The sequence below is a fragment of the Rhinolophus hipposideros genome, assembly GCF_964194185.1.
Source record: "Rhinolophus hipposideros genome assembly, chromosome: X".
NCBI classification, from domain to species: Eukaryota; Metazoa; Chordata; class Mammalia; order Chiroptera; family Rhinolophidae; genus Rhinolophus; species Rhinolophus hipposideros.
This window is the reverse complement of record NC_138046.1, coordinates 1,660,852-1,946,039: the sequence shown is the minus strand read 5'-3', so window position 1 is coordinate 1,946,039 and position 285,188 is coordinate 1,660,852. Positions and strand designations below refer to the sequence as shown.

Sequence of the window (285,188 nt, the reverse complement as noted above, 5' to 3'; positions counted from 1 at the left end):
ACAACTTCGCTGTGAATAGTAGTAATCATGGCACTTAGTAAGTCCTCAGTAACAGTGACCAAATTGAATGAATGACTACTGAGGAAAACACTGGTGTTCCTCTACCTGAGAACAGAGGACTGGATTACATGACCTTTGGAGGTCAATTCAGAGTCCTCATCATTTTAATCCTGTGATTACTCCATCTCAGATATTACCAAACTGGGCCTCCTCTTCTGGAGTGTGTGTGTGTGTGTGTGTGTCTGTGTGTGTGTGTGTGTGTGTGTGTGTGTGTACACCTCCAAATTAGGAGGCTCTCTATTTGGGGAGAATTTAGATATTGCCTCTCCTCGAAGAAATCAAGGTGCTATTGCAAAGCCAGCTCCGATCCTAGTTGGGACCCAGCAGTGAGAGATTACAGGTGGTTTTCACAGCCTTGTAAGGTCTGGGTGGAAGAGGTGACCTCCAAGACAGTCAGAACTGGGTCCACGTAGCTTGAGTGTTGTCAGCCCCATTGCTGATGACCAGCCCTGAGCCCAGCTACAAAGCCCAGCTCCTTGTCTGCAGAGGAGCTGAGGATATACTGGGGTTTTATTTCACATTGCAAAAATCATTAGTGTCTAGACTGGGTTCAGCCTGCGTTCCTACACTTATCTGGTTTCTATATTAGTCGTTTGGGGAGCTGGACGCGATGATCTTGGGCTCTGAACTTGTGGTGCGTGTAAAGGGCCAAAGGTTGGTCACTGTGAAAACCTCCACAGGAAGTGAGCATGGTTTACCAGGACTGTAGGCTGGGCCCTGTGCTAATTTATATACTGTGAGGGATAGAAGATACCCGCTTTGGGGTGCATACTATCAGGAAGACAAAAGTGAACTCTGATAAAATGAATGAAATGCATAATCTAGCACATCACTTCAATTGTATGGCCAAGGTGTAAAGGGGCTGGAGAAATTGCAAGAAAAGCTATGAGGGGATTTGGGTGAGTGGCATAGTGGGCATTCCCAATCAGGAAAAAAAGCCTCAGCCAGAGCAGGGAGCTAGGAAAGTCTAAGCATGCCTGAGGAGCAGTGAGGGACTAACTTGACTGAAGTACAGAGTTCAAGTTAAACGGTTGGGCATGAGATTGGAAAGGCAGGTTGTGGAGTTCTTCATAACAGCAGAAGAGTTTGGGTATTATTGGGTGAGTGATAGGACGCTCTGACATCTCCTTTTGCTAATGGTTTTATAAAGAGAAAACAGAACCTCTTCAACTCCTCTTTCGTTCCTTCTCTTCTGCAAGGAGGAGGGTTTCCAGAATAGAAAGGACAGACTGAGCCTCAGAGAGATGCTCCTAAAAGCAGTCTATTCCAAAAGAGCTTTAGCTGCTCGGCGTAATTCCATCTCCCAGTGCAGGGCAGTAACAGCCCAGGGCACGGTGAGCACTTGCAGCTCAAGTTGCAGGACACCTGGAGGTGGCTTTGAAAACCCCACGGAGAGGGACTGGCCTGCACATTGCAGCTCAAAGATGGGCAAACGGGGCTCCACAGTTTTACAAAAGGGAAGAGATGAAATCCAGGAATTATAGATCAATAAATTTAATATTGATTGAGGGCAAGAGTCTAGGACAAATGGTTAAAAGGATGGTTGGTAAGCACTTACAAAAGGAAGTGAAGATGGGTTCAGGAAAAACAAATCATTTCACACTCAGCTGATTTCCTTTGGTGACTGGGTGGGTAGATACAGTGTATCTGGAGTTCAACAAAACATCTTCTCATGATACTTTTGGGACAATATGTAGAAATGCGGGCTGGATAAAGATAAAGGTAGGCAGGTTCTCAGCCGGTTGAATGACTACACACAAAAGGCCTCTGTTTTAATGTCACTAGATCAAATTTGAAAATTATACATAGCTGGGAGAGAAAGCCAAAATGACAGATTTGGAATTCACAGAGATGTCAAGAGGCTGGTGTAATGGACTCAGTATAGCAAAATGAAAGGGACAAATATAAAGTCACTTATTTGGATTTGAAAATGTAATAGTACAAGTGTAGGATGTGAGATATGTGGCTTAGAGGGTTTTAAGAGTAAATGTAAGCTCATCATGAGCCACGAGTCAAAAGAGTGGTTTGGTTGCTACAGAAAATATTGCGACCTTGGGCTATATTAATAAGAGTATAATGTCCAGAATAAAGGAGGTGATCATCTTGTGCTACTCTGCATTGGTCAGACCACACCTGAGGCCGTCTGTTCAGTTGCAGGCATCACGCTTCAAAGGAGATGTCAATAAAAGTATATTCAGAGAAAGAGTGATGAGAATAGTGAAGGGACTGGCAAATCCCAGGAGAAATTTGTCCACTGTCAGCAATTCATTACTGGGCTCATGGGGAAAGAGGAAGCTGTAGATGTCTTCTGTATATATCTCCAAGGGCTCCAAGATCTCATGGGTGGAAGTTATAGAAAAGCAGACTTTGGTTTGACCTAAGGAAAATGCTTTCTTTCTCTCTTTTTTTTTATAATGAAAAAAATGATAATAAACGTTTCAGCTCATGATTCTAGCCTCTTGAAGTCCTTTTAGAATTTATTACCAACAGTTTCAAAAACAGAGAAACAAATTCCTCCTCTCAACATGCCAATGTCCCCATTTTGCTGTGTTTAGGAAGCCCTTTCTAATGATTAGTGTGCTCCCTGAAATTCGAATGGGCTGCCCGGAAAGGTCTCCATCACCACAGGTATTCAAGCAGTGACAACCATCCGTGCAGATGATGCAAAGGCAATGAAAGCATCTAATCAGGAAAATATTTCTGGAGCCTAGGTGCAGGTAGGCTGGAGGAGGAAAGACTGGAAGCAGACGTCTTAACTGGTTAGAGGTACCTACTCTGAGGGCTACAACCTCCAGCGCCCCCTCCATGAATCCCAAAGTTACAGTGTCAAAAGCAACTTTGATGGTGGCCTCATCCCCCTCCCTTGTGATCTGATGCCTGATTTCCCTTTGCAACCTCCTTGCCAAATACTTATCTTGCCTCTGCTTAAATACCTGCAGTAATGGGAAAATCTTGTCCTTTCAAAGCAGACTATTGCATAATATTTGGTCCTCTCAGCCATTATAAAGTTCTTCCCTAGGTTGAGTCAAAATATGTTTTCCACAGCGCCTGCCCTTTGATCTTGATGGTCCCTCTTACGAAGTGAAGCAAGGCGACTCCCTCTTCTGTATCACGAACCTCCCAGCATTTGAAAACTGGATCCCCAACCACCATTATCCCCCGTTGATCTGTTCTCCCAGTTAACCGGCCCCAAGAGTTCATATTCAAGGAGTTTTAAGCCATCTCACACTCCTGGTCTCTCTCTTCTGTCGTGCTCCAGGGTGCTGATATCTCTGTTCATGTGTGATGTTCAAGGCGAAAGACAACCCTCCACTGGGGTCTACTGAGTGGAGAAGAGAGCAGCACCGTCATCTCTCTCTCATTAGCATTTCGAGCAGCTGGCACCAAAAATAACGAGCTTCCAGGCACCCCAAACACCTGAAACCTTTTCACACAGATTGTTAAGTCGTAGCTCTCCTACCTCGCACTTAGGCACTTGGTTTTGACAAACTCAACTATGAAACCTTACATTTCATTTTCCTGGTTCATTATGGCCTCTTGGGATCTTCCCGAAACCAGTTTCACGTCATCTTCAAATTTGATCAGGATGCCGTCAATGTCCTGCTAATTAAATTATTGGAAGGACTGGGGACCTCCCTGCAGGCTGAAAAGATCCATTAGTCACAGGCTGTGAACGCACCTTCCTATCCTGTCTTCACCCCACATTTTCCCTTCTTATCCACAAGGACATCTCACACCGGGACGTCCTTAAACAAAATAAGACTGCATTCTGGAATCCTCTTTGGAAATAACGGGGTGGGCGAGAGAGTAGGGAAGAGAGGAGTTTGACCTTTAGATCTTCTCCTCCCTTTCCCCAGTCCCCACGATAAGTCCCATGGCTTGTTTCCATGAAGGAGTTTCCAGCCAACAGCGCAGGCATAGGAAGTCACAAGAGCTGAATTTAAGGTCAGAAAACCTGCATTCAGACCCATCTCTGCTCTTCCTAGCTGTCTGACCTTGGGCAAGGTGTTTAACTTCTCTGACCCCGGTCCCTGAGCTGTAAACTCTAGATGATAACACCTACCTCACAGGGTTGTTGTGAGGCTTAAATGGGAAAATGGATGTGAACGTGCTTTGTAAACTGTAAGCACCCTAGAAATGTAAGATATTATTTATTGAATGCCCGCTGTGTTCATCAGCATAGAGTATAAAAAGATAAATAAGATATGGTCCTTACCCTCGGGGGTCTCACAGTTTTGTAGGAGAGATATGCTCACAAATGACTGTAATATAAAGCAGAAGAATAGGACAAATGGCACAAGTTGTTACGGTAATTGGGAAGAGTGGGAGGTCCCTTTAAACTGGGAGAAATCAAGTGAGGCTTCCTGGAGTTCTATCTGCGCCTCCACAGGTGGGAGGAATGCGACAGATAGAAATGGCTGAGAGAGCATAGCACTCTGGGTGGAGGAGCCTTCGAACAGGAATTCATGGAGTGCGCTGAGGTGCTAGTGGAAGCAGTCCTATGTGCAGGTAAGAGGCGATGAAGCCAGTAGGCCACATCACAACTTTTATACACATGTTCATCCTCAGCGTGCCATGCTAGGGCATTCAGCCCTTCAGAAGGGAACTTGCATTTGAGCTGAGCTTACTAAGTCTCATGTCCGTTATTTTTCCACTGATCTCCTTGAAGTAAAACAGCTCTTCTGGAGGCTGGTCACCTTTTCCCTTATCTGCAGCTGAGAAGTCAGTCTTCGGGAAGGGCAGAGACTATGGCTGCATTTAAATCCTAGGAATCTTCAGCTGGAAATGGCTCTAGCTTAGGGATTCAAGCGTTTGCATCGAAAGAGGGTTATCCACCATATCTGAAAGGCTTCTTGTTCTTCAGTTCCATGTGAGGAGCGGGGAGGGCGAGGAAAAGAGTTCAAGGGCTCTCAAGGTCCATTTCCTGCCGGTTTCTTTGAGGTTATGGTTGTAATTTGGTGCCACCTGGTGTCAGAGATAGGCTATAACACTGGTGTAGCTGCCTCCTTCTTAAGCTTGGAGCACTGTACCTCCGCACAGCATCTGGGGATGGGCTAGCTTCCTGCCACAGTAGAGCCAGCCCTTCAGAGGCACTCTGGGGTCTGGGTAATGAAAAAGAAGGGGGAGAAAGGAGAAGTGCTGCTCAAGGCCTCATGGCCATCCTTTCCTCGGTCGCCAAAGCTGTTCGAAGAGTACCCTGGGAGTGTGTGTTTTCCCCCAGGTACTACATGATTGGGTTTGCCATGTCCCCTCCCTTCACACCCCTCACCCCCGCAACACTCTCTTACTAAGGCTTGAATATCTGTAGCAAATGATGCAAGATCTCTTTCAGATGTGACCAAGAGAAATTGCTGTGAGCCTCTAGAGTAGCCAAGGGAGTAGCATTAAATGGGTCTGGCTTCCCATGAGCTCAGGTTTAAAGTGATTCCTTCTGGGTGGGCTATACTGTTCTAGAATGAATGAGCCCAAACTCCTCAAGGAACCTGTTCCCTAAGGGTACACTTAGGCTTCCTGTAGCCCTTCTAAAAGATGAGGGGAGGGAGAACCAGGGCCTCACAGAAAAGATGGTGGCCCCTTTCTCTTCAAACCGCATTCCTGAACAGATTCAAAGTGACCAGTAAAACTAAGACTAGAGTGGTCTGATGATGCCTCACAACGAGGTAATGGTGGAGGGTATGTTGAGAGGATGGCTGGAATTGGCATGGCCACTGCTGAGTAAGGACAAGACTGAGCTAGGGAAAAAGTTAATCCCTCTGACACTGCCTCGGTTCTCAGGTCCCCTTGTAGTGCCTCGCCCTCTCAGTTAGAGCTTTTTCAGGCTCTTTGGAGTGCTGGTGAATCCTGGGCCAGCTGTCAGTCTTGAGTACAGAAGGTGGGTGGGAGTGTGAAAATGGCTGTAGGGCAAAAGGAAAGCATCAGCTGGAAGGCTTCCATTCTTGGATCCTGAAGTTCATATGCTCTGGCTCTTCCCAGGGGGTGTGAATGGAGGCCCCCTAAATGGATTGGCCAAGAAGTTAGCATATCCCTTCTTATCCGTAGTTGAGCAATAGCAGGGTTGCACTTTTTTTTTATTAAATTTATTGGGGTGACCACTTTTTAAAAAACTGACATTGGCTAGGAAACTAATGGATAAGAATGAACAAAAGAATATACAAACAAAAGGACTTAACAGGTTAACTCACATTTCTTATACTATCCTGGATGAACTAAAGTCTAACTGTAGGTAAACTTGTCTGGTGCAATGTACAACCAGGGCAACCTTTCAAAACCAGTCAGAGGTTACACCAAGCTGCCTAGACTTTAGCCTGACAACTTGGCAGTCCTGACAGAATCAGCTTACTATGTTCCCTTCTGGCCTGGCACGTGCTGCCCTCTGGTTCTGCAGTCATCCTGGCCCCTGGGCTCCCCCACCCTCTCCTGCTCCCTGGGCCAGAAGAGCCCCAGAGAAACTACTCCTTCACATATTGTTTTGATGATGTTTCTTAGGACAGGTGTTCTGACAAATCCAAGTGTGCTTATGAGTCTAATTGGGGGAAAAAATTGGATTCGAGACTGTTTCTGAAAATCTGGATTCTACAGTGGCCATCTGTATTACTCTCACTAGTATTTCTGTTAGTCCCTGAGAATGGCCACGTGACCTTGATGGCAAACGCCATCTTCCTAAGAAGTCTGCGTTCACTGCCTCAGACTTCTCTGACGCCTGCTCGCGGTTTGCCTTTTCCGATTTCAAAGCCTTTAGACCGCCCACTGAGACCCCTCTTCCGGTCTGCGAGGCCCCGGAGGCTCTCAGGTCATTTGTGGAGCAGATGTGATTGACACAACCTGTGTCTAATGAATGCTTGTCTCCATCCCAGGTCAGATTACTAGTTCCGCTCTTCCCAGCTTCTTTTTGATGACTCACCCCTCAAATTCTTCGCTCAGTCACCTTCCTCATACCCGCCCCTCCCGTCCTTTCTCCCTTGGCTCCTAGTTGTCCCCCACCCTTGGGGGAATGGGTTTCGTGAATCCTGTCGCGTATAGTTTTTACAGTGTACTTTAAACATGCAGAAGCAAAAAACAATTTCCGCACAGGAAAGAGGACGTTCGTTTCCTTATAAGGAGCTTAACCCATCGCTGTTCTTTGAGCTTTCTCTTTCACATGATGGGAGGGGGTGAAGGAGAAACGTCAACAGGGTTTCTGCCTCTGTTTCCAGCTCCACTGCAAATCCCAGGCAGCTCTGAGTTCCTAGCAAAGGTCAAGCCCCTTTCCAACAGCCCGCCTCACCGAGGGCGGAGTCAACGGAGGCGCAATTAGGGCTGAAAGATTCCAAACATTTCTGTGGGTCTCTTGGGCGTCTGCATGAGGTGCAAATGACAATTTTGCTGGGGACTGCAATCCTGAAGAGGCAACAGGCCTTGAGTCATTAATACTGGGGGAGCAAAAACAAGTAGGGAGCTGAGACTGAACTAAGAAGCTGGCAGTGGCCCCAGTCCATTTAAACAGATGAATGAATGGACTTTCACGTGGGTAAGGGTCATAGTCATGCTGTGCTCAGGCACGTCCTCACCGTAGAAGATATATAGTAGGAAGTGGGCAAGTTGGCTAAATTTGTCCCCTTTGGGCGCTGGTAGGCTCCCTTGCTCTTGCATACTCACACAATCAACGCTACTTCTCTGCTATGTCTCTTATGCCACAGCTAAAGCCTGTGATTGAAAGCTTCCAGTTCTGCCTAGGTTTAACACTGCCTTCCTTGTATAGGGCTTGTGCATAGAGGATACAACAGATTCACCGAGCCTGAGTGTCATACCAAAGGCTAGAGACTCAGGAACCACCAGTCTGCGGGTGCTCTCGGACTCAGTCAGGCATGTATTCTGAGGGAGATTTTGCACTTTGGTATTGTGTCTTTGGGAGAAGAGAGTAGTTTGCAGCTTGGGAACAAAGAAGGTGCTGAGCAATGTAGGCACCTTCCTTTGCTATTCCCTCCTAGCCAGCTCCTCTACCTCCCTTTGGAGGCCCCTTGGCCAAGTCCCATCCCCAGCTCATTTGCATTGTCCGGGCTTGCCCCTCTGGCCTCTGAGAGGAATGTAGCCAATGAACAGGAAAGAGGCGGCATGCTTTCTGCCCCTGCTGGGGTGAAGAGTAAGTAAGTGGAGACACAAATCCTCTCCCGTCCCTGCTTTGACTTCCACCTCCTCTCCTTCACCTTCACCACAAAACAATTCGGAAGCATTTCTCTGTCCCAGGCTCTGTCTGTCCTCATTAGTTTACACACAATCCTTGCCCTGACAATCGGAAGCAACAGACTGAGTGAGACCAAAAATGCAGAAAGCCCATACACGTGGGGGTCAGTGGGCTAATGTGTAAAATGTGTAGGCCAGAGATGTTCACATCAGTGACGCATCTGGGGGTCTGCAATTTGGGGTGAAGGGATCAGGAAAAATGCATGTAATTGCTATGAAAAGTGGGGGTGGGCAATTGTGGCAGTTTTAGATCTAGGCCTATTGAGACAAGCAAAGCTATTGGCTCGCAACTGCAAACCATTCCTGAAGGAGGTGGGATTTCAGAAATAGCTGAGTGACAGAACCAAATGGCGGTGAGATATTTGCATCTAAGGTGGGAGTGGAATTAGCAGATGGAGTAGACTTTGATCATGAAAGCTTGAACAAGCAGTGGCTGTTATTCCTTCTCCTCCTCCCCTCTCAAGTACATGTGTTGGGTGACAACTCCGCCCTAGATACTGGCAATGTAAAAATAGTAATAAGAGCAAATAGTTATTGTGTATTTACTATGTGTCAGGTACTATGTTAAGCCCATTATCTTATTTAAATCTCACATTGACCTTATAAATAGGTATCATTATCATACCCATTTTGCAGATGAGCCAAGTCTGGTTCAAAGAGATTAAGTGACTTGCCCTAAGATCACACAACTGGGTATAAGTGGAAGAAGTGAGATTTGAACCTAGTCACTTAGAGTCTAGAGCCCATGAATTTAATCAATGTGCTGTACCTAATCTTCTAGTTGGGCAGTGATAGAAATGGGATGCCTTTGGTGGCAGGGGAAGCTAGAACGGAGAGGGCCAGGGCTTTGAGAGTGGACCAGGGTAAAGCAGGAAATCCCAGAAGCAGCAGCAGAGCCCCCAGCCAGCTATGTAGACAGGCAGGTAGAACAAGCATCTGCTTAACCAGGATGCAGCAGACACTCGGAGGAAGTCCAGACAAGCAGGTGGTTGGCAGCCAGAGTATCTGGCAGCCAGCGACAGAGGCTCTGCCATGGGGCCTGGGCTTCCAGAGCAGAATGCCAAATGTCAAAAGGTCTGGAAGGAGCTAGATGAAGCACTGTTCTTGAGAAGACTGAAGTGCCAGGCAGAGGACCAAGGTAGGGACCGAAGATAGGGGTTTTTATACAATAAACCAGGAAACAGTCCAGCTATTAGAGCTACGAATCCACTCCATTCATTTACCCTCCCATCTATTCTTTCCACAACATTTTTGAGCTCTCACTGTTGCAAGTGCTATGCTAGGCACTGGGGTAAAACGTAGTCTAGCAGGGAGCCAGACCTGTAAAACAGGTAGCTACAATACGGTGTGATTAGTTCAGAGGCACAAACAGACTATGTGTGTGGAGTGGGGAGGAGACTAACTTTTCTTGGGAGAGTTAATAAAGAATATTAACTCTGAGCTGGGTCTTTAAAGAAGAGGAGAAATTTCCCAGGCTTTGAATGGTGCAGAGGATTTCACGCAGAGGGGATAACATGTGCCAAGGCATAAAGTTTCGAAAGAGTAGCCACATTTGAAGAACAATAAGCGATTCCTACTGGACCATGGGGTACATTGTAGGAAGAGGTGGGAACTATGAGTCTGAAGGCCAGATTTCTGAAGGCTTGTGTGGGTGCTGCTACAGACCTTGGACATTCTCCCACAGGGCAAGGAGACAGCTGTTGTCTTTATGTTGGGGAGTGACTGGGTTGCACTGAGGTGTTCTAGAAAGACTACATGGGAAATAGTTCCCAGGTGCTTTGCAGACAGGCAGATTACTCAGGAGGTTATTGCAATTGTGCAGGCAAAAAATGATGGGAACTTGAGCTGAGATAGTGGCAGAGAGGATTACTGCAGGAAAACATTTCTGAGGGGGAGTGGATGAGACTTGGTGATTGATGTGCTGAGTGATGGGGAGAAAGGAGCCATGGAAAACTCCAGAGGTTTCTTTGACAACTGGGTCTATAGTGACATCATTCACATAGACATTGGGAATCTAAGATGAGGAGTGGGTTTTACAGGAGGAGAAAGGGAGTTCACTTTGAGACATTGAGTTGCAGGTGTCCAGTGGTGTGCTGGTAAAGGTGTAACTACCCGCTCTGGGTGGTGGTGGGAGCCTTGATTTACTGATTTCTGTGGTGTAAATACACCCACTGTGGCCATTTTAAAGCTACCAATGTGATGTCAACCCACTCACAAAATTCTTAAAAATTTAACAGTCTCAGAGACACATGGAAAGGACTGTGCCATGTGGTCTGGGGCACAGGCTTCTTCTAATGGTATTGCTCAAATAATTTTGAGAGCACACCACTGGACTGAGTCAGGATTTTCAGAACTCCAGTGGAGAAACTAACGGGTTTATAAAACTGCTAACCTAACATCAAGCAGAGCAAGAATTAACTACATAGGACTGAATGAACACATCAAGGATGATTATGGCTTTTTTTGGAATATGGCTGATGGATTTAAGGAACCCCTTTCTCTTTTCTCTTACATTATCTATACTCATAACAATTAGTAGATTATATTTTTGTAAACAGACATGAAATTCATCTTTACTCCCTAAATGAGCTCTCTGGAATTTGGAAACTTGTTGAGTATTCTGATTTCCATGACAATATAATTATTTGCAAAAGTACGAATCTGTCCTCAGTGTAACAGGACACGGTTGGAATCACTGGTTATGTAACTAAGGTCTTGTCTGGAATGTCATATTTGGGAATGATGCCCATTGAATCCCATATGACCAGACACTTTTAAGGAACTAAGGGTAACTTTATGGAGCCAACGCTTACAAAACCCTCCTGGGAAAACTGGCCTGGCACCTGGCTTACAGGCACCCAGCCTTCCAGGTGAGGAAGGAAGGTCACTTCCTGGCAGGAAGGCTATTTTGGGGCCCTCAAGAAGAGAGGAATTTACCCAAATCTATAAGTATTGCAGTTGAAATCTGGTGGCAAGTTTTGGACTTGGCTTATTAGCCTCCAGAAGGCTTTCAAAAGTCTAATGTGAGATTCATTATGAAAACTTCCAGCAAAGCAAACATTAAAAGTCCTATGTGGCCAATTATCATTCTTTCTGCATTTATGTAAATAATCATGCCAAATCTAATGACACCAGACTTATTTTGTAAACATATATCAAAAAGATGGAGGTGACTGTAGAGAGAAATTTTATATTTCAGTAGAAAACTATAGCACGCCTTTGTGGGTTATTAGATTCTAGTCCTGTTCGTTATCTTCAAGCTGTTTTTCACCTCTTGGTAAACTACATCTTACTTCCTACTTTGCTATCTACCTGTAAATTGGACTGGATTCTGTCATCTTGCACATTTTGTCAGCCCTTACCAGTTTCTAGTTTCCCTCAATATCCAGCTACAACTCTCCAAATTGGCATTTCCAATTTTTCTCCTACCCACCTGACTTGGTGCCACTGAAAACTAAAACCTGATTGCCCAGATCCTGCTTAGGACTCTTGTCTTGTAGCTGACCTTCCACACAAGAGCTAAAGAAGTCTAAGCTAAAACCAGACAACTCGATATAAACTTCAAAGGAGTCATCACCACAGAAGATCACATATGGGCAACCTTTGTGGGCCACTCAGGAAGTTCACTGGAACAGCTACGTCTTCCATGCTCTACTTTAGGAAATAACCATGCAAACTGCAAACCAGGAAATCCATCGGATTGCCACTGCTGTTCTCACTCCACCATCTAAAGATGCTTCAAGCCAAGCATATGGAAACCTTCTTGGCTAGCTGCCCTTGGACTCATAAACTGGTTTATAATCTGCTGCAATCATTAATCTTTGTTTTTCTTTTGTTTTCATAGAAATTCCCCTCAATAAATTCCTCATGGCTCACACCATCCAACAAATATTCTCTACTACCAAGTCTTAACATGTGGTTCAGCTGGTCCTTAATGAACCAAAGGTAATGAACCAAAGGTGAGAAATGGACTGAAATTGTTTAAAGGAAAGAAGAATGTTTCTTCTTTCCTTGAACAAGAGAAGGGACTGGCAAAGATTCTCTCCTTGACCAAACTTTAGTTAGGCTCCAATGAGTCTTCTTTTCAACTAAGGCTCAACCTTGGTCCTTATCCTGTCTTTGGCCTGTCCAGCTTAGCCTGGGCAAAGAATCCTGCTATCATCCTCCCACCCTTGGTATCTGATCACCCAAGTTCTTCATCCACCATCTTTGATGTCTAAGTCCTTGGCCTGCCTTTACCAAGAGTGTTAGGTCAGTTTAGCAAGAATCCTCCATCCTTGACAACCCCTGTCAGTAATTTTACGTCTACTGACCCCCTCACTTTGCTCATTTGCTATAAATCTGTATTTGTCCTTGTTTTATTCAGAAGTGAGCCCAATCTCTCTCCCCTATCTTGAAAAAGACTTTTTTACCATTATATGAGGCAAAATCTGATAAAACTTCAAGAAGGAATAGATCAGGCCAGAACAGCTAAAATATTCAGAGAGATGAAAAACAAGGAATTACAACCAAGTTTACTCTAATGAGCAAGGCTATCATTTAGAATTGAATGATAGATAAAGAGCTTCCCAGACAAGAAAAAACAGAAGGAGTTCATCACAACAAAACCAGCATTATAAGAAACATTAAAGAAACTTCTTTAAGAAGAAGAAATAAAAGTATATAAATAGTAAAATGTCAATAACTATATACCTATCAGTAATTACTTTAAATGTAAGTAGATTACATGCTTTCATCAAAAGACATAGGGTGGTTGAATGGATAATAACGCAAGACCCTAACTTATGCTGCCTACAAGAGACTCATTTCAGATCAAAAGATACACACGGACTTAAAGTAAAGTGATGGAAAAAAGTATTTCATACAATTGTAAATGAAAAAACAAAATCTGGGATAGTAATACTTATACCATACAAAATAGACTTTAAAACAAAGGCTACAACAAGAGACAAAGAAGGAACCAGTAATCCTACTTCTGGGTATTTATTCAAAGAAAATGAAAACACTAATTTATAAAGATATATGCACCCTTATGTTCATTACAACGTTATTTACAATAGCCAAGATATGGAAGCAACCTAGGTGTCAACAGATGAATGGATAAAGAAACTGTGGTATATATATCCAATGGAATATTACTTAGCCATAAATAAGAATGAAATGTTGCCTTTTGCAACAATGTGGATTGACCTACAGTGTATTATGCTAAGTGAAATAAGTCAGACAAAGACAAATACCATATGATTTCACTTATATGTGGAATCTAAAAACCAAAAATGAACAAACAAAGCAGGAGAAACTCATAGATACAGAGAACAAACTATTGGTTGCCATATGGGAGAGATATTGGGGGATATGTTCAAAAGGGGAAGGGATTAAGATGAGCAAATTGCCCATTATAAAAGCAGTCACAGGGATGTAAAGCACAGCATAGGGAATACAGTCAACAATATTGTACAATTATGTATGGTGTCAGGTTGGTACTAGACTTATCAGGGTGATAACTTTGTAAGTTATATAAATGTCAATTACCATGTTGTATAACCTGAAACTAATATAATATTGTATTTAAATTGTAATTGAAAAAATAATTTAAAAAATTAAGAAATAAACGAATCTACTGTTACAGTTGGAGACTTTAACAGCCCTCTATCAGAAACGGACAGATCCAGTAGGCAGAAAATCAGTAAGGACATAGTTGAACTTAATAGCACCATTAATCAGCTGGACAAATTGACATCTACAGACTACAGACTACTTCATCCAAAAGGCAGAATATACATTCTTCTCAAGCTCATATGGAACATTCACATTGACCACATTCTAGGCCCTAAAACACACCTTAACAAATTTAAAATAATAGCTATTATACACTGTCTGCTTTCATGCCACAGTGGAATTAAAATAGAAATCAATAACAGAAAGATAACTAAAAAAATCTCTCAACATTTAAAAATATTTTGAACTAAATGAAAATGAATCCACAATTTATGTAAATGTGTGGGATGAAGGAAAAGCAGTGCTTAGAGGAAATTTTATAGCATTGAATACCTGTATTAGAAAAGAAAAAAGATCGAAAAATCAATAATTTAAGTTTCCACCTTAGAAAACTAGGGGAAAAAAGAGCAAATTAAATCCAAAGTAGGCAGAGGAAAAGAAATAATAAGAATTAGAGCAGAAATCAGTGAAATTGGAAACAGAAAATCAATAAAGAAAATCAATGAAAATAAAGGCAGAGTTTTTGAAAAGATCAATAAAATTGACAAGCCTCTAGATAGCCTAAAAAGAAAGAGAGAGGACACAAATTACTAATATCAGAAATGAAAGAGGGATCATCAATACAGATCCATGAATATTAAAAGGATAATAAAGGAACACCACAAACAACTCTAGGTCCACAAATTTGGTAACCTAGATAAAATGGACCAATTTCTTGAGTGACTCAAGCAGTCAAAACTCACACAATAAGAAACAGACAATCTGAATAGGCCTATATCTACTAATGAAATTGAATCAACAAGCTTCCAAAACAGAAAGCACCAGACCCAGATGTGTTCATTGGTGAATTCTAACAAACATTAAAGAAATAAATTATACCAATTCTCTACAATCCCTTTCAGAAGCTAGAAGCAAAGGCAATACTTCCTAACTCATTCTATGAGGTCAGCATTACTCAAATACCAAAACCAGAAAAGACATTACAAAAAAAGAAAAATGCAGACCAATATGTCTCATGAACATAGATGCAAAAATCTTCAACAAACTATGAGCAATTCACCTCCAACAATGTATAAAAAGAATTTACACCATGCCCACGTGGGGTTTTATCCCAGGTATGCAAGGCTGATACAATATTCGAAAATCAATTGATGTCATCAATCACATCAACAGTCTAAAAGAGAAAAAAAATGACATGATCATATCAATAGGTGCAGAAAAAGCATTTGATAAAATCCTACACCCATTCATGATAAAAACTCTTAGTAAACTGGGAATAGAAGGAAACTTCCTCTACTTGGTAAATAATATCTCCAAAAAACCTACAGTTAACATCACACTTAATGGTGAGAAACTTGAAGCTTTCCCACTAAGATCAGGAACAAGGCAGGGATTGTCCCTTGCCACTCCTTTCCAACGTTGCACTGGAAGTTCTAGCTAATGTGATAAGAAAAGAAAAGAAATCTTTTATAGATTGGGAAGGAAGAAATAAAGCTGTCTTTGTTTGCAAATGACATGATCATCTATGTAGAAAATCCAGAACAATTGATTAAAGGAAAAAAAAAAACCTCTTGGAACTCATAAGCAACTATAGCAAAGTTGCAGGATATAAGGTTAATATACAAGAGTCAATCACTTTCCTAAATACCAGTAATGAACAAGTGGAATCTAAAATAAAATTTAAATTTAAAAAATACCATTTACATTAGCACCCCCCAAAATGAAATACTTAGATGTAAATCTAGCAAGATATGTACAAGATATATATGAAGAAAATGACAAAACTCTGATGAACAAAAGCAAAGAACTAAATAAATGGAGAGATGTACCATGTGCATGGACTTGAAGACTCAATATTGTCAAGATGTCAATTCTTTCCAAATTGATCTATAGATTCAAAGCAACCCCAATCAAAATCTCAGGAAGTTATTTTGTGGATATCGGCAAACTGGTTCTAAACTTTATATGGAGAGGCTCAGAATGACCTACACAATACTAAGAGAGAACAACATTGGAGACTGACATTACCCAACATCAAGACTCTCTATAAAGCTACAGTAATCAAGACAAAGAATAGACAAAGAGATCAATTTGAATAGAATAGAAAGCCCAGCGAGCGTGTGGATCTCTTCCCTTCTGCGGCCATCGCTGAAGCGCCAGCGGCCAAAATGAAGTTCAACCCCTTTGTGACTTCTGACCGGAGCAAGAACCGTAAAAGACATTTCAATGCACCTTCCCACATTCTCAGGAAGATTATGTCTTCTCCTCTTTCCAAAGAGCTGAGACAGAAGTACAATATTCGATCCATGCCCATCTGAAAGGATGATGAAGTTTAGGTTGTCCGAGGACACTACAAAGGGCAGCAAATTGGCAAAGTAGTCCAGGTTTACAGGAAGAAATATGTCATCTACATTGAACGAGTGCAGCGGGAGAAGGCTAATGGCACGACCGTTCATGTGGGCATTCACCCCAGCAAGGTGGTTATCACTAGACTAAAGCCGGACAAAGACCGCAAAAAGATCCTTGAACAGAAAGCCAAATCTCGCCAAGTAGGAAAGGAAAAGGGCAAATATAAGGAAGAAACAATTGAGAAGATGCAGGAATAAAGTAATCTTATATACAGCTTTCATTAAAAACTGTTAAAATGAAAAAAAAAAAAAAAGAATAGAAAGCCCAGAACTAGACCCATATAAATATAGTCAACTGATTTTTGACAAAGAAGCAAAGGTAACACAATGGAGCAAACATAGTATTTTCAACAAATGGTGCTGGAACAACTGGACATCCATATGCAAAAAAAAAAATGAATCTAGAAACAGACCTTACACCCTTCACAAAATATTAACTCAAAACAGATCATAGACCTGCATGTAAAATGCAAAAACTATAAAACTCCTAGGAGATAACATAGGAGAAAACCGAAGTGACCTTGGGTATGACAATTATTTTTGGATACAACACCAAAGGCAAAATCCATGAAAGAAAGAATTGATAAGTTTAAAATTAAAATGAGAAACTTCTGCTCTGTGAAAGACGATGTCAAGAGAATGAGAACACAAGCTACAGAACAGGAGAAAATATTTGCAGAATACAAATCTGATAAAGGACTGTTACCCAAAATATAGAAAGAATTCTTAAATCTAAAAAATAAGGTCATAAAAATGGCGATTGAGGTGAGCCTCTTGAAATCTCCCATGCAATTTACAACAAATTGAACAATTATAACTCCACAAAGAACTTCCTGCGCAGCAGAAAGGCAAGACTAAGAGCACACTACTGAAATAATCTAAAAGTGGACAAATTGCAGGAGCAGCGGAGGAGAGAAGGAAGAAGTGTGGAGATGGAGCCGCAGGGGCGCAGGACACAGACCTAGCTCAGTGCTCCGAGCTCACTGCATCCCGGAACTACCGCAGCTGTGGGAGAGGGAAGAACTCAGACTGCTAGGGCTCCACTTATGGCCCACAGGGCTGAGGGGGCAGCATATAACACGGCTGAACCCAACGCTCACGGCAGCGACCTCGGAGAAAAGACTGAGGGAAGAAGGCTGAAAACGGTGGTTTAAGCCCTCACTGAGAAGCCTTAGGCACTGAGACTAGCCGCCCCCTCCCTACCCTCCCAGAGCTCGCCCCGCCCCCACCTGCTCGGTGCTAGAAGTGGAACAGTAGCAGTGTCAGATCAAAAGGACAGGATATTTGCTGTTCTGAGAACTGTGGTCCGCAGACACGGACGCACAGCCCAACTAGTTCCGGCAAAAGGGAGGGAGCTGTGGAAGTAGGACTGGCTGTGGTGGTCGCTGCCATTGCTCTGGGCCACCTCTCACAACCCACCCCACCTGTGTCCCCACTTATCTGGGTGGATCCCTATAGGAGAAAACAGAGCTGCTGAAACACATGGGCTCTGAATCTGGTGCAGAAAGAGCTTTGGAACTTCAGAAGCTCTCCACATCCCCCCACAGAGGTGGTGCCCTATGACCCAGGTGATCTGTTCACAGAGGAGAAGCCCATCTCCCAGGGCATCCCCCCATTGTGTGAGAAGCCGGAATAATGCAGAGAATATATAACACTGCAGTGTGAGAGAGAATAAAAGGCTGCAGTCAAAGAGGAACTAAAACATTCTACCAACACCTACTGGAAAACAAAAGAAAGACTTCTTTCTATCAACCTGTTGCAGAACCCAGTCCTGTAGATGTCTAGGAAGAGAAATAATAAATCAGTAATTGCCATGAATAACTAAGGTAACAAGACAGCTCAGGAAGCAAATAAAAAGTCTCCAGGAAATGAACTTAAAGACATGGAAATATGTGACTTAAATGACAGAGAATTCAAGATTGCAGTTCTTAAAAAACTCAATGAGATGCAAGGAAACACCAACAGTTTAATGAACTCAGAAACACAATGAAAGAACAAAATGAACATTTTACCAAAGAGATTGAAATTTCAAAAAAGAACTAAATAGAATTTCTGGAGGTTAAGAACTCAATAGAAGAAATTAAGAACGAAATAGCCAGCTTAGGTAGTAGAGTTGACAAGATGGAGAAAAGAATCAGTGACATCGAAGATAGAAATCTGGAAATGACATGGATGGAAGAAGAAAGAGACTTGGGACGTAAAAGAAACGGAAGAACTCTACAAGAACTTTCGGACTCCATCAGAAAGAGCAATATAAGGATAATGGGCATACCAGAAAGAGAAGAAAGAGAGAAGGGAACAGAGAGTATATTCAAACAAATAGTCAAAGAGAACTTCCCAAACTTGTGGAAAGAACTGGATCCTCGAATCCAAGAAGCAAATAGAACATCTAATTACTTCAATCCCAACAGGCCTTCTCCAAGTCACATTGTATTGAAGCTGTCTAAAATTAATGCCAAAGAAAGAATCCTCAAGGCAGCCAGGAAAAAGAAGCTGGTAACCTACAAAGGAAAGTCCATGACATTATCATCAGATTTTTCAGCAGAAACTACAAGCCAGGAGGGAGTAGAATCAAATATTCAAACTATTGAAAGAGAGAAATTATGAGCCAAGAATAATATATCCAGCAAAGATATCCATTAGATATGAAGGAGGAATAAAGACCTTTCCAGACATACAGAAGCTGAGGGAATTTTCTAACATACAACCTGCACTACAAGAAATACTGAAGGAGGCTATTCGACCAGCATAAATAAGGATAATTTGTGACAATCAAAACATAAAAGGGAGGAGAGTAAAGGCCTGAACTGGAATATGGGAATGGAGAAAGTAAGCACGCTGAAGAAAATGGAATGCTCTAAATATGACACTTTCTTTTACATAAACTTAATGGTAACCACTAAAAGAAAAAATCTAGAACTGAAATATATAATGTAATAAAAGAAGAAACAGAGGAAAAAATCATAGACTACCACCATACAGAAATAATAGACAACAACAAAAAGGCAAAGAAACAATGGAGACACAGTGTTACCAGAAAACTAAAGATAGAATGATATGAAATCCTCACATATCAAGAATCACCCTAAATGTAAATGAACTGAACTCACCAATAAAAAGACCCAGAGTAGCACATTGGATCAAAAAAATTAAACCCAACCATATGCTGCCTCCAAGAGATACATCTCAGCTACAAGGACAAACATAGACTCAAAGTGAAAGGGTGGAAATTGACATTCCAAGCAAATGGTATCCAGAGAAAATCAGGTGTAGCCATGCTGATATCAGATGAAACAGACTTCAGGGTGAAAAAGATAACAAGAGACAAAGATGGACATTTCATAATGGTAAAGGGGACTATACAACAAGAAGACATAACAGTCATCAATATTTATGCCCTCAGTCAGGGAGCACCGAAATATACCAAGCAACTACTAACAGAACTAAAGGGAGAAATTGACCAAAACACAATTATACTAGGGGACTTAAATACATCATTGACAGCTATGGATAGATCATCCAAACAGGAAATAAAGAAATAGCAGCCCTAAAGTACATTAGATGAAATGGACATAATTGACATATATAGAGCACTTCATCCTAAAACATCAGACTATACATTCTTTTCTAGTGTACACAGAACATTCTCAAGGATAGACCACATATTGGGACATAAAATCAGCCTCAGCAAATTTAAGAAGATCGAAATCATACCAAGCATATTCTCTGATCACAAGGCTTTGAAATTGGATATCACCAGCAAAAAGAAAGCAGGGAAAACCACAAATACATGGAGATTAAACAACATACTTTTAAAGAACGACTGGATCAAAGAAGAAATTAGAGGAGAGATCAAAAGATACATACATAGAAACAAATGAGAATGAAAATACATCCTACCAAAATTTTAGGGATGCAGCAAAAGCAGTTTTAAGAGGGAAATTTATATCATTACAGGCCTATGTCAAGAAATAAGAAAAATCCCAGATAAATAACCTCATATTACACCTAAAAGGAACTAAAAAAGAATAAATGAAACCAAAGTTCAGCAGATGAAAGCGAATAATAAAAATCAGAGCAGAACTAAATGAAATAGAGAATAAAAACATAACAGAAAAACTTAATGTGACAAAGAGCTGGTTCTTTGAGAAGATTAATAAAATTGACAAACCCTTGGCTAGACTCACTAAGATAAAAAGAGAAAAGGCACTAATAAACAAAAGCAGAAATGAAAGAAGGGAAGTTATCACGGATACCACAGAAACACAAAGGATCATCCAAGGATACTATGAAGGACTATATGCCACCAAATTCAATAACCTAGAAGAAATGGACAAGTTCTTAGAAACATATAGCCTTCCTAGGCTGAATCACAAAGAATTGGAAAATCTGAATAGAATCAGTCATGCGAAACCTTCCCAAAAGCAAAAGTCCGGGAACAGATGGCTTCACTAGTGAATTCTACCAAACCTTCAAAGAGGATCTAATACCAATCCTGCTCAAACTCTTCCAAAAAATTGAAGAAGAGAGAGTACTCCCTAACTCATTTTATGAGGCCAACATTAACCTGATACCAAAACCTGGTAAGGACAACACACAAAAAAGAAAACTACAGACCAATATCTCTGATGAATACTGATGCAAAAATCCTAAACAAAATTCTAGCAAATCGAATACAACAATGCATTAAAAAGATTATTCACCACGACCAAGTGGACTTCATTCCCGGGGTACAAGGATGGTTCAACATCCGCAAATCCATCAATGTGATACATCACATAAACAAAATAAAGGACAAAAATCATATGATTATATCAATTGATTCAGAAAAAGCGTTTGACAAGATACAACATCCATTTATGATTAAGACACTTAATAAAATAGGTATAGAAGGAAAATACCTTAACATAATAAAGGCCATATATGACAAGCCCTCAGCTAATCTCATAATTAATGGTGAAAACTGAAGCCCTTTGCTGTACGTTCAGGAACACGACAGGGCTGTCCCCTATCACCTCTGCTTTTCAACATAGTGTTGGAAGTCCTTGCCAGAGCCATCAGGCAAGAGAAAGAAATAAAAGGCATCCAAATTGGGAATGGAGAATTTAAATTGTCACTCTTTGCAGATGACATGATGCTATATAGAGAAAACCCTAAAGACTCCACCAAAAAGCTATTAGAAACAATCAACGAATACAGTAAAGTTACCGGCTACAAAATCAACATACAAAAGTCCTTTGCATTCCTATATACTAACAATGAAATCTCAGAAAAAGAAATTTAAAAAAAAATTCCTTTTGCAATTGCAACAAAAATAATAAAATACCTAGGAATAAACTTAACCAAGGATGTGAAAGACCTATATGCTGAAAACTTTAAGACATTTTTTTAAGAAATTGAAGAAGACACAAAGAAATGGAAGGACATTCCGTGCTCATGGATTGGAAGAATCAACATAGTTAAAGTGGCCATATTACCCAAAGCAATATACAGATTTAATGCAATCTCCATCAAAATCCCAATGGCATTTTTTAGAGAAACAGAACAAAAAATCATCAGATTTGTATGGAACCACAAAAGATCCCGAATAGCCAAAGCAATCCTAAGAAAAGAGAACAATTCTGGAGGTATCACACTCCCTGACTTTGGCTTGTACTACAGAGCAACAATAATCAAAACAGCATGGTATTGGCAGAAAAACAGACACGCAGACCAATGGAGTAGAATTGAGAACCCAGAAATAAACCCGCATAAATATGGACAGATAATTTTTGACAAAGAAGCAAAAAACATACAGTGGAGAAAAGACAGCCTCTTCAACAAATGGTGCTGGGAGAATTGGAAAGACACGTGCAAAAGATTGAAATTGGACTGCTATCTGTCACCCTGTACCAAAATTAATTCAAAATGGATCAAAGACCTAAGCATAAGACCTGAAAAAATAAACTGCATAGAAGAAAACATAGGTACTAAACTTATGGATCTTGGGTTCAAAGAGCATTTCTTAATTTGACTCCAAAGACAAGGGAAGTAAAAGGTAAAATAAATGAATGGGACTATTTCAAACTTAAAAGCTTCTGCACAGCAAAAGAAGCCATTGACAAAATAAAGAGGCAACCAACTGAATGGGAGAAGATTTTTGCAAACAGCGCCTCCGATGAAGAGCTAATATCAAAAATATACAAGGAACTCATACAACTCAACAACAAAAAAGGAAACAACCCAATTGAAAAATGGGCAGAGGACCTGAAGAGACATTTCTCCAAAGAGGACATACAAATGGCCATTAGACATATGAAAAAATGCTCAACATCACTAATCATCAGAGAAATGCAAATAAAAACCACAATGAGATATCACCTCACCCCAGTCAGAATGGCTATCATCAACAAGACAAATAGTAAAAAGTGTTGGAGAGGCTGTGGAGAATAAGGAACCCTCATACACTGTTGGTGGGAATGCAGACTGGTGCAGCCATTATGGAAGGCAGTGTGGAGGTGCCTCAAAAACTTAAGAATAGAATTACCGTATGACCCAGCAATCCCTCTCCTGGGTATCTACCCAAAAAATCTGAAAACATTTATCCATAAAGACACGTGTGCTCCAATGTTCACTGCAGCTTTGTTTACGGTGGCCAAGACATGAAAACAACCAAAATGTCCTTCGATAGATGAATGGATAAAGAATTTGTGGTATATATACACAATGGAATACTATTTGGCAATAAGAAAAGATGATATAGGAACATTTGTGACAACATGGATGGATCTTGAGATTGTAATGCTAAGCGAAATAAGTCAGACAGAAAAATTTGAGAACCATGTGATTTCACTGATATGTGGTATATAAAACTGAAAACAACAAAAGAACAAGACAAACAAATGAAGGAACAAAAACTCATAGACATAGACAATAGTTTAGGGGTTACCAGACGGTAAGGGGGGAGGGGAGCTCTAGAAGATGGTAAGTGGTGTCTAATATAGGGTGATGGAAAGAGAACTGACTCTGGGTGGTGAACACACAATGGGATTTATAGATGATGTAATACAGAATTGTACAACTGAAATCTATGTAACTTTACTAACAACTGTCACCCCAATAAGCTTAAAAAAACAACAACAACTCAATAATAAGAAAACAACCTGGTTTAAAGATGAGCTAAAGAACTTAACAGACACCTCATGAAAGATCGACAAATGGCAATTAAGCATCTGAAAGGATGCTCCACATCATATGCCATCAGGGAAATGCAAATTAAAACAGCAATGAGTTACCACTGCAAACTTATTAGAATGCCCAATATCCGAACATTGACAACAACAAATGCTAGTGAGGATATGGAGCAACAGGAACTCTCATTCATTGCTGATGGGCATACAAAATTGAAGACACTTTGGAAGACAGTCTGGTTGATTCTTACAAAACTAAACATACTCTTACCATTCGATCCAGAAATGTCACTTCTTGGTATTTACCCAAAGGAGTTGAAAACTTATGTCCACTCAAAAATGTGTACATAAGTATTTATAGCATCTTTATTCATAATTGCCAAAACTTGGAAGCAACCAAGATATCCTTCAGTAGGTGAGTGGATAAAAACAACTGTAGCAAATTCAAACAGCGGAATATTATTCATTGCTAAAAAGAAATGAGCTATTGAACTATAAAAAGACAAGGAGGAACCTTAAATGCATATGACTAAGTGAAAGGAGCCAATCTAAATAGGCTGCATACCGTATGATTCAAACTGTATCACATTCTAGAAAGAGTAAAACTATGTAGACAGTAAAAAGATCAGTGTTTCCAGGGGGTGTGGATTGGGGAAGGGATAAATAGGCAGAGCACAGAATATTTTTAAATTTGAATCAAGGAAATGTTTATTGAAGGATAATACGTAGGTTGTAGAATCACTTGCTTAAATTTTGGTAACTGAGACTTTAAATGAAATATAAAAATCACTAAATATTGTAGACCACCTTGCGGTTAATAAATGCAAATGCCTTCAAGGGCTTCAGTTGCATTTCAAAGGGCAATGTTTCGCTTTTGAAGTCTTCTTACCATTTTTTAGAAATGAATGTATAATTTCTCAGTGGGACTATTTCTTTTAAAAATTTTATTTATTTCATTTTTTAATGAAAAACATTTTCAATGACAGTTGACATACAATATTATATTAGTTTCAGGTGTGCAACGTAGTGATTAGACATTTATATAACTTGTGAAGTGATCACCCCGATAAGTCTAGTGCTCCTAGTACAGAGGATTTTTAGCACAGTATCATACAAAAACTATTTTGTACGATACTCTAATGGTGGACATATGTCATTATACATTTGTCCAAACCCATAGAAGGTACAACATCAAGAGTGAGCCTCATGTAAACCAGGGACTTTGGCTGATAATGACGTGTCAGTGTAGCTTCATTGATTGTAACAAATGTACCCCTCTGTTAGGAGATGGTGATAATGAGGGAAGCTATGCATGTGTGGGGGCAGAGGTATGTGGGAAGAAATCTCCACGGATTTTGCTGTGATCCTAAAGCTGCTCTGAAAAAAAGTATTAAGTCTTTTACAAATATTAACCATCGGCTGCCAGTATGAGCTGACTCCAGCAAACCAACAGAGGTTTCTGAGGGACACCCAGGAGATTCTTAGTAGAAGGCCACTGGAAGCACAGGTCTCAAACTAGCAAATTTGAGCTGCTCTGCTCTTGCCTCAGTCCTTCTCTTGACCCAGCTCTTTCTGCCCTTTCCTAGAGCCCAGCAAGTCAGGATCAAAAACCCACCCTCCACAAACCTGTTGGGTTGTACTTTAATGTTTTCTGTAACTCAGTGCAAGAGTGTCTTGCTATACTCTCCCATGACATAGTTTAGTGCAGTTCTCACATGAGTACTCTGGTAACATTTCCCAAACTTTCATCATTCAAGAATCAGCGTCCCAGTGTTTACAATATCCATGTGACCACCTGTACTATTATTTACTTAACATTTTTCTTTAAATTGCCTTTAAATCAACTCCTCCTCCCTTTTGTACTTTTGCTTCTTCCCAAACAACAAGAGTTAACTTCACCCTAAAAAACAAACAAACAAAAAATATGAGGAAGACTTCGTTCTGGCGACCAACATAAGTTTCTCTCAAGGAATTCAATATAGTCAGCTTGGGACGGGTTGCCATTTCTTGAATTGAGCCCCTGATGAAGTTGTGGACATGCAGTTAGGAGCCCTGTTGTTGAAAAATTCGTAAATTTGAACCTCACTTGGTGTCATGAGATTCCTATCAGGCTGGAGATCAATTAAGAGAAAGCATCGGGGGTGGACAGGTATCTCAGTTGGTTAGAGCATGAGCTCTGGGCAACAGGGTTGCTGGTTCGATTCCCACTTGGGCCAGTGAGCTGCGTCCTCCAGAACTAGATTGAAGACAATGAGCTGCCACTGAGCTCCTGAGCGGCCAAATGGCTCAGTTGGTTAGAGCTTGAGCTCTCAACCACAAGGTTGCTGGTTCGAGAGAAAAAAGAATCTACATTTGCCATGTCACCTCACTAAGGGTACATGTTTATTGCTTGCGAACAGTGGTGTGTGGGGAGGGGGAAGGCAAAATCTGGACTATTTAAATATTTTTCTCTATATATAGGGAAATATAGAGATGAATTCATTACATGTTGAGATGAATTCATTCATTTCAGTTTACTGTGCTTATGATGGACACCACTATATCCACAAATGGTCACTGTCTGATACACTCCTAGGGGTGCCCAGCAACTTTGCCCTTTATTATAGTATATAAATGGATGAAAATATTTTCCCAGATGGGAGGTCAAGACTATTGATATAGTCATCTACTGACCTTGCACAGATTCCAGGAGAGGCGTGGGGCAATCTGCAGATAAATGGATGTTCACACTGGGAATAGCCAGAAGGAGCTGGCAGGGTGGAGGTGGGAAGGAACTATCAAAACCTGAAATAGAACCGTAGGAGTCGTCAACATAGATATGATACTTGAAATCATGAGAGCCAAGTAAATCACTCAACAAGAGTCTTGGAGTTAGAAGACAACTGAGGCTAGAATTCTGGGGAATGTTGTGGAATGAGGAGGAAAATCATGAGCGTGATATCATGGAAACCAAAGGTGGAAAAATTTCTAGAAGTGAGATTTGTTCATGGTATCAAACACTACTGAGAAGTTCTCTCTGGCTTTTCCAATATGGAAGTCACTTATGAACATAATGAAAACATGTTTAGCAGATGGGTGGGGCAGAGGCCAGATTGCAGTGAATTATGATGGGAGATAAGGAAGTGGTGATAGTGACTGAGAACTGTTTTTTTTTCCTGAAAACCAGAATCTGAGCATTTCCTTTAAAAGTAGCAAGACCAGTTACCATATGTTAAATAACAAATGTACAGAAAGTGAGTATTGAAATTTCTTTCAATTCCAGCAAACATTTATTGGGCACCTCGGGTGATAGAAATTATGTCCCCTACTCTGCTCCCAGACCTCTATGTCTGTCTCCTACGACATTGTCAGTATCACAGCTTCTTCTTCATGTCCCTAACACCCAAGGAGCTCAATAAATGTACCTTTATTGACAGAGGAAATGACATTAGAACTGGGATTGGAAAGATGAGTGGAAGTTCTCCCAGTGGAGGGTAGGGAAAGCATTCCAGGTAGAGGAACACATAAGCAAAGGCTTGCAAATTTAAATATCTCTGTCATATTTAGGGATCACTAGTGGTTCCGTGCAGTTGAAGTACAGGGTGAAACTGTGAAGGGGATCTTTTAGCCATGTTAATTAATGTAGGTAATCGGAAGCCTTTGGTGTTTCTGTTTTTCATATTTTGTATTTTTAAATTTATTTATTTATTTTTTTAAGCTACAATGGTTACACATCCAGAATTAGAGGGGCAAGACTGCAAGGCAAGTGGGGAGACCAATTGAGAGACTTCCATCATTGTCCAAGTATGAGGGGATGAGAGCCTGTTCTAAGAGAGAGAGGGGTAAGATGCTGGAAGAGAATGAAACAGAAATAGAGAAGTAAGGCAGTTGAGCTCATTTGGGAAATAAAGATGATGACTTGATTTTAGATTGATTATAGTGAAATTGTTAAGCTCTTGAGCTCTGGAATCAGGAAGAATCCTGGCTGTGCAACCTCCCAGTTGTGGGACCTTAGACACCTTATTTAACAGCTCAGCCTCACCTTCCTCATCAGCAAAATGGGGCTAATAAAATACCTACCCTAGTTAGAGGACAAAACAGAATACGTCCTCAATAAATGTTAGCTATTGTTTTTAATATTATTATTTTTTTTACTGCAAGCTAAATTTCAGTGACTGATGGAAATGTCCAATATGCAGTTGGAAGCATGAATTGAAATGCAAAAGGAAGGTATGAACTAGAGGTTTCCGATTCACCTAGCAGATATCAGTGCATATTGGAGACTGGCTGAACCTCTGCAAAGGGTGGACAATGGAATTTTGCAGAATATTCACACCTACAAGTGATAGGAGAAAGGGTACACAAAATTAGTGGCATGAGAGGAAGGGAGAGGTAGGTCTTTACCTTGGAGAGGATTTTTAAATTGGTAAATGCAGTGGCTTCATCTAAGTCCTCAGTCCCTGACACCTCTGCAGTATTGGATGCAAGTGACCTCATAAAGCCTTCTTTTAGCAATGTTCTTCAGTTTCCATGGCATTCAATTCTCTTCTACCTTCTCTGATTATGCTTAGGGTGTCTCAGCTGAAAGCTTTATAGTTTACTCACTCTAACCCCCTCATTTTACGAATGATGAGACTAAAGAGCCAGAAAGTGGAAGCTTGTTCAAGGTTCACAGTCAGTTGTTCCTTCCTTGTCTTTTTTCCCTCCCTTTCTCGCTTCCCACGGTTCTTTGCTCTTTGCTCTCCTATACACACTTCCTCTTTCTCTAAACGCATCAGTTGCATAGCTTCTGGGCTTGCCTTTAGGTTTTTGATTGCCACGTTGAACTCTCCTACCCATGGCTCTCTGCAGAGCCGCTGTCCCACCCTTCGCACGGTTAGCACTCAGCGTGCGTGAAGCATCGCTCTTCCCCACAAGGCTAGCATCCATCTTTGACTCCACTAGCCTATTAATGGCTCCTCCGTTCTCCTAGTCAGCTCATCCCTTACCAAATCTGGTCGATTCGTCCTCTGTAAATGTCCACATGGTGCAGGAGTTAAGCACACAGCCTCTAGGAACAAGACTGCTGGGGACCAAATCCTGGTTCTGTGATCTTGGGCAAGTGACTTAGTCTGAACCAGGGGCCACTAGAGCTGAAGAGATCTTACAGATACTTATTTCTCCAATTTGACCTTTTTTTAAGAAGAGAAAATTGTCACCTCCTACCTATCTTGCAACCTTTGGTCTCGCTCCTCCCTAGTTCACCCCACCAAGTTAATCTCCCTAAAGCATCATTTCCATTTTGTCATTCTCCTCATTGAAAAGCTTTTAGTGGTTCCTCACTGCCTACTAAATAAAATTCAAATGTCCAAGCTAGGCATTAAAACTCCTCCAAAATCTGGTGGCAGCCCATCTTTCCATGCTTCATTACCCACACTGCCCTTTTATACCCCATGGCCCAGTCATGCCCAATACTCTGCTTTCCTTCAATAGTTCATGCACTTTCATGCCCTGTTGATTTTTTATATATTGTTCTCTCAACTTTGAGAGTCCTTACTTTGGCTTTCCTTCTGTCGGATTCTTACTCATCTGTCAAGGCCCAAGTCATATATATGTCCTAGTGCATGGAGACTTCTCAGATTCCCCTAGTCAGTATTAACCTCTATGATAATATATGCAGCGATAGTTGCTATCATAGATAAGTATTTAATGATGTTCCCACAACTTATTGCTTCTACCTCTGTTTAGCCCTTAATTTCACTGACTTTATGTTAGAGCTGGTTATTTAGGCAACTAGTGAGACTTGTCCTGTTCATCTGCGCATCTTCCATGACCCCTGACAGAGCTTTTGGCGAGCGATAGTACTTACCAAAAATTTATTGAAATGAAATGAAAGCTCTGGAGCCAAGTCTTCAGACATTGCCTTGTTAGTGCTTCAGCAAGACCAAGTCCTGTTGCTGAACATGGAGTAACACATTGAGAGGAGAGAAATCTGGGAAACCTTACTGGCAAATCTTTGGAGCACACTTGGTCATTTTCATCCATGCAATTTGCTTGAGGATGATAAGGTAGGAAAGGCTACACAACTCAGGAACAGTTCTTCTCCACACATTCTGTATAACAAGCTGAAGTCAGTGCAGGCCTGTTGTCCCCAGCTAGTGGGTTGCAAGGAAGCTCTTTGGAGCCATTTGTAAAAGGACGGACCTGTGACCTAGGGATTCTTGGCTGTATCATTTCCCTTGGAAGAGTAGTAACTGTGATGGGTGATGCAGACCAAGGAGGCCAACACGTGTAACACACATTTCTGGTCTCTCAGTAGTAGGGTCTGTTGCAGGCCATTTTGGACAAGCTTTCAGCTAAGGCTGCTCTGCAGATCATTCCAGTCCTGGAAGTGGTGCCTGGGGTGTGGCCAAGTTAAAAGATGACTGCATTCTAATGTTGACAGCTTAAGGAGAGTTTGAAGGGCTCAAGTTCATTTATCTGTTGACCACGTTCATTCATTTATTCAATTGTGATGCATGCAACTTTTTCTCAACAATTACTATGTGCCAGGCACATAGGTGCTCACGTAGAAATGAAGGGGCCCTGCCCTTCAAAAGTATTATTCTAATAGAGGAGCCCCACAAGTAAGCAGATAATATGGTGAGCTATGATGAGTGATGTCACAGACATACACAGTGCAGAAACAAAAGAAGAGAGAAACAGCAAGGACTAAAACCCAAACTCTGAAACTTAGCACAAAGGGTCACTGGCTACCTCTCACCACTCCTTAGCCCTTTAATGTAAAGGATAGACTATCTGATGTGAGTCTCAAAGAATGAAGATGACTTGATAAAGAAATGAGCAAAAGGCGTTATAGGCATATTTAATCCCAAAGGCAGTGAGAAGCCAATGGAAGATTTTAAGCAAGGGAGTGACATGATCAGATATACATTTCATTTTTATTTTCATTTTTTTAATTGTGGAAGGCAAACAGGACTCTATTAGGGAATATCAACATTTAAGGGGCAGAGTGAGAGGAAAGAATGGAGCAGTCAGAGAGATGAAAAATCTGTAGAGAAAAGTGTAACAGAAATTAAATGAGACTAAAAAAATAAAATAAAGGAGACAATGTAGCCATTTAAAACCCTGTTTTAGACAAATATTTAATGACATTTTAAAATGGTCATGATCTGATAGCAAGTGAAAGAGGATATAAAATAAAATGTATTGCAGAGAACAGATTTGTGGTTGCCAGAGATGGTGGGCAAAATGGGTGAAGGGGGTCAAAAGGTACAAACTTCCAGTTATCAAATAAGTCATGAGATGTAATGTACAACATGGTAAGTACTGTACCATGGTAATGATACTGTATTGCATATTTGAATGTTGCTAAGAGAGTAGATGTTAGAAGTTCTCATAGAAAAAAAATTCTGTAACTGTATGGAGACAGGTGTTAACTAGACTTAGTGTGGTGATCATTTCACAATATATACAAATATTGAATCATGTTGTGCAGCTGGAAGTAATATAATGTTCAATAATGTAATAATGTTCATAACGTCATATATGTCAATTGTACCTCAATAAAAATATGTATCATATGATGACAATTTTATTTTAAATGTATATTTACATCTTTTCATTGAAAAACGACTGTAAGTTTTCACACCTGTTAGTAATAATTATCTCTGGGTGGTCGTGTTACAGACTATTTTTATTTTCATCCTTATGATTTTTTTTATATTTTTGCTTTTCCATAAACAATATGCATTACCTGTGTAATCAGCAAGCATAGAAATTAATATTAAAAGGAAAAAATCAAAGGGGAAGAAAATTTCAAGAAGGTAGGAGTGGTCAACTGGATCAAACACTTCAGAGTCAGTAAGACTCATTCTGAGAGGTCCACTGGAATCAGCAATAAAGTGACCTTGGTGAAAATGATTTCAGTGTAGTCGGAAGTAGTGGCAGAAACCAGATTAGAGTGCAACTGAAGAGCGAATGGGAGATGAAAAAATGCAGGCAGCAAGTGTACAAATGTCTTCCAAAACACTTGGTAAGAAGGAAAAGAGGTAGGGCAGAGGCCCAGTGTGAGATATACCATCCATCTTGAGAATCCCGCAGTACTTATGGTGGCTCTGAGCATCCTGATGAGAGGTAGGTTATGAAGGTCTCTGACGTTCAGATTTTCAGTGTAAGGGGTACAGCCTAGGGTGGGATTAGAAGCAGCAGCCAGCTCAGAGAATCAACATCAGAAATTGCTGTTCTCAAATATATGGTGATGAAAGGAGAACTGACTCTGGGTGGTGAACACACAATGGGATTTATAGATGATATAATACAGAATTGTACACCTGAAATCTATGTAAATTTACTAACAATTGTCACCCCAATAAATCTAATTAATTTTTTTAAAAAAAGAAATTGCTGTTCTAGGCTCAGAGACAAACTTATCATCATTAAAACTGAGCAAAGCACTCTAATGCTACATAATACAGAGTGTGGGTTCATCCCCCAAAACTTGTGATGAGGACGAAATAGTTGCAAAAGTTCTTGTGACTCATGTGATAACAACAGTCAGGGTTTCTTATCAAGGTGTGTAGCTCGGTTCCATAGACAATCTTGTTCTCTAGGAATAATGCCAAACCTCAGTGCATTCTCTGGCTTAACCCAACCCCGACTGTGACGTGAAACATCAGCAGCGAGAAAGAGCAGTTCATGTTTATTTTACAGCACGAAGTCAGATTCAGAAATCAATAACTGTTTGACATTCTGAAAAGCGCCCTCATGCTGGCAAATCTTCTGCCACTGAACCCCCATTTCCTAGGAGACAATGAGGTAGCTCCATCTCCTTGTCTTTTATAGGAGGAAAACAACCAAAATGGAGGCCTTTTCAGAGGATCTGAAGCTCTTACTTTATATCTGAAGCAGAGGCCCCATGGATTGCAGAATCCTTATCTTGGATGTGTCTGCTTCTGGGGCGAGCAGATGGAGGAGGCATTTTCGTTTGAGGAGGCCCAGGGCAGCAAAGCCAGACAGGAGAACAGTAATCTTTAAACAAAAGGCAAGGTGAGGATGGAAAGAGACAAAAGGACACAACACGTTTATCTAGGAGGCTTGGCAGCACGATTGTCCAGGTGCAAGGAATACATGAAGGAGAGTAGGTTAGTTAGAATGAAGGCTGCGAAGGATGACGATATATTAGAGCTCCCCTTTTTATATGGTAACAAGAGCCTGTTGCAGGAAGCGATTTGGCAGTTTAAAGAAGGTATACAGGACTAGATCCTATCTTCCCCTACACACACACTGTGGGGACAGAGCCCCAGAAAGCAGTTTCCAGGCTCTCGGCCTCACATGGAAAGGTGCTGGCCAAGGTAGTAAATGGCCATCAACTGTGATTGGATGGCCATCAGCTGTGGCTAGTTGGCCGTCAGCTGTCACCAGTGAGCCACTGGCCACTAATATAACTGCTGTGGCTACGCTAGCAGAAGATGGGGGCTAGCAAGAAGATGATGGCTAAGCTAGCAAGAGCGGATTACAGAGAGGCGGATGCCGCCAGTGAAAATATAATGGTATGATTCCCCTACCTATGTGTCGTGCAGGGTGTCAGGCGGGGTCTCTGGTCCTGCTCCCCACATACGGTGAGGCCAAACAGGAACACCTATGGGGCCATAGATAGGGGAGTCATATCACTATATTCTCACTGGCGGCATCCGCCTCTCTGCAATCCGCTCTTGCTAGCCCTCATTTCTCCTGCTAGCGTAGCCACAGCAGTTATATTAGTGGCCAATGGCTTACGGGTTACAGCTGACGGCCAACTAGCCACAGCTGCTGGCCATCCAATCACAGTTGATGGCCATTTACTTCCTGAGCCAGCACCTTTCTATGTGAGGCCAAGAGCCTGGAAACTGCTTTCTGGGGCTTTGTCCCCACACTGTGGCTCCGTGGGTGTTCCTTTTTGGCCTCACCATGTCCTGCGTTCTTATGTGGGGTGCAGGAGCTGAGACGCCGCAGGCCGCCCCGCACCACACACACACACACACACACACACACACACACACACACACACACACACTGCCGTATTGCCCGGGGCTGGAGCTGAATCGGCTCTGTGGAAGGCACAGGAGTTAGGGTTGCACTCAAGCTCTTATGGGTGCCCCTTTGGCCCATAGTTGTCTCTCTGGACCAGGAGCTGGAGTCTCCATTGGTGTATCTGTCCAGGAATCCACGTAGCACGTACTCTAGCTCCCTGTCTCCGATAGGATGGATAGATGTGTGTGGACAGGGAAGCGGGGGACTTCAGACAGAAGGCAGTGGAGTTGATGATTCCAGGGATCTGAATGGGCCTAGGAGTCTGTCCTCTAATTTGCAGTCAGGTAGCTGGGCAGGTGCAGTGGGAGAAAAACTGCCTGGGTTTCCTACCTGGACAGCCCGCCCTCCGTCCTATGAGCAGTGCTTGTCCGCAGAAGCCTTGGCTTGGCAGCACCCTGGCACTGCCCAAGGTATTGACCTGATGGTGCAAGGTGGTTCCAAGAAGGAGCAGGGGAAGTGCTTCTGATTACTGAGGCACAGGATTCTGCATGAGGCATTCATGGTGTTGTTGCTGGCAAACCTGGCTGACAGAGGGAAGGGAGAGGAGTCCAAAGATGAGACAGAAAGGGTGAGCAGCAAGGCTTCTATTTAGGGCCTGGTTTACATGTTTTATTGGATACTCAGCTTGAGGGGTGGGTGATAGAGCAGTAGATTTCTGTTTGGAGGACCTACAGAAAGATCCTATGAAAAAATTTTCTGCATATACAATATGATTTCAATGATGGGTGTGCATATAAAGAAAGAAAACCGGAAGGAAAGTGCTAAAATATTAGCAGCTTAATGGGTTTGTCAGAAATTCTTCTGTGTCCTTTTCACTTCACCCTTCAGTCTTAACACTTGGCTCCATTTTTCTGGCTGTGACCTGGACTCCTCCGTGATTCCTCACCCCTACCATGCCTCTTCTGGTCTGCTAGGGTAAAAATCCAGGATTGGATTTAACCTGGGAACTCGCTACCTCTGTTCCACTCCTGAGATGCTATAGTGCCCAAGGTGACATTAAAACGGTCGCCCAAATTTCCAATTTCCCTTTTCCTATTTTCCCCTTGGCTACCTGGTGTAGTGAAAGGATGTCGAACTTGCCAGAATCTTTTGCAAGCATACTCTCTACTCTCTGTTGGTGTAGTGATCAGACATCAGTGAAATATAGTACCAGTCCTCAAACCCCAGGAAATCTATAAGCTCCAAGAAACACCACCTTTGGATTTTACTCTTGGTAGGACTACCATCCTGACTATGTGGGGTTGCTTTGGGGATATTTCATACAATTGTGGTTTGGTGGAGAGGGGTACTGAAACAGCTTTGCTTTTGTTCCCCACCCCATACTGTCCTTTCCCTAGCAGCCTTTACTGGGAACAGTTTACACAGCCTGAGCTGGGGTGGGGCCTTTTGAAATATTCTGCGGATTTTCAGGGTTTCCCGTTTCCTTAATCCTAGAGATCCATTTGGGAAGAGTTTTTGCCTGTGTGTCTTAAACAACATTTCTGTTGGAAGCTGTCCCCTTTGATTTCTGAGCCATACAGCAATCCTGTCTCATTGATCAAAGCCATACAAAATGCCACATTTTGTTTGGTAATGAAGCCCAGGGACAGGCTGGATGATGGAGCCCACATGCGACCCAGTGTCGTGAGGTCACGAGCAGAGCTCCCCTAAGCATGCTGATTGATTCTGTTGATGAGGTTCCTGGTGAGCTGCTTCCCACAGCAAGTGTCCTGGTCCTGGCTGGAACAGGAACGGGGGAAGTCCTTGTTGCGGGTGGTGTTTGAGCCATACCAAAGACAGCAGGCTTACGTCTGTGGCCTCTTATCTTGTATGTTTCAAGATCTAATGAAAATCTCCCTAAGTGAATCCAAGGACATAAGCAGGCTGATGTAAAATTTTCAAATATTCACCCAGTACATCTGTTGTAGGAAGAAAGTTTGCTTAGAATTCAAGGCAGAAGCTGATTTTAGAGGCTTACCAAGAGCAAATGGATTTCCAGTCCGAAGTGTAGTGGTTTTCCTTCTCCCCACTCCATTCTCCTCCCGTCTTTCCCCTGCCGTATCCTTCCTTCTCTCTCTTGCCCCTTCCTCTCTCTCTCTCGTGGCAGTACCCCATCCAGAAAATGTGTTCAAGTAGCAGTAAAGTAGTGGACTCTAGCAACTGGTTTTTTTACAGCTACAAACTGCTCACATAAGCTTCCTGTAGCCTAGAACGACAAGCACTCTAAAGAAACCCTGCCAGAACTGCAAGGAACAATGAGTACATACTATACTGACCTGCAGTTTCCCTTCCGAGGAGCTCTGCTATAGGAGCTCTCTCTTCTGGTCAAACAGGTCTGCCCACCATTCCCTAAACACATCTCACAGCTTCCTGTCACTTGGACGGCTTGGCCTTCCATCTCTGCCTGTTCCATTAAACCTACACCCCTCTCCTCCATCTGAATGTTTCCTGGCACCTCATATCTGCAGATGGCATTTAGGATGTACTCCTTGTTGCAGGTACTAAGGCACATGTCTCATTTCTCCCGCTAGCTTAGACCATCTAGAGTCAGAAACAAGTTCTTACTCAGATTCTCAATGGGACCTGTAGAGCTCATCTGCTGTGATGTAGTGAGCCTGGGTTCTTATTAGCTGGCTGACCTCAGTTACGTACCATATCCTCTGTGTGTCTTAATTCCCCTGTAACGTGGGATATTTAAAATGCCTACTGCATAGGGTTACTTTGAGGCTAAAACAAAGTAATACTTGCAGTTACTTTGTATGTTGCCTTTCATGCATTAAGTACTCAAGAAATTCTCCTCCTCTTTAGCCAGTCCAACCTGTACACTCGGCAGGAATCGCCAAATGCCAGGGAATGCCATTCAGCCTTCCCCTATGGTGTCTAGCTCAGGTTTACCTTATACCACATTTACCAGGCACTCACGAAAGGAATTCCTTACCTGACTTTTAATGCCCTTCATACTCTGAGCGTCTTACTGACTGACACTGTCTTCCACACGCACCCAACACAGTCCTGCTTCCTTTCTGTCTCCCACACATGCTCTGCTCACTCCTACCTCTGTGCCTTTGCTCACACTATTCCTCCTCCCTTGGAATGCTGGCCCTACCCTTCCACTTTCCAACCCCTGACATCACTTACTTCTCCATTCAAGCTTCCCTCCTCTAGGAAGCCTTCCCTGATTACTTCAGTTTACTCTCATCTTCCCCTTCTTCAAACTCCCTTCACAGTCAGAGTCATAATGACATAACTAAACATACACTGATATTTTTCATGGTAGCTTCTTGAGTCTTGGTCTTGTCTCCTCAGGAAGTTGATAAATTCTTTAAGAATGGTTGGGATGTTTTCCCCTCTTCTGCCACCTGTCCCCAGCATGTATCCAGCACTGAGTACCCAGCAGGTGTCCAGTAAAGACTTATCAATTGATATATCCATATGGCCGTGTTTGGCCAAGGGAAGCCGAGGCTCTGGTTCTCTGGCAGTGAGCTTGGGCTGGGGTGGAGAGCAGAAGGCAAAGGAGCAGTTTCTGCTGACTTCACTTATTTCTTTGCTGCCAGTCAGGTCACAGAATTAGCAGGGTCTTCAGGTAGGCCTTCCTTCAAACTGGACTGACCTCACGGTTAATGGTTGACATTCTCTGTTTACCTTAATGATTGCCAAGATCTGTTCTTGCACATGATACACTTTGCAGTCCAATGACCTTGGCCCCGAGACTAGAATGCAATTTTTGAAGAGGTTTTAGGGTTCTGGGATGGGATTGGAAATACTTTGGTCCATCTCCAGCCACTCGAGACATGGACAGTAAGCAGAGAGGCAAAGAGCACCCTGGTGTCGCCATGTGGGGGAAGCAGTGTCATCCCTTACTTCAACCTCAAAACACCAGTAAGCACTGCCCATGGCTTTTTCCCTCCCCGGAGTCATATGGTTTTAGAAGCTGGGTGCTCTAAGTGATGGAAGGGAGCACAGGCGCCCACACATTGGCCAGGGGGTAGGGGAAGCCTGAGAGCTGTTGATGAGCCCAGGTCCAGTTCAGTCTCCCAGGTGAGATGGACTAAGCATGGACACATGGGTGACAGTGATGCCCCTCTCCATCTAGAACAGGGCAGTAACTCCAGGCTGTGCGACCTGTCTCTCCAAACCCATTGGGAGCTCAGGGGATCAATCCTCTTTACTAATTGTGTGTGAGAGGAGGTGGGGCTGGTTAATGTTTGTCTGGTTCCTCTTGGGCTGTGGGCCATATCTGGCTCCGGCCCTGGGCTCTTTGTCCCTCCCCTGGGCTGGGCTGACAGTACCTACTGGCATAGTGCAGACATGCTTGCAGACATTCTCCAGGAAAGCACAGCGCCAGTCAGGTGAGGAAGCTGGGGGTTGGGGGAGGTGGACCAGCAGAGTGCTGGTGTGGCACAGGGGGGCAGAAATGGGGGCTGGGGAGAGGCCCAGGTCCTGCTTTCCCTTGGCCTCAGCATTCAGCCACTTAGATTCCTTCTGTGCTTCCCTCTGAGCTGGGGTGAGGCCCATCCTGCCAGGTGCCAGGCTTCCTTAGCCTCTCTTTCTAGCCCCCAACTCTTATCATCTTTCTAGTCTCCAAGTTTCTTCTTCCCTCAGTCATTTTTCCCCAGCCAAGGATTCCCCTTGTCCCCACAGGGCCCGATTCTCAGGAAGACTTGGGGGCCCCCTAGGCACAGGGTGTCCAAGTTTATCCCCTTAGGAAACTTCCTGCCACACAGGGTTAGAGTTCAGTGGGAGTGTGGGGCACCAAAATGGGGGCTGCGGGTGGATGAATACGGTGCCCTGAGTGGGCACGGAGGGCCAGCCAACAGGGCTGAGATTTGGGAGCATGCGTGTTTGTTTTCATGAAGGACCTTGGAGTAAGTGATGATTTGGGGATCTACAGGAGGGTGGACTTCCAGCTGTTTGAAAGTTGTTCCAGCTGTTAGGAATAGCATGGCCAGCGTACATGGACTTACAAAATGACATGAGGGGAGGAGAGGAGAGACAAGAAACAGAGGTTTGAAGAGTATGGATGAGGATGCAGCAGAGCAATGGGGAAGGGACCCAGGCTTTGGTGAGGGCTCCACATGAGCCCCAATCTGAACTCCAGCACTTGCTTACCAGCTGTGTGATGAGTTACTCAGCTTCTTTGAGCCTCTCTTGCTTTATCTGTGAACCAAACACTGTAACCCACAGCTTGAGGGCTGTTGTGAGAATGACAAGTTAATGAACCTAGAGCTGTAGCACACAGGAAACATTCTGTAAGTGGTGGCAACATGAAGTAGCTGATGGAGGAGTAAGAAGGTGTAGGGCGAACAGTAAAGGAACTAACATTAGCGGGAGTTGCAAGGAAAGACCATGGCCAAGCGAGAAAAGGAGAAAATGGGAATGAGCTTCACCAGCCCTGAGTGAAGCCTGGCCACAGAATATATATGGCAGGGTAGAGGGGACAAGTGCGATGACCACGGGAGGGGCTGTGGGGCCACAGGATTGAGGCACGGAAGACAAGCTGGGGAAGAGGAAGAGGACTGGAGGACTTGGGCCTTAGCCATGCCAAACTGATGAAGGCAGCCCAAAGCTCAGAAGGAAATATCAAAGAAAGCCCCTTGTCCTTTCCTGGCCACAGGCTGCTCGTAAGCGGGAGTGTGCAGTCTGAGGCTGAGTGTAACCTCATCCATCCCAGCCAAGCCCCTCATCCCCAAACCAAAAAACAGAAGAATTTCCTGTAGATGGAAGGCAGGACAGTACAGGTGGGGGGGGGGGCGGAAGGAAAGAGATGGATTTGCTGAATATGTATGCATGTGTGTGTGTGAGTGTGTGTGTGTGCGCACGCGTGTATGTGCGCAGGCACCTGCATATGCACACACATGTGGGAAGGAGTGTAAGTTTTGGAGTCCTGGGCCTGGTCTCAGAATGCAAAGTCCTTAAAGGAAGAGAGGCCGCCAAAGGCAGCGCAATGTACAAAAGCTTTGAGGTCAGAGGAAAAGAAGTTTGAAACTTGACTCTGCCATTTATCAGCAGGGCAGCTGCCACTGAGGCAAGTTATTTAACTTCTCTGAGACTCAACTTCCTTGTCTGAAAAATGGGGATAATATTACAGGACAGTTCTAAGGATGAAGGGCCATGTCTTGATTTTGAACTGTGCTTAAGTGTTTGAGCAAATCTGAATCCAAGGACAAGGCCATGGTTAGAGAAATCTTGTCTAATTAAACACGAGGACAAAACATACCTGGAGCCGCACAGAGCATATCAATACCTGGACTTTAATCCAAAGTCACAAAAACGGTTTGGATTTCAAAATCAGGTCACGCCCTGGGATGTTTTTAAAATGAAACCCTTGCCGTATTCATGTTGACATAGGGATCAGCTCTCCTTCCAAACGGGAGAACAAAACTTAGGATCCCAGTGCCCACACAAGGGTCCTTAGGGGCCCCCAAGGGAGCTACTGGCTATGACTCAGAGGGCTACAAGAACCTAGAAACTGAGGGGTGACCAGGCTGTCTGGGGGGCTCCCCTGAGGGGCAGAGAGAAGAGAACAGCTGAAGCTTGCTTGAGTTTGAGGAACCAGTGTAAGAAAGCTAAGGAAGGGAAAACAGAGCCAATCAGGAGGCAGCAGAAAGCCCTAGGAAGAAAGGAGAGGAAAAGAGTTGTCACTTGATAGGAGAGGGGAGAAGGGGCTACAGGAGAATAAAAGCCAGACCAGGTTTGAATTTCCCTATTTCTAAAAACACAGAAAGAGAAATTGTAATTGCAGCCCAGGCAGTAGAGCTTATGGGAAAGAATCTGGGTTGCGGTGTCAACTTGGCCTGGCTCGAATGCCAAGCTCAGTACTAACTGCGTAAACTTTGTAAGCCTTGTGCAAATCCCTTCACCTTCCCTTGCCTTCGTTTCCCAATCTGTGATATGAGGATTAGAAAGAACCCCTACCTCATGAGGTTGTTCGGAGTTTTACGTGACGTAGTGCGTGTACAAGGACCTGGTGTGGAACAGGTGCTCAGTAAATGATTATTCTCAATACTGCTCTGCGAGCACGTGTCTTTGAATCTAACGTCTCACCAGATGAAGCATTTCTTTCCTGCTAAGAGTGGTGTCTCCTGTGGCAGCTCCACCTTCAGGATCCTGGACTTGGGAGAAAGGACATCTGTGTCCCGGTTGAGGCCCACAGCATGAACTCACTAAGGCTTTTTATTTTTTTAAGTTAAACGAAGAAACCTTGTTCAGAGAAGTAAACTATGTCCCATGGACTGTCCCTTCATCCTCTAGTTTCTTTCACCCCATTCCCCAACTTTTCCTGTTGCCAATACGCCAGCCACCTCTTCCCCCGTGCAACAGGGAAGTCCTACCTGTCCAGGACTGTGTGTTCCCCTCACGTCCAGTTCCCTGCTTCTAGCATGATCTGCTTACAACTTCGTGGTAGAAGTGGTAGGTGGTAGGGGGAGGCCTTCTTGCCTGCCTAAGGGATAGAGGGGAATTTCTTCCCTAGAGCACTGGCAAGCTCAGAAACCACGAGGTTACAATGTACACTTGACTTTGGGGGCAGGACAGCAAGGGGACGATCTGTTCTGTCTCAGTGGGACACTATAGGTCAACAAAAGCATTGGGAAATAATGCTAGGGGACGTTGGGTTTGGCAGCCCAGTCAGTCCCCCAAAGCAATATTGTTTTCCTCTTTGCCTCTGATAAGGCTCTTCCCGTGAGTGTCAGCTGTGATGGTGGAGATGGGCTAAGAACTTTTGCATTTGCTTCGTTGAAGCTCACAACCACCCTGGGTCTGCACAGTGGTTGTAGATGAGCAAGCAGGCTCAGAGAAGTGCAATCGTTAGCCCAACAGCGCATTGGCTATAGCTCCGGAATTCAAAGCGAAGCGGTGTCACTCTTACCTATTCCATCTGCTAACTTTCCGTTTCCTTGTTTAACCCTTCCTTTCTCCTTCTGGCTTGTGTTTGCCATGTGCCCACCTGCCCACCCTCTGTACAGGCTCCCTTTCCTGAAGCTCAAGGTCAGGATTTACTCCGTGACACTGGGCTTGCAGCGTAATCTCATGCCAATAGCTTCCATGTTGCTTGCGCTTCCATGGGGAACACAAGCCTTGCCTTTTGTTGGCAGCATCTGCAGAAGCACAAGGAATATACCGTGGAAAGGGCTTTGCCTTCTGCTTCAGATCCTCCTGCGTTTCATCCCACTCCGAGCTGTGTGACCTTGAGTGAGTGAACTTATCTGAGCTGCGGCTTCCTCATCTGCAAAGAGCAGTGTAATAGTCCTTAGAGGCTGGCTAAACGGGTCAAAAGAAAGAATGTCTGAGAAAATGCCTACTGTGGTTCCTGGCTTGATAAATATGAGCTCTCTTTCCTCTCCTCTAGCTCACCCACACCCCGGAGTGGATCTAAGCCTAGGAAAACTTGAGCGGACCATAAGTTTCTAGTAGGGCATGGAGAAGGGCTTCGGCCCAGGCCTTCCTGGTCCCCTCAGGCCCCTTCTTCCATGCACCTGTCTTTGTTCCATTTCCCCCACCCCGCCCGCTGTGGCCATTCTTCTGGTGGGACTGTGGGGCGGGTGCGGCGATGGACCGGGCGGGCACAGAACAGGTGGGTGCAGGCTGGGTGTCCGGCGCTGGGACACAAGTGCTCTGTGTGTAGGGTGGGCGGAAGTCAGGGCGTTTGATCTGAATTCTAAAGGGCGTTGTTCAGAGCCCCACAAAGCTCCCATTGTGCAGACACTGGGTATAAAGCAGCATATGACTCCCCAGCACCGGGCGGCGATGAATTGGGACGCAGGCGCGGACCCAGGGACGACTCCCCCGGCAGACATGAGACCATAGGGGACCTGTCTGGGTGGCCTCAGGGATAGGCGCTCCCCAAGGTAACGGGCTTTGTTGGGTTTGCCCCAGGTCCTGCGTTAAGGAGCTGGGGGATGGGGAGCTGAAGAGGATGGCTGAAGGCAGAACAAGATGGGCCTGGCAAAAAGGGGGTTGGAGAGGAAAGAATGTTGGATGAAAGCAAAGAAGGGAGATGATGGGGCTCCGGGAGGTCAAGTCAAGTGAGGGAGGAGGAAGAGGAGGAGGAGGAGAGGCCGGCAAGGGAGATGGGGTGATGAGGAGAGCCATGAGTGTCCTTCGTCCTTTCTTCTCACTGGCTCTTGGAAGGGCTGATTAGGCCGTCAGCCGGTGTCCCGGGGCCTGGCCTTGTGCCCCAGGTTTGTGGCTCATGTCTTGCAGGTGTGAATGAGGCAGGATGAACTGGACAGGCTTGTACACGTTGCTCAGTGGTGTGAACCGGCATTCTACTGCCATTGGCCGAGTATGGCTGTCGGTCATCTTCATTTTCCGAATCATGGTGCTGGTGGTGGCTGCAGAGAGCGTGTGGGGTGACGAGAAGTCCTCGTTCATCTGCAACACCCTGCAGCCCGGCTGCAACAGCGTGTGCTACGACCACTTTTTCCCCATTTCCCACGTGCGACTGTGGTCTCTGCAGCTCATCTTGGTTTCCACCCCAGCGCTCCTCGTGGCCATGCACGTGGCTCACCAGCAGCACATAGAAAAGAAAATGCTGCGACTTGAGGGCCATGGGGACCCGCTCCACCTGGAGGAGGTGAAGAGGCACAAGGTGCACATCTCAGGGACGCTGTGGTGGACCTACGTCATCAGCGTGGTCTTCCGGCTGCTGTTCGAGGCCGCCTTCATGTACGTCTTTTACCTGCTCTACCCGGGCTATGCCATGGTGCGGCTAGTCAAGTGTGAGGCCTACCCCTGCCCCAACACGGTAGACTGTTTCGTGTCCCGCCCCACCGAGAAAACCGTCTTCACCGTCTTCATGCTGGCCGCCTCGGGTATCTGCATTATCCTCAACGTGGCCGAGGTGGTGTACCTCATCATCCGGGCCTGCGCCCGCCGAGCCCGGCGCCGCTCCAATCCGCCCTCCCGAAAGGGCTCGGGCTTCGGCCACCGCCTCTCGCCTGAGTACAAGCAGAATGAGATCAACAAGCTGCTGAGTGAGCAGGACGGCTCTCTGAAAGACATCCTGCGACGCAGCCCCGGCTCTGGGGCCGGGCTGGCTGAGAAGAGTGACCGCTGCTCGGCCTGCTGATGCCACACACCAGGCCACCTCCCATCCCAGCCCTCACCCACCTGGGCCTGCCAGGGAGTACTCCTGCCAAACCATCCTCCCCTTCCTCCAGGGCCTTCTGTCTGCATGGCTGAGGGAGATGGGAGCTGCCCAAGGTGACTGGGGTGTGGGCAGCTCTTGTTGCCTGTACCCCTTCCTCTTTCCTCTCCCTCTCCCTGGGACCACTGGGAACAAGACATAGGATGCTCTGGCAGCATGTCCAATGATGAAACTAATCTTAACCCTGTGCTGTCAGATCCCCTATTTCTGGAGTCACATCAGTGGGGAGGGATGCGGGCAAGTGGAGTGAAGGGGCGGTGCTGTGGACCTGTGGGTGGGGACGCAGGGGAGCAGGGAAGGAGGTCATGTCTATGGTGGATGAGCTAGGGAGTGACAAAGAAGCAGTGGGGGTTGGTCCGGGCCTCTCTCTGCCTGAAATGTTACACATTAAACAGGATTTTACAGTAAATGAAGAGGTGCCTTGTGTGTTTGTCAAGTTCTTTCTCCTGCAACCTCTGACATCGCCCTGGCTGAGCTGGCCTTGGCTTTTTGCTTATCAAGAAAGGAATGGGTGAAAGCAATAGCCATTGGAGGACCTGAAGCCGCAAATGAGGAACCGCTGCCCTCTGAGCTGTTCTCTCCTGCTTTGCTGTTGTTTTGGGTTTGTCTGGTTGGTTGGTGGTTTTTGAGGGGGGAGGTTTGTTTTTTCATTTTTTAATAACAGCTTTATTGGGATCTAATTCACTTACTCCCTTCCTTTGATTTTATGTATTTTTTAAATCCATTTTAAGTATACAGTGTATTGAGTTTTGGTAATTGTGTGCAGTTTTGTAAACTGGACCACAATAGATTATAAAACATTACCTCCAAAAGTTTCCTTGGGCCCCTTCCTCTTATTTTAAAAAAGATTAAAATGACAACTCCCTCTGGAGAAACAGGAAATGATAGGGAAATTTCTCAAGTCCCAGGGAGTAGCACACATCCCCGCCCTACCTCGGTGACGCCCCTCCCATGCACGGTTCTTCTTCCCTTGAAATCCAGTGTTTGATGCAAACTAATGGTCTACAAGCCACCCATTGGGCTGCACGGTGACTTTCACCCCTTTCCTTCTGGACCTAGCCCTAATTCTCCCTCCTCTCCAGTTTCCTTCCCTCAGGACTCAGTGCTACCCACTCCAGGGATGTATCCACCATGGGACACAAAAAGGTGTATTCCGGTCCTGGTTCTGTCACTTATTAGCAAGGCATTCCCTTCCCCAAGCCTCAGTTTCCTTGTGAGCCACTATCAGGCCTGGCCTCACACATCTCTAAGCTAAGCTTCCTTTACTTTAACACTCTGTGTCTCTGGGATTCTGAAAAGACTTCCCCATCTCAGAGTCACTGCCCTCACCAATGCCTCCCCAGAGTAAAAAGTTTCCCCCACAGCAAATTTCTCTCCTCAGCTTCCCTACCTCCTAAAAAGAAAAAAAAAAAGATTTGCCACTCCCTCTCAGAGTGTGCTGAGTCCATGTGGGAAGTGTATCAGAAAGGAAGATAAAATCAGGCATCATCTTTTCAGAATCGTTCTTCTCTAGAAACAGTCTTTCTCTTCCAGACAGAAGGCATGGAAGGTTCCCTTATTCAGCAGTTGCTGACAGAGAGATTTCCCCTGTCTTAAAAGAGAGACATTCCTTTTTTGCAAGAAATTTCCTTTCTCCTTAGAAACCGACATCATCCCTTCAGAAGAGAGTTCCCCACCCCTCATGGTGGGGGAGATTCCTTTTCTTCTTGAAATCCATCCCCTCCCACCCACAACACAACACACACACAGAGCATCTCCTCTGTTCAAAAGGCCATCAAGAGAAAGATTTTCTTTTGAAAATCCCATCCTGATTCCACAAAGGAACCTCATGCCTGCCCCACACTCAGAAATGCTAAATCCATCATCACCTCAGAAATCTAGTTTCTCTTCAAAAGATTCTACAAATCCCCCTTGGAAGAGGCTCCAACTCCAGATCAAGGCTTTCCTCTCCAGGGGGCAGTGGTGGGACAATAAAGCTACCCGGCTGGGTGTTACAGCCAAAGGGAGGACACTAGCTCATGTGTCCTGAGAACCAGGTGGGAGCAGGCCAAAGGAAGCTGGAGGGGGTGAGGTGGCTGTACGCTGTCACAAGGATGGAGGAGGGTGATTCTGCTCACCCAGGACTGACTTTTTTGTTTGGGGATCTGTCACAAGAGTGTAAGGGAGAAATAGGAGGCAGACGGGGCTTAGTAACTGCCAGCCCGTAGACACTTAGTGTACTAAAGGGATTGGGGTAGTGAGGAGGGCATTGCACTCGGAAGACTGAGGTCTCCATTTGTTAGCTCTGTCCTCTTGGACACATTATACTTACGCTCTCTGAGTGGCAGTTTCCTCCTGTGCATATAGGGTTCATAATGACCTCTCTACCTCTTTCACACAGCTTGTGAGAATCAAACAAGATGTGTGCAAAAGCTGGTTCCAAACTGTAAAGTCAGGTAAGATGGTAGCAGAATCTCTGACACCACAACCTTAAGGCATGCTGGGACCTACAGCAAGCCAGAAAGGACTGAGGCCGCTTGAGCTAGGCTGGAGCCAGTGGGAAGAACTTGGTTCCCCCAGGACAGATGGCAGTGCAAACAACAAAGTCCAAGAGATGTTGCAAACTTCTACGGGTCACTCCTCAAGGGGTCTGATCTGGGGGCAGAAAAGGCCTAATGACAGGAGCTTTTTACATCTGTGTTGCATGGTATTGGTGCTTTCAGGGACGTTTATGGTCGTTCAGCGGCATCTGTCTGCAGAGCTACCAGGAGCTGGGGGCAAAGGGACAGAGTGAACTCCTGCGTGAAGGGACTGGCTAAACTAGGAGAGCAGTCAGGGCCCCAGCTGGTTGAGTTGGGATTTCAAAGCAGGTTGCAGTAGCCATAGAGAATTGGCATGGCAACCACGAACTGAATGAGATGCCCAATCAGATAGGCTTCTGATTCCACAATACTTAGATGCCAGAGTGAAGCTATGGTAGAGAAGGGGCTACAAATACCCACCAAGCTGGGCTCCCTTTGATTCTAGGGCAGGCTGAACCTGTCAGGTGGGGAGGGGGGGAATCATTGTAGTTAAGGAGAGTCACGTAGGCCAAAAACACGCAGCTGCGTGAAAGGGCACATGTTGTCTTCACACTACTATGGAGGATTGAAGGAGGGAAGGTGGGAAACATAAACTAGGACACTTTAGGTTGGGCCTTAGTAGTCACTATCAGGGTAAGAGTGTCCTACAGGTGGTGGCTTTGAGTGGGGGGGACACTTTCACATTTGTGCTTTGGGAGCTGTGTGGACAGTCGATTGGGGCACAATGACCAGTTATGGAGCTGTTCCCATAGCTCTAGTGGGGCCTGTGGGACTAGGACAGTGGCAGAAGGAATAAGAGGAGACAAATGTGAGACACTTTGGATGTAGAGTCTACAGCAGGACTTGATGTCTGAGTGTGGCGACATTTCCTTCCCCTGCCTCGACTTGCAGACACCTAAGCATTCAAGGCTCAGCTCTAAGGTCATTTCCTGTGTGAGGCTTTCAAGTCTCTTCTCGTCGCCACCGCTCTCCCGAATGAGTTCCCCCCTTCTGACTGAATTCCTGCAGTACATGTGGATTACTTCTCCTGTTGGATTCAAGGCAGGAGCGATAGGAGATACGGGCGGCGCTGCAAAGCTGCCACATTTTGGAAGGGTAGAGTGTGATCTGCGTGACTAGAGCAGATGATCCATGGGCTTGGGGGCAGGTTGTAGTAGGAGGTGAGACTGGCAAGGTTTGTTGGGGCCACTTCATGAAGGTGTCGCATCCTGAGCCCAGAAGTTGGTACGGGAGTTCCAACTCTCAGCTCTCACTCGTAGGGACCCTGTAACTTCACAGTCAGGCCCCTACTATACCTGGAGGCAGTTCTGTTCTCATCAGTGCAGCCAGACTGTGGCGGTCTTGAGGAGATTCAGGTCAGGGCAGACCTTTGCACAAACAGATACATTAAGGTTGATGGCGAACTATGGAAGGGAGGAAGGGCAGAGGGACTTGACAGCAGACTTCGGACACAGAGGGCGATGGTGACTGACTGCTCTGCAGACTGAAGCCTCTTTGAAAACTCAGTACAACGTAGTGACTAAGAGCATGCTTTGCTTCCTACCTGTGTGACTAGCCAAGTTACTCGGCCTCTCTGTGCCTCAGTGTCCTCATCTGTCAAAGGGAACGATAGTACCCCTGTCACAGGGCTGTATTGAGGATTCCGTGCATTAATTATATGTAATGCACTGGGAGCAGTTCTATATACTATCTTTGCCATCCTCCAGCTGTCAAATACTCCAGCTCTCAAATACTAAGCTAATCTCTTTGTCGCACCTCCTTAACATGTTCTCCTGACTAATTATCAGTCGCCGTGTGTGCACTTCTGTTTGCACACATATGTCGTCATATACATATGACCACATCTGTGTAGCTATGTCACAGGATGGCTGTGAAGAACGTCTCAATTCTTAATGTAGTTTTGACGGAAAGGATGTGTCTCAAGCATGATATGGTCTGAAACTTTATTAGCAGACTTAGAAATCACTTAGGTGGATGGAAGGAAAGCAGACCGGCTATGGAACATGTGGTATGGACTAGATTTGGTGCTACATTAAGCACTTACATCCATAATCTCAGTAATGGCAAGGTAGTTATTACTGTAGCCATACTTGTAGATGAGGAAATGGAGGCTCAGAGAGGGTAATATGTCCAAAGGTTGCACAGCTTAAAGCTGCAGAGCCAGAATTTAAACATAGACCTACGCTAATCCAAAATCGGTGCTGTCTCCTGTATACCAAAATAAGCAGTGTATGTTGCCTTTGGAAGGGTTTCAAGACATGGGGGTGGTCGGGGAGAGAAGCTCGGTATGACATAATATCCCTAACCACTAACCTGCTGGAAGATGAAGTGTGTGTCCTGAAGGTTAGGAGAGAGAAATGGTGAAAAGATGAGGAAGATGATGTGCTCAGACAGGGAACAGCGGTGCCAGAGATCGCTGCCTGGAGCAAGACCCAGAAATTGTCCGTGCCCACGAAGCTAGGCAATTGGGGAAGCATTGGGAAGATGGGGAAAGACAGTTATTCAGAACCTCTACCCTCCAAACCCCTAAATCACGGTAAGCTTTTGAAATGAGCACTATTTCTCTCCCTTCATCTTAGGGATCTCAAAGGCGTGCTTGCTTTTTCCAGCCATCTCCCCTTGCCTCTTTCCCTTTCTGCTCCACCTTCCCTTCAAGGGACAAAGCCTTTCGTTTCACAATTAGAGATAAAAGTCTTGAAATGCAGATGCCTTGGGGAATTTATGTCTGCCAGGCACAGAACCATTTCTGTATCACTGCCTCCCTGTTCTCCTCCCCCTCCCCACAGACAGGCTAGAATCACCTGAAAACATGAAGCATAGCTTGCCACTTCTTTGTGAAGATCCCTTAATGGCTTCCACTGCTTCAAGGATAAAGCCTGTCTGTTCTGGTTTGCAGGACTGAGGGCTTTCCCAGGACTTTCACTGCTAAAACTGGGAAGGTCCTGGGCAAACCGAGATGGTTGGTTGCCCTAGCAGGGTTTGCTATGGCATTCAATGCCTTTCACAACATGATCCCTATTTTCCCAGCAACACTTCCCAGCTCTGCTCACCCTTTCTCTTCTACCCTCTCCACCTCCTCTGCAGCCTAGACACCATTCCCTGAAGGCACTCCCTTGATTTCCTGGGAAGAAAATCAAGGTCTTGATTTCCTGGGAGAGAATGAGTAACAATTACATCCTGCCCTGGTCATTTTATTGACATGTGAGTGTACCCCCGCCCAGGTCAGGACTAGGGTGAGGCAATCGAGGTACAGTGAGTACCTCCTTGTATCTTGCACCCTAGGTGCCTTCATTGCCCCACCTTAGTCTCAGCCCGCGTTCTCCCTATCAGATTAGGATTTCTCAAGGGCAGACCCCAAGTTCTTACTCATCTTTATATTCCTAATGACTAGCGCAAGGCTGGGCATGGAGTAGCAATCTAGTTGAACAAATATTGTTAGTCCCTTCTCTGTTCCAGCAGGGGAAGGAAAGGAGAGCCAGGTGGCTTTGGGCCCATTGTCGATGGGAGAAGGGGAAGGCAAACTGAATAGACTTCTCTTGGCCTGGGATATGAAGACAGCTTTTCATCAGGGGGTTCTACCTTTGGCATTGGGCTGATTTGGGGCTCCTCCCACTTCTCTGTTCTCCCCCTCTCAGTTCTCCAAGGTACCATTTTTCTGTCCTCTTCTCTTGCCATTCTACTTCCCCGAGTGGTCTTGTCTACTTCCAGAGCTTCAGCTAGGAACTCTTTGCAATGACTTCTAAATCGACACCTCATACATTATTATACATAGTGAAATAAGTCAGACAGAGAAAGACAACTGCTGTGTGATCTCACTTATGTGTGGAATGTAAAGAAACAACTCATAGAAACAGAGTAAAATGGTGGTTGCCAGGAGCTGGAGGTGGTATAGGTTAAATGGGGAGTTATTGGTCAAAGGGTACAAACTTTCAGGTACCGGATGAGTCAGTTCTGAGGACCTAACATACAGTATGGTGACTACAGTTAACAATACTGTATTAAATACTTGAAAATTGCTACAAGAGTAGATCTTAAATGTTCTCACCATACACACAAAGAACATGGTAATTATATGACAGCATGGAGGTGTTAGCTAACATTACGGTGGTGATCATTTTGCAACATGTTTGTATCAAATCATGTTGTACACTTTAAACTTAGGCAATGTTGTATTCCAATTATATCTCAATAAAGCTGGAAAAAAATAAGATTCCCATATTTCCACCTGCCTAGTAGCTATGGTAACATCTAGTGTCAATAGTACTCTTTCATATCCATTTTCTCATCTGACCTTCGCAAAAATTCTGTGAGAAAATCAGGGCAGAATATAAGTGCATTTTTGTAGGTGAGGCTCAGAAAGGTAGGCTTGCCCAAGTTTCAGTGGCAGGGCTATGATTAAAAACTCAAGTTGGAGTGTTCCTTCTGCTATGCCCTGTTGCACAGCTCACCACATGGATGTTTTTCAATGGAGTCTCCAACCAATGTGATCAAAACCTCAACTTGTTGCCAACCTCTTCCTAGCCCCGCCGCTCAACACCCCCCTTTTCCAACTTTGTTAAAGGCATCTCTCCCGATCAACCTGCGATTGATGGATGCTTCATGCCCAATTCTTCCCTCCCCCAGAGCCTGCAGACTTGACCTTCAAAATGTCTGCAACTCATTTGAATCCATTCCCTTTTCCTTCTCTATCCACCCCCATTGAGGCCCACAGACTCTCTTCGCCACCCTCCTTTCACTGATCTCCGGATCTTTAGAGCTGTCCCTGCCCCCTCCTTCATTGTTCTAGGGACCTCCTCCCTAAAGCTACAGATCTGATCCTGTCATTCCCTGGTTGGAAAATCGCAGCCTTTAATTATGCTGATCTCCAACCCCTCCCACTTACTCTGGGAGGCCCAGGTCAAATGCCACCTCCCTCAGAGAACTCGCATATGACCTTCCTGTAAACCTGAAATGAGTCCCTTATTCCTCTGCTCTACATGCTGGGGATATGATCCTGGTCGAATTAATCCTTGTCTTCTCTGAAGTGTCTAATCTAGGTCCTTAAACATAGTAGGTCCTTAAAAAATAGCTATGGAATTAATTTTTTCCTTTAAGTGTTCGGAAACTTGTTTTAAAAAGGACCCTATTCCTAGTGGATTCATTCAGTGAGGTGGCTACAAATGATTCTCAAACTGGGGTGGGACACCTCCCTTCTTCACATCTGTGTCCCTCCCCCCTCCAAACACTGCTCTCCCTCTCCCCCACAGAAGGCAAAAAACAATTTTAACTCTTTATTTGAAACAAACAATTCCAGAGACAGAAGGTTAGTTGTGACAACAGCTTCTCACTACAACACAAGGGCGGGCATGGCTCACTGAAGGGACAGGCCAGGCACCTCAGAACAATATATACAATTTAAACAGTGGCTAAACTGGTGACAGTTATAAAAACACAAAAAGGCTGGGGCACAGCAAAGCCAACAGGGAAAGAACTGGGTACCCCCTTTGCTGGACGCTAATAGTTTTCTGGAACTACAAAGGCAAGATGGGGAAGAGAAAAAATGTAGGCATTAGGGGCAGGACCCATGCCCACGGCTCCTCACCTATCCTGACCACAGAGCCCATCCTGCATGACCCAGAGCCCCCACAGGCTTGGCCTGGCTCTTATGATGAGGGAAGAACAAGAGTGGGGAACCCAGCCCCAACCCAAGTGAGAAGGTAGTTTTTGCCTTGGGAACTGTGTCCATTGAACTAAAGGGAGGCCGTTATAGAAGGGGGCTAAGCATGTTGACACATGGCTCATGCCAAGATGGCAGAGAGAGAGAGACAAACACATAAACCAAGGGGGCAGGACTCTGCTCCCCATACTTCGAGTCATTCTCTGCCTTTGAGGAAATGAAAGCATTTGGAAGCTTTTTAAATTGCAGCACCCAGGGTTGGTGCTTGCAAGGGTAGGAAGGGGGAATGAGGTGGTGAGGGGATTCCAACAACCAGTTATCTTATGGGAGAGGAAGTATGTGTAAGCTCTGTGTTTTAGGTAAATGGTCCCCTCATTACTTTCAGATTCTTTCATACCTTCCATACAAGACCCTTGAGCGTGGTATTGGGAGACAGTAGAGAGGGGAATGGGCACAGGGCAGAGAAGGCAGCTGGGTTCTTCCCTTGGCCAAGCCTAGGAACAAGGGGCTTTGCCTATGTGGGATGGGACCATCAGAGCTAGCAACACTCCACCCAGAGTGCGGCCCCAGGAGAAGGGCTTTACTCTGAAGCACAACAAGAATGGCCTAGATGGTTTCTGCCCATCTCTGGGAGACCAGCCCCCAAGCACAGAGGACTGGGGCCCCATTGTTGTCAAGTGGTATGGAAGTTGATACAAGCCAGGGGTTCCTAGGGAAGGCAGGGAATGGATGAGTAGAAAAGGGCAGCCAGGGCCCTTCAGAAAGAGTAGCATTGGTTCCTGGGCCAGTGACCCTGTGGGGCGTGGCTGCCGGCCACACACTGCTGCGAATGATGGATGCGAAGAGCACACAGGCTCAGTCCAGGTCCTCCTCTCCAGGACGACCCAGCTCCTCATAGATCTCACGTACAGCCAGAATGCGGTTGAGCATACTCTCCAACATGCTCCGGTCCATGGGGATCACAGAGTACCAGAGAGGCGACTCAGCAATGCAAGAGCGCTCGGGTTGCAGGTAGAACACATCGTTGCGAGTCCGGAGGCTTTCGGGACTGCAATGGCAGGGGTGGGACATGTCAGTACTGAGGCAAAGTGGATCCCTTGGGCACCCACGCTAATGCCATTCCTGTCACTTGCCAACTCACCATTTTGACAGATAGAATTCATAGAACTTGACAGGGCAGCGCAGTGGGTTCATGCGGTTCTCACGCTGCTCCAAGATAGGAGCTTCGTCTTCTCTCTTCCGTTTCCCTGGACCCGTGTCTGCAGAGGAGGCAAATGACCCAGACTTGTTAAAGGCATAGTCTCAACGAGCCACCTCCAGGTGCACCATGCAGGGCACAGGGGGGTGGCCTCGGGACACACAGTAGACTCAGATAAAGAAACAAAGGCAGAAGAGTGGCTCAGTGTCCCCCCACAAGCCAACGTCCTGTCAGGGTGTCGCTCTGCAGCCCTCCTGGGTGTACACGGCTAACATCTCACTTTATGATCTCCCCCAGGATGATTTCCTGAAGAGGTGTTCTTAGAAGTTGTATACACAAACTGACAAAAGAGACCCCACTGTGAGCTTGTCCTTGCCTTCTGGGGTAGAGAAACTGTGATGGCCCACCCCCAGGACCCTAGTCCAGGTAGAAGCTCAGGTCCAGAGAACGGACCATGAGGACTGCACTCGGGTGGGTCCGGTTCCTGTTCTGCCCAACAGCAAAGAACCACGGGAAGCCAGTCAATCAGCCTGGCGACTGTCCCCACGGCCGAGACAACCCAGCAGCTTCCCATGTGTCTGCTCTTCCCCAAAGAAAGCAGGCAAGTAAGGAAATTGCCTTGCAATGAGGAAAGGCGGGAGGCCCAGTGACCATACTGGGTACTTGCTTACGCAGCAGCCACTGCCCATCAGGTGCAAGGGCTGGCTGCCTTCACCTTTTGTGCAGCCAGTGGCAAAGGATCGGGCCAAGCTGGCAGTTCAGGGCAGGCAGCGGAGGGGGCAGCGCCGTACCTCGCCCTTTTCTCTGGCGGACCGGGGCATAGTAGCGGATGCTGACCACCTTGGTGGTGCCCCGAGGGGTGGTGCATTTGCGGGACTGCCGCACCACGTTGGTGAAGGAGAGCTGCATGTGCTCCTCGGCCGTCTGCAGCCCAAAAAACTTAGTGTTGAAGAACATGAGGGTGTTGAGAAGGACAAAGGGCGAGTAGACCCCCAGCTGCTTACACTCCCACAGGTGTTCTTCCTCCACTCGGGAGAAGACTGTATCTGCAACGATCAAGGGGAGAGGCCGGTCAGGAGCCAGCACCCACCCAGGCCTGACCACATCTGCTCCCACATGCCCTGCTGACAGGCAGTTCCATTCGGCAAGTGAGCGCTGTCCAGAAAACCCTGGCACCCCGCTACGGGACTCAGGACTGGACGGGGCGCTTGGTGCTTCTCTCACTGGCCTCACATTATCGGCAGGGAGATGTGAACCTCCAGGCCCACAAATTCTTCCTCCTTTGCAATGACGACCGAAACCCAGCCCCCCGTATGTGGTCCCAGATAGTTCTTCCGATCTGAGTCTGGAGCCCTCCTCATGCTCAAGGACACGGGCCCTCAGCCCCGAGCCACCCAGCTCCACGCTCCTGCCGCAGACCCCTCGTGATGAGTGGCAGACCAAAGAGGCTAGGGCTTTTGGGAAGCTGTAGCTGCAGACTGGGAAATGGCACAGGGCTGCTAAGTCCTTGTCCCTTACTGTTGGGGAGGAGTGTGGGCTGCCAGGTACTGAGAGACTTGTTGAGTTCTTGAACGAAAGTCAGGTAGTAAAGGTCCGTGAAAATGTTCACCATTCGGTTATTTTCCAGCAAGTACTGGAGAAAGAAAAAGACACACAGGAAGCTAGACTCGAGTTCCTAGCGGAAAAGACGGTGACGATAAAGGCCCCAGGCATGGCAACTGTGATAATTAGGAAATAGAGGAAAACTGCTGCCTGACTGGGTGACCCAGAGTACTTTTCCCCAGGCATACCTCCAACTGGGGGACCGAGGCCGCACTGGAGGAGGAGTCGGCTTAGAGACATCACAGGTGGTCCTTCATAAGCCCAGACCTCTCCCAGTGGGAACTACACAGTACCCTGGCATCCAAGGGGCCCAGCCCGACCCATCCCCTGAAAGGCACAATGGGGACCCAGGGAGCAATGAAGACTGCAATGCAGCTTAGCTTTAGGAGGGGTATTGATATGTTGTCCTGCTTGGAATAGGACAGAAAGGCTGTCTGCTCAGGGAAGCAGACAGGTGTGGAGAGGGCAGTGGGACCGAATCGTTTCCGGTGGAACGCTGCCTGCCGTGTTGACAGGGACGGCAAGTCAGGCGGTGTGCAAGGGGTACCTGTTGGATGCCGAGACACAGATAGTAGATACTGTCAGGTTCGTATCGTTCACCGTTGGGTCGAGTGATTTCTCTCACAAACTGGGCCAGACCGTAGTTGAGCTCAGCAGCTGAGCAGGCCAGAATATCCTCTTTGATACGCATAGGTTTGGCTGCAGTGATGTGTAGTGGAGGTGGATGGGATTAAGAAAATGTCACATGGAGAATTTCATTTCATCCCACCATTAACCCCTTCATCCCTTAGTCACATCATGCTCCAGAACAGAGCACCAATGAGCACAAAAGCCCTAAGCCTTGAAACGCAGATAGCATCTCCCCATATTCTGTTACTCCTCCCCACCTCACGGGACCCCCGTAAGCACTCACAGCCTTATGACAGCCCTGCCGCTTCTCCCCAAGCCTGTCCCCAGCCCACACTTACGGCCAAAGCGCAGCTCATCACCCTTGCTGGTTTCTCCATTGGCATACTTCGACTGTACCCAGCACTTCCAAGCATTGACACCGTATGAATAGTTCAGCCCAGTACAGCTGGGCTGGCTGCTCATGGAGTCCCGGGAACAGCTCTCTGAAAGCACCAGCCGCTTTTGACCCTACAGGGGAAGAGAGAGGACGGGAGTGGTGGAGGTAAGGCCGAGGGCAGCATGGAAGCTAGTCAGGACAGTGTTTACCGCCAGGGGCCTGGGGGACTGATGGAAGAAGACAGCAAGCTTCCTTAGCACAGAGCCCGAGGACCAGCTCCGATGATCTTGTGAACTGGGGACAGAGCCAAGTTTGGCTGCACCTCAGTACTGCTTGGTGCTGGAGAAAGGAGGTCAGGGAAGGGCAAACTAAAGCCACTGACTTGGCTACAAAAGCACAACCGCCCCCCCCCTCTCTCTCTCTCACACACACACACACACACACACACACACACACACATACACACACACACTCTTCTGTGGATAGAGCAGCCGCAGCCCTCACCTTCCTCATGGTGCGGGGAAGGTCTTGTTCAGTAGACACGTCCTCGGGCCCTACCAGGCCACAATCAAAGAGGAAGTCTACGCTGGGGTTAATGTCCAAAGGATCTGTTGGAGGGGAAAGGAAGGGAATCAATTTGTAACATCTCAGCCGTGTACCTCCCACCCGCTACTTGCCCACCTGAGTGGCGATGAGCCTCCCAGACAGCTCCTACTGCACTCGCAGGAGCCAGCAAAGCTGGGCCAAGAGTGTGCTCAGAGGCACACAGATGCAGACTCATAGGAGGGAGCGCTTGTACCACCACTGACCTGCACACGCCAACGTGCTGAAGATGTAAGTCTCAGCTTATGTGTTTTACCACGATTAACAAAACCAAGACAAGTGGAGAACTGGGCACTTGTCCCAGTATTTCTGCTGTTGCTCCCCGTCGCTGGGTCATGAGCAGCACTGCTAGGGTCATGCTCAGGGTCATAGGGAACCCTCCTTTCCTGACGGCACAAATGCCACTGTACTTAGTGGGCACGCCTCGAAGCCCACTCACTCTTGGGGAAGTCTGCCTCCAAGTCTTGCCCAGGCTCATCCAACACGTTAGCCATCTTGACAGCCATGGCCAGGACATCATCTCGAGCCGGCCCAAACAGGTCACAGTCTTCCAGAAGTCCCTCTGCACTCTGGTTGCTCACAAGATCTGGGAGGCACAGAAGTCGGCTGTCACTGCAACTCCTGCCTAGCGCTCTCACAGGCTTTCGGGGACTCATCTCCACTCTCCCCCCATCCCGCTGGGTACCAAGGTTGCCACTGTCCACCCCCTTAGGCAGACAGACTGGCAGCACCCTGGCTCCCTCATCGCCGCTGTCCCTGGCATACCACAAAGGTCAGATGAGGCCTTGTCTAACTCCTCCGCCTCTGCAATCATTTCTGCCATCGCCAGGATGTCGGCCTCCAAGGGGTTTGAAGGGATCTTCACCTTCAGCTCCTCAATGGTCTCCACGATCTTGTCTGTGCTCTCCAAGGTAGTGGGCAGGAACATGGGCACAGGCACCTGGGGACACGAATCCCAACTGAACGCCAAGGAGCATGCAAGCACGAGAAGGCCAGCTGCTGAGAGAAGGGCTGGCAGCGTGGTCACCATCCTGGAAGGAAGGGATACTCACCGGGATGGGCATGGAGAAAGGCACCGGGACTTTCTGGCAGTACAGATGCATAGGCACTGGTACGAAGATGGGCACCGGGATGGGCAGCACGATCACCTGCGGCTTCCACTCTTCTGTTGCCAGGAAAGGGGTCTTCTCAGAACCCATCAGGTAGGTCACATCCCCCCCAGGGCCTGATCTTGCCTGTCGCCCCAAAAGTGCTAACACTCACTCATCATCGCAAAATGGCCCTTGCCTCAAAGGCTGAGCCGCCACTCTGTGATCCCAGGACGGCCATATCCAGGACACGGGCCCAGGGCTGGAGGCCCAGGACTGCCAAGCACAGCCGGTGGTGTCCAGCTGCCCTGGCTCACCTGTCTGACTCCCTTTGGACTTCATCTCCACCTTGCAGGAGACCCCTCGGTTCTGCATCAGTGGCTTGCACATAGCCGCTTTGTTTTTGCGGGGTGTTGCTGGGGGTGGTGGGGGTGGAGGAGGGGTGCAAGCTGTGGGAGCCGAGCGGGGCTTTGCAGGGATCTGCAGGGAAAAGGGAACGTCGGTGCCACCAACTGCTCGACCCTCCTCTGAGACCATCCTCCCCCCACCCCCGGCTTTTGCACTGACCTTGCCCAGATTCCCAGTTTCCTCTGGGGTCTTCACTGTATTGCTGTTCTCCACTTTGGTTTGCGAGGGTGTCTGGGACTTCGACTCAGAAGCCTGACCTACAGATGAAAAAAAAGGAATGCTCCCTCTGCAGAACTAGCTGTCCGTTTTCCTCGCCCGTTCCCAGCAGCGCTTCGTTAAAGGTACATCAAATGCAAATGGGAAGTCTAGAATTTCTCCTCCCCGTCACTCCAGGTCTAGTCTTCTCTAGGCCCCAGCAACAGTGGCCAAGATTCTTTGCTCCTACCTGGATAGGTACTCATTCCCTAAGAATACATCCTTTCTAGAAAATCAGTGGACTCTAACTCTGGAAACCTTTCAACAAGATGCCCCCTAGTACCTGCACATTCCAGAAGCTACAAGACAGCATGGTACCAGGAGCGCTAACCAGGGCTGACAGGAAAGCAAGAGAGGAAGCAGACAGAGACGGGGCTTGGGTTAGCAGAGTGCGTGCGCCCCCGCCTGACTCACTGTTCAGGAGGCTCTCCGGCCCGCTCTGAGTGTCCAGGTTGGGTTGGTTCTGCTGGCTGTAGAAGCGCAGCAGACACTGTTGATTGCAGAAATGGCGGATCTGCCCACGCCAGTGGATGGTCTCCAGCAGCTTCCCCTGGCGCTTACAAGCATGGCACCGGGCAGCCTGAGGGTGCCGACAGGAAGGTCAGACCTGAGTCCCCAAAGCATGCTGCGCCCCTCGGAGGCCCCGAGATCAGAGATCGGCCCACACCTGGTCACCACACAACAGCCCGTGTTCCGTGCTGCGCTCACTTTCCCCCGTGTGCCCCCTTACCTTGCAGTACCACAGCAGGTACTTGCTTTTACAGTCCTCGCTACAGAAGTCCCAGGTGCTGCCATCCAGTTGCTCGGTGACGCCGCGCTGGCAGGTCTGGGAGCAGTAAGTACAAGTGATACAGCAAAGTCCCAGCTTCTTAGTGAAGTCCTGTTTGTATAGCAGCACGCAGCCTGGAAAGAATGCAGACACACAGAGATGTCCACGCTGTGAGACCTGACCCCGTCAAGGTGCCGCCCCTGCAGCCTCTCCCAAACAGCCTCTCAGGCTGAAGCCCTAGCCCCACTGACTGCCCGCTTCCAAGCCTCCTCCTTTCTGCGCCACTGGCCCGTGCCCCATTCCCTTACCTTCACTGCAGAAGCTCTTCTCCACCCCGCTGAATCGGAGCTTCTCATGCAGGAGTTTCTCCTGCCGGCAATGCTCACACTGGGACACCACGCCCCGAAGTCGCTTGAAGTCCTCACAGCAATCACGGCAGCAGAACTGGAACACCTGGTCCTGGGATGGGGGCACAGGGCAGGGAGAGAGCTGTGCCAGCTGCACCCGGCGAGAGCCAAGCGGAAGGACCCCTTCAGACAGATGTCTGGTCATGTGGCAACATGTGGGCAGGGTGGGGGTCTTACCTGCCAGTCCAAGACCTCAGGCTTGCCACTGAAGAGGCTGTGGCAGTAGTGACAGTTCAGGTGAATGCCCCCCTCAGGGCTTGTGCGCTGGAGGGAAGGAAGACAAGTAAGGGAGGGGCACGGCTGTGTGCTGTTGTGGGGAGAGGAAGTCCGGCTTGTTCCTTGCTCTGCCCAGGCCTCCCGACCCCCTTCTCACACCCTGTTCGGGTGCCACACCCCTGTCCCTGGTCCAGGGCCTGAAGTACCTGGAACTTGGTCCAGCAGCTGAGGCTGCAGAACTGGTAGACTGTACGATCGACCTTGTTGTAGTAACAGGGCTCAGAGAGGCTGCGGCGGCAGAAGCTGCAGGGTCGGGAAGGGCCTGGGGCACAGAAAGAAAGGGGAGAGAGGGAAGGAGGAAGAGCGAGAGAGAGACAGAGCACACAGAGGTGTGAGGCGCTGCAGAGAAGGACAGGAAGTCCGGGAAGATGTGCCTGGCTGGGCAGCAGGGATTACTTCAGAAGAGGGGAGTATGGGGTAGAAGGAAGACCAGCAGGGGTCTCAGAGGAGAGGGCTTGGCACCTACCAGTGAGCCCTGCCTGCTTCACTTTGTAAGAGGTGGTACAGCAGAGGGAACAGAACAAGCTCGTCTTGCCATTACGGTCCACATGTGAGAGCATCTCAAAGTTCTTACACAGGGTCTTGCACCAGACACATGGGTACACACGTGTGTTTTTCTGTGAGGATGGGGAAGGAGAGGCTGAGGCTGGATTTGTCCCTTCACTTTTATTTTTAAAATTTTTAAAACATGAGATATTTCAAGCATACAAAAAAGTATAGATGATGATATAACAAAGACCTGTGTATCCACCAGCCAGCTTCAAAAATAAAACATAACAGATACAATTGAAACCCCCTTTATTTGCTTTATTCCTCCCAGCTCTCGACCTGTCAGGCACCTTTATTTATGGCCCAAGAACCACACCCCCTTCCAAGGCCCTCTAGCACTACTCCCTCGGCCCCACCTTCTTGTACGCCCCCAAGCACGTTGTGTTGCAGAACCGCTTCTGTTGGCCCTCGTGGAAGAGGAGCTCGGGGCCAGGGCTCCCAGTCTTGGTGTAGATGTAAGCGCCACACTGGTCACAGCAGTTGGTTTTCAGTCCCTTGTTGGCCCGGAATTTGGAGAAGCACGAATCGCTGCAGAGCCGGTGTACCACACTGCCGTTGCTGACCTCGTGCAGGACCTGTCACACACACACGCCCTGAGCTGGGGCCTGGCCACCACCACCCACCCACTGCAAGGACAGCCTGCCCCCCTCACCCTAGACCTTCACAGCAGACCGTGCGCCCAGGGACCCCCCAACCTGCACATCAGGCTGCCGATGTGATGCTGAGGTCCCAGGAGGGAAGGAAGTCGAGCTGCACACATCCTGGAGAAGCTCTATCCTTGAATACACTCCCGCCAATGGCTGCCTTTCCTCCCCAACCCCTCCGCCACAGGGCCTGGCCCCTGCAGCCCCAGGATTGCAGGGGCGGGTCAGGGCTGGCCAGGCTCTGTCATCAGCCCCTAGAGCTTCCTCACCTCTCCAGTCTTCTGGCATATGCTGCAGCGAGTGGCATCGGCGGGGTCCCCAGCCTGGGGGATGGGGCGCTGCTGCTGGGCCTCATACAGGGAGAGGCAGACGGACGTGCAGAACTCATGGAAGGAGCCTCCTGAACCTGTCTGTGCCACAACCAAGTCCTTGGTGTTCCAGATCTCCCTGCAGGTGGGGACGGGTGTGAACATTCACTGGGTACCACCACCGCCATCTCATGCCATCAGCTTCCACCCCTGCCTGGGATTCACAGCTAGAGTGTGCTCAGGCCTCCTTCCCAAACTGCCTCCCTCCCAGTCCCACTCTGCTGGTTTCCTGTGCTCCATGCCTCAGGGTAACATGCCCCTGGGGCCCCAGCAGGCCAGGCCAGACCAGAACGTACTTCTTGCAGAAGGTACAGGTCTTTTTGCCCGAGGGCTTCTTTGAGAAGGTGGTGAGACAGGATGAGGAGCAGAAGAGCTGAGGCAGCCCCTTGCGCTGGTAGGCCGTCTGCCCCTTCTGCAGGGGGGTCCGGCAGTGAGCACAGGTCATCTTGGTGCCCACCGAGGAGCGGCCGGCCCTTTGCGCCACGCTGGAGCGCAGGGACATGCGTGGAGAGCGCCGGGGCCGGAATGGCACAAAGTCCTCATCATTCGGATCGTCTACCATGGCATCAGAATCCTCGTCTGACACTGGAACTGACGGGGTGGGGGTGCGGGGCATCAGAAAAGGCTACCAGGCCAGCTCTTCAGCCACCCCCCCCTACACCAACAGGTAGCCGGCTGCTCATGGCATCCCCTGGGTTCTTGCCTTTACCTCCCACCCCAGCACATGGCACTGGCATTGTGGGCCAGTGGTGTCACTGTCCCTTAGTGACTCTGTCATCTCCCAGGGAGGGGGAGGGAGGGCTTCTTCAGGGACAGAGATGGCACAGCTGAAAGAGGAAACTCCATTCTTACTGCTCTTGTTTTCAGTCTCCCCCACTGCCCCTGGTTCCCATGCCAACCCAGAGGAGAGAGAGGCACTTCACACTCCGCATGGAGCCAGGAGGTCCGTGGCGCCACATCCCACTCGGTCACACTTCCTCAAGTCCTACTCACTGCTCTCAGTGGAATCCACAACCTCAGGTTTTGGAGGCTCCGCTCTCCGAACGCGCTCGCTTCTCTTCTGCACCTTGGGAACATGGGAGGGAAGGAAAGCTGACACCAGGCCAGGCTGAAGGGCCAGCGGCACTAGAGCAGGCTTGGTGGGGTGCTGAGATGGGGGGGGAGGGAGAGCAGGGACCCTCGGCCCAGCCCTTCGCAGGAGGGGAGAAAAGGAAGCTGGACTTTCTCCCTAAGAAGCAGGAGATGCAAGAGCTCCCTCCTTCCTCCTAACTGCTCACACAGCCCTCCACAGAACATCTGGGAGGCAAAACGAAGGGTCTGTCCTCCCCAGAGCTAAAGGGGGAACCAGACTCCTTCCAATCCCCTCCCCCTCACCCTCTCAGGCGGCTTCTCACTCGCCTTCCCAGTCAGGCCATCTCCTGCAAAGGAAGCAGAAAGCAGCCTAAATCTTGAGCCTGCCCTCACACCCCTCCTGGCCCAACCTCCGCCTCCATTCCTGGGGAAGAACTTACTCAAAACTGAAAGGGAAAACTCGAGTGCCTGTGGCTTCTTGGGGCCCCTCTCAGGGTTACCTCGAGCTCTGCACTGAGGGGAGGGTGGTGGTGCAGCTATTGTCCGTGAAAACCCCCACCCTTCCCACCAGCTGTTGGTCCCAATCATTGGGACTTGAGAAAACACAGGTAACACACCTTTCATGGAGAATTTACAGTTTACCAACAAAAACCAATTAAGTCCCCGAAAGGTAGATAGGAAGGGGAGAAGGAAGCAGTAAGGTATGGGTAGGTCCCCTGGACTCAGGTGGTTACATAACTGCTGGGACCCTGGTCACAGCCTGGAAGGGAACAGCGCTAGGCAGATCAGGGAGAAACCAGAGCGTCTCCAAGTCTAGGCTGCCCCTCCCCTCCCAGGCACTGACTGGTAAGCTCTGCGTTTATTTCTATCATCCCCTGAACTCATGACCCTATTTATCATTCATCAAACCCAGAAACCCCACTCTCATCTAGAACAAAACAGCTGGAAAGATCGGAGAACCAACAAGCCTGGGGTCCTCCCCAAATCCTGAGGGAAGGACCCTGGCACCAAAAACCCACTGGGGGAAGAAAATGGGCATCTTTCCCACCAAATGCACTCCTCCAACCCAGCCCCTGAAACCTCAGCCCTATGCCTCCCCCACAGCAGCTGAGCTTCTCCCACCCTTAGCTTCCTTACTCTTCCTCACCGCCACCTCCATCCCTCCCTTCCAAACCCCAACTCCTTCTCCTCCTCTCGCTCCACCCTCTTCCTTCTCCCCTTACTTTCTACCTTAACACACAGCTGCCCCTCCTTCCCCCCACCCCTCTCCCCAGCCTCAATTCTCCATCTGAGTAGGCAACCTACCTGGCAAGGAGGGGTGTGCAGGGGGGCTAGGGCCCCCAGGTTTGCTTTGAGAACTGTTGATTCCATCCCCCAGAGTCTCTCCCACGGAAGGGCTGGGGGGGCCATTTGGGCTCTGTGGCCGCCCTTGGGGAAGCTCCTCCTCCTGCCCAGGGGAGCCCCTTCTCCCTGTAGCTATGGAGGTGGTCTCCTCTTCAATATGTGGGGACTGCAGGGTTATTGGAGAATCTGGAGCCAAAGGTTCTAGCAGCCCCTCGGGTGAAGAGGGGTTTGCCCCAGCCTCTGGGTCAGGTGGCACCACCTCAGGGGTCTGACCCCCTGGTCCAGGCTCTAGGGTCTGATCTCCTGCATCCCATGAAAGGGTCCCCTCAGGACCATGGTCCACCTCTGGGGGGGAGGGGGCTTTATAGAGCAGCCCCCCCAGCCCCAGAAGCTCAGTGGCTCCATCCAGGACTCCGGGGTCTTTTTCCAGGCCAGCAGGGGTATCAAGCAGGTCCAGGGCTCCTGAGGATGGAGAAGGGCCAGGGGGAGCCCATCCTCGAGTTGGGGCAGTCTGGGATTCCAGTAGGTCCTCTCCAAATTCCATGTCTACTGGAAGGTCTCCAGCCAGGGGCTTCTCTGGCAGGGTCAATGGGTCAAACGGACTGGGAAAATCCCTGGGGTCCATGAGGATGACTGGATATGGGCTGTAGATCAGGGGTAGAAGAGGGGGCAGAAGAGGTGGTCTTCACCACAATTCCTTCTTATATAGGCTCTGGGACACACCCCATCATCCACTTGGACTTCTCCTGGACAGCCCCCACCGCAAAGGAGAAGCATTTCCACAGGCTCTAGTCCAGTGACCACTCCCCCCACCACATACAGCGCCCCCTGTGGGGAGAGGCGTTCCCCGCCCTGGCCCTGTGCCCACACTCGCCGGGCAGTCCGTGGTTCCACCCGTCCTCCTGCCCCCTCCACCCCACTGCAATTCCCAGTTCCCCTCCCCCCTTACCTTTCGCCCCCCCCCCACTCGGGCTGAACGCCCCCTTAGAGTCTCCTAGGGCCGTTGCCACCAGGAGCCTTTCCCGCCCCCGCGATCTCAGTTTCTATACCCCCCCCTCCTAGAGCCCCCCAGCTACCCAGTCGTTACCCACCCTGTCTGGCCCCACCCCCCCGCCCCGCGCTGCACAGTCCTCCCTCAGCCCTTCCCTCGCCCCCACAAACTGCCCTTCCTAACCCCTCCCCCCCAGTTATCTTTCAGGGTCGCCCACTTCCTCGGCCCCGTCCCCCTTTCCTATTGCTCCCCCAGTCCTCCTTCTCCTGTTGCCCACCCCCCACCTCAGGCATTTACAGGAAGACATTTTGGAGCTACGATCTCTCCTTAGACCCCCCTCCCAGCTACTGCGAAATCCCGCCAGCAGGTTCGGTTCGGCTTGATCAGGCCCGACCCCTACCTGCGGCAGGGTTAGTGTAACGGCTACAAGCCTAGAACTGCAGACAGCGACGGCCCCGCGCTCCTTCTCCACCTCCCTCCCTAGCAGCCGGGACAGGGGTCGCGGCCCCTTTAAATGGCAGCGCCGCTCACGGAGCCCAGCGCTCTGCACCAGGCGGGCGGGCGGCTCCAGTAACCAACCCCATTGGCTGGCTCCGGGAGGGGGCTCGCGAGACAGCGCCGGCCCCCGGCGCGAGACTCCCAGCCCAGTGGCCACCTGGAAATTGCGGAGTGGAGCTTAGTCGGTGGAGATGGAGCTTGAGCCCCCGCCCGGGGCCCCGTTAGTTGAGGAGGAAAAGATAGGCTCTGGAGCTTTGTAGCCCGACCCCGGGAAAGGCGGCACCCCCTTTCCACCTAAGGGCCGAGTACACTAACCCACAAAAAACAGATCTACGCACCTGCTTCCCTCACCTGGCTCAAGAGTCTGCCCCCGCCCCGCCGTCACACCCGTGCCCGCCCTACCTCCTGGAGCCCACTCTACCCGTGATCCCCTCCTCTCATTCAAATGGTTCCCGGTCCCCTCCCCCTCCCCGTGTCTCTCTTCGCTTCCCACTCGTGTTTAACCACCCCCCTCAACAGTCCCTACCTACGCCATGCAGCAAGCGCCTGCCAAGATTACCCTCCCCCAACCCCACCTCTCTGGGGCCCGCCCCCTGGGTGACTGTTAGGGTAGTGAGTGACAGCGGAGGGTGGGGGGAGTCCGGGACTCAGCCCTCACGTGCCCCTCCTCCCCTTGTCTGAAGCCTCGGGCCCCTCTAACCATTCTGAGAGTCATAGTTGTAGGGTGTCTTAAGCTTGGTCTCTAACTGCCCAGGGCGGGTTAAATGGCTCTAGCTCAGTGACAACGCCTATGCAGTAACCGTTACTACCTGATGACCCCAAAACCAGGTCCTGCAAAGACACCCCCCACTCCCTCAACGGTCTTGGGGTAAGTTCTGGGATCTTCTCCCCAGGTCTTCCTGCAGGAGCTCCCTGCGTTATCTCTTTAAGTACTTTTCCTCACCAAGGCCGGTAGCTCTCCTTCTCTCTCTCCCCCCGCCTCCCCTCCCCGTCTGTCTGTCTGTCTCCCACTCCCTCCCTCCTTCTTTCTCTCCTTGCCCATCTCTTTCCTCCCCCTCCCTCTCTTTCCCTCTCCCTGGCGCGCACTCTCTCTCCCCCGGTCTCTTTTTGTCTAGGTCTCTGTCTCTACCTCTCCAATGCAAGAGCACGCACGCGCGCGCGCGCGCACACGGCCCCCCTCCTGGATGGTCCTTAGCTTGTGGGTGTGGCTGAGGTTTGGGCTAGAGAAGTAGGGTAGGGGGAAGGGGCACTAGCATTAGGCCTACTGGCTTTAAAAAATGTGTGCCAGAACCTATTCCTAGTCCCCGTTATAGTTAGAGCATTGCACAATCCCCGCTCCCCACTTTCCCCCTCCAACTCCTAAGGGCTGGAGAGCATTTAGTATGTGAGATACTAGAGGAGGCCCAGGATAGAAAGGAGTCCTGCCACTGACTTAGGAACACACAGGTTTGGTGTACAGTGCCTGCTCTAGCCTGCCTCTTTGCTCTGGGCCTTTCTTCCTTCCCAAACGAAGCCTCTCCTAGCCTTACAGTCCTCTGCAGTTTTATGCTCATTATGCTTGTCTCATTCACTTTCCCAGAAACCTTATCTTTCCTGACTCCCCACATGGCCTTGAGGTTATCTTTGCTCTCTCCTATACACAGAGATAAAACCAAGAGTTTTTCCCTTTGGGTTTCCCAGACCCAGCTTTCTCTTTATCTGAACCAGTATTTTGTGCACCCCCATCTCCCACCTTCTCCTTATTTCTATGTACCTCCCTCCCTCTGCATTTTCAGTTTGTTTCATCTCAATTGGGACACCTGGTTCTTTTGCACTGTCTCTGCTTCTCAACACATGCTTGGTTCCTTGGTCACTCTGATTGTGGAGAATGCCTTATTTCAAGTTGCGAGGAGACAATCTAATGGGGGGTTAATGGTGTATAATTAACTCAGAGGTAGTGCTGTGGCACACAGGTGGGTGGGTTCTGGAGGCAGATAAACCAGGATTGGAATCTCAACTCTGCCCACTTTTTAGCCAGTTGACTTTGGGCAAGTCACTTGTCAAGTCACTGGATCCTAGTTTTCTCATCTTTAAAACAGAGATAAGAAAACAATCTAAATGTCCAATAATAGGGAATTGGTTAAATCAATTCTGCTTATACTCACACAATGGATGTAGTCATTAACAACCACTTAAAAATACAAGCAAACGAATGATGCAGAGCACAGAAGATTTTTAGGGCGGTGAAAATATTCTGTATGCTATTATAATGGAGGCTACATTAACATTTATCAAAACTCATACAACGTACAACACCAAAGTGAACTCTTATGTAATCAATGGGCTTTGAACAATGTAGTAGTGTAGGTTCCTCAATTATAACTGTATCACTCTGTCAAGGACGTTGATAGTCAAGGATATTGATAATCAAGGCTATGCACCCAGGGGGGATGGGCAACATGTGAGAACTGTACTTTCAGCTCATTTTTGCTATAAACATAAAACTGCTTTTAATATAAAGTTTATTAAAAAAAGTTAATGACACACAAAAATGCTCCGGACATAATGTTACATTTTTAGAAAGGAGTTAAAATATATTAATTTTGTAGAGGAATCCTATATGCGTGTACACATAGAAAAAGACTGGGCAGAAATAATGGAGATAACACCTGACAGTGATGCTATTAAGATTGTGATGTACACCTGTCTGACATATAACAGATGTTTAATACCATGAGGGTGCCAAAAGAATGTAAACAAGTGGACACTGGTCAACGTTGCTCAAGCAGTAGTTTGCCATAATCAGAAGGATCTGAATGCTGATGGTAACCACGTTGAGCACCTCTTGTCATTGCAGACGTCAAACATGACTTGTATTCATCTTTTGTTATCAGTATATATTGAGTATTGTACTTTTAACAGTTTTTTCCTTTCTTAAAATGTGTATACATTTTTTGGCACCCTCTGTAGATACTGATCACTATTATTATAAGAGAAATATATATGACTTCATGCAGGGTCTGGGACTACACACCCTGGAGCCTTCATATTTTTTTTTTAAAGGGATAGCTCCACATTATTTTATTTATTTATTTATTTATTTATTTTATTTATTTATTTATTTAATTTTTAAGGAGGGCGCAGCTCACAGTGGCCCATGCAGGGATTGGACCGACAACCTTGGTGTTATTAGCACTGTGCTCTAACCAACTGAACTAACCGGCCACCCCGATATTCTTAAAATAAATAGTATTTTTGGCTTTGACTGAGCCAAGAGTGCCTACAGTTAATAGGTTCGAGTATGTATCGGCCACAGATGAAAGGCTCTAACGTAGAATGGGCTGATGGGGATGGTGGTGTGGGGTAAGAGTGTGGCCTGCGATTTAACACTGTCGTTTTCAGCCTTGATTGTTGTAAGTTACCGCACAGTACTCAGTTCTGTTGCTTGCTAGTTACCGCATAGTACCGATTCTTACTTGTTATTCACCATTTATAAAGCACTCCTTTAAGTGCTGTAAGCACTATATAACAGGTAAAAACTCAGTCCCTGTCCTCATGAGAGCCCTTTCATTTTAGTTATACATATATATTTTTTCTGATTACAAAAATGTAAATGTTCACTGTAAAAATTCTGGAAAGCACAGGAAGTCTGAAGAAGAAAGCAGTAATCACTTATATCCTACCTACTGTACTTGGAGATAACCACTGCTCTTTTTGATGTATATATTTCCAGTCCTTTTTTTCTCTTTGTTTTGCATACATACTTTTTACAAAATTGGAATCATCTTGTACAATATGTTCTACAACATAACTGTACTGGTTATATATCATTCCATCATTTGGATGTACCATGCTTTAACTAATTACTGCCGGAAGGCAAACCTTTATTTTTTCACAACAGGCAAGGCTATATATAACTTGGTCAAACAAATGGAGGTACTATTTGGCAGTTATTGATTAGATGGACGTTCACTCTTTAAAACTAACTCTGGAAACATGTGGATTCTTATTTAACATTTTATACCATTCTAAAGTACCCTGGAAGGAAGAAAAGGAACTCTGCATTTAGGGGGACACTGGGAAAATGCTAGCCTGTGAGCTCAACAGGAGGGACCAGTTCTACTCATCTCTATCTCCAGCATCTAGCACAGTCCGTGATAGATACTTGATAAATGTTTATTGCATGAAATGATGGATGAATGAATAAAGGAGAAACATGCCAAAATGTTAATTTAACAGTTATTTCTGCATAGTGGGGTTTTGTGTATTTTCAAATTTTCCCCTCAATTAGTATATATTACTTTTATAATCAGAAAAGACAACATAAGTTACCTTTGAAAAACCCTTCAGTGTCTCTCTGTCACCTACCATGTACAAACTTCTAAGCATGGCACAGGCCCTTAATTATTGGGCCTATGCCTATCTCTCTAGCCTAATTTCCTATCACTCAGCCTTCCCACTTCTCTTCAACCATGACAGATTACCTAAATAAAACACAGGTCATTCTGTCTCAGACCATTTGCACACTGGTCTCTGACTTCAACCTCTTGGTTAAGACCCAATTCAAAGGTGCTCTTTCCTGTGAAGCCATTCCTGATCCACTCAACCAGAGCCCTGCTTCCTTTGAGTTTACACTTTACCTCAAATATGCTACTGTTATTTTGTCTCCAGTACTGCAACCACTTATTTACATTAACATTTCTCTGCTTACCAAGCAGGTTATGATTGCCTTGAGGAGATACACAAATGTACACTTTCTCTTTTAATTTGCTCCTTTAGTTTTCTATGTAGACAACTGTTATGATTAACAAAGTATAAATTCATTAAAATGTTACTGAATCCATAGTAGCCTTTTTGTAATTTTTCCCCTCAACAGATACTAAGAACCATCATGTGGGAGTCTATAAAATACTTGATATTAAAAAGTCCTTATAGGTATTTATCCATTTATATAGAAAGACAGCTCAAGTATCTTTTAAGTAGAAAGGTCATGACTCAGGAAAGTGTATATAACTTAATCCTTCATGTGTCAAAAAGTATAAACATTTGTTTGACCAGGACAGTACATAGAAAATAGAAATGCAAGAAAGTGGTCACAATTGCAACCATTGGAATGAGTAGAGGGAGAGACTTTTCTCCTTATACTGTTGAGTATTGTTTGTTTTCATGAGCAGGAAAAAAAAAAACACCTTTTTTGGAATAGAGGTAAAATTTCTTTTTTTCACAATAGGGGTGTTATTTATTCTCAAAAACGCTTGGGAACCACTGGTTTAGATGTCCAACATGGTAGTCACTAGCTACATGTGGCTATTTAAATTGTTGCTAATTAAGATGAAATAGAATTAATTCAGTTCCTCAGTCACACTAGTCATACTTCAATCCCTCAATGATCACATCTGGCCAGTAGCTACTGTATTGAACATACCAGATGCAGAACATTCCTATCACCGCAGAAGGCGCTACTGGGTAGTGCAGGTCTAGTTCCCTGTGTCCCCACATAAGGTGGAGCCAGTTGGGACACCCTGAAAACCCAAATTTGAATCAATTAGTGGGAATTAACTACAAAGACCTATCAGTTGAGCCTTGTAGCCCTTGATTAACCACAGGACTAGTTAGTTAGGCACTATCGAAAAATGAAGGTGATTACCCGATTGGTGTCCTACAGAATATAGAAAATCAGTCTGATTTGGAGGCCTACAATGTACCCACAGCAATGATGACACCTGTTGAATCTCTGTAAATCATAGGAACAATAGTGGTGTTTGCACTGCTGGGTTCCCTGGTTACTATGGAAATGAGGGTGCTGGCTACAATTCTTTCTGTAATCATAACCACAGCCATAACCATAAGCACAGTGGTGATGATTTCAATTGGGCTTCATGAGCAGAGCTGGCAGCAGGAGAAGCAACTAGAAATCTGATTAAGCATGGAGTGTCAGAGTGCAAGCCCTAATGAGGAAGTGTGAAAAAAGAAACATGGCGGGGCATTTTTTCAGTAGGAAAAGGCTAGATCTACTTCACTGAATACAATGACATTGTTGCTCTTGCTTCTTGCACAGGCGCAGTGCACGAATCCTCAGAGCACGCCTACGTGCACATTCTCTCTCTCTCTCTCTCTCTCCCTCCCCGTTTCTCCCTCTCTTTTTCTCTTTTCCTCTCTTTTCCTTTTCCCTCTCCTTTCCCCCTCCCATCACTTGAGCTTTCAGTCTTCCCGTTAGTCCGTTCGCGTCTCTCCCTCTGAGCCTCCATCCCCTCTCCCCCTCCCCTATCGGTCTAGAGCCGACAGCTAGTAGCGCGTGCGCATTAGGTACAAAGCCTCGCTCTTTGTCCCCATCTGTCTTTCACACGAACTCAGGCTTTCGCACTCGGTAGCCAATAGGGTCGTACAAATGGCGGAAAACAGACTCCGCCTTTGGAGAGAACCTTGATTAGCAGGTCAGGTAACCAATCGAGAATGGCACTTTGTACCCCTGGGGAGGCACCGAGCTCCGTCGTCTCGTTTCCGGCGATCGCGCGCTCTTTTCTTGGGACGGTAGAGGCCGTGTGGCGTCGCCGTTACTCCGAGGAGAGAGAACAGTCGGTAGAGGGTGAGTTTGGGGACGACTTTGGTTGTCGTCTGAGAGGGGAGTAGGCTTTCTGGAGACCATCAGCGAGGAAGAGGCTAGAGCGAGGCTAGCTTTGGAGGGAGGCTGGTCGTTCGTCCCGAGGCCTCCCGAGGCCTTGTCCCCGCTGCCCCCGGCCTCAGCCCACCCGCGGGGGCCCAGCGCTCTCGGCTGGCCTCCCACGGGAACCGGCCTCCCGCTTCCTCTCCTGCCGTGTCTCTTTGTGCGACCTGGCCTTGCATCTTAGTCTTGTCTGGAAGCGTCCGGCCCCGGAGCCGCGCTGGGCCTGAGGGTGTGGGGTCCATCGTCCCGGAGCCCTGGAGCTGCTTTGTCGGGCCTCCTGCCCTCGGCCTGACGAGGCCGCGAATTCCGAATGAGAAACGGCGACATTTCTTTGTCAGAACTCTTAGCTGGGAAGTTCATGTGCTCCTCCAGACCCCGCCGCTTCCCTCGTCAGCTTCCTGTGTGCCCCTTTTTTAGTCTTTTTGCCTAGTTCCTCGCCCCATGTGTAGCATCACTTCTAAAAATGAAACTTCATTGGATGGATTTTCTACCAAGTGTTTTCAAACACTCGGAGAATCGATTGTCGTAAGGTGACACCTTTCTTTGTGTTCTTAACAGAAGTCAGGGTAGAGAAGGCTGGAAGGCACTTGGTATCTTCGATCAGGGTGTAGGTGTAGGGGGTAGGGTAGCCAGATCAAATCCAGGACGCCCCATGAAATTTGAATTTCACATAGCGATTTTTTAAAAAAGTATACGTTGCATGGCATTTACACTAAAAAAAGATTTTTTTTTTGGTTCGGAAACTTAATTTTACTATGTTGGGCATTTGCTAAATCTGGCAACTCCAGTGGGGGGGGGACACTGGCTAGATTTATACTTTATTTTGGTCCAATTTCCTTGTTATTAAATAAAAGGTCCTAAGAAAGTCTTAGAAAACAGAAAAGGACCTTACCGTGTCAGTGCGTTCTACAGCTTTCAGGGTTGTTCATATTCAGGCGGCCATCTCAGTCCGGGAGATTCTTACCAGATTTTCCCCACAGTTTCCACTTAAAAATTTGATCCTTATCCTGAAAAATAAAGGGACATTTGTTTATATTTCAGATATGGGTGACATACTACTCTGTCCTGTACGTAAACATTTGTGCAGGTATCTCATGCCCAATAGCCCAGTCTTTCTAAAACAGCAATACATCTTTTCTCTCGAGCAAGCCCATCATCAGAGTTAGTCTTTAGGACAGAAATTCTTCTGCTGATCTTTGTGCTTTGTTCTCAGAGGCCCCATGGTTATGGGGCAGTGAATTTATTACTCAGATTTCTGCACATATTTCCAAATTATACTGGTGGTTATCAGAAGTAGGTGATGGGGACAGGACTTGCTGAGTACATACTGAGTACTCTGTGGGCACTTTTTGTGTGGTTTATACAAGATTACTCAGTCTTCACCATTGAACACCTGCTTGGGAAAGAACAAAGTGAAGGGAAAGATGATAAAGATAAGCATTTATCTTTATCATAGAGACATTTATTTAAAAACACAAAGGTAGGGAATTCGGTTATAAAAAATGGTTTTTGCTAGAATCCAGAAGAATGGAGAAGAATGTAACTGATGACATTCGTCTAACTACAGCACCCACCACATGCAGAAACAAGGGTAGTGGCTGCCAGCAGGAACAAGTGTCTGCTATGGACATGGTCTTCTTTAGTCCTTAAAATAACCAGCCCTGTGAGGTACATATTGTTATCCCCATCTTAAGTGAGTAAACTGAGGCTCAGCAGTTAGGTGACGTAGCTAGTAAGTTTGTTGGATTCTATAAACTCTGAAACTGAGCTGAGTTTAATTACAAAGCTTGTTAGTATAGTGATAAGTATGAGAGTCTCTACTCCATGCTCCATCCCACTTGTGACCTTGGATGGGCATTGTTTTTCTATCCAGAAGAATGAGTACTAAATGAGATAGTGCAGACTGAGCACAGTGCCTGGCATATAATGGCCCATAAACCTCTTGAATTATCACCTTAACTACCAGGCTACACTTTTGTGAAATCAAAAATAACCTCCCTTGGAGTAATCTTAAATTGTTTAGAATATCCCAGGGCTTATTCTCAAGGAGGTAGGTCATTTCTGGCTTTTTTGAAATGGGATGGTGAGGTGTGGTTAAGATGTAAAATAAATACAGAGTTTTTAATATTTCAGTTTGAATGGAACTCTGTAAAGATTTCTATTAACATGTAAATATAAACTGTGGATTCCTGAATGGGAAGCAGGGTACTGAGGCTGGGGCAAAAAAGGTTCCTTGAATTCTAGCCAGAGGTAAGAAGACCTAGTTGAAGAAATGGCTGTGAAGACCATTCAAGTTTCTGGTGTAGGGCCTCTTTGGGGTCAGGGTCAGGGAGGTGTTTAATCCCTGGGACTCAAACAGGAAACGATCTGATTCTAATGCCCACCTTACCCCACCCCCAACTGTTGCTGGGGTAGACTTGAAATTTTGTATGTTTTCATTTCCTACTTTTATGTATCTTATTTTAAAATCATGATTTCCTTTTTTTAAGTATCCCATTTGCTTTGATACTGCTAGCTCTATTCATAGCATTTAAAGTTGTTACAACTTTTTGAGAAAACAATGCTGCACCATGTGGCAAGAGTCACAAAGATAGAGTCAGTCATTCTATTTTTATACTAAGGAAATAAGCAGAAAGCTATAAGCAAGAAGATATTTACTGCAGCATTGTAATAGGAAAACATTGAATGTCTCAAAGTAGGGAGTAGTTCAGTAAATTAGTATGATCCAGATGGACTTTATGTAGCTGTTAAAAATTATAATTATGTTGACACCATAGAAATGAGGAAAAGCTGAATTATACAATGGTACATTATGATTACAGTCACTGAACTGGTAATGTATCTTTTGGAAGGTAAAGCAGCAAAAATGGAAATTGTGGGAGGAATGTTTACTCAGGGCTGTGCCCCAAGATTTAGCTATGATCATTATTTATAATGGTGACAAATGAGAAACCCAGGTGTCCAATACAACAGGGGCTTGGTTGACAGCTGAATACTGTGTCCATTAACAATTAATGTAGAAGATTTAATGACATGAAAGCTGTTCGTCATGTATCATAAAGTAGAAAAGGCAGGTTACAAAACGGTTTTTATAATATTCCATTTAGAGTACCTACAAATACATGAATCAGTGATTAGAAGAGTATACGAAAATGTTAACAGTAACTAGTTTTAAGTGGTGGGTTTTTGGATGTTTATTTTTGTTTTCATTTCTAGGAATTTCATAATAAAGATGTATTTTGTAATAGGTGCCTTATTAATGAGAAACAATTGATGAAGTGACATAAATGAGAAAATTTAAGAGTGGGTTTAAATGTCACCTTTTCCTGTGAGGCTTGGCTCTGCTCTATTTAAAATTGCTATCTTCCCACCTTCCACTCCCTATCCCCTTTCCCCCCTCTTTTTTTTGTTTTCTTGTAACACTCAACCTCTTAAGTCTCTGTAACTGTTATGTATATTGTTTTATCTCACTAGGTGGTAAGTTCCCCTAAAGGCAACAATGCTGCTTTGTTCATTGATGCATCCCAAGCACCTAGAATAGCACCTAGCAAATAGGAATAGTAGGCATTCAGTGAGTATTTGTTGAATGAATCAGAAAAAAACAAAACAAAAAAATTGTCAGTAACCTACAGGCAGGACAGTCTTCATTTTTCCTACCTCTGGTTCCTTGTCTACGTTCATGCATTTAAAAACCCTTTCCCTCTTAGCACCTTTCATGTTTTTAGTCTTCATAATTTTTATTAGTTTCAGATGTACAAAGAAACATAGTAGTTAGACATTTACACCCCTCAATAACCCCCTTCCCCCAACCTAGTCTTCATAAATTCATATGAATTTATGAATATAAATTCATAAATTCATAACCCTCTAGTCTTCGTAAATTTTAACACTATATAGATGCACCATGATTTAAAAATCGTGCCCCTCGAACTGGGTGCGTAAGTCATTTTTATTGTTATCGTAAAGGCCAGTGCAGTGAATATTTCATGGATGTGATTCTTAAATGTTTCAGTTAAATTCTTAGGCTAAATTTCTAGGAATGGGATTCCTGAGTTAAAGAATATGAACATCTTGATAGCTTGTTACCTGTTGTCTTATGAAACAACGTTTGGGTATATTTCATAATTGCGTAGGCGTTTCCAGTTGTGGTGGGATATGATATAAAATATATTAGTTAAGTTTTTATACACATAAAAGTATTCTCATCTGCGCATCATCCCAAATAAGTTACACCAAGCTTTTGTCAGATCGGCTTCATCTAAGGAATGTAACTCGCTCTATCTTAAAGGATCCATAGACTGTTAAAGAATACAGTATTCATGAAAAGGTTCTTTTGACTAGAGGGGTTTGTGTTTAGGGGAATGGATTTGGAATTGACTCTGCCCTTTTATTTCATTTACTGAAGAACTGTTCTTGGATGAGGAAGGCTGTCCTCAGTTTGTTAATCTGATCAGTTAGAAAATTTGCAGGTTAAAACGATCAACTTGAGTTTAGTCTGGATTGTACCAGGAATTTTCATTTTGTTTTAATCTTATGTTGATTTTTAAATGAGAGAATTTAACATTTTAATGTTTGTATATTCATCTTTTTGTATTTGCTACTGGTGCCACTTTGGTAGTCATTTATCTTTCCATTGTGATCAGTAGCAGTATTCACTGAGTGCTTACTATATATATGCCAGTACTGAACTAGCGTTTTCACATATTTATTAATCCTCATAGCCACCTTGAGAGGTAGGTATTTTTTATTATCCCCTTTACAAAAGCTTGAGAAACTTATGCAGAAGTAATTTACTGAGTGGTACATAACTAGTAAGAATTAGGACCATGTACATACAAACCTAAGTATGAATAACTCCACAGCCCCTACTTTTTCTGTTCATCCCACTGTGTCTACTGTAGGCCGGGACTGTGCAGGCTGCCAGAGAAGAACGAGGTTTAGTAGTCCAAAATGTGCCTTCTTATGATAGGGTCAAGTTTTAGGGGGTAGCTTCTTTTGGGAAAGTAACTTCATATTAATGTTTAAAATTATTGAACTGGAGGATTCCTCAAGTCATCCGAGTGCAGGCTCTTCTCGTTTGGTACTTGTCTAGTTTCTATGTGCAACATGACCGCTAATGCCGGGTCGTTCTGAGATTTTTGAATTGTACTCCTTTGCCGTACTTGTTCAAAATAACCAATTGTTTGGATCTGGCAAAAGACAGGATACCACAGGTGATTCATGGCATAGAAGTCATCAGGAAGGTGACTGACAGCCCGCGTTTTCTTTGTAGGGTGCAGAAATGCAGAGTAACAAAACTTTTAACTTGGAGAAGCAAAACCATGCTCCAAGGAAGCACCATCCGCATCACCACCAGCAGCACCAGCAGCAGCCACCGCCGCCACCAATACCTGCAAATGGGCAGCAAGCCAGCAGCCAAAGTGAGTGTGCGCTTGGTGAAGGGGGAGAGCGAGGTTTCCCTCTTGGGAATGGTTTCCTGGTTTTCAGATTAGTCTTGTGGGACTACAAAGGAATAGGTCTTTGTTTTTCTTTTCCCTGGTACCTCTTACTACTTAGGATAGAAAAAGGCCTATTCTCTGAAACCAAGCGGACATGTTGTGGGATAGCAGTTGACTACAGACAGGTTGTTTTGCTATGTTGGCACATTCTACTGCTAAACAGATGTCTGCATGTTTTATCTCTGAGCTTGGTTTCTTGGAGGTAATCATCAGGTGACTGGTAGTCAGGAAAAATAAAGAACAAGTCTTTAAGACTTAATGGAGTAGTAGTTTGGTACTGATTATTGTCATTTTAGCCTGGGACCTGTGCCAGCCCATTTTTAAGCAGAGTGAAAAGTCTTTAAAGGCAGGTTCCCATTCATTCAACAAACTTTGAATACCTATTGTATACCTCTTAAGACTAGAACCTACCTCAACCCTCTTTATTTCCAGAGATTTCTACAAAGAATACTCTTTCCTAAGGCATTTCTTTTCATTCCATTACCCCAAGCCTGGAAGAATGGGAACTGTTAAGGTAATGAAGATTGGTGAGATTGGGAAAATGGCACAATTATGTTTCACATTTAAAAAAAAAAATCCGATCCCTTCTCACAGCGTTCCTTGACTTGCTTAATTTTTTTCTTTGGCCAATAGTTCCTGTATTGTCCTTCTGTCTCTGACTCAGTCCAGGTTGGCTTGTGGCCCATGTAGAGTCGTTGAGAAGTGCCCCCAGATCTCGGCATACTGCTTTCACATTCTAGGGTGCAATTTAACAATAAGTGGTTAGTGGATAGAGTACACCGGGATGTGCATGGTTGGTGTGTGACTTCCCTACAATTAGGCTTCCTAATCTAGCAGTGGTTGTAGCTCTTTGAGAATGACGGTGAATCTCTTTCCCCAATCTATTGAATGACTCTGTGTCTTCTCACAGATGAAGGCTTGACTATTGACCTGAAGAATTTTAGGAAACCAGGAGAGAAGACCTTCACCCAACGGAGCAGGCTTTTTGTGGGCAATCTTCCCCCTGACATCACTGAGGAGGAAATGAGGAAACTGTTTGAGAAATATGGGAAGGCAGGCGAAGTCTTCATTCATAAGGATAAGGGCTTTGGCTTTATCCGGCTGGTAAGCAGCTGTAGGCGGGGAAGCTGGGGAATGATGGGTAGGGAAAATTAGGCGGTAAATAATTCTGATGGTCCGTTTGTTAAAAGTTTGTAGTTGTAGTTGGTGGAATAGGACAAAAAAAATGCAAGTTTTATTTAGATTTCTCCTCATAGGTTTTTGTTTTGTTTCAAGGACAACAGAGTGGGTTTTTTTTTTTTTTTTGCCTAAGATATTAGGGCTAAAGTATGCCCTTTGGAACTGTGTTGTTTTAATTGGGAAATTTCAAACGTAGCAGCAGACAGAATAGTATAACGAACCTGCACATACTGCCCATCTTCAGTGATTATCAACTCATAGTTAATCCTGTTTTATCAATACTCTTCCTCTATTTACTAGCATCCATAGATATTTTAGTATGTTAGATTTTTGTCAGAAAAAAATGAAAAAGGTTTTATTTTAGTAATGGTCAAGGTTTATAATATAATTTATTTCCAGAGCCCTTCCTTCCACATGTATTGTCTCACTTAAGACTCTAACACCATGAGGGGACAGTTTTATTTGTAACTGTTTTTTAACTTAATTGTGCTAAAATGCACGTGACATAACATTTATCATCTTAACCATTTTTAAATGTAATGTTTTTTAAAAATCTGATTTGATTTAGGAAACCTATTCTAGTGTATGGAGGAAACCTTTCTAGGCATTGTCTATCTCCATAAATGAGGAACAAGATGTGGTCAGAAGTAGTTTCCATTCCAGATCTACCACTCACTCGAGACTGTATAGGCAAGTCACTTTCTCTGGGGCTCAGATTCCTGTCTAGTAATATGAATGGAGTCCCATCAAGGTCTGTGGTTCTAAAGAGACCTCTTAGACGGCATAAGTGACTGGTTAAACATGTATGTAGCTAGCCGAAATTAAAATATTCTGCCTACTGTATTGTAAGGGTAGCTTTTAGGCCGGTCATTGTTGTCCAGATGATCTGTCAACCACTTGGGATAACGATCTATGATACTGATGACCATGGGAGTCGTATTAACTTTGAGGATTTCCAGCTGGTTAATTGCAAGGTCACTAGAGCAACTGGGCTAACCAGAGAGTTATCTGAAATACATAATTCCATTCTTCCAGTTCTATCCATGTTTCTTTGTATGCTTCTTGGCAAGGTTTTGTTTCGTTTTGTTTGCTGAAACAGTTTGCATTAAGCTATGCTACTTTAGACTCGATGGCTGTGCAAGTTGGTCTGTCAAACTGAGCTAATTCTGACTTTCCTCTGCTTCTAGGAAACACGAACTCTAGCAGAGATTGCCAAAGTGGAGCTGGACAACATGCCACTCCGTGGAAAGCAGCTGCGTGTGCGCTTTGCCTGCCATAGCGCATCCCTTACGGTCCGAAACCTTCCTCAATATGTGTCCAATGAGCTGCTGGAGGAAGCCTTTTCTGTGTTCGGCCAGGTGGAGAGGGCTGTGGTCATTGTGGACGACCGAGGAAGGCCCTCAGGAAAAGGCATTGTTGAGTTCTCAGGGAAGCCAGCTGCTCGGAAAGCTCTGGACAGATGCAGTGAAGGCTCTTTCCTGCTAACCACGTGAGTGAAGGGTCGTTTTCAGAAATAGACCTTAGATTGCTCCTTCCTGTTGTGGAAGCCTTTCGGAACCACGTTCCTATGTTTATTTAAGGACTATCGCTACTAATTCAGCTTCCTAGTAGGGTTTTCTGTGTAATCTTCAATTGATGCAAATGGTATAAGGATTAAGAAATCAACCCTTTTCAGTCCTTCAGTAGGTCGTCATTTAATCAGTGTTAAATTGCCCCTTTGAAGTTTCGTAAGTCTGAAAAGATGTTTTGTACATGTAGCATCTTAGCATTTACCTCAAGTTGATGTCTGGAGTCCTGTAGATGCCAGATACTGAGGCTGCATTTAAGTACTATATCTACTAGTTTTGAACTTTTTTTAAAAAAGTATATTGGGGAACAGTGTGTTTTCTCCAGGACCCATCAGCTCCAAGTCAAGTCGTCCTTCAGTCTAGTTGTGGAGGGCGCAGCTCAGCTCCAAGTCCAGTCACCGTTTTCAATCTTAGTTGCAGGGGGCACAGCCCACATGGGAATTAGACCAGCAACCTTGTTGTTGAGAGCTCACACTCTAACCAACTGAGCCATCCGGTTGCCCCTCCTGAAGCTCAGAGGCAGCTCATTGTCTTCAGTCTAGTTCTGGAGGGCGCAGCTCACTGGCCCATGTGGGAATCGAACCGGCAACTCTGTGTTCAGAACTCGCGCCTTAACCAACTGAGCCATCCGGCTGCCCTCGTTTTGAACATTTTTGAAAGGCTGCATTCAGACATCTGAAGCCTGGGCTTGATCCCGTGAGCCCTACATAATGCCATTAAAAGCAGTTGGTTACTTGGGACTGGGCATCAAAACCCCTTCGGAAGGTTGTTTCTTTGTCCAGTCCTAACCCCTACCCAGTCCACTGTGTCGGTGGCATGTGTAGAGAGGAAGCCTGGTGTAGTGTGTAAGCAGTAACACTGAGCTTTCTTTCCCAGATTTCCTCGCCCTGTGACTGTGGAGCCCATGGACCAGTTAGATGACGAAGAGGGACTTCCAGAGAAGCTGGTTATAAAGAACCAGCAATTTCACAAGTATGTATGCGTTCCTGAAAGGCTCCCTGTTAGGGGTTTGCCTATTGTTAGGAGAGCGGTGTGGCGAAGAGGCAGGTCTGCTCTGTGCGTTCACTGGTAGCCATCGTCTTGGCCCTCGGGAGGAGTGCAGTGCTCATTTGGGGGACTCTTGGACAGGTTTAGTAAGCCAGGACCTTGTCTTTAGGGAGCGCGAGCAGCCACCTAGATTCGCACAGCCTGGCTCCTTTGAGTACGAGTATGCCATGCGCTGGAAGGCGCTCATTGAGATGGAGAAGCAGCAGCAGGACCAGGTGGACCGCAACATCAAGGAGGCCCGTGAGAAACTGGAGATGGAGATGGAGGCCGCCCGCCATGAGCACCAGGTCATGTTAATGAGGCAGGGTGAGTAGAGGCCTGTGAGCGCAAAACGACAAGGACACAGTCAGTGTTTCCAGGACAGTCTTTGTATCGATCAGTAGAGAAAGGCCTAAACCTCTCCTTTTATTCTCTGAAATATTTTGTTGATCTTGGTAGGCAAATGAGCTTGGAGATGTGGCAGAGAATACTGGATTCTGTGGAGAAGGAAATAATAGGTTTGGCTTCATTTTTGGAATCTGGATACCTCGGATGGCCACTCAGGGATTATATATCCCCTTTGTGTTCTGGATCTTTAATTACGGAAAATTATTGGGCCCGTATGAGGAGAATGAAGAGGACTCTCAATTGGTTGGTTCTTTTTCTAGATCTGATGCGGCGTCAAGAAGAACTGCGGAGAATGGAAGAGCTGCACAACCAAGAAGTGCAAAAACGAAAGCAGCTGGAGCTCAGGTACTCTTCCTCGAACCTTCTCTCTCCAACAGCTCTAAGATGTGCTCTCACTGCTGCTTCCTACCTCATGCTCCCTGGTTGCTCCTCAAGTCCCCCTTTGGATGGGAGATGTTTGAGCTGTGCGCAGTTCTACGCATCACCCAGGGCCACACTAAAGAGAAAGCCGCTGGGTGCCGGTCTTATGAGGCCCCTTTGGGGAAGGAGAACCTTTTCCCTGAAGGACACATCTAGGTTGCTTTGGAGCCCACTTCCCAGTGACTTCCGTGGAGTACTGTGAGAGATCTCTGTGGCTGAGTCCAGTATGAAGATAATTTGTTCAAGTTCTGGAATGCCTCTGCTTAAATACCTTGGTCACTCTCTGTAGGCAGGAGGAGGAGCGCCGGCGCCGTGAGGAAGAGATGCGGCGACAACAGGAAGAAATGATGCGACGACAGCAGGAAGGATTCAAGGGAGCCTTCCCCGATGCGGTATATCTCCTTTGTGCCCACGACATAGCAGGCCAGGCATGATAGGACAAACACACCACGAATTGTCCACTAGGACTGTGAAACACAGCAGGGTAGGATCAGTTTCTCCATTCTAAGAAACTCCTTTAAGAATTCATAGGAAGGAAAGGTAAGGTTTGATAGGGAGCTCTTGTTGCCCCACAGGCAGTGTAGGATGAAGAGCTGGGGCCAATATATGCTGCTTAGACTCTGACTACAGGATGACATAGACCCGGTCCTGTAGCAGCCTTGACTGGTCCTCTGCTGTCCTCCCACTTGTACAGGTTGGAGCCCTAGAAGACATCAACTACCTTCCCCCTTTCCTTTCATCTCCTGTTCCTAATAGGAGACTCTGACTTGTGTCCTAGTGGCTCCGACCTTGAACTCACTGCACAGCTAGCAAGGAGCTGCTGGTGGTCCTCAGCTGTGGCTCAGTGCACTTGGGACGTGCCATCACTCTACCTACAGCCCCTAGTGTGTAGTTCTCAGTGGATTGTAGTAGAATGCAGTGCTGTCTTGGACTGTCTTGAGTGTTTTCTGTTTTTCAGAGAGAGCAGGAGATTCGGATGGGCCAGATGGCTATGGGAGGTAAGGACTCGGGAGGTTAATGGCTCTGATTTCCCTTTTGTCTCATGTCTGGTGAACTGTGGAGCTTGTCTTACCTAGTACAGATTAAAGGACTGAGTTCTAGGAGCGTCAGGGTTTTTCAGTGTGTGTGGGGGAACATAGCTTAGCCCAGAAGTCTTGTTGAATTGTTTCCTTTGGAACAGAAAGAGACTGACAGTCTCTGTTTCCTATACTGATCACATCTGTCTGCTTTAGGTGCTATGGGCATAAACAACAGAGGCGCCATGCCCCCTGCTCCTGTGCCAACTGGTACCCCAGCTCCTCCAGGACCTGCCACTATGATGCCAGATGGAACCTTGGGACTGGTAATACAGTGCAGGGCCTTACCGTAGCTCTAAATGCTGACAGGAGGAGAAAGGACTCTGCCTTCACAGTCTCCTGGGCCAGCCACAATTTTGCTACAGACACCAGTCTTTAGGACCACTGTTACCCATGAAATGTAACCTCACAATCTTTAGTTTTGAATCTTGAGCAAACACATTCTCAAAGTATATGGGGAGTTAAGCAGATGCCTCTGATGGGCCAGTCTGATTGATTGTTTAGTTGCTACCCTTGGTGAACAGGCTCTTTTTTGGAGGGAAGGCAATGAAGGCTGGACATTATCACATAAAATAGGTATGAATCCAAAAGGCTATAAGGGCTCATACAGTACTGGGGGGGGGGGTTCTGGTGTCACAATGTTCCAACTGGATCGGCTTCAGGTTGTTTGAAGAGTGATGGTCTGCCCTTGTCCATTCCATGTACCTAGTTCAGGAAGGACGACGTGGCTAGAGAGCTTAGCCATCCTAGGAATTGAGTATGTACTATTGCTTAGCTAGTAAGAGGAAGGATGAAGAGTTAAGGGTAGGATGAGTGGGTGGGATATCTGCTCGAGTTCTCAAGAGGCTTAGACCCCCTAACATCAGGAGTCTTGACTAACTGGGTGGGAATGGCCTCTGAGGGAGGCCATGGGTGGGCAGCTTAGGACTTAGTTTCTACTGTAATGTTGCTCTCTTTCTCTTTAAGACCCCACCAACAACTGAACGCTTTGGCCAAGCTGCTGCAATGGAAGGAATTGGAGCAATTGGTGGAACCCCTCCTGCATTCAACCGTGCAGCTCCTGGAGCTGAATTCGCTCCAAACAAACGTCGCCGATACTAATAAAGTTGCAGTGTCTAGTTTCCCAACACCTTTAAAAGAAGGACCCTTTTTGGACTAGCCAGAATTCTACCTTGGAAAAGTGTTAGGGATTCCTCCAATAGTTAGGTCTTCCCTGCCTGTACTACTCTAGGGAGTATGCTGAAGGCAGGGGGCAAGGGAGGGGCCGTATTTAACAAGTCAATTATGTGGTATGTCGATTAACTAATCTAAACTGTGGTGCATTCCTGAAGTCTCGTGATTATTGGGGGGTGGGGGGACCGTGGCAAAATGGATCCAGTTACAGCCCCCATTAATCTTGATCATTCCATTCTTCGTCCATCCTGTTTCTCCATGGGTTCTCATTCTTTATAATCCCCCAACCTCAGAGACACTGCCACATATACCACAAAAATGCAACATCCCCCAATGACCTTAGTCTCATTCTCCATTCACTCCCAGGGGGGAATTCAGGCAAATGTCCGCAGAGGTCGCAGATAACACATGTACGGTTCTGTTATACCCCATATATTACCCCTCCATGTCCTAAGGAAGACATTTTCTCTTAGAGATTTTCATTTTAGTATATCTTTAAAAAATCTTGTGTTAACTTGCCTCCATCTTTTTCTTGGGTGAGGACAACCCAGGAGTGGCCCTTTTGTGTCTGCTGTTGCTGTTCATAGCTTTTCTTGATAGGCCTAGTACAATCTTGGAACAGGGTTGCTGTATGCAGAAGGTCTGACAGTAGCTCTTAGCCTTGCCTATCTTAGTAGTTATGCTGTGCATTTTTTATCGGTGTACCATGTTTGATTTGTCCCTGATGCCGTTTGGAATTTTTCTGAGAAATGAAGCGGTCATGCAGCATCAACTTATTAAAATACATTTTAAGCCTTTTAATTTTCTGTGCTATTTTTGAAGGGGAAGGGGGAGGGGAGTTCTAGTTCTCTAAGGACAACCTTTATAGCCTTTTGTTTAAAGAATCACCAGGAGGCTGAATGCTTACTGTGGCTGAAGTGGTTGACAATGGGTGCTATTGGCCTTGCACAGGAGGAAAGCTGCTGCTTTGAAAGAAAAGGGCTGGAGGGATTGGCGTACCCTCATTAAGCTGGGAGGGGTCTCAAAACTGGTATTTGTGAGCAGCTGCTGGTCTGTCAGGCTTGGAAAGGACACCGTAAACCTAAAACTGTCTCAGCAGTGCTTCGCTGACCTCACCCAAGTTCCAAGCCCTACTCTGCCTCACGCTTTTTTCTTGAGCCTCAGAGCTAAAGAACTCCTGAGTTCTTTCCTATTGGCTGGGAAGGCCAACTGAAGTTCCCTTGCCCATGTTAGGAGGTGTACGCCTCCTGAACTAAAGATAGACACAGCTGGCCCTTCCAGGCAGCTAAAAGCCTTCAGACAGAGGTGTTCCACCACTCGGCAGCCAGACTCCTTGAAATACCCTTTCAGTAATTCTACTAACACCTCCATGTCTCTCCTCTGCCGTAACAAAGGCTGTGGGCAGCACTTTGACCCTAACACCAACCTTCCTGGTGAGTAATCCTGACCTTGCCAGGGGGCTCTGTGGGTGCTAGGGAGGGCTCAGTTGTGGGCAGTCTTACAGGAGGAGAGAATGAAATTTAGTCTGCTTGCCCTCATTTAACTCGTCTGGGTGATCTACTGATTTTTGTTTGCATTACATGGAAAAACCGTAAGCATCTAAACGTGGGGAAGAGGTAAGAAGTGATACTTGGTATAGTTACTTTTCCTTCCTTGATCCTTCTACCGGTATCCACAGATTCCTGTTGCTACCACCCTGGGGTCCCAATCTTCCATGATGCACTTAAGGTGAGGTATAGGTGAGGGGGGACAGCAAGAGCATTTTCCAAGGAAATAACACCCAGGACTCTAAGCTGGGCTGGGTCTCTTGTTACCAGGGTTGGTCCTGCTGCCGGAAGCGAACTGTAGATTTCTCTGAGTTCTTAAACATCAAGGTAAATTCTTGACTTCCTTAGATTCTGCGCCTAAAGGGATTCTATGTCTAATGCTTCTCTCCTTATCTGTACCAGGGCTGTTCCTTGGGACCACACTGTGCTGAGAAGCTCCCTGAGGTCCCTCAACCTGAGGGCCCCGCCACAAGCACGTCGCTGCAGGAGCAGAAAGCTCTGACAACCATTCCGAAGTCAGCAGAGACTTTGCATCGGGAGAGGCCCAAGTAAAGAGCAGGAGGTCCCTGGGTTTTCCTACATTCATGGAGCTTCGTAGGGGCGACGCAAGGGTCACAGGGGCGGGAGCTAGGGAGTAGAGATGTGAGGAGGGCCAGGTGTCAGGGCCTGGCGTAGTTTGTGCCATAGGAGAGTGGTGTCCGGAGAGAATGTTCCTCGCTATACGGTGCTAGGGGGTGATGGCATCGCCATTTTGAGGTAACAGAGCAGATGGCCCCTCATGAGGGGGATTGTTGGGAATGATTTATATATATATATATATATATATTTTTTTTTTTTTTTTGGAAAAGAGCTTTAAAATAAGTATGACATCAAGAGAACGATGTACATAGTCTTGACAGCCAGGAGGATGCAGAGGGGAGAAATTTTGTGGAAATAGTGGGAGCAACAGAAGAAAGTCCTATTAGGTTCACAATTAGAGGAAGAGGTCGCGATGCAGTTCTGCAGAAAAATACAGTTAGGTTTAGAGCGGCTGAGTAGATGGGCAAGAGAAGCCCTGGGGATTTACCCAGGCCCAGGGACTTGGATGTCCACAGAGAAGAAAACTGGCAATGGGGTTGCTACCCAACCTCTGCAATCCCGCCCGACCTTCATCAGACTTCTTCGACTCCATTTAGAACTGGTAGGACTACTGGTTAAGGAGTCAGAACTAAATCACCCCACCCACACCCCAGGTCAGAGCTGCCTCCAAAGCTGCTTCCGCTAAATATATCCCAAGCCCTGGAAATGGCACTGGAACAGAAGGAATTACACCAGGAACCGGGCGCAGGTAAGTACGTCCCTAGTAGGAGAAGCTTCGCAGACTGGAATTCAGTCCAAGTGGCAATCGGGTGGAAGCAATAAATCGGTTCCTGACTCTGTTTCCTTCGCCCAGGACTTGACAGTAGTCTGATCCGGACTGGTTCCAGCTGCCAGAACCCCGGATGTGACGCTGTGAGTTTGTGGCGGCTCAAGCCTGTGGCTGAGGCATGACTGAGTAGACATGAGGCTGCATGGGGGACACTTGAGAATGACCTGACTCTCCCTATCTCCTTGATCTGTTTTAGGTTTACCAAGGCCCCGAGAGCGATGCTACTCCCTGTACTTATCACCCAGGAGCACCTCGATTCCATGAGGGGTGAGGGAGGGGCCTGGGTGGGCTGTGCAACAGTGCTGATCGCAAGATGGGAAGGGAAAGGCGTTCCCTGAATTACTCTCCTACTACAGGATGAAGTCTTGGAGCTGTTGCGGCATCCAGACCCTGGATTTTGGGGCATTCCTGGCACAGCCAGGATGCAGAGTTGGAAGACATGACTGGGGGAAGCAGGTAAGCCCCAACTTCCCTGAACTCGTGATTAGAACCCCATTCCAGAAGTCATTTCTCCTCCCTGCACCTCATGGCCAGGCTCTCTATTGGGTCCCTTTCGTGCTCCTTATCCCTCAACAGCCCAGAAGCTTTGCAATATGAGGTAGTGTTCATCTTTTTGAGCCTGTCTGTCTGTCTGTTCTCCACACACTGTGAGGCCTCATCCTGTGTTATGAGTTCCTTTTTACCACCCACATTTCACATCTTCTCTAGCTAACAGCGCCCTGCCGTCACGACTGGCACCAGACTGATTCCTTAGTAGTGGTGACTGTGTATGGCCAGATTCCACTTCCTGCGTTCAACTGGGTGAAGGCCAGCCAGACTGAGGTGAGGGGTGTCTGATGCGGGACGGGAGGCTAGCGAATTGGGTGACGTTACAATGTCACATCTAACAGGCGGAGCTGCTGTATGCACCTAACATGTAGGCCCCGTAGTCCCGAGGAAGGCAGGCAGAGCTTTCAGGTCACGGTTCTGTGTCGGGCTGACCTGCGGATGCAGGGGCACACCTGTGGCCCAGTTCTGGGCCATGACTCGTCCTTACTGCTGGGACTCTTACTACCCCTGCAATTCTTTTCTCTCAGCTTCATGTCCACCTTGTCTTTGACGGTAACCGTGTGTTCCAAGCACAGATGAAGCTCTGGGGGGTAAGTGAAGACAAGGGGGCATGGGAGGGGGAGGTAGGTGAGGTGAAAAGGGCCCGATTGGAATGAGGAGAGGGTGTCAAGGGAAGGAGTTGTAGTGGGAAGACGTGGAGATTTTCTCTTCATTTGCTTTGATAGTCTCTCTCTCTTCCTCTCCCTCCCTCTTTTCTTCCCTCTCTCCTTACTGTACTGTCTTTTCCTCCATCTTTTCCCCCACATTGCATTTTTATTTTCCTCCATCATTCATTGCCTCCCCACGCTGACCCCAATCCCTTCGACTTCCTCATTTTCTCTTTCTTCTGTGTTCCTCTGTCTTTCCCCCTTCCTCAGGTCATAAACGTGGAGCAGAGCTCTGTCTCCCTGATGCCATGTCGGGTTGAAATCTCCCTGGTGAAGGCTGACCCAGGATCCTGGGCCCAGCTGGAGCACCCCAGTGCGCTAGCTGAGAAGGCTAAGGCAGGGGCTGGGTTAGAGATGGATGAGGAAGAGTCTGATGATTCAGATGATGATCTGAGCTGGACAGAAGAGGAGGAAGAGGAGGAGGAAACTATGGGGGAATAGTGACGCCAGACAGGCGTGTCTAGACAGGACCCCACTGACTCTTAGGACCTCAGAGCCCAGGATACGGTTGAGCAGCAGGAAGCTGAAGGAGGGGAGAACAAGTGTCCAAACCCTGCTGTTTTTCCCCTAATAAATCTTATATTATGCAGTTTCACATAGTGTCGTTCTCTCACCTCATGAAGACTGTATTCACTCCCCCATCTTGTGTGTGTGTGTGTGTGTGTGTGTGAGTGTGTGTGAGAGCGAGAGCGAGAGCGAGAGCGAGAGCGAGAGAGAGAGAGAGAGAGAGAGAGAGAGAGAGAGAGAGAGAGAGAGACATGGTGTGAAAACAAGCATAGTTAATCTATCCTTCATAACCAGCAGGTACTTACTGAGGCCTCACTGTATGCCCAGTTATGTGTTAGGCGCTTTAGAGAACCCTTCCAGTCTGCTGACAAGTCAAGGTTAATCCACAGGAAATAATCATAAACATTATCATGTAGTTTAACTGAGGACTACATTGAGAAGTCCAGTTTTTAAGGGCTGCAGGAGTTGAATGGAGAAATCAGTGTGGACTAAAGTAGAAAGGGAAGCTCCAGAGGAAGTACATTTTTGTACAGCTTTATTGAGATGCAATTTAGCCATTTAAAGTGTAAAATTCTGTTTTTTTTTTTTTTTTTTTTTTTTTTTTTTTTTTTTTTTTTTTTTTTTTTTTAGTATACTCAGGGTTGGGAAACCACAATCCATTTTAGAACATTTTCATCTCTCCAGAAAGAAAGCTTGGACCCATTAGCAGGCACCCCCCATTTCCCTCCAAACTCATAGCCCTTGGCAACCACTAATCTACTTTCTACCTCTGCATTTACCTACTCTGCACATATCCTGTGTGGTCTTTCGTGACAGGCTTCTTTCACTTAGCACGATGCTCTCAAAGTTCACGCATGTTCTAACATGTATCAGTACTTCACTCCACTTTGTGAGGGGGTGCATTGTGTTGTTCCATTCATCAGCTGAGGGACATTTGGTTTGTTTCTACTTTTTGGCTATTATGAATGAACATTCATTTACAAGTTTTTATGTGAACATATGTTTTCATTTATCTTGGATATATACGTACCGTGTTTCCCCAGAAAATAAGACCTAGCCAGACAGTCAGCTCTAATGGCGTCTTTTGGAGCAAAAATTAACATAAGACCTAGTCTTATTTTTCTGTAAGACCCGGTCTTATATAATGTAATGTAAGACCGGGTCTTCTAGTAATTTTTGCTCCAAAAGACACATTAGAGCTGATTGTCCGGCTAGGTCTTATTGTCGGGGAAACCAGGTAGGAGTGGAATGGCTGGTTCAGGTACTAACTTTAACCTTCTGAGGAACTGCCAGACTGTTTCCCAAAGAGGCCGCACCAAGTTCCATACCCACGAGCTGTTCCAGTGTCTCTACAGCCACAGTAATGTGTGTCCTTTTCGCTGTACCCTCCTAGGGTGTAAAGTGGAATCTCGCTAGGCTTTGATCTGTGTTTCCCTCAGGGCTAAGGACACTGGGCATATCTGCATGTGCTTATTGGCCATTTGTGTCTATTATTTGGAAAAATGTCTATTCATCGCCTTTGCCCATTTGTTCATTAGGTTATTTGTCTTTTTATTGAGTTGTGACTTTTTAAAACATTTTGGAGACAAGTCTCTTGTCGGATACGTGATTTGCAAATATTTCTTCCCATTGTGTGTGTTGTCGATCCATTTCCTTGATGGTGTCTTTTGGTACACAAAAGTTTTTCATTTTTATACAGTTCAGTTTGTCTATTTTTCCTTCAGTTTCTGGTGCTTTTGAGGTTGTATCCAAGAAACCATTGCCTCGTGCAAGGTTATGAAGATTTGCTCCTATGTATTCTTCCAAGAGTTTTATTTAGGTTGGTGCAAAAGTAATTGCAGTTTTTGCAATTATTTTTAACCTTGTAAGCCGCAATTTCTTTTGCACCAACCTAATAGTTTTAGCTCTTACATTTAGGACTTTGATCCATCTTGAATTAATTTTTGTATGTGACATGAGGTGGCTGGGGGTGTGTGTCCAACTTTACGTTTATGTATATGAATATCCAGTTTTCTCAGCACCGTTTTTTGAAAAGACTCTTCTGTCCCCATTGAATGGTCTTGGCACCCTGGTTGAAAATCAATTGATCATAAATGTGAAGGGTAAGAAATACATTTTGAATGGAAATTTGAAGAATGAGAAATTTGGATGGGTATGGAAGACAGGGAGAACCATGGGTTGTTTCACTTTACTTTTTGTGTTTGAATTCTAAAAATAATACATTGTCACTGTAGAAGACTCAGTGCAGAAGTATTGAGAGTGAAAATTAAGTGTTCCTCTTTAGATGCTCTCCAAGTTTAGTTTAGTCCCTCTGCTGTTTGTGACCACTACTAATATATAGGAGGGTATGTTCAAGGGAGGCGACAAAAAAAGCGCAGTGCAGATAGATTGGAAGTAGCCCGAAATTCTAGATCAAGGATTTTGAACATGATTTAAAAGAGAGTTAAAAGGGCACTATAGGTCTTTTTCTTTTTTAAATGTAGATTCTTAATCAGAGGAGTCTGTTTTTTGAGTTTCCCTAGAGTCAAATACTCAACAGCATGGCCCAGAATCTGGGAAATTCAAACTCCAAGAAACATGGAACCAGGAAGTTCACCAAACGTCAGATGATCTCAAGTTATTTTCTAGCACCTGTTCCTCTTAGTTCAGACTCAAGGAACACAAAGTTGCATTGGGAGGTAGGGGAAGATGGGGGTGGGAGAAGGGGCAGCGAAGGTGAGGATCACAGCATAGTGTGGCTGAGAATCTGGAGGCAGAGGTAAGATTAGGGGGTCCTAGGGGATGAGTCCAGGGATCCTTCCCAGATCAGAGGTAAAGGGACCTCCTGGACCTCCAACAGAGTGAACAATTCTCACTCAGATCTCTGCTCTCATTCTATGGATTTGAAGTACAAACAAACTTTCACCCCTGAATGGAACCCTTCAGATGCTTTTGAACTCTGGCAGCAGTTCACTTTCAATGTCATTTTTCTGTGGGTGAGTTGACATCCGTAGGGGCTCTGGTGGACATTGAAAGTTATGGGGACGCATAAAATGCATATAGATAAGTGCATCTAGTGCACTAATCTTAAATGTACAACTTTTTTTGTCTTCTTATCAAAATTGGCGGACCAGCAACTACCCAGAAATCCTGGAGAGGATGGAGGTGAGGAATTAAAAAGTTCAAGTAACCCTTGTTGTATATGAACTTGATCTATACAATTTCAAATGTACAGCATTAATAGTAGTATACCAGCTCATTTTACATAGCCCAAAGCCTAAAATGTAAGAAAGTTTCAAGCAGGGGTATAACAATAACAATAACCATAGCTACCATTTCTGATCAAACTAACCTGCCAGGCACTATGCTAAATGATTTGCGCAAATTATATAATTTATCCCAATTTCCCACCATGAAATCTACGTATCTGTTCACATGAGCACAAATCCTCTCCCTTTCCACTTCTCATTTCTTCCCACCGGGCTTTGTATCCTATCCCCTCACACCTTCCCAGAAACCTTACACTATTAATTATCCTTCCTCTTTCCTATTTATTCAATCTTTCCCTCTCGGATTTTTTTCATTGGCATTTAAATATACTCAAGTCTCTTTTTCCAAAAACAATTTCCCTTGAGTTCACATCCCTCTCTAGCTACCACTTAATTTAACTCCCTTCTCTCCTTTATAACTAAACTTCTTGAAATAACTACTCCTTTCCATTTCCTTCTTCCTCATCCCTTGACAACACACTTCAATCTGACTTCCAACCCCTCACTCTGTGGTGATAAGGTCATCACTGGCCACCGAGTCACTGGATACTTTTAGTCCTCATCTTGCTTGATCTCTTAAGCCACAGTGGACACCCACGATGCTTTCTTCCTTGAACTACATTTCATACTTTGGCTTCTATGATCCATCACTCCTCTTGGTTGTCCTCTGACATCTCTGGTCATTCCTTTCAGTCTCCTTTCCAGGCTCCTCCTTTTCTCCCCAGCCATTCAATGATGAAATTCCTCAGGACTCAGTCCTAGGCTTGCTCTCTTTGGACATGTGACTCTCTTCTAGACACTGTCATTTATGCCCATGAATTCCAATACCACCCACATGCAGATGAAACTTAAAAACAATCTCAGAAATTTTACCACTCACACAATTTTGTCTCTAGGCCCTCTCTTTCCTTTGAGGTCCTGATCTGTGCACTAGAGTAGTGACAGGTAACGTGTATTTGGAACAGTGTCTGGCATATAGTAAGTGCTGCATAAGTGTTTGCTGTTGGCAGTACTCCTATACCTCTTCACCAAAAGCTTTCACCTCAGCCTATTAGGAAAGTTTTGTTTTTCTTTCTTAGGAGGGACACATCTCCAATATCCAATTCTATAATGTTTGAGTAAGAAATGAGGATTTTTCTTGACAGTCAGGTTGTGCTCGTCTATAAAGTGAGCACATATTTACCCTAACGTTGCATCAGCTTCAGGGATATTCACCTGCTGAGGGCAAACAGTACCATGTACCACTGGGCTAGGTGCTTTCACCCACATTATGTCACTTCATCTGCACACCTGCTCTGTGAAGTTGGTAGTTCTCCATTTTTATAGATGAGGAAACCAAGGTTCAAAGGAGGAAATAGCTTGCTCAAGGTCACATGGTTGATTAAAACCTCGGTCACTGCCAAGAGCCGTCCTAGAGCCATTTGAGAACTTCCCAAACCTAAGGACCCCACTGGGATCTGAGAAGAGGAACTTGACACCACACCCCTCTAGCTTCCCCGAGTCCCGGTGACAAGCCTGTCTGGAAACCAGCGAGGCCCTTGGCTGACCAATAATACCTCGCAGTGACAGAACGCTTTGCAAACAACGTGTGTCTGATCACGTCCTCTCTAACCTCAGTGAGCCTCCTGGTTACTGTACCTTTCTCTTCATCCGGATCAGTAGTTCTCCCAGACACCAGATTCAGTGTTCCTGTCTCTGGGACCCCTGCCTCCACATGCTCTTTCTTCCTGTCTGCTCCCAGAGTCCCAGAACACTGCCAGAAGGAGAACCCAGCAGACCAGTATGAATTCATGCTGTCCAATTTCAACTTGGCCCTCGCAGCTGCTCAGCAACCCTTCCACTTGTCTCGTGCATTCCCTGGCACTGGCCCCACAGAGGCTGTTCCACACCTTCCTTTTTCTCCTCCAACTACAAATTCCAATCTCCCTGCTTCTATTTCCACAGACATCGGATTAGGTACTTTCATCAGATTAACTGTCCCTCCTGCAACAAATCAATACTATCTTTCTCCCTTCCAGCTCTGTCCTCTGGCCGTCCAGTTCCGTTCCCTTCCTGGGAAAGCAATCAATGATCTCTTATTTATCCTTTCAGAAAAATTTGATGACTCTACAAGCAAAAATGTGGAACAGAAAGAACTTGCACTGGTTGTGAACGATAAGTAGGACTTGGATAGGGGGAGCGAAAGGAGATGACATTCCAAGAGGAGGAAATACCCTGGGCCAAAGCACAGAGGTGGGAATGAACGAGATATATTTAGAAAAGAGGGTACAGCAAGTAGAGTAATCCCCTGGGAAATAATCCCAGATGCTGCTCAAGTGCCACCTCTCCTTGTCTAGTTCTGACTTCGGCCCGACCGCTCCTCCCCCGCCCATCCCGCTCCACACCAGCACAGGGGAAATCTGACACTGCGTGGCCCCTCACCCGTCCTATCTCTCCTGGCCTTCTGTTACTATTTATTGAGCTTTGACCCCAACCATCTGTTTCAGTCCTGATAAAGAGGTCCTAGTTCCCTCCTGACTCACTCTCCAAGCCAGAATCCTTCCACTTCTTTGGTCCCATGGACAATTTCCTCACACCACTGAAAACAGGACAATGAAATCAAAGATGCATTGTACAGATATTATTGATTTTACCAATATATACAACAAACAGAGGTCAAGGAGACATGTAAACTATACAACGGAGATGTAATCAGCAAAACCCAGACTCTGTGAAACTCTACTGAAAAACAATCCAATTTCCTCAACAAAAAATTGTAAGGAAAGGAAGAGATGAAGGGGAACCTTTAGTTTTAAAGTGACATATAATACATATCCACCAATCACAATGTGTGGACTTTGGAGGCTGATGCAAACCAAAAAGCTATAAAAAAATTTGGACATTTATGAAACTATGGGAAATTTAAACACTCAGACTTGGTATTTGATGATATTAAGGGATTATTGCTTGTTTATTTTATATGTGCTAATGGTATTACAACGGGCATTTTTAAAATAAAAAGATCCTTTTAAAGATACATACTGAAATATTAGTATGTATATTAAACCACAATACGGATGTATATTAAAGCAATATATTAAACCACAATTACTTTTGCACCAACCTAATATTTAGATATGGAATGATATCACATCTGGGATTTGCTCCAAAACAATATGGAAGGGAGGAAACAGAGGAGACAAGAGTATCCAAGAGTTGATGCCAGTTGAAGCTGAGTGGTAAATGGGGATCCATTATACTATCCTGTTTACTTTTGTACATTTTAGTTCCTCATAAAACAGTTTTAAAACAGTGTTACTCAGTTGCCACGCATCTGATGAAAGTATGTGTATTGGTCTGAAGGAGTGGAACAGGAGCTGGAATCTGAGAAGAGGAAGGTGTGGAACAGCCTCTGTGGGGCCAGTGCCAGGGAATGCACGAGACAAGTGGAAGGGTTGCTGAGCAGCTGCGAGGGCCAAGTTGAAATTGGACAGCATGAATTCATACTGGTCTGCTGGGTTCTCCTTCTGGCAGTGTTCTGGGACTCTGGGAGCAGACAGGAAGAAAGAGCATGTGGAGGCAGGGGTCCCAGAGACAGGAACACTGAATCTGGTGTCTGGGAGAACTACTGATCCGGATGAAGAGAAAGGTACAGTAACCAGGAGGCTCACTGAGGTTAGAGAGGACGTGATCAGACACACGTTGTTTGCAAAGCGTTCTGTCACTGCGAGGTATTATTGGTCAGCCAAGGGCCTCGCTGGTTTCCAGACAGGCTTGTCACCGGGACTCGGGGAGGCTAGAGGGGTGTGGTGTCAAGTTCCTCTTCTCAGATCCCAGTGGGGTCCTTAGGTTTGGGAAGTTCTCAAATGGCTCTAGGACGGCTCTTGGCAGTGACCGAGGTTTTAGGCAGGTGGAATTCACCACTGAACCTGGGGCTTCTGCAAGAGGCACGGTGTAAGGAGTCAACATAACTACTCTTTATTGAGCCTTTACTATCATCCAAGCACTGTTATACATATATATATATATATATATATATATATATATTTTTTTTTTTTTTTTCTCTCTGTTCTTTCAGTCTCTATTATATATATATACTGGGGGTGCCAAAAAATGTATACAAGTGGACACTTTGGTCAGCGTTGCTCAAGCTGTAGTTTGCTATAATCAGAAGTGTCTGGACACTGATGGGAACCACTTTGAGCACCTCTTGTCATTGCAGAAGTCACATGTGACTTGTATTCATCTTTTGTTACTGGTATATATTATTACAATCTTAATACAGTTTTCCTTTCTTAAAATGTGTATACATTTTTTGGCGCTCTACACACACACACACACACACACACACAGACACACACACACACACGATGCCAAAAAAAGTATACACATTTTAAAAAAGAAAAAAACTATTAATTATAATAATATATACTGATAAGAAAAGATGAATACAAGTTATGTTTGACTTCTGCAATTACAAGAGGTGCTCAAAGTGGTTCCTATCAGCATAATTTTAATACAGTTTTTTCCTTTCTTAAAATGTTTTTAGATTGTTTTTTGGCACCTTCTATATATCTCAAATGAGAATACATATCCTCATTTAATTTTCACAACAGTGTATTAAAAGCATTATCATTTTTTTTAATAGATGAGGAAACTGAAGTTCAGGGAGGTTACGTAATTTTCTGTAGGTCACATAGCTATCAAGTGGCAGAGCTGGGACTCAAAATCAGGGTTGACTACAAAGCTTGTGCTCTTTGATGTTCAGCAAACACTCCCTTCCATTAAATAAATCTTATTTTGCCAATGACATCTGTTATAAAATTATAGATGCATTTCCACCAGAAAGAATTATCCACTGAATTGTAAGCTTTTGGTGAGTAAGGAGTTCACTGACCCGGGTAGAAGTGCTGTTTGGAGGCAGTGAGAGCAGCTGGACAACTGCAGTGGTTCAGGGGAGAAGATGAGACCCCAGACTAATTTGGGGTGGTAGTAAGAATGGAGGAGACAGTAATAGGCTTCAGAGATATGTCTTAGTTCAGTCTGCTAGAACAAAGTACCATGGACTGGGTGGTTTATACACAACAGAAATTGACTTCTTACAGTTTTTGGAAGTTAAAACTCCAAGAGCAAGGCACCAGCATGGTTGAGATCTGGCGCGGGCCCTCTGCCAGGTGGAGAGCAGAAGCAGCACACTGTCATGACTTATAAGGGCACTAATCCCCTTCGTGACCTCATCTAGTCTTAATGGCCCCCCAAAGGCTACACCTCCTAATACCATCATGTTGGGGGATAGGGTTTCAACATATGCATTTTATGGGGCTACATTCAGTCTCTAACAAGACAGTTCCACAGGCAGGAGTGAAAGTAACATGGCTGTGCTGGTCTTCCGTGTTCCCTGAACTAAATGCAGCTTGCTCCTTCCTCAGTGACTCTCTATTTGTTGTTTTTATTTATTTATTTTTAAGAAGGGCACAGCTCATAGTGGCCCATGCGAGGATCGAACCGGCAACCTTGATGTTATTAGCACCACACTCTAACCAACTGAGCTAAGTGGCCGCCTCTAGTGCCTCTGTATCGATCCCCGCCTGAAATAGTCTTCCTGCAGGTCTCTGAATACCTGGCTCCTTCTTGTCATTCATGTCTCAGCTTAAATATCACCTCTCATGATAGGGAACCAAATTATTACCTTGAAAATTCAGCAAAAAGGGGAGAGAACCAAGCAAATTCCTGCCTTTCCTAGATGAATGGGGAAATAGAAGAGTAGCATGAGGGGACATGACTTTTTACAAAACTATTCCAATGAATAAAAAGAAATAATAAAGTTAGAACATCACCACTTTGCAACCCTTGGTAAATAGATACAGACTAAAGCATCAATAGCTTCTAAGATTATATATAGAGAGAGACATGAAACGTTTTGTCCATCCTATGGTCATACCAAAGGGATGGAGCGTGAGTTTGATTTAGTCTTTGGATCCAGCTGCCAGTTTGCAGGAAATAATGGAGAAACCAACTGCATGATGTCTGTGCAATTAGCAAAACCCAGGGTGAGAAAATGCTTGAGTTCTTCCGCAAAAAAAAAAAAAAAAAAAAAAAAAAAATCACCTCTCAGAGAGGCTTTTCTTGAGCATCCTCTAAATTAGTGCCTACTGCCCACGTTACTATCACAGCACCCTGTTTGGTTCTCCCAGAGCCCTTACCCTTATGTGAGGCTCTTACAGAAGAAGCAACGTAGCGTGACAGTTAAGAGGACAAACTATAACATCGGCTGCCCAGGTTCAAATCTGGACTCCTCCACTTACTAGCTGTATATATGACCTTACACCACTCAAGGGCTATGAGCCTCAGTTTCCCCAACTATAAAATGGGATTAAAGACAGTGCCTATATCCTAGGGTCATTAGTGTTAAGTGAGTTCACGTATCTGAAGGGCTTAGTACGCACCTGGTACAGGATAAGCATTATGAAAGTGTTACCAATATTACTGCATAATGATTTTGACCTGTACATTATTTTTCCCTTTCACTACAACGTAAGTCTGTCTTTCTGCCCTGTTCCCAGCACCTAACACTGCCCACCCAGCACATTCATAATATGTGCTCAAAAAATACTTCTTGAGTGAAGGGTCTGAATTAGGGTGGCAAAGAATAGACAGGAAACAGCCGTGTATGATATTACCTAACAAGAAGGGAAAAACCCTTGGGCTTGCTGATTTTTCCCCCTGATAGGGGAGGGAAGGGTGTAAGACGACTACTCCAAGGCTTCAAGCTTAAGGGACTACCTGAATATTCTGATAATGACTTTTATTTTAGATATAAGCTTAAAATGATGGCAAAACATATGGAAATGCTAGCGGGGAGTTAACTGTAAATGCAGAATCGAAGTTCAGGAGAAAAGTGAGCACTGAAGATAGATTTGAGTATCATCTGCATCAACGTGACACTTAGATATTCAACTCTGATTGAGCATCCGTCCTCTTTAAAAACCAGATACTTGCAGAAGTGAATACAACGGAAAACAAAATATTTGAACCCTTACATTTATTCTTCAGAGGAAGTCACTGTTAGCAGTTTGGTGTGTATCCTACACATTTTCTATGCATTTGCCAACATATTGGCATATGACATGTAGAGATATAGTAAAAGTCTGAGCGGATACCTACATACGCTCGTACACATGGAAAAGTCTGTGTTTTCTTTTTGGCCAATCGGAATCATTGTGTAATATTTTTTTTTCTGTAACTTAATCGTTAAGCATATCACCTTATCGTCCTTGAAGACATTTCCATGTTAATATGTATAGATCTCAAAAAAAAATACAGCTCTGACATTCTGTGCTGTACAGTACTTTATCATATGGATATGCCATAATTGATTTAACTGTTCCCCTATTGATGAACAGTTAGGTTTCCAATTTTTATTACAAATTATGCAGAAATAAAAATCGCTGTATCTTTGAATATTTGTACTAATATTTCTTGATAGATTCATAGAAGGGGGGTTGCTGGAAAGAAAGGATGCACATTCTTACCTATCTAAAATGTTAACAGATATTGCTCAATTTTCCTCCACAAAGGCCACTGCAATTTACATGGCAACCCAACAGTGTATGAGGTACCAGTTTACCCAATACCCTCATCTTTATAAATTTAAAAACTTTTTTTACCACCTACATGTGCAAATAATGGTATCTCATTTTTATTTTGCATTTCCTGATTACAGGAAAGGGTAAGAATTTTTTTACCGAATAGTCACGCACAGACTTTCAATTAAAACTCTTCTTTTCAGTCTCGTATGTCATGCCAATTCTCTGCTGTACCTGGTATCTTGGGTCCTGGAGCTTTCTAGTTTTAGTGGTACAATGGCCCCTTCTCATTTGTATCCTTCTCTGCATTAGAGCAACGTTTCTCCCCAGCTACTATTTCAGCTACCATTTTCTAAGCAGCTTTCCTGCCTCTGGAGAACCCCTGCAACTTTTTGTCCTTTGGGATTTGTACATAATTTATGTATTATTTTCAGTGTATTTTTCATGATGTCTCAGAAGAGATTTGAAATGCTGTATTTAAATTCCCATATGTAACTGCCTCTCTAGTCAATTCTATTGATCTATTTGTGTATTCTTGAACCATATCACAGCTTTATAGAATAATTTGATATCTGGTAGGCAGATCTTCCCTCATGTCTATCTTTTAGAAGTTTTTTGGCTCTTTCTGTATATTCTTCCAGATGAAATTCAGAACCAGCTTGTCGAGTACTCCCACCTAGCCCCCAAATCCCAATGAAATTGTTACAGGAATTTATAGTTACTTGAAATTCTTTTCAATTATGAAACTTCTCATTCAGGAATATTATACATCTATCCATTTCTCCTATCTTCATACTTGTAGCCTTTGGTAATATTTTGTATTTTAATGTAAATGCTTGTTAGGTTTATTCTAAATTGTTAGGTTTATTCCCATCTTTTTTTTTTCTCACTACTGTGAATGGGATCTTTCTTCTCCATTTGGAATAATTGGATCTTGTTTTTCTACAGAGAGTTATTGATTTAAAACCTAAACTCTTCTGTTTAATTTTCATACTCTTAGATTATCTATGTATCACATACAAACAAGGCCATTTTATGCCTCTTCCCTTACAACATTTATAACTTTTATCTTCTTTTGTCTTAATGTTTTGACTAGAACCTGCGGAGCACTGCTGAGTAAGTGCTTAAGTGTCTTAAGTGTCCAGTAGTTGTAAAAACAGGTGACCATTTTTTACTTCTGACTTTAAGCTGAATGCCACTAGTAGTTCACTATTTGATGATCACAGCTGTTTTCTATATACTCTCTAGCAAGTTATAAAATTCTCCTATTCCTAGCCTACTGAGAAAATATTTTTAAGATACTACAAACACAAGGTAAAAAATTCAAATAGTATAAAAGGGTATGTGAAGAGTGGCCCATCTCTATTCCCCAGTTTCCTGGTTCCCTTACTGAGAGGCAATTCCTATCAACAATTTTTATGTGAACTACCACATAAGCAATGCAAATATAAGCATATATGTGAATATGTTATTTTTTTATACAAATAGTATAAAATAGTATGAAGCCTATAACCAGGCTTCAGTGATTATTAACTGATGGCCATTCTCATGTCATTTACTATACCCCTAAGCCCTGCTCCGCCACCCACACACCAAGGTTATTCTGAAGCAAACATCAAATATCACAGTATTTCAGTTCATTCATAAATATTTTGATATATATCTAAAATATAAGGACTTTTTCTAAATATTACAAAACCACCACCTCTAGAAAATTACCCATTCTTTAATATCATCAAATGTACCAGTCACTTTTCAAATTTTCCTGATTGTCTCCTGTCTGTGTTTGTTTTAGTTTGCTTGAATCAGGACCCAAATAAGGACTATACACTGCGGTTGGCTGGTGTGTTTCTTAAATCTCTTACTCTAGATGCCCCTTCCTTCCTTCCTTCGTATTGAAGAAACCTGGTTGTTTGTCCTGTAGTGCTTTCCACAGAGTAGATTTTATTTAGTGCTTGCAGTACTGTGGTGTTCCGGTACCTTGTGTTTCCCCCCGAAGATTGATTAGATAGATCCAGAGCTTTCGGTCCAGGTTCTAATTTTTTCCTCTTATGGGGGGCAAGGATACATCATAGGTAGTATCTATAGCAAAATATTTATGAATGAAATGAAATGCCGTGATGTTCGATGTTTGCTTCAGAATATCCTTGGTGTGGGTGAGGGGGTACAGTACTGTTACTTCTATAAATAGACAGTCTCTTATTCCTTTTAAGATCTTCTGTTTGATGTTCTCAAGTTTCACTACAGTGTGTCTGGATGGAGATTTCTTTTTCTTTTTCCTGCTTGGGATTCCTGAATCTTGAAGACTGGCCTCTTTCATCAACTCTCAGCTGTTTTCTCTTCCCGTACCACTGCCCCACTGTTTTCTCTATTCTTCCCCTGAACTCCAGTGAGACATCACCTGTAAGCATGAGGCCTGTACAACCGAGGCTGCAGGCCTCCAGGGATCAGATGCTGTCAGAGCACAAGTCGGCTCCAGCACTTGCCCAGTAGACTTACGGCTCTTTACTATTTCTCTACTTTTCTGCCAGTGCATCGTGTGTGTGCGCGCATGCACGCATGGATGGCGATAGGTAGATCTCCACACACACTTAAACATGTATCTTGCAATTCATTACATATCACTATGTAATCAACCTTACGCCTTTTCGTTTTTTTTATTTATTGAGGAACAACTTACATTTATTAGGTTGGTGCAAAAGTAACCGCGGTTTAAAAGGTTAAAAATAATTGCAAAACCTGCAATTACTATTGCACCAACCTAATAGTAAAAGGAAGGACTCTTAAGTGTCCATTTTTACGTATGTATACATCTGTGACTTTCCCCCAGGTCAAAATACAGAACATTTCCAGCACCACAAAAGGCTCCTCGTGCCCCCCCCACCCCCAAAGATTTACTACATTCTGACTTCTAACATCATAGGTTTGTTTTGCCTGTATTTGAACTTCATATAAATGGAATTATACAGAGTATGTACTCTTCTGCCTCTGACTTCTTTCATTCAACACTGTCTGTGAGCTTCACCTGTGTTGTTGAAAATATCAATAGCTCTTTTACATTGCTGTATAGAATTCTAGCTTCTTAAATTTAACTTGTTTTATGTATACATTATAATGTAGTTAACTAATCTGCTGTTGATGGATATTTAAATGGTTTTCAATCTTTCGTTACTACAAACACTACTGCAGTGCATGTGTTTACTTTTTGTTTTAAATTACAATTGACATTCAAAATTATATTAGTTTCAGGAGTATGGCATAGTAGTTAGACATTTATATAATTTATACATCGATCCCAGGGCATGTTTGTTTATGCACCTTTGCCAATACATGTAAGCGTACCAGTAGGATAAAAATCCTAGCTGTGTTAAGTGCTACGTGCAAGATTAGATACTGCCAAATTGCCTCCCAAAGAGGGTGTATTAATTTATACACCACATACAATATATACGAGGGGCTGTTTCCCAACATTCTTGCTGACTATTAACAAATAGTTTTATGTTTGGCAATCTGATGTGTTAAAAATAGAAACCTATAATTAATAAATACTTTTGTTAACTAAAAATATATACACAGTAAAAAAAATTCAGGCAATATAAAAAGATATAGAATGAAAGTTATATGCTACCCCTACTCCTTCCTATACCCTAGTTCCCTGGCTCCCTTTCCAGAGACCACCACTATTGTGAGTATCTTCCAGATCTATTCTATACAAATCATGGATATGCAAGTATATATGGGTGTATATGTGTGTGTGCACATGTGTTTGGTATCTCCATCTAGTCTGGTTTACTGATGAAAATGGAAGTTTACTTTCCTTTTTTTCATTGAAATATATTTATATCTATATATCTATCTTTTCTCCCTTTTTGTCACACACGGTAGCAGGTTGTTCACTCTGCTTTTTTCACTTACTGTATCTTTGCAACTGTGTCATGTCAATACATTTAGGAGCTGCCTTACTCTTTTTTTATGGCTACATCACAATTTATTGAACAGTCCCAGTCATTTCAGTTGTTTCCAATATCCTGTTATTACAGTCTCCTTGAACATACGTGGTTGTGTACACATGCCAGTATATTTGTAGGATAAAGTACTAAAAGTACAGTTCTAGGTCAAAGTATATCGTGGCTGACGGGATTCCCTGCCACACGTGCAGTCCTGCCTTCCCCACTTGTAGCAGTCATAAAGTTTGAAGGGGTTGAATTGATCTCCCCCTCGGCTTTTGGCAGGATGCAGCACCCGCGTAACTCAATGGGGTACCCCATCCCCCATGCCTCAGTGACTGGTTTAGGCAGCCCAGGCCTCAGCCAATAATGCACACCATTGTCCTGTCAAGGGGATTGTTCAGGAATGGGCCAGTGCCCAAATTCAAGTTAATGAAATGTTAGAGGATGTGTGTTGAAGTATTTGGGGGAAGAGGGTTTTTTTTGTTTGTTTGTTTTTGTTCTTTGCTCTTTTGAGAGAGATAACAGAAGCCAGCTTTGTCTCTTCTTTTGGCCAGTGTGGTGTGGCTGATGTAAAGCCCTCAAATGCTGCAGCCCTTTTGCTACCAAGAAGGGAGTCAAATTTACGATGAAGCTCCTACTGGAAGGCTGAATAGACAGATGGGAGGAAATTAGGCCTTTGGTGATATTGTTGATCCATGGAATCAAACCAACTGCAAAGCCTGCTCATCCCCTGGGATTTGCAGCTGTATGAACCAATAAATCCTCTTTATTGTTTAAGCCTATTGGAGCTGGGTTTTCAGTTACTAATAAGAAAGGCATATGTACTTTTAAAATTTTTTGATAAGTTGCCTTCCAAAAGTTATACTAATTTACAATCCAACAGAAAAACATGAGCGTGCCTATTTCTCCACACCCTGGCCAAAACAATGTATTGTCAAAGTTTCTGATATTGCCATTTTTATAGGAAAAGAGTGGTATCTCATTATATTTTTTTATTTTTTATTTATTTATTTTTTTGTTGAGAGCCCACTGGCCCATGTGGGAATCGAACCGGCAGCCTTCGGAGCCAGGAGCATGGAGCTCCAACCGCCCGAGCCACCGGGCCAGCCCCTCATTATATTTTAACACAATCTTTTTATCATGTGTAAAGTTAAGCTTCTCTCTAATATGCTAAGTTACATGTATTTCCTTGGTGTATGTGTGTGTGTACGTGTCCTTCGCCTAGTTTTCTATTTCTATCTTTTTCTTATAACTTTGTAAAAGCTATTTTTTAAAAAGAATATATACGTTTTATTTTATTTATTTATTTAATTTATTTATTTTGAAGGAGGGCACAGCCCACAGTGGCCCATGTGGGGATCGAACGGGCAACCTTGGTGCTATCAGCACCAAGCTCTAACCAACTGAGCCAACCGGCCACCCCCTGTAAAAGCTTTCTGTATACTAAGAAAATCAGGCCCGTATCCTATGGGTTGAGATATATTTTCTGAGTTTCTCCTTTAGCTTTTAAGATTTTCTTTTTGTATTTTTAAAGGCAAAATACATATAACATAAAATTTACCATTTTTAAGTGTAGAATTCAGTGGCATGAAATACATTCACAATGTATAACCATCACCACTATTTATTTCCAGAACTTTTTCATCATTCCAAAGAGAAACTTTGTACCCATTAAAAATAATTCTCCATTATCCCTTCCCAACAGCCCCTGGTGACCTCTATTCTACATTCTGTCTCTGAATTTGAGTGTTCTAGATACCTTAAATGAGTAGAATTACACAACATTTGAACTGCTGTGGCTGGTTTATTTTACCTAACATAGTGTTTTTGAGGTTCATATTTACTGTAGCATGGATCAGAATTTCCTTCCTTTTTAAGGCTGAATAATACACCATATTTTATTTATCTATTCATCTGTTGATAGACACGAGTCATTTCTACCTTTTTGCTATTGTGAATACTGCTGCTGTGAACATGGGTGTACAAGTATCTGTTTGAGTCCCTGCTTTCAGTTTCTTTGGATATATACCTAGGAGTGGAACTGTTGGGTCTTAGGGTAATTCTATGTTTAGCTTTCTGAGAAACGACGAAACTGTTTTCCACAGTAGCTGCAAACATTTTATATCTCTGTCAGCAATGCATAAGGGTTCTAATTACTTCACATCCTTACCAATACTTGTTATTTTCCACTTTAAAAAACATTTTTTTAATTGGGGAATATTGGGGAACAGTGTGTTTTTTCCAGGACCCACCAGCTCCAAGTCATTGTCCTTCAATCTAGTTGTGGAGGGCGCAGCTCAGCTCCAAGTCCAGTTGCCGTTTTCAATCTTTAGTTGCAGGGGGCGCAGCCCACCATCCCATGCAGGAATTGAACCAGCAACCTTGTTGTTCAGAGCTTGTGCTCTAACCAACTGAGCCATCTGGCCGCCCCCTCCACTTTTTTTTTTTTTATCATAGCTATCCTATCCTAATGAGTATGAAGTTGTATCTCATTGTGATTTTGATTTGCATTTCCCTGATGGCTAATGACGTGGAACATGTTTTTATGTGCTTCTTGGCTGTTTGTGTAGATATTTGAAGAAATACAAATTCTAGAATGGATTTTTCTATTTCTGAAAAAAAAAGAGCAATCCATTGGGACCTTGATTGGGATTGCACTGAATCTGTAGGTTACTTTGAGTATTTTCCTCATAACAATATTAAATCTTTCAATCCATGAACATGGATGTCTTTCCATTTTTTTAATGTCTTTTTTAGTTCAGCAATGTTCTGTGGTTTTCATTGCTGGTGCATAGAAATGCTACTGATTTTTTTGATGTTGATTTTGTATCTTACAACTTTGTTGAATTTGTTTATTAGCAAAGCAGTTCTGTGGAATTTTTAAGGTTTTCTGCATGTAAGGTCATGTCATCTGTGAACAGATACTTTTACTTCTTCCTTTCCAGCCTGGTAACCTTTTATTATTTTCTTGTCTAATTTGCTGGCTAGAACTTCCACTATGGTGTCAAATAGAAGTGGCAAAGGTAGATATTTCTTTTTTCTTAAAATTTCTTTAATTGGGGAATACTGGGGACCAGTGTGTTTTTCCAGGACCCATCAGCTCCAAGTCAAGTCATTGTCTTCAATCTAGTTGTGGAGGGCGCAGCTCACTGGCCCATGTGGGAATCGAACTGGCGACCTTGGTGTTAGGAGCACTGCGCTCTAACCAACTGAGCCAAACAGCTGCCCTATAAAAGCAGATATTTCTGATCTTAGGGGAAAAGGTTTAAGTCTTTCCCATTGTGTATAATGTTAGCTGTGGATTTTTCATACATAACCTTTATCATGTTGAGGAAATGCCCTTCTATTCCTAGTTTTTTGAGTGTTTTTATCATAGACGAGTTTTGGATTATATCAAATGCTTTTTGTGTGCATTTTATCCTTTATAATGTTAATGTGGTGCATCACACTGATTTGCATATGTTGAGCCATCCTTGCATCCCAGAGATAAATCCCACTTGCTCATGGTATATGATCCTTTTAATGTGCTGTTGAAATAAGTTTGCTAGTATGTTGTTGAGGATTTTTGCATCCATGTTCATCAGGGATATTAGCATGTAGTTTTCTTGTGTTGTCTGGCTTTCGTATTAGGGTGATGCTGGCCTCCTAGAATGAGTTAGGATTTCCTCCTCTTTAAATTTTTTGGAAGAGTCTGAGAAGGATTGGTGTTAATTCTTTAAATTTTGGTAAAATTCACTAGTGAGGCCATCTGGTCCTGAGCTTTTCTTTACTGGGAAGTCTTTACTGATTCAATCTTGTTACTAGTTATAGATCTTCTCAGATTTTCTATTTCTTCAAGGGTTGGTTTTGGTAGATTGTGTATGAAAAGGATATACATGTTTCCTCTGCCTATAGAAGAACATTTCTGTATTTCCCACACCAAGCAATTCTCTAGGTCTTGGGCCACACCAACTGGGTATTCTACAATTTAACTCAATTCTGACACTATCTACTTGGAGATAACATCAGATTCCACAAGTTAAGGGCTTAGTCCCACAAGTCTGTCCCCACTTCAGACAGCAATTGCAAGTCCAGGTTGTTATTTGTGCTTCTGACTGATCAGCTACATACTGGGGGTTCCCACAACCCACTCCTTGGGTTTGATAATTGGCTAGAATGGCTCACAGACCTCAGAAAATGGTTTGCTTACTAGTTTATTATAAAAGGATAAAACTCAAGACTAGCCAGGTGGAAGAGACGCATGAAGGTATGGGGGCAGGAGTGCAGGGCTTCCATGCTTTCTCCAGATGTGCTACCCTCAGCACCTCTGTGTGTTCACTAACCTGGAAGCTCTCCAAACCCCTTCAATTAGCATTTTTATGGAGGCTTCATTACATAGGCAGGATTGATTAAATCTCTGGCCAGTGGTGATTAAGTCCACCTCCAGCCCCTCTTTCTTCCCCAGAGGCCAAGGGATGGGGCTGAAGATTCCAGTCCTTTAATCACAAGATTAGTTCCTCTGGCTACCACCCCTTCCTAAGGCTATTCAGAAGCCCCGAGCTTCCAGGTCAGTGAACACACGGAGGTGCTGAGGGTGGCACATCTGGAGAAAGCATGGAAGCCCCACACTCCTGCCCCCATACCTTCATGCGCCTCTTCCATCTGGCTATTCCTGTGTTTTATCCTTTTATAATAAACTACTGATTTAGTAAGCAAAACGTTTTTCTGAGCAAACAGTAAGCAAACAGTCACCTGGTTTATTGTCTTGTTCAGGTTTTCTGTTTCTGCAGTCATTGATAATACATAGCGACTGAAGGCTCCAACTTCCCGCAGAACTGTCTATTTCGCCCCTCGATTCGGTCAGCTTTTGCTTCCTATATTATAGGGCTCTGTTGTTAGGTGAATATGTTTAAAGTTATTATATGTTTTTGCTGGATCAAACCTTTTATTAATATGTAACGTCCTCTTTTTGTTTCATGTAACCTTTTTTGATTTAAAGCCTATTTTGTCTATTTTGGTTACTATTTGCATGGAATACCTTTTTCAACCCTTTTACTTTCAATCTCTTTCTGTCCTTATATTTAAAGTGAGTTTCTTAAAGACAGCATTTTTATTTTCCTATAGACAGCATTTTAAAACTTTTTATTGTGTAAAATGTCAAACATATACAAAAGAGAGAGAACAGTATACTGAACCCCCATGTCCCCATCACTCGGTTCAATAATAAATAACACCGTGTTACTATTGTTTTATCTTGCCCTCTCACTTATTAATATTTTGCTGGAGTATTTTAAAACATATTCTAGGCATCATGCCATTTCACTTTTAAATATTTTGGCTCTTATCTTTAAAAGATAAACACTAAAAAAATACAACCACAATACCATTAGGACACCCGATCAAATGTGTAATTCCTTAATGTCATCTAATACCTAGCTAGTCTGTGTTTAGTTTTTTCTTAGTATCTCAACAAAGATTTATTTTGCAGTTGCCAACTTATGGATCTTTCTATTGACAATTTCTAAAATTTTGCTGCTCCCACTCCTTGTTTCCCTTAAGCTCTTTTTCCTTTATGATGTTGCTGGCTATTCCCTCTAAATTTTGAAGCTATTCTAGATGTTCTTCTGTTCTAAACCCTTTTCTATTTCTTTCTTGGCTCCTCTCCTTCCTCCTACTTGCATCTTTGACGGCCAGTGTTGAACTCATTTTCTTTTTCTCTAACTTTCCTCCTTTCGGGTAACAAATACACATTATTGTTTCAACTATCGCCTTTGCTGATGACTCTAAAATCTTCACTTCCAGCCCAGGCCTCTCACCCAAATTCAAGTTCTCTATTTCTAACTGCCTACAGGACATTGCTTCATGAAAACCCCATCATAAACTCAAACTGAAAATATCTAAGACTGAACTTATTATTATCTCCTCCCCCCAAATAATTCTTCATTTCATCCTCTGATAATGGCAGCTTCATTCTCCCCATTCTTAAACTTAACATCCTAGTTATTTCTAAACTGTAATTCTTTTTCATCCTCCTTATTCAGTTAGTTACCAAGTTCTACTGATTCTTCCTTTGTAGTGTTTCGAGCTTCTCTCCAGTCTGTTATTCTCTGAAACCTAATCACAAACCTTCACAGGTAACTTAGCTACCATTTAGCATTAGGCTGGAAGTCTTAATCAACACAGTGAAATGAGAAATACTGGCAAGGTAAATATGGAACGGTCTTATTCCTAGTTGATAGGAAAATCTGAGAATGAAGTTACAAGTTACTAAACACAAAAGAAAACATAAAATATACCAGAATTAGTAACTTCCCTAAATATAAACAATAGCTAAGTAGAAAATGTTATAAAAAGAAATTCCATTCACAACACTAACAAAAGCTATAAAATACATAGGAATATTGGCAATGACCTCGTACACAGGAAAGGACCGAAATAAGCACTAAGCATAGAAGAAAAATTTGATTGGACATCATCAAAATTAAATTTGCAATTTCATTTAAGAAAATTAAAGGCAAGTCACAGAGTGGGAGAAAACATTCACAATACAAAAGTCTAATAAAGGATTTGTATCCCTAGCCTATAAAGAACTTTCACAACTCAAAATAAGAAAACAAAAAACTGGGCTAAAGATTTGAACAGGTACTTCTCAAAGAAAGGCATATGAATAGCCATTAAGTAAATGAACAGCTGCTCAAATCACTAAGCCTCAGGAAAATGCAAATAAAAACCACCATGAAATACCAGTATGTACTCACTCGAGTTACTACAATTAAAAAGATTGACAATACTAAATGGTGGTGAAGATGTAGAGCCACTGGGACTCTCACGCATTAGAGTGTAAAATGGTACAACCACTTTGGTGTACTATTTGGTATTTTCTTATGATGTTAAATATACAAAATTAAACATACACCTACCCAAAGACACCTACACACTCCCAGGTATTCCTCAAGAGACATGAAAATGTACGTCTGCAAAAAGACTTATGTACAAATATTCACAGCACCTGTATCCATTATGGCCCCAGACTGGAAACAAACTGCTGTATATCCTTGCAACTGAATACTACTAAGCAATGAAAACGAACGAACTACTGTCATGCCCAATAACATGACTAAATCTCAGAAACGTTATACTGAGCAAAAGGAGTGGACACAACAGAGTACATGATGTGTGATTCTATTTGTATGAAATTCTAGAAAGACATAATTAATCTTTAGCAACACAAAGAAGTGCAGTGACCCTCTGGAGCTAGGGGTGGTGGGGACTGACTGCAAAGGGGTACAAGGGAACTATTTAGGGTGATGGAAATGTTATGTCTTGATTGTGGCAGTAGTTACATGAGTTCATACATTTGTCAAAAGTCATCAAACTATACACTTAAGGTGAGTTTTTTTAATGTCATAAATTATACCTCTATAAATTTGGTCTAAAGAGAAAAAAATACAATTCTGCAATAAAAAGGGACGAAATACTGATCCATGCTACAATGTGGACGAAACTCAAAAACATTACGCTAAGTGAAAGAAGCCAGATATATCGTGGGATACCATTTATGTGAAATGGTCAGGAAAGACAGCTTTATACAGACAATAAGTAATAAGTGGTCGCCTGGGGGTTAGGAACAGGGAGTGACTGCAGCTGGGCATGAGGGATCTTTTGGAGGTGATGCAAATTGTTCTGTTCTAACACTGGATTGTGGTGATAGTAGCACAACCTTGTAAATTTACTAAATATCATTTCATTGTATAGCTAAAATGAGTGAATTTATGGTATGTAAATTATATCTCAAGAAAACCTGTTTGAAAAAGATAATTGGCCATATGGTCCAAAGGTCATGCTCCAGGATATCTACCCAAATGAGCTAAAAACTCATGTCCACACAAAAGCCTATACTTGGATGTTTATGGCACTTGATTCATAATTGCCCAAACCTGTAAACAAGCAAGATGTCCTTCAGCAGGTGATGGATAAATAAACTGTGGTCCACGCAGACCATGGAATATTAGCACTAAAAAGAAACACGCTGTCAAGCCATGAAAAGACATGGAGGAACCTCAAATGCATATGACTAAGTGAAAGAAGCCATCTGAAAAGGCCACACACTGTATGGTGCCAACTATGGGACATTCTGGAAAAGGCAAAACTGTGGAGACAGTAAAAAGATCAGTGGTTGCCAGGGGTCAGAGGGGCGGGGGAAGAATCGGTAGAGCACAGAGGATTTTTAGGGCAGTGAAACTACTCTAGGATACTCTAATGATGGATACATGTCACGATGTATTTGTCCAAACCCACAGAAGGTACAACACCAAAAGTGAGCCTCATGTAAACTGTAGGCTTTGGACAGTAATGATGCGTTGCTGTAGGTTCATCACTTGTAACATGTGCCACTCTGGTGGTGGGGACATTGCGATAGAGGGGAGGCTGTGCCTCTGTGGGGGCAGGGAGTTTACGGGAAGTCTCTGTATTTCCTGCTCAATTTTGATGGGGAACCTAAAACTGCTTTAAAAAATAAGGTCTAGTTAAAAATGAATTGTTTAAACATAAACGGTAAGAAGATAGTGTGGGGTAAAAGTAAAATGCGTAGCAGTAGCACAGAGTCCAGAAAGAGAAAAATGGACATATATTAACATAAGGTTCTTACACTCTCTGTGACGTGGTCATTGGAAACATTTGTGCACCTACATAATATAAGAGCTTCAAAATCCATGAATCAAAAACTAACTGCAAGGAGAAATAGACAAAGCCGCAATTCTAGTCAATTTCAGTACCCTTCTTTGAGTACCCGCCAGAAGAACTAGGCATCCAGTCAGCCAAGATATAGTAGACATGAACAGCACTATCGACCCAATTGGCCCGGCTTACATTTATAGAACGTTCCACCCAGTAACAGTAAAATACACATTCTTTTCAAGTACACACGGGGTATTTACCGGGACAGACCACATTCTAGGCCACAACAAAGTCTCAATGAATTCAAAGGATTCAAATCATACAACATATATCCTCTGAAAACAATGGAATGAAATTACATTATCAATAACAGAAAGATCTCTGGAAAATCCTCAAATACTGGAAAACTGAATAATCCACTTCTAGATAACCCATGGGTCAAAGAAGAAATCAAAAGGGTAATTAGAAAATATTTTGAACTGAGTAAAAATAAAAGCATAACATATAATGTATGGCATTCTGCTAAAGCAGTACTTAGGGGGCAATTTTAAAGCACTAAACACCTATATTAGAACAGAAGAAAGGTCTCAAAACAATGACTTCAGCTTTCACTTCAGTAAAAAGAAGAGCAAATAAAACTTACAGTACAAAGAAATACAATGCAGATCAAAGTGGAAATTAGTAAACTAGAAAACAAAAACAATAGGGAAAATCAATAAAACCAGATTCTTGTACCCAAATGGTTACTGCGTTATTCACACTAGTCAAAAGTTGGAAACAAGCCAAATGTCCAACACTCAAATGGTAGCTAGAAAAATCAACTTCATGGAAGAAGAAAGCAGATTAAAGATTCGTTTCCAGGGGCTGTGGGAAGGAGGCAATGAGGGGTTACTGCTTAATGGGTACAGAATTTCTGTTTGGGGTGACGACAAGGTTTTAGAAATAGACAGTGCTGATGGTTGCACAGCACTGTGGATGTCCTTAATGCCACTGGATTGTACACGTAAAAACGGTTAAAATGGCAAATTTTGTTACATGTACATTTACCACAAAAAATAGTTAACATACCCAAACCCATGAATTGTATGGATTAAGTGGGTGAAATTCTATGGTATGTGAATTTATGTCAATAAGGCTGTTTTAGAAAGTGCATACTGAATGATTCAATTTATATAAAACTCGAGAAAATGCAAACTAGTATTTGCTGAAAGAGAGCAACCCCAATTTGCTCCTTACCTCATTTTCTTTGATCGCCTCCATTTTTCCTAACACTTTATGGGGGCTGGGAGGAGGGGTGCCTAACCTGCAGTGCAAAGGTGAGGCTCGGTATTCCCCGCCCACAGAACCAGTACTGGCGTCAGGCCCTAAGCAATCCTGTTAACGGAGGTGGGAGGTGTCGTTTAGGAGCCTGTGATATGCCGCTGGCGAGGCGGGGACCCAGAACTCCACTTCCCAGGATGTCTTGGGCGCAGAGCGGAGACTGAGACTGCGTCGACCATGGGGTGGGACTTGGTGGCTGCCGGATGTGGCACTCAGCCCGCCAACCCTGCCTAGCCCAGTGAGACGGCGGGAGGCTGTGCCAGCAGCGGCTGAACGGCGCTGGAGCACGATCGCTTTACCAGGTAATCTATTGAGAACCCCCCGGCGGTACCCACCTCTGCCCTCTTCCCTGGGAAGGGCCGAGGCGTGTGTAATGGGAGGGAGAGCCAGCTCTTCCTATTGGGGCACCTCTGTGTCCCAGAATCACTTACCTTGGCTGGAGGAGGATGAGGGATGTGCCCAGCAGGCTCGTGCTGGCTACTGATGTGCCTCTCGAGTTGCCTCTGCTTAAGTTGCTGGGCACAGGGGAGCCCCAGTAGTTCCGAGCTGCGCCTGTCCACTCGGCTGCCTTTGGCCCCAGAAGGCCAAAGTCTTCTTTGTACCTGAACCAAAGAAATCAAGTTTCAATGTGGAAATGTCCCTGAATTGGTGGACAACTCAGTTGCAGAAAGTACTAAGTAAAAATGGGGACTTCTGCTGAATTGTTTTGCTTTCAGAAAGTTAGATTTCAAGTGGATTAGACTGAGAGCTGCGGAAAGGGGGAGACTTGGAGAATGTGCTAGTACTCTGAGCTGCATTCTTGTCTTGACTGTTACTGGGTTTTTCATATTGTGTGTCCAACCTAGGCCAAAAGGGACTGCTGTGCAGACTGGCCATGTGAAGAAGGATGCTTTGTCAGATGAGATTGGAAGATTTACAAGAAACTGTAATTCCAAGGTTAACAGTGAATGACTGATGTGGAAGGGAGCCTTCTAGGGAGCTGGTCTATGGGCTGCAGGCCTGTCCCAATTTCCAATCCTAGAGGCCTAAAGATCTCTGAGAGGCCCTGATGCCACCTGACGGCTATTGTGAGGTTTAAATAACAAGATGGGTGGAAGTGCTTCACAGCCTGTGACAAGGCTCACAATTTTTACTTTCCCTTTGCTTCCCCACAGCAACTTTTCCCCTCTGAGCCACGCATTACTGTGTATTAATTTGCCTTTTCATCTAAGTCCTGCTTTTACCACAAGGTTGGAAGCTTCTAGCATTCTTTTTCTGTTTGTTTCTTTGAAGCCTATCTTGAGTCCCTCCTAGCAGTGCACTGCGCACAGTCGTACGCGGGAGATTGCTAGATCTCGGAGCTGTGGCGAACACAGTGTTTGCCTGTCTCCTCTAACCCCCAGCCTTCTCTCAGAGCTCCCAACCCTTTAAAAAAGTATGATTGTTATTTGTAGTATTGTTAACCATTTTAAGTATACAGTATAGCAGTGTTAACTATATCCACTTTGCAATGAAGAGCTAGAATTTTTTTCAAAAACGTTGCAAAACTGAAACTCTATACCCATTAGAGAGCTCCCCATTCTCCCCACCCCCAGCCCCTGGCAACCACCATTCTACTTTGTTTTTGAGTTTGACTGGTCTAGATACTTTGAATAAAGGGAATCATACAGTATTTGACTTTTTGTGACTGGCTTATTTCACTTAGCATAATGTCCTCAAGGTTCATCCATGGTGTAGCATACGAAAACATTTCCTTCTTTTTAAGACTGAAATATCTGTATCTATACATCTCACATTTTCTTTATCCATTCACCTATCGATGGACATTTAGGTTGCTTCCACCTCTGGGCTATTATGAATAGTGCTGCAGTGAACATGGGGATGCAGAGATCTCTTCGAGACCGTTTTCAGTTGTTTTGGACATATTTTTTAGTATTATTTTAAAACTTTTTAACTCTGGTGAATTTCAAACATACACACAAGTAGAGAAGATAGTACAATGAACGTGTGGTCTGAATAAAAGAGTCAGTTGTGCAAAGCAGCCCCGCCCCCCGCAAATACCTGGGACTTTTGCTGACCCCTCCCTTTTGAAGAGCTGACTGCGGGTGAGTATGTTTTGAGTTTTCAGATCTGAGATGTGCCAGCTGCACTCCGTCATCTGGACCCTCAGCCCTCAGTGTGACGAGTACCCGTCTGCAGACCAGGAGTGCTGGCAGACAGATAGAAACAAGTATTGAGCGTTGATGCCTTCTCCTAGTTATGGACACGAGGGGCTGAGTTTGGGGTGCAAAGTGGTCTTTGTGCCTATGAGTTTTGCTCTGGGTCAGCAGCCCTCACATGTACTGTTGGTGTGTCTGAAAGCAGTCACTTTGAGCAGAGATACTGCACACTGCATGATACCTAAAGAAGGCTGGGAAGGTGAGCTGTACAGTGATGCAGTAGGAATTCAGACAAACTAATCCTGACTGAGAAAGTCAAGGAAGGAAGGCTATTCTCAGGAATGTGGTCGTGACTTTGCCCTGTTTCCACTGACCTTGTGCGTTTGATCCTTATGCCTGTTCCCGGATGGGAAAAAAAAGCAAAGCTGATGGTCCGTGAATAGGCTGGGATGATTGACTGCTAGTCCTGAATTAAGCTCTGGACTTTGGCTGTGGGGCGTGTACTAATGTGTGCTAACGAAGGCTTCTGGGGGAATGCCTCATAGGTCAGAACTGGCTGTGTGGGCGGAGAGCTACCCCTAGTGGGCCTGTGTGAAGCATGCTTGGACAGCCACCTTTTCTTTACCCTGACCCAAAATGAGTTGTATTGTTTTTGTCTATATGTGATATGGGCCTAATGTAGACCTATGCTAATAAGACAACAGGATGGAGGATGAGACTATTCACCCAAATTCCCGAGGTGAGAAACTTAATTCAGTCTGAATTTTTTTTCTGTAATCAAATCCACATGACAGTTTACCCCCTTTCCTCCTCGTTCTGACACCTGAAGAAGTTAATGCTATAAGGATCGGCTCTGAAATGAGGGCAGTAGTTAAGAAGCTAAAGAAATTGGGAGTGCGATGGGGCACTGCCAGGGCATTCATAGGGGCAGAAACATGGGAGCTCATAGTAAACATGCTGGCGGGGATCATGTGCTGCGCCTCTCACTCCCAAACACTTGATTCATGAAGAAATGGACAGGAGTGTGGTGCTCTTTGATCCGTAGTTTTACTCAGATAATGTGGGAAGGGATGAGACCCCTGGTCTAAAGTCACATCATGAACTTTTGCCTTCCCCAGCAGAATAGAAGTTATGAAGTCACAGTAGCTTCTGACACTTAAGCACTTCGTATATGGCAGGCACTACTAATTACTGAACATGCGACTCTTCACCTAAGCCTCAGGTTAAAAATCTGCCCAAGTTCACAAAGCTTAGGAATAGAGGGGACTGGTTTTGACTCCAGGCCGTCTGACTTTGGAGCCTAGACTCTTAACCAGCTCTCTCTCTGGCTCAGTCCAACTGGCCTGCCTTTCTCTCCAATATTACGGTATCGCTGTTTTTCAGGAGCAGACGTTCCTTTGCTGAGTCTATAGCCACAGACCCAAAGTGAGAGCCTCTTTCTTTTGTTTCTGCTTTGGGAACCTTCTTTCTATACCAATTTTTAAAATTAGTGACCCATTTATTGAGCACCTCCTATATTTTAACACCTTTGATGCCCATCTCCAGACCTCGACAACAATAGAACATAAATACCTGTCTACATATGGTGTTTAATCTTTCTGGGCTCACAGCCCTTTTTGAGAATCTGATAATAGCTTTGGATCTTCTTTCCAGAAAAATTCACTTACGCACATACATATACGATTGTACACAACTTCAGAGGTGGCTTTTGGGACCTACTGAAGCCTGTCCTCTAGCAGTCCACGGTAAGAACTCACCCTGTACCGCCCTTCCCAGCTGATTCTTCTGTGGTGTTAAGGGGCTGGGCAGTGGGGGGGGGGTGTCTCACCTCCTCTTTCTCCTTCAAGAGAAATGTTTATAAAGCGTAGGCTGCCTACATGAACAGAGCCTCTGTGAACATTCGTTATTTCTCTCTTGTGCACAGGACTCTGAGGGAAGAATGCAGACGATCAAATGTGTGGTCGTAGGAGATGGGGCTGTAGGTAAAACCTGTCTCCTCATCAGTTACACAACTAATGCCTTCCCTGAAGAGTACATCCCCACTGTCTTTGACAACTATAGCGCCCAGACAGCTGTGGACGGGCAGCTCGTCAGCCTGAACCTGTGGGACACAGCTGGCCAAGAGGAGTATGACCGACTGCGAACACTCTCCTACCCGCTGACCAATATCTTTGTCATTTGTTTTTCCATTGGCAACCCATCCTCTTATGCCAATGTGAGGCATAAGTGGCACCCAGAGGTCTCCCATCATTGCCCCAATGTACCTGTCCTACTGGTAGGCACCAAGAGGGATTTGCGGAGTGACCTGGAGACTGTGAAGAAGCTGAAAGAACAGAGCCTAGTGCCTACAACTCCTCAGCAAGGCACTTCCTTGGCTAAGCAAGTGGGGGCTGTGAAGTATCTAGAATGTTCTGCCCTGACGCAGGATGGGGTACACGAGGTATTTTTGGAAGCTGTCCGGGCTGTCCTTTACCCTGCCACAAAGAAGAACACCAAGAAGTGTGTCCTCTTGTAGCTTTCAGGGTGCTACTTGGGGACTGAACCTGAGGAGAATAAGGGGGGATTCCTTTGGCAGCATTCGGCAATGCCAGCATGAGCCATTTGTCTCTTCTCCTGGAAACCCTAGGCTCCAGGGTACTTGGCTTTTGGAGGAACAAAGACAGGCTGGTGTGTACATGGCTGCTTTGAAGTTTGGTCTAAACCTTTTGGAGGAAGTTCGAGTGTGTGTGTGTGAGTGTGGGTGTGTGTGTGGTCAGAGTGCTTAGAGGAGACACCGCGAGCGCTGTTCTTTCCTGTCCTGACTGGGCAACAACTAAGCAGAGCAGCCTCGTACTGTTCTTTGTAGGCATCTGTCTGCTTTAAAACCGACTCTCAGCTGCCCTGGCTGAAGTTATCACTGAGCAAGTGCCTCGCAGGAGGACAGGGTTCTTCACTTTGCAAATCATTGCATTCAACTTTCTGATATACTGATGTGTGAAAACCAGCGTGTGTGTGATTCCTGGGTGTTACCAATGTTCACATGTTCTTGTCTCATTCTTGAGGCAGTTCTCCTAAATTGGCCAAGCAGCATTTCCCAAAGTTCTGTGAGATGGTAACAGGTGTTCCTTAAAAGGGCTCTGTGGTCTAATAAGTTAGGAAGCAGCCATTTAAATAGAACCGAACAGGTTCCTCCACTGCAGGAATTTGTAACTTTTAGTAAGTATGCAACATTTCCCAAACTTATTTCACTGAATTTTTGGGGTCCTATGCAACACCTATTAATGCCTTTGGGAACAGTGTCAGAGATGCTGGTGAACAGGGACTATAATTCCCGTGGAGGTGGCTATGGTGAAGAGTGCAATGTGGCCCTATTCTTTCTGATGTTTCCCTCTGTGTGCCTTTGAAAGGAATGTTGGCCCGCCATGGACTTGTTACTGTTCCTCTTCCATCAAAGGAGGTGGATGTGGGATGTAGTGGTCAGATCCGCTATGTCTCTGAGGCTTCCCTGTGGCCCTTTTTGCCCCGTCACCTCCCGTTTTAGGGAAATACCACTGAGGGTTTAACCCCCTAAATAAAACCAAGCAAAATGTCCTGCCAGTCACTGTCAGGGAGTTCTGTGATTCCCTGAGACGTCTCTTCTGCCGTCATTCCTGAGTCACTCTAATGGCTACCTTGCTCTCTTCCTGTTCTTCCATCCTGTGTGTGTGCGCGTGTTCAGCCCCGGGTGCCTTCTGAGGTCTTTTAGCTGCTCCAAGAGAGTGGAGTCTGTTGGGTCTCTAGACCCCGGTGGGGAGTTTGCTGGAGCTGCTCAGCCTGCCTGGGCCCGTGGGAGTCAGGTTCCATATCCCAGTGGGCCTGCTTCTCCGCCACCCTCTTATTTCTGACCTTCGTTTGATATGGAAGAAAAACTTACTTGCCCACCTGGCAAATAGCGGGTAACTACTCCACCGTGCACATACACTCGTCCTGCCAAAATAGCACTGGATTTTTGAGAGTGTGGGAAACAGACCTGAAGGATCACATACTTCCCCTGTGGTTTGTGAAGTGTGTGTATTTTGCTCTGTGACAATTGTGCTGTGGTTCCTTGACAAGATGTGATCAGAGTGGCCTCCCTCAGACTAACTGAACCTCCCAGATAGGGTTGTCACATAAACCAGAAATATACATGACAGAGGAGACTAGACTTGGTGGGGAGCACACAATGGGATAGACAGTATGAAATATGCAATTTGGGGGACATACTTACACTTACAAATCATTGGCAAAAGTACACATTATTTGCTATTTATCTGAAATTCTAATTTAGTGAGGCAGCCTGCCTGTATTTTTCATTTGCTAAGTCTGGCAGCCCTACTCTTGGAGAATCTGGAACCTGGAGGTCAAGCAGAAATCAAGTAGTGACAGAAGAGAAAAGGTTATGTCAACTCTCCACTCTTCCTGCTCTGCTTCTCGTTTCCTTTTCCCTCACAAGGGACTCAAGTGTTTTGTTTTGCCTTCAGCACTGCACCCCCCCACTTCATACAGTCCTTTGTTGGTGTTTCTACGCCAGTTGCGTGTCTAAAGCCGTGGAGGAGCCAGGATGGACAGCATTGCCTGGCATGTGCCTTCTGTCTCACTTGCAATGTACTGTATCTATTTTCCTGTGTGACCCAGGGCCTCCTATGGTGGGTGGCAGGGATTCTGCAGGAGCACTGTTACCTGGGAGAGGGAGTGAGGGTAGCCCTCCTCAGCTCAGGCCCAGGAGCACTCTGGAAAGTAGGGCTGCTGCTGTCGTGGTGTGGTGACTAGGAGTCGGCTGTCCTTGTGGAGAGTCCCTGCATTTCCCCATAGACAGCCAGTGTCTTCCAGTCTCAGAATATTCTGTGGATGCTGCTGGGGTGCTCACAGGACTTCATGGTTCAATGGGGCTACAAACATGGCTGTCCCGTGTCTCTGGGAACTCTGTTTAGCTACTGAAAACTTTTTAAGGTGGCTTCAAATAGTGCCTCCTGCTCCCCTTTACCTGGCCAATCCCCAAATGTAAGCCTAGGTTTGGTGTGGGCAAACTCGGGTCCTCTAGGAAATGGAGGTGTGATCCACAAGTCTGAGAGGTTTTGTACAGGACTTCTTTGATGGTCCCAAACATACACTGACATCTTGATGTTTATACTTGAAAGGAATTTGTATGAAGACTAACACACTAGTGTCCCTTTTAAATTATTCATGACAATTGTAATAAACTTTCGTGATTTTACTGGATCTGCTGCTTTCTAAAAATCAAAGCAATTCCTCACCCCCCGCCCTTTGCTTTGAGTGGTTTCTAAGTGCTTCTCAACTTGCAAAGGCTAGAATTACTGTAATTGTCATACTGAACACTGCACCTACCTGTAACTACACATTTTTCTAATCAGACAATCAGCGTAGGGAACCATGTGCCCTGCTAACAGGGATCCTCTAGCCACCCTGGCCACCCCCCCCCATTCATTTCTAGGATTTAGCTTCATTTCCTGGTTTTCACTAATGACCGACTACTTAGTTCCCTGTCGGGGATTTTCCTCATATATTACACTGCATTCAGCAAAAAATTACCAAGCTCCTACTGTGTCATAGGCATTACTGTATAGGGGCTGGGGTTGTAAAAATGAGACATTTAATGTCCTCTGCCTCCCCAGTTATCTCAGGAAAATTCCCTTCCTGTTTGCTATAAAAATGAATTAAACCAATGGCTGGTAAGTATGCAGAGCTGCACTAATAAGTGCACTAGCAAGGAAGAGCAAAACCACAATGTGTGTTTGCGCGTGTAAATAGCTTTATTGAGGTATCATTTACATACCATACAATCCACCGATTTAAGGATTTGTACTAAATTTACAGAGTCAGTCAACCATCACCCCAGGAGGATCTTGGGTTAGTCAATTCCTGTCCCCAGCCCTAGGCAACCACTTATCTACTATGTCTTTCCTGAACTTTACATATAAAGGGAATCAAACAATAGGTGGTCTTTTGGAATGTGCTTCCTTCATTTAGCATAATGTGTTGTTAAGCTTTATCCATTTTAAAGCACACATGGGTACTTTAACTCCTTTTGTTGCTGAATAGTACTCCATTGTATGGGTAGACAATACTTTATCTACTCAGAGATGAGGGGCATTGGTTTGTTTCTACTTTCTAGCTCTTAAGAATGGTGCTGCTGTGAACCTTTGTGTACAAGGTTTTGTATGGACCATTTCAATTCTCTTGGGTGGACACCTAGGAGTGGAGTTGCTGGGTCATATGGGAAATCTATGCACTTTGAGGCAAGAATGACATCTTTAATATTTGTAGTATCTGAAGTCCCTTTCCACATTCTACAAGCCTCCATCTACCTCTCATTGCATCTGCTTTTCTTCAAGCAGAAGCACCCAAGAGGCAGGGTAAGGTACATTAAAACACATACTCTATCTTACGTTTTTGCCTTAAGTACAGCAATAGTATTCTAACTTTTATTACCTGAGTGCAGCATTTCAGCTATTATGCAGGTTTTGGCAGTCTCTTATCATCTGGTCTAGAAATACAGCTGTTAAAATAGTCTGTTAAACATCCATGTAATGAAGTACTAAGCAGCCATTAAAAAGAATGAGGGAGAGTCCTGTGAAGTGATACAGTGTGATTTCCAGGCTATATTGTTAAGTGAAAACAAGCAAAGTGAAATGAAAAGAGTATATATAGTATGCTACCTTTTGTGTAATGAAAAAGGGAAAATAAGTATAGACTCCTTTACTTAATTTTGCAAAACTAAATACAGGAAGTACTAGTGAATCATGTTGTACACCTGAAACTAATGTTATATATGTCAATTATGCTTCAATAAAAAATAATAAACACAGGAAAGATAAACCAGAAATTAATGCAAATGGTTACTTACAGGGAGTGGGTGGGAATGGGGTAGAGGGTACAGGCATGGAGAAGACTTCTCTGGGAATAGCTTTTTATATAGGTTTTACCGTGTAAAGGTTTGCATGTTTTAAAAATAAAATCATATAAAATAGGACAATAAAAACAAATCCTAAAGCTGAATACAAACACAAACACCTCCACGGAGGGAAAAAAATGATTCAAGTAATTTTTAGTATGTCCTCAGTAGGATATATTCTAAGGATGAAAAACTGCAAAGAACTTCTGAGCTTTGGTTTATCATTAGTAGTGGCATTGGTCTTGTCATTTTGGAAAGGGTAAATATATTATTGCTGTTGGGAACCAGGGTTCTCGTTGTAAGAGAAGCAAGATACAAATACGAAACGGGGGGGGGGGGGAAGTGAGGGAGAACCCTGTGGAATTGGATCTGAATTGGAGATACCTGTATAAACTCATTACAGGTATTTATTTATTTTTTACCTCTCTCCACTGAAAGGGCATATAAACAATAATGCCCTAGTTTCTAAACACCATCCCACTAAAAGGAACCAGGGCTCCTGGAGAAATGGCTTATATCAGTCAGGTCCTGGACAGTGGATGTACGCAGTAAGCCTGGGACATCTTTCGCCAAAAAGCAAGGAAGTGCTCACAGACTAATGGATTGTGTCCAGAGGACACAGGAGCCAAAGTGAAGTGGTTCCCACTGGAAAAATCTGAGACAGTTTGAGCATCAAAAAGGATGATGATGATGCTGGATTATAACACATTAACAATGCGAGGAGGGAGGTGAGAAAAGGGGAAGTTCTTTTTTACTGAATAAGTCCAGTTAATAAATGTATAAAGAATTTAAGAATTAGAAAAATCACCCTTTTGCACTCCGCCAGTATAAATGACTGAGGCAAAGATCATCTATGGATGCTAAACACATTGTGGGGAAAGGCTATGGGAAACAGAATATTCACATGATCTCTAAGCATCACCCCATAGATTATTTACTGGTTACAAAAGGAAAAACGTGCCTTTGCGATGGACAGATGTGGTTGTCACTTTTTGAAGTGATCAAATTTAGCATCACGATATTGTGAGAACCTGACATTGTGCCTTCTGGCGGCCAGTAAAATATCTAACCTGAATCAATTTGAAGAAACAATCCTACGAATTCAGACTATAGAATATTTAAAGAACACTTGCCTGGATTCTTCTGAAAACGCAGTGCCGTGCAATACAAAGAAAAAGGCCAATAGATTCTGGATTAAGAGACTAAAGGGAGATAACCAAATGCAACGCATGAACCTTGAGTGGGTCCTGGATTGAAATGTAAAATGTTCCAATTAGGACAACTGGGGAAATTTAAACAGGGACTGTGTACGTGATAATTGAATTGATGTTAATTTTTAAATACGTGATAATGATATTGTGGTTATGGAGAAAATTGTGTTATTTTTAGGGGTGAAGAATCACGGTATCTGTAACACACTTTCAAATTATTCAGGAAAAAACCCTGGCAAAATGTTTACAATCGTGAATCTAGGTGAACGATCGGCTATTCATGTTAACTTATGTTTTACTTTCACATTTCCCGACATAAAACGGAGGGGACAATCTGTTTGGGGGAAATGTCAATTCTAAACAACCAAGTTACAAAGGTACCTCTGGCACAGGGCAATTAACGGCTGGTTTCTCTTTGGGACGCACCGGCGAATCGACGGACAGCACGGACGAGAAGGACGGGTTCGCGGCCGTCCGTGTACTGTAGCGTAGTTACCCACACTTCGCACTCGTGGGCCACGTGATCCAGGTCCCTCCTCCTGATTGGTGGAAGATCCGGTGCAATGAGATACCTCGCGTGCAGATAACCGGAAGGGTGAGGGACCGAACGTTTTGTTTGACCAATCGCTTTCCAGACTTCCAGCGTCCTTGTTGCGTATGGTCGAATCAAATTCCGTTAGTAAAGTAGTAATATCAATTCTACTTTCCCGCAGGACGGGCGGTCCTTCCGGTTGTTTTTCTTATTCCGTTTCCGGTAGAGGCTGGTAAGGTCAAGGAGCACTGTGAGTCACTTCTGAGCAACTAATGGTTTTATTTCCGGCCCATGGGACCCGGCCAGGATTTTATGCTACCCGCATCCGCTGTCAGTACCGCCGCCGCCATCATGTCAGACACCGACAGCGACGAAGATTCCGCTGGAGGCGGCCCATTTTCTTTAACCGGTTTTCTTTTCGGCAACATCAATGGAGCTGGGCAGCTGGAGGGGGAAAGCGTCTTGGATGATGTGAGGGGGTGGGCATGGGGATAGGGCTGAGGGTGGCGTGACTAGGAGCAGATGGAGTGAGGAGCGGAGAGTGTGCTTGGGAACCCAGAGTAGAGGGCGACGTCTCCCGCCCTTTGTGAGGGCGCCGTGAGTCTAAGAGGGAGCGACAAACGGATGCCATCCTCGGAGACCTCACAGCTCAGTTCTGGACGAAGGAGGGGAACAGAGAGGAGGCGAGCCCCCGTAGGTCTGGGGCGCTGGTGCGGGTGGCTTTGGAAATAGCCGCCTCTTGTCAGGCTGTAGGAGAAAAGTAGCAACTTATCCTAGTGAGGTTGCTTTCAAACCGTTGCTATGAGAACCTTCTTGGGGATTCTTGAAACTGCATTTCTGACATCGCTGCCCGGAGATGGCTCTAGAGCGGGAGGACTGGACAGAACCTGCAACAAAGTCATGTGGTTCAGGCCCAGTTCTTAGAACAGTGAATGATCCAACCATCTGGGGCAGACCCTTCTGGTCCCAGTGCACTTCTTAGGCAGTGCACTAAGGGTTCCCAGGGTTCACTGACAGTCATGAAATCGTGCCCTGTGCCTGACTGAAACCCACCTGCTTTCATTAAAGCTCATTTTCTGGAGAAAATATTGGCCAATATCCCTTCTTCCTGGCAACAAACAACACACACAAGGGAGCAAAGAAGTTCTTGCCTTTTAAATCCAACGTGACCTGTTGTCATAGCCTTTATTCAGAGAACTACCGTTTCATGCATTTACTCTTGCTGATGGTTTTTTGAATAATCTTCTTACGTTGCTTTCAAAGTATGGTGATAAAACTGACCATGATATGTCAGTAAAGACCTGATCAACTGGGAGTATAGTGGAAGATTGACAGTCTTGAATGTGATGCTCCTTTTAGCATGCTGCGGAGTCATTTTTCATATGTCCAGCTTTGTGGACCAGGGAAGTAAGCCTTGGGGTGTGGGAAGCTTAGGTTTAGTTGTTATCTGCATCTGTGGTGCTGTCCCCCTTTTTCCAGGAGTGTAAGAAACATTTGGCAGGCTTGGGGGCTTTGGGTCTGGGCAGCCTGATCACTGAACTGACGGCAAATGAAGAACTGACTGGGACTGATGGTGCTCTGGTAAATGATGAAGGTGAAGTCTGGGTCATGGGGAGCAGGGTGAGGGAGGAGGCCAGCCACTTACTGTACGTGTACTTCTCAATGGGAATTACTTGTTGTTCATTGAGATCTGTTCTCCCCTTTGATTTGTAGGATGGATTCGGAGTACAGAAGATGCTGTGGACTATTCAGACATCAATGAGGTAGCAGAAGATGAAAGTCGAAGATACCAGCAGACAATGGGGACTTTGCAGCCCCTTTGCCACTCAGGTGACTTTTTGGTGTCATTGACAGAACATTCTAGTGCATTTTCTTGCCATGTGGTCCAGTTTGTTTCTGTGCATGCTTTCTGCCCTTGTTCCTGCTCTCTCCCTTTGTCAGCTTAGTTCTAAGAGCTGCTGTCCTCTTGTGTTCTGGGGAAGTGTCACCATGCACAGGCTTTTGTTCCTCATACTCGTTAGTCCCAAATTGGTGCATGCCAAGTAAGGATGATAATGTTTTCCTCCTTGTCATCTGGTCAACTCAGTTAATTAGGCATTGATTGAGTACCCGTTATGTGCCCTAAACTGAGACAGGATGGTACAAAGATAATAAAGTCTATTTGCCAATGTTGAGGAGCTCAGTTTCGTGGTCTAGAACCTGGAGTTCATTCCTTCCATTGCCCTACACTATCTCTAGTGGCTTGAAACTTTTACATGAAGTTCATTGTTTATTCGTTGTCCACTGCTTTGAACTAGATTTCAGGCTGCTGAGAAGTGTACATAGAACCTCGGTAAATATTTAAACTTGGTTTCTTCAGGGCCAGTTAATGGATCTGAGTGCTGCTTATGTAGAGAATGAACTGCACCTACATACACAAGAAGTAACCCCCAAAAATGGAAGATGTAGGCCTCACCCTCAGGGATATTAGCATTTGGGGGAGACGGGTAAACAAATGCAAAGTATGATGATTTATCAGAAGAGGACAAACCAGCTACAAGCTCATGTTTCTACAAGCTCATGTTTCTGTGTAGAGTGTTGTATTTAGTTTTGAGGCGCTTGCAGAATAGCTAAGTCAAATAGCATCACTGATTTTTGAGCACCCTGGCTTAGGGTAAGGGGAAGGCAGTAACAGCTCCAAGCTTTCTGGGATGTTGTAATTTTCAGGTTTGCGTTTACTGTCTTGGCTGGGGATGGTAAGAAGAGGATAGGTGGGGGTTTCCCAGTTGGGTTTTATGAGCTGACCTGAAAGAGGAGGATGCTGCATTTGATAGAGTCTCAGGATTCTGGGATGTTCTTTCCTGAGTTCCTTATCCTCTGTGCCCTTCGCCTCCTTCCCTGGCAATAGCCCCTTCACAGAGCTTGATTTCCAAGGGTGCTTCTTTGGAGTAATTGGAAGTGGGTGGAGGTCATCAGAAAAGGCTTCGTGGAGGTGAATTTTGAGTAAAATTTTGTAAGACGAGGTTTGATGAAGAAGGAACAGGGCATTTTGGTTTGGAAACATGGCTTGTCTAAAGGTTTGAAGGTAGAAATAAGGGGGGAATTGATCAGCAGGTTTTCTTGAAAGGAGTGGAAAACGTATTGTCAAATAGCAAGAACCTAGGCTAGAGCGATTTGCCAGCACTTTTATGTATGTATTAGTTGGGGGTTAATGTCACAAAGGATTATAAACCAATACAAGGTTGTGAAGTAAGAGACAGGGTGGTATAATGAAAAGAAAATGGACTTCGGAGTCAGAATGCCATAGGTTCAACTCCACATTTAGTTTGACCCTGGGAAAGTTGCTGAATCTGAGGTTTGGATTTCTCATTTGTAACAATTCCACAGTTTTCTTGTCTGCAATAAAGGTGATAATACCTACCTCATTCATAGGGCTTTTGTGGGGATTTAAGGTTTATTCTCAGGTGGTGTGAAAGGACCTTCATAATGCAGTGTCATGGTAGATCTCTTGTCAATGTTAATTGCCTTTCCTTCCCACATGAAATCAAAAGGAACACTTGTTGCTTTGGGATTTTGATTAGCAAAAGGGTAAGAGGGCAGAGTTACTTGGAGACTGTTCTTGCAGTCTAGATGTAAAATTACCAAGAGCTAGAGTAGGGTGACAATAGTGGAAAATGATAGGCGGTGTCAAACTTGAAGAGTTGCTGATAAAACATCAGTAGGATTTGGTGAGTGAGGAAGTGTGTTCGAAAGAGTACAGGCTTTGTTGTTAAACCAGGCTTGAATTCTAACTTTGTCGCTTAAAACTGTATGACCCTGGGTAAGTTGCTTCACTTCTATATCTCAGAATAATTCCTACGTTGCAGCATTATTGGGAGGATTATAGGTAAAATAGCTACAAATACCTGGCACGTAATGGGAGCTCCATAAGTGGAAGTTGCTATTATGACTACTATCAGTGACTGATTGGAAAAGGTGTGTTGAAGGGGAAGAGATTGATGGAGACAGGAGATTAAAGTCATAAGCTGGGAAAATGAGGATGGCGGTGGTATTGGTAGTAACAAGGGCATTGAAGAGGGGAAGGGCATTTCAGTGTACGGGGAGGGGGCTGTTGAATGTTTGAGTGGGAAGGCTCTTCAGGCAGCAGAATGTGTTGCAGCTGTAGAGGGGGTAAGTCCGAGCAGGACATACAGATTTGGGTTAAATCTGAAGAAAGGTGATTCTTGAGAAAAGGCAATGGAGAGTGTAGAGAGGAATCAAAGCAGAGTGTTCAGGACCAAGTACTGAGTGAGTGGTTAAAGGGCTGTGAAAACAAGCTGCAGAAGGTAGAAAAAAATGTGACAGGGACTTGGGAGGTGAGAAGAGAGAAAGCCCAGTCTTAAAGGAATCTGACAGAGAAAGAAGAATGTTAAATTTAATTATGAGATTGAGCAGGGTGAAAATAAAAAGTAAAACAGGATTTGATGGGGAGAGAGAGCAAAGCTTTTAAACCTTGGGAGCTCCCGAAATTCCTGCATGAGGTATGCATAGCGTTACAGCATTTGGCGATATCATGAAACCCTCTCTTTCTGAAGACAAGCTGCATCTCCTGTGTGTTCTGAAGGGGTCTGCATAGTGCTTCATGTGCCGCTTTAAATTCTCAAGTGACAAGGGAGCTCCAGGCTGTTGTGTGACATTGTGGACATTGAGGAGATGCCCTGCTTGGTTTTGTCAGATTACGATGATGACGACTACGATGCTGATTGTGAAGACATCGACTGCAAGTTGATGCCTCCTCCACCGCCTCCCCCAGGACCATTAAAGAAGGATAAGGACCAGGATGCCATTACCGGTGGTAAGCAGAGACTGCTTACTTTTGTCTAAGGAGCAGGTTCCGTTCCCAGCCCAGCCCAGGCCTTTGGCATCCACACAGGGGGCTTTGAAAATGAAGCTACTGGCAAAGGATACAACTTTGGGAAGTGATTCATACGATTTTCAAATTTCCGTATTAAAGGGAGGTTTTACTTTTAGAATGTTTGGCATCAGTATTTTAGCATGTGCTCAAGCAAAAATTGACGTCAGTGATTCTCAAATCTGGCTGCCCCTCAGAATACCACAAGTCTTTGAAAACATACAGATTTCTGCCTCTCACCCCCAGAAGGTCTGATTCAGAAGATCTGGGGTAGACCCCAGGGATTTCAAAGCGTTCCCCAAGGAATTTCTGAAGCAGCTGATCTGCATACTGGTATTTGGAAGCTCCCTGTTTAGATGACGCTCTGGAAAAGAAGTGATTCAATAGTGAGGGCACTCTAGAATGTGTATGGATCCTACTGAGCCAACTGCCAGGTTCAGAGATTTCAAAGGCAGGGTCGTCAGTGATCGTCTCATGCGTTCCTGTGTCTGCAACAGCAGCCAGCCTGTACTAGGCTAGAAGATGGGGGGAGAGCAGTGTCTTTGATCCTCTTGTGTTACCCTCAGTTCCTCCTGTTAGAGTCATTTCCTTTTTAGTCTGCAGGCTAAATAGCATCAGTTAACTTTATGTCATAGAGCGTATTCATGCCAATAATTTCATTGTTTTCTTGTGGTCTTAAAAAAATTCTCCAGCTTATGGGTCCCTGAACCGGACATGATAGGCCTGACTGGTATAAAAGGGTTATAGAATTTTGCTATTGGTCACATTCCTTTCACTTGACATACCTATGGAAATCAGTAAAATGCAGTAAGTAATAGTGTCTGTTTTCTCTCATTATAACCCTAGGGTACCCATTGCAAGGTGAGTTGGGGATGGTGGGAGATACTGAGTTTGAGTGAGTTTTCTGGGTTGTATATTACTGGTGATCTGGGTGCTTGGAATTGTATCCCCTGCCATTGTACCCTGCATATCGCCTAGAGTGGGTGTTGGCTGAATTTGTGGAAATATGCTCACAGTTACATGCCAAAGGGGTTTCTCTTCCTTGTTGCAGTGTCTGAGGATGGAGAAGGCATCATCTTGCCCTCCATCATTGCCCCTTCCTCTTTGGCCTCAGAGAAAGTGGACTTCAGTAGTTCCTCTGACTCAGAATCTGAGATGGGACCTCAGGAAGCAACACAGGCAGAATCTGAGGATGGAAAGCTGACCCTACCATTGGCTGGGATTATGCAGCACGATGCCACCAAGCTGTTGCCGAGTGTCACAGAACTTTTCCCAGAATTTCGGCCTGGGAAGGTACTTTCTATGGAGAATACCCACATTGCAAAGCACTGACCTCTTCTAAATACTGAGTTCTGTTCAGAAGCTGAATGTAGAATGGATAAGATCGAGCTTTCCTTATTCAATGACATCGTATCAGGTCTTTTTTAAAAGTTGTATGTACGTTGCAGCACGTGATTTATACAGTTCTCATTAAAAATTATTTGTTGTCTTAAAAAAGAACCACTCTAAATTACTAAGGGACACTTCTTGACTTTTGGGGTAGATGTCATGAATGTGAGTTCAGCACTCCCTGATCCCTCCTTGTCAGTTGAGTAGACCCCTCCCTCGAGGGAGTTTCCAGACCCAGTTGCTGCTGTTTTCCTATCTGACACTGAGTCTCTGACACAGTAATGTGTTCCGTGTTCTAGGTGTTACGCTTCCTACGTCTTTTTGGACCAGGGAAGAATGTCCCATCCGTTTGGCGAAGTGCTCGGAGAAAGAGGAAAAAAAAACACCGTGAGCTACTACAGGAGGAGCAGATCCAGGAGGCGGAGTGCTCTGTAGAATCAGAAGTCACCCAGAAGTCTTTGTGGAACTACGACTATGCACCCCCACCGCCTCCAGAGCAGTGTCTCTCTGATGACGAAGTAGGCAAAATTGCAACCTGGGGTTAAGACCGACGAGGGGAGCAAATGAGTTCTGCCTAGCTTACGTCCAAATTGGAAATCACACCTTAGCAGGGCGAGTCCTGTGCTGATTATCACTGAGTAGTCATGAGTTCAACCCCAGTGGTGGCCCTTCCCTGTGGTAAGAGAAAAATTGGGGGCAGGCAGACGGTAATACACACACTGGTGAATAGGGCAGTTTGAATGATAGGCTCAGTGTGCCATGAGGTACCTCATTATTTATATGCGACCTCCAGTCCAGGCCGGTTCAGGTATCATCTGTATAGTTCCTCTGAGTTCCCCGCCTGCCTGTCGACTCCCTACAGCCTTAGGACATGAGGGGTCAGGAACTCCTTCTCCCCTTCTTTGTTCTGTTACAGATCACGATGATGGCTCCAGTGGAGTCCAAGTTTGCTCAATCAACTGGAGATACAGATAAAGTGACAGATACTAAACCGAGAGTGGCTGAGTGGCGTTATGGGCCTGCTCGACTGTGGTATGATATGCTAGGTGTTCCTGAAGATGGCAGTGGGTTTGACTATGGCTTCAAACTGAAAAAGATGGAACATGAACCTGTGATAAAATGTAGAATGATGGAGGTGAGCAACACGTCTGTCAGGACGGCATTGGTGTGCCCGGGCCCTTTCGCTGCTACTTTACTCTTCGCAGTTGGGAAGGTAGTGAGCGGGGTTTCTCTGGTGGGAGACAGGCAGCTCGGCCTTTTGCTGGCTGTGGCATATCACCCTGGCAACTTGGCCCGTTGCTGTAGGACTCTGTGAACCGAGTGCTGTGCTAGACTAGGAAGAGGAGGAGGCAGATATTCCTCCATTATCAGGTTCTTCTGTCAAGTCAAGGAGCGCATTTGATGTGTCTGATGTGGGATTTGGGGTGCAAACTTTGACTGGTGACCCTTCGGAATTGTTGTCCCTTCCCTACATCTACAGGATTGTAAGAAAGTCGAGGAAAGCAGCAGCACTGATCTTCTGGCTGATGAAAACTTCCTGATGGTGACACAGCTGCATTGGGAGGATGACATCATCTGGGATGGAGAGGATGTCAAACACAAAGGGACAAAACCTCAGCGTGCCAGCCTGGCAGGCTGGCTGCCTTCCAGCATGACTAGGAATGCCATGGCTTACAACGTTCAGCAAGGTGTGCCCTGTGTCCGGCGTGCCGTCCCCCACCTAGGGCACCCCGAGTGGGCGTAGCTGGGGTCTTGGCTGCTGCTGTGGGCCAGTGATGTGGTGTGGGTATGAGCCCTGATTCTAGTCCGTAATGACTTTTTTACACTGTTAACAAGCTGGGATGGGACTCTGATTTCCCATTAGGAAAATGGGAAAACCGCTTTGAAGTTAAGGATCTTTCTGAACTATAACAGTGCTTAGATCTGTATAGTCCACTTTTGTTTCCACAGCCCCTTTGTCTTTATCATTCTAGAATTTCTTTTGTGTCTCCTTAAATATGGAAAAAAAGGTATGCCAAGTAGAAAACTTTGAAAATGCAACATAGTGTCAAAAATCACTGGCAATCCTATCCAGAGGTTATCACCTATTAACTTTTTGGTGTATTTTGTTTTTGATTTTTCTGTCTTCTGTATGTGTGTATGTAGGTGAGCTCATTTTTGTAGGTACAGTTTTGTTTGTATCCTGTGCTTTTCTCTTAATGTAAATGTTGTGTGTCATTCACAGTTCTTCATAAATAATGTTTAATGACATGGGAAACTCATTTTAAATGGAAAAAAAGATACTAAGTGGCATATTTAATATCCTGCTTGTATAAATGAAAACACACTATACAAACATAGAAAGCTGGCCAAAAAGAAATATACTACAGGGGTCACGGTGGTTATTTCTGGTTTGTAAGATCACAAACTAGTTTAGTTTTCTTCTTTATTCCTTACTGTGTTTTCCAATTGTTTCTCTTAACCTGGATGACTTTTATAATTTGGAGGAAAAACACAAATGTCATATTTTTTAAATCTAAGAAACAGTTTTTTTCTTTTCTCCCAGTCTGTCTAAACACTTTATTGGTTGCATAGTATTCTTATATGGATGTTCCCATAATTTACCAATGATTAGTGTATTACTAATATACATTTTACTAGCATGGTTAAGCATATTTTACCATGTTATTGATTACCATAATTTATTTAACCAGCCCCTAATTAAACAGTTGGTCATCCATATTTTGACTATTGCAAAACATACTGCCATGAGTGCAACATTTTATTAAAGTGAGAAATACACTATCTGTTAGGTTACTTTTCAGTAACATGAGTAACTCTAATAATTTGCTCCTTGTCCCTTTGCTAGAATTATGATTGGAAAGAGTGTAAGTGTTTTGTCTGTTACCGAGTGTTTCTTCCTTGTGTTTTGACTAGGCTTTGCAGCCACCCTGGATGATGACAAGCCTTGGTACTCCATTTTTCCCATTGACAATGAGGAGCTGGTATATGGACGCTGGGAGGACAATATCATTTGGGATGCTCAGGCGATGCCCCGACTCTTGGAGCCTCCTGTTCTGACCCTTGATCCCAATGATGAGAACCTCATTTTGGGTATGGTACTGGCAGGGGCCAGTGTTCCTCCTCCATAATTGACAGTTAGCTTGCTGCTGATGTCAAGGGGCAGGAAGAAATCAGAAGGATTGGAAAGGTCAAGACTGGAAGCTTCTAGGTAGCAGTCTGAGAGTACATAGTTGTGGTGGTCCATTTCTAGAATTTGTGGTGTTTAGGAAAAACTCACCATGTGGGAATGTTGGATAGTAGTACCTTTGAGATGTCAGGAGTGTAGTTTGTTGGTTCAAGTGAATCAGAGTAGAAGTGGTCTGGCATGGATGACAGATCTGGTTTGAACCTGCAAAGGTATCAGCAGGAAAGGTGGCTCTTCAGGGATAGCAACTCCCTGAAGAGGGACTTTTGTTTCCTCTTCAGAAATTCCTGATGAGAAGGAAGAGGCCACCTCTAACTCCCCCTCCAAGGAGAGTAAAAAGGAATCATCTCTGAAGAAGAGTCGAATTCTCTTAGGGAAAACAGGAGTCATCAAGGAGGAACCACAACAGGTCTGTGAAGGGAAAGGGGACTTGGTGTTTAGAACAAAGAAAGGTACTGGAGGAGGGGAGTCTGACTAAAGCTTATTTGATGACCTGTCATTAGAACATGTCTCAGCCAGAAGTGAAAGACCCATGGAATCTCTCCAATGATGAATATTACTACCCCAAGCAGCAGGGTCTTCGAGGTACCTTTGGAGGCAATATCATCCAGGTAAAAGGAGCCTTTGTTTCCTGATGGGAACCACCGCATTGTTCTGATGGACGATGTGGGTGAGTCTTGCCGAGGCTGGAGGTGGTATTTAATTTGAACCCTTGTATTTCCTGTCTTAGCACTCAATTCCTGCTGTGGAATTACGGCAGCCCTTCTTTCCCACTCACATGGGGCCCATCAAACTGCGGCAGTTCCACCGCCCACCTCTGAAGAAGTACTCCTTTGGGGCACTGTCCCAGCCGGGTCCGCACTCAGTCCAGCCCTTGCTAAAGCACATCAAAAAGAAGGCTAAGGTATGATGGAATCCCAGTTAGGAAAAAAAAATCTATGAAAGACATTAAAGTATAAATTGGGAAATGAACCAGATATTAGATGATACTAGGAATTATTACTTTCTCAGCTGTGATAGAATGTTGTGGTTATTTAGGAGAATGTCCTTATTCTTAGATGCATGTGACAACACCTAAGGGCAAAGTGTCATGATGAGTGCAACTTTAAAAAACAGTTCAGCAAAATCTAGAGAGAGAGTTATAGATAAAACAAATATGGCAAAAATATAAACAGTTAAATCTAGGCTATGGGATGATAAATATTCATGTATTTGAAAATTTTTGCAATGACATTGAAAAAGACAAGGCAACGTAAAACTGTTTTTGGTGTCATTGTCTCAGAGTGAGCAACATCAGTGCGTACAGTTATTGTCCTGTCAGGAGCTGGACTGTATTCTCTTTGTTGTGAGCAGATGAGAGAACAAGAGAGACAAGCTTCAGGTGGTGGAGAGATGTTTTTTATGCGCACACCTCAGGACCTCACTGGCAAAGACGGAGATCTAATTCTAGCAGAATATAGTGAGGAAAATGGACCATTAATGATGCAGGTTGGCATGGCAACCAAGATTAAAAACTACTACAAGCGGGTGAGTCTCTGCTCCGAAAAATTTTTATTCATATAGCTGTAGTTAGATCTCCAGTGATTATCTGTCACTATGTATTTTGTGTCTTTTATATGAATTTCTTGGGAGAAAGGAGTGGTATCTTTTTTTGTAGTTAGTAATATTAGTAAAATGCCATGCTCATGGAATAGCTTGTGTAGGCTTATTGATTATATTCTGTGATAGTAACTAGTTCTACTGTTTTCCTTGTAGAAACCTGGGAAAGATCCTGGAGCCCCAGATTGTAAATATGGGGAAACTGTTTACTGCCATACATCTCCTTTCCTGGGCTCTCTCCATCCTGGCCAATTACTGCAGGTGAGGAATTCTTCCCTAAGGAAATTGACAGATGAGGTGCAAGTCAGCCCAGCAAGAGCCAATTCTACTTGATTGAGATACTATTCATACATCAGTTATGAGGAAGATCAATATAGTCCCCAGTTTGTTTTGGTCTTTTTTATTCAAAGTGGCTCCTAATTATTCAAAAGCTAAATTGAAAATTATTTTTTCAAAGTACACATTGACAAGAAGTCCAGAAATATGTGAGTGACATAGGGAAGTCAACCTGGATTGATAATTTACTTCATTTTGATTTGTGTGTGTAAAATTGGTATGTTTGGGTATATCAGTTGTTGTTTTGAGTATTGAACCACACCTGAACTGAGCAATCCCCAGCCATAGTTAAATGGTTTGTTTTCCCCTCTTTGTTCTGATGGGTGGAGAGAGGCCCTCTGGTAACCTAGCTTTTACATATTTCGTTAAGGACAACTATGGAGGTCCACAGATGATGTGAGGCAATCTCCCTAGCACTTTCCTCCCTTTGGGCCTCCATTTTATTTTTCTTAGCAATCTTAACCACTTTCCTGCTTTAATACCATTATTACTATTGTGCATTCTCCAAAAGCGTCTGCAAAGTCTTTTTTTTCCCTTATCCTTTCCGTCTATAGTCCTTTCCCACCACATCCTGAGTATTGTTTTTATACTATTCTTGGCATTCTTACCCTGTAAGTTTTTTTCTACATTTCACATTTAGAATTTTCTTTTCACATCCCTATGTTGAAGTTCCTTCTTCTTTCCACTTTTCTGATTTTCTGAGAAGTCTTTCCTTAGAATCACAGGCTCCTTGTGCAAGTTGATCCCTGTCTAGCTGCTACTTAAAACAAGCTGAAATGTCTCTGTCGTGTGTGTTTAATCTGTCTTCTCTGGCATGCTTTGTACTTCATTCGTTGTTTTTTATGAATTTGTTTAACAAATGTTTTGATCTCACCTGCATTATGTCAGGGTCTATGCTGATGTCTAGGGTAGCTAGTGTAGTAGTTGTTAATTTTTAAAGTGATTTTCTTGTGTAATCTTCATAGCAATCCTGTGAGGTGTAGGCATTTTAAGTATGTAGATGAGGAAAATTAATCTCAGAGATACTATCTGATGTCATACCATGAATAGCAGAGCAGCCAGTGTCAATTTGCATCCAAATCTTTTAGCTTCCCCACTGCTGACTCTTAAAGATAGCCAGTGGATAAAGAACGATCTGGGGCGGCCAGATGACTCAGTTGGTTAGAGCCGGAGCTCTGAACAAGGTTGCCGCTTCAATTCCCGCATGGGATGGTGGGCTGTGCCCCCCGCAACTAAAGATTGAAAACGGCAACTGGACTTGGAGCTGAGCTGCGCCCTCCACAACTGACTGAAGGACAATGACTTGGAGCTGATGGGCCCTGGAGAGACACACTGTTCCTCAATATTCCCCAATAAAACTTATATAAAAAAGATCTAATCCCATTTGCTATTCCATATTGGAATTTGTTTATATTGCTGGGTAGATCTTAGATGGCTTAATGGGCATGAAGAGCACATAAGCTCGATTTTCCTTTGTCGTTAGTCAACTGACTTTCCTAGGGCTTCTCTGTATATAAATTCTGTGTTTTCACTTTCGCTAGGCATTTGAGAACAATCTTTTTCGTGCCCCAATTTACCTTCATAAGATGCCAGAAACTGATTTCCTCATCATTCGGACAAGACAAGGATACTATATTCGGGAATTAGTGGATATCTTTGTGGTTGGCCAGCAGTGCCCCTTGTTTGAAGTTCCTGGGCCCAACTCCAAAAGGGCCAATACGCATATTCGAGACTTTCTCCAGGTAAGAATGAGAGGATAGGGAGGGAATCAGGAAGCACCTGAAAGGCTATGTGTATTTGGGGTTACATCAGGAAAGAGCAAAACACATAAGGGCTTAGCAGGGGAAGGCGCCCTGGTGAGGGCTTGCATCCTTTACTTACCACATGAAAGCACTTGGTTTGTCGGGCAGGTTTTTATTTACCGCCTCTTCTGGAAGAGTGCAGATCGGCCTCGGAGGATCCGAATGGAAGATATAAAAAAGGCCTTTCCTTCCCATTCAGAAAGCAGCATCCGGAAGAGGCTAAAGCTCTGCGCTGACTTCAAACGCACAGGTCAGCAGCACTTGGCGGCTGATTACTCGTCCTCTCTGCCTCTTTCCAAGGAAGGAATTGGGGCTTTCTTTCAGTCAAAGGATAAGAATGCAGTTAATAAACTAGAAATAGCAATTGACAGTCGTCGAAAGGAGGAGGTAGCAGATCATCTGTTGGGAGCTCGGATTGCTTTTTGATTTTGTCTGCCAGGAAATTCAGCATGATTGCCGGATGTCTTACGTGAGACGTGGGAAACCTAGTGGCTGGGCTTTTCTTGGCCAGGCAAGCTAACTGTGGCTAGGCCTGGTACCTTCTAGGACATTGCCTGGTTCAGCCTTGGTTTGCTGTCCCTGTTGTTGTCAATAAAGGGCCTTTGGAATTCAGTGCGAGTAATTCTCTGTTTTCTAGGGATGGACTCCAATTGGTGGGTGCTGAAGTCTGATTTTCGTTTACCAACTGAGGAGGAGATCAGAGCCATGGTGTCTCCGGAGCAGTGCTGTGCGTACTACAGCATGATAGCTGCGGAGCAGCGACTGAAGGTGAGCGGCTGCCTCCTAGGCATTGCCTGTACCTCTGAGTTTTTCCAGAGAGACCAGATGAACACTGTTCTCACTGGTTGAGAAATGATGGTTACTAGATTAGTACCAGTGATTTGCAAACTCCATTCTGTGTGCACCGGTTCTGGGGGAACTACAGTGTAGCTAAATACCAGTGGAAAACTTCATGAGGGTTTCGGGGCATATTGTTTTGCCTTGAACATGGTTGTTATCCATTTGGGTGGCAACTTTAATCTTTGCTTTATAAGACAGGTGTGGAAGCAGGGAAAGTACTTCTCAGTGGTTCTCCACAGCTTGCCAGGTGGGCAGAGATGATGGCAGTGCTGCATATGCTGTTTAGAGAAGCACAGCTCCTTCTCAGGATACAATAGGCAAGGTCTGGTTATGGTGGGATAGTGCACCTCTGCCCCACTGGGTTCACGAGCATCTCTGTTGAGCTTTCTAGGGGACTTAACCGCCCATGTATCAGCTGGTAAAGTCCTTGAAATGTGGTGATGCGTCTTCTGATACCTAAGGAGATAGAATGGTGAGAGATACATGGAGGACTTTACAGAATCCATTCTGTATGCAACTGTGCTTTGATATTCTCTACTTGCTGTTCAGTTAAACTTGTGCTTTGTGTTTTCCAATTCATTGATTGACGAATGGATGGATTTGTCCTCCTCCAGGATGCTGGCTATGGTGAGAAGTCCTTTTTTGCCCCAGAAGAAGAAAATGAGGAAGATTTCCAGATGAAGATTGACGATGAGGTAAGGTTTTTTTTTTTACTAACTTGTATTAGTGCATCCCATTTTTCCTTTCAAAAACAGCTTATATCGAGATGTGACTGACATAGAATAAACAACACATATTTAAAAGTGTACTTTTTGGCATGTTTCATGTATGTTTATACCTATAAAATTCTCATGATAAGATAATGAGTGTATCTCTTTTATCTGTCACTCCCAAGAGTTTCTTAGTGCCCCTTTGAAATCCCTTTCTTCTCTCCACTATCCCTGTTCTTTGACAACCACTGGTCTGATTTCTGTCACCATAGATTAGGTTGCATGCATTTTATAGAATTTTACATAAACGGAATCATATGGTATGTACTAGTTTCTTTTTCTCAATTGTGGCAAAATATGCATAATATAAAATTTACCATCTTAATCTTTAAGTTTACAGTTCAGTAGTGTTGAGTTCATTCACATTATTGTACAACCAATCTCCAAAACGCATCACCTTATAAAATGGAAGCTTCAGTAGCCATTAAACGATAATCCCTAGTCCTTCTTTGCCCAGCCCCTGGCAGCTGCCATTCTATTTTCTGTCTCAATGAATTTTACTACTCTAGGTACCTTACCTAAGTGGAATCAGACAGTATTTGTTTTTATGTGACTGGTTTATTTCCTGTAGCATAATATTCTCAAGACTCATCCATGTTGTAACACGTCAGAATTTCCTTTTTAAGGCTGAATAATATTCTATTGTATGGATAGACCACATTTTGCTTATTTATTCATCCATTGCTGGCCATCTGAGTTGCTTCCATCTTTTAGCTATTGTGAATAGTGCTGCTGTGAACATGAGTGTGCAAATACCTGTTCAAGACCCTGCTTTCAATTCTTTTATATAACTACCCAAAAGTGGGATTACTGGATCATATGGTAGTTCTAATTTTAGGTGTTTGAGGGACATCCTTACTGCTTTCCAAAGCAGCTGCACCATTTTACACTCCTGTTCATGGTATATGAGAGTTTAAGTGATTCCACACTCTTGCAAACCCTTGTTATTTATTGGTTTTTTGATAGTGGCCATCTTAATGGGTGTGAGGCGGTATCTCACTGGGGTTTTGATTTGCATTTCCCTGCTGATCAGTGTCATGGAGCATCGTTTCGTGACCTCGTTGGCCATTTGCATGTCTTTGAAGAAATGTCTATTCAAGTCCTTTGCCCATTTTTGAATTGGGTTATTTGTTTTTCGTGTTGAGTTGCAGTTTTTTAATATATTCTGGATATTAACCTCTTATTAGATGTCTGATATAGAAATATTTTCTCCCATTCCATAGGTTGCCTTTTCACTCAGTTGTGTCCTTTAAGGCAGAGACGTTTTTAATTTTGATGTACTCCAATTTATCTAATTTTACTTTCATTGCTTGTGCTTTTGGTTCTGTATCCAAGTAATCATTGCCAAATCCAGTGTCACGAAGCTTTCCCCTTATGTTTTCTTTTAAGAGTTTTATGTTTTCAGTTCTTATGTTTAAGTCTTTGATCAATTTTGTTAATTTTTATATATGGTGTATGACGAAGGTTCAACTTCGTTCTTTTAGGATATTCTGTTTTCCCAGTACCATCTGTTGAAAGTATGCATTCTTTCTTGTCTTTTCTCTTTAAATTTAGAATTATGTTGAAACTCATCTAGGTTGTGTGTGTTAATAGTTTGTTATTTTTTATTGCTGCATAGTGTCTCACAGTATGGATGTACCACAGTTTGTCTAACTAATAACCCATCAAAGGACATTTTGTTTGTTCTCGGTTTGGGGCTATTATGAATAAATCTGCTGTGAATATTCATGTGTAAATCTTTTTATGGACATCTGTTTTCTTTTTCTTGTGTAAATCCCTAAAAGTGGAATTGCTGTGTCATATTCTAATCCTGTGTTTAACTTTTGGAGGAACTGCCAGTGTTTTCTGCAGCTGCCGCACCACTTTCATTCCCACCAGCAGGAGATGAGGGCTGTAGTTCCTCCACATCCTTGTCAATGCTTGTTACTTTCCAGGTGTGAAGTGGTCTCACTGTGGCTTTCATTTGCATTTCCCTAATAGCTAAAGATGTTTAGCTTCTTTTCATGTGCTTATTGGTCATCCAGATACCTTCTTTGGTCAAGTGTTTGTTCATCTTTCGCCCATTTTTATTTTTAATTAGTTGCTGTTTTCTTATTATTGAGTTTTGAGAGTTCTGTATGTATTCTAGGTCTGAGTCCTTTATCAGGTGATTTGCAAAGATTTTTCTCCCAGTCAGTGGCTTGTCTTTTAATTTTCTTAACAATGGCTTTTGAAGAGCAAAACTGCAATTTATCAATCTTCTGTTGCTTGTGATTTTGGTGTTGTAAGAAATGTTTATCTAACTCAAGGTCACAAAGATTTTCTCATGTTTTCTTCTAAAAGGTTTATTGTTTCAGATCTTATGTTTAGATCTATTTTGACTTAATTTTTTATAGAGTGCACGCTATAGATTAAGGTTCTTTTTTTTGGCATATGAACGAATGTCTGGTTAGTCTAGCACCGTTTGTTAAAAAGTTGAATGATCTTTTAAAACAAAAAGTTGACCATATGAGTCTCTTGCCCAAAGACATCCTTTGGGTCCTTATTTCTTTTAGAAAGAGGTACTTAACATGATTTACAAGGATCTGTATGATTTGGGTCTTATATATAACTAACCTCTTCTCATCTCCTTTCATTGCCCATCTTGTACTCTAAGCTCCAAACACTAAAGTTCATTCGGTTCCTTAAATTTCTTTCTGTTGCCTTCCAGGATTTTGTAACTGCTATTCCCTCTGCCTAGAACATTTTCTCTGTATTTTTTTCTGACCTTCATCTGCAAGTTATATTCTCTTGGAAGCTTTCCCTGACTCTTGCCCTCACTTCCGCCCTTCATTCAGATAGGACCACCATCCTTCTCTTCTTTATGGACATGTAGCACTTATTACTTTCCTATCATGACAATGATCATGCAGTATTGAATTTGGTTGGTTGGTTGTCTCTTCCTCATAACAGGAGGTCTGTGAGAAAGTAATGCTGATCTGTGGTAGATACTCAATGAATGAGTGAATGAATGATTTGGTTGGTTGGTTGTCTCTTCCTCATAACAGGAGGTCTGTGAGAAAGTAATGCTGATCTGTGGTAGATACTCAATGAATGAATGAATGAGTGGAGTGAGTGAATGATTGTAAATGCGTTCAGGCAGAGCAAGTAAAGAAGCATCGTTGTACTATTCTTTTGAGGTCAGAGTAATAAATGAGTGAATGTCTAAGAATTCTAGAAGTTAAGTGTTCTGTTGAATGACCTTCAAGACTGAATCTTGAATAGAGAATTGGCCACTTTCTAGCTCATCGTGAATACTCTTGACTGATCCATGTGGACAAGCACATTCCCCTTGTCTTAATTCCGGATTGTTTTGTGGGGTCAGTGAACACTGTTTAGGGTCCCTGGAGAAGACAGGCCCTTCGGATCAAAAGAGTGGCAGAGGTAAATGGTATTTGGTTTAGTGCTGTTGGGGTTGGGGCCAGTGCTTTGTAAAACATGCTTCCTGTCTACTCAGTAGATTATATAAGTCATTCTAAAGAACCCATTTGAGAAATTGGACAATCAAATGCAGTCATCAGTGTAACTCACCTCTTTGAGCATCGTGAGGGTGGGGGCCACACTGCCTTTGACCACTCTCAGTTAAGCCCAAGGGATGGGGCGGGCTGAAGGGTGCCACTATGCACATATTTTTTCTTACACTGTCTGGGATCTTGACCTCTATTTAACGACATGATTTAAGTACCATAGGAAAGAAGAATAGCAAGCTAAGTACTGGGCGGCTCTATGTAACTGTTGATCATTGTAGACAGTTTAAGAAAGCATCAAATTGTACAGTATTGTAATTATTCCAACCTTCTGAGTATGCCTAGACATACGGCAAAGTTTCCCACAGCCCTTAGGATCTTTCTCTGTACCTCAGGTCCGCACCGCTCCTTGGAACACTACAAGGGCCTTCATTGCTGCCATGAAGGGCAAGTGTCTCCTGGAGGTGACTGGGGTGGCAGATCCCACTGGGTGTGGTGAAGGATTCTCTTATGTGAAGATTCCAAACAAACCAACACAGCAGAAGGTAAGACTGTCTGAATTTCTAGAAGGTGAAAATCAATTCTAGAGGAAATGGAGGTTAAGGAATGGAGATGAATGGGGCGGAGGGTCTGGAAAGCAGTGACGTTGACAGGAAGAACTTAGATACATACTCTAAGGAGTTGAACCTCATGGGATTCTTACCTGTTTTCTTTTGTTTCTGAGGTAGGATGATAAGGAGCCTCAGCCAGTGAAGAAGACAGTGACAGGAACAGATGCAGACCTCCGTCGCCTGTCTCTGAAAAACGCCAAGCAGCTTCTCCGTAAATTTGGCGTGCCTGAGGAAGAGGTCGGTGTGGAAGAGGAAAACTTAGGGGCTCCTCAGGGCTTTGTCTAAAGCGGGAAAAGCGGGGCAGCAGATGGAAGGAACTCTGAAGAATTTTGTGGTGTAGGTTTTACTGGACTAGACCTTGGGTACTTTTGCAGCAGTTAACTTTCCCAAAGCTTTCTGTGTAACCTGCTTTGGGTGATTTTTTTTCTTGTCTACCTCTGTAACCGTGTACCTTGGTTTGTTCTTTGAGTTCCTTGAATGGTTTGTGTGTATGTGTTTGTCTCTCTTGTAGATTAAAAAGTTGTCGCGCTGGGAAGTGATCGATGTGGTCCGTACGATGTCAACAGAACAAGCCCGCTCCGGAGAGGGGCCCATGAGTAAATTTGCCCGTGGATCCAGGTTTTCTGTAGCTGAGCATCAAGAGCGTTACAAAGAGGAATGTCAGCGCATCTTTGATCTACAGAACAAGTATGTTTTAGTGCTACAGGAAATCCAAGCTGGAAAAGCCGGGGGGAGGGCGTGTGCCAGACACTATTATAATGACTAGGAGATCACCTACTAATGAGGAGGTAGTCAGGTATCTGAGATTCCAGGGTGGTATCTGTTCATAAGATTGCTAGACTACCTGCTGGACTACCTTCAAAGCAACTTGTCAAAGGTTTTGAATGTCAAGAGGTGCTAAGATTGAGCTTTGGTTCTCTGACAACTTTTGTAGTCTTTTTTGGGCCTGGCAACCCAAAGAGAGTGGAGGTAGGAGATGGGTAGTGTTTTTTCTGAAGGCTTGCTGGTGAGAGGATGGTAATTGCCCTATTAAAAATGAGGACTGTGCTGATTTGTTTCTCAGGCTTTCTCGAGGAATCCTGACTATGAAATGCTGTACTAATTACATATTTCAAACTTGCTTTGTTGACTGAATATCTAGGAGCACTTTTTACAGCTTTTCTGTTGAGGGCCGCATGTCTTAGTGGATTTTGAGTATTCCTTTTTGAGGTTGATTTCCCAATTTCCTCCTCTTGCCTAAAACCGTATTTCTTAAGCTCTTTCTGCACTTTAATATTTTCCCTCATCTTAATCTAACATTGCTTTCTTTTTAGGGTTTTGTCATCAACTGAAGTCTTATCCACTGACACAGATAGCAGCTCAGCTGAAGACAGTGACTTTGAAGAAATGGGCAAGAATATCGAGAACATGTTGCAGAATAAGAAAACCAGCTCTCAGCTGTCACGTGAACGGGAGGAGCAGGAGCGGAAGGAACTACAGCGGATGCTACTGGGTGAGGGCAGTGGCTTCACAGACAGCCAGAGAAAAAAGAGAAGGACCAAAAAAGTGGAAATAACTTCAGACGAATAACTGAGGCAAAGCTGGAGGCAGACAAATAGGGGATGAGTGTAGAAAAGCCTGGAGATGAGGTAGAGATGAGATTACTGAAAATGGGGCTCTGGGTTTGTCTGTGAGCACAAATTGAAGGGATGCTGCCAATCTCCTGCTGCCTCTGTCTGTGCCAGGCCTGGCCAAACCAGGGCTTATCAGTGCTGTACGTCAAGTGAACTTGCATCCTAGACGGAAGCATTTTTAATACAGAATCTGTGGGTGAATTTGAGGGGTTGTGGTTTTTCTCCAACTCTCTGAAATCACATGTAGAATTCTGTGCAAATGTTCCTTTTCTGAGGAGAAGATCCATGCTTTCAGAAGATTCTCTGAGCAGTCTTAGGCCCTCCGAAGAGTTTCAAATAACCAACCAGAAATTGTAGAAGTTGCGGGTGGGGGTGATAAAGACCTGTGCTAGTTTGGGCTGTGAACATTGGGGATGAAGAGAGGAGAAAACCCAGGTGGACTTAGTATTTATTTTACTCTAGGCTTGCTAGAAACATGGTGGTGCCATTGATGAAAGTAGAAACGTCAAACAAAGAAACGGGTTTAAGAAGGGAAGGTGTAATGTGTGGGGTTTGAGGTCCCCATGACCCTTCCCAGAATGGATGTCAAACAGGCCATGGAAAACTTAGACACTGAGAGAGAGGATAAAGGCTGAAGACGAAGGTTTAAATGACCGTTCTCACTTGTAATAGTCTTCCCTTTGTTTCCTTCTCTCTGAAAAACTTCGTCTAGTTTTTTTGTCCTGACTACTGTGTGGTCCGGGACCAGCGGTATTTACACCACACGGGCATTTGTTATAATAGACATGCAGGGTCTCACCCTCACCCCACACCTACCGAAGGAGAAGCTGTAGTTTCATGAGATCCTCAGGTGATGGCTATTTATTCAAATTAAAGTTTGAGACACATACTCTAGGCCTGAGGATTCTGGACTTGTTTCTGTGGTGCCATTTTCCCCTTGGCTGCTTGGGTGCTTTTCTTTAATGTGCTCACCACTGCTCCCCGCTTGGATTTTCCTCTTGCACTGTTGCTCAGAGGAGTCCGTACAGGTTCTGCTCTTCTGTCCCTTGTAGCAAATACGCAGTTTTCTGAGATCCTTTCAGAACTTTTTGGACTTCTAAGAATGGGAATGTTGGCAGTGGTGAAATGAAAGCAGGAAAGGACAACTCGGTATATTTGGGGGGCTGGGGGAACTTGAATGCTTTCTGTAGAACCATAGTTTTGTGGCATGTTGAGCTTCAAGGTCTTCACTCAACCCCAAGGAAATGGCCATTGGGGTGGTAGGGCGAATGTATGGAAATTTTTTTCTGCCTTGCAGCCGCAGGCTCAGCAGCATCAGTAAACAATCACAGAGATGATGACACAGCTTCTGTGACTAGCCTTAACTCCTCTGCCACTGGCCGTTGTCTCAAGATTTATCGCACGTTTCGAGATGAAGAGGGGAAAGAGTATGTTCGCTGTGAGACGGTCCGAAAGCCAGCTGTCATAGACGCCTATGTGCGCATACGGACCACAAAAGATGAGGAGTTCATGTGAGTTGGGCTCCCCCCGTCTGTGATAAGGATGATAAGAATGGTGGGGAGTGGAGTGAGGGTGGCTACTTGAGTTACAGCGACAGGATTCCGCACAGGTGTCGCTGGAAGTCTGTTAATTGGGAACTGTCTTGCCTTTTAGATCTTTGGGTTAGAACAGCACCAAATTACGTACAAGGAGAATTCCAAATCTGATGCCAAACAAAGGCGGATTTTCAGTTCCACCTGAGTCCTCTGCATTTTGGCTGTTTGGTTGGCAGCACTCTTCGGGATCACTGTCATTCTGAGAGTGGTGCCACTCTGCAAATGAAAGGCTCACGAGTGGGGGAGATGGGAGTGGCCGGTAGCATTTCATTTCAGTATGGGTGGATTACTTGAGTTGAGAGGTGTTTAGCTCTTTGGACAGTGCTCTTGGTTTAGGTTTGCTTATGATCCTGTGATGTGTTTTTCCCCCTTGTTATCCAGTCGAAAATTTGCCCTTTTTGATGAACAGCATCGAGAAGAGATGCGAAAAGAACGGCGGAGGATTCAAGAGCAACTGAGGCGGCTTAAGCGGAACCAGGAAAAGGAGAAGCTTAAGGGTCCTCCTGAGAAAAAACCGAAAAAAATGAAGGAGCGCCCTGACCTAAAAGTAAGTGTAGTGTGGCGTGATGGTAACTACCAAAGCGAAGGTCCTCTTATCTTGTGGCATCCCCCCCCTTACTTGAAGTGAGCACGTTATCATGGAAAGCTAGTTCGAATTGATGGGACAGCTTGGGTGTCTTCAGCACTAGAATGACTGGTACCAACAGCACCAGACCTAACCTGGTGTTGCTGGGTGTCATTTCATACTTCATCCATTGGAAGTATTTTCTAGGAGTTGAGGTAGGGTTAGTGGCTCTTTTTTACATGTATGTTTATGTACCTATGTACATGTGTGTACATGCATACATACACATAAACGTCTTGTGTTAAAATTACGTGTATTAAAAGAAGCAGCAGAAGCAAACATGAAATACGGGTTGCTTTGCATAACTCAGGTAGGCTTTCAGAGGTTACTGTGCAGCGTAGCTGTAACGTGCACCATGAAAGGAAGTACCTGTGATGCAGTGGGAAGAGCCATGGGCTTGCAGACAGAAGATTGGGCTTCAGGACTGGTTTGCCGTTTAATAGCTCTGTGACCTTAACTTCTCCAAACCTGTTTCTAGAAAAACATACCTGTCTTAATGTTGTATAGTGCATAGGGAGCATTTTGTAAACTATGAAAGTCCCAGCAGATACAAACTGTTGTTGACATGTACTGTGGTCATTACAGTATTTTAATGTCCCTTCTTGTATATGACCTTACCTTATATGTAAACATGTACAGTACTGACCCCATTATGCAGGTGGAACTGGGGTCAGTTGTAAACTGAGATGGAGACTTGGTATGAGCCTTTTCCTTGGGGCTGGGAATATGTCCGTGTTGCCGAATGCAGCCATGGGCTTCCAACGTCCTTTCTGCTGCATATTTAATATTTTCATAGTTTACTACTAAAACTGGTCATGGAAATCCTCTCCCTTTTCTTTCTTACTTGATTTTTTAAAAAAAATATTCAGTGTCTGGATTTTCTTGAATGTGTCATTTTCACTTTTGTCCAGTGGCTTCTGGTTGAAAGGTGTATAACAGTTCTTTGAGAACAGAAGTTCCGAGCCTGCCTTTGTTTCTCTCCTGCCTTGTATGTATTTCTTCACGCTACCATCGTGCAGCCTGCTTACTGCTGACATATTGATACTTTTCCTTTTGCAGCTCAAATGTGGGGCTTGTGGTGCCATTGGACACATGAGGACAAACAAATTCTGTCCCCTGTATTATCAGACAAATGCTCCACCTTCCAATCCTGTTGCCATGACAGAGGAACAGGAGGAGGAGTTGGAAAAGACAGTCATTCATAATGATAATGAAGAACTTATCAAGGTTGAAGGGACCAAGATTGTGTTGGGCAAACAGCTCATTGAGAGGTAAGGGGTAGCAGGCAGGAAGTGCTGTGGGAGCTCTGGTGGAGGTTGGTGATACTGATGGCTGGCACTGTTGGATGTGATGTGTTCTCTGACGTGGAACTGAGGGCAGAGGAACTTGGATGGATTGTCCTCGGTAATTGTTGCCAATAATGAAAATTACAGGCTTGCCCTTGGGCATGCTACCTGGCTTTTCTAAATAAGTTTCCTTATTTGCCATATAAAACTGCCCTTACCAGGTGGTTCTGAAGGTAAAACTGAGAGACTACATAAAGCACAGTACCTGGCGTATAGTAGACGTTCTTCCTGTTCTATGTCAGGCACTTGTAAGATTTCGAAGGTCCCTAATCTTAGAATGTTCTAGTAATGGACCATCCAGAAGGAGTAAGAGACATAAACTATGCCTCTGCCTACCTGTCTCTTGCCCTCAGATAATATAATAGGTGATCAAATGGAGAGGTTTTTAAATTAAACAAAAAATTTCCCTAACTTTTTAGTTGGAAAATTGCAAGCCTACAGAAGTCATAAGCCTACAGAAAAGTCAAAAGAATACTATTTCTCTCCGTTTATCAGCTGTTAACATTTGTCACATTTGTTTCATCCTTACTATCTAAAACTTTTCCTTTGCTGAACTGTTTGGAAGTAAGTTGCAGGCATCATGACATTTCACTTATAAATGCTTTAGCATAAGGACATAAAAACATGATACTATTATTACACCTAAGAAAAGAAGCATTAATTCAGTAGTATCTAATATTCAGTCCTTATTCATGTATCCTTAGTTGTCTCAGTGTCCTTCGTTGCCTCTCCCCAAATTTAGGCTCTAATCCCAGTTCAAACAGTAAGTGTTTTTGAGTCTCTCTTAAGCTAGACTGTCCTCCCCGCCTTTTTTTGTTTTCCATAACATTGAATTTTTTGAAGAGTCCAGGCCAATTGTCTCATAAAATACCCCACGTTCTGCATTTGTCTGGTTGTTTTCTCGTTGATTGTATTCAGCTTACATGTCTTTGGCAAGATCACTACATAGGTGATACTATGTACTTAATATGCCACATCAGCAAGCGCATAATGTCAGGTTTGGTTACTATTTTAATCATCTTGTTAAAGTGATGATCCCCAGATGCCTCTTTAATAAGGGTATGTTTTTCCCTTTGGAATTAATGTGTGGGTGAACGTCTTGTTCCCTAACAGTCATTCTCTCAATAGTTTTAGCATCCCTTGATGATCATTGCCTAACTCAGTTATACACTGGGGGTTACGAACAATGTTTTTGTGTTCCCCCTAATTCTAGCGTCCTTTCTACGTTAACTGGCATTCTGTAAAGAAGAGCTTCCTTCCCTTTCTGAGTACCAGTATGGATTCTGCAATCTTTCCTTTGTAAACTTAGTGTAATTCATTAACCTCATTATTAATCTTGACACCCATATTGTCCCAGATTTGACCGCTTCAGGCCAGATCTTGTATCCTTTTGCAGTAACTCTATAAATCTTTGAGAATCGCTTTGCTTTCTGGTACAAGATGTTCTGGGCTCTTCTTAAAATTTTCCTGTCCCAGACCTAGAATCAGCCATTTCTCCAAAGGAGCCCTGGTTCCATTTACTGGGGCGTGGTATTTAGAAACCAAGATCTAGACGTTAGGCGTGCTCGTTGCCACTGGTCATTGCTTTTAGGCTGTTAGTGCACAAAACTGGGAAATATACATGTATTGTAAATCACAACTTCATAGCGATACCTCCAATTCAAATTGTATCTACAGCTTCTTCCATATCTACCCCCATTTTATATTAGCATATGTTCTCTGGTTCCCAGCATCAGTATATTGATTCATTTGTTCTGTTCTATGATACATACAAAAAAAGTTTGAGAATTACAATACCAATACCACCACCAACAACAAACCTATAGAGTCCGTGTGTTCGCTAGCTTGTTCTTGGATCATATGCCACTGAAGTTGTATGTTCAGGGTATTATATTCAAAATACACTTGAATTCTTTTTTGTGTATAATTTTTAATTTGATCCATACACAGTTCTATTCATTTGTTTCTGTTTCTTTTAAGTTCTTGGTTCTTTTTCTGTCCTTGTTGATTTAATTTATCAATATCTGTGATAGTCATGTTTTGAAGCACATTAGAAAAGGAACATGTAATATCTCGATCCCATACAATGGGAGGGAAGAAGGTGGATGGGCTTTTAATGATTGAGGGAAACTCAAACTAGTTTTTCTTTTCAAACCAGTTTGATTTCTTCCTTGTTTCCATTCTGAAGAAGTTGTTTCCTAGCCCTTTAGCCTTAAGAGAATGTTGGAGCTAGAAGGATACTTGAAATTCCTTTAGCCTAGTTCCTTTATCTTCCAAATAGGAAACTGAGGTGAAGTTTTGGCTTGTCTAGCTTTTTATTAATTTGGAGATCCTATGAGGCCTTGCCTGATTTGAGCCTTAAAAGGTGGATGTCTGGCCTTCGGTTTGGCTTTTTCTTCCCCAGGCTCATGCTCAGGTTCTTTGGACTTTTTCACTGTAGTTGCTTTTTTTCTGGGGACTAGAAATAGGAACTGCACACTATGAAACTGTTATTGTTGCAGTGCAGATGAGGTTCGCAGAAAATCTCTGGTTCTCAAGTTCCCGAAACAGCAACTTCCTCCCAAGAAGAAACGGCGAGTTGGCACCACTGTTCACTGTGACTATTTGAATGTGAGTATTTGCGTTGCTCCTTTCTAACCAGATGGGCTTTTCATTGATTCCCTCAGCCCTCTAAGCCCCGGATGCCTCTGACACAGTCCTAGATTCTCCCTTTGGCCTGTCCCCAAAAAGTATGTGTACTGTTCATTACAAGATTTCCAAATCAAATATATGGTGATGGAAGGAGAACTGACTCTGGGTGGTGAACACACAATGGGATTTATAGACGATGTAATACAGAATTGTACACCTGAAATCTATGTAAATTTACTAACAATTGTCACCCCAATAAAATTAATTAAAAAAAAAAAAAGATTTCCAAAATAGGTTTGTCTAGCTTGAAAATACTGGGTGTTTTTTGTTTGTTTGTTTGTTTGTTTGTTTGTTTTGTGTGTGTGTGTGTGTGTGGTTTGAATCTATAAAGAATTCTGGTTTCCTTGTTTCTCCTTAAGAGACCTCATAAGTCCATCCACCGGCGCCGGACAGACCCCATGGTGACATTGTCATCCATCTTGGAGTCTATCATCAATGACATGAGAGACCTTCCAAATGTGAGTTCATCACATTAATATCTACAGTAGGGGATAGGAAGGCTCTTTGTTCTGTCTGTGATTTCAGATAGAGGGCAGTATAGTCCTAGGTACCTGGAACCCCTACTTTCTTTGGGATGTAGTTTTTTGGTTGTTTTGTTTTGTTTTTGTTTCTGTTTTTGTTTAGCAGTTTAGTAGAGGAAACAGACCTGCTCCATCTAGAAAGATTCCTTTGAGAGTTGATGGGCAGGTAGACCGGTAAGATGTGAGAGTCTTCAGGACCTGGCTCTGACAAGTGTTCTTTGCTCATGCGTGGTGCTGACTCTTGTTTGCACAGACATACCCATTCCACACTCCAGTCAATGCAAAGGTCGTAAAGGACTACTACAAAATCATCACTCGACCAATGGACTTACAAACTCTCCGTGAAAATGTGCGTAAACGCCTGTACCCATCTCGGGAAGAGTTCAGAGAGCATTTGGAGCTCATTGTGAAGAACAGTGCAACCTACAACGGTGAGAATTATCTGTTCTTTGACTGCAGAGGGCACTTTGCACATCCTTATGTATCCCTTACTAGTCATAAACTCAGACTAGACTGGACTGAATGAAAGGACCCACAATGGATTAGTGTATTTTGGGGTTATGAAAATCAGGTGTAGTGTACGTTTTAGTAATTTAATACACACTTAACCCTTGAACTGCGGGGGTCCGTTTATGTGCAGAGTTGTCAGTTGACCCTCACAGTTCAAACCCATGTTGTTCAAGGTCAACTGGTGGTTGGGAATCCAAGGGTGCAGAGGGCTGCGGTAAGTTATACTCAGATCTTCACCTCCAGGGGTAGTCAGCGCCCCTGAACTTGGCATTGTTCAAGGATCAACTGTGTATTGCTTCTTTTTATTTCCACTTTTAATGTATCCTCTGGAAAATTGGGAGTCTGTTGAAATGAAACAGTTGTATGCAGAGTAGTGGGAGGAAGAAGTAGGCCTAGGAAAACAGACGGGAGAGACGTTCAGTGTGAACGTATGTGCCAGTGACTGTATTTGCTGTGTGCGAATCTGATTTGGTCTATAAACCTGTTATAGAGGATGTCATATTTTGCTTAGAAAGCTGGAAAGGCAAAGAGGAAGAAATCTTTGTTAAGTCTTTAAAGGGGGAAAACAGTGCAGTTTCTGCATGTAGGGGTCACATTTTTCTGTTTTCCACCTGTGTCCTTGAGCACACATTCATATGTAAGTGTAGGGATTCAGAGTACAGACAGGGTATGAGTCATGGCTCTGCCATTTATTAATTGAGTTACCTTAGACAAGTTATTTAAGCTCTCATAGCTTCCTCATCTGTAAACATGGGACAACAGTAATACCTGGATTTGAAGACCTTTCACAAGCAGGTCCGACCCAGTGGATCTCCAGTGACTGGCTCCCATACTCACGATACACTCCTGCCATACTCAACAGTATATCTCACTAAATGTGCTATGCCATTTCTTCATTCCTTTGCACAGTCTTTGTCCTTTGTCTGGAATGCCCTTTCTTCCCTTTCAGTGGTGAATTTCCATTCATATTTCCAGACCAATTCATATCATCTCTTCATGAAGACTTATTCAGATTGCCCAAAATATCAATTATTTTATCTTCTGTGCCCTCCTAGCTCAATCAAATCAAATTTTATAGCTCTTACTGTGTCATATATAATTATTTATATGTCTGATTCTCCCACCACTTTGTGACCTCCCAGAGACTATCTTACTCATGTTTGTATTCCCATGGCCTAGCAGAGTGCCACATACATACAAGGGAAGAATAAATTTGTTAGGCCCAACTGTCATTCAAGTTGCAAGGATCAAGACTTAAAACAAAAATCAGATTGGAAGGGGAATGGGAAGGTAAGAGTTGACTTTGAAAATACAAACTTTGAGATACCTATGGTTCATTTAGGTGGAGAGGTTAGTAAAAAAATAGAAATTTGAAAGTTCTAACTTTCTCACAACCTTACATATATGGGAGATACCAAAAAAAATACACATTTTAAGCGATGTTAACACTGTGGTCAACGTTGCTCAAGCAGTTCGCCATCATCAGAAGTGTCTGGACGCTGATGGTACCCACTTTGAGCACCTCTTGTCATTGCAGAAGTCAAACGTGACTTGTATTCACCTTTTGTTAATGGTATATATTAATACAGTTTTTTCCTTTCTTAAAATCTGTATACATTTTTTTGGCATCCTCTGTATATCGTGCATTAGTGTTAACTACAGTCATGTTGTACATTACATCCCTAATACTTAGTTAAAACTGGAAGTTTGTAACTTGTGACCACTTTCCTCCATTTCCCCTTCTCCCCACTCCCAACTCTGGTAACCACAAATCTGATTTTCTATGAGTTTGGGGTGTTTTCTTTTTGTTTCGGGGGATTTTTAGTTTCCATATGTAAATGAGATCCTACAGTATTTATCTTTGTTGTTGAACGTCTTTGCACGTGCTTAGAAATATCTTTCTTGAACTTTGGTGTATTTGGCACTATTGACCACTTTTTCCTTTGATACTCTCTTCTCTCTTTTTCAGGAATACTTTATTTAATCTCTTTTTAGCTTTTTCACTCTGGTGACTTAAGCTACCATAGATCCACTGATATTACTATCTCCAGCCAGTATCTCTGTACTCATGTGGCCCCTTACCTGCCACACATAACCCATTCTTCCGTGCCCTACCGGAAACTCTTATCTGATTGCCTTATTCACATTGATGATATTCCCATCCCTGTAGTTGTGCAGCCTAGAAACGGTGGTCATCTTTGATGCCACCCACTCTCCCCCACACTCATAGATCAGTAAGTCCCATGATTGTACCTCAGTCTGCTGGAACGCAGCCCTCCCATTCAGTCTCCATTGCTACTGGCTTGTCATCTCTTGTTTGACCTCTTGCAGTAGCTTCTAAACTTTTCCTCTGCTTCTTGCCTTAATTCTTCACACACTGTTGACTGAGTATTTTCTTCTAAAACACAGACTTAAAAAATTATTCTCCAGCTTAAATCTTCAATGGCTTTCTGTCACCTATGAGACCTTTGTAATGTGGCCCCTCCTCCCTTCCCAAGTTCCATTTCCTCCTTCTCCTCTACACATACCTATTTTCCAGTTGTATGAAACCACTTGCAGTTCCTCTTCTGAAAAGTGATGCTTCATGAATTTTCTTACCTCTGTGTCTTTGCACTTTTTCTTTCCTCTGGAATATCTTTCTGCTGTATCGTCTACCTGATGAACTTCTACTCTTTGTTAATGAAACTGCTCAAATGTCAGTCACAACAAGCATTTCCTGTTCCTCCCCAGTATGCAGATGTAATTGTTGTAAAACAACTTACAACGTATTTCATACACAACCCCTCCATATTTTATAGCAAGTAGTGTATTCCTTTACTCACACTGATACTCAGTTTTTTTAAACTTTCTTAAGGAAGTTGTCAGGCATATTCAGTAGTGGGGAGGGGAGTAAATAATCCTCAGTGTGTTTATTCGTCCAGTTCAACAATTGCTGATGTTGATTATTGTTTAGTCTGTTATTTCCAGGTATCGTATCATTTCATCCACAGATACTTCAAGCACTTATACTCGGTCTTACAGTGATTTAGTTTCATGTCATTCTCTTGACTAAACCAAGCACTAAGGTGGGAACTGTGTCTTATTTTTCCGTTAGTGTCATCATTGAACACATGACAGTCAGTCATTGAAGACTGAATGACTAAACACATGAATGCTAAATGAGAATAGAGCTGAGGTTTAAGCTCTGGGGAATACTTACACGAAAGAATCTAAAGAAGAAGATAATCAACTAATATTAAAAGGAAGTAGTCTGAATTACTGTCTAGATGAAAAAGTTGTAACTATCCCGATGAGCTTAAATTAGAGCAGCCATAAGCAGGGAGTGTAGGAAGTAGTTCGAGGATTTTCTGAAGCTCTTGTTACTGATTTAAGGCAAACTCAAGTAATAGTCTGAGATAAGATAGAGATTGTTTTATGAGAAAGGCTTTGGATTAGCCATGTATTGGGAGGACATCACAAATCATACAAACAAAAGTTGCAGTCATAAATTCTATATCCTGAGTATGGAAAGATTATAAGTAATGCATTGCTCTCCTTAAACAAATTGTCATTCCTCATCCATACTATCATTTGCAGGGTATAAAGGCAGAGTGTTAACAGCAGTACTGTGTGTGGATATACACAAATAAGGGAGAGTTAAAATTATTCATCCGTATTGTGTGTCTGCTATGTCTTAGGCACCAAAAGATGGAGATAAGACTGATATACCTGTCCAACCCAGCAGCTGGGCTGGAGCCTGGCACATGTTCAGTGCTTAAGTAAATGTGTTAGAAGTCTAGAGAAGTGTTGGCAGCCTTGCTTCCCATTTGTAACAGTCCCATCTCTTATTCTCTAATTTAGGGCCAAAGCACTCACTGACCCAGATCTCTCAATCCATGCTGGATCTCTGTGATGAGAAACTCAAAGAGGTAAGACATTGAAAACGAGACAACAGCAGGGGAATTTGAAGGTGGAGGTAGCAGGATGGAGAAAGTAGGGATCATAACAGAAGGAAGAGTAGAGAAATGTGGGAGTAGCAGATCTTTAGTATGTTAGAGTCTGGAAGGGACCTTAGAAATCATATAGTCCAATTCCTTCCTTCTGTAAACGGAAAAACTGAGGTCCATAGAAGAAAATGACTTGTCTTGGGCATCATGATTGTTAAATAGTAGAGCTGGGATTAAAGTCTAGAATCCACACAACTCTTTAGAAAAAAGGGCAAAGGAAACTGACTTTCCAGGGAGTCACCTGGAGCTCAGAGACTGTGTTTTGACAGGGCGTAATTTTAATTTTTAAAAGATAATCTGTATTCCATCTTTTTACTGAAGAAAATATGGTACCTTACAAGCTTACACAAATGCAAGTGCAATAACAATGTTAATGTTGAAGTGGACACTTCATAAAAGAGGATAGTCAAATGGCCAGAAAACATGGAAAGGTTCTCAACCTGATTGATCATTAGGGAAATGCAAATTGAAACCACAATTAGATACCACTACATACCCACCAAAAGGCTAACATTTAAAAAGACAAGAAAAAGATTGCCAATACTAAGTGAGTGTTGGTGAGGATATGGAGCAATTAGAATACAAGCCTTTTCCTAGTATGGTCTGAAATGAATTTATTGGGTAAGATTTCCTTTCACAAAAGTCATTAATCAGCAGTGATATGTTCAGTGTTTCCAACAATAGTTTTACAACAAAAACAGTGTGATATTAAAACTAAACTTGGTGAAAGTGTTTTTGTTATGGAAGCTAAGGTTTGGCTGCCCAGGGATGTATATTTTTGGTGATCTACAAGAATAAAATGTAGAATACCTACAGGAATGATTGGATAAAGAAGATTTGGTGGGGGGGTGGGGGGGTGGAAGATGAGGGTAAGGGGGATCAAATATATGGTGATGGAAGGAGAACTGATTCTGGGTGGTGAACACACAATGGGATTTATGGATGATGTGGTACAGAATTGTACACATGAAATCTATATAATTTTACTAACAAATGTCACCCCAATAAATTATACAACAACAACAAACAAACAAAAGATTTGGTATATATACACAATGGAATACTATTCTGCCATAAGAAAAGATGAAATCCTGCCATTTGCAACAACATGGATGGAACTTGAGATTATTATGCTAAGCGAAATAAGTCAGAAAAAGTCAAGAACCACATGACTTCACTGCTATGTGGGATATAAAACTGCAAGCAACAACGGAACAAGACAAACAAATGAAGAATCAAAAACTCATAGACACAGACAATAGTTTAGTAGTTACCAAAGGGTAATGGGGGAGGAGGGAGAGAAGAAGAAAAAGGAGGTCACATAAATGGTGATGGAAGGAGAACTGACTAGGTGGTAAACACACAATGTGATATAAATGAATGTATTACAGAATTGTACGCTTGAGACCTATGTAATTTTACTAACCATTGTCACCCCAATCAATTTGAATTGAAAAACAAAAAAGGAATACTTATAGGAGTGGTTGGTATATCCCTTTTACCGGAATGTCATTTATCTGGACATTTTGCTTCGAACAAACTGAACAGTCGACAGTTAGACCTTTTGAGGCCAGGGCAGTAGACAGCTGAACCTTAAATTATCCTTCATTTTCTATGGTGATCGCACCTCAGGGAAACCGCTGCCTTTCTTTTGTTTTGTTTCACATCAGAAAGAAGACAAACTGGCTCGTTTAGAGAAAGCTATCAACCCCTTGCTGGATGATGATGACCAAGTGGCATTTTCTTTCATTCTGGACAATATTGTCACCCAGAAAATGATGGCAGTTCCAGATGTAAGTGATCTCTGTGCTACATATTGTGAAACTCGTATAGGGAAAAAAGGAAAGGACCATAGGGTGTGCATTTGTGTGTATGTCAGGGAGTCTGGAGGGTGGTGGTTGTCGATTCAAACTGATACATAATTTTGAAAACTGACTTTTTTAAAATTAAAGTTGATAAAAACCAACTTTTTTGCTGTATGAGTGCATTATCATTGAAATCAAAGAGGCTGGAATCTGTGGACATAGAGAGGTTCTTTCTTCTTGTTGTTTACATTCAGTGTTTGAACACTCCTGAACGACTCTGAAGAGAAATTAGTATGCCAGCTAATGGGGAGCTTTTGGTCTAGCGGTGCTTCTTGGCAAATGACACTTTGATAATTACTCAGTGTTTGTTGTCTTTTGTTTCATTTTTTTGTCTTTGGTAACTGTATGACAGGACTACCATGTTGATTCTATGTATGATTTTGTTGTACTTATCCTGCCTAGGAATTCTGAACTAAGTTTCCTGTTGTGTTGTAGGTATATGTTATATATGTGTAATTTTATAAAACTTCTGGGTGGGACTAGGGAATAACACATTTTAATTGTGAGTGTGGAGCAGGGGTTCTTTATCTGCATAGGAACCCTTAAAGGAGTCCATGAACTTCTTAAATTATATGTACTGAAGTTTTGTGTGATTATGTGTCTTTCTGGCAAAAGGGTCTATCTATAGCTTTCGTCAGAGTCTCTTAGTATTTGTGACCCATTGAAGATTGAGCATCTCCAGTAGAAAAAATGGTTTCCATTTAATTTCTTATGCTTTCTTTCTACTAGTCTTGGCCATTTCATCACCCAGTTAATAAGAAGTTTGTTCCAGATTATTACAAAGTGATTGTCAATCCAATGGATTTAGAGACTATACGTAAGGTGAGTGATTTGATCTCAGGTGTGTTTTTGGAATCCAGTTACCGTACTTTGTACGTGTATCTGAGTCCCTGATTCTTTTAACCACAGAATATCTCCAAGCACAAGTATCAGAGCCGAGAGAGCTTTCTAGATGATGTCAACCTTATTCTGGCCAACAGTGTTAAGTACAATGGTGGGTATGCTTCCTTGTTTTCCTCTCCTTCCATTAACCCATCCATCCAACACTGGTGACCATTATTAAAATTTCAGTGCATAACGCAGCCTTGAACAGTGATAGCAGAACCAGTCAGACATCTTACGCTGCCTTTTTTCAAGCAGGCACATATATTAGTGTCTATGTTCTGTAAAGTTTGTTAATAACTTTTAATAAAGAAAAAGCAATGTACATTTATTTTTTAAGCTTTGGAAAGTATAGAAAAATGAGATGAGAATAAAAGTCAAATGGATACTACTTTGGGCTCTGAGCCATCACTGCTTTCCATGAGATGTGAAAACTCACCTATGCCCAGGCTCTTAGATGGAGGTTAGGGAGCTGTGTAACTCGAGGCCACGGTGAGCTTCCTCAGAGGGTGGAGTTTTTGCTCGGTAAATGAGCTAATTGAATAATACATGCCAGATTCTCTGCTAGCTACTTAATCTACTGGTAGGAAGGACATAGTCACTGTCCTCGTGTAATTCACAATCCAGTTAATGGAGAACAGCAGTTAAAATGCCGCTTGACACAGGCTGTGTATTATTACAAGGATGTGCGGAGTGCACAGGCGAGGGGCTGGGTAAGGCTTCGTAAATGAGCTAATAGACTTCACTTTTAAATGACTGACTTGTTAAGTAAACATTGGTTGAACACCTACTATGTGCTGACACTGATAGAGGCTACAAATATAAAATGAAATTAGATATGGTCCCTGCCTCCAAATTGGTTGTAGTTTAGTTGGGGAAACAGAAAAAAAATTACGGAGCTTAAATATTACGCTAGATGAATGCCAGAGGAACACAGGAACAGGATATCTAAATCAGAGTGGGATTAAAGAAGCTCTCCGAAAAAGAGTTTTCTTAAGTTGAGTTCTAAAGGATCCGTGGAGTTTGCCAGGCAAAGAATATGGAGGAGAAAATGTTCTAGGCAGAGAGAATAGTAATATGTAATGGCATAGAGGCCTGCAATTGCATTATAGGCTGAAGAAGCAAGTTGTTGGAATGGCAGTTTCAGTGCCCCTGTTGCTGAGTGCTGGTTATATATAGACAGATAGATAGGAATCACTTCTTAGAGGGCTTGTGTGCCATATGCCATACTTAATTACGTGGGGAATCGACTCTACATGGACTCGGTTACTATTAATTAAAAACAGGCAGGTTCGTATCTGGCCAAACCAATAAAGTTTGAAGCAAAAGTGTTACTTTGTGTATAGTACCTGATAGTAGGACAGGTCTCACGTGCACCATCAATGCCACAGCGGATGTTCTTTTAGTACAAAAGATGTCATGTTTCATATCATATGACACTTAGCACCTAGCACTTGGGTGTCGGGTCGTTAGGTAGCAAGTGGAAGATAGGGAGCACTCCATATAAAACTGCACCTGGAAGTACGCAGTACACACCAGAGGACCAGTCTTGCACTTCCGAGGTGATGATGGACTGCACACTGTAAGTGTTCAAGCCTTTATGTCTTCCAGCTACAACATAGGTGCTGAAGCGATCTCAGAGCCTTGTTTACATGCAAATAACATTTGAAAAGAACGTTCCTCGTCAGGGAACCCCCAAATTTGGGATTGGAACTATTTGTAATAGTATCAAAAGGCACACAACATTCGATGTCAGTGAAAGAAGAGATACAGATGAAGAAATCCCTTCCGCAAAACAGCCCAAACTTTTGCCAGCCTTAACAAAGCCATACAGTCCTAAGTAGTTGGCAGAGGCCTTGTACTTAAATGCTTGATTAAGTTGGCAGTAAACTGAATAGTCTGTACCAGTCGGTGATGCCGAGCTAGTCACGGTCAGATCCCTTTTCCCAAAGAAGTTCCTAGCACGTTCCTCCTCTGGCGCTCTTCACACCGAAACCAGCTGATACGAAGCTGTCTGCAGGGCGGATCTGGGACAAGTAGACCATGTGTCATAAGACCTGAGAGCCTAAGGCTTATTGGGTGCTTATTGGGACCCTACAATCTCAATTCCATGTGAAATACACGTACCCCCAAAATGTCCTGGGAAGGATTTTTCTACTTTTGATTCAGTAACTCCCAACTCTGTGAGCTCTGATCGTTGTTCTGTTTATAGGACCCTTTGTAGAGTCTGGTCCTATACACATGGAACTCAGTATTCAGCCAGAGACTCAAGGGAGCCTCTGCAGGTCTTGAGTTATTTTCCTGTGGAACTCCCTCCTTTCCAGTTCTGCCCTGCAACTTCCAGCTGTCTGAGCCACCCCAGACTCCAGACAGGCTCTGTAGCTGCCTTGCGTGGGTTCGGTAGAAACCCATGAGCAGCTGGAGGGCTCACTGCCTTTATTTCCCTTCTCTGAGGGATCATAGTCCTGCACTTCTGTTGGTCAGTTGTTTCATGTTTTTGTTTTCAGTTTTCTGGTTACGGTGGGAAGACTAGTCCAATAGCCATTACTCCATCGTGCCCAGAGGTCTTTTCATTTTGTTTATAGTGTTTTCTGACATAGAGAAACTTCATTTTTATGTAGTTATATTTATCAGTCTTTTCCTTTATGGTTTCTATCTTTGGTTTAGTTGTTTAAAAGACCTTCCCTACCCACAGGCTATCCAACCATATTTTCTACTCATACATACATACATACATACATATTTTAAATATTAGAATGCTTATCAGTTTTTTAAAAATGGAATCTAATGTGTAAGGTAAATATCTAACTTATTTCTCTTCGAAATGATTAACCGAAATGTCCAAGTTCTATTTATGGAACAGTCTATCCTTTTGTACTTAGCGAAATGCTACCTTTATCATATATGAAATTCTTACATATCCTTGAACCTATTTGGGGTCTTTCCTTTCTATTTTACTTACCGGTTTGTTTAATTTGTACTATTATCACCAGATGGTGTTACTGTGATCATCAGTCAGACTTTATATTTTAAATCTCTTGGCTGTCTTCATCCAATTATTCTAAATAAACTCTAGGATCATTTTTGTTAGATTCTCACTTGCAAATAAATAGTATTGAAATCTATTTAACTCGTGAATTAATTTGGAAAGAACGTCTATCTTTATAATACTGCATTTCTTCATCTAGGAACTTATGTTTCCTCATTTATTCATATTTTCTCTTATGTCCCCAGTACAGGCTTGTAGTTTTCTTCGCATAATTTCTAGGCATCTTTTGTTTAATTTATTCCTATATATTTTATACTGTTTGTTGCTGTTGAGCATCTACTTTTTTGTTGCTGAGTTTATTCCTAGGTAATTTAAAAGTGTTGCTGCTATTACACATGTGCTTTTTTCCCTATGTGGTTATTAAATCTAAAGGTTTCAGTCAGTTTAAAGAATATGAATAGATGCTTCAGTAGTGTTCATAGGTTAATATAATATTGACAGTATTTCCATATACAGTCATGCACCGCTTAACAACAGCGATCCGTTCTGAGAAGGGCATCATTAGGTGATCTCGTCGTTGTGTGAACATCACATAGTACACGTATACAAACGTAGATGATGTCGCCCATTAACCTAAATGTATGTACTGTACTCTTATGGGATGGGCAACACAGTAGGTTTGTTTACACCAGCATCACCACAAACACGTGAGCAATGCATTGCACTATGACGTCACTAGGCGATAGGAAGTTTTCAGCTCCATTATAATTTTCATGGGACCACCGTCATGTATTTGGTCCATCACTGACCAGAATGTTGTTGATGCAGCACCTGAATGTACTAGTTTCTAAGTCTGTCTTATGAGACTATAAGTTTGGCTGTTAATAAATAATAAGATTCTTTTTTGCCATCAGTGACTCTTGAGATTGGGGCCAAGACATAAATATTCTTACATAAAGGTTAAGTGTCTCATATCATTGAAGAGAATAAAATATTCCTCAATCGTGCTGCAGCCTCTTGGCTGTCATCCTTTCTCTTCACAGCCAGACTTTTTTGTTTTTATTGTGACGAAATATACACAACATAAAAGTGTGCTCTTTTAACCATTTTTACTTGTACAGTTCAGTGGCATTAAGTACATTCACGTTGTGCAATCATCACCACTGTCCATTTTAAAAACTTTTTCATCATCACTGACAAAAACTCTGTACCCATTAAACAATTTAAAAAGAAAAAAAAAAAAACATTCTCCCAGCCCTTGGAAACCTCTGTTCTGCTTTGTCTATGAATTTGCCTCTTGTAGGTACCTCATAACTAGAATCATACGTTACATAGAATATTTGTCCTTTTGTTTCTGGCTTATTTTACTTAAGACGTTTTCAAGATTCTTTCTCTTATGAGTATGTAGCATCTCTTCCCCGCATCTTCACCTGCCATTCATGTCTCACTTAGCTTTAATCTGGTTTCTACCTTGCCCACCATACCACATGAACAGGATCACATAATTGCCAGATTTAGTGGACATTTTTCAGTCCTTATGTGGACCTCACCCCAGTGTTTGACATCACTGCCTATTCTTCCTTGAAACTGTAGTGTGATTGGCTTCATAACAACTTCCAGCTGTCATTTTCCCCCTACCTCTTAGGCCATTCCTTTTCAGTCTCCTTTGCGGAATGAAGTTTTGCCTGTTCCTATAACTGGAAGCACCACCCCTTTCCTGATGACTCTCAGCTCTGTCCTGGGCAAAGACCTACGTCCCAGTCACCTGCTGAACATTTCCTTTTGGGTGTCCCAGTTGAACTGCAAACGTGCCTTAAACTCACATCGTTCTTTCCTTCTCTATTCCAGTTTTCTCCCTCTGTCCTTTACTCCTTTACTGTTTCCAATCTTAGCATTACCCAGTAGCTACATCTAGAAACCACACTTATTTTTTTTTTAAGATTTTATTGGGGAAGGGGAACAGGACTTTATTGGGGAACAGTGTGTACTTCCAGGCCTTTTTTCCAAGTCAAGTTGTTGTCCTTTCAGTCTTAGTTGTGGAGGGTGCTGTTCAGCTTCAAGTTTTTGTCCTTTCAGTCTTAGTCGTGTAGGGTGCGGCTCAGCTCCAGGTCCAGTTGCTGATTCTAGTTGCAGGGGGCGCTGCCCACCATCCCTTGTGGGAGTTGAACCAGCAACCTTGTGGTTGAGAGGACACACTCCAACCAACTGAGCCATCTGGGAGCTCAGGGGCAGCTCAGCTCAAGGTGCCATGTTCAATCTTAGTTGCAGGGGGCGGAGCCCACAATCCCTTGCGGGACTCGAGGAATCGAACTGGCAACCTTGTGGTTGAGAGCCCACTGGCCCATGTGGGAATCGAGCCGGCAGCCTTCGGAGTTAGGAGCATGGAGCTCTAAGCACCTGAGCCACCAGGCTGGCCCACTTCACTTGTTTTTGATTCTTTCCCTTGAATGAATCCCCAACTCCCAAGACATCACTAACGCCCTCATTGTGTTTTGCCCAGATTATAATAGTCACCTGGCCAATGTCTCAGCCTTCAGACTTACCTCTTTCTAACTTATCATTCACATTCCTGTCAGACCTATTTTTAAGAAAATAAAAAAATTCATATTTCATGGATGGATCTTGAGATTATTTGTTAATCAAGTCAGACAGAAAAAGTAGAGAACCATATGATTTCACTGATATGTGGTATATAACACTGAAAACAAGACAAATGAACAAAAACTTATAGACAATAGTTTAGGGGTTAGAGAGTAAGGGGGGAAAGGGTCCTAAAAGAGGGTAGATGGGGTCAAATATATGGTGATGGAAGAAGAACTATGGGTTGTGAACACACAATGTGAAATATAGATGATGTAATACAGAATTGTACACCTGAAATCTATGTAACTTTACTAACAATTGTCACCCAATAAACTTTAATAATAATAAAACAAAACAAAAAAAATTCATATTTCTTATAAGAAGGTCAAGTAATATACAAATATGTAAAATTAAAAATTAAAGCTTCTGCCTGCCTTCCCACAGCTTCATTCCCCAGAGGGAACAGTTAGTGTATAGCCTTCCATACGTTTCTCTGCACTGATATAAAACATGTTTAAGAATGTTTGTTTAAATTTATTTTTTATAAATATTGCCATTTTTATTCTATAATTTATTCTTTACTCATGAATATATCTTGATCTGCTTTTTTAAACTTGTATTTTAAAATAATTATAAAAGAAAATAATTATAATCAAAAATTATAAAAATAATACAAAGATTATTATCTTTTACCTACCTTCCTCCAGTGATGACACCTTGCGTAGCTGTAGTTCAAAATCAAAACCAGGGAATCAATATTGGTACATTACCATTAACTAGATTATAGACCTTATTCAGTTTGCACCTTTTAAAAAATCTGTATTGGTTTGTGTGTGTGTGTGGTTTTATGCAGGTTACTCCATCGTATAACCACCACCACAGTCAAGATTTAGAACGGTTTTATCACCATGAAAGAACTCCTGATGCTACTACGTCTTTGTATCTGCAGCCTTCACATGCACCACCACTGTGTCTGTTCCCTGGCAACTGCTTATCTGATTTCCATCTCTAGATTTTTGTTACTTAAACATGTTAAAGAATAATACAATGTTTTTGAGATTGACTTTTTTCACTAAGCATAATTCTCTTGAGAGCCATCCAAATTGTTAAAATGTATCAGTAGTTCATTTTTTAAAATTGTTGAGTACTGTTTCATTGTACCAGAGTTTGTTCAACTCACTGAAGGACATTCAGGTTTCCAGTAGTTTGCTATGAACAATAAAGCTGTGAACATTTATATACAGGGTTTTGTGTGAATGTAAATTTTCATTTCTCTGGAATGTATGCCCAAGAGTATGATGGTGAATGTATGTTTAGTTTTATAAGAAACTGCCGTACTTCTCTCCAGAGTGCTTGTACCATTGTACATTCCCACCAGTGATGTATGCATGATCCGGTTTCTCTGTAGTAGGTACATCACCTCTATTTTTAAAAACTGTACCTCTTCTCTCTCACTGTGGTTTTACTTTGCATCTCCCTAATGGCTGTTGATGTTAAACATCTTTTCCTGTCTTCATTTGCCATCTGTGTCTTCTTTGGTAAAGTGTCTGTTCATTTCTTGGCCCCAGTCTTAATTGTGTAGTTCTCTCGTTAATAATGAGTTTTGAGGGTTCTTTTGTATATTTTAGATACATGTCCTTTATTAGATAAATGATTTACAAGGGTTTTTCTCTTGGTCTGTGTCTTGTCATTTTAGTTTCTTGACAGTGTCTTTGGAATAGCAGAAATGTTTAATTTTGGTGAAGTCCAATTTATCAATTTTGTTTTATGGATTGTGCTTCTGGTGTATCTCTAAGAAGTCTTTGCTTAGGCCAAGGTCACAAAGGTTTTCATATTTTCTTTTAAGACTTTATAGTTTTAGTGTTTTACATTTAATTCCATGATCCATCTTGAATTTTTGTATACAGTATGAGGTTTAGGTTGAGGTTCTTTTTCTTTTTCTTTTTTTTTTGCCTATGGATATCTAGTTGTTCCATTATCATTTTTGGAGAAGAATATTCTTACTCTATTGAATTGTTTTGAGCACCTTTGTCAAAAATCATTTGAGTGTGTGGGTCTATTTCTGGGTTTATTTTGTTCCATTGATCCTACGTACCATATCTACCCCTCTGCACACTGCCGTGATTACAATAGCTGTATAGTAAATCTTATTGTCAGGTAGAGTGAGTCCTCTCATTTTAGCCTTTTTCTAAATTGTTTTCTTATTCTTTTGCCTTTCTACATAAATTTTAGAAGAATCTTGTCTATCTCAAAAAAGTCTTGGGATGGTTGGTTAGCTCAGTTGGTTAGAGCGTGGTGCTAATAACACCAAGGTTGCCGGTTCGATCCCTGCATGGGTCACTGTGAGCTGCGCCTTCCTTAAAAATAAACATATGTACATACATACATACATACATAAATGCAATACTTAAAAAAAAATTAGACTTGGGGCGGCCAGTTAGCTCAGTTGGTTAGAGCTCTGTGCTCTTAACACCAAGGTTGCCAGTTCGATCCCCACATGGGCCACTGTGAGCTGCACCCTCCAAAACTAGATTGAAACAATTACTTGACTTGGAAATGATGGGTCCTGGAAAAAAACACTTAAATAAATAAAAGTTTTAAAAAAATAAATAAAATTAAGTCTTTGGCAGAATTTTGATAGGAATTAAGCCTATAGATCAATTTGGGGAGAACTGACATCTTTACTGATTCTGTCTCATGTTAGTACATAGAGACACCTATCATTCTGTTTAATGTATTCCATGACATAGATGTGTGTATCATATTTAACCATTCCTCTTTTGGCCACTTAACGTGTTGGAATGGCAGTTAAATTTTGATAAATGTTCTCAAAGGTTTCTAAAAGGTTGTACCTGTTTATAGTAAAAATAACAATTTCAGAATTGTACACCTGAAATCTATGTAATTTCACTAAGAATTGTCACAATAAATTTAAAAAAAAGAAAAAGCATACAGTACATATAGAAAAAGGTCCAAAGTACTTCACATCAAACCTGAAATTGGCTACTCTGGAGAAAGGGATGGAAAGAAGGAAAGGGCAGGGAGATTTTTCCTTTTCACTTTGTATAATTCTGTAAGGTTTGATTTTTTTTAATGAGCAATTTTTTATGATGAGCAATTTTAAATTATTTTTTTATGATGGAAAATTTTGGTTTAAGTTATACACTTGAATTTTACAGAAAGAATTTGATTGGTAAAGATTTTTAAACACTGGTAATTCCAAATGTTTGGAGAGGTTCTAGGAAAATAGACCTTCTCCACTGTTATTTTTACTGTAAACAGGTACAACCTTTTAGAAACCTTTGAGAACATTTATCAAAATTTCCTATAGAAATATTCCTACAAGCATGCAGTGATATAAATGAAACAGAAAACTAGTGAAAAGCTGCTTACAAACCAGCATTAACTAGGGTGACATTTGTTAGTAAAATTACACAGATTTCAAGTACACAATTCTGTATTACATCATCTATAAATCCCATTGTGTGTTCACCACCCAGAGTCAGTTCTCCTTCCATCACCATATATTTGATCCGCTTTTTCTTTTTTAACAAAAGAAATCCTATATTTACATTCTGTTCTACATTTTATTTTCACTTGACAGTATGTTATGGGCAATTTTTCATCTGTGTAAGTATGTGGTTTTAAGTAATACCTGTTTATATGTGACTCAAAAAAGCAAAGGAGTTGAATATCATTATGAATATTTCTGAAAAAATATCTAAATTTTTGTATACAGTATGAGGTTTAGGTTGAGGTTCTTGGATTTCTACTTTGTTTTTTAAAAAATGCTGTGGCTGAAGTAGATTTCCCAAGGATATTGTCATTTGACATTTCATTTCTATGAGAATACTACTTTGTTGTTCAAGAATTCAGTTTCTGCTTAAATTTGATAGGGAATAGACATCTACTGGCTCTAACTTCCCAGCCCTCTTCTCTTACGTTCTGTATTGAGCTGGTAGATAGTGACATAGCAATCAGGTGTAAGGCAGCAGCAGCTCAGTGGAAGTCCTGTACTTGTGCTGAGTGAGATAGTAGAATACGCCAGTAAACAAATACACTCCAGAAAAGACTAAGGCTACGGCAAAGCCTGATCACTGCACTGTACACCTGAAGCTGAACAATAATGAATGCCAACTATAATTTTACATATACATATATGTGTATATATACGTATGTATATACTTACAAGAAGCGGAGTACAGCATTAGGAATAGAGACAGTGGAAATGTAATGGCTGTGTGCGATGTCAGAGGGATAGTGGATGGGGGAGGGGGATTCACACAATGTAAGGGATATAAATGATAAACGTCTAAGTATTTCTTTGTCTTGTGCACCTGAATCTAATAAAAAACTATAAAAAATTAAAAAAAAATAAAATAAAATTAGATTATTAGTTATTAAAAGAGAAAGGAGACACAGAAAAAGTCTTGCTTTCAGCCCTGGAGTTTCTGTATTTTCAAGGCAACTGTGTGGTGCCAGGAAAAACAAAATAAAACGTTACCATGAGGGATATATATCAATGTTAACTTCCCCTGTGCTTACTCCATATAACCTATTGTAATTGGTATCATGTAGAGCTGGGCGAAGAGTACAGAAAGAAAAATGGGCACAGCTAGACTTAGTGGCCTAAATCGAGTGATTGCTGTCAGCCCACAAAGGCAGGAAGTGTTTCTGTCTTATTTCCCTAGTGCTTAGCATAATGCTTGCCACATAGTAGACACTCAGTAAGTATCTGTTGAATGAACTAATGACCAAAGATGGAGGTACCAGGAAAGAGGAGAGAGTGGTCTATAGGAGCCACGGGATTAGGGAGTTTCAAGGAAGAAGAAGTGAATGGCAGTTGTAAATATAACACAGGGCTTCTAAGATTGAGTCTGAAGTGTTTACTGGAGTCAGCAGTTAGCTTATCATTGGGGACCTGATGAGAACAGTTTCCATGAACTGCTCTTCAACACTAGCTCATTCTCTGACACAGCTGTTGCTTTCTGTGCAGTCCCATAGGACTTTGTGCGTTACTGAAATTAGGAGCCTGTATACATATTTCTTCCATGGGACCATGAAAGGGCATCGAGGACAGGGACCTGTCTCTTGGTTTTTCATTTGTTGGCTCTGTTTTGTTTTTTATTTTTGTATCACCAGAGCCTGGCACTAGACCTGGCTTATAGTAAGTGCTTAAAAATGAAGAGTCAGGCCCTATTATAAATTTTAGTCTACAGGAAAAGGTGCTTTGCAGTGTCTACATTGTTACTTTTCTGATTGTTGTAGAGATGTGAGATGAGTGTGTTTAGCCAAGGCGCTCTATCTACAAGGTGTGATCAAAAGATACAGTGAATACTGCTGCGGGGTGCCATCCAATGGAAAGGCAGGGATCTTCAGTACGGGAAGCGGTGCGTCACACCTTAGTAAGTGTGTGACAAGTTTCAACTTGGTGCAGTCACTCGGGTATGAGCTACGGTTGAGAGAAGGTGTGTTTTAAAGTGCCATAAATCGTCCTCCATCAAGACGACACTGTGTCACACATCGCATCTGGAACGGCAATGTCTTCTGTCAAATAAAAACGTTATGGTGTGTCCTCATGCACCTTAATCACCAGACCTGACACGATGCAACTTCTGGCTCTTCCCCAAAGTCAAAATGTTTCAGGATATCTAGGCAGCCACAACAGTGCAACTACAGACATTCATGAAAAATGACTTCCAGAACTGCTAGAAAGTGGCAAGAACTAGGAGATAAGTGTGTTTGAAGTGAGGGGGAATATTCTGAGGGGGATTAGTGCCAATGTGTCTTTTACTGTAATAGATTTTTTTTTCAACGTAAGCATTCACCGTACTTTTTGATCACACCGCATAGTTTTCTTTCTGGTTTGTTGCTGTTTGGCACAGTCAGCTTATGTGAGGATGCAGCTTTATTTTTCATCTTTTGAAGAATAGATAGCCTATACTTGAGAGGTTTGAACTGAAAGAAACTTCTTTGTTCATGTAACAACTTGTAACAATCAGTAGGCATGGCATGAAAGTGTCACGTGCACATGTGGTATGTATTTTTTTAAACAGTGGGTTTAACTCAGGGAGCACCTCCTCTATGAAGCCTTTCCTGATTCCTCTTTCCCTCTTACCTGCCAGAATTTGCCACTTCCTCTTCTCTGCCTCTACTGAACCCTGTGTGGGGTTTTTTTTTACTGCATTGTATTGTCCTATCTGTTTATAGTCTGTCTCACTGTGCTAGACTATAAGCTTCTTGCGGACATATATGTTCTGTCTTACTCGTTTCTGTGTGTAATGCTTGGCACATAAAAGGTACTCAAAAAATGTTTTAAAGAATATTAGAAAGCACTGAAGACAGATGAAAAACTTAGATGCCTTCAGGAGCAGCCATCAGTGAGGTAAGCAGGCCTGGGAGGGACTCTGGTAACCTGGAGAACACAGGCCTTATCTAAAAGGGCCAGCTCCTGCTCAGTTCCAGCCAGTCGGTGCCAGATGGGAATGCTGACCCTGTGTTGTCACATCTTTCAACTTTTTAAGAGAAGTTAGACATTTGGGTTTTTATATGAACTCTCTCGATTGTGGAATGTCAGCTAATTTGGATTTTTAAAAAACTTTATCGAGGTATGATTTATACACAAAAAGTGTATATATTGTGAGTGTATAGCTCAAGCATTTTCAAAAAACTGGATTGATTTTTTTTTTTATATAGGTCCAACAAAACTGGATTGACCTGCAAGCAACCAGTTTTTGCAACTTGTGACAAAGGCCACATGGGGAACTCTATAGTTTACTTAAGAATCACCTAGTAGGTAGTGTCTTAAAGAGACACATCAGTCAAGTGCAATGTGTGGACCTTATTTGGATTACGATTCAGAGAACTCAAACGTAAAAGAACGTTGATGAAATAATTAGGAAAATTTGAATGTTGACTGGCTGGATTTTTTTTCCTTTGGCTGTTTAATAATATTCAAGAATTATTGCTCATTATTTTGGATATGATATAGTTGGGGTTTTTTTATAAACTTTATTTTTCAGAGCAGTTTAGAGCAAAATTGAGCTGAAGGTATAGAGAGTTCCCATATACCCTGTGCTCCCCACTGCCACAGGCACAGCCGCCCCCACCATCAACATCCTGATCCGAGTGGCGTATTTGTTCCAATTAGTGAACTTACACTGACACATAGCTCTCATCGTGAGCCCACAGTTGACATGAGGGACACTCTTGGTGGTGTACATCCTATGGGTTTGGACCAGTGTATAATGACATATCTACTGTGTTACTATCATACATGGTTATTTTTTAAGAGTTCTTAAAGATGTCGAACAGTTTACGGTGAAGTGAAATGATACTGGAATTTGCTTCAAAGTAATTTGGAAGGAGTGTGAAACTTCAGGTTTAAATGAAACAAGATTGACCATACGTTGCTAATCATTGAAGCTGGGTAGTGGATATAAGGGAGTTCATTATATTAGTATATTTTTTAATGTTTGAAATGTTCTACTTCCAAAAGTAAAGCCAGAGTCCAAGTTACAGCTGAAGCGTGATTTTGGGGGTCTAGGATACTGGGGCAGCACTTCTAGTGACAGAATGTACATTTCTGGAACTTAAGTCTGCAAAGGTAGTAGTAGCACCTTCTTTTTTCACTAATAGGGCCTGAAAGTCAGTACACCAAGACTGCTCAGGAGATTGTGAACGTCTGTTACCAGACATTGACTGAGGTAGGTGGTAAAAAGGTGGTTCCTTGGGAACTAGCTTTCTGGAATCCCTTTGTTCCCTTGGGTGAGGAGGCCTTCCCTGCCTATCCTATTTTAAAATGAACATCCTGTCCCGGTATCCTCATCCTGGATTCCTTAATTCCTTCCTGGGTTTATTTTCCTACCTAGACCTGAATGTTTTTAACAAACTACATAGTATTTTTTGGATTATAATGTGTCCTGCTGCTCGAAAAGAAGCTCCATGAAGACAGGGATTTTTGTCTGCATTGTTTACTTTTGTATCCCCAGTGCCTCAAACACATGTTGAATGAATTCCCTAATTTTCTTTATTTCTCAGTATGATGAGCATTTGACTCAACTTGAGAAGGATATTTGTACAGCCAAAGAAGCAGCTTTGGAGGAAGCAGAGTTAGAAAGCTTGGACCCAATGACCCCAGGGCCTTATACACCTCAGGTGAGTTTGAGGACTAGGAACCGCCTCTTAACAGTTTTCTTATTGGTTTGGGAAATGGGGAGCGTGTTAATAGACGTATTTACTGAGATACCCTTCTTCTCTGTCCTTCCTCTTCATATGCCTTTCGTGTGCTTTCTTGTCTTCTCAAAGGCTAAGGTGAGTGAGGGCCATGGGTCTTGGTGGCCTTGTTGAATCCAGAAGAGGCAGGTGCGGGATGAATGAGTGGGGTGGGGTCTCAGTTGCTTAAGCAGAATTTAGGAATACCAGATTCCTGACTAGGAGCAGAGGTGTTTCGATTGAGTCTCCTGAGCTCCCTTGCCCATGAATTGGGGCTCTGGGACTTCCCTGGAGTATAGACTTCTCAACTAGAGCCATAGCCACATTATTCTTGTGCCTTAGTGATGCCTGATAACTCATTCCCTCAGCGGTACTTCAGTGTAGCTCAGATGTCGCCCATTTTCCTGGATCGTCTCTCTCTCCTCGTAAATGAAGACAGGTAATCTTTCTAATGTTAAATTTATATGCCAAAAGACTAGAGAGTAGGATTAATAATAAATTTGTAGTGTTTCTGTACTGACCCTTTGACATACTGAGTACATTACACCGTACTCTTAAAGGGATGGTGGCGTGTTTGAAGAATAGGACTTGGCAGAATAGCCGGTGCTGGGTTTCTGTATTGGAGGCACTATGGTGGAGTGGAAAGTCCATCACGCTTGGCATAAAACAAGCCTGTGTTTGGTTGGAGCTTAGCTCTGCTACTAGCTAGCTTTTTGTGAACTCGGGAAGTTAACCTCTCTAACTTAGTTTCCTTTACTCTAAAATGTACTTTTCAAGATTGTCATAAGCATTAAATGAGTTAATTTGCCTGGCACATACTAGACATTCAATAAATCTTTGTTTCCTTATCTATCTATGAATGCTGTCTACAGAGTTCGCAAAGGCGCTTTCAAATTGAACCAAATAGTTCAATGCAAAATTCTCCCTCTTCCCACTGGAAAACTTTTCATTCTACTCAGGTTTCACTCTGAACTGATAATGCAACCTGTGTGACCTCTGTTGGGTTATTGCTGTCTGTGTCTTATTCCTGCATTCTCCCTATCTGTCTTTTACTCTTTCATCCCCAAACCTAGGTTACTGAGGGGCCAAGTGTAAAGAATCCTAAAATACTTAATCCAGGCCAGAGCAAGGAAAGGCTCTTGGAGTGTGTGGGCAGATTGGGTTGATGGGGGCTTGGGTGATTGAGGCCTGTGTGTTAGCTGTCATGCCCCTGGAGAGTCCGGCCATGAGTGGTTTGCTGTAGTCTGTAACATTGGAAGCCTAGGTGAGTCAGAGGTTCAGACCCAAAAGTCTTCTTTCTTCCTTCGCTATCCCTCCCACACTGTCTCAAATGGCTGAAGAACACCTGGTAATTGTTCTCCCTCGTGAGCAGGGGCTGTAGTTTGGTGCAGTTAGAAGGTCTCCTGGGGAGAGTAGGGCATAGATAGTGCCTCTTCATTTCTCCACTGCGTCCTCTCATCGTTGCCTTCGCTGCTATGTCCACATTTGAAACAGGAAGCCCAGTTCCTGATCTCTTAACCTGAGGAAGGTGCATGAGTGCTTGTCCTTCCTCATTGTTCCCGTCAAACCCAAATGTTATTAAGGAATATGCGCGTACGTTTACCCTGTCATAGTACCATTCTAGTTTTACAGAGACATAAAAGTAACCATACTTTGCTTCCAGCTGTAAGTGATGGTGTCCATAATTTGTTGTCACTCAGCTCTTTCCAACCAGCTTCTGTTGCAACATACATTCAGCTTCACACTTTCATTAGAACTGCTCACTTTGTGGTTTCCCACATAACCTTTCTTTCCTGATTTTCCCTTCTGTTCCACAATTAGTTTATCTGCTCTGGAATCCTTTGAATTCTGTTTTGCCTCTTTCTCCAGAACCCTCTTCTCAATCAGTCTCTTGCTTGTTTGGAAAAAAAAAAAAACACCACAAAGTAACACATATGTTGGTTTTTTGTTGATAAAGGTAACATGTTTATTTGGCAAATATAAAGGAGAAATAAGTTAGCTAAAAATCAAGGCCACCTCTCAGAAAGAACCAACCGCTGTGAACATTTTGGTGTGTTTCTCTCAAATCTGGGGGGGGCTGTGTGTGCACGCATGTGTGTTTATAGACACACTTTGAAAGTGAAATTGGTCAAGATGGTTTTGGGTCCTGTCGTTTTCACTTTATATTGTATTCTGAGCATTTTATTTCATTAAGTAGCCTTTGAAAACATGATTTTTAAATAGCTTCGTGTACTATTCCTACCCTCAGCCAGCTCTTTGGAGAATGCTTTCCTAGTTCTCCAGCCGGTGCTTTGGTGTGCTCTCCTGCCCTCCTGTCCCGGAATAGTCCCTGTTCTCTTCAGGAGAGGGAAGAGAAGAGGGAAGGGATCTATAAGTTACCAAATACCAGGCATAGGTTATGGAGCTTATGCATATCTCTTAAATGTCCCAACAACCTTGTGAGCTAGACATTATCGTCCATGTTTTACAACTGAGGAAACCAAGGCTTAGAGAGATGAAGTAATTTCTTAAAGTTACTCAGTTAACAAGTGGTAGAGCCAGGCCTCAACCGCAGGGCAGTTTCCTCCAAAGCCCATGGTTTTTCACCACACCATTTTGCCTCGTAGTATCCTCTGATCTCATAAGCTGTTAACCCATTCCATGCTCTTGTTGGGGTTGGAATGCCTTGATCCCATTTCCTATTAGACGTTTCCACAACAAACAATCCAAATAGCACTGGTAGGAAGCCCTGGGCCTAAACACAGTAAGATAAGGCTTAGAAGAAATTAGGTCATTGACCAGAAGAGCTGTTAGGGTGTAGAAGTGCCCCATAAGTTTGATGCTTTCCTGCTTCTGGCCTCTGATCATGTACATCAAATGTCTCTTTGCTAGGATGAGGAACATTCGTAAGATCCCCCAAAACCTTCCCCCAGAGTTGTTTCAACTTACACTTTCTCGAAATCGATTGGTCAGCATGACCTCTTTCTGCAGGGAACGCTCTAAGGGGCAGTTCTCTGTATCTCTTACTCTCTTGCTAAATAGAAGCTAAGTTGTATAATTTGTGCCACAGCCTCCCGATTTGTATGATACCAACACATCCCTCAGTATGTCTCGAGATGCTTCTGTATTTCAAGATGAGAGCAATATGTCTGTCCTGGATATTCCCACCGCCACTCCAGAGAAGCAGGTGACACAGGTAGGATATTCTTTTTCTCTTTGTGAGATTGGTGGTATGCTTTGGGGTGACGAGTGGAGGACTGCTGGGGTGATATATGACATGTGTTAAGCATAATTGAGCTCCTTGGACTTAGGAAGGAAGGCTTAAGAATGTGATTTCAAGGTGATATGGTGGCAGGTCACATGACTGGCATTGTCTGCTGTCTGTCTCCATGGGCAGAGTCAGACACAGCAGAATCAGGGAAGGCACAAGTATGAAAAGTATATGGGGCATCGGAGTGACCTGACAGGTGACTAGAAAAACCAACTTCCTTCACAGACAAGCGTTGGAAATATTTGCCCTGCTACTTTACTGTATGTATACTGTACTCTAAAGGAAAATTAGATATAATCTAACTGAGATGAAATTGGCCTTTTCTAGTGGTAGCAGAAGATACTCCTGACCTGAAGCCAGGAAGCCTGGCAGCTGATCTTAGTCAGGGTTCCCCTGGAGACTACAAAAGTCAGGAGGGCTTTTCTGTCCCAAAGAGTCCAACCCCAGCTAAGGAGAGTGTCCTTGTGATGCCACAGTAAGAGCAGGCCAAGGGCCATCCTATTCTTGGGGTTTTACCCTACTTGTGATTTCCAAAGAGGACATGCACATGCCCTGAGCTGTGTACACAGCCCCCACTGGCTGTGGGGTCGGCTGGGCTGTCAGGGAGGAGCCTCCGTCCTGGCTGAGAGCCCTGGTTCACTCCTGCCGCCGGCACGTTCCTCCATGATGTGCCGTTTGCGTTCCTCACTCACATGCACCAGGGCTGCGGTAGGCTGGCCAAGGAAGCCTCTGGTGTAGATATTGAAGGTGGGGGAGGGGAAGCCTAAGGCTCCAGCCCCAGTAAGGATGCTCACAGAAAGCTTACGGTTCCATTTACCCTGAGGTGATAGCAGCCCCCCCAGTGCAGGGCAGGCCACATCCCAGGGCATGACCAGGGTCTCCAGAGGGAGGCCCTGTCTGACGTCAGTCCTTGGAAGCAGCTAAAACAAGTCTCCCCACCGAAGTTACTTGTGTTCTTGGGAGGCAGCAAGGGGGCCGGAGGGACTTGTGGTCTTCCCTGGGTGGTTTGAGGACTTTGACCGTCAGCGGGTCTTACTCAGGAAGGTGAAGATGCAGATGGTGACCTTGCAGATGAAGAGGAAGGAACCGTGCAGCAGCCTCAAGCCAGTGTGCTGTATGAGGATCTGCTTATGTCCGACGGAGAAGATGATGAGGAAGATGCTGGGAGCGATGAAGAAGGAGACAATCCTTTCTCTGGTGGGTCTTGCTCTTTGTTTCTCTTCCTGTGTGGCTCACATAGCACCCTCAAGGCTGGCTAGGAAGCTCTTGGCCGCATGTGCTGTTACCGGAAACTGCTCTCTTAATGAAGTCCCATTAATCGAGCTCAGAGGCCTGCGCACGCACTCATAGGATGATCGAGTTCATTAGCCTTTGAGGAAATGAAGAACCACAACACAGGAGGTGCAAAAGATGGCGCTGGAACAGGCGGTGCCGAAGTGGCAGCTTTGATTTGAATACTAGATAAGAACCAAAAAGAAGTGATATGTGGCAGTAGGGCAGAAGAATTCAGAAAAAAGGTCCTGCTTTGAGGTGTTTCCGGGATCGGTGGCAGTGACAGGAAAAGCAGAGGAGGAGATAATAGGAAAAACCCAGATCGATTGGATAGAGATGGAAAAAGGCAGTGGTTATTTAGATTCAGTTTCCAAACAACAGATCTTGCCAGTGTTGACCCTAAGCCCTCCTCCAAGGTGAGGGGTCCAGGCAGGGCACCTGTGTAGATATGTGGGGTAACTAGTTTGGGAAGACCAAGCCAAAGATGTTGATCTGTCTCGCTTATGTCAGGATCTGTCTCTTTTATTTCACAGCTATCCAGCTAAGTGAAAGTGGAAGTGATTCTGATGTGGGATCTGGTGGGATAAGACCCAAACAGCCCCGCATGCTTCAGGAGAACACAAGGATGGGCATGGAAAATGAAGAAAGCATGATGTCCTATGAGGGAGACGGTGGGGAGGCTTCTCGTGGTTTGGAAGATAGCAACATCAGGTAATCGGCAGCAACATGCTCCAGGGCTGTGGCATCAGTGCCCAGCAGTGATGTCAGAGGGCCCAGCATCAGATTACCTCCATCCATCAAACACCTCCTGAGCACCTCCTAGGGCCAGGCACTGTGCTAGGCCCTTGGGGATCCACAGAGGAGCAAGAAGTACCCTGGCCTTGAGGAGCTCACAGTCTAGTGGAAGAGACTGATCCAAACAAAATCACTACCAATGCAGTGTGCTAAGTGCTGTAGCATAAGCTAAGTACCAAGTCCCAAGTCACCACTGACAAGGGAGTGTCTCCCTCTGCTTGGGAGTCATCAGGGAAAGTTTCACAGACAAGGGAACATTTAAACTGGTCCTGACAGGATGAATAGGAGTCTACTAAGCAGATAAGTGGCAGCAGGTGAGGAGATCCTTAGAGCTGGAACAATATATTCACAGGCACAGAAATTAACCAAGTGTGTTCCACAGCGAAGGGAAGTCCGTTGGCAGTTGTGGCTCCAGAAGTAGCAACGGATAATATTGCAGAGGACCTTAAATGGCATGCTAAGACATTTGGATTTTGGGGTAATGGGAATCATTATCTAAGGAAAAGGAAATAATGTCAAATATGTGTATTAAATAACTAGGGCAGTGATAAGGATCTCAACTGGATCTGTTAGAAGGGGGAGGGAGGGATGGACATATTCAAGAGCTATTTAGAGGGTAGATCGATTGGATGCGGGAGGAAAGGAGATCAGCTGTATAATGAATTAAGAATGTCAGTGATCTAGGAAAGAGGACGAACAGACATGAGATGGGGTCGGAAAGAAGGAAAACATGAATTTGTCTTTGGACATGTTGGACTTAAAGTACAGATACATCTAGCCAGAGGTATCCAGGGAGTGGCGAGAGTCTATTTGTTCATTCAGCAAATACTTATCACAAGTACAAATGTAACTAAGATGTGGTCCTTTCCTTCAAGGAGTTCAGTCTAATGGGAAACCTAAACCAGGTCAACAGGTGATTGATTGATCATAGTGTAACATGAAAAGTGCTGTGATAAGCAACCATGGGATTTTTCTGGGACTTGGGTGGGAGTGGGTTGGGGGAGCTGGTTAAGGAAGGAAACTGAACTGAATCAGAAATCAAAAATTTTGAAAATGTGTATCCCCTTTGGCCCTCAAATTTCAGGTCTAGGAAATTTTTCTACGGGAGTAATAAAACACCTTAATCAAGATGTTTGTACAAGGATGTTTATCACAGCATTGTTTCTAATAGTGGGAAAACTGGAGACAGCTTAAATGTCTTAGTGAGTGATTGTTAAATAAATCTTGTTGTGGCCATACGGTGGAATACCATGCAGCGATTGAAATGTTGCTATAGATGTATGTTTATAAAGATGTTCGTTATTAGTGAAAAAAGCAGACTCCTAAAGAGAATGTAGAGTATTCTAATTTTGTAAATTAAAAAATGTTTAAACATCTAAGTGAAGTATGTAGGAAAAAAAATTGGAAAGTCATATACCAGAAGATTACCTCTGGGTAGCGGAGTTATTGGTGATTTTTTCTTTTTTTCTGGTTGTATGTTCCAGTTTTTTTTTTTTAAACCAGTGAACGTGCATTACTTGTGTGATTTTTTTTAAAGTGAAATTAAGAATAAACAAACAAACAAAAAATAAAGAGCACTCTGGCAGAAGTATGAAGAATTAATTGGAGGAGAGCAAGACTGGAGGCATGAGGACTGATTTCGGTGGTGTAGGCCAGAGATGGTGAAGGACAAGCCAAGGGCCTGCAGGGTAGGGATGGAACGAGGGGACTGAAAGGGCCTGTTGATTGACCAACTGAAGTTGTAGGTGCTTGAAGCTGTGCTAGATGGAAGCATGAGGCTGTCGGAGCATTTGTGGTCACGTGCCGGAAGCTGGCAGAGTGTTGTCCAGGTGTCAGGGAGTTCCTTTCAGGTTCTTGTGTGTATGCAGTTGGCAAGTGGACGTTTTTGAGCAGGATCCTTTTTCTCTCCGGGGCCTGTAGAACAGTCTAGAAGCAGTCATTTTCGTGTCCAGGGGAGGTGAGATGGGCTGACCCCTTGGTGGCAGCAGGAATGGGAGTGGTCAGCTAGCTGGTGCCCGAGCTTGAGAGATGACATGTTTCTCTTCTCAGTTATGGGAGCTATGAGGAGCCTGAGCCCAAGTCGAACACCCAAGACACAAGCTTCAGCAGCATCGGTGGGTATGAGGTTTCAGAGGAGGAAGAAGAGGAGGAGGAGGAGGAGGAGCAGCGCTCTGGGCCGAGCGTGCTAAGCCAGGTCCACCTGTCAGAGGACGAGGAGGACAGTGAGGATTTCCACTCCATTGCTGGGGACAGTGACTTGGAGTCTGATGAATGAGGCCTCCTTTGGGCGTCCTTGGTCACCTTCCCTGCTCTGCAGCCTAGGTGATTCACCTTTCCCCAGTCTGTCATATCTGTGCGCTGTCTCATCCTGCAATCGCCACATTAACTCATACCTTAGCCCTGACAAATAGTAAGTAAATGATAATGAATTGCTTCTCTTGATCTTCCTGAGGCAGTGTCACCCCTTGATTAAAACCAAGCAGACCCCCTTCCCCACTAACAAAAGTAGAGCAATCTCCTCCTTGTCCAGTGCCCTCCTCTAACTCCTTTTACTGCTCTTGGTATCACTTTCCCTGGGGAAGGAGAACTTATGAAAGGACTGATCACTTTATGTCCTCTTGGTGGATTAGACATTTTCCAAGCACGATATCATCTCAGTTTTCTAATTTGCAGGCTGGAGCAGGTGCCAGCACCCCTGCTGGGACAGAGAATTGGGTTCTTTCTGGTGGACTCTGTGCCACACTGAAAACAAACCTATTGGACAAACTGCCCATTATTTTCTTATTTGATTAGAAAATGCCTTGTTTCTAAGTGGATTTCAGGCAAACGGCTATGTAAATCTTTGAAACAGGCTATATGTCAGAAGTGGTATGTTGCCATGGAAATTGTTCCATCCCTCTACCCCCAGGGGAAATGATAGGAAAATGGTGAGTTCCTCAGGGCAAGGTTGTATCTTCTGTTCTTTTCATGCTTTAGGATACAGTTCTGTGCGTAGTACGTACTCAGTCAATGTTCCTAGGATCATAAAATTCTCAGCAGATGCTCCGTGATGAGCACGCTACCAGATCCTTGAGGTGCAAAGGTCAGTAAGACACAGTCCTTTTCCCCAAAGAGCTCAATGTCGAGCTGGGAGACGGGGAGTGGGATTCAGAACATGTCAACACATTATAGTACTGTGAGATAAGTGCAATTAATGAGCTATCAAATACAGAGGAAAGCAGAGGAGTGTGATTATGTCTGAAAAAGTCAGGGAAGTCTTTCTAGAGGTCATTTTTAAGCTGATTGATGAAGAATCAGTAGAAGCTTGCCAGATAGGAAAGTCCAGGCAGTGTAAGAAGTGAAAAGGCTGAAGTCTAGAAATGACAGAGTGTGTTCCTAGTTTGTTTGTTTGTTTGTTTGTACCTGCCTTCTTCCACAAAGAATTTAAGATGATTTAGTTCCAGTCCTTTAATGCTGGAATGGCTGGAGATGAGACGGAAGGATGGGCAGGAAGCATATATCATGAAAAGCTTCAAATTTGATGCTAACGAACTTGTATTCTAGGAAACAAGGAGCTCTAGTGGAGTGATGTAATCAGATTTGTGTGTTAGAAATTTTCTATGTGAATGAATGATGGAAGAAATTGAAGAATCATAGGTAACAGACAAGTGTGACCCCATTTTTGGAAAATGCAGAATTATGTGTAAATTTATATGTGTTTATGTATACTTGTGTATGCAAAGGGAAGGACCTGAAAGGATATACGCTAAACTATTCGCAGTGATAGCCTCTGGGGGATGGCATTGGAGGGCAGGGGGCCATGTGGGTATATGTATCCTGGCTGGTGTATTGTGCTTTTATTTCTGTATTGTTTGATTGAATTTTTTTACAGGTATGTATTATTTTTGTAATAAAAAATGTTTAAAAAAATTTAAGCAGTAGTGTGGAGAATGGTTTGGAGAGGAGCAAATGTAGTTCAAGTAAGGGGTGAAGGGACTCAAACTTGGGCTGTGGCCTTAAGATGGTAGGGGAATGATGACTATGGGAGATCTTTAGGGGGTACAGTCAAGAGGACTTCGTGACCAGTTGGCATTTGGGGGTGAAGGAGGGGTTGTGGAAGGTGGCTTTTAGAATTTAGTTTGGGAGACTGGATGGTATGTGGTGTTCATGTGTTCATTCAACATTTATCAAGCCACCTGTTTTTATCAAGCAGTCTGCTAGGTGCTGATACAGAAGCAAGATGTCGTCTTTGATTGCAGGGAGCTTAAGGTTTAGGATGAGAGACATGTAAACAAATAAGTTTAATAAAATGTGATCATTGCAATGAATATTGACAAGGTTCTGTGGTGAAAGGAAGGACTTTTTTACCAACTCCGCCTGTGGAGTGAGTGGGAAGGCTTCAGGAGCAGCCCCTTGAGCTAGACCATGAAGAGTAGGCATGGAGGAGTTTGCCAGACAGTCACAGGGGAGGGCCAGGAGGACAGCCGAGGCACAGGGAGAGTGCTTAGGGCCAGGAAACTACATGGGTTGTCGTGGAACAAGTGGTTTCGGAGGGGCAGCAGGACTATTGGGAGCATAGGGCGTGGAGCGATCCCAAGGCTCAGGATGAAACGCTCATTTGAGAGAGATGGCTCTGGCAGCAGTGTGTCAACAGATGGACTGGGAGGGCTGGTGCCGGGAGAAGGTGAGGGGCGCGTTTGGTGACTGAGTGGGTAATGGAAAATAAAGCAGGGCACCTAAGTCTCGGACTCAGGTGCCTGGGTAGATGGCGATGCCACTAACGACAAGTTGAGTGGAAGGTAGGAGACACAGCTGAGTTCGGTTGGAAGCATGTCAATGGAAGACTGAGTATTGGTGCACCCCGGCAGTAGGTGAGGACACCCAGCAGGCATGTGGAGGACAGAACCCCGGTGAAGACCAGTATTTAGAAGTGGTCACAAATAGAAGGAAAACCTGAAGAATGATGTTTTTTTCAAACCAAGGAAGGCGTTTTAAGGAGGGAAAAGGCATATATATCACAGCGAGAAGTCACATGAGGCCCGAGAGACAGCCTTTGGGTTTGGCAGCTGGGAGGACCATGGTGCCTTTAGCTGGCATAAGGATTTTAGAGTCGTGAGGTTGGAAGTTGGCCAGCAGCAGGGTGAGGAGCAGATGGAAGATGAAGAAGTGACAATAGAGATCACAGACTACTCTGTCAAGAAGCTAGGCTGTGAGGAGTAGAAGAGGGAGAGTCTTAAGATGGGAGATAAATCAGCATGCTTGCATAGGCTTAGGGGAGAAAGCAATGGAGTAGGAGAGGTTGGAAAAAAGCAAGAGAGAACAATTATGGGAAAGACGTCTGTGAAACCAGGAGGGAATGTTACGGTAGCATAGCTAGGTAGCATAGCTAGCATTCCCTCCGTGGGGCCAGAGATCTTGCTCGAGATAGAGGAAAGGATGGAGGGCACTTGCAGATCAGTGTGTAGATAAGGCAGATAGGAAGCTGAAGGAGATCACGCTTCATAGCTCCAGCTTCCTCTGGGAAATAGGGCAGATCATCCTCGTAAGAAAAGGGAAAATGGGGAGGAAGCTCAGGTACAAGTGTTGAACTACTGAGGGGGAGAAGGAAAAACTGGAAACCAGCCACGTGTCCATCAGTGGCAGAGATGTTGAATTACGGTACATCCACTCAGTGGGAAAACACGCAACTGTTAAAAACACTGAGGAAACTCTAGATGTGCTAATATGGGAAGATATTCCTTTTTTATTCAATGAGTTTCAGATGGACAGCATTATAATTTGATATCCGTATACACTACAACGTGATCACCCCTAAAAGTCTAGTTACTGTCCATCTCCATGCAGTTGGCCCCTTCACCCCTTTTGCACACAGCCCCCCCATCCCGTCTCCTCTGGTAGCCACCTATGTGTTCTCTGTATCTGAGTTTGTTTCTGTTTTGTTTAGTTTTGTTCATATTTTTAGATTCCTAATATGAGCAAGCAAAATCATCCTTGTTTCACTTAGTACTGTACATTCAAAGATATTCTGGAAAAAATAAGCGATAGACTAGTAGGCAGTGTTTGGTTTCATTCGATTGGGGAACAAAGGATATCAATCCGTTTTCATATTCACAGGAAGTATTTTTGGCAAGACGCACTTGAAGCTGTTAACATCTGTGAAGCAGAGTAGGAAGAGGGTTCATTCTTTTCACTGCAAACCCTTCTATTAATGTTTAAGTGTTTCTTCTTTTTTAATGGTCACTGAGGGAAATGGTGGAGGGAGCTGATTAGGGATCCGTAAAAGGATTGCTGGCTCTTGAATGCGCAAATGAGGTTAGAGAATTTTAAATGGTACCAGTTTATTTTATTGTGCGATTTCTCTCGAAAGGGACTTAGCAATTGAGCTGTCAGGGTGTAGACGCAGAAAAGGAAAAGTGATTTGGGCTGGAGACCCGGATTTGAAAGGCAGATGGGTGGATTTCCTGTCGACCACCAGTTCCTGACTTAGCTGTACCGAGCGCTTTGCTGGTGTTTTGAACGCAGTGCTGGGATGGATAAGTCCACACAAGAGCACGATAAATGACATGATAAGCGCAGTGTCCCGTAAAGGTGCTGAGGAGGACACGTATTCCCAACTCTGGAACCAAGGGCCAGACCTTCTCAGACGTGACCAGTATAAGTTAGCCAGGCAAAGCAGGTACTGGGGGAGGGGCAGGCACCATTCCAGGCAGAGAAGAGAGCATGTGACTGAATGGTTCATTCGTTTGTCCCTCCTTTCCTTAGTTAGCTGGAGGGTAGAGCATGGTGCCCGTGGGAGGGGCCGGCAGGAGCTGAAACTCGTTAGCCGGGTCCAGGTCATGGAGAGCCTGGCGGGCTTTGCTAAAGAATGTGGACTCAATCCTAAAGGTTATAGGGATGCCTGGAAGGGCTTGGGTGGCTTCAGCAGCACTTTGCAGTATGGATTATGGGAGAACAGCCCTGGAGATGGTGTGACATTTTGTCACTTAGGCACGACATGAGTCAGCTGTAGACAGAGCCCGAGAACTTAGGAGGTGACAGATGACCCCAGGCTTTCAGTCAGACAGCCACTATTGATGGAGCCTAGTTGGTGCCAGGTGTTGTTCTAGGTCTCTGCCTGCAGCAGTGAGCACAACAGCCCCTTCCCTCAAAGAGCTTAGAGTTTAGTTGGGGCAGTAGACAGTCACTGAGTAAGTAAGAGTGGGGAGTGCTGTGAAGAAAAGCAAAGTGAAGGGAGAGGCTGCTAACGTGATGGCCCAGAAGGCAGCCCATTCCCCGCCCCCCCAGCTGTCATTGGCATGTCAATGACAATACAGGTCAAACTTTTCTAAACAATTTGAAAAGGTGAGCAATGAAAGAACCACAAAAAAAATACTTTAAAATACTGGCCAGACAAGTATGAGGAAACCAGGATGCACCGTGTTAAGGAGAATTCCAAAGGAGGGAGGGAGCAGTGGGCAAAGGCGGGCACCTGCAGAAAAGTCAGCCAGAAAGGGCTGAAATGGGCATTTAGACTTGGCAGTTGGTGAGCCTCATGAGAAAACAGTGTCTTTGCAACGGGGGGGGGGGGGGGGGGGAGGTACAGAAGCCAGATGATGAGTGGGTTGAAGAATTGAATGTGAGGAAGTAGAAACAGCTTGATTCGGTTAAATACTAGTGACCATTCAATGTGCGAGCCTCTGTGCAGAGCTCTTCCTACCCGACCTCATTTAGTCCTGAACCATTTGAGATAGGTGTTGTTATTCCCATTTTACAGATGAGGAAGCTTGTTCAGGGGTGAGAGAGATTAGCCTTGGACTAGAGAAGGGCCACCTTTAAATTAAGACCAGAAAGATAGATAATGGAGGGCTGTATGTGTGTGTAAGCAGGAGGAAGGGGGCAAACCCAGCTTCTGGGCATTGTAGACTCTAATGAGTTTTGTCTTTATCCTAAAAATAGTGGGAAACTTCTCATTGGGAGTGTGGTGGACTTTGAGAAGGTTTGTGTTTCCAAATGTGAGGTTTGTGTTTCCAAAATGTTGGTTCCTTATCAGTGTAAAAATAGCTAGCTTTTGTTCCTGTTGGTAGTTTGAGCTGCTTTTGCAATTCCAGGGTCTTAGGTATTATATAGTACAATATTTGCTTTAGAAGAAGTACAGAATTGTAATTTTTAAGTATTGGGTATATAATATTGCAAGGTTATCCTTTGCTTCTTGGTTCCTAATAACTTAATAGTCAAGGTTTTTTTTATAAAAAAATACTACCTTTAAGAATATGTATCTCATCTATTTATACATAGCATACAAATTACAAATGCTACAGGTTGCTTTAAATAGATGAAGACTTTCAAAATCATTTCTTTTAAATTTTGCCTATGTAGGTTTGGATTGTCCACATTTTAGGAACTTGGAATCCAGTGTTTTCAGTCAACTCCCTATTACAACTTTTCAACTTTTAAAATACCTATTCATCCTGATTTACAGTAAAATAAAAATGTGTATTTACATCCTGTGTTTCTCTCTCACTTATGTAGTCCAAATAAGACTTTTTATCGACCTAAATTTGACTCAGTTATCTGTGATATATGTAAGCAGGGATCAAATCACAGAGTAAGCAAAATTAAATCACATTTTAGTAGGTGGATGGTATGTCATTATCAGTGTCACGAAATTATTCACTCTTCCTGTGTGTCTTCTCATGAAATTAGGAATACTTTAAGGGGAAGAAAGGGCGACATTGGGAAACTGGGGGCAAATAAATGCTTGAAATTAGAGAAATAGTTAAATACTTAGGACGGAAAATGAATTTATAAATGAGAAATGAAAATTGCTAGGGCACCAGATGTATTTTGCTTCACTTTACCAACTGTAAATATATCAGAAGAAAGTGTATCAGTAGTATGTGTATTAGACGCTGTTTATTTTAGACAGGTCACTTCCTAAATTGTTTTATCCTGAAATTGACATCCTGCCTATCTTTGTAATAATGTCAACATAGTGCTGAGTACATTTTGTGGCCACGAAGGCAAGGGTTTAAATCTGCGTTTTTATTTGTTTCTTCCCCCAAAACAAAGGTTCTAGCTTCTCAAGGGCGGTACCTTTCAGATACGTGGGGGGGGGGGGGAGACTCACCAGAGTCCGGGAGGAGGAATTTTTTAAAGCTTCCCCAGTGATGGGAAGGCCTGCTCCCCTCTTCCCAAATCCCTGATTTAAACAATTTGGTGATGTTTTTCCAATGTCACAAACATTTTTTAAGTCTTGATACTTAAATTCAAAACCTGTTGATTCCTTATCAGTAAGGAATGCTCATCCTTTTTGTTCTGCTCTATCAGATAGCTCTCAAACTGTCAACAGTGGTTAAATAATGGATCTTAACCTGTTTTTTTTGGGGGGGGGGGTGAAAATTTTTGAAAAATTGGTAAAAGCTGTGAACTCCCTCTCCAGAAAAAAGATAAAATACATAAAAGTTTTTTTATGTAATATCAGATGTTTCTTGGATTCCTAGTTAAGAAATGAATTTAGAAAGAGGTGTAGTTTGAGGTTTAAAGTAACTTTCACTCCAAAGGTGTCTCAGTCAAACAATAGAGCGTAATTTAAATATGCCTAAATCTTAAGGAACAAATCATAAGCAAATTATAGGCTCGATTGCCAATTTACAACAGAAAGAGAAGTTCATCTTGTTCTTTTGTTGCTTTCAGTTTTATATCCCACACATGAGTGAAGTCATTATGGTTCTCGACTCTCTCTGACTGATTTCGCTTAGGATGATCCTCTCAGGATCCATCCATGTTGTCGCAAATGGCAGTATTTCATCTTTTCTTATGCTCAACACACAATGCAATATACAGCTGATGTATTACAGAATTGTACACTTGAAACCTATGTAATTTTATTAACCAGTGTCACCCTCATAAAAGCAAAAAAAGAAAGAGAAGTTGGGGGCAGCACATTTTTGTTTTCTTGAGGTAAATTTACATTCATTTCAACCTTCTAAGTGCCAGCTGTAACCCCAGATTCTAGTAGAATCTCTCTGTGGACTACGAGGGGAAAACATTTCAACAAAACCCCACATTTCAGATTCAAATGTCTTAGAAAAGTGTAGTGGGGGGGTTCGAAATACAGGCGTAAGTGTCATATGGGGCCACCACAACTTACTAGCTGCGTGACCTTGAGCAGTTCACTAAGGTTCCAAGCTGACAGGTTTGTAGGGAGAATTAAAGGAGATAATGCACATGGAGTGCTTAGCACAGTATCCGGCGCACAGTACACGCCTGGCAGACATTGGCTATTCTGAATGACACTAGTGCTACCTGTAGACCAGTGCAAGGTACTCTGACTCCTAAAAGTGAAATCTAACATGACATTCCAAACACCACTTAGTCTTCTTGTATCCCGACTAAGCAGAAGTTCTCAAGAGAGAAGGCTTTGTCAGAATTACCTGAGAGCCTTTTTCAAACTCCCATGGCCCCATTAATCTTCCACTATCACCCACAGTTGTGTTACCCCCTTGGCTGAAAGTCAGTGCCCTGATTTGTAAGCCACGTTACAGATGAAAATGGGGGGCGGGAGGGGGGCTTAAGAACCACGTATCAACTTCACCTCCCATTCTGGCAGGGCCAGAAAACAGAACCTTTCAATTTACTTGACTCTCCTTTATTTAAAATAAACTCTTTATGACATAAATAAAAGTAAAACAAACACTTGACTCTGGACAGCTCCATGCATGATTTAATATCCCCAAGTACTATCATACAGCCAAACTGTGTTGCAGATATGAAAAAGGCATAAGAATTTGTTCAACAGTAACTTTGTAATTTAAATATTATTTTAGCTTTTCTTCCAAGTTTCTTAATGTGTTACCAAAATTCGAGTTTAGAATACAAATTTTGGGTTTTGTAAGGTTTGCTTCTCATTTTTCTCTTCATATAATTTCATTTCTTTTTACTTTAAAATCAAATTATAAACTATTGCATTTACCTCTCAGATCACCAAGTATGGCTTTTCTTAACTTTGAGCAATAAATATCAGACTGGGCAGAATTTGTGACCAGAAAATGTAATGTAAATTCTTTAAAAAGTAAGATGAGGGGTAGCCGGTTAGCTCAGTTGGTTAAAGCGTGGTGCTAATAACACCAAGGTTGCCAGTTTGATCCCTGTGTGGGCCACTGTGAGCTGTGCCCTTTTTTTTTTAAAAAAAAAAAAAAAGGAGACATTTCTTACAATTAAACCGGAAGTTCCCTTTAACTCCATCCTAGTATGATGACTTTTTAAGTCATTATTTAGAAGTAAGTTATCACATAGTAATACATCCATTCAATTAATACGCATTTTACATCCCAGTTTAGTCAGCTGACTTCTAGTTTCAAGGGCTCCTCATTTTATAACATATAAATTCTATATTTTTTCCATGCCTACTTGTAATTATTAAAATTTCAAGGCCTCAAAATGCTTTGGGTGTCACTTGGAGCTGTGTAAAGAGGACTGCCTGGAGCCTTCCCTAGGTGGCAAGTCTTCCCATAGATAGTATCCCAGGACTTAGAAGATAGTCTCTCAACATGCAGGTAAAAGGGCTTACGGCTCCCTGTCTCCCTGCCCCCGTTACTCATTACAAAAGAGGAACGGACTTTCCACGAACTCTTCTGCTATCTTTGTGCATTTTACCTGGGACATGTTTACTTGTCCGGTCTGTAATAAGCTACTTCAGAGCCTAGAGACAGGTCAGATATATTCATGTGCATGATTTACAAAATAATTAGACTTTTGGCATTGTTTTGAAATTAAGGTAATATGTCATAGGCCTGAGAACATGGCTTTGAAGTCAAACTCTGGGGCTTTAGGCAAGTCCCCTGGGCCTTCGTTTCCTCATCTGTAAATGTAAGATAGTAGGATCACTGTAAAAATGAAATGAAATAATATATTGTGAAGTGCTTAGAATAATGTCTGCTAGATAGTAAGCACTCAGTTTGTGTAAACTGTTTTATTATTACAAGTAACAATGAGTAGGAGAAGGGAGGTGGACCTCCCCTGGTTCTAATTCCACAGCTCGCCAATTCCTAAATCACATTCCACCAGTGTTGTAGTTCAAGTGCAACCGCAAGGCATTCTGGTAAACCAGTGAATGCAGAACCATTGGAAGCTAGTACATCCACTCAGGAAAGACCAGATGACCGCCCAGTTAGCCAACCACAGGTAGCCTTCATCAAAGCTGTGTCCCGACCTTAAATGAAACTGATATGTAAACATTTACTAATTGATTAACCCGCAGTGAGAAGTGTAACTTGTATTTACTCATTAGTGCGTGTCCTGCTAGTTGACATCTACATGAGAACACATGGTAATCAGAATGTTGCTTAGTGAGGAGAAAATCAGAACTTGGACAGTGAGTTGGACTTGACTTTGAACTTTGTACTGTGGAAAATTCCAAACGTGCTTAAAAGTAGAGTATAATGAAGCCCTCGTCTAACTTGAACAGTTATCAACAATTTGCCAGTCTTCTCTCATCTATCCTATCCTCTTTCTTGCAGGGGGTCTGTAGTATTTTAAAACAAATGCCAGACATCGTGTTTTGCCATTAAATTCTTCAGTATGTATCTCTCATGGATAAAAACAAAACAAAACACACAAAAACAACCCTCTACCTTTATCTTATACTTGACACCTAAGTGAAATCATATAAAAAGGCCTGAAGTTTTTCTTTAGGAGATTATCTCTGCTTATTTCTTCTAAGTATTGGGGCTTTCCATAAGGATGCCATTCATTTCTATCATTCTGCTTCCATAATAATAATTTCAGTGGCTACCATTTAGTGACGTGATATGCTAGATACTGTTTTATGTATTAGGTTGAAACCTATGAAAAACATTTTTGGAGGTCAAAAAGAGATTGAATGTTGGCAATTTCATATGGTTCAACTTAACACAATCTCTTCTTTAATCCCCACAGTGGCCCTGAGGGTAGGTGCCCTCAGTAGTATGCCCATTTTTACAGATGAGAAAACTGAAGCTCAGAATAACTAAGTGACTTTCCTAAAGTCCCATATTTATAAATGGTAGAGCCAGGATTTGGATGCAGACCTATCTGTTTCTAAAATCCCATGTTTTTAAGCACAGTACTGCTTTTAAAAATGTCATGATGAGGATGTGATAAAGCAGGCCCTGACACACTGTGTGTGGGAGTGTAACTCAGTACAGCTTTGCCGGAAAGCTATTTGACACTGCATGAAGAGCCTTAAGAATTTTCATCTTAAGTAACTCCATTTCTAAAAAACTAGTGAGATAGCAAGATTTATTGTAAAGCAGTCATTAAGAGAGTTTGGAACTGGCACAGGAATAGGCAGAGGTAACAAGGGAACAGAATAGAGAGCCTAGAAGACAGCGGTGACATTGCAGGTCAGTGGGGAGAGTGTGGACTATCTGTGAACAGTGCAGGAACAGTTGATTATCCCTATAGGAAAACAAATGAAGTGAGATCGCTGCCTCCTACTGCACACAAAAATCAGTTGTGGATGGATCAAGCTCAGATGTGCTGAGCAAAACGTTTTAACTTTATAAAAGAAAATATGAGAGAATGTTTCTATAGCCTCAGTCTAGGGAAGGATTTCTTAGACAAAACCTACAAAGCACAAACCATAAAAGAAAGTTTGATATATTTGACGATGTTAAAAACAACTGCTGTTCATCAAGACATTTAAAAAGTCTTATCTGGCAAAAGATATTTGCAATTCACATAACTGATAAAAGGTAACTATCCTGTGTGTGTGTGTGTGTGTGTACACATACATACATATGCATGTATACATATATATTTTTTTAAAACTAGTGTGTCAATAAGAAAAAGAGAAGCCACCCAATAGAAAATTGACCAAAAGACGTGAACAGGCATTTCACGGAAGAGGAAACAGGAGTGACCAATAAGCAATGAAAAGATGAACTACCTCATCAGTAATCAGGGAAATGCACAGTCCAGCTACAATGTGCTTCATTTTATACCCGTCAAACTGAAAAATACTAAAGAGTCTGATAATACCGGTGTTGTCAGGAGACTGTGCAATAGAAATCGGAATAGCAGACGTGGACCATCACTTTGGATTCATTTTGACATTTGACATTTAGTAAATGTGAACATGGTTACAGGCGTCCTGGTTTTAGGGGGCTTCACAGATGTTGTGTCTTTTACAAATTGAAGGTCAGGGCTTGGCCCGGTGGCTCAGGCAGTTGGAGCTCCGTGTTCCTAACAACGAAGGCTGACGGTTCGATTCACACATGAGCCAGTGGGCTCTCAACCACAAGGTTGCCGGTTCAATTCCTCGAGTCCCACAAGGGATGGTGGGCTGCGCCCCCTGCAACTAACAACAGCAACTGCGCCCTCCACAACTAAGACTGAAAGGACAACAACTTGAAGCTGAACGGCACCCTCCACAACTAAGATTGAAAGGACGACAACTTGACTTGGAAAAAAGTCCTGGAAGTACACACTGTGCCCCAATAAAGTCCTGCTCCCCTTCCCCAGTAAAATCTTTTTTTAAAAAAGAAAAAGGCTTGTAAGATAAGAGCATGTTTACAGGTTTCATTCAACAAACATTTATTGAATACCAACTATATACCTGGTACTATGCCGGGCCCTGGGATACAGAGATATTTTTATTCAATTAGGTAGTTACTGTTCTAAGAACTAGCAGTCATTAATTCATTCGTTCAGCAAATATTTATTGAATGAGTGAATACCATGTGCCAGGCAGTGATCTAAGTGCTGGGAATACAGCATCGGACAATAAATATATAGAAGGTGATGATAAGTACCATGGAGAAGGCGGAAGTATGGTATAGAGAGTGGGCGTGAGGGCAAGTTGCTATTTTAGATCAGGTGCTCAGGCAGTAGATCATAGAGCTATCTGAGGGCAGATCCTTCTGGCCAGAGAGAACAGCTAGCGCAAGGACATCGGCACAGTGGGGGAGGCCATCTTGTCTGGTGCGGTGTCAACAAGCACGGAGTGGTAGGAGATGAGGTCATAGGGGTTTCCAGGACCAGATTCTGTAATTCCTTGTGGCATGGGAAGCCATTCGAAGGTTTTAAGAATGGAGTGACATGATTTTATTTATGGTTTGAAAAGGATCACTTAGGCTTTGTGGTAAATACTAGAAGGTGATGATGGAAGCAGGGAGACTGCTTAGTAGGCCATTGTAGTGATCAGGCAAGAGATGGTGATGGCTTGGATGAGGCTGGTAGTAATGGAGCTGATGAGAATGAGGAGGGATGGATTCTGAAGGTAGAATCAGCAGAAGTAGCTGATGGCTTGGATGTGAGGTATGAGGCAGAGTCAGGGGTGCTGTGTAATGAAATGGAGACCATGAGGGGAAAGAAGGTTGGGGGCAGGGGATAGAGTCCTGTCTTTAGGTGGAGGTGCCATTTAGACAGCCATGTGGAGAATGTTGAATAAGCAATTGACTAGTGAGTCTGGAGTTACGGGGAGTGGTTGAGGCTAGGCCTAGAAATTTGGGAGTCGTCATCACGTAAGTGGTGTTTAAAACCACGGGATTAGGTGACAGCGCTGAAGAATTGAGTGCAAAGAGGAACAGAGGTTAAAGGACTGAGTCCTGGGGGTACCCGAACAAATACAGAGGCCAAGAAGATGCAGAGGATTCCTTGCAGACTGAGGAAGAAGACCAGGGCATGGGAGTATAGTTTCCAGAATTCCAAAAAGGAAATCAAGATCAACAGAAAACGCTGCTGAGAGGTCCAGTACGATGATGGCTGAGAGCGGAGATCACGGTAGAAGATGCATCTGGAAAGGAGATAGGAGCCAAATCTTGATAGATACCACATGTGCGTCCATGAAGAATGGGCTCTGTCCTGAAATTGATGGGTTTGAAGTAGGAAAGAGACATGGTGATATTTGTGTGGCTGTTAAGTTCCAGAGAACTTGACCTAAACAGGGATTTGTTATTCTCACATAAGAAATCCAGAGATACGTGGTTGCCAGTATTAGTTCAATGGCTTCGCAATGGCATCAAGAATTCAATCTCTGTCTTTATATTCAACTTTCATTAGCATGTTGGCTTTTTGCCCTCATGCTTGTTGCCTCATGGTCACAGAATGGGTGCTACAGCTCCAGGAATCATTCATGTATGGGGAAGGAAGAAGGAACAAAGTAGTGACACCAGCTCTGGCTGTCCTTTATATCATGAAAGCAGGAGCTTTATCCCACGATCAACACGCTGCCCTTTATCTCCTGGCCTAGGGCATACTTCTTCCCCGCGTACATCTGAGTTCTCTTAGCAAATAAGAAGTCAGGGAAACCAATGTGAAAGTTATTGTAATAATTCAGACAAGAAACAATGAGTGAGGATAAAGGACAAAAGGAACGGATTAACTAGATCTTGAGGAATATTGATAACCAAGTGAATAATGGGAATTAGGAGAAGGTAGAGAAGGACTCCCATATTTATATCGTAGGAGGTGGTTATACCATTAACAAAGACAGGGAACTCCAAAAGCAAAATATATTTGGCGGGTGTGGTAGAAGGATATAATAAGGTGTTTTCTTGTACTTCATGGAATAAAAGTTTGTTTTACTTAGTTTTAATACATTTTATTATGAAATTTTTGTAATAGATAATGCATATTTTATCAAAATGAAGGTCATACTATACATATTCTGCAACTTTCTTTTTACGCTTAATATATTGTGAACATCCCTCTCACACACACAAACACACACACACCTCATTCTTTTGGAATTGAAATTTTTATTGAGATAATTGTAAGAGACAATAAGAGGTCTCTTGTATACTTTGTCCAGTTTCTACCCATGGCAACATTTTGCAAAACTATAGTATGATGTCATAGCCAGGATATTGATACAATGTACCAATCTTTATTTAAATTTCCCCGTTTGCCTAATTTTTTTAACATCTTATTTTTTTTTTTTTAAAACACTTGATGTTCTTTTTTTAATGTTCCTTTTATAGTTGTATAAACAGACTCCTTAGAAATGGGTAAACTGAGGCTCAGAAATGTGAAATAATCAACATCAAGAGCAGTATTGGAATCTAGCTTTTCTGATTCTCAGATGTTTCTGCCACAGAACTACTCATCTTGTTTTATTTTTTAACATCTTATTAATGGACATTTAATTTTCCAATTTTTTTCTCTTAGCAATGCTTGCGTCTCCTGGACTCTCTGCAGTTCTATTTAATCTTTTTGTTTATTTCTGGACCACTATAAAATTGTTTTAATTGCTATACATTTCATTATATCTGGTGGCTCAAATGACCTTATTACACAACCTTTAAAGTATTTTCTTTGGCTACCGTAGTAGACAAGTCCCTCCAATGATTCCCACGTCCTGGTATTCTTGCCTTTGTATAATCCCTTCCTCTTGCGTGTGGACAGGACCTAGTGACCTAAAAATAGAAGACAACACAGGTGATAGGGTATTGCTTCCAAGACTAACTTACGAAAGACCATGACTTCCACCTTGCTAGGACTCTTGCTCTCTCTTGCTTGCTCCTTCTGAGGAAACCAGCCACCATGTTTGGAGCTGCTCTGTGGAGAGGCCAAAATGCCAAGTACCTGAGACCCTCAGTCCAGCAGTCCACAAAAAACCAGATCCTGTTATCAAGCACAGAGTGAACATGAGAGCACATCTTGCTCCGATTGAACCTTGAAAAGAATGCAGTCCTGGCTGATACTTTGCAGCCTTGTGAGATACTGAGCTGTAGAGCTTAGGTAAGCAGTGCCAGTTTCCTGCTCCGTAGGAACAGTAAGATAGTAAATGTATGGTTTTGCCTTAACTTTTCATTTTGAGACAGCTGTAGATTCACAGACAGTTTTAAAAAAGAAACACAGAAACCCCAATACCCAATACCCTTTGCTCAGTTTCCTCCGATGGTAACTATACGACCAGGAAATTGACCTGGATGCAGTTTACAGACCTTATTCAGACTTCACCAGCTTCACATACACTCTTGTGTGTGTATGTTTGTGTGTGTGTGTGTTTAGTTATGTGTGTAGATTTGTGCGACCACTACCACAGTCAAAATACAGAGCACTTTCATTACCCGATGGTTCATTCTACCCTTGGATAGCTACTGAGCGTAGAATCTAGGTTGGTGGGGTTTTTTCAGTATTTCAGAGATGTTGCTCCATTGACTTCTGGTTTGCATTTTTTCTGACAATAAATCGTAATCCTTATCTTTATTTCTCTGTACATAATATTTCTTGTTTCCTCTGGCTGCTTTTAAGATTTTCTCTTTATCACTGGTTGTAAGCAATGTAATTATGATGTGCTGCAGTACATGGGTTTTCTAAAATAGTGGATACGTAATTATATATATATATGTATATATATATGTATATACTTTATATACATATATATAAAGTTTGCCATTTTAACCATTTTTAAATGTACAGATCACTGGCACGAATTACATAATCTTGTGCAACCATCACCACTATTTCCAATAATACCCTTTCCCATTTGAAATAGAAAGTCTACCCATTAAGCAGTAACTCCCCATTTTCCCCTGCCCCCAGTTCCTAGTAACCACCATTTTACCTTCTGTCTCTATGCATTTGCCTACTCTAAGTACCCCATATGAGTGGATTCTTACAGTATTTGTCCATTGGTGACTGGCTTGTCTCCCTTAGGAGTTTTTTTCCCCTCTGTATAAAATCATGTCATCTGTGTGAATGGAGATGGTTTTATTTTTTTCCTTTCCACTTTGAACGCCTTGTAGTTCTTGCCTGATTGCTCTGTCTAGAAATCCCTGGGTTAAATAGATGTGGTGAGAGTGGACATCCTTGCCTTGTTCCAGATCTTAGGGAAAAAGCTTTTAGTCTTTCACCATTGAGTGTGATGTTAGCGGTGGGTACTTCAAATACTGCCTTTATCATATTGAGGAATTTCACTTCTATCCTAGTTCATTGAGTATTGTTGTTGTTGTTGTTGTTTTCGTGAAAAGGTGTTAGAGTTTGCCAAATGCTCTTTTTGCATCAATTGATATGATGTGTCTTTTACCTTAATTCCCTTAATGTGGTGTTCTACATTGATTGATTTTCATGTGTTGAACTACTCTTGCATTCCTGGGATAAATGCCACCTAGCCAGGGTGTATAATCCTTTTCAGATGCATCTGAATTTTGTTTTCTATTATTTTGTTGCAGTTTCTGCATTTATATTCATAAGGGATATTGATCTGTAGTTTTCTTGTAGTGTGTTTGTCTGGCTTTGGTGTCAGAGTGATGCTGGTTTCATAGAATGAGTTAGGAAGCATTCCCTTACTCTTCAATTTTTTCAGAGTCTGAGAAGGGTTGGTGTTAATTCTTTAAATGTTTGGTAGAATTCACTACTGAAGCATATGGCCCTGGGCTTTTCCTTGTTGAGAAGTTTTGATTCCTGATTCAGTCTCCTTACTTGGGTAGTCAGATTTTCTATTTTTTCTTGACTTAATTTGGGTGGTTTGCGTGTTTCTAGGAATTAGTCTATTTGATCTAGGTTATCCAATTTGTTGGCATACAGTTTCATAGTAGTCTCTTATAATCCTTTTTATTTCTGGAAAGTCTGTAGTAAAGTACCCTCTTTCATTTCTGATTTTAGAAGTTTGAGTCTCCTCTCTCTCTTTTTTTTTCTTAGTCTAGCTAAAGGTTTATCAATTTTGTTGATATTTTCAAAGAAGCAACTTTTGGTTACATGGAATCTCTGTATTGTTTTTCTGTTCTCTGTTTAGTTTACCTCCTCTGACCAACCGTCCTTTCTTCATTCATTCTTCCCTGCCTCTCGCCCTCCCTTCCTTTGTTCCTTCCTTCCTTCCTTCCCCAGCTTTGGGTTTGGTTTGCTCATCTTTGTGGAGTACAGTTCATTGGGATAACTTTCATCAAATTTGGAAGGATTTCTCTTTGTATTGATTGATTTTTACCCCTCATTATGGGTCACACTTTCCTACTTCTTTACATGCCCGTTAATATTTTATTGGATGCCAGACATTGTGAATTTTACCTTGTTGGGTGTTGGATATTTTTGTACTATTATAAATGTGCTTAAGCTTTGTTCTGGGAAGTTAAGTTACTTGGAAACAATTTGATCTTGTTTTTATTTTAAAGATTTTATTGGGGAAGGGGAACAGGACTTTATTGGGGAACAGTGTGTACTTCCAGGCTTTTTATCCAAGTTAAGTTGTTGTCCTTTCAATCTTAGTTGCGGAGGGTGCCGTTCAGCTTCAACTTGTCCTTTCAGTCTTAGTTGTGGAGGGCGCAGCTCAGCTCCAGGTCCAGTTGCCGTTGCTAGTTGCAGGGGGCACAGCCCACCATCCCTTGCGGGAGTCTAACTGGCAACCTTGTGGTTGAGAGGACGCGCTCCAAACAACTGAGCCATCCGGGAGCTCAGCAGCAGCTCAGCTCAAGGTGCCACGTTCAATCTTAGTTGCAGGGGGCGCTGCCCACCATCCCTTATGGGACTCGAGGAGTTGAACTGGCAACCTTGTGGTTGAGAGCCCACTGGCCCGTGTGGGAATCGAACCGGCAGCCTTCGTAGTTAGGAGCATGGAGCTCTAACCGCCTGAGCCACCGGGCCGGCCCAATTTGATCCTTTTGAGGCTTGCTTTTTAAGCTATTGTGAAAGCCAGAATCAAAGCAGCCTTTTAGTTTCACACTAATTTTGCTCCACTAACGAGGCAAAACCCTCCTCAGTATTCTACCTAGTGTCTTGCGAATTACGAAGTTTTCTCCCGTGGCTGGTGGGAACACAAACTATCTGGGTCCTGCGTGAGCTCTGAGTATTTTTCCCTCTAATCCTTTCAGGTGGGTCTTTCTCCAGCTTTAGGTAGTTTCTTTACATATATTCACTACCCAGTACTCAGCTGAAGTCTCATGGGACATCCTCTGCATATCTCCCGAACTTTCTGTTTGTGCAGCTCTTTACTCTCCAGTGCTCTTCTGTGAACTTGACTTACCTTGGCCTCCTTGGCCTCCCAACTCTCTCTTCTCAACTCAGAGAGCCTGCCGGGCTCTGCCTGGGTTCCACCACTCTGCACTGTGGCTTAGAAACTCTCCAGACATAGGCTAGGGCAATCGTAAGACTCATGGTGTTTGTTTCTCTTCTTTCTTACCCTGTGCTGCCTGAAGTTGAATACCTGAAAACTGTTGTTTTATATAGCCTGTCTATTTGCTGGTTTTTCAGGCAGGAGGATAAATTATTCAGTGCTGGCTGGCCACAAGTGGAAGTCCCCTCTGGTTTTTTCTGAGACTGGGGTTTGAGATCTCAGACGTCATGTTTTTCTGGGTAATTTAGAAACCCAACATGTGGCTCTGAGAGTAGAGGCTAAAATGGAATGGAAAACAAAAGTTCCTGGAGTAAAGGTGGAACAGGAAACGGAAAGCTAGATTGTTAAATGAGTCACTCATATGGATGCTTAACAGGCACAGTAGGTGGGGGTGGGACAGGCGTTACCTAGGAGGATGAGAACAGGCAGAGGGCCTGGAAGAATAAATTAACAGTGGCTTTGGACATCTGGGAAGTATTTTTCTGACATAGCAGAAGCCATGTCAGGAAATAGAGTACACCAGTGATTATATTTGAAGGACACTGTCATGCTGAGGAATTGGGATATTTTTTTGAAGGCAATTGAGAAAGTGAAGAAATGGTGAAGCCAGGAGTCAAAGAGTCATCTAGACTTCTGGAGTCTTTTAGCTGATGACAGGACATGGGGCAGAAAGGAAAACTGAAAGCTAGATTCCAAAATTCTTACTGAATATGAAGGCTGGGATGATAGCTTTCAGGTTGCAGAGACAGTTTCAGAGCCAGATGTCATGAGCCTTAAAGGGACAGAAATTGTTTACCCGTAAGTGGTGGACTTGGCAACAGGGAGAAAGGAGAAAGCTTTGCACATCCTCAGTCCTCCCTGTCTGTGGTCGTCAGAGTGTGAGAGAAGAAGCTGTCTTCTGGAGAGGGCTGCAGGAAAGCAGGAATCTCAGGAGAGAGCCCCCATTCAGTTAAAGCAAAGGCTGGAAGGGCAAGTTCAGTGAAGAAAACTGGAGTGTGGGTAGTTGGTTTCTCATAGAGCATAGTGGAAAGGGCTCTGAGAAGAGCAAACAGCTGGAACAACCAGGCATTCTATAGTAGGCCCCCTTATCTGCAGCTTTGCTTTGCACCGTTGCAGTTCACTGTAGTTTGAAAATATGAAATGGAAACTTCCAGAAAGAAACAATTGATAAATTTGAAATTGTGCGCCATTCTGAGGAGCGTGATGAAATCTCAAGCCCGTCCCACCTGGGATGTGGGTCGTCCCTTTGTCCAGCATGTCCATGCTGCAAGCATTCCCTACCTGTTAGTCATGTTAGTCACTTAGTAGCCGTTTCCGGTATGTATGAGGTTGATCATCAGAGAGAGAGAGGCCACATTCACACAACTTTTATTACAGTATATTGTTATAACTGTTCTATTTTATTGTTAGTTACTGTTGTTAATCTCTTGCCATGCCTAATTTATAAATTAAACTTTATTTTAGGTACGTATGTATAGGAAAAAACAGTCTATATAGAGTTCGGTACTATCTGCGGTTTCAGGCATCCACTGGGAGTCTTGGAACGTGTACCCCTGGGATAAGGGGGGACTGCCGTATCGCCATTCTTTCTTCAATGCCATTCTTCAGGTGCTCCATTACAATCAACTTTAGTTTCACTTGAACATATTTCTAACTCTTTGTTTTCTGTTTAAAATCCATACAGTCGGGTTAGGATGTCTCCAAGTAAATAATGTCTATAGCCCTTATGAAATATGCACTCTCTGTGGCAAAACACTCTCATTCTAAAATCATAAGTCATGACCCAAAGGGCCAAAGTGTTTTCTCTGACACTATCAAACGGCTCTGCATTCACCACTCCGTGCTGGGATAATCCCTGCTCTTCCACAATCCCTGCTTTCAGTTGGGTGAAGAAATGGAAATGCCCCCTGTGCTCCCGAGGTCTTCAGCCCTGCCCAGGCATCGTCCCGAAGAAGTGCTTTCTTTGCAGGTTACTTGTAGAAGTGCCACTCAGCCCTGTAGGAGGCACCGGGGGCAGATGGCGGTCAGCAAGTTTGGGAAGACAGCACCTCATCCCCTTTCAACACATACGGTATTCAACTTTGTATAGTGCAAACATTCAAATCTACAGAAAAGTATGTAGTAAAGAGTAAGTTTTCCTCTGTCCTCTGTCCCCCAGTTCACTTCTCACCTCCTCTCCCTAGAGGCAACCACAGCTATCAGTTTCTGGTATCATCTTCCAGAAATACCTGATGTATTTATCAATATGTATCTATATAGTCCTTGGAAAACACCTCACCGAGTGTAGCATGAGATGCCCACTGCTCTGCAGTTTGCTTTTTCACTTAACAGTGTATCCTGGAGATCTTCCCAAGTCAGTCCATATAGAGCTGCTCATTATTTTGGGGACTGTATGGCTGTACCATAGTTCATTTAATCCATTTCCTACCGCTAAACTTTTAGGTTACTCTCAAGTTTTTAATCTTGCAAGCACTGTTTCAGGACCTGTGTTATTTCAGTATTTTTCAATATTTTTGTACCTGTGTTATTTCAAACGTGTTTGTAGACTATATGTAGAGTAAATAAATACAGAATACATCCTTTGAAGCAGAACTTCTAGGTCAAAGACTGTGGCGCTGATTTTTGATTGGCCATAAGAAGGATCTGCTGCTGCTGTCAGGGCCACTGTCCCCATTTCTTTTTTTTTCCACTTACAGAATCCCCCTCTTCTTCTGTGTGTTTACGATAAAACGTCTTGTCTAGTCGCTCTGTATAAATCCTTTGCAGAGAGTGCTTTGTATCTGGTGTAATGCATCTAGTTCATCTTGCTTTTCTTTTCACATCCTACTTCTCATCATAATCTCATCTATGGAAACCCTCTGTCGACCTCCTGGCATCTTCCTTGTCCCTTTTCTCTTTTTCCTACACCTCTTTCTCCTTTTCCTCTCCCTCCTCCTCCCCCCCTCCTTATTTTCCTTTCCCTTCTCCTTTGTCTCCTCCTCCTCTCCCCTCTTTCTCCTCCTTTGTGCCATTGCCAGTTATCGGATGTGTCCCCTTGGCTAGGCTATAGTTCTGTTATTAACTAACTGATCTTGGTGTTCCTGTGTAGGTATTTGTAGATGTCATTAAAGTCCATAACCAGTTGACTTTAAGTGAGGGAGATCATTCCAGATAATCTGGGTGGGCCTGACTCAGTCAGGTGAAAGCCCTTAAGAGCAGAGCTGAGGCTTCCCTGATGAAGAAGAAATTCCTCCTGTGAACAGAAGATCCATCGTGCCCTTCCTCACAGACTGCCCTATGGATTTTGGACTTGCCTAGCCAGCCCCACAACTATGTAAGCCTATTTCTTGCAATAAATCCCTGTTACCTGTACCTTGGGGGAAAGATCATGAATACTTATAGAGAGCCATCATTGCCTCTGATAGGAAGGAAAACATTCTTAGGGTCCCAGGAAATAGTCCCCAGTGTCAGGAACCATGTGCTAGGTTGTCAAGTGAACTGCCTGATTATTATTGGTTAGTTGGTTGGTTGATGCCAGACTGCTGTTGATTGCATTAAAATAAAGGGTAAAAATGAGCATAAAAGTGAGAGTGGGCAAAGTATAAAATAATGTCTATGGCACCATAAATAAGTGATTGACTGACTAAATAGATAAATAAATGCAAGAGACAAATCTCCCAAGCAGAAGAATCCCAAATAATTTATTTAGCTGCTCTTCCCTCCAGGAGGTGGAGCATTACTCTCAATTTCTTTTCTTCTTTTTTATTTTTTTTTAAGCAAGGAGGAAGGAAGCTCATTTGATTTTTTTTTTTAGGAGTCAGTAGAGGCCAGGCGTGGGTCCTGGGGGCGAAGGTCAGCACAGGGTAAGGAGGCCCAGCCTGCCCTACAACAGCACTGGGACTCAGACCAGGTGGTGAGCCTGGCATGATTTGTTACTGGGCAGCAGGCTGAGCCGGCGTGGGAATGTGCGAGAGTGAATCCGTGCCCCCTCAGCCATCCCCACGTTGGGTGTGCACAGTGACTTCTTTCCAGAGAGGACAGTGTGAAAGGGCAGACAGAGAGTGACTCCGTAGTGGAGAAGCACGCACAGCTGAGTCAGGTGATGATGGTTAGCATCAGCACTGAAATGGCATGTTGATGATATGTATCGTAGTGGGATGCAACGAAAATGGTACTTTATCTGTATGCTCTTCCTCCCTAAAATCCATAACCCCAGTCTAACCATGAGAAAAACGTCAGACAAATCCCACTGAGTCCCCGTCTACAAATACCTGACCAGCACTCCTCAGACCTGTCAGTCATCAAAAACAAGGAAAGTCTGCGAAAGCGTCACAGCCAAGAAGAGCCCGAGGAGGCATGATAACTGCCTAGACTGTGGTGTCCTGGACGGGATCCTGGAACAGAAAAACGACAGAGGTAAGAACCAAGGAAGTCAGAGGCAAGTATGGGCTTTGGCTAATAATGGCGCACAGTGTCGGTCCATTAGCTGGAACGCCTGTGCCTTGCCAATGTAAGGTATTAATAGTGGGGGAACTGGTGTGGGGTGTGTGGCGACTCTATTATCTTCGTAGTTGTTCTGCAAATATAAAACTGCTCTAAAAAGAAAACTTATGTATGGAGACAATAAAAAGACCATTGGTTCCCAGAGTTTCAGGGGGAGAAGGAGGGGAAGGTTGAAGAGGTGGAGCACAGGATTTGTAAGGCAGTGAAACTATTCCGTGATACTGTAATGATGGGTACATGTCATTATACATTTGTCCACGCCCACAGAGTGTGCAACACAAACATTGACCCCCTAATGTAAACCATAAGCTATTAGATTATAACAGTGTATTAATAGTGGTTCATTAATTATAACACATGTGCCACTGGGAAACTGCATGTGGAGGGGAAAGTGGGTGGGATGGGTGCAGTATATAGACTTCTATCTAATGTCTGCCCAATTCCATAAGTCTCAAACTCTACTAAAAAATTAAGTGTACTGAAATAAATGAACAAAGGCCTCCGATAGACATATCTCCCAAGAAGACATGCAAATGGCCAACAGACATATGGAAAGGTGCTCAACATCACTAACCATCAGGGAAATGCAAATCAAAACCACGGTCAGATACCACCTCACACCCACCAGTATGGAGAGATATATATATATACATATATATATATATAATGTATAAATTATATATAATATATATTGTATATAAATATATGTTATGTATTTTTTAAAGGACAATAAGTGTTGGTGAGGATATGGGGAAATGGGAACCCTCATGCATTGCTGGTGGGAACGTAAAATTGAAACTGTGGAAAAGCAGTTTCATGATTCCACAAAAAGTTTTTAAAAATATGATATATTTTTTAATGATATATTTTTATATGATCTGGTAATTCCACTCCTAGGTGTAGATCCAAAAGAATTGAAAACAGGTATTCAACCTAAAACTTCTGCATAAATGTTCACAGCACTGTTCACAATAGCCAAAATGTGGAAACAACTGAAATATTCATGAATGGATGAACAGATAAACACATGTGGTCTATCCATACAATGGAATTTTACTCAACCCTAAAAAGGAATGAAATACTGATACACACTATAACATGGCTGAACCTTGAAAACAATATGCTATGTGAAAAAAAGACAAACATGAAAGGTCACATATTGTATAATTTCATTTTTATTAGATGTCCAGAATAGATAAGATAAATCTATAGAGACAGAAAGCAGATTAGTGGTTGCCAGATGCTAGGGGGAGGGGAGGAATGGGAAGTGACTGCTTAATGTATATGGGGTTTCCCATTGGAGTGATGAAAACATTAGGGAACTAGATAGAGGTGATGGTTACACAATATTGCGAATATACTTTGTGCTGACGAATTGTATGTTTTAAAATGGTTAATTTTATGTTATGTGAATTTTACCTCAGTTAGGAAAAGGAGTGTACAAAGTGTGTAGAGGAAGGAACCACTAGCTGCTTTAAGAGCTGTCCAGAAGATGGGAGGATGGGCAGGCTTAAAAAAATTTTCAGAGACGTGCTATTTGAATTGTTAGTGAGTTTATGAATCAGTGGTCAAACATTGTGTGCATATTAAATGCCATTGAGGAGATTTTATTTGCTCCCCAGAGAGCTCACGATTTAGGTGGGGGAGGCAGATACATGAGTAGGCAATGGCAGCGCCTTGTGACACGCACAATGATAAATGTATGCCCAAGGTATGATGAAACTAAGGAGAGGAGGACGAGTCACCATCATAGCCTGGGGGTGTTTGGAAAATATGCAGGAAGTGGCCAAGTGAAGGAGGAGAAAGGTCACGTTAATCAGAGGGACCAGCACAAGCAGAGGCATGGAACGGGGATAGAAGGGTGCGTGCGTGTGTGTGTGTGTGTGTGTGTGTTTGCGCGCGTGCACATGCGCGTGCACTCGTGCGCATGCATGCACGCTCGCACACGGAGTAATTACACGTGGTTCCATGTTGTAATAGCAAAAATTTTCAAAATAGGAAGTGGCAAGAAATGAGGTTTAAAGCAAGTGAAAGACAGTCAGCCTTGTATTTCAGAGAAATCCCGCTAGTTAACAGCGTGGAGGCTAGGATTGGAAGGGGGCACGACTGGACGCAGGCAGACTATAATTAGAGGCTGTTGCAGCGGTCCGGATGAAAAATTCCAAGGGTCTGAAGCAGGGAAGTGGTAATTGGGATAAAGAGGAAGGGTCGGAATCAAGGATTTGTCAGCGATATCGTTCATAGCAAATGAGGAGGGCAGCCACAGGTCTGACCGAGGCTGCTGCTCTCGACTAACGCAGAGAAGACGAGCTAGGAGAAGAGGACTGAAGCACAAGTCCTGGTGTGGCAAATAAGCCTTCTCTGGGTTTCTCGGCACCGTGTGAAAAGCCCTAGCCACCTGAGACCCAGGATGTACACAGTATAGACAAGCAATGTTTGATTTTACTTCCCCCAGACGCATTTCACTTTTCACATACCATGACAGTGATATCTCTAGCCATTTGTCTGGTTAACTACTGTGATCCAAGTGGATAACAAAACTTATCTTCCCAAGCAATCCGAATGGTTACAGCCAGGACTAAGTCCCCAGGTGAAAGTCCCAAGGTGCCAGGAAGACTGCAGCTATATCCGTAGGTATTAGGACTTCAAAAGGGATGAGTTCCCAGACCTTGGAGACTTCCCCGGGCTGTAAAAGCTGGAGATGCAGAGCTTATCTGGCCCCTGGAAAGGCGTGTTAACATTACAAAGGCAGTGTAAAGACCAGGATCCTTTTCATTCTGTTCGAGGAGCCCAGGACTTTCTCTCTCCTTTCTGAAGGCAGCAGGATGGCTGTCCTGCCCCCAGATAGAAATGCAGAAAATCCATTGTTCTCCATCCCTCGACCTGTGGCTGAAACCTGCCGCTCACATGGAAGATTTCCATAAGTTTTCATTTTGTCACCTGTGGGTCTGGGTGTGGGGGCCAACGTGGCAGAGCTACTCTGATCTTGATCTGGTTGAATTAATAAAAAACTTTTTTCCCTGATCCAGGGACCTTTTGTTTCTTTCTTTTTTTAATTTAGCTTATATTTTAATTCACTTGTGTTTAGTATTCACACATATAAAGTACATAACTGTGCAAGTGGGGTAATATCTCAGTCCCTTCACAGTTTTTGACAAAAGATTGGGGAACATTGACATTTAAGTGATGAAAGGAGGAAGAGATTTAAAAAAGAGAGAGAACAAACAGGAATGGTCAGAGAAGTACAGAATAACCAATAAACTGAATTAATTCAATGTGATAGAAACGTAGGAACAAGAACGTTTCGAGGGGGCGGCCATTATCAGCAGTGTCAAATACATAGAGAAGTCTTTTGGTGACTTTTGCCAAAAGAAACTTCAATGGAAACATTTTTCAGTAGATTGAGGCATGAATGGGTTTGAGGAAGTAGAGAGCAAAAATAGACTACTACTGGGAGAAGCTGAGAAGGTAAGGAGAGAAACTGGCACCTGATGAAGATCAGGTCAAGGGAGGGTTGTTTGTTTGTTTTGTTTTTTGTTGTTTGGTGGGTACAAAGTTAGATTTTTGTTTGTTTGTTTTGAACTGAGCATTGATTATTTTTCAGTTACAATTGACATTCAGTATTATTAGTTTTCAGGTGAACAGCACGCTGGTTACATTGTATGATTAATGAAGTGATCCCCCTAATAAATCTAGTACCTATTTCACCCGTAGTTACTACAATGTTACTGACTGTATTCCCTGTGCTGTACGTTACATCCCTGGAACTATTTTGTAATTACCAATTTGTACTTCTTCATAAGGGAGAGTTTTGTTTTTTTTTAATGGGAGAGACCCATGCATGTTTAACGCTGAGGAAAAGGCACTGCAGATTGAAATCAGAGAGAAAGGATAATTGATGGAGCAGGGTTCTGAAAGAGAATGAAATAGATGGCACTCAGGGCACAGGTGGATAGGTGGACCTTGAACAGGAAGACGGAATGGAGATAAGGATGGGTGTGAGTGTAATGTTCTTTGTAGAAGAGATTCAGCCGAGGTTGAAGACCATGGATTTATAGTGGCACTAATTTATGTGGTTTTGTGGATTTTCTGTAGCAGGTACAAATACCCAGGTGAAGGAGGGGAGAAGGGTGCTTCATAGTGCCAACCCAAGATGAGAGATTTGTGTGGCTGGTTTGGCAGACAGGAATGCAAAGGGCAGAGTGGTTTAGGTGATCGAGCATGGGGTTAAGAAAGGTTGAGAAGGGAAGGAAAAGAGGCCAGGAGGGGTGACAGACTGGGAGAAAATGGAGGGCTCAAAGGACTAAAGGGGTCTGTATAAGGTTAAACAAAATGCATGTCAAGTGGGTGAGGGCCTGAGGAAGCAGGTAGGAGAGAAGCTTGTGGTCAAAATGGAATAGTGGAGGGATAAATGCTAGAGGTGAGCAGTTCTGAGCCACAATAAAGTTCAAGTTTTTTTGGGGTGGGGGATGTGGGTGGCTGAAGGGGGACGGACAAGGTAATTATGAGTTAAGAGACTGAGAGGTTGTTGGCTGTAATCTCCATGGACAATGAGGTCCCCTAGTATGAGTGCCAGGAACTAGGTTTGAGATCATGGACTTGTTCCAGTATCTTAAGGAGGAGTGTGAAGGATATGTAAGAATTTTCTAGGCAGACTGGGGTGGGGTGGATGGCCATTCTAGATAGAAAAGATTGGGAAAAGGCATGGTTGGTCTGTGAAACAGCCATGGGGAGTTTTAAACAGAGTATTGCCTTAATTCTGATTTGTAGTTTAGATGTTCTAAGGTGACGTGGAAAATTAGAGGGAGGTAGGGCTAGAAAGCACTTGGAGGGCTGTTGCAATCAGCCACGCCAGTCCCAGGGGAGTGGCACTGACGACGCAGGCGGAAAATGAATTCCAGAGCTGTTTGGATGTCACACGTGTTCTTGCTGCCCCTATACCCTTTCACCTGTTTGCAGCCTGGTAGGTTCATCCTTTCAGTGCATGCTTTGATGGCCCAGCTCTTCACCCCAGAAGTGGCTGGGAGGACTTTTGAAAATAAGATCGTCATCACAGTATCTCCACGTTGCCTACCCACTGCGTGGGGCAGGGGATGCAATGACCAAAGGCTTTTGGTCTTGGATGATTTTTCTTACTTGCTTTTGTTTCCCTCGCCCAAATCCTCCACTTTATTGGAGGCAAGAATTTGATATCTGGAACGATACGGGATCAGTGTTTCATTCTTTTTCAATGCCTTCTTGACTGGAGGTACACGTGGCAAATTGAAAGAGCTCATATGGTATGTGAAAGTTGAACTCAGTGTGTGAAACTGACAGGCACCAGTTAGCACTCTCCCTCCTTGTTCAGGTTACTCTGCCATTTGTGGTAGGCAATTCTAACATGGCCCCTAAGATTCTTGCCATCCCCCTGCCCCCCAATGGACATACATCTCCCAGCTGTTTGGTCAAAATCTAATCTAGGCGCTGCTGTGAAAGGATGGTGCAGATGTAATTAAGGCCCCAAATCAACTAACTTTAGGAAATAGAGATTATCCTAGGTAAGCTGACCTAATGAGTTGAGCTCTCAAAAGGGAATGGTTTCTTCCTTCACGAAAGGACAAATATGTATGAGTCCACTGATAGGAGGTTTCTAAAGTAGTCATATTTATAGAAACAGAAAGTAGAATGGTGGTTAGCAGTGGTTGGGGGTGGGGAGATGTGTTATGAACACAGAGTTTCACTTTTGCAAGATGAGAAAGTTCTGGAGAGTTGTTGCACAACACTGTGCATATACTTAACACTGCTGAATTATGCGCTTAAAAATGGTTAACATGGTGACTTTCATGTGTGTTTCTTTTATCAAAAATTTTTAAAGAATGGGAGGGACATAGCTCTTTCTGGTGAGATTCGAAGTATGAGAGGAATTTGACATGAAGAAGACTCTCCAATGCTGACTTTGAAGATGGAGGGGCCCATGAGGCAAGGATAGAGCTGACTGCCATGAAGGATAGTGGGAATCTCAGTCCAAGACCTCCAGGAACTAATTCCTACCACAAGCGCATGAGTTTGGAAGAGGCCCTAAGCCTCAGAGCCTGTAGCCTAAATGACACCTTCATTCTAGCCCGTGAGACCTGGAACAGACGCCCTGTTAACCTGCGCCCGGATTCCTGATCCATGGAAACTGAGAAAATAAGTGTAATGTGTGTGTGGGTATGTGTGTGTGTGTGTGTGTGTGTGTGTTAATTTTTACTTATACACTGTATCTAGAAGCAGATACGTAAATTCTTATACAATTTCCAGAAAGGTGCAAGAAATTACTCTCATTTGTTTATAAACCAAACCACATATTACAACCAATGGACTTGGGATGATTCATTCTGTGGGGTTCTAAGTACAAATGGTACATACCTGACTTGAAACATACAGAAAAGTATAAACTACAGCACTCTGGATTGGAAGTATTAATTTCATGACACTTCAAAATGGCTATAAAATTTCCTTAACCCAACATGTATACTTACAAAATTCTATAAGAATTTTTCATCATCTCTAGATGTAGTTTGTAACACTTTTCAGAAATAGCAACTGCACATTTTGCCATGTCATGATTGATTAATAAAAAGGATGTTTACAAAAAACTTTCTTTACAGAATTAAAAAAATATTAAGGGGCCGGCCCGGTGGCGCAGGCGGTTAGAGCTCCGTGCTCCTAACTCCGAAGGCTGCGGGTTCGATTCCCACATGGGCCAGTAGGCTCTCAACAAAAAACAAAAAAAAATAAATAAAATCAAAAAACAAGGAGAGACTAAAATAATAGACAAAAACAAAATGAAGGTGGGTGGGGATAAAAAAAATATTAAAAGCAACTAAATTTGTGATTGCTAATGTACCACTTTATTTTAGAAATTTTAAAGTTATGTATGGGACTGGCAGTTGTTCCTTATTAGACTATTTAACAAAATTGTCAATTTTGTTAGTATGATTTGATTTTCAAATTAAGAATTCACATTTGATGGTGACCCATTAAGACTTAATATACTGGGAGTGCCAGAAAAATGTATACAAGTGGACACTTTGGTCAACATTTCACAAGCAGTAGTTTGCTGTAATCAGAAGTGTCTTGGAGTGGCAGGTTAACTCAATTGGTTTAGAGCGTGGTGCCAATAACACCAAGGTTGCCAGTTCGATCCCCATATGGGCCACTGTGAGCTGCGCCCTCCTTAAAAAACACACACACACAAAAAACAGTGTCTGGACGCTGACGGTAACCACTTTGAGCACCTCTTGTAATTGCAGAAGTCAAACGTGACTTGTATTCATTTTTTGTTATTGGTACATGCTGAATATTACAATTTTAACAGATTTTCCTCTCTTAAAATGTGTATACATTTTTGGTACTATATATAATTTTGGCTATATATATATATATGCAAAATATATATAATATTTTGAATCACTCACAAAGCAACATCTCTCATATAACATGAAATGTACAATAATTAAAATCGCCATTTCTGAAGGCATTTAAAAAGAAAATGTTTAGACTTGTAGCATTAGCAGAGACATTGGACATAACCTATTTAAGATTTTGGTAACTTTTACCCTGTTTCAACAGTACAGGTTCAGAAGTTATAATGTGTAGTTTCTAGTTTATTTCACACAGGCCAATGATTTAGCCTTTTGGCAAATGATTTTCTTCAAGAGCAAGATGGTTGCCCTGTGTAACTGGTTTCCTTAAACACTATTTTCAGTTCTAGCATCTCCTGTGATAAATATTTTGACCTTAACTAAAATTTCAGATTATTGCAGCAAGTAGAAAGAGAGCAAGTAGAAAGAGTTTTTCTTAGACCGAGAGAGAGAGAGACATACAGAAATTTTCCAAATTCTTTGACCACCATATTTTGTGATGAAGCATTTGACCAAAAAACAATTGGATCCATTTACTATGGCAAATAAACACAACTTTCCTGTTTTCCTTTTTTGTTTTGAGCTCACATTTTTAGAAGCACATATTTAAAAAGCAAGTACAGGTTTTTCCATGTCATTTAAGTCACCATTCCATAGAACCCTAAAATATAATCATAATGTACTTAGACCAAACTCGAGGATGAAGTTTTCCCTTTTTTCCCCTTCCATTTTTAACCAGACTGTGTATCATACAGTTAACCTTTAACATGTTTTCTACCCATGTGAAATGGCTATCACTCTATACAAAAGCAGAAAATATTGCAATACCCCTTTCTTTCTGTTTACAAATATAATTTCTTGACAAATGCTTTTATTTTTATTGCTACATTATCAGAAACTAACAATTTCAGATCATATTATAACAGTGTATTTCTTTAAAGGATTTTATCTCATTATGGATATACCAAGGCACATCAAAAACTGGCTTTCTGAATAGACCAGGATTAACATTTGCCCTCCAAAACAACACAAAATAGAAATTTTAAAACATTTAGACTAAAATCAGAATAATCCTAACTTGACACTAAATAGCTAGATCTTATGCACACAGCATCACATGAGGAATACGTGGGGAACATGCTGTGTACACAGGATGCAATGGGGTCCCAAACAGTCCAGAGACCTCTGTATGTTATGCTATCACAAACAGAACGTGTAAATGCTTCTAGAAATACAGAGAAGTCATTTCGACAGTTGTCATTAATGTACAGTGGCCCTCTGACTATGCCTGCCATCTACTATAGATGCACAAAGATTTTACATCTACTATAGATACACAAGACTTAGCTAAATTAAAAAGAAAAATCTTTTAAAAAAGTATGTATGGTAGGCAAGAAGACTTCCATATATCTAATAGGGTTTTAATATTTTTCTTAATGCTTCACAATTTCCACTTTTTCAACTAGAGTATTTATGAGGGCAGAGGTCAAATCTAGCACATTTTACTAGTGACTACATTAAAGAAAAATATAAATCCATTGCAAAACAATGTTTTTTAAAATCTAAATCAATCCAAAACTTCATATAAACTTTAATGTTGCAAGAGAATCCAATCCATTTGTGAAAATTAGTTGTATAACAAGAAAATGACTAAGCTGAAGTTGCAACAAAACATTTGCCAAAGGAAAGGATAGATAACACAAAAAACCATTGTAGGAATCTAAGATCATGTGATACTTCTTTAATAATAGTTCTGGTTTCATAGGCCTTTATAATGCCAATTTGTATCAGAGTTTAATGACAGAAAGGGTTACAATTTCTCAATTGGTAACATTTAAGATTTTTTTAATGTAAGTCTATTTTTAAAAAGTATACAAACCACTAGATAAAAATGAAGGCAACAGAAAAATTCAACTTTTTATAACCAAAATATCAGCACAACCTTAAAAATAATTTAGAAAAGGGTGTTGTAAAAGACATGTCATAGATCTGTACTTTATTAGCTAAGGTTATGTGAATTCATTCGAAATCTTTCTAAAGTAAGATAAAAAATCATCTTTAGTGTATATGTAAATTCAGCATTTTATCACATGGGTATGTATCTTCAACACTATGTTTTGAAAATGGGCCACTTAAAGAGACAACAATTTTTATTCTCAAAATTGCATTCAACTGTATTTTTTAAATTAAGTATTTTTATTTTTTAATTAAAGTTTATTGGGGTGACAATGGTTAGTAAAGTTACATAGGTTTCAGGTGTACAATTCTGTAATACATCATCTATATATCAACTGTACTTTAAGATTGAATACACATGAAATGTGCTCTAAATGCATGAAAATCACAGTTCATGGTAGAAAAGGATTTGGGGGTAGACTAAGGACAATCGGATAAAATTCACATTGTGATTATTTTGCACACGATGGAGACAAGATAATTCACAGTTCTAAAAACTCAAGACTTTCCTCCTTAAAGAACCAAAAATAAACTCAAAGACGCCTTGCCCACTCATCTCCACCACTCAACTAACTTTTCACCTAAAGCTGAAAGTTATGGCCAGCAAAAGACTTTGACAGCAATGCAAGTTTGTAAACTATACTTCCATCTCTTTTTCTTGAACCCAAAGTGTTTTCTTCATGTTTCAGTAGTGCTTCTCATGTCAGTGAGCCTTCATTTTGTTGGGCAATGGCAGTTTGGGAAATGTCTATTCTACTGTACCAATGTACAGCAAAACGACATGGGTTTTGCAAAGAACGCTCCTTCATGAATGGTGGTACTTGATTAGTAAATTGTAGGTCCAGGCAACCGAAACATTGAAAAACAAAAGGCTCCATTTTCCGAGTCCCTGGTTGAGTGTTTCATTGGGTCCATGAATTGTCCTTCCACATGTGGTGGTTCATAAAATCGAAACCTACCGTTTGAGTGCTCAACTGTAGTGTGAAGTATTTTTGCCAGGGGAGCGAAAGCTGGAGCTTAAAAGTAACAGCCATCAGAACTATCCTGAACAAGAAAAGAACCATCTGGCACATTTACTAGGTTCCCTTCTGCCTCCCAGCATGGGATTGGTCCCTAGTACCACCGTTATTTCGCTAGATTTTTCAGCTCCTTTGTAATGTTTGTCACAACACCGAGACCACGACTTTCCATTGAGTCATAAACTCTTGTAAACCCAGGAGCAGAGTCAGGACCAAAATTGAAATGATAGCACATCCTTTCAGCCACATGGACATCTGTGCTGGTGTTCCTGTGGATTTAATTCTGTTCTGGAAGTGGCAATAGCAAGCATGGGAGGGAGCTCATTGTGACTGGCTCTTGGGCTCGGTACTGCGATGCCTGTAGTGCCAATGAACGAGCCGAGCCGTTGACTGACGCACAGAGATTTCTGGTCTACCCGACTACGGTTTGGGGAGAGAGTTCTCCCACTTGAGAAGGAGCTGCAGAAACTCCCATGGGAGAAGCTGTACGGACAGCAGCAGGCAGCGCTTCGCAAGGATACATGCCCTCACCTGGGGCCCAAGGCTTTGACTCTCGCCGCCTCCATTTTGATACTTGTCTCCTCAGTTTGTAGGTCAAGAGGCCACGGGTAGGACGCCGGAGAAGACTGCGACGGAAGTGGACCTGATTGGGCCCTGGGAGGTCCCATCTGTAGGGACTATTGGCTCCCGGAGAGGAAAGCGTGTCCCTGGGCGGCGTGGTTCCCAGAGGGTGCGCCCCCCTTGCCTGGCTGCTTTTGTTTTGCAGAAAGCGCCTTTGAAATAATCCGTTAGACTTTTACTCTTTGATCTATTATTGTGCCTTTTTCATCCTCACTGCTGATGTCGCAGCTGGTCACGTCTTTCCCAGAGCAGCCACCGAATAAGGAGTGCTGTTTCCCAAACTCACCAGCTAGGCTAGTGATGGTGGTTGTACTCCCATGAAATCCCTTTATTCTTTACTTTTATTCCGGCTCAAAGATTTCTGGGAGGTTTGAAGACCCATTTTCTTCCTTATGCCAGTTACCCAGTCCAGGGGGCTCAATCTCTCTCTGGAATGTTATCCCAAACATCTGGAAAGCCTGCGCTGCTACACGCACGTATTTTCCCAGCTTCATTTAACCTTCGGAGCCATTTTTCCAGCGGCGGTGGTATCGGCGGCGACAGCGGCCAGAGCGTGTTCCCCGCTCACTCGCTCAACCAGCGCGCAGCGACTGCTGCCAAATGTGTGCTATTTTAAGCGCTAAATCTGCGGTAATTTGTTACCAGTAACAGAAAACGAATACACCACTACGATTAGAGTGTCAAGGTTTGGGATTGTAAATAATAATAAAATAATTATTTCAGACGATTCTGCATTTAGAATTGCTGCAGTAAAAGAGAGCCCCCCCCCCAAGAGAGCTCCCGAGAGCTCCCCCTATCCCCCCGCCCAGAAATCAGCGTTAATGAGAACACACAAAAGTATCTCCTTGAATGCCCAGGCCAGGCTCCCTCGTCAACTTCCTCCATCCTTAAGTCACTCTTCCCTGCCTAGATATTTATAGACAGTAATGTGTTTTATCACCTAAACAACACTCTTCTGTTTTATGCTCTAGTGGCTTTTTGTGTGCACCTAAAGTTCCTTGAGGGCAAAGAGCTTGTTGATTTTTGTGTACCCCACAGTGCCTTGCACAGAGATGTAAATGTTACTTAACTGGCCAAAGAAGGTGTGTTTTCATCCCATGAGTAAGTCCTTCAAACTAAGCCCTCCTATTAAATTGCTATTCCTGGAAGGTACCTGGAGGGGCTTATTGAGACTCCACAGGGGCTTTTCCTTATTAAACCACTCTGAGCTCCACCATCCAGCTTTCCACAGCAGCGAAATGTATCATAACTGCCCTCCGATTCTTCTCTCAGGATAAGGGCCACAAGGTTAAACCACAGCATGGTTGGGCCAAATAGCCTGCCTGACTGGGAACCTGACCTGGCATCTTACAACAAAGTTTTACTTAATTAGCTCGATCCCACTAATCAGTAAGGCCTAAACATCTGCTAGTGGAATCCAAGAAGTTCATTCTAAAAGTTGTAATGCTGAGTTTATTCAGCACAGATGGGGGCACTTGTGGGGGGGAGGTTTTACCAGTTAAATCTAATTAAGCGGTAGGTGCCCAATTTCCAGGAGAGCTTTGTGTAGTGGATGTGGTGGAAGAAATTATCAATATTATGAGTTTTCTCAGTGTTCATATCCACAATTAACAATTTGTGAACTGTCTCAAAGAAATTGACACACAAGTTAAGGACTTGTTTTTTTGTTTGTTTTTAGTGTAATAAAATGGCTAGGTAACAGAAACGTTTTGGAGAAATTCATTGACCTGTTTTCTTAGATTAAGGGCTTTTTGAAATAAAAAGGCCCTGAGAGATCCAACTTATTGCCTCCATTGGTTTATAGTAATTTCTTGCTGATGTGGCAAGCTACATTAAAACTTGGTAGAACAAGATATGAGGTATATATTAAATCAACGTTACAATGTATCTGTAGAGTGGACTAGAAACTGCAGGTGGATCTTAAGAGCTGATTTGTTCAAGAAAGTGGAGGCAATTCAGAGTAGGTAGAGGTGTGGTTTATGTAGACGGTGGGCAAGTGAATTCATTTGTCATTGTGGCCTTAGAGTAAGTTAAATCAGCGATTGTCACGATATGGAAAGCTATTTGATGGGAATGAAGTCATAACTTAGAAAAAAAGTCATAGATTTTGACAAATAATCACCTTCAACATTTATGGCTGCCTTTTAAGTGCAAATTTTCAACATGTCCGTGAATTAGGAAGCGTTTGCCCCAATGCTACGGACAGAAGCATGTTAACACCAAAACGGTTTTGAAGTTTCGGACTATATGTCCCAAACATGAAATGTTTGGGTTCATTTGGCACTGTGAAAGGACCAGTCTTTTCGTCGAAGTGCTTAAATCAGTGGCTGGAGTCAGAACTAAGACGTTGAAATTGGAACTTTCTCCGTCACCGTTTGGAACAGCTCAGTCTTTGAAATTAACCGTTGAAAATACATTTGCTCAGAACTGACCCATCAGCCTTGTAACTAGGGGTTTTTGTACGAATGAAGTTGATTCAACTTTTGTAGCCGCCTTTGGCATTTATGTTAATATCTACATTCTTGGCTAGGTGATAGACACTACCACTTTAGCAAAAATGTGTCGGTCACGTGTGTGGCTTTCTTTTTAACCTTCGCCTCACAGTTAAGAAACTTGGACGCTCCTGCCCCAGACAGTGCCCTGACCGCGAGCCGGGTTGACAGGGTTGCTCGCATGCGCTCTGGGCACCATCATGTTTGTCGCAATGGGTTCTGCGCGGAAGGTTACCCAAGAGCCAGGGACTTTGATTATAGTCATTTTGTTGGTGGCACTGGTTACCTCGCTCCTTCCGCGCTGGTACTCGCTTGTAACAGAAAGTAGTTCCGGCCCGTGTTGTTTCAGCGGAGGAGCTGTCGCCGCCATTTCAAGACCGTGAGAGGTAGCTGGCCAACCAAAGCTCTTAAGGTTCGAAGCCTGTACCCGCTGCCGCCACTCGAGCCTGCCCCAAGCGCTGGTACAGCTGCTGCCCTCTCACTACTACCTCTAGAAACAGTCTTGCCAGTAGTGGCGGCAGCGAGACCCAATCACCCCATTCTCGCCCATCCTCAAGAAGCTCCAGATGGCGTCTTCCGTGGGCAACGTGGCCGATAGCACAGGTACCGCTGTCCGTTCTACCTCGGCAGACGCCCCGTTGGGGTCTCGCGCCGTCCTCTACCTCTCATCACTCCCTCCCTTCCCTCAAGCCATCCCCATGACATCAGTGGCATCGCTGAGCCTCCCGCTGCCCACCGGCATCTGATCGGGTTTTCCGCTGTCGCCCACTCAAACATTTCCTCCTCTTCGCTTGCTTTTTGCTTCCTTTCTTCCTTTTGAATTTCACAAATGTCCTAGCTTTCCACTCTCTCGGGACGCTTCTGTCACACGTGCGCTCTTACAATGTCTGGGAACGGACTGCGTTGGAATCCCTGCCCTTCCACTTTCCTTCCTTGGCTCCCCTAATTCAGCTCAGCCCCTACTCCTCATCCCCTCCCCTCCAGCCCTTTCTCCATAGCCCGATTCGGTCCTCCTGTGGCCTTCGGATCGGGGGTGCCGTTCCGATGTAATCAGAGCCTTACTTTGCATCACCCAAGGATAAGCAAAAGCACCCCGGTGTGCTCCTAGTAACCGCGACTGGAGGGTCTACTGAGCAGCACCCTGCTGGGCGGCGCCCGGCTGGTGTTCCTTCGGTTTAGGATTTAGATGGGAAATTTCCAGCACTTCCGTTTGCCATCGCCCAGTCCCCCCCGCTGCCCCCAGCCTGGGTTTCCCACCGGCCCTCTGTCCCCTCCCGCGGGGAACCACACCCTTTCCTCGCGACGTTGCCAGCCTGCGGTCCACTTCCTACCCTTGGGCAGAAACCACCCCGGTGCCGGTGCCTTGGCGAGCAGCACGCTGCCGGCCAGATTCTCGCTTTGTGTTACTTTCTCCCTGTATTCCTCCGCCGCCTCTGGGTCCTCCATCCCCATTCTCGAGCTCAGTTACCTCTTTATTCACAGGGCATGCATTTTTTTAAGTTTTCATTCCTGCTTGAAGAGTTTGTAAAGCAACTGGAGTGTGGCTGCACAAGTGCAAGGCGGTTGCCCTTTAGACAATCCAGTCGAGAGCATTTGGTACTCAAAAGAAGAAAACAACCAAATTCATAGGAGTGCCCTTCAGCTGCCTTTGCCTATTGAGGCTATCGGGGCGGGGCGAGGGATTGGGCTGCAGTTCTAAGGTTTCTCAGCAGGTTTTTTTTTTGTTGTTTCTCACTTGAGATCTGTCAAGGTTTTATTTATTGTTTTCGGACATTGTGCAGTAATTCGTATCTTATCCTTGATTGTGGGATGAATAATCAGCGTTCCCCTCCCAGGTATTTTTGAAGATTTCAGATTTCTGCTAGCTTGCCCTTTTCTGAATGTTATTTTGAGGAAGTTGTCATTTCAAAGGTGAAAATACATAAGACGCTTTGACAAGCAGTGCGCTAAAATGAGTTAGGAACTTCTAGAGAGTTGTCTGAAATGTAATGTTTGGTTTCCATTAGAGATAGATACAATGTCTCCCGGATTTGCAAGTCTTTCTGCTCTTCTGTTAGTGGTCAGTGGTGTATTCTGTTCAGGAAATTTACTTCACTTTTCTGAGTATACAGTCACTTGCCAGCTCTAATGATTGTGGAACTCGGCTTAAATTTGAGCTGGCCGCTATGACCTTGCTAGCGTTTAAGTAATTTGTACAGTTTCCTATTCCATCCATCTGGTTACATTCTCAGTAATGTATCCTCGTTTAAGTTCAAGTATTACAGTTGAGACTTAGGCAGTTTATTGTTTCCCAAGGGAGGGGGCGGGCGCTCTAGCTGTGCCCTTTATCTGAACGAAGTCACTCAAGACACAGCACTTTATCCAGTGGTTTCATATTTTAGCGTTTTCCCGTTCTTTGTAAAAACCATTGCAGTTGTAGGTAACTGCTTGGTTTATATTGGGTTGTTCGCAATGTCTTCGTCAGTCCTTTAGTCATTGTGAGCTCTTTGCAAAATGCTAGTGTTAAACCAGCGTGGGTGGGATTTAGCTAATTCGGTCTCACTGTGAGTTTGGGGTACTAGGGGAGCAGTATACTCTTGTGCCTTTCTTTAAAATGTTTGATGACCCCTTTAAATATATTGGCTCTTGACAGATGAATTCACCTTGTTTATCATCTGTTTTAAAAATAGCACCTTGACTTGTCGTTTTTTCTTCCCTTATGCTTATTACTGGTGTCCTTAATTAAAACCAATTAAGTTGTGAAATACACAAAAACATCAAGGTAATTTTAAGAGTTAAAACACATCTGGCTTCCCCACAAAGGTTAAGAGATGGCTTATTACCAGTACCCCGCCCTCCACAAATCCAACCTAAAACATGAGACAAAGTATTACATTTCCCAGTAGGTTATTCTGACATTGTCAGATATGCAATGTGCAAATGACATGATGTGCAAATGACATGTTTTATATTTTGTTTTTATGTTAACTATAAAGGAATAATGTTTAGTGACTCTTTAGGATCTCTGATTTATAATTTACAAATACAGAGTTTTTCTGGTCGTAAAATGTAATCTCATTTGGAAACATTTTTATCTAGTCTGGGAAAGAAAGTTAATGGGTGAACTCTAAAAATGCCAGCTCTGCACCCGAGGTTAATTTAGGGGTATAAATAATGCGCAGAACACTCTCGTGCTTTACATAGTTTCAAGCATTTTCATCTTTAAGTTGAATAGACCATGTTTTTGCATTTTTTTGTTTGCATTTCTAACTTTTTGTTTTCCCCCCTCCTTCCCTCAAATGTTTTGATGATTCTCCAGAACCAACGAAACGTATGCTTTCCTTCCAAGGGTTAGCTGAGTTGGCACATCGGGAATATCAGGCAGGAGATTTTGAGGCAGCTGAGAGACACTGCATGCAGCTGTGGAGACAAGAGCCAGACAATACTGGTGTGCTTTTATTACTTTCATCTATCCACTTCCAGTGTCGAAGGCTGGACAGGTAGGAGACGTGGGTGCCTCTGCTGGTTGCTGCCTCTGGGTGCTGAGCTTGAAAAGTGATCCTTAAATATTTGAACTGGAAATTTTCCCAGCACTGGGTTTCAACTGAGCCACCAACGCGCATCTGCTCTCATGTCCACTTGTGACATGCCCAGCTGCCAGTTTTTCTCCCTCCTTTTGTGTTGGTGGTTATAATATCAGTATGACTAGGGACCCCGTCTAGGTTTTTTCACCTATTTCTGCTGCTTTCTTAACTCTGTTCACGTAATAAATATTAGTGTACATCTGAGCATCCAGTCTCACCTTTGTAAGGCGGGTCATCTTAAGAGGTGGAATACTCAGAAATCATGGCTTACATGCTGTGGTAGGAGGCACCCTTACGGTTCAGGTCGCGAAGGCCATCCGTCATTAAGTCGTTCAGCTAATGAAGGGAAGAATCTTCTTAGCTTTCTAATAAATTGTCATTCTGGTTTATTTACATATTTAAGATGGGTGCAATTAAGTCTTAACAGATGGAAAATGAGACTCACGCACATAGCATTTTCAGTCTTGGTTTCCAGTGCAGCAGTTTGGGAAGAAGACTCTAGAAAGAATTTTATCTCATAAAGAAAAAGGGTGTTCCAATTTGAAATCTGGAGTACCTCCCCTTCTGAAAAACTTTGATTTCCAAATTTTTTCCAACATGCTAGTTAAAAGATGATAATATTGTTACATAATTAGCAATAGCATAGGGTCTTCAGAAACTGTTTGAGTTGCATATGGGCCATACCTGCTTTCTCTAACATGCACACCCATCCATCAACACTTTTCGCCTTTTCCAGATCTGCTCACTTTAGCACTCTGGCAATTAAACAGAACCCTCTTCTGGCAGAAGCCTATTCGAATTTGGGGAATGTGTACAAGGAAAGAGGACAGTTGCAGGAAGCAATTGAACATTACCGGCATGCATTGCGTCTCAAACCTGATTTCATCGATGGTTATATTAACCTGGCAGCCGCATTGGTAGCAGCAGGTGACATGGAAGGAGCAGTACAAGCTTACGTCTCTGCTCTTCAGTACAATCCTGTGAGTACAGTTTTAACGGTTATTTTGTTCTCTTCACAAAAACCCGGAAATAATCGTAGTTTGATATTTCAGGCACTAAAATAGGTTTTTGCATGGGACAAAGTCAAGAGATTAGAAATGTTTGCCTACTTAAAATGGTGAAATTGCTTTGACCAGGTCTGCATCATGTTTTAAAAATGTGTTTTATCTAGCAAGTTATGTTAGAAAGCATGAACATTATCCTTATTGCAAGAAACTATGTCTATTCTTATAAGGCCTGTAAAAGTATAGAACACACGACATTGTTTCTTTGGGCTGTTTTCATTATACTTGGGTAAATTCTAATAGGTGTTTGCAGTAGTTAGTTGATTTTCATGGAATAGTGGATAAAGGGCCTTAATCTTATAATATAGAATAATTAAAACAAGATGCCAATATATGGATCAGTGTCAGGAAAACTAGGCTGCAAAATTCATTCCTCAATATTCTGCTCTCACTCATTTTTTTCAACATAATTAGAAGTGGTTGAATTGAAGTGATAGTATCCGGCGCAGGCTTTTGATTAGTTATTAAAAACAGCTTAAATTGCAGGGGTTTTCTGGGGAACAAGTGAGGCCCAGCTGGCAGACATCAAGTTCTGTGTTAGGGTCTCTGAAAGATACACAAAAAAAGTAAGACTTGCCCTCAGAAGTTTTGATGTAGTTAGGGAAAGAAGATCGATATAAACTTAAGATGGAAGTGGTAAAGAGGGATGGAAGGAATCTAGAAAAAATTGAAGAATACATTTCCAAGCTACATTGTTAACATTTAGTTTTGCAACAACCCTGGAAGTGGTTAATGATAAACTATTATAACTACCATTTATCGGATGTTTACTTGTGCTCAGACGCTGTGCCAGTTGCTTCTGACATCAGACATTGCTCTTAATGCTCACAATGGTTGTTCAAAATATGTGTTGTTATTTTCAGTTTTACCAATTAAAAAAAACAGCCTCGGGGCTTATGTAATTTTCTTGGGATCACACAGCTAGTAGTGGTGTTGGGGACATTAAAACCTGAGCGTGAATATCTTGAGAGCAAACATTGAGGAGAGAAGAAAAAATAAAAAGGGGATGATGAGGTGCCCAGAGGGTACCCACCCCTCAAGGCAGCCCTTGAGCTGTGAAACCCATTAATCATACCCTGCTCTGCCTTAATCCCTATTCTGCAGGTTAGGGAACTGAAGCTTCATTTAGTAGTTTGCGCAAAGATCTGAATTCACTTTTTATCATGACATCTATTACCAGTTACTTTTTCAGGTAATTTGGAGAGTTTAAAATTATTTTTTTTTTTATTCATTGCGTTTTGTGTGGATATACTGAAAAGTCTCCCAGCTACCCTTCTTGGAGGTAGCCAAGCAAACCAATTTCTTATGTATTCTTTCAGAGATACTCACTGCATATTGATGTAAATTCGAGTGCGTTTTTTGTGATTTTTATTGTACTATCCAGTGAGTTACCCACAAAAAGTTTCAGAGACCCCTGTTGCGTGTGCTGCCACTGGGGCTCACTCGGATCCTGTTCTTGCAAGGCCCAGGCTCACTTGTGCATGTACCTAGTTGTCATAGTAAGTTCTTTCCCTTTACTAATCAGGGTTGGTTTCCCCCTTCACTTGTCCATTGAGAGGAAGCTCACGTGTGCCGTCTTCCAGAGCTGTGGCCCTAAACATCTTGAACTCCAATCCCCTTGGCTCAGGTTCCCAGTTACCTACATGTGTGGCAGAGCCGTTGTTGCCACTCGCAGTGTACCAAACCGTAGGGGTATGATGAGAAGGGAAACCTGAAGTGGGAGACAGAACCGTGCTTTTCAGTGTCTAACCTGTTAACAGGAAGCTTCTCATTCTGCTCTACCGAAGACGGAAGATACGTGTTTCCCCGGAAATAAGACCGAGCCAGACCATCAGCTCTCATGCGTCTTTTGGAGCAAAAATTACTATAAGACCGGGTCTTATTTTACTTTACTATACTATCAAATAATAATTATAAATAATATAATATAATACCGGATCTTATAGTAATGTTTGCTCCAAAAGATGCATGAGAGCTGATGGTCCGGCTAGGTCTTATTTCCGGGGAAACACGATAGTACTAAAATAAGTCACGGGACTGCCTGCCTTTCCCAGTAAGATGAAAAGGGGATTGTGTACACTGTCTTGATTTCACCTAAACATGCCATAGTGATCATGTTTGATTTCAGTATATCCAGGCTTAACTAGATTTCTTAGCGTCCAAAGCCTTTGTCGGTGCAGTACTGACTGAATCTTGAGTCTGTTCCTAAATTGTGCTCTTGTTGGCAGTGCATTGTTGGCCCGAATCACAGATGTAGTTGACTTCTCTGAGAAATATTGAAAGAAACTCAAGAGTAGTTTGGCTTTGCAGCATGTTAAGGTAGTGTTCTTCGTAAGATGTTTCAGCAGTGTTTATCTTTTTAGGTGAATGATGTGTCAATTTTGAAGTTGTTCTGTGACTTCATTGTGGAAATGACTTTTAAGACACATAGAGCTAGTCCATATTTTTACATTCTGGATTGTCTTTTGTCATGTTGGATGATGTCATAATGTCACTAGAATTTTAGTCCATCGTATTTGAAGATGCTATTGTAGCTGGTAACCTTCACATGATAGCTCACTAGAGATGCCCGTACCCGCTTATCCCTTTTGTGAATTATCTCTACAGTTGTCCTTGTCAATGGCTGTAGTCCTGAATTCTCTGAGGAGCTGTTTCTGAGTCTATGGGTTATTGAACCATAGCTTCTGCTTTGATTGTGGATGCGTAGCACTGAGGTACTGGCATCCTGGCCATAAAGTTACTGTCCCAGCCATCTTGACCAGTAACTTGTTACTGTCACAAGCCTCACGTATACAGCTACACTGTAGAAAACCACTTATTTCTATTCCTTTCAGCTCTGCTGTTTAAGTTTGCCGTGCAGATGTCACATTTAAATATTTGAGTGCTTTCTGTGTGTACAGGGATTTGTTAGGAACTGGGGAGACGAGTTGGGGAAAAGTTGTGGGTTATGAGACAGGACCTGACCCATGAAGGATAAAAGATGTAAGCTCCTCGCATGATTATTGTTAGAGAATACGAATCAGAAGACTTTCTTGAGTGGGTACTTAGAACCTAAGCATTCTGTAGGAAGGTCAATAGCAAGTAGACTTTCTTGGCTGAAGTGGTGAGTCAAGTAGTAACAAGAAGTGAAGGTAAGGGAGAGTCAATTGGGAGATTTAGAAAGAATAGAGGCTGAGGAGTTTGAATTTAATTTGAGAGGTAGTTGAGAACTGTAGGTTTTCATCAACCTGATTTTACTTCATGAGTAGGTGTGTGTACAGATGGGGGGTATGGGGGGCCCCTAGGAGGAAGTACAGGAAGTAGATGCTGTCTAAGGAGGGGTGGTTGTACAGGAAATTCTTATTCATTTCCATCTCCTTTATTCATACTATTTTTCCTTGTTGACAATGCCCTCCTCCTTTGTCTATTAAAAATCCTACTTGTGCTCGCTTCGGCAGCTCATGTACTAAATTTGTAACCATACAGGGATTAGCATGGCCCCTGTGCAAGGATGATGTGCAAATTCGTGAGGCATTCCATATTTTTGATACAGAAAACAAGCTGATGGTTGCCAGATGCGGGGCTGGCTGAAAATGGTGAAGGGATTAAGAAGTACAAATTGGTAGTCACAAAATAGTCACAGGGATGTAAAGTACAGCATAGGGAATACAGTCAATAATATTGTAGTAACTATATGGTGCCAGGTTGGTACTAGACTAATTGGGGGGATCACTTCATAGATTATATAAATGTCTAACCACTACACTGTACACCTGAAATTAATATAAAATAATATTGAATGTCAATTGGAGAAAATAAGTCCTACTCATTTTTTTTTTTTGAGGATAATTTTTTTTATTCTTAAGAAAAAGATAATGAAGTAACAATCATGCTGTAAGAACCTGATTCTAAGGAATTTAAAATTAGATATGTAATCCAATAATTTAAATCTAAATATTTTAAGTATAAAATCTTAATATATTTATATCCTACTCATCTTTTAAGACCCAGCTTACATTTCTTTTTTGAGGTCATTCTCTAAAATTCTCTACCACCATGTGGGCATTTAATATCTATGTGACTTGTCTTTCCACATAGATTGTAATCCCCTCTAGGGTAAGGATTCTATTAATTTCTTCCCTCTACAGTTCCAAGCATATTATTGAATTGATTAAAGGTTTGCATTAAAGGTATTAACTTGGGAATGGATAGAATGGGCCATGTTTGAGAAATGTAATTCTCTTAGAAGACACGGTTTTGTTTTGATGAATGAAGCAGAATTGGTGTCTTAGGTTTTGAACTTTTGGGAGAATAGAGGTAGTTTTGAATTTTCTAGAAATTAGCTGTTCATGCATAAAGGTTTAGATCCCCAAGTGGGAGAATTGGATTTCACTGTTATATTTAAGATGATGTGTTTTACCTTTTCCTAAAACTTCCTTATTGATTATCTTACAGTGAGCTTGAAGATAATCTACTTTTACTGCGGTCATTGTGTTAACTTGATTTAGCATGATCTAATGGAACTAGATGATATAACTAAATATAGATGCGCACACTGTCAGGTCTTAGATGGCATTCATCCCAGAGTATGGAAACTAGAGGGTAAAATTATGCAACAGTTGGCTACAATGTATAGCCCATTAGGTCATTATTGAAGAATTATTACAAGCCTTCTGATTAGTATGGCTCAGAAAAGACACAGGGGTTGGTAAAAGTCCAAAGCTATGTATGCATAACCACAGTAATCAGTTGTAGAAGGAGCTTGCATGAGCAGATTGGCTTGTTCAGTCATGGTCCGCCAAAACAGAAGGGTAACCCTTAAAGCTTAGGGAGGAAATCGTACAAAGTATAGATAGCAAGGTTATAGAATTAATTACTTCTGAGAGTATGAATAGAGTTAAAAAGTGCTTTGACTCATTAGTGGAGAAGTATATAATAAGATTAATGGGCATCTATGATGTTTGGAGAGTTAGTATTAGTGTCTTGTACCTGAGCTTGTTGGAGATTGCCATCCTCTCCCAAACAGCAGTCGTTGCTCGATGGATAGTCACATCAGGGTGATTATGGAGCTGACCCCTATGGCCAACCACAGGGTTCCGTGGCAGCCTGTCGGCTGGCTGACGTTTGGTTCACCTGATAGATGATAATGTACAGTCACAAAAGCTGTTTGTCGGTGCAGTGAACCACCTGGTTCTGGAAACCACAATACAGTTGCACACAGAATAATACGTGTGAGATGCTTCAGCGCAGTTCACAAAATTTCACTTTCTAGGCCTTAATTTAAGGCTCTCCCACGCATGTAACAGTTTGGAATGATGAGTCTACCCCTATTGCCATTATCTCTGCTCGTGGACTGCTTTGCGTGACAAAGGCAAATAAGGACATAAAAATTTAAGCTCACTGTTCTCACGACGTGTCTTTCATACTAATGAAGGGACTGGTGAGTCAGATGAGTAGCTACACAATTGTGCTGCTAATAAAAAGCAGAGTCAACTGCTTTTCATTATTCACCCACTCAACTCTAATGGCCCTTAATACTAATGGGTAATCTAGTGGCAGGTGCCAGGATTGAAGCTTTGGTTGGATGGTAATCTTAATAGTGAAATGAAGTCAGGGTTTCTAAATATGTTTGAGAGGCTAAGGGTGGGTTTGCTGAGAGCTAATCATGGCAAATCCTTTTTCCCACTATAGAAAATTTTTGGCCCTTGACAATAGGAATGATTCATCCTAACCTTGAACAAAATAGTTGAACAAATACTAGATTTTTTTTTTTAAGCATGACTGACATTTGGGGAGAGGAAAAGCTATACTGTATTTTCCTGAAAATATGACCTAGCTGGACAATCAGCTCTAATGCGTCTTTTGGAGCAAAAATTAATGTAAGACCTGGTCTTATTTTACTGTAAGACCGGGTATAATACAATATAATATAAATCTTTTATCTGAAACTGTTGGGATCAAATGCATTTCAAAATTCAGAATTTTTAGGATTTTAGAAAGACGGTAATAGCATGTATGAAACTCCCAGGTGGGTCTGGGGCTGCACCTTCTAGTAAAACACATTCATATTTCTGCAGCAAAAAGTCTGAGTATTTACACCAAGTGGGATCAACGAACTCTGTGAATAACTTTGTACCCGTTCAGGTCAGGATTAATCATCAGATGAGTTTTAGGAACTTTCTGGAATTTGGAATCGAGGGTGAGAGATTGTCGTTCTGTACTTAAATTTGTCATGCAGTGTCTTCAGTTGACAGAATAAAACGATAGGAAGCTAGATGCATAAATAAGTATTTCAAGATATTTTTGGTCGAGAAAGAGTATAATTAACGACAGTATCTCTGGGTTTCTAGGATTTGTACTGTGTTCGCAGTGACCTGGGGAACCTGCTCAAAGCCCTGGGTCGCTTGGAAGAAGCCAAGGTAGGTGTTTGATAGAACACATTTAAACATCAGTGTTATGAAAATGTGTACTTTTTGCCAAGTCTTCAACTCTCCATTGAGCTATCTTCACAAACCAGTCCTATGAAACCGAGGAAAACTGATGGCACGAAGCGCCTCAGACTAGAGCAGGGCCAGGCTTTGGCATATCTGTTCTAAATCTGGGGGTAAAGCATGAAGCTGAACATTTGGGAGCCTTTCTGCTGAGCTAGATCATCTCTATAACAGTGGGCTCCGACATGCTCTTATGTGGGAATAAATAACATTGCTTCAAATCTGAGGCTTGCCTGCTGGGTGACAAGCAGAGCGCCTGTGGTTTGGCTCAAGACTCCTATATGATGCAGGTGCCATTGAAAGTGCTGCTCTTCTAAGTCCTTTGTGGCTTGTAAGTGGAGAAGAATTTCATCCAAATGTTACCCTGTAATACTGGCATTTAAATTCTTGTTTAACCTTCCTCCCTTCATCTTCCTCACCCTTTTTACAGTGGAAGAAAGGCTGTTAAAATGATTGCAAATTAATAATTGGAACATCCTGCCCCTTCTTGTCTCCCACCCCTCCCCCAAGTTCCTTTCCCCTCCTTTTCCAGTCCTAGTTGTCTACCTTCTTTTCTTTACTTCCTTCTTTTACTCCTCCCCACCCTACCTCCTTAAAAAAAAAAAAGTCAGAAGGACAAAGCTGGTTTGTTTGGGAAATGGACTGATCGAAAGAAAACTTGCCAAAGTGGAAAGGTGGCTTTTAGCATTCTGTGTTTGCAAATAATGAATTTGAACACCAGGTTGGGTTATTAAAGCTTTTGGCATAATTTTAAATTAAATTTATAAATGAAATTGTCTTGTTACAAGCCACCTTACGCAACCGCGCTGCAGGGGTGAGGAGTGGGGAGAAACCAGAATGCTTCTGAAACTCCCACCTGTTGCTCTGAGCCCCACGCGCATGCTGATGCGTGGAGTGTATGCGCAGCGTAGCTGTCTGTTTGACTGCTTCACCCAGGGAGGGAGAAGGCTTTTCAGCACCATGTCGTGGTAAAAGGCACTAGTTTTAAGTGCGTAGCTCATAAATTCTGCTGACACTTTGGATTAACCTTATGTAGGTTTCCATCTGATGAACTCTAATTGATTTCGATCTTAGCTGACAAATGCAATTGGTAATTTATAGAACAAATATTTGATAAGCTCCTATTAATTGTCACCCCACCAAGCGGACAGCTAACATGAATTGCACTTCACTGCAGCTTTAGAGATCGGTTTAGGCTGAGACATTGCGCCTGCCTTAGGTTGCTGACTTCTTTATTTCAGAGCTCTGGAGACACCTAGTTTGAAAAATGTTATTCTGTTTTTGTGAGAACTTAGTGAACAAGAAAATACTCTTGAGTGAAATGCAATGTATTTCTTTTGTAATCAGTGCATTTGAAAATTCAAGCCAGCATATTCCTAGTAGATGAAGCAAAATTAACTTGTCTTTGTAGAACACGCAGAGCCTTTCTTCCAGCAAAAATCCCTGCTGTATGCAATAGCCCTGATTAACCCTCTCCCTTCTGCATGTTCCCATGTTACAGACTTGAGACTGTCCTCATTCCCATATGTAATAGACATCCAAAGAATTTCAATTGCTTTGTTGAACTTTTACTAATGATCTTGTTTTTATTTTCTCTCTTGTTTTTGGTTTTTCACCATTGATATTGTATTTAGAAGGTTTCAGGTGGGTGAAACCTCCTATTCCATGCGTAAGGTGCCTCGCTGAAGGGAGCTCGAGGCCTGGATCTAGGGCAGACACACACCTCCTCCTCTTCCAGCAAGGAACGCACCGAAAAGTCACATGATGGGAAATATGGTAACGGGTTTGTAACTGCCACAGCAAAACGATTTGCCTCCATGCCTGAATCTTCTGTCTTGTGGCTTCAGAAACAGCTTAAAATAATTTTCTTTACAAGCAAGTTATGTAAGAGAATGTTTTTTACTATAGCCACAATTCTGTCAAAGATAAGTAAAAGTTAATTGATATTAAAAATGATTAGAGATAATTTTCTAGTAAAAGCTTCTAACTCTTCTCGTTGTTCATTTTTTTCCTTTTTTCTTCTTTGTTTGGATTGCAGCATTCTGCTCTTCTGATGATGCGCTGTGACCCTGCAGTAGCGCAAAGGCTGCGCAGCGTTAATGCGCCATGCGTGCGAATGAGCCCCTGTGAACGGTTGACTAGATGAGTAATCTGATTGACTGGCTCCCTCAGTCCTATTCTGTAGCCTTTTTTGGATAAAATTGGGTTGTAACATACCTCGAGTCCAACTAATCTCATGAAACAAATATTCTCTATGGGCCTGTCTAGTAGATTAATGGATCTGGTTGGCCGTTTGCTGCGTCTAGGGGTGTTCTATGGAGCGCAGCAGTTCGCAGCGACCGCGCAGTGCGATGCTGTTAGGTTGCGCAAGCGATGTTTGCGCTCGCATTACAGGGACCTCAACCTAGGTGCAATCCTGTCATACGAGGTTTCAGCTTCAGTCCCCAGTGGGAGATAGGGGCATTGGGAGGATGTGACTTGGAGCCTGTCTTTAGGATATCTGACTTGGCACAAAAACGTTTCTCAGCGTAGTTTTGGTGTTAGTGAGGAATATTACTAGTTAGAGCAGCATTTCCGACAATGTGTTGCACAGTATTCTAATCAAATGCCCAGTGAAAGAAGAGGTCCATGGTCAACTGAGGTCAGGGAACCCTGTATGTGCTATTCAAGGCCTTGGGAAGTCCCGAAGTTTTTTGATTTGATCACGAACTCCTTTTTTCCCCAGTGATGCCTGTTAACACCTCGGAGGACACACTTTGGGAAAGGAGGGTGGGGGTGGTGGGAAGACTTGGCCTTAAGTGGCACCCTCTAGCGGTCACTTGAGAACATAACAAGAGCCCCTGGGTGTTGCGATTAAGATAAGTGGAGCGTAGTCTTCAGGCAGCTGACTTCTCAGATGAGTCCCAGTGTAAGGGTTGGTCGTCGGTTGGCAGAACTGAACATGGTGGTTTGCACCTGGGTTCTGGTGGCGCAGGCGCAGGAGCAGCCAGCTGTGGCAGCGCATTAGTTTTGGCGCAAGCGAGCCTATGCTGCAGGGTCACTTTTGGCTGGTCAGAGAAGGAATAATGATATCACCTTCTTCCTCCCCCCCCCAATCTTTTTTTTTCCCTTTACAAATTTTCCCCTTTCCCTTTACCTCCTTCCCCTCCCATCTTCTTTCATTAACCCCTCCTAAGGCGTGTTATTTGAAAGCAATTGAGACGCAACCGAATTTTGCAGTAGCTTGGAGTAATCTTGGCTGTGTTTTCAATGCACAAGGGGAAATTTGGCTCGCAATTCATCACTTTGAAAAGGTTAGTCATTAAATTAAAAATTGGTATTCATAAAGTGTTCATGTTTGCAGGATGTTTTTACTAGAACTAAATAATGGGCCTTATTTAAGCAGTCTCACAACACCTTTGTTTCTCTGACACTATCACAGTGTTTGTTGGGTTGTATATGATATGGCAGTTTCCACTTTTGTATTGGAAATGTACTTTAGTAAATAAAAACCCTGTTTTTAAAAATAGGCAGCTTTACTGTAAAGAAGCAGGGCTTCTTGGCAAAAAGGCCGATTCCAGCTCTGGGGCAGGAAATGTACAAAATAAATCTGGACTTTTTTGTCATACCAGAAAGCAGGGAAGCTTTGATATATTACTTTGATTGTGTGGAAAGGACTCAGGAGGCAGCTGGAAGAGGCTACTGACTTGAGCATCAGTAGGAATCGTGACTGAAGTACATTGAAACTTGTCAAATATGTTGAAATCCATGAATTCATAATTATATTCAGAAGAAATTCAGTGGTCACCTTTGGAAGATAAGGAGCAACTCATTTTGAAAACTGGTTGGAAAGGGAAGAATAAATCATATAACCCCTCCTTTGTATGAACCGGACCTCAGGGTAACCCAGTAGTCCATAAGAGGAAGGTTCTCTTTACACAAGTCGTACAGCTACTGGATGAAGAAGGAATGATAGAATCAGAGTATCACCTCTAATAGATTGAGAAATTTACCAGTGACAGAAAAGGGACAAACAGTCTGACATTCTGTACCTTGTGGTAGAGTAAACAGTTCCACCAGGGAAGTGGCCTTGAAAAAAAAGAAAAGAACCCAAATCTGATTAAGCTTGTGTCTCTACCAATTTAAAGGGAATGTGTGGGATAGGGGAACAAGTTAAAGGATGCCATAGGGATGCAGCCTGCAAAATCAAAGTCATGGCCAGCTGCATAGGACAGTGACCGGATTTTTTTCAGCAAATTACAGGAATAAAAATGGAGGCTTAAAGCACATTTAATTTAAAAGATGAAAAGAAACTCACAAAGACATGTTGACAAATTGTATGGGTCTTATTTGGATCCTGAATCAAAGTTGGTCAGGAATTGGACCACTGAATGGATATCTGGTAGAAGGAATTGCTGTCACTTTTTTAGGTGTTACATTGGTACTGTGGTTATGTTGGGAGGAAAACGTATTCTATCTAGTCCCTGAGATACATTCTGAAATATTTTCCGGTAGACTGAGATGTCTGGGATTAGCTTCAAAATGATCTGGGAAGAGAGGGAGTTAGGTTGCTAAATAAGATTTAATATGATTTATTAGTTGAAGTTGAATAATGGAGACCTGGGAGTTTGTTAGATTCCTCTGCTTTGGTACACGTTTGAAATTTTTCGTAATAAAGAGTTAAAAGTTTGGGGGTGGACATCTGTCACTGTAGCCAGTCTAAGTTAAGTGCATCATGCAGTCTTTAGTATAGAGTTGCCATCTGAGTGACGCAGAGGTGTTCTTCATGAATCTTGAATGTGTTCACAGTTAACTGCCTTTGCCTCTTCAGTGTTTGTTATTACACGAGAGCAGCACCTACCTCTCTTGCTCAGTGGTTCTCTACCTTGGTTGCACGTGAGCAGCTCCTAAAAGATCCGCATGTCCTAGCTCCATCTTCAGAGGGTTTGATTTAACTGGCCTGTCATGGAGCCCAGGCACCTTTTAGGAGGTGAATTCTTCATATACTGCCAGGGTTGAAAATCACTGCTCTAGATATAGGTGGCCATGTTTTAAGACAACTTCAGAACTACTTGGATGAAACCATTTACTGGTTAGTATCTCCTTGAAGTAATGTACCTTACTGAGTATAGAACTCTTAATTCCATAGCTTACTGAGGTCTTACTGAGCATGCAGTTGTAGTTACTGGGGTACGTATTTTTTCAGTTAGAGCTTGCTGCTGCTTCCTGCCATTATGCTTTAGAAGAATTAGGTTGATTAATCGTGAATAAAATAGGGCCAACCATCGGAAGTATTCAGCTCGATGAAATTGGAGTAGACCCAATCTAAAATTTTTCCCTTCAGGACACGATTTGCTCTTATATTACATGAGAAGTTATTTTGATAACATTGAGATTTGTGAATAATGAACAATGAGTAGGTACTAAAATAATTGGGTTTTGAAAATGAAAGACATAAGATTTAATTATACTAGAAAATGTAATTTGTTAGAGGTCTAAATGTGTCTCAGAATAAAAAAAAAACTTTTGTAATTCAGAAGTTGATCTGAAATCCTAACTTGCTCTAAGTAATTGATTTATAATTTTTAGGCTGTCACACTTGATCCCAATTTCCTGGATGCTTACATTAATTTAGGAAATGTCTTGAAAGAAGCACGGATTTTTGACAGGTGAGAGAATGTTTCTATTTGATAGATTTTCTGTAGTCATCGTATTGTCGCTTGAGAGTTTAGACTGAAATTATGACAGTGGTCCATTGAAATAACATTTCCCTTTCTAGTATGTTGCTTTTCCCTGATCGTGTCTGCTGTGTTACCTTTTATTTATAAGTATTGTTGCCTGACTTCACTGTTGGCTTTCCACAAACCCATTATCTTTCTCACTAGGAGTTCAGTTGAAATTTTCTTTCTTGTAAAAATGCCGAAATAGTTCTTTTAGACTATCTTATTCCTTTGATCCGATTCAGAAAGCTAAGTAACTCCTGACTTTGAACTTTTTTTGTTGGTGTCAACGGAAAGCCTATTCCTTATATGGGAATAGAAAACTTTTCAGTGTAACAGTATATTTCATAAAGGTGCAATTTTGATTTGAGGTTAAGTATAGGATAGCATGAATGGAATGTAACTCATTACCGTTGATATTCTTTGGTATAGTGTAGCATGAATTAATTGTAGCAGAGCATCCATTGGAAGTCAGTTGCATTGTGTGTGTCACTTACAGAGCTGTGGCAGCTTACCTTCGTGCCCTGAGCCTGAGCCCCAATCACGCGGTGGTGCATGGCAACCTGGCTTGTGTATACTACGAGCAGGGCCTGATCGATCTGGCGATCGACACCTACAGGCGAGCTATTGAACTGCAGCCACATTTCCCCGATGCTTACTGCAACCTCGCCAACGCTCTCAAAGAGAAGGGCAGTGTAAGGATTTTTTTTTTCTCAGTCTATTTCCTTGTTACCTGGTTGGATTAAAAACAAGTCTGTTTTCTGGATTAAGAAGCTGTGGTACATTTATACAATGGAGTATTACGCAGCCATAAAGAAGAAAGAAATCTTATCATTTGCAGCAACATGGATGGATCTAGAGAACATTATGTTAAGTGAAATAAGTCAGAAAGAGAAAGACAAGTACCATATGATCTCACTTATATATGGAATCTAAAGAAAAGACTATGTGAATAAACTAATCAGAAACAGTTTTGGGGACACAAAGGAAAAACCGAGAGTTGTTAGATGGGTGTGGGGGGGGGGTTGGGGATAAGGGGAAAGGTGAAGGGATTTGGAAGCAGCTGGTAACCACAAGATGGCCTCGGGGTTTTTTTGAAAATTAATTTGGGGAAGGTATTCAATAATGTTGTAAAGATTTTGTTGGGTATCCGATGGACATGCGTCCTATTTGGGAGACCACCTCAGGGATGCTGTGGATACCTGATCATGGCATTGTACACCAGAAGCTAAACATTAATGAATGCCAACTATAATTTTATATATATAATGTGATGGTTCAGTGTGAGGTCGGAGGGATAGTGGATGGGGGGAGGGGGGTTCACAGTGTGAGGGATATAAATGATGAACGTCTAAGTATTACCTTGTCTTGTACACCTGAAACTAATAAATAAATTAAAAAAAAAACAAGTCTGTTTTGGTACATGTTGTGTTAAGTATTGAGGCGGTAAATTGTTCTCCTTTGGAGTTTCGGTTGAGAGGGAAAAAAGCAGAAATATTGATTTTTCTGGAATCTTACCAGCCATTAGGCTTAACGAAGCAATTATAGAATAATATCAGTGGTGGTCCTGTGTTTGCTTTGTACAGGTTTTGAATAGTTCGTTTTGTGTTCTAGGTTGCCGAAGCGGAAGACTGTTACAATACAGCTCTCCGACTGTGTCCCACCCATGCGGACTCGCTGAATAACCTCGCCAATATCAAACGAGAACAGGGGAACATTGAGGAGGCGGTCCGCTTGTATCGCAAAGCATTAGAAGTATGTTGAGGGTGGTGTGGCTGGGTGTTTGGTCTATGTGATAGCAGACGGAAGGCAATTAAGTTCACCACGTCATCCACCTCTTGGAAAACGAGTGGTTGAATTATTCATTGAACCAATAATCGAGTACATAAGGTATGAGTGAGGTCCTGTGTGACGTTTAAGAAAATCCCTACATTGAGTTGCTTATTCTATGGGTAGATAAGATCTGCACAGAAAAATTGAACCATAAGCTACACTTCAAGAGAAGTTGCCAATAAGGACATCATTTCAGTGCCTGATGGCTGTCATGGTGGTTGGTAGGTGGGGCGGGAGTTCAGAAGCCAGAGGTGTCAGAAGACAGAGACTCTGGAGTGACTGGCGTCAGATGAGATGAAGAGAGGTCTACTTCCTGTTTTGAAATAGGGAGAGGTGTGAAATAAAAATAAAGAAGAGGCAGGCTTTGGGCTCCTGGGCTTTGCAGGACGAAGAGACTTGGAGAAGGTGGAGGAGAGAAGGGTGGGGGTGTGAAGGTGTTGCAGTGAGTACCACTGCTGTTTGAGCAGCTTTTGTAAACCTCAGTTTTCTGGACTCTTTCTAGGTCTTCCCAGAATTTGCTGCTGCCCATTCAAATCTAGCAAGCGTACTCCAACAGCAGGGGAAACTGCAGGAAGCGCTGATGCATTATAAGGAGGCTATTCGGTGAGAGACTCCCAGCCTTAGTTCTTTTTCTTTAAGTTTTTAAATGTTTGGCATTTGCACATTTGGCTTGTGGTGAAATAAAAAGACTTGGTAACCACAGACGAAACTCCCATTGCAGGGAGTTAAGGCTTCTGTACTGGGGGTAAACACAACCTGTGTCCTCTCCTTTAGAATCAGCCCCACCTTTGCTGACGCCTACTCTAACATGGGGAACACTCTAAAGGAGATGCAGGATGTCCAGGGGGCCTTGCAGTGTTACACTCGTGCCATTCAGATTAACCCTGCGTTTGCAGATGCCCACAGCAATCTGGCTTCCATTCACAAGGTACTTCTGTTTACTGTAATATGCCATCTTAGTGCCTGATGTTTAATGTTAGGAAAAATTGTAACCATTCCACTCTATTTCTAGGATTCAGGGAATATTCCAGAAGCAATAGCTTCTTACCGCACTGCTCTGAAACTTAAACCTGATTTTCCTGATGCTTATTGTAACTTGGCTCATTGCCTGCAGGTAAAGAACAATAGGCCAGTAATTGGCTTTTAGTGTTGCAATCACTTTTGAATTGTTATGTACCATATTAATCAAAGGCTGCCTGGAGACGGGAGACAGTGTTTTTAATAGGTTATCTGACTGACAATACTTTAGGCCACAGACACATAAAATGTTGCACCCTGGCCTAGGGCTTTCTGTATAACTTCTTTTTTGCCTCCTCTAGATTGTCTGTGACTGGACAGACTATGACGAGCGAATGAAGAAGTTGGTCAGTATCGTGGCTGACCAGTTGGAGAAGAATAGGTTACCCTCTGTGCATCCTCACCATAGCATGCTGTATCCCCTTTCTCATGGCTTCAGGAAGGCCATTGCTGAGAGGCATGGGAACCTCTGCTTAGATAAGGTGCGAGTCTTTTACTCTTCCTGTTGAAAAGTAAAGCACAGACAGAAACCACATGAATCAAATATATTGCTCTATGAGTTATCACAAGGTGTGAATACCATCTAAGATGAGAAATGAAACTTTGTCAGCCACCCAGAGGCCCCTTCTTCCATTGTGTCCTGTTTCAGTCAGAGCCCAGTCCATCCCATTAGGTGGAATTCTGAATTTGAAATACTAACGATAGACTGGTGGTGTTTTTCCTTTAATATGGAAAGTAATGTTTAATAAAGTGTTTGGTATTTTATACCGCTCACCTTTGAGAATCAGAGCACTACATACTGGATCAAAGGTGGGAATTTGCTCGGCAGGATATATTGGAGTGCTAGGTGTAATTCTGTGGTTGGTTGGTTGGTTTTTTTAAATGCTTCCCTCCAGAATTTTCTAAAATGCAGGGTATGTCATGCTTTGTCTGCACTGGCTCCTTTCTACAAGTTTGAGATCTGTTCGGGCTATTTCTGAGGGAACATGTCAAAGTACGAAGCATGGTCTGTAAAATGCTAAGGTTGCATTGAACTGGCTATGTGAATTATATGAAGTATTCTGGGCAAACCGTTTCCAACAGGTGTGAGGTACAGGTTTGGTGTGTTTTTAGTCATTTTTCCTAGGTGAAAATTTACATATAGATGCAACTTGACTAACAAGCATTGGATTCCATTGGTAGATTAATGTCCTTCATAAGCCACCATATGAACATCCAAAAGACTTGAAGCTCAGTGATGGTCGACTGCGGGTAGGATATGTGAGTTCTGACTTTGGGAATCATCCTACTTCTCACCTTATGCAGTCTATCCCTGGCATGCACAATCCTGATAAATTCGAGGTAAGACTAATACTTCCCTAGGGTTGCTATTGGTTCGTAAAACACCAGACAAACCCACAGTGGTGGCTTTGTTGTCACCATCGGGGATTCAGCCCCATGTCTTTTGGAAAGATTTGAGCCAGAGTTAGTAAACACACTGTGTGCTGCCTTTCAGGTATTCTGTTATGCCCTGAGCCCAGATGATGGCACAAACTTCCGAGTGAAGGTGATGGCAGAAGCCAATCATTTCATTGATCTTTCTCAGGTAGGTGAAACTCTCACACTTCCAACTTTTAATTTTCAGCAAATAGTGCATAAACCTATTGGCGTATAGCTTGTGTTTTTCATGACAGATATTTAACCTCAGCTACCACATACGGGCAGTTGCTTTGATCTTAATTCTTTGATCATTTACATTTGTAATCTGCATGGATTTTGCTGAGGTTGCAAATGAAAAAGAAATGTGGTATATTTGGGCTTGAACATAAAACGTTTCTGGAGATTGAGCCAGGACTTGTGACAGTTGATACTTAATACTAGTCGAATCATTGAACAAAATGGTGGCTTGGAAGAAGACTTAAATAAATAGGTCATTTAAAGAAAGTAGATATACCTTCTTTAGATGACCTGTCTTCATGGGCCTTTGGTTATGTTTATTTCTATACTTGGCTTTATTGCTATTTCTCGTCTAGGAGTGTAAGTTTTGTGGTAAATTAAAAGATTGAAACCTTGTGAGGGAATTAATTTGCTGAGGGTATAGACTAGAGTTTTTTTTATAGACTCCGTTGGCTGCTTTGGTAACTAATAGGGGTATGCAGTGTATAGTATACCTAGTAATTCATGAATCATTGAAGCCCTAGCGGAAGGGTTGAGACTCGTCATTTAATAAGTAATATGCAATAGAGCTGTTGCTTTGGAAATATACCCGACCATTTTTGATGTAGGATTGAAGTCTCTGTGACCAAGAAGCATATCGCCGTCCACTTCTGAGGTCTTTAGGGCCTCACTACTTATTGACTGAAGTCTAAACTCTTCAGCATAGCCTTCATAACCTCTCTAAGTTTGACCTCAACCTTGCTTGCCAATACTTTTTTTCTTCTTTAAAAAAACTTTTATTTATTTATTTATTTGTGTTTTTCCAGGACCCATCAGTTCCAAGTCAGGTAGTTGTTTCAATCTAGTTGTGGAGGGCGCAGCTCACAGTGGCTCATGTGGGGCTCGAACTGGCAACCTTGGTGTTAAGAGCAAAGAGCTCTAACCAACTGAGCTAACCGGCCGCTCCCTGCCAATACTTTTTAACCACCCATCACCCATGTATACCCTATACAGAATGGAAGTGATCTACTCACCGTTTTTTAAACCTACCATACGCTTTACCCTGGTTCTGTATTTATACTGTTCTCTACCAAGATTGTATTCTGTGCAGCTCCCTCAAACTCCTGTCCATCTTTGAAGGCCCATTTCAGATACCAACTCCTCTACGAAGCCTTGTTACTCATTCGACGTAGAAGTAAACTCTTCTGTGCAGTTGACCCTAGAACAATGCTGGGGTTAGGGGTACCGACCCCCATGCAGCCAAAAATCCACATATAACTTTTGACTGCAGAAACTTAACTACTTCTAGCCTACTGATGACTGGAAGCCTTACTGATGATAGAAACAGTCGATTAACACCTATTTTATGTGTTACATGAATTATATACTCTTACAATGAAGTAAGCTAGAGAAAATTATAAGAGAAATTACAGTTACAGTACTGTATTGATACTATAAGTTTATGTCATCTGTTTACAGGATGAATCGTCTTTCTGTCAGTACCTACATCAATATAATCTGATATGATGCAAAACACTGTGGATGTTATACGTATTACTAACACTAGACCTCAAAACTGAAAAGATAATGTGAAAAAATTAATATTTATTTACAGGTATAACGATTCATGCATTGGTAATGAGGAAGCAGCAATGTGATTGCTTTATGGCAGGCTAGTGTCATTGATACGATTGGTTCACAGTAGCCTAGCCTGTACACTAATCAGTGACTCCTTATAAAATATTTATGACATACAGTATTACAGTCATAGTCATAATACAGTATTGGAAACATTGTTGCATTTTTTAAAAATATCAATCACCTGTAACGATAGGCTGATACTCAGTTTTTTCAATTACTAGAGAGAGGCATACTGTATGGTAATGTAATTCTTTGAAAGCAAAGTTATAAAACAGTAAGGAAACTAACACCTTAATTTTATAGTACATAGCACTCACCTTGTGCCTACATAAGGATAGGCTATCCACTTCCACTCAAATCTTGCACACGGTGTTCTACATTGATGAATACTTAGGCGACAATGATGGTGACCCAGAACCATCTCATACAGTTCTTAGATTTTCACACGAAGACACCCGCACACAACAGATAAGTTTATTAACTGTACCGCATGATGACGCTTTACTGTGAAATGGAAGTGGATCATCATAAGGTCTTCATCCTTGTGGTCTTCACGTTGAGTAGGCGGAGGAAGAGGAGGGGCTGGTTTTGCTGTCTGGGGGCAGAGGCGGGGGAGGTGGCATGGGAGGCAGCAGAGGCAGGTACCCTTGGTGTAACTCTGTGGAAGGACATTTTGCTTTTTCATTTCCCTCAAAATGTTTCTATATGGTCCCACTCCTTCCACCATTTGCTGTATTTTCAGTGCCCATGTCGTAAAAGAAGTCAGAGGCAGTCCTGAGTAATCAGCTCCCTCCTGCCGACTGTCTAATGTCAGTTGTTCTCTGGCACTGCTGTTTCTCTGTCGTCTTCTCGTCGCCTGACCCTGGTTCAGAAGCTCTCATTGCCACTTGAATTTCTCCAGGATCCATATCTTGGAATCCCCCCCACCCCACCACCTTTTTGCCACATCTACAGTCTCTCCCGTGATTTCCTCGATGGGCTCTGTCGTGAATCCTGTGAGGTCATGCAGCATCTGGACTCGGTTTTCTCTAGCAGGAATTAATATTGTTCCGGGCTTCATGGCTTGCACGGCTTTTTCTGTAACAACAGTGTACCTTCAGTGGTGCAATCCTCCCAGAATTCCATGATGTTCTCTCTGTGGGGTTCTCTTCCCTGGTGTTGACAGTCCTTTCCGTAGAGACCGTGTGTGATGAGCCCTAACGTCCTATGACCCCCTGAGCTAGAGGCTGAATTAGAGATGTGTTTGGGGCAAGGAGGTCTCTTCAGTGCCTTTGTGTTGAAGTCATGGTGTTTCTGGGCGGCCAGGGGTGCTGTCCAGCATCAAAAGGACTTAAAGGCAGTCCCTTACTGGCCAGGTACTTCCTGACCTCAGGGACAAAGCATTGATGGAACCAATCCAGGAAAAGGGTCCCCATTGTCCAGGCCTTCTTAGAAAACCAAAATCCTGGCAACTGGTGTTATCTTTTCCCTTCAGGGCTCCGGGGGAGCAGCTTACAGATCAGGGCAATCCTGATCATGAACCAGACTGCGTTGGCACAAAACAGTAGAGTTAGCCAGGCCCTTCCTGCCTTAAATCCTGTGCTCACTTCTCTTCCTTACTAAGGAATGTCCTTTGTGGCTTATTTTTCCAGAAGAGGGCACTTTCTCTGCATCAAGACCTCTTCAAGCAGATATCCTTTCTTCTTAGTGATTTTTCCAAATGGCGTCTGGGAACTCGTGTGCTGCCTCTTGGTTGGCAGTAGCTGCTTCTCCTGTTATCCTGACATTTTTTTAAGCAAAAACTTCTTAATAAAATTATCAAACCATACTTTGCTGGCATTGAATTCTCCAACTTGAGATCCTTCATCTTCCTTTTGCTTCGTCACATGATGATGACTTCGCTTTTTCTCGAATCATATAAGTCACTAGGTATGCCTTTCTTAGAGCAATCCTGCACCCACATAAAAGCTGCATTTTAAGTGTGAGATAGAAAGGTATTTCACAAAACATGCAAGGTTTTTGAGCCTGCTGGCAAAGCTGCAGTGATGACTTCACGAATTCCTTTTTTGTTTTATCATGGTCCTTATGCTGGATTCATTCATCTTGAAATGGTGGCAACCACAGCTGCAGACCTCAATCTATGATACATACTAAGCAATTGAACTTTTTCTTGTAATGTCATGACTTCTCTGCTTGGGAGCACTGCCATCATCACTAGTGGCACTTTGTGGGTCCCAGGTTTACAGTATTGCATTAAACACGATGAAAAATAAGTGAGAACCGCAAGAGATCACTTTTCACTGTGACATGCAATTCACTGGAGAAACGGAACTGCTTGTGCTGACGGGACTAGTGTCACGAGGCATTGTAAGCCGACACTTAGCAACAGTTGAGCTCACGGCACTTGCAACAGGAAGGTGGCTACGAAATTATTGCAGTAGTGTGGTGTGTCCTACAGTTAATTTTATGCAGTTATGATGTAATACTGCATCTTTGTTTACATTTCTCTCAATTGCAGATGGAGTCATGTATGGTCTGTGTGTGTGTGTGTGTGTGGATCAATTTTAACTTTATAGTTTGTGTATGTTTATGGTAGTAAATGATAAAATGGACTAATGGACTAGTATCTACATATATTTTATGCATTTATGGCATAACTAAGGTTTTCTCATTTTTTAAATAGTTCTAGGCTATATGATTTGTCTGCGAGTCTTTTTAAATTGTCACAAATCTCCAAAAAATTTTCCAGCATATTTATTGAAAGAAAACCCCATGTATAAGTGGACCCTCATGATCCAAACCTCTGTTGTTCAAGGGTCAACTACATTCTGTTTCTGTAAAGCTTTGGGGCCTTTTAATGGCACTTAAGCATATGTTTACCCTACACTAGTGTAATCTGTGCGCTTACCACTTTGGCATCTGGGAATGTGAGTTCTCTTTAGTGCCATTAAAACTAATTGAATCAGTCTGAGAGTATACATAGCGAGTTCTTTTTTTATTCCACAGATTCCATGCAATGGAAAAGCAGCCGATCGCATCCATCAGGATGGCATACACATCCTTGTAAATATGAATGGTTATACCAAGGGTGCTCGAAATGAACTCTTTGCTCTCAGGCCAGCTCCTATTCAGGTAAAGAAATTAATAGTAGTTGCTCACAATGTGTATTGGGCTAAAAAGACAGTGATGTGCTTTCCCCCTCTGGTTACCTGTCATTGGAAGCACTAGGGAGGACATGCTTGACTAGGGGGTGGAGTGGGGAAGCATAGTTCTTGAAATGCACGGGGTCAGAGAATTGTGTAAGTAGAACACAGTGGCCACAGATACATATATATGGAGATGTGCAGGTCACAGTTGGCTATAAATAGTTGTTCTGTTTTATAAATGGGAAAAACATTTTAGCACTTAGAAGGTTAAGTCTAAAATACTACTTGATTGCTCTTGATAACTGAAGTCAGTCCTCCTTGTTTGTCTGTTTATTTAAATTTGAACCGTTTGGATGAAGGTTCTTAGTTTTTGATCGGATTTTGTTTTCCTTTTAGGCAATGTGGCTGGGATACCCTGGGACTAGTGGTGCACTTTTCATGGATTATATCATCACTGATCAGGAAACTTCACCGGCTGAAGTTGCTGAGCAATATTCTGAGAAACTGGCTTATATGCCCCACACTTTCTTTATCGGTGATCATGCCAATATGTTCCCTCATCTGAAGGTAGGTAGAAAAAGAGTGCTATGGGGGAATCGCAAAGAGCTGCAGTCATTTATTTTCTTGTTGTTGTCCCTATGCATCCTAAAAGACTTGTCTGGAATTTGTTTTTCCCTTAGAAAAAGGCAGTCATCGATTTTAAGTCCAATGGACACATTTATGACAATCGGATTGTTCTGAATGGCATCGACCTCAAAGCATTTCTTGATAGTCTACCAGATGTGAAAATTGTTAAGGTCAGACCCTGGTCAATATTGTCACTGAAATGAAGTTATCTGCATTTGGGATCTTTTTCCCTAATGAGACACATTTTGTGTGATTTTTTTTTTTTTAAAGATGAAATGTCCTGATGGAGGAGACAATGCAGACAGCAGTAGTACAGCTCTTAATATGCCAGTTATTCCTATGAATACTATTGCAGAAGCAGTTATTGAAATGATTAACAGAGGACAAATTCAGATAACAATTAATGGATTCAGTATTAGCAATGGACTGGCAACTACCCAGGTGAGAAGAGAATACTAGAACATAACAGGTACTACCAAGTGTGCATTTATCTCCTTTAAATTGCATAATAAGTCTAGGAGGTAAGCGTCATTATCCCTGTTTTATAGATGAGGAAATGAATTCACTAGAAATTAGCATCTTACATTGTTTGTGATTTTAAGTCTCCTGGATTGAGCCAGCAGTTTACTTATTGAGAGTTTGTGTTAATAATCTTGTTATTCCTGGCCTGCTGCTTTACTTTTAATAATGGGGAACTTGCTTCTGTAACTAACTCATCCTCTCTTTAGTTAACTCTTACTCATCTTTAAGACTTTTAGTTTAGAGAATTCCTCCAGGAATCCATTCCTGTCTTTATCCCCAGATTTCTTTGGGTATATTCCCAGGAGTGGAATTTCTGGGTCATGTGTTAGTTCTATTCTTAGTGTTTTGAGGAGCCTCCATACTGTTTTCCATAGTGGCTGCACCAATTTACGGCCCCACCAACAGTGCACGAGGGTTCTCTTTACTCCACATCCTCACCAGTACTTGTTTGTGGATTTATTGATGATACTCATGCTGACAGGAGTGAGGTGATACCTCATTGTGGTTTTCATTTGCCTTTCCCTGATGTCACTGTGTACTGTACCTTCTGTAATATTTGGGATATATCTTTACATCCAGCACAACACATTATAATTGAGTATTTGCAACTGAATTGAATTACTTCAGGGGCCTGTGTGAACCACAGTAATGTAGTATGTGCTCAATAAATACTACATAGTGCATACTTGAGTGACTATGTAAGTATGTCAAGATCGTAAGGCAAAGATCTCTGACCTCTTAGGAGTTAACAGTTTAAGTGTCCAACAGTTTACACAAAGGGTGCTCAAAATGAAGTCTGCTCACAAGAGAGCTCCTTCTTAATATAGGAGCTAAGGGAATAATAATCGCTCCCAATGTGTGTCGGGCTGCAAAGACTGATGTGTTTTTTTCCCCTCTGCTTGACTGGCATTGGAAACACGAGGGCAGCCATGCTTGACTTTAAAAAAGTATAGTTCTTGAAATGCACAGGGACAAAGGATTGTGAGTGCAGAACACAGTGGCCATGGGTATGAAAGGTTCATACACGCCTGGAATGGTTACACAGCAGTGTACGGCAGTACCCCAGTGTGTGGAAGCTGCAGGGTGAGACTACAATTGGGCACATAAGATGCTCAGAAACAGTGATCAGCGTGCAGGGACACACATAGTCTTTGTGGAGATTGTTTGGAGTGATCATTCAAGGTTAGCCATGGAGGGTGGGTGTAATTTAGAAAAGGGCATTTCATTCGTGAAGAGAGTAAGCAAAAGCTTGCTGTTGAGTTTATAGGGCTTTGAAAAGCACTTTTTCACTAGAGAAGTTTCATGGTGCAATACCCTAAATTAAGATGATGCTGTAACTTTTTTTCTTTTTAACTTAATACACCATGAGTATTTTCTCATGACAGGACTTAATGGTTATACCATTTTAAAGGATTCTTTACTGATTAAAAAATACCGAGCTATGCTGACTTAAAATATAATTGTCACATTCTTTTTCTTATTCTAGATCAACAATAAGGCTGCCACGGGAGAGGAGGTTCCCCGTACCATTATTGTGACCACGCGTTCTCAGTATGGCTTACCCGAAGATGCTATTGTGTACTGTAACTTCAATCAGTTATATAAAATTGACCCTTCTACTTTGCAGATGTGGGCAAATGTGAGTATGTGGAGATGTGTATACAGGCCATCTTGCTGAGGTTACCCCCACTGCCATTCAGGAGCTGCTGTGCTCATTGTTTTTAAATTTGTTTTCCAATTAGAGTTGACATACCATATTAATTTCAGGCATACAATATCGTGATTAGACATGTAACTTACAAAGTGATCCCCCCACTAAGTCTAGTACCCATTTGATACCACACATAGTTATTACAATATTATCAACTATATTCCCTATTCTGTATTTCACATCCCTGGGACTATTTTGTAACTACCAGTTTGTACCTCTTAATTCCTTCACCTTTCTCACCCAGCCCCCCAAACCCCGTCTCATCTGGCAACCATCAATTTGTTCTCGAGTCTCTCTTTTGTTTGCTCATTTATTGTTTATTAGATTCCACATTAAGTGAATCGTGTGGTATTTGTGTTCCTCTGACTTATTTCACTTAGCATAATAAATTTCTAGGTCCATCCATGTTGCAAGTGGCAAAATTTCATTCTTTTTTTATGGCTGAATAATACTCGATTTCTGTGTGTGTGTGTGTGTGTGTGTGTGTGTGTGTAAGTAACATCTTTATCCAATAGTCTATCAATGCACAGTTAGGTTCTTTCCATGTCTTGGCTATTGTAACTAATACTGCATCCCAGGAAGAAATCCCACTTGATCGTGCTGTATGATCTTTTTAATGTGTTGCTGAATTCAGATTGCTAATATTTTGTTCAGTATTTGTGCATCTATGTTCATCAGGGATATCGGCCTATAGTTTTCTTTTTTTGTAATGTCTTTGTCTGGTTTTGGTATTAGGGTAATGCTGGCCTCGTAAAATGAGCTTGGGAGCCTTCCCTCTTTGAACTTCTGGGAATAGTTTGAGAAGCATAGGTGTTAATTTCTTCTTTGAAAGTTAGGTACAATTCTCCTTTGAAGCCATCCGGTCCAAGATTTTGTTTGTGAGTTACTTGATTACTGACTTGATTTCATTAGTAGTTATCAGTCTGTTCAGATTTTCTCTTTCTTCCTGATTCAGTCTTGGAAGATTTATGTTTCTAGGAATTTATCCATTTCTTCCAGGTTGTCCAATTTGTTGGCATATAGCTAACTGTTCATAGCATTTTCTTTATAATCCTTTGTATTTCTGTGGTGTTGCTTGTCTTCTATTTCATTTCTAATTTATTTGGGTCCTCTCTTTTTCTTGATCAATAAGGCTAAAGGTTTATCAATTTTGTTTATCTTCTCAAATAACCGGCTCTTGGTTTCATTGATTTTTTTTTCCTTTTTTTTTAAAGAATCTATTTCATTTATTTCTGCTCTGATCCTTATTATTTCCTGCCTTCTACTCACTTTGGCCTTTTGTTGTTGTTCTTTTTCTAATTCCTGTAGGTGTAAAGTTAGATTGTTTAAGTTTTCTTTTTTCTCGAGGTAGGCCTGTATTGCTATTTATTTCACTCTTAGAACTTCTTTACCTGTGTCCCATAGATTTTGGATTGTTGTGTTTTCATTTTCATTTGACTCAAGGTATCCTTTCATTTCCTCCTTGATCCTTCCTGTTAACACATTCGTTGTTTAATAGAATGTTAATTAGCCTCTACATGTTTGTATGTTTTTCACTTTTCTTCTTGTAATTGATTTCTAGTTTCAGACCATTGTGATCGGAGAAAATGCTTGGTACGATTTTAATCTTATTAAATTTATTCAGACTTGTTTTGTGGCCTAACATGTGGTCCAGCTTGGAAAATGTTCCATGTGCACTTGAAAAGAATGGCTATTCTGCTGCTTTGGGGTGAAATGTAAAAATATCAGTTAAGTGCGTCAACTCTAATGTGTCATTTAAGGCTGCTGTTACCTTGTTGACTTTCTGTCCGGAAGATGTAACCTGTGATGTCAGTGGGGGTGTTAAAGTCCCCTATGATGACTGTATTACTGTTGATCTCCCTTTATGTCCATCGTATTTGCTTTATATATTTAGGTCCTACCTTTCATGCATGTGTGTTTATATGAGTTTTATCTTCTGGTTGAATTGATCGCTTTATCATTATGAATGTCCTTTGTCTCTTGTTGCAACCCTTCTTTTAAAGATTATTTTGTCAGATATAAGTATTGCTACCCCAGCTATTTTGTTTGTTTCCATGTTCATGAAATAGCTTTTTCCATCCCTTTCCTTTTAGTCTGTGTTTGTCTTAATCTGAAGGTAGGTCTCTTGTAGGCCACATAATGTATGGGTCTTGTTTTTAATCTATTCAGCCACTCTCTGTCTTTTCATTGGAGCATTTAGTCCATTTACATTTGAAGTAATTATTGATAGGTATGTAGTTGTTGCTATTTTATTGTTTACTGATTTTTTTTTAGTTTGTTTCTTATTCTCTTGCTTTCTTGTATGTTGATGACTTTCTAGTGTTATACTTGGATTGCTTTCTCTTTATTTCTTGCATATCTCTTAAGAGATATTTGGTTTGTGGTTAGCACGTGCTTCATATATAACAAGCTGTGTTTGTAGTCGTCTATTTTAAGTTGCTGGATGCTTAAATTCAAACACATTCTAAGTTCACTACAACTTTTACTCACCCCCTTCACGTTTTGTATTTGTCATTTTTAATATCTTTTATGGATGTGTTTATGTGTATTCCTTAATTTATTGTTATAATTACACATGACCTTCCTATTTTTGTTTTTTTAACCTTTGTACTGCTTTATAATTGGTTGATCCGTTGCTTTTATTGTTTGCTTTTGTCAGTGAGATTTTTTTCTTTTCTATATTTTCTTATTCATATTTTGGTCTTTTGTTTTCTACTTAAAGAAGTCCTTTTAACATTTCTCATAATACTCCTTTAGTGAGGATGAACTCCTTTAGCTTTTTCTTGTCTGAGAAGCTCTTTATCTCTCCTTCAACTCTAAATGGTAGCTTTGCTGAGTAGAGTAATCTTGGTTGTAGGTCCTTGCTTTTCTTTCTTCAAATAGGTTTTCAATCCCTTGCTCTCTCTCTTCTCCTTCTGGTACCACTATGATGTGAATGTTGTTAGCACTTGAGGTTATCCCAGAGGCCCCTTAAACTCTCCTCATTTTTTGGATTCTTCTTTTCTCTCTGTCTCTCTCTCTCTCTCTCTCTTTTTTTTTTTTTTTTTTTGCTGTTACGATTGGGTGTTTTCTGCTACCTTCTAAATTGATTCGATCCTCTGCTTTATCTAATCTGCTGTTAATTCCCTCTAATGCATTCTTCATTTCAGTTATTGTATTCTTCACTTCTGACTGGTTCTTTTTTTATGTTTCCTATCTGTCTGTTGAAGTTTGCGCTGAGATCACTGAGCATCCTTATAACCAGTGTTTTGAACTCTGCGTCTCATGGATTGCTTGTCTCCGTTTTGTTTAGTTTTTTTCTGGAGTTTTGTCTTGTTCTTTCATTTGGAACATGTTTCTTTGTCTCCCCATTTTGGCTGCCTCTCTGTATTAGGTAGGGCTGCTAAGTCTCCCAGTCTTGGCAGTTTGGCCTTTTGTAGTTGGTCCTGTGGGGCCCTGGCAGTCTCCCTGGTCACCTGAGCTGGGTGCTCCAGCTGTGTCCCTTGTGTGCCTTCCTGCTGTAGTTGGGCTTCAGTTGCTGCTGGCACGTTAAGTGGATGGGATTGATTCTCAGGCTGACTGGATGTGAGGGTTGGCTGTGACGACAGCAGACAAACTGATGTGAGGGAGGCTGACCTCTCAGAAAAGAAGTCACTTTAGCAGGACTCTGGTGCCGGCCGAGTTTGTCCTTTGGGCAAGTTGAATGGTGTTAGCCAGATTTATGGAGAGCACAGATTTGGTGTGTGCCTGCACCTGGCCAGCTGGGAGGGAGGAGAGCGCCGCAAAGCAGCAATGGCTCCTGCCAGCACTTCCGTCCTCAGAGAGCGTTGCTCTGACCCCTGCCCCTCCAGCCTTTGCCCCGAAGTTAGTCAATTCATTTCCTCCCCATGTGTCCCTGGTGCTTTTTGAGCTGCTGCTCCTGCTGCTGCTGGAGTTTAGAGCAAGTGAGTTTGTGTGCCAGCCATTTAAGAGCAGCGTGTCCTGGTCTCCTGCAGCCCTTTGTCTCTCTGAGACAGGATTCCTGCTGGTTTTCACAGCCAGGTGTTATAGGGACTCCTCTTCCTGGCACTGGTGCCCTGGGCTGAGAAGCCTGGTGTGGGGCTGGGACTCCTCGCTCCGCAGAGGGAGCTCCGCAACTAGACAGCCCATTTCCCAACCACCACACGTGAGTGTGAGGCCTGCCTCGTCCATGTCTCCACCCCTCCTACCAGTCTCGAGGTGGCTCCTTCTGCACGTCCTTAGTTATAGGACTTCTGTTCAGCTAGACTTTAGGTGGTCCTTACGATGGTTGTTCTGTCGTGTAGTTGTGATTTTGATGTGGTCCTGAGTGGAGCCAGCACAGTGTTTACCCCACCGTCTTGACTGGAAGTCTCTTGTGCTCATTTTGACTCTCCAAAAGCATTGTAGCTTTTTCAGCCATTTTTAAAAATTTCTCTTTCCAGTGTCTAAATATTACCTTATGAACCTTTTAAATTTGTATGTTCAAACCCAGAGATCAGCAAACGTTTTCTTAAAGGGCCAGATGGCAGATATTTTCAGTTTTGCAGTCCATGCTCTAGTCAACTCAGCACTGTAGCAGGAAAACACCGTAGGCATTTATATAAATGAATGCATGTATGTGTGTTCCAATAAGATTTGACTTACAGAAACTGGCAACATGCCTAATTTGGCTCACAGGCTGTAGTTTGTCAACCTGGAGTCTAAACTGATAGCAACAGCTGTCATGCACACGCATCCGTTTAACTTTCTCATGATATTAGAGACTTATAACCAGGAAGGAATCAAGTTATGCCATTACCTTGCTTACTTCATCAGACCAGTGTGCATAAGCAGGATCTCGGAAGGTTCTAAATTTTGCTATCCATAATTGGTTCTTATTCCATAGAGCTAATAAAATGGAGACAACTCCTGGTTGCTTTCTTTTCTGATTAATGTCTATTTGTTATTTTTTTTCCTTAGGAGAGGAAGGTGGAGGAGAAGAGGGAGCAGATGAGTGTAGGTTTACTATCCCATAATCTTCACTTCCCAGTGTTCAGAAAAATCTGAAAACCAAAATTGTTGCCATAAGTTTGTGGCAAATAGACTTGGCAGCCAAACTGCTTGAACTATGCTGTTTGTGGTCTTTTATTTATTTCATGTAGTGTGACTATCCCTATGTCTCAGTGCACAGGTACTTAAGTGTTTGTTTACAGGGAGTTGCTGCTGAGGGTGTTATGTAACATATATACACTGCACAGCTTTTTAAAAATCTGAACTTCATCTGTCCCCATGCCTTTTAGAGCAGGAATGATGAACTTGTATGATACATTGAGTAGATGCAGATCGAAGTTGGGGGTTGGCCAACTGGCCTGTGGGCCAGATCCACCCACTGCCTGTTTTTGTAAATAAACTTTTTTGGGGAATATTGAGGAACAGTGTGTTTTCTCCAGGGCCCATCAGCTCCAAGTCATTGTCCCTCAATCTAGTTGTGGAGGGCGCAGCTCAGCTCCAAGTACAGTTGCTGTTTTCAATCTTTAGCTGCAGGGGGCGCAGCCCACCATTCCATGTGGGAATTAAACCGGCAACCTTGTTGAGAGCTCACGCTCTAACCAAGTGAGCCATCCGGCCGCCCCTCTGGAAGCTCAGCCGCAGATCTTTGTCTTTGGTTGTGGAGGGCACAGCTCACTGTTGTTCAGAGCTCGAGCTCTAACCAGCTGAGCCATGCAGCCGCCCCATAAACAAAATTTTCTTGACACACAACCACACACACCTATTTGTTTACATATTGTCCATGACAGTGGAAAATTGAGCAGTTATGACAGTCTATGTGGCAGCAAAGCCAAACATACTTGCTCTCTGGTATTTTCCAGAGAAGTCTACTGACACCTGATCTAGATTAGGCCAGTGTGAGCTCACTCTTTGACGTGTGGTGGTGGGGGAGTTAAAATAGGAAATGGAAAATTCCTGTCTGCTCAACAAAACTACCTCTGGTATTAGTTTCCATAGGGCACAGCTGCCTCAGATTTTGCCAATTAGCTGGTTTTATGTCTTCTTTACATCAGTCTTCTCATTCTTGTAACTTTGGGGACGGCTTAGCAGAACAGGAACCTTCAATTCAGTTGATCTAATTTGTCTGTGTGAAGGAAAGACTCAGTTCACAGTAGGCTGCTATCTGGATGAGAAGAATAGAGTGTGGTAGAATGTTCTGTCACAACAAACATTAAAGCAACCTTTTTATTAACTGCTTTTAAAAATGCACAGGAGTGTTCCAGCTTCTGGTTCTAAAGTAATAATTCTCTCCTTGCTTTATCTCGTAGCCATCTGTTTATTAGCGATCTATGGGAACATTTCTGGAGAAAGACAGAGCTGTTCTTAATAATTATTCTTATTTCCCTGTTTTAGATTCTGAAGCGAGTCCCTAATAGTGTACTGTGGCTGTTGCGTTTCCCAGCCGTAGGAGAACCCAATATTCAACAGTATGCACAAAACATGGGCCTTCCCCAGAACCGGATCATTTTTTCACCTGTTGCTCCTAAAGAGGAACATGTCAGGAGGGGCCAGCTGGCTGATGTCTGCCTGGACACCCCACTCTGTAATGGGCACACCACAGGGATGGATGTCCTCTGGGCAGGGACACCCATGGTGACCATGCCAGGTAAGTTGTTCACAAAGCATTGTAGTCTTCCGTGTTTTTTTTAGAATCTCCTTTGGGGAAGGCATTTCCAGGTGAAATTGTGTACACGAGAAGCGCCATTTGGGGCAGGATGATGAAAAAAGAGACTTGTTCAAGTCTGAGAACTTGGCCCCGTTCTCCGCCCCCCCATCTGCGTTGTGTGGATACTTAAGATAAATAACACTAATTACCATGTGCTATTTGCATTCTCAGTTGTGCGATTGTTCTTTCTTATTATAGGAGAGACTCTTGCTTCTCGAGTTGCGGCTTCCCAGCTCACTTGTTTAGGTTGTCTTGAGCTTATTGCTAAAAACAGACAAGAATATGAAGACATAGCTGTGAAACTGGGAACTGATCTAGAATAGTAAGTAAACTTCTCTGTGGACAAATCGTATGGCAAAGTGAAGGGGCTCAGGAAAATTTAGAGAGAATATAGGTGTTATAACATACAATCAAAATAGGTCAATTAGTTGTATGATCTCTGGATGGAACAAAAACTTTCTAAACTCTCATAAATGAAGTGATCAATAGATTTGACTGTGTAAAGAGTAAATGGCAGAATGAAAGTAAGTTTAAAAAATTAAAAGGAAAATAAGAGGGGAAAAAGTCTTTGTTTTTTATGTCAAATACTGGTAGCCTGGCTATACAAAGACATTTTCATTTTAAATCCCTTAATAGGAAAGTAAATAAGGAAATAACCAGCCAACCCACTGAAGTCGAAATACAAATGGTTAACAAGAGAAAGTTTCAGCCTCTGTAGTAGAAATGTAAATTAAAATAACATTGAGGCATACCCATTATTTGCCTGTAAAACAAAAGATTTTTAATATGATACCAGTGATGAGTGAGCATTGAGTCGCTGGCCTTTTCATACATTGGTGAATAAATTGGTACAACCCTTCCTCAGTTTTAAGATCCTTAAAAAAAAAAAGCATTGACACTAATAATGTCATATCTTCACTGTAGCATAAGAAAAAAAGTGTAACTTAAATGCCCCCCAAATGGGTGGGAATTAAAGGGGTGATGCTGAGATACATGATGCTTTATCCATATAGTGAAGTAAGTGTTTATCTCTTAACGGAAGTTTTTCTTTGGGCATTAAGGATGATTTTTTTCTTTGTGTTTTTCTGTATATTATATAGAACTTGAAGGAAGCACCCTCTTTGAGTCAGATTACCTGAATTTCAATCCAGGCTCTCCCACCTACAAACTTTGTGACTTTGGGCAAATTAGGCTCTGTGTGCCTTGGTTTTTCCATCTGAAAAATGGGGATGAATGATAGTACCTACATTGCAGAGATGGGAGGGTTAAAAAAAGATGGTCCACGTAAAACACAATAGTTATTGGTACATAGTAGGTATTCAACAGATGTTAAGCATTCATTTATTTTCATAATTTTCTCCATTGATCATCATATACATCTAAGAAAAGTGAGTGAAAATTTTGAGCTCAGGCATTCAAAAGACTAAGATTCATGTCCATCATCCCAGAGATAACTACAGTAAATAATTTAGTGGGTTTTTGTTTGTTTTTTTTTACTTTTTGGAACATAGTTGATTTCATACAATACTTTATCCCAATATTTTGTTATGAAAAATATTAATTTTATACTTCTATACCTACCATCTATAGTCTACCTCTAACATTTACTATACTTACTTTATCAAATCATATCCATCTGTTTACTCTTCTATCCGTCTATTCATCTAGCATCCATCTTCGTACGTTTTGAAGTAAATTGCAGGCATCAGCACTTCTTCTCCCTAAATACTTCAGCATGGACATCATCAACTAGAGTTTAATTTTTCGTTGAGGTGGAATTTGTATACAGTGGAATATACAAGTCTTATGTTACTTTTGAGAAATACCTTTATAACCCAAACCCCTAATAAGATAGAGAACGTTGCCATCACGTCAGAAAGTTCCTTTATGTTCCTTCTCATTTGGTCCCCTCCGCAAGCCTCAGACAAGCACTACGTTCTGAATTATTTTCCCCACCGTAAATTAGTTTTACCTTATACACACGGAACCATGCGCTCTGTATACTTAAAGGCTTCTGTCACTCAGCATAATGTTTTGAGATTCATCCATGTTTTGGCTTTTATCAGTATTCATTCCTTTTTATTGCTGAGGAGTATTTCCTTGTATGGATGGACCACAGTTTAACCATTCTCCTATTGACATACAAAACTTCAAAAAAAAAGAACACAAAACGTTTTTATTTGGAAGGTCGCATTCATAATGGTCATGGTTGGGTTGAGAGCAGGGAAGATATGCGCAGCCAGTTTAGTAGTTCTGTCACAACAAACATTAAAGCAACTTTTTTATTGTTTTTCAAAATGCACAGAAGTGTTCCAGCTTCTGGTTCTCAAGTAATAATTCTCTCCATGTAAGAATAATCCCATGACAAATGATATATTCAGAAGGGGGAACAGAGAGAGAATTGTTTCCCCTCTGTTCCCAGAATTGATTTTCTTCCCATTTCTGAACAGAACCATAGTCCTGGTGATATTAGGAGCACTTTTTTTATATCTAAATGAACAGCTCTGTTCATGTACAAGTGAAAAATTATGGCAGTAGACATACTGCATTTTCCCCTTTGAGTGTTCTTCTATTTCCTCAAAATATTCGTCAGCTGAATATTTCTTCTTATGTCTGTGCCTTAGCTATTGTAAATGGTGCTTCAGTGAACATCTTTGCAATGCCGGGAGTCTGCATCTTCAATTATTTCTTTTCAATAGACTTAAAAGTGTTATTGATGGTCAGAGGGCTATGAACATTTAAGGTTCTTAACATACCCATTGGTAAGTCGCTTACCAAGAGGGTAAGCAGTTTACGTTTTTGCCATTGGTACATAGGAATAGACCTGTGTCATTGCCGATTCTTGTTTTTATTTTAAAGGTAGAAATGAGGTGAACTGGAGAAAGTGTGGTATCTCTTGGCTATACTTGTTCAGGAAAGAACTACATTTTTTCAGAGGGTGTGAAGGTGAACTCGATTACAAGTGTTAGCATTGTGTTAGGTGTGAGCCTCCCCTTTTCGGCATTGATGTAAAGGAGCCAGTCAGAAGAGAACGTGCTGTGCAGTTTGGTCGTCTATGTCACTAGGGACTTATGGGGACTAGTTCTGAGTTTCTGCGCTATCTGTAAACTCGGCCCTCTCTTTTTGTTTTAATTACCCAGCCTGAAGAAGATTCGTGGCAAAGTCTGGAAGCAGAGAATATCTAGCCCTCTGTTCAACACCAAACAGTACACAATGGAACTGGAGCGGCTGTACCTACAGATGTGGGAGCACTATGCTGCTGGCAACAAACCTGACCATATGATTAAGCCCGTTGAAGTCACAGAGTCCGCCTAAAGAAAAGCTATGCACAGGAGAAGTACCCCTGTACCTGAGCCTCAGGCTTCTGGGGAAAGGGAACTGATGATGTACTTTTTACTTGTCTGGACAGTACCATGTTACAGATGGCTGACAGAATGAAAATAGAATAGCACAGCCAGACTTGCTTCCTGCATGATAGGGAGAGATGCAAGAGATGGGAAACTGCTGTTGCACAAGAATCGCCATAGAATTGTCAGCAGCCAGGCGATACCGAGGTCTGGAAGGTCTCCTCTCTCTGCTCTTCCATGGGATGGTCAATACGGAGGGAGACTGAGATTGTCCAGCCGTTCGTTGTATGATTCCATGGATTGATTGAATCTTCTGAATTAATTCTTTTCTTTATATTTGGGGTATTGGAACTTTTAAAAATGTTTGGTTTCAGGTGTTTTTATTCATGTGGAGTGTATATGATTCTCTTCAGATAAGGTTTTAACCTAAAGTGTCGCTTAGTTTCTGAACTCGACCGATTAATGGGGACTTTGCTGGTGTAGTCTTTTTATAGGTTTTATAAACCACTTGAGCCTATATCAGTTGTTTTAGTGTCTGACCTAATGTTTGGAGCTATCAGTGCTTTGTTGGTGATGATTCAGAATTGTTTACTGGTCCATTTCCTTCTCTTCCCCTCTCCCTACTTTAAAAATTCTCCTGGAACTCAGCTAACAAAACCCAGTCTGATACAGAACATCCCAGAGTGTTTCTCTAAAACACATCATCTGGTGCCAAATGAAAATTCTTAGGAATGATTATTAATTATGAAGGGCACAGTTGTGGTACTGTCATTGATGATAATAGAGATTTTTTTGGCCTAGTTTTGACCTATTTCACCAGTGTTTTACCTTCAACTGCCCATCTATGCTGCTTCCAGAAGAGATAGTATGTGATAAGATTTTTACCTTCCTAATAAGGTTTGTTTTTTAAAGTGAGTCCTGTTCTTCCTATTTCTGTCAGCAGAAATGAAATCCCAGGTAAGTATTCAAATATTTGATCATAAGTCACAATTAGTGTGAATATATTAAGTAACTTTCATCAAAAAGCATGTTCTAGGTAAAAAGCTCTGAAGGACCAGCTATGTATATGAGTCATTTTTTCAGACCTTATAGGGTATTTTATAGTAACTGTCTTCTGGACGTGGTCTTGAAGTCTATGGACTCGGCCGCAGTAGTAGCAAGCTGTACTGCTGCTAGGTTTGGAGTACAAATTAGACTTGAGCCCTCCTGGAGCTTGAGTTCTTGGTATTAAAAACCATAGGGATAAAATGACTGAATTTCAGCAAAGGATTGAGGGCTTGAGGCTTAAACAGGCCAACATGTGACTGTGTGTTTGTCTTGCTGTACTGCACTTATGCTATCCAGTAACAGATCATTTTTTGTCTGCTAGTAGTGTTCTAGAATATACCGTCTTTCCAAAGCACTGAGGCACTGCACCTATTCTGTAGTTGCGGCTGATGCCTGAATGTATCCTAGCTGACAAATTATTGATTAATAAGAACTTGAATTTCTGAAAGGTTCTTATTACTGTTAACCAAAACTTGAGCAAGGAGGCTCAAATGTAATTCTTAGCCAGAATTACATGGTAATGAACTGTGTACTTTTTAATGATGTAAATCATGGAACATCAGTTTAGGGATTTCTTAATTTATTTTTACCTGATTCAAATATCAATTAAATGTTGTCAGCATGGTTGCAGGTAAACTGATGTTTGAAATTCACCAAACGACTTAATGTGGAATAGGATAATATACTTCTAGTGCCCTCAAGGCTGTGACCTTACAGCCATTTTACATAGCACATCATTCCTCCTATAGGGATGAACTTTTCCTGGCACAAGAAGTAGCCGCTCTGGATAAAGCTTTGCTTATTGTAACAGGCTTTTGTTTCCAGGTAACATGTCTGTGGAAGACTTAATTCTGAATAGAGATATAGCTATTACTGGAGACTAATTGTTTATTATACGCTGCTTTATCAAAAAAGTAAAACATTTAAATTGTGCTACAGAAATCCAGATGTTGTCTTGCGATCTTTAAACAATAAATGAATGATTTGCCCTTAATGTGGCTGATATAGTCTGTGTTCTGTTGAGTGATGGACAGAATCATGGGGTCATCCAGTAATGAAACCTGCCTTTGGACAGCTCCAAACAGCAAAAGAACCAGATTTCCCTGGTGCAGCTGTGGTATTATGAATGATTGGGTTTTCTCAGCCTAGGGTGGCGGAGGGGTGGGGTTGGCATATGATCCTTTAAGGTGACCACAAAGCCTGCATCTCGCAGCACACCCTTTCACGGTTGTTCCTGTTTTGCTTAGGACCGTGCTGGTGTCACTACCCTGTAGTTTCATTCTTTGTGCGGACTGTTCCTTCCTGCTCTGTACGGTGGTTGAACTTGGCCACCTTGTTGACGGAGGGACCAAACCAAGTAGCAATGCATCAGGGACCAGAACAGGCTCAGCTATGTTTTTTCTCAGATATCAATTAAAATGGCTTTAAATAAAATTTCAGGTAATTTATCTCCCAATTTCTGTGGGTTGTGACCTGCAAAGCCCTGACGTGGATTAGTTTTATTTCCTAAAAGATAGTGGGGGGAGAAGGGCATCCACTAGCCTGCTCATAAGAGCTCTGACCCCCACTGTCTTTATTAGGACTCTGCATCAGTTATTTCTGCTCTACTTCAGTTACTGCCTCCAGTCTGAAGGAATTGCTTGTGCACATTGAATAAATTTCTTTAATTTAAGATTGGATTCCAATCCTGCCCCACTCATTACTTGAAGCACAGAGCTCTTAACTATAGCTAACGTGCAGGTTTTTCACCTGAAACAATCTCGGAGGCTCACAGTTCCCTAATCCTGGTGTTTATAGAAGGGGCTTGTAGCGGTAAACTTGCAAGTTGGTGGGGCACATAAGGTTATCCAATTCTCTGTCTACTCAAAGCACCTTTATATGTGTAGACAGGTGCCTAAGAGTTTAGGTTTTGGAACGAGTGCTGCTGGCGTGTGAATCCCAGTTCTGCTACTTAGCTGCGTGTGTGATCGTGGATGATCGTCGTGAAGTACCGAGAGTGCCCGCACTGCCTGTGGAAAGTGTCGTCAGGATTAAATCCACATAAAACACTTGGAGCGAACAGTGCTTAGCGTGAAGCAAACTGGTATTAGTATCTTTAAATGCAGGGATGTTTGATTTGTATTCTATCGGCCAAATGCTTAAGTTAGAAATTGTACAGGTGTCTGTCAGACAAACGGGCACGATCGAGAAAGCGTGCGCTTCCCCCATTTTTTTTTCTCCGTGTTTGGAGCGAGCGCCAAAAAAAGGCTTAAAGTAACCAACCCCTGTTAATCTCCAGGATTCCCGGGTTTGGGAAGCAAACATCAGTGCTGCCAGGCACTGCTGGGTTGCTGCTTTACTTTCAGCTCGGCGGACTTTGGTGGCCAGGCAAACAGAGGTTTGGGCAGTTCAAGCAAGGAACAAACCGGCCTCGCTTATCCCAAGTCCTCACAAGGAAGAAACGGAGGATTCAACTCTGTTTTCCTGTCACCCAAATAGTTAATTTCGGGATTTCCAAACTACTGAAACAGGTTTGGATCGGATGTCTGAGCCCTGCACAAAATGGTGGTTTCGGGACAAAGAAATAATAACTCCTGCAAATGATGGACTTGATTCCGGAAGCAGTACGACTGGGCACGAAATTTTGAGTTCAACGTGCAAAGTTTCCATTTGCCGGGTGACTGCACTTTGATAGGTGGTCACGGAGGACTGTGATAGGTGGGTACGGGGAAAATGGCAACATGTCAGTACTGCCCACTAGCAGCTCTATAAAACGCTTTGCGCGGGCTGCCATTCTTCCACTTGCTCGGGATCTCGGAGGTGAACTGCGATTACCCACTCCGGACGCGGCAGGAGCAGGTAGGCAACTGGGGCTGGCGTGGATGGTGAAGTGGAAAAAATATTTTTTTTTTTTTTTTTTTTTTTTTGTTGAGAGCCCACTGGCCCATGTGGGAATCGAACCCGCAGCTTTCGGAGTTAGGAGCATGGAGCTCTAACCGCCTGAGCCACCTGGCCGGCCGGAAAAAAATCTTGAAAGCTCATCCTAGTTGAGACTTAATTTAGTTCAGGACTACCAAAAGCCCTAGACACGGTCCAACAAACCTTGGGACTGACATTCAGACAAAATATGTCGCCCGTTTCCAGTTTTTTTTTTTTTTTTTTAACTTTTTGATTTTTTTTTTTTTTTTAAGAAACTATTGGCTTTTTTATTTTTTATTTATTTTTTTGTTGAGAGCCCACTGGCCCATGTGGGAATCGAACCCGCAGCTTTCGGAGTTAGGAGCATGGAGCTCTAACCGTCTGAGCCACCGGGCCGGCCGGAAAAAAATCTTGAAAGCTCATCCTAGTTGAGACTTAATTTAGTTCAGGACTACCAAAAGCCCTAGACACGGTCCACAAACCTTGGGACTGACATTCAGACAAAATATGTCGCCCGTTTCCAGTTTTTTTTTTTTTTTTAACTTTTTGATTTTTTTTTTTTTTTTAAGAAACTATTGGCTTTTTTATTTTTTATTTATTTTTTTGTTGAGAGCCCACTGGCCCATGTGGGAATCGAACCCGCAGCCTTCGGAGTTAGGAGCACGGAGCGCCACCGGGCCGGCCCCCATTTCCAGTTTTTAAAAAGGGCTTTCAGAAGAAATGTGTTTTTTTGTTTGTTTGTGATACTGACTGCTAGGTCAAAGATTGGGAATGGGGGGGTTTGGAGGAGTGGCAGCATGAGGGAATAGAGGCCTGGGAGGCCGCGTGCGGTTGTGTGTGTGTGGCGGGGGGGGGGGGGGGTGTCTAGGCCTGAGTAGTGGAAGAACGGCTGTGGAGTGAGGCGGGTGTCTGTGGGGGAAGTTGGAGGGCTAGTGGGAGTGGGGGGGTTTGTCGATACCTACTCTGGAAGGCTGGCTAAGGTTGGAGTGGGGGGATGGGAGTGGGGGAGGCTAGGAGTTTGTGGTGGGGGGGGTCGATGCCTGATAGGTACACGGTTAGAGGACGGAGTGGGGGGGTCGGTGTGGGGGGCGAGTGGTAGATTCGACGCCTGATTGGTACAAGACTGACCTGGTGGTGAGGGGCGGGGTGAAGGGTCTCGGCCCGCGGAGGAGGAGGAGGAGGAGGAGGAGGAGGAGCGCGGAAACAGTGGGGGTTGGGAGCACGGGTGAGGTGAGTGGGGAAATCCTGATTGGTGTAAGATTGGTGGGGGGAGGGGTCTCGGCCTGATCGTCCTGTAAGACCTGAGGAGGAAAGGCGGGAACAGTGGGGGTGGGGCATGGGCGGGGTGAGTGGGGAAGGCGAGTCCTGATTGGTGTAAGGTTGGTGGGGGGAGGGGTCTCTGCCTGATGATCCTGTAAGACCTGAGGAGGAAAGGCGGGAACAGTGGGGGTGGGGGCATGGGCGGGGTGAGTGGAGGAGTCAAGTCCTGATTGGTGCAAGTCTGGTGGGGGGAGGGGGTCCTCAGCTTGATGGTCACTTAAGACCTGAGGAGGAGTGGTGGGAACAGGGGGGTGAGTGGTATGGGCGGGGTGAATGGGAAAGGTGAGCCCTGATTGGTGCAAGACTGCTGGGGGGAGTAGTCTTGGCCTGATAGTCATGTAAGACTGAGAAGGCGCGGTGGGAACAGTGGGGTGGGGGTCATGTGCGGGGTGAGTGGAATATTCGAGGACCAATTGGGGAAAGACTGGCGACAGGCTAGGAGAGGGATCTAGGCCTGATGCTGTAAGACCTGAGGAGGAGTGGTAGGGGATGGGCTAGGTAAGTGGAAGAGTCCAAGTTTGATTGGAGCAAGATTAGTTGGAGAAGAAGGAAGTGTGGAGGGAGAGTCAGGTGGGATTGGGGGTAGGGATTACCTGATTGGTGTAAATGCTGCAGAGACAGGATGTGGGTGGGGAGGATTGAGTTTGGATAGAGGTGTGTGTGTGGGGTGTGGTGGCCAGGTGTGTGTGAGACTGGTTGGGAGCAGGAGTAGGGTGTTGGAGGGTTGAGGGAGGGTAATGTGGTTGAAGCCTGATAGGTAGAAGACTTCCTTGAGGTTTGAGATGAGAGTAAGGGAGGTGAAGGCGTAGGCAGAGTGGAGGGCCTGTGGTGATGTGGGGGGTAGGAATCTGCGAACAAGAGAGCATTGGGCTGGGGACTGAGTGGGGTTAGTGCATGCTAAAGCCTTACAATGTGGAGAAAACCTATCTGGCGGCTCATAAATGATGGTATTCCTTGCACATCTCCATAACGTGGTGCTTGAGGTGACAATATCAGGGCCGCCATGCGCTTTGAGCTTTCCGAGTGATCTGCGAAGGCTTTCTGATTGCTGGGGCAAGGAGAGGGGTGTGTTACTCCTTGTCTACAGTTTTCTCCATCCAGACAGTCTGCAACAAAGGAATTGGAACCCTTGCCACTTCCCAGAGCCGAGTTTTGGCCTTGAATCAGGGTGAAGAAGGTGCTCAAGGATAAATACCGAATGTTGAAATATGTGTTATTGGTTCTGCTTTTCTCTAAAATGTATAACTTTGTCTTGACCACAGATGGACATTTCCAAAGGAGCATCTGGCCAATCGAAGGTCAAGGATGATGATTGGTGAGATTTGCAAAATCTATTTTCTATTAGTTTAGTCCTCCTCTGTTGGCAAAATGGCTTTCTCAAAACGTGTATGTTTATTTCATTTAGAGTCTGCAGAGTGTAAAATGAGAATTGTAAAAAGGGATCTTAGAATCACAGGAGTCCAGCCTCCTACCCAATGCACGAATCCTCTATCTAACCTCTCTGTTAGTGGGCAGAAACATACAGCTCCATTAAGCAACACAATATGTTGTTAATACGTGTACAGTGTAATTGCTAGCAACTTGTCTTTATGTTCCTTCCACCCCATTGTTCACAGTGCTGCCCTCTAGAAATATACAGATGTAGTAGTTTTCTTCTCCATGATAAGGAGGTATTTTAAGAGAGTTGTCTTAGCTCCTCTAAGTCTTCTCTCTCCTGGCACACTGCCCTGTTTTCCTCTTTCACAGATAAGCATATAAGTGTGTGATATGGGAGAAAGAACAAACCATAGGACACAGTCTGGAAGTAGACACAAATGCATAAGAAGTTCATGATAAAAATGACATTTCAAATCAGTGGAGAAAAGATAGATGGATCAACAAATAATTCGAACATAATTGGATGACCATTTGGGGAAAAAAATAAGAATTGGATTCTTACCTCATCACTCCTTATACCAAATTAAATTACACATGGATAAAATATTTAGAAGTTAAAAAATGGAACCATTAAAAATATTAGAGGAAAAAAAATATTAGAAAAAATAGGTGGATTTTGTTTCCAAGAATTGTGGAGTGGGGAATGTCTTTCTAAGTTTGATATTAAATGAAAGCATAAAATGACAAATAGCAAACAAAAATATTTGTAATACCTATGATAAAAGGCTATTTTCCTTATTCTACAAAGAAATTTTACATATCAATTTTAGAAAGGTAAAAAAGAGAGAAAATGGGTAAAAAAGATATAGAAGGTAGCACTCAGGGAAAAAATATAAATGGTTCATAGACATTAAAATTTATTCAAAAAAAATTTTGATCATACCCAGAGTTGGCAAATTTGTAGGGAAACCGGCAACTTCATGCAGTCATGGCGGGGATATAAATTGATGCAACCTTTTTGGAGGACAATTTGTCAATATCAAAATTTTACATGCGGGCCGGCCCGGTGGCTCAGGCGGTTGGAGCTCCGTGCTCCTAACTCCGAAGGCTGCCGGTTCGATTCCCACATGGGCCAGTGGGCTCTCAACCACAAGGTTGCCAGTTCAATTCCTCAACTAAAATTGAACACGGCACCCTGAGCTGAGCTGCCGCTGAGCTCCCGGATGGCTCAGTTGGTTGGAGCCCGTCCTCTCAACCACAAGGTTGCTGGTTCGACTCCTGCAAGGGATGGTGGGCTGCACCCCCTACAACTAGAAACGGCAACTGGACCTGGAGTTCAGCTGCGCCCTCCACAACTAAGACTGAAAGGACAACAACTTGACTTGGAAAAAACTCCTGGAAGTACACTCTGTTCCCGAATAAAGTCCTGTTCCCCTTCCCCAATTAAAAAAAAAAAAAAATTTTACATGCACATGTGCTTTGATCCAGTAGTTCTACCAGGACTTTTTGTTTTATTTTTAGAACAATTTTATTTAATTTCTGTATACATATACTCACAAATGCATAAGTGCTTAATAGTCATACATGCTGTTTTTATAGTTCACTTTTATTTTTTCTAGATTCCTTTCCCCCTTGGGACTTCCTTCTCCCATGTCCCTTCTCTTGGTTCCTCCGGTTCATTTGGTCTTTGTCCAATTCTGTGGAAGAAGGATGCATTACTTAATTACTAGTATACAGAGAAATGCATACAAGCATGTTCACTGCAGCATTATTTGTAGTAGCACAAATTAGGAAGGAGCTTAAATGTCCTAAGTGTTGTTGAATAAATTATGGTTCATCCAAAAAATGTGGTAATAGCTATATGTGCTAGTAATGGAGAAAATGGGACACAGAAAGTGACAAACTGCAAGTTGCAGGACAATCCATAGGGCATAATACTATTTATTGGAAAGTGCACTTGAGGGGTGGCTAGTTAGCTCAGTTGGTTAGAACGTGGTGCTAATAACACCAAGGTTGCCGGTTCGATCCCCGCATGGGCCACTATGAGCTGCGCCCTCCTTTAAAAAAAAGAAAGAAAGGAAAGTACACTTGAATTGTACTGGTAAGTGCTTATGCTTAAGAACATTCTAGAAGAATAAATAAGACACACTGTTTATCTCTGGAGAGTGCGACTGTTGGAAGAACAGGGACATAGTATTTCTCTTCCTCATTCTTTTCAGTGTTCTTTATCTGTCACAAAACTATCTGGTAAACATTATTTTGTGATAGTCATTAAAATGGGAGGAGATTAGCAAAAGAGTGCAGCAAACAAACCTTGGAAAACACATATGCTGATTTTAAATTTATTTACCTATTATACGTGCAAATTTACAATGTTTAATCCTATTATAGCAATGCTACTGACATTGTAAACTGATGTAACCATTTGGAAACGATTAAGCAAATGTACCAAGAGCTATAAAATTGGTCACACTTTTGATTGAGTAATTTGACTTTTGGGAAACAATCCTAGGAAAATCCAGTTTGTGAAAGTAATTAAATGCATGAAGATGCTTGTTGGAACATTCAACTAAAAGATTAGTGTGTGTGTGTGATAAAAAATTCACAAGGTAGCATCCTGACTGTCTCCATGACCCTCAGTTCACTTGCCCCATTTTAGGGAGTGCCCAGGGCAGATGGTTGGCATTAGTTCTCCTGAGAAGTGAACAGGCACTCTGGTTTATCAGTCAGCGCCTTGCAAATTTGGTTAACGGGAGTCACTCATCTAGCACTTGAAGAACTGAGAAACCTGGGGTTCCTGAACCTACAGATACAAGACCAGGTCCTGAACTTCCAGATCACAAGCTGCCAGTCTCTACCTACTCTGGCTGCAAGTTGGGGCCATTACAGCTCACGGTCTGGGCCCTGTGTTTTCATTAACGCAGATACTATTCTTAGTTTTTTGTTTGTTTTTACTTTGGACTGACTCTATATCTCAAACCTGCAAATAATTGGGCATGTATGTATAATTTTTTAAATAGAGAAAATTATTATTTAGTGAGATGTGGTAGGCAAAATCCTTTAAAAACTGAGGTTCTATGGGAGTGTAGGTGGGAGGGTGGAAAATACTAAAAGGGGTCCTTGGAGCCACCTTTTGAGATTCATTCGTTCATTCAACAAATACTTATTGAGTACTGACTTGGTAGTGAACAGAGTGAAGCAGATATCCTGCCAAATCCTTGCACAGCTTACTGCCTGGGATGGGAGACAGAAACATGTAAACAGGTAGTTACAGGATAGTGTGAGCAGTGCTGCGATGGCGAGTACGTGATCCTGTCGGAGGGCAGAGCTTGTCCTGTGGCTTTTGCACAGTAGCCCTATGAGATGAGTGGTTCTTTTACAACTGAGGCTCAAGAACTTGATTTACAGAAGTTTGGTGAGAAGTGATGGGGGCTTAGAGGAGGGTGGCAGTAGTGGATGGACTTGGAGAGGTTTGGATGAGTGGAGGATGTGTGGTAATATAGCAATTCTGAGACTTTTTTTTACATTTCAACATTTCTGAAATTAGGATCCATCATATGTTTGATAGCATGTCCTCTCATTTGAGGGTGTTTTTTTCTTTCTTAGAGGTACATATTATAATGTCGTAGACTAGATTGAAATAAACTCTAGAGGTAGAGCCCACAGGTCTTGCTGATAGATTGGATGTGGAGGCGAAAGAAAGGGAGAAATCAAAGATGACTTGTAAGTTTTTGGTTTGCGTTACTGGGTGGATGGTAGTGCCATTGACTGAGATGGATAAGACTGGTACAGGAACAGGACGGAGTGGGGACATCAGGAGTTCTATGTTGGCCATGTTATGTTTCACATGCTTAGTAATGTCCAAGATATTACACAGACAGCTGGAGTTCGATGGAGAGTGCAAGGCTAGAAATAGAAGACTGGGGGGCATAGCGTCTAGGGACAGTAGAACAAATGGTCCAGGAAAGAGGGAACAATAATGCAACACAGAATGGAAAATTGCACGAGTAAAATCTTTGACGAGGCTAGAGGGGGGATGAGACCCAAAGTCTCAAGGGACGGCTCGGCCTTAAATAGTGGTAGGGACACTGCGTTCATTGTTGAGGACAGAGAAGGCAGAGTCAGGTGTAGTTACAGAGGTCCGCACGTCTGTTGGTGGGAGGAGGAGAGAGTTCCTGTCTGATTGCTTCTATTTTCCCAGTGACTTAAGAGACAAAGTCATTAACAGAGTGAAGGGAGTTTTGGCAATTTTAAGGCAGAAGTGCTACTGGAATACAAGGGGTAGGGGACTGCTTTTCATTGGTCAATCAAAGCCTAATTAGTACTTTCTGATGGCCAATGACTAGTCTTTAGCCCAGATTCTTTGTTTTGTTAATACTACCACATGGTAGCCTTGGTGACATGCAGAAATACCATATTTTAAAAAATACCCTATTATGCTTACGTTAAAATAATTGGATCAGAAAAGCAAATGGGTCACCTAGTGGGCTGGTCATTGTACATGCTCAATAAATGTTGAATCAATGAATAAATGCACAGATGTGCCCATCGTATAATTATAACATTTACTGAGTTTCATAAATTAACAAAGGAATGCTGGCCTGTGGTAAAAATAAATAATACAGAAGCATCTAAAGCAGGGGTGTCCAAACTTTTTTCAACGTTTTTCACCAAGGGCCATATGCAGTAAAATACACAAGGAGGTATCTAACAAATTCTGCCTCCTTTTTGACCACTCAATTCTTCCTTGGCACTCTCCTCAGACCATTTTTCCTGTTGGTTACTATCCAACCTGGAATTTGGTAGTTTGTCTTTAGGGATTGCAGCGGGGCTCTTTGTTGTGTAACTTTTTGTGTCATGTTTCCAATCCCTTATTCTTTTTGCCTGACTTCTAAATAAATGTGTGTATATGTGTGTAACACAAAAGTATGTAAGAAAATCGATGAAGTATACAGTTTAGTTTATATACAGTGCTATTTGTTTTTTATTTTTATCTTTTTCCCCTTTCCCCCTCCCTCCCACCCCCCAACTCTGAGTTAAGCCGTTGTTCTCAGTCTAGTTGTGGAGGGCTCAGCTCACTGGCCCATGTGGGAATCGAACCGGTGTTAAGAGCACAGCGCTCCAACGACCTGAGCCATCCAGCTCCCCCTACGGTGCTATTTATTGATAATAGGTTTGAAGATAACCAAGATCACATTTTGCCTCATATCTGGGAAACCTTACAACTAGTGAGAATTTTCTTTCCTGATTAAAAAACAAAATGTGAAGCCTCCTACTCAATAAGTCCAGTGTACAGGGATGGATAAATGAATAAGAAATTTAATCAAGGGACTGAGCCAGCATGTGTCGTGAAAGACTGAAAAGTATGCAGTCAGCCCAGTAATCAACCTCAAGGCCAAAATAAACCGCAAGGCTCTGACCTTTCTCTGTTGATAATTTTGCGACATGTAAACCCTAAAGCCTGACAGCAGTGTGTGAATAGCAATTTAAAGTCAGCAGTTGCAGTCCTCAAGAAGTGGTTAAGGCTGCCTTTTTATATGTCGACCCTTATAAGTATTGTGTAAAACCTTGTAAATGCCATGTAAAACCATATAAATATGTGAATCGTTTGAGCTGTCACATCTACCTTCTTTAGCACTTTTCGTATCCTCTGTGAGCTCTGTCACAATAACCAATGAAAAGACTGCCTATGACCAGGTGCTGGAATGTAGCCAGGTTCCAGCACTGAAGGGACGCCTATTGACACATGACTTCTCCGAGCTGGGTTTTGGGTGTGTATCATGAATGGCAGACGATGGGCTATCCAGTCAGCTGCTGTCTGGTGAGCTGAAGGATCCTGAGCCAGAATGTGCTTGGGCATCACTTCAGGCCCAGCAGCATGTCACAGGGAGCAGTGCTAGGGCCTCTGGCAAGTTGTGAGGCAGAGAAGCAAGGGGCCCAACACAGTTCACAGCAGGGAGCAGTTGCAGCTTTGAAATCACCCTCTGTTTGCTCCCCAACAAATGGACTCCAGCATTTGTTCTTGTAGTTAGCTAGTAGGCCCTCTTCAAGCAATAAAGTCCCAAGAGATGTCCTCCTTGCCCTGTTGCCCTTTTCATTTCTAACTATTCTCTTCATCCTTGATTCCTCTCCCCTGTGGCCCCTTTCTCAGAATCCACATTTCTCTCTTTAAACAGAAATAAATCACTTGGCAGAAAAACAGGGTTCTCACTGGGAGCTCATGGTACTAACTAACATTCTTCCCCATCTTTGTGCAGTAAAAACTGAGCAAGCCCGTTGCTTCGCCTTTTTCTTCACCTCCCCACTGTGATCTTCATTTCGTTACCCTTAGGACCTTTCTGCATTTCAGAAACTGGTGGTTCTCTTTTGAGATTTTTGACATTTGGTTGCTTATGATGTTAGTGGCCTTCCTTTAAAACAGTATGTACTTTATTTTTTTAAACTTTTGATTTATTTAAGTGTGTTTTTCCAGGACCCATCAGTTCCAAGTCAAGTAGTTGTTTCAATCTAGTTGTGGAGGGCGCAGCTCACAGTGGCCCATGTGGGGATCGAACCGGTGACCTTGTTGTTAAGAGCACCGCACGCTAACCAACTGAGCTAACCAGCCACCCCTGTATTTTATTTTTGCAGTTGCATTATTATTTTGGACTCCAGTGATGAAGAATTTGAGTGCAGTAAGTACAGTCCACGCATAGTAGTAATTTACGTTCTAAAATGTAACTTAACCAAGTTTTTGTAGAGATGACTGAAATGTGACTTGCGACATTTGGTGTGAGCCCAGTCCTAGGTTCGTCTCACCTAGGGCTCTCTCGAGACTGATGAAAGAAGGTTTGTTTCTTCACTGTTAAGAGCAGAGGAACTTCTCTGTGCTCCTTTACCTTTTTCATTCTAGGTCTCCTAACTTTCATTTCCTCTCTATATTTCATGGAAAATGTAAGAGTCCACCGTAAATTTTAACCAGCTCTAATTTATGGACTTTGGTTTTAGGGAGTTAAAGACATGGGTAACCAGATTTGGTCATGTTTCAGATGCTTTCTGATGCCCTCTTTCTTTCTCTGATTTAGTTGAGGCTGGACCTAGTGCGCGGAAAAAAGACTTTGGGTGAGTAGGAGAATTAGTGAAATTTGATGCTTTTTAAGGAACGACATTCTGGGTAAGAAAATGGACGAATAAGCATCACATTTCCCCTTGTGAACACTATGTTCAGGGTCACAACCAGGTTCAAAATAGGAGATTTTGATAAAGTCCTTGCTTTATAATAAATTTAAAAGCATCCAATTTTTAAATAGAAAAATTGGATTCTTCCCGCCAGTCCTGGGGGTGGCTTTCCTATACGGGATACTGAAGGAAGGGTGGGTTTGGGGAAGAAGGTGAGGTGTTCAGTTTGGGGCATGTTGAAATTAAGGGGCCAATTGGCAGGACTGATATCCAAAACAGATGCCATCAATCAACAGTTGGTAAGGCACTTCCTGTGCATGCTAACTAAAAACCGGCCCTACACACAGGATGTCCAGGTAAGAAGTTGCAGCTAAGGGGCTGGAAGTCAGAAACAAAGTTGGGCTGGATAGAATGGATTGGGCTGGTAGGTACCGTGTTTCCCTGAAAATAAGACAGCCAGACAATTAATTCTAATGTGTCTTTTGGAGCAAAAGCGAATGTAAGACCCAGTCTTATTTACTATAAGACTGGGTATCATATTACATTATATTATTATAATATTATATTAAAGACTGGGTATAATATAATATAATAAATATAATATGATACTGGATCTTATATTAATTTTTGCTCCAAAAGATGCATTAGAGCTGATTGTCTGGCTAGGTCTTATTTCCGGGGAAACACACTAGATAATGCTTATCTAATCCTGAGGAATTGATTGGCTTGGTATGAAAGGGCTATGGCTAGACTCGAGGAATGAGTTGAGGAAGAGAAGTGAGTGAGAAGGAGTGGATGGCAAGGTGAGAAGACAACCGAAACAGAGTAGTGCCCTGGAAATCCAGAAGAGAGAATTTTAAGGGTGGAATGGTCACCAGGATAGCCAAGGTCCATCAGCCTGGTAGCTTAAAGTGGTGAATATGGTGGAAGTGGATGAATGGGTTTGTGTCTGTAAGAGGTACAGACAATGGGATTTATAGACGATGTAATACAGAATTGTACACCTGAAATCTATGTAAATTTACTAACAATTGTCACCCCAATAAATTTAATTAAAAAAAAAAGAGGTACAGACAAGTCCTCGAACTGTTCTAAGATTTCTCTCTCACCTTGAAGGTAGATCAGGCTTATGGTACACTGTTTGGAAAATACAGAAAGGTGGTGAATTTCAACCTTCTGGAACCTCTGACCCAAATACCAGGGCCAGCTGACCCAGATACTGTGGGTGGCACCAGTAGTGCTGAGCTTGACTCCTGTCAGAGCGGTCTGTCCATTAGGGAGGGTGGTCCTGTGTTCAGGCATCCAGGAGAGACCTCCCTGCTCTAAGGCAGCCTCTGTCTGTGTCCTCTACCCTCCTCAGGCAGCTGGACCTCAACACTGATAAAGAAGAATAGTAATGAACTAGACGTTTCCCAGAACAGTTCCCCCACACCCAAACTGTTTGAATACATACCCTCTGACAGCCCATTTCACTCTCAGTACTTGGCAGATACCTCCTTTTGAAAGGATTGAGACGGATGGAAAATCAGGAATAATGATTGAGTAGCTCCAGAGGAGGGAAACAGAGTTGTTGCAGGAAACAAACCAACAAAACACTTCAAAGTGGTCATGTTCATTGTAGAAAAGGGAAGTGGTCATGTTCATTGTAGAAAAGGCCACAAAAGGCAGCTTGTTACATTCACGTTTCTCTGGTTTTTCCTCTCATCACTCAGCTGCATGGTGATTGACTCGGACTCTGATGATGAACCCTTTCCTGAGGGAAAGAGAGCTAAGATCTCCAAGACCTGTGGTGAAGGCAAGTATACCACTAACAGAGAGGGAGTGGGGCCCTGCAGGCCTTTCAGGATGAGAGGCAGTCACCGTTTGGTTGGGCGTCACTTAGTAGCGAGTGCCACCATTTCTTCCTCCCACATGCCGGATGTGGATATGGCCGGCTATGGACACCCCAGTGAAATCTCCTAACACTGCTGCCTTAGGCCCTGGGCATTTCCCTCAATAGAGGTCTCACCTAGCAAGCACTCCATTAAGGGAGCAGAGGGACAAAAGCCAAGAGGTGACATTGAGAAGAATGGAAGCTGCTCGGCTCCTCCCCTTGCCGCTCTTTTCCTCATTCTCCGTGGACAGTGACACAGAGGAGGAGAGACTTGGCTGGGTGGTACTGGTGGGCCAGCAGGGGGTGACTTCTCAGGGGGGTCCTTGCTTTCTCCAGCTAGTTGTTCATCTTTTCCTTCTGCTACTCCCTTTATACTGTCTAGAGATTCCCGAGATTTTTCTTGTAGCCTGTTTTCCACAATAAGTCCTTGGCTTTTTGGACCCAGCTCAGAACCTGCTCAGTGGGTGTGAAGTGAGCAGGTTCTGAGCTGGGTCCAAATTATGGCATCGTAAGCATATGTAGGAATTATGGATCGTAAGCAGTGTGGCCCTACTATTGGTGTTTTTCAAATTTCAGCTGCAGATGGGAAATCTTTCAATTTTCTAGGAAGAATGACTTTTTACCACAGGAACACCTACTCTTTTCTCTTTCCTCATCGCGTATCTAAACTTCTTTGATAATTAATTCAAATAATAGATGAGCCTCTCAATATATATTATCCCAAATCTGCAATTATAAGATACAGAGTTTTTGCATCATAAATGTTTTCACATCTTGCCTATGCGGTGGTTTATATTTTTGCCATCCAGAATCATAGAAACCTAGAAACTGAGCTCTAAACAGACTCTAGAGCACATGTGGTGTTAGACAGGCTGCCCGCCCACATTTCCAGGTGAAGGGATCTTCAAGTGAGGGCCATGACATTCCAAATGTCCCCACGGCCTCTTAGTGCTGATATTAGGACTTAACCCCTGACTCTTACATCAGGGGTTCTGAGAGCTTTGCACTTATGGATTAATATGAAAATTAAATTGTGGTGGCAAGCATAGAGTTGCCAATTTTGAGTTTGTCTAATAAGGGAACTACATTCCAACTACCATCTACTATCAGCACAATTTCATAAAGTAAAGAACACCAAGAGTTTGATGGGGACATAATCTCAAAAAAGAAAGGACAGTCCTTTAAAGGATAGAAGTAGAACTTGACGGGAGAAAAACCTTTTATTATTCTAATGGCTTTTATTTTTTGGTGGAAAGTGAAGATGTACAAGTCAGTAGACCTGCGTTTGGGGAACCACTGAGCACCCACATTGTGAAATCTGAAAATTGCCACTGGACTTGGACTGCTGTTTTGTCTGTCACTGCTCTCTCTAAAGTAAAAATAAAAAGTGATAGAGGGAAAATAACCTAAAATAACTGATTCTTAAGTGTGATTCATAATGTCACAGTTCCTGGCCTGTTTAATTTGTGCTCAATAGTCCCTGTTGGAAGTTAGCAGGGGGTCATGATTGTCCCTTAACATGATTGTCACATGTTAAGAGGAAGTCTATTTATACGCGATGTGTCTCTTGAATTTCAGATGACATTGTGGTGTTATCTGACACTGATGAGTCTTCAGTAGTTGTCATTGATGATGATGATAGTGATATGGAGAGCCTTGTGATGATAGAAGATGAGAAGTGTGATGAGGTCCATATTTCGTCAATTAAAAAGGAAATAGAGGACTTCACTATCTCCAAACACAATGCATCTGATGATAATGGTGAGCAGGATGTTGGTGAAAAACTAGAAAATGATCCTGAAGCTAAGCTGCAGATTTCAGATGCAAAGATGGTAACTGATGAAAAGGCTGTGGCTGTGGCGGAGCAACCAAGGAAGAGGAAGTATAAAGGCAAAAATGCATGTGAGACACCTGGTAAGTCAATTCAGCCACGTCTGCTTGTCCATCCGAGTGTGCCTAGCCCTCAAGTGTGTCAGCCTTGCCTGCCTTGCGCTTTCCCCTGGGTGTCTGTCTTGTTGGGTATGTCCTGCCTACCAGCCTTCCACCATTTCAGCAGCTGCCACATAGTGACCGAGGAGGCTTCCCAGTGGAGAGGAATGGCCGTCTTAGTGTCCGCCATTGCGGCCGCCTGGAGTGCTTTCTCTCTACACTTTTTGTCCCGAGGATGTCCCATTTTCCTTAGGAAGCTACCCAGTTGTTATTTCCTGTAGGAATCTATAAGTCGGAGTTCGCCCTCCTGGGTTCCCATGGTTCCTAGACCCCGCCTCTACTAAAGCACTCACATGGCTGTGTTACATTCCTGAATCTGGCCCCTCAGTTACTCATCTTTCAGCGTCTCCCAGGGTCTAGCCTGGTGTTTGACACATAACAGACGCTTAGTAATTTTTTACATGAATGCATGGCACTACTGATACAGAAGTCTGGTTAGAGCTACTGGTAGTATGGGTGCCGGACAACAGTGGAAAGTCTTGGCTTGCATACTGGGGGAAGGGACTGCCTAGGTTACGAGCCACTTCCCTCAGCAAGTGTGTGAGCCATCCATACCATTCCTTATACTGCGCACACCTCAGCCGGCCACACGATAGCCTCATTAGAGGCTTATTCAGCGGGCAGCTCTGAGTCATATGGCTAACACACTTCATGTTGACGGATGGAGCAGTATGCAGGCTTTAGACAAACGGTGTCCTTTATAGATGTTACTCTGGGCTTGGCTGTGGGGGCTTCTCCTGGGTTTCTGCCAGTTGCTTGATGGTACCGGTTTGCAGGGTACAAATGAACTATTTTCTTTTCATCTGTTAAAGCGTTTGGGCCTTCAACTAAGAATCTCACTGTAGCAAAACATGGAAACCACGAGAATGGGTATGTATCACTTGTGTTCAACTGAACAGAAATTGATTGCGTGATTGTCACATGTGAAGCAGTCCACTGGACACGTGTCGGGGATGCTCAAGGTGGGTGAAGGAGTCTGGTGGGGGAGGAAGACATGGTTTCCATCCTTGAACTGGGAGGCATAAGCAGGAGGAGCAGGAGGTACCCTGCCACTGCCTCAGAGCTTGGCACTCTGCAAAGACCCCTGCAGTCCCCCAGGCACACTGGAGCCCTCTTGCCAGCACAGCAGCTCTGGCCTCTGGGGTTTCCTGTGCCCTGAAACTCATGTTAAAGAATGATGTGTGGCCAAACAGGATACTCTTTTTATCAGACTAGATACAGCCTCCAGTTTGCACTAAACCAAAGCAAATGCAGTGAAAATGGTGAGAAAGCAGTCCCAACATGTTCCAATCCACTGGAGTCAGAGGGAGGGCAGTCAAGATTGTCTTCCAGTTTTTGTAGTTCTTTGGGGGAATCTACTTACTATTTGTATACATCTTGCAAAATTTTGAAGCTTTGTTAAACATTAGGGTAAAATAGATTGCTTATAGTTCCTTTATTTTTATTTATTTATTTTTATTGGGTAACAGTGTGTTTTCTCCAGGACCCATCAGCTCCAAGTCATTGTCCTTCAGTCTAGTTGTGGAGGGCGCAGCTCCGCTCCAAGTCCAGTCGCCCTTTTCAATCTTTGTTGCAGGGGGCGCAGCCCACCATCCCATGCGGGAATTGAACTGGCAACCTTGAACTGGCAACCTTGTTGTTGAGAGCTCGCCCTCTAACCAACTGAGCCATCTGGCTGTCTCTCCCGAAGCTCAGCAGCAGCTCATTGTCTTCAGTCTAGTTGTGGAGGGCACAGCTCACTGGCCCATGTGGGAATCGAACTGGCAATCTTGGTGTTATGAGCACTGCGCTCTAACCAACTGAGCTATCCGACCACCCCTAGTTCCTTTATTTTTATTAACCCACTTATAATTGCTACTGAAAACAATATGCCATTTAAAACAAAGACATACTAATACTTAAAGCAAAAAAATTAATACATTTTCTCATTTAGCCTCAAGGAACTTGTCACTTTTTTCCCTTAGTAATATGATGTAGTAAGCATGAGTTTCTTTTTGCTTGCAGTCAGGAGTAATATATACTTACATCTGAATTACCTTACAAGAGATTACCTTACATTATACATGGCATGATCAAAAAATATGGTGAATGTTTAAATTTAAAAAAAAATATTACAGTAAAAGACACATTGCTATTAATCGCCCTAAAAATATTCCCCCTCGCTTTGAACACATTCCATCATTCTTGCCACTTTCTGAAGCAGCTCTGGAAGTCCCCTTTCGTGGTTGTCTTTAGTTGTGTTGTCATGGCTGCCTCGATGTCCTGAATCAATTCAAAACGTTTACTTTTCATGGTCATTTTGACTTTGGGGAAGAGCCAGAAGTCACACGGTACCAGATCCAGTGAATAAAGTAGATGAGGACACACTGTAATGTTTTTATTTGACAGAAATTGCCATATACCAGAAGTGATGTGTAACATGGGGCCTTTCCATTGTGATCAAAAGATACAGTGAATACTGCTGCCGGGTGCCATCCAACGGAAAGGCAGGGATCTTCAGTACGGGAAGCGGTGCATCAAACCTTAGTAACAGTGTGTGACAAGTTTCAACTTGGTGCAGTCATTCAGGCGTGATCTATGTTTGAGAGAAGGTGTGTTTTAAAGTGTGCCGTAAATCATCCTCCATCATGACAATGCTCTGTGTCCCACATCGCTTCTGGTATATGGCAATTTCTGTCAAATAAAAGCATTACAGTGTGTCCTCACCCACCTTATTCACCAGATCTGGCACCATGCGACTTCTGGCTCTTCCCCAAAATCAAAATGATTCAGGACATGGAGGCAGCCACAACAGTGCAACTAAAGACACTCAGGAAAGAGGACTCCCAGAACTGCTTCAGGAAGTGGCAAGAACGATGGGATGAGTGTGTGAGAGGGATTAATGGCAATATGTCTTTCACTGTAATATATATGTTTTAATTTAAACATTCACTGTATTGTTTGATCGCACCTCGTATTTGGACTGTATGTTTATTTTTTTTACCTGCATTTTCGGACAATGGATGCATCTTAGGGGGAGAAGAATGATGTGTGCTGCACGGGGCAACAGCGACTTGGACCTGAGCACAAGGGCTCTGTTTTTGTACCCCACATTGGGTGAGGCCGCTCATAGCCATCATCTGGCATGTTCCCTCTTCGATGGAACCCCTTTCAGCAAAGCTTCTTCTCTAGATTCCTAGATACATATGTCAGCTGCTTTGCTTACAGGAACAGTGTGTTTGGGCTAGCTCCCAGGTTGCTTGGCTACAATATGACAAAAGAAGGAAGAAGCTGTCCCTTTCCATTGTCCTGTGCACCATCCAAAGGAGGCTAGCCTATTTAGACGCCTCACTGCTGTCTCGGGACTTCCTGTTTCAGTCTGTAGGCTTTCTGTTGTGCTTACCTTTGTTCTGTGTAGGCTGCTTACTGGTGTCATGGGGTCTGACGTACCCATTTGGAGTCTTGTTGACTCCTCTGATGTGGAGATGCTCCACCTGCAGTGCAACGGCGCAGGCACTGAAGTGATGTGAGCACAAACACATCCTCAGCTGAGCTCTACAGATGCTTTGTGTCTTCATCTGCCACCTTTTCTGATGTCAATTTGCTTTCAGAACTAAGTAATTTGAGGCAGGAATGTTAGTCACCCATATCAGGCTTTGGGATGAAGACCCTTCCTTTAGCTGCCTTTGCCTGGTCGGGTACTTTTTCCCTCTCCCCACCCCAGCCACCTCACATTGGGATTATTTTGTGACGGAAGGGTTAATAAGTATCCTGGAAAGATCTCTGTTAAATCAGAAACCCACTTCCCCATGCTCATTCCTATTTTCTCTCTGAAGCTCTGTGAGCTCGTCTCTTTAGACTTGGGGATTGTTGTAGCCAAGATAAAACTGTTTCAGGTTCAATAAGTACTTATTACAAGTGTGAGTCCTTTATGTGCTCAGCATTATTCTTTGTGCATTTGAATTAGGCCTTGAAACATGGGGCAGCAATAATGGTCGAATGGAAAGACCATGAGATTTGGGTCAAAAGATTCACTGTGTCTGTGAACTTAGGGTAAGTTACAACCTCTGAGCTTCAGTTTCCTTATCTGCAAAGTGGAGATCTAAGACTGGTGATCAAAAACTGGAAAGAAAAAGAACAAAAACAAAAAACTGAAAAAACAACAACAAAAACGTAAGACTGGCAATCATTTCTTTGGAGGGTGGTTCTGAGGATTCACCATGATAATGCCAAACGAAGTTCTTGGCACAGGATAAAACGCTGCACGGGTGGTTCTCAAGGAGGTGGAGATGTGGTCATTCTAGGCCACGGGTAAATAGGTTATACCGAGGCCCGAATGAACTGTGGGAAATGACAGTTCATGCCCAGGGAATGTTCAAGTTGCCTACCTGGGGCAGAGTGAGAATGACAGCTGGAAATAGAAGTCAGGACTAGCTTGACCTGGGCCTTGAATGCCAGGCCAAGAAGTATGTGAAAGGCCAGAGGAGGACATAATTGGAACATGGCCTCGGAAAATTAATCTTGAGGTATGTGTGTGGGTTGCATTAGAATAAAAAGAGCCTGGAGGTAAGGAACATGACTGAAGGGGAGTAGAAGAACTTGGTCAGGATGGTGACAGTGGGGTGGGAAGGACGGGCTGGATGGAAGAGGTGATGGGACGAGATAGCGGTCTGCCCTTGGGCCTAATTGAATACAGGGCAAAGGAGAAATGAGTTAAGAAATGACTCATGTTTTCAGCCTGTTAGAACAGCGGTTGGATAATTAAACACATTGAGCTGGAGACATGGTCATGTCAGTCAGTTGGAAATTTGCATCGGGCAATTGTAAACTCAGAACGCCATCTCAGGAGAGAGATGGGGACTGAAGGAAGATACGGGTGTGGGCTCACTTCGTTAGAGGTTGAAAGCGTGGGGTTCACATCTCAGAATATGCAAGGAATGAAGAGAAAAAGGCTATGAATGGAACCTTGGGAAATGCCCGCATAGAAGGCTGGAAGGGAGAGGGGCCAGCAAGTTTCCCAAGTCTCTGTTGACATGACTTGTATGTATGCATTTCTGCTATTTATTTCCTTAGCTATATACAACTCAGTTGATTTTACCTTTGCAGGAGTTCCAATTGCAATATACCTGGGTGTTTCTTCCGTGACATTGAAAAGTCCGAGATGTATTCTGGAAGGAATTTCAAAAAAAATAAGGACGAACTGGTTCAGAGAATCTACGTCCTGATGAACGAGACTGTCTTTAATAATAAGGTAAAAGTGCTTACTGGGTCCCTGCCCCGTGCTGGGTGCTGTGAGGTGTGCAGATGCATTGGTGGCGTGTTTCCTGCCCTTGACACGTGTCAGTGTAGATGGGGAGAGGAGATGTGCATGTGTGAAAGAAACAGAACATTTGTGGGTTAGAATATATGGCACAGACTGGGACTGCCACAGGAGAGCAGCAGATGGAAAAATCACCGAGAGCCTGCACGGGTAGGAAATAGGATTCCCCGGAGGAAGTGAAACTTGCCATGCCTCTTGAAGGCTGATAAAGGGGAGAGCAAAACAGGGAGGGGGACAGGACGTGTGTTGAGGCCTGACTATCTGCAAGAGCGGGTTCATGTTGAAGAATAATGGGAAGGAGCTGTGTGACCTTGGACAAGTTACTTAACCCGTTTGCCTCAGTTTGCTCATCTATAAAATGGGGACGATGATAGTACCAACTACTTCATGGAATTGTTGTTTGGCCAAATAAGTTAACACACCCAAAGTGCTTAGAACCAGGTCTGTGACAACTCAGCAATACATGTTCGCTCATTATTTTTTGATAGTGTAGGACTACATAATGAGGGCCTTGGGAATCGGGTTGGAGGAACTTAAAATCAATAGGCACCCCTGCACAGGGATGTGATAATGACATGAGAAGGCTGCTGAAGAGCAGTACTCTGTCACGTGTGGGGGTATGGACTGGGTTGCTGAGAATCTGGAGGCAGGGACCTGCTGGTCATCAGGTTTTTCCGACTATTGTTTCTGGTGACGAAACTTTCTTCAGGGAAGTTCTTAATATCTTTCTAAAGGTTCTCCATTCTTTGTTCCATCAGATGACTCTGATTAGCGGAACCATAAGTGTTCTGAGTTGCATTTTCAATTCTGCCTCACCACGGTCAGACACAGGTTACGTCAGCTGGCTTGTACTTCTCTCCCGGGCTGCCCCTGAGTTTGCTTCCTTGCAAGGGAGCGCAGTCCTGCACTCACAGGCTTTTAACAGGCTCCCTGGGTCCTGCTGGCCTTCAACTGGGCTTTTATTCTCCCCAGAATGCTTCGAATTGCAAAACTTTTGAATGAATATGTTTGGGTCTACTTGGAACTGCTTTCTGATTCACTCTGCTTGCTTGTTCTCAGATGCCGCCAAAAATAAATTACAACTGGAATAAAAAGATGCTGAGAACTGCTGGCATGTACCGCAGACACGACCCGAATAGTGCGAACAAGAATTTTGGAACAATTCAGATTTCTATGAAAGTCTGCGACTCTGCAGGTGATGGCAGGAACACGGCAGCTTTCCCACTGCCCTTTCCTTTAGACACAGTGCCTGCTAAGTGACTTTAAGGCGCTCTGATTGTCCAGCAGCCTGTGTCACAGCTCTGCCTGTCATTCCTGGGTGGACAGGCCTACTGTGTGTTGCTTCGATGACATTACTATTGGCTGTGTCAGCATCCCTTAGAATCCAAGTCATCCATCTTCCGCACACCACTGTATTACCTTCCAGCTAGGAAATCAAGGGCTTGCTAGTACCTGAAGCCCAGCTCTCGAGGCCGTTGCAGCCCACTCCTGGCCAGTCTTGGCTCTCAGTGATACTTCCTGCACGCTGGCTTTAAGGAGGGACCACACGCTTTCCTAGCCTCAATCTTTGCTCGCATTCTTCACACTTAGAGTGGCTTTCCTGCTTTTGCAAACCCAGTCAGTTGTTAAGGACCCAGCTCAGGTCCCAGTTTCTCCATGGCACTTCTGATCAAGTCCTAGGGCCATGTTCATTGCCCCCCACCCTGTCCACTTACATCCCTGGAGGGTGGAGACCAGATCTTGGCTGGATGTATTTCTAGCAGCGTCCCATAGAAAGATGACCAGGCAGGTCGGAGATGAGCCAACAAGACTCAGTTACCCAAGGCTCAGCCATAAACAAAATCAGGTTGATGTGGGTAGGAGTTTCCACTTTCAGAATCCTGGGATGATAGCACGCATGGCTGTGCATATGTGCTTATATGTAAGATGGCTTCTGTCTAGGGGGTTGAGAGTCTAGGGCTGGTCGGGTAGCAGACCAGAAAGGATTTGGTTTCAGTGCTCATGATTTCTCTTCATTCTTTCAAGACCGAGTCCGGGATACTTTGATCCACGAACTATGCCATGCAGCCACCTGGCTACTCCATGGCATCAATGATGCTCATGGTGAGACATGGAAGTATTATGCCAGGAAATCGAACATGGTGCACCCGGAGCTGCCGGTGGTCACCCGTTGCCACAACTACAAGATTAACTACAAGATTTATTATGAGTGTGTTCGTTGCAAATCCAGGTGAGATCCTTCTCCGCAGACTCTTTCCAATTATGTTTTTTCTACGGCCTCCCACATGGCACTCTGACTCGAGGAATAAAACCTCTCTAGTCCTTTCCATGCCCTCTTCCTCCACATTTTGAGCCAGCCTGACCACTGCCACTACTTGGTGCCCCCCTCTCTGAGGACCCCCAAGAAGTCTGGCTTTGGGCACAAGGCCAGACGTGGGGAGAGGAGACTGAGTTATAGTGACTGATTCCTTTGCTGTGTGCTCTTTCCTTGTTAGGCTCGGCCGCTACTCCAAGTCGCTAGACACCAACCGCTTCATGTGCGCCATGTGCAAGGGGCCTCTGTCCCTGGTGCCGCTAACTCGGAAGGACGGCACCCCCATTCGGCCCCACGTGAGGCCATTTGCTAAGTTTGTGCAGCAGAATTATAACATTGTTCAGTACCTGATACCCGGGCTCAAACATAAGCAAGTGATGACAACGCTCAGCCAGGAATTTTTTATCATGAAACAAATACAAAAGCTGTATGGGCTCAGACCTCTACTGGGAAGCAGGTTTTAGAAAAACATCTTTGTTTTCTGAAGTTATGAGTATTAGAATTTAAGTCTGTTTTAAAGCTTCGTGTTGTTAGTAAGATTGTTCTTTAGGCAATGGTTCTATCGTTAAGCATTTTGTGCCCTTGGAAGTCCTCCAGATCGCCTTGGGTCTTAGACGCCATAGTTGAATTTGTAGAACACAATGCAAAAGAGAAATTAAATTCTGAGAGTTGTCACTTGAGATAATGAGAGTTAGGCTGGAAAGAGAACACATGCTAAAGTCAGCAGTTCATTTAAAAGCAAGGCTGCTGGCAGGTGAAACTTGTTACACCTACCTAGAAAGAAAAGACAAACATGTATTGTTAGCTTAGGTGCTCTTGATATTGAACAAAGCCATTTGAGCCCATGTTATTGTTAACAAAAATTTTAAAAAACCAATAAAGTGTTTTCTGCCGTTCACTTGTTAGCAAAGTTTCTTTATTGACAATGTGTGCCGAGAGCAGAACAAACCCTCGGGTCATTTGTCCAAGACCCTGGACGTATGACACTCTGGGATGTGCCTGGAAGAGTGTCCTCTGTCCTGGGTTTCTTTGATTTTTGTGACTGCTCACAAGTACTTCTGCAGCCCTTCCACCCCCATGTCTGGGAACTATCTGAGGTGGAATCACATTGTATTTGTTCCCTATTGCTGCTATAACAAATTAGCACAAGTTTAGTGACTTAAAACAACACAGGTTTTATCCTGGAACTGTGCAGGTCACAAGTCTGGTGCAGACATCACTGGGCTAAAATCTAGGTGTGGGTAGGGCTGCGTTGCACTCTAGACGCCCTGGGGGGATCCATTTCCTTATTTTTTCCAGTTTCTTCTCCATGTCCTTGGTTATAGGACTTCTGTTCGGCTAGTCTTCAGGTGGTTCTCAATGATGGTTATTCTATAATTTAGTTGTGATTTTGATGTGGTCGTGGAGGAGGTGAGCACAGTTTACCCACTCTGCCATCTTGACTGGAAGTCCCCCCAAATGTAGTATTAAATATGAATAGTATATAAAGGTATAAAATTTCCTATGATAATAAATAATAGTTTGAGTTAGTTTCTATATTTCTGTGAATTTTACAATATTTTATGCTTACAGTAACATCGCTTTGACTCTCCCCTTACCTCTTTTGACCCTCCCTCTTTCACTTTTCAGGACCTGGTGATGACATTGGGCCCACCTGGGTAATCCAGGAGGCTCTTATTTTAAGGTCAGCTGATTGGCAAGCTCAATTCCCTTCCACAGAAGGAAAGACTTCCAAATTCTGGGGATTAGAGTGTGGACGTCTCTGGGGACTTGTTCTTCAGCCTGCTACACACATCTTTACTAGTCTGGCCTCGTTGCTAGTTTTTAGGGGCTGGATGTGTTCTGTCATTTCCGCTCCTTCCATCGTTTCTTCATTTTGCAGGTGCTGAGTGTTCTTTTCATGGCCATAAACAGAAGCCTAACGAGCAGTCTAGATGGCACTGGATGTGTACACAGGGTGGTAAGAGCTTCCCCAGCTGAATCCTTGGGTCTGTCCTCTGTAGTCATATGTAGACCTATATATAGACCACCTCCAGTCAGATCTGTAGGCTCAGTGAAGGCCCAGCTGGCCTGTGAGACTGGGTCATGGCGCGTTGGTGATTTAATTAGGGAAGCTGACAGTGCAGTGGTTCCACGTCTGCCTTAACTCAGTAGCCCTGTCGCCTGTCTTTCTGGGGAGCTCTGCTCATTTCCTCCACTCGCTCCCACCCCAGCTATCGCCACGGGAAAATGCTTCCTACAGCCCATGGGTGCCTCCAGGAGGCCTATGTGCTCATGACTGGAAGTCACTTTTCTTCAATTCCAATGACATCTCCCTCATAAAAGCCGGTATCACCTCTGACCGCTAACCTTTGCTGGCCTCCTAATTGGTCTCTGATACCATCACCTGATGCCAAAGTCACCTTCAGTCTTATTTTCAACCGTTGCCCTCCCTGAACCCTTAACGCCAGCCAGTTGGAACCCCTTACAATTCCCCCAATAAGCATTGCTGTTTCCCCATTGTACTTTTGCTTCTGCCCTCCCTTCTGCCTGGAAGTACCATCTTTCCTTCTCTCTGCCCTTGGAAATACGACTTGCCCTTTAAGGTCTGCACATCTCGGTCTTTAGGAAGCCTTCCCAGATGGCTGCAGTCACAGTGCTCCGAGCTTCAGGCTCACTGCCTGTGTCTCGTGTTTGCCTCGTGGCCTAGACTGCTCGGTATTGTTACTTCTCAGCACCTTTCCCTGCCCGCCTCAGCTTCGGGGCTGTAGGGACTATGTCTTGTTTGTGGTGGAAGGTCCCTGCCCCAAAGCATGCCTACAGTGTCCAGCCAGCCAGTTGAGTCACTGCTTACCCTGCACCCATGTACCTAGGTGCTTCCTGTGAGTGTCAGGAGTGCCCAGGAGGGCAGAGAGGAGGCCAGACAGCTATTAGTGGGTGGCGTTGGCCAGGCAAGGAGAGGCAGGAAGTGCGTCTCCGGAGCCTGGGCAGAGCTGACTGTGATGATGCACTACTCCCACACCTTGGTCCTGATTTTCTTGTTTATTGAAAAGTTTTAGGCAGAATTTTAGACATAAAAATAACAGCGAGCAAATACAGAGGTCTGGGGGACCACAGGCAGTCACTGCTGGGCTGGAGGCCTGGGCCAAGGCCCCAAAGGGGCACCTTCCACCATGCTGTTTGCTTGTGCTCCCTGCATATGGGGAAGGCCAAGGTCTACTTACTGAATTAGGAGGCTGGTGGGACTTGGGGCCAACACAGCCAACTCTGAAGGGGCAGGGTGGGGCTTGGCAATGAAGGAGCAGCAATGGCAAAGTCCCAGAGCCAGGGAGGGTGGCGTCTGGGTTACGAGGCCAAGGGCAAAGGGAGGGAGGAGCCTGGAATGTGGGGGAGTCAGGCTACATGGTGAAACGGGAGCCCCCAGCCTACCCTCACAAGCCCGAGTAGGAGGCCTCTGTGGTCTCAGACCAGGACGAATCCCGGCGGGAAGACGGTGAGTGCCGCTGCTGCCAGCTCTGGCCAGGGCAGCCCAGGCGCACGAGGAGTATCCACATGCGCTCACGGAACTTGACACCCACAAAGGCATAGAGCAGCGGGTTAAGGCAGCAGTGCATGTAGCCCAGGCCTGACGTGACCGACTTGGCCACATTCACGTGGTTCTCTTGGCTGCAGTTGCGCGGCAAGGTCCCCAGGTCCAACAGGATGTCCACCAGTATCGCCAGGTGGTAGGGGGTCCAGCAGAGGGCAAAGGCCACCACTACCACCACCACCAGCCGCATGGCTCGCAGCCGCCGCTGGCCCCTGGAGGCCAGCAGCACCGCCAGGATGCGGGCATAGCAGTAGGCCATGACCAGCAGGGGCACCAGGAATCCGGCCACCAGCTGCAGGAGGCGCAGAGCCGAGCAGCTCACAGGTGGGAAGTTGTGCTTGCAGCGGGTAGCACTGAGTTGCTCATCACGGTGGGCCGACAGGAAGATGAAGTCAGGGAGGGCGAAGAGCAGACAGAGCCCCCAGACGACCACACAAGTGAGGGCCACGCGGCCTGGGGGCCCCCGGCGGTAGAGCTGGGTAGCATGCACAATGCTGAGGTAGCGGTCAAAGCTGATGCAGGCCAGCAGGAGGGCCCCCGCACAGAAATTGATGTTGAACAGGGCGCCTGCCACTTTGCAGAGCGC

General features: G+C 43.2%; 9 protein-coding genes and 1 pseudogene across 32 annotated transcripts in view; 8 read left to right on the top strand and 2 right to left on the bottom strand.

Moving 5' to 3' along the window:
* Positions 1-16,130: 16,130 nt before the first annotated feature.
* On the top strand, positions 16,131-16,604 carry LOC308494760 (large ribosomal subunit protein uL24-like; annotated as a pseudogene). The gene has a single exon. The product of its transcript is annotated as a large ribosomal subunit protein uL24-like (transcript).
* Positions 16,605-37,861: 21,257 nt separating this feature from the next.
* GJB1 (gap junction protein beta 1) lies at positions 37,862-44,538 on the top strand. Of its 2 annotated transcripts, none has more exons than XM_081042722.1 (2): positions 37,862-37,932; positions 42,785-44,537. In XM_081042722.1, the coding sequence occupies exon 2, from the start codon at positions 42,801-42,803 to the stop codon at positions 43,650-43,652; it is 852 nt and encodes a 283-aa protein (XP_080898848.1). In that variant the 5' UTR covers positions 37,862-37,932; positions 42,785-42,800; the 3' UTR covers positions 43,653-44,537. The 2 variants fall into 2 exon arrangements, with proteins under 2 accessions (XP_080898848.1, XP_080898847.1); XM_081042721.1 differs by lacking the exon at positions 37,862-37,932 and adding an exon at positions 42,284-42,429 and having other exon boundaries at positions 42,785-44,538.
* A 7,008-nt stretch (positions 44,539-51,546) lies between these two features.
* ZMYM3 (zinc finger MYM-type containing 3) lies at positions 51,547-65,059 on the bottom strand. 2 transcript variants are annotated; one of them, XM_081041729.1, is made up of 25 exons: positions 64,927-65,059; positions 63,497-64,179; positions 62,495-62,538; positions 62,114-62,186; positions 61,417-61,711; positions 61,022-61,199; positions 60,465-60,683; positions 60,026-60,176; positions 59,706-59,821; positions 59,461-59,547; positions 59,185-59,335; positions 58,838-59,010; positions 58,522-58,687; positions 58,012-58,109; positions 57,762-57,924; positions 57,409-57,521; positions 57,122-57,296; positions 56,796-56,942; positions 56,258-56,361; positions 55,716-55,884; positions 55,295-55,446; positions 54,664-54,778; positions 53,937-54,191; positions 53,089-53,206; positions 51,547-52,995 (listed from the first exon to the last, which is right to left on the bottom strand). In XM_081041729.1, the coding sequence occupies exons 2-25, from the start codon at positions 64,158-64,160 to the stop codon at positions 52,803-52,805; spliced, it is 4,119 nt and encodes a 1,372-aa protein (XP_080897855.1). In that variant the 5' UTR covers positions 64,161-64,179; positions 64,927-65,059; the 3' UTR covers positions 51,547-52,802. The 2 variants fall into 2 exon arrangements, with proteins under 2 accessions (XP_080897855.1, XP_080897856.1); XM_081041730.1 differs by having other exon boundaries at positions 62,114-62,180.
* A 597-nt stretch (positions 65,060-65,656) lies between these two features.
* Positions 65,657-84,812, top strand: NONO (non-POU domain containing octamer binding). 3 transcript variants are annotated; one of them, XM_081041732.1, is made up of 11 exons: positions 65,657-65,892; positions 76,940-77,087; positions 78,076-78,269; positions 79,532-79,833; positions 80,789-80,884; positions 81,069-81,265; positions 81,607-81,691; positions 82,056-82,158; positions 82,725-82,764; positions 82,999-83,108; positions 83,809-84,812. In XM_081041732.1, exons 2-11 carry the CDS (start codon positions 76,949-76,951, stop codon positions 83,941-83,943), a joined length of 1,401 nt encoding a protein of 466 aa, XP_080897858.1. In that variant the 5' UTR covers positions 65,657-65,892; positions 76,940-76,948; the 3' UTR covers positions 83,944-84,812. The 3 variants fall into 3 exon arrangements, with proteins under 3 accessions (XP_080897858.1, XP_080897857.1, XP_080897859.1); XM_081041731.1 differs by lacking the exon at positions 65,657-65,892 and adding an exon at positions 71,458-71,589; XM_081041733.1 differs by lacking the exons at positions 65,657-65,892; positions 76,940-77,087 and adding an exon at positions 77,620-77,679.
* A 427-nt stretch (positions 84,813-85,239) lies between these two features.
* On the top strand, positions 85,240-88,822 carry ITGB1BP2 (integrin subunit beta 1 binding protein 2). 6 transcript variants are annotated; one of them, XR_013992898.1, is made up of 11 exons: positions 85,240-85,448; positions 85,694-85,743; positions 85,833-85,889; positions 85,965-86,124; positions 86,795-86,889; positions 86,995-87,053; positions 87,167-87,237; positions 87,327-87,426; positions 87,679-87,792; positions 88,047-88,109; positions 88,437-88,820. XR_013992898.1 is itself a non-coding variant. In XM_081041734.1 (11 exons), the coding sequence occupies exons 1-11, from the start codon at positions 85,385-85,387 to the stop codon at positions 88,665-88,667; spliced, it is 1,050 nt and encodes a 349-aa protein (XP_080897860.1). In that variant the 5' UTR covers positions 85,240-85,384; the 3' UTR covers positions 88,668-88,822. The 6 variants fall into 6 exon arrangements, 5 of the variants coding, with proteins under 5 accessions (XP_080897860.1, XP_080897861.1, XP_080897864.1 ...); XM_081041734.1 differs by having other exon boundaries at positions 85,965-86,110; positions 88,437-88,822; XM_081041738.1 differs by having other exon boundaries at positions 85,290-85,448; positions 88,437-88,822.
* A 24,907-nt stretch (positions 88,823-113,729) lies between these two features.
* LOC308494222 (rho-related GTP-binding protein RhoG-like) lies at positions 113,730-120,818 on the top strand. 2 transcript variants are annotated; one of them, XM_081041740.1, is made up of 2 exons: positions 113,730-113,773; positions 117,534-120,818. In XM_081041740.1, the coding sequence occupies exon 2, from the start codon at positions 117,549-117,551 to the stop codon at positions 118,122-118,124; it is 576 nt and encodes a 191-aa protein (XP_080897866.1). In that variant the 5' UTR covers positions 113,730-113,773; positions 117,534-117,548; the 3' UTR covers positions 118,125-120,818. The 2 variants fall into 2 exon arrangements, with proteins under 2 accessions (XP_080897866.1, XP_080897865.1); XM_081041739.1 differs by lacking the exon at positions 113,730-113,773 and adding an exon at positions 117,300-117,354.
* A 3,707-nt stretch (positions 120,819-124,525) lies between these two features.
* Positions 124,526-214,422, top strand: TAF1 (TATA-box binding protein associated factor 1). 9 transcript variants are annotated; one of them, XM_081041698.1, is made up of 39 exons: positions 124,526-124,733; positions 125,742-125,856; positions 125,976-126,092; positions 128,956-129,075; positions 130,184-130,425; positions 130,821-131,039; positions 131,438-131,656; positions 132,002-132,209; positions 133,438-133,614; positions 133,990-134,117; positions 134,212-134,319; positions 134,439-134,612; positions 135,062-135,235; positions 135,464-135,568; positions 137,185-137,385; positions 137,554-137,695; positions 138,083-138,213; positions 138,900-138,980; positions 142,936-143,085; positions 143,269-143,388; positions 143,663-143,838; positions 144,465-144,643; positions 146,062-146,275; positions 146,741-146,906; positions 148,044-148,255; positions 150,832-150,940; positions 151,381-151,479; positions 151,796-151,973; positions 155,893-155,960; positions 157,709-157,831; positions 158,633-158,725; positions 158,813-158,897; positions 171,996-172,063; positions 172,398-172,514; positions 175,621-175,746; positions 176,862-177,018; positions 177,627-177,804; positions 200,342-200,485; positions 200,847-201,151. In XM_081041698.1, exons 1-39 carry the CDS (start codon positions 124,554-124,556, stop codon positions 201,007-201,009), a joined length of 5,766 nt encoding a protein of 1,921 aa, XP_080897824.1. In that variant the 5' UTR covers positions 124,526-124,553; the 3' UTR covers positions 201,010-201,151. The 9 variants fall into 9 exon arrangements, with proteins under 9 accessions (XP_080897824.1, XP_080897829.1, XP_080897830.1 ...); XM_081041703.1 differs by lacking the exon at positions 200,342-200,485 and adding an exon at positions 179,938-180,002 and having other exon boundaries at positions 200,847-200,920; XM_081041700.1 differs by having other exon boundaries at positions 124,579-124,733; positions 130,247-130,425.
* On the top strand, positions 203,073-257,811 carry OGT (O-linked N-acetylglucosamine (GlcNAc) transferase). 5 transcript variants are annotated; one of them, XM_081041710.1, is made up of 22 exons: positions 203,073-203,272; positions 220,131-220,311; positions 221,132-221,375; positions 227,789-227,857; positions 231,106-231,222; positions 233,498-233,577; positions 234,128-234,323; positions 235,243-235,383; positions 235,964-236,064; positions 236,236-236,389; positions 236,474-236,575; positions 236,781-236,960; positions 237,661-237,819; positions 237,974-238,063; positions 242,740-242,865; positions 243,276-243,446; positions 243,560-243,676; positions 243,777-243,947; positions 245,515-245,667; positions 252,100-252,352; positions 252,611-252,734; positions 255,553-257,811. In XM_081041710.1, exons 2-22 carry the CDS (start codon positions 220,145-220,147, stop codon positions 255,725-255,727), a joined length of 3,090 nt encoding a protein of 1,029 aa, XP_080897836.1. In that variant the 5' UTR covers positions 203,073-203,272; positions 220,131-220,144; the 3' UTR covers positions 255,728-257,811. The 5 variants fall into 5 exon arrangements, with proteins under 5 accessions (XP_080897836.1, XP_080897835.1, XP_080897838.1 ...); XM_081041709.1 differs by lacking the exon at positions 203,073-203,272 and adding an exon at positions 217,166-217,435 and having other exon boundaries at positions 220,161-220,311; XM_081041708.1 differs by lacking the exon at positions 203,073-203,272 and adding an exon at positions 217,180-217,435.
* Positions 257,812-259,526: 1,715 nt separating this feature from the next.
* GCNA (germ cell nuclear acidic peptidase) lies at positions 259,527-281,931 on the top strand (the record flags this gene model as incomplete). Its single annotated transcript, XM_081042253.1, has 9 exons — positions 259,527-259,644; positions 260,857-260,929; positions 271,272-271,354; positions 273,011-273,346; positions 274,234-274,291; positions 278,507-278,651; positions 279,780-279,915; positions 280,746-280,950; positions 281,216-281,931. The coding sequence occupies 9 exons, from the start codon at positions 259,527-259,529 to the stop codon at positions 281,496-281,498; spliced, it is 1,437 nt and encodes a 478-aa protein (XP_080898379.1). The 3' UTR covers positions 281,499-281,931.
* A 2,513-nt stretch (positions 281,932-284,444) lies between these two features.
* Positions 284,445-285,188, bottom strand: part of CXCR3 (C-X-C motif chemokine receptor 3) — a gene marked incomplete at both ends in the record, with an annotated part of 6,217 nt that continues 5,473 nt past the window's right edge. Inside the window, one exon of the mRNA XM_081042252.1 lies at positions 284,445-285,188. This exon is cut by the window's right edge and continues 351 nt beyond it. Coding sequence (XP_080898378.1) covers positions 284,445-285,188 — 744 coding nt within the window.

What these genes read in the sequence shown, in the direction of transcription:
- GJB1 (XM_081042721.1), top strand. Translation starts at nt 42,801, where the DNA reads ATGAACTGGACAGGCTTGTACACGTTGCTCAGTGGTGTGAACCGGCAT.
- NONO (XM_081041732.1), top strand. Translation starts at nt 76,949, where the DNA reads ATGCAGAGTAACAAAACTTTTAACTTGGAGAAGCAAAACCATGCTCCA. An exon ending in AAGAACCAGCAATTTCACAA is followed by an intron (nt 80,885 to 81,068) that starts GTATGTATGCGT and finishes CCTTGTCTTTAG; the next exon opens with GGAGCGCGAGCAGCCACCTA. An exon ending in CGAAAGCAGCTGGAGCTCAG is followed by an intron (nt 81,692 to 82,055) that starts GTACTCTTCCTC and finishes CACTCTCTGTAG; the next exon opens with GCAGGAGGAGGAGCGCCGGC.
- OGT (XM_081041708.1), top strand. Translation starts at nt 217,399, where the DNA reads ATGGCGTCTTCCGTGGGCAACGTGGCCGATAGCACAG. An exon ending in ATCTGGCTTCCATTCACAAG is followed by an intron (nt 236,390 to 236,473) that starts GTACTTCTGTTT and finishes CTCTATTTCTAG; the next exon opens with GATTCAGGGAATATTCCAGA. An exon ending in ACCCATGGTGACCATGCCAG is followed by an intron (nt 252,353 to 252,610) that starts GTAAGTTGTTCA and finishes TTCTTATTATAG; the next exon opens with GAGAGACTCTTGCTTCTCGA.
- LOC308494222 (XM_081041740.1), top strand. Translation starts at nt 117,549, where the DNA reads ATGCAGACGATCAAATGTGTGGTCGTAGGAGATGGGGCTGTAGGTAAA.
- TAF1 (XM_081041698.1), top strand. Translation starts at nt 124,554, where the DNA reads ATGGGACCCGGCCAGGATTTTATGCTACCCGCATCCGCTGTCAGTACC. An exon ending in CTGCGGAGCAGCGACTGAAG is followed by an intron (nt 138,214 to 138,899) that starts GTGAGCGGCTGC and finishes GTCCTCCTCCAG; the next exon opens with GATGCTGGCTATGGTGAGAA. An exon ending in GTGATGAGAAACTCAAAGAG is followed by an intron (nt 155,961 to 157,708) that starts GTAAGACATTGA and finishes GTTTCACATCAG; the next exon opens with AAAGAAGACAAACTGGCTCG.
- ZMYM3 (XM_081041729.1), bottom strand. Translation starts at nt 64,160, where the DNA reads ATGGACCCCAGGGATTTTCCCAGTCCGTTTGACCCATTGACCCTGCCA. An exon ending in GCTGCTGGACCAAGTTCCAG is followed by an intron (nt 59,548 to 59,705) that starts GTACTTCAGGCC and finishes CCTTCCCTCCAG; the next exon opens with CGCACAAGCCCTGAGGGGGG. An exon ending in CCGCCAGAGAAAAGGGCGAG is followed by an intron (nt 53,207 to 53,936) that starts GTACGGCGCTGC and finishes CCTCCTCTGCAG; the next exon opens with ACACGGGTCCAGGGAAACGG.
- ITGB1BP2 (XM_081041734.1), top strand. Translation starts at nt 85,385, where the DNA reads ATGTCTCTCCTCTGCCGTAACAAAGGCTGTGGGCAGCACTTTGACCCT. An exon ending in TTGCATCGGGAGAGGCCCAA is followed by an intron (nt 86,111 to 86,794) that starts GTAAAGAGCAGG and finishes CCCACACCCCAG; the next exon opens with GTCAGAGCTGCCTCCAAAGC. An exon ending in GCACCTCGATTCCATGAGGG is followed by an intron (nt 87,238 to 87,326) that starts GTGAGGGAGGGG and finishes CTCCTACTACAG; the next exon opens with GATGAAGTCTTGGAGCTGTT.